We start from the raw sequence: 218,008 nt of genomic DNA on the forward strand, positions 1-218,008 counted from the left end.
GCAACTATCCCAGGAGGAAAAAAACAGAGTCCAGACCCCAACGTGTCCAGGGTGAGCATAATCCTAAGGGAATAATTGCCCAAAATCCTAAGGGAATAGATGCCCAAAGAGGTGCCTACACAGGTGTTCAGGGAGCACTTTAGAACAGTAATCACCTGGCCTTGGTTTGGAACTTTGCAGGAGGTGGAAGGGAGGGCACCTGACCAGCATTTCAAATGTTCAGCAAGGTTCATTGTAGCCAGTGTCAGTATTTGGAGAGCTCCAGTTGTCACTCTGCAGCTCTTGGGGCAGGATTCATCAAATGAATATGCCATAGAGGCTGTCAAGGTTCAGGGGAAATCAACTGGTCTGAAATCGAAAGCCCAGGCTGCACTGATTGTATTGAAGAGGGCGCAGTGAGAGCTTCCAGCTCATCAGAAGAAAATCCTCCATGCCTCCAACCGTGCTGGTGTCTCAGTTGCAGGGCTTACTGCGGATGCCAGACTGTGACGGATTTCGTGTGCCAGGAGCGTTTGATTCCAGATGCGTGTTTGACACTCTTCCTGTGTGTCCCGTTGTATCTCTAATTGGAAGCAAGACAGAAACCAGCACAACAGGCTGGCCAGACACTTTATGGTGCTTATTGCTGGTTGTGATGACAGGTGCCTCCATATTTTCTTTTCTTTTTTTTTTTTTTTTTGAGACAGAGTCTTGCTGTCACCCAGGCTAGAGTGCAGTGGCACAATCTCAGCTCCCCGCAACTTCCACCTCCCAGATTCAAGCAGTTCTCACGCCTCAGCCTCCCCAGTAGCCAGGATTACTGGCACACGCCACCACGCCCAGCTAATTTTTGTATTTTTAGTAGACACGGGCATTCACCATGTTGGCCAGGCTGGTCTTGAACTCCTGAATTCAAGTGATTCACCAGCCTCGGCCTTCTAAAGTGCTGGGATTACAGGCATGAGCCACCACCCCCGGCCAAGCCTCCCATATTTTCCAAATCTGTCCATCTGGGATTTTGACTGCAGAGCTATGTCCACTAAAGCCCATTGTCAGTCCGCTATTATTTACGTGGAGAGACTTGTGTGCGTTTATGGAGTATGATTCGAGTGAGCTGCTTCAAGTGGTCTGCATGCCTTAAGAGAGACATTTCTGAAAGGCAGGACTTTACACCAAATGTTTCTGCTGCAATTGCTGGCAAAGATAGGGGCTTAGCATCTGTGATGATGATGCTGTGTCTCCGTTCCTGGAATGTCCTGGAGAAAGGTCACAGAGGAAAGCACGGCGCACTGCACCTGCCGATGCACCTGCAGAGAAGACTGGTGACCTGGGGAACATCCTGAGAAACCAGGATATCTGTGCATCACCAAACACACAGAGTGAGGAGCAGGCAGTGATGACAATCATCGATACTTAGAGCCAAAAGCTGCGGCGCGGTGGGTCGGTGTGCTTTAGGAATCAGTCCAGACGTGAGTTTTTTCCAAGCAGCCTCACCAAAACCGTACCATGGAGGCCTCTCCCTCAAGGGGCCTGTACACTCGTTCTCCAGAAAGTACAGGGATTGGCACGAAGAAAATAGTGTCATTTTGGTTTAAAGACAACTGTAGAATAAAATTAATCTATGAAAACAAATAAATAAAATAATAAAACCCTGAACATGGTTTTTGGATCCAGCAGTGAAGGATGGCCCAGGTGAGTTTTGTATGCGGATGCTGGAGATGAAACGGTGGGTGGTGATATTTGCTGACGATGGGGGTGTCCAGAGCTGTGCCTCCAGCCCCACTGCAGCAGAGCACCTGGTCTCAGTCCCTGGCCCTCCCCTGCCCTGAGCCACACCATTTGAGGGGCTATGCCTGGCTAGACCACCTGGGCTTCTGTTCCACATCCCAGACTGGACAGGAAAGTGCAGGAGCAACTGCAGCCTTTCCGCAACCTGCCCCTGCCCCCAACTCTGCTCAGAAAATATTGTGGGAGTGAGGGAAGGAGGAGGGACAGACACGGGGGGCTGCTGACTGGGTACCAGAGCTGGAAGGGACCCCCAAGACATCTTGTGGGGAGAACAAGGCTAGAGGTGGTGCTTGCTCTGGAGGGGCTGGGGAAGGGGAGGCCAATGAGGAGCCCCCTTTTCTCTTCCGCTGAGCAGGGCTGGTGGAGCCTGGACCCTCTTGGAGTGCATGGTCGGGGGTGAAAGTCAAGATACCTCTTCCCCTCCCTAGGAAGTGACCAGGCAGCAAGGAGAACCTCTTGGGCTGGGCCGGGGGACGGGGGTACTGTGGAAGGGATGGGGAGGGTCCGTCCTGGTGGATGCCGAATTCTGAAGCCCAATCAGTGGCTTTACAGTTTTAGCTCTTATATTTTGGTCTTTGACAAATTGTAAGGAAATACAAATCAAAACTACAAAGAGTCAACACTTCAGATGTCTTCAAGGTATATTCACATTGTTACATGTGCCAGAATGTCCTTCCTGTTTTTGGCTGAATTAGTATTTTCTTGTATGAATAGACCACATTTTGTTAAACCATTCATCTGTTCATGGATCCTCAGTTTTTTTCCTTCTACCTTTTGGCTATCATAAGTAATGCTGCGGCTGGATGCGGTGGCTCATGCCTGTCATCCCAGCACTTTGAGAGGCTGAGACGGGCGGATCACCTGAGGTCAGGAGTTTGAGACCAGCCTGGCCAACGTGGTGAAACCCCGTCTCTACTAAAAATACAAAAATTAGCCGGGCATGGTGTTGGGTGCCTGAAATCCCAGCTACTCGGGAGGGTGAGGCACAAGAATCGAATGAACCCAGGGGGCAGAGGTTGCAGTGAGCCGAGATTAGGCCATTGCACTCCAGCCTGGGTGACAGAGCAAAACTCCATCTCAAAAAAAATAAAAAAATAAAGAAATAAGTAATGTTGCTCACTGTTCACAATAGCAAAGACGTGGAATCAATAAATGCCCATCAATGGTAGACCAGATAAAGAAAATGTGGTACATATACACCATGGAATACTATGCAGCCATAAAAAAAGAAGGAGATCATGGAGCTGGAGTCCATTATTCTTAGCAAACTAATGTAGGAACAGAAAACCAAATGCCATGGCCGGGCGCGGTGGCTCAAGCCTGTAATCCTAGCACTTTGGGAGGCTGAGACGGGCGGATCACAAGGTCAGGAGATCGAGACTATCCTGGCTAACCTGGTGAAACCCCGTCTCTATTAAAAAATATGAAAAACTAGCCGGGCGAGGTGGCGGGCGCCTGTAGTCCCAGCTACTCGGGAGACTGAGGCAGGAGAATGGCGTAAACCCGGGAGGCGGAGCTTGCAGTGAGCTGAGATCCGGCCACTGCACTCTAGCCTGGGTGACAGTGAGACTCCGTCTCAAAAAAAAAAAACAAAAAAAAAAAAACCAAATGCCACATGTTCTCACAAGTGGGAGCTAAATAATGAGAACACATGGACACAGAGAGGGGAACAACACACACTAGGGCCTACTTGAGAGTAGAGAGTGGGAGGAGAGAGAGGATCAGAAAAAATAACTCTTGGGTACTAGGTGACAAAATAACCTGTACAACAAACCCCATGACACGAGTTTACCTACATAACAAACCTGCACCTGTATCCCCAAACCTAACAGAAGAGTTAAAAAAAAAGAGCCGGGCGCAGTGGCTCAAGCCTGTAATCCCAGCACTTTGGGAGGCCGAGACGGGCGGATCACGAGGTCAGGAGATCGAGACCATCCTGGCTAACATGGTGAAACCCCGTCTCTACTAAAAATACAAAAAGCTAGCCGGGCGAGGCGGCGGGCGCCTGTAGTCCCAGCTACTCAGGAGGCTGAGGCAGGAGAATGGCGTGAACCCAGGAGGCGGAGCTTGCAGTGAGCTGAGATCCAGCCACTGCACTCCAGCCTGGGTGACAGAGCGAGACTCCGTCTCAAAAAAAAAAAAAAAAAAAAAAAAAGAATATAATATATTGTTGGTTTTTCATGGGTTTTTTTGTTTGTTTAAGAGGGAGTCTGACTCTGTCGCCCAGGCTGGAGTGCAGCGATGCGATCTCGGCTCACTGCAGCCTCTGCCTCCTGGGTTCAAGCAATTCTTCTGCCTCAGCCTCCTGAGTAGCTGGGATTACAGGCGCATGCCACCATGCCCAACTAATTTTGTCTCTTTAGTCGAGACAGGGTTTCACCACGTTGGCCAGGCTGGTCTTGAACTCCTGACCTCAGGTGATCCACCCACCTCGGCCTCCCCAAATGCTGGGATTACAGGCATAAGCCACCAGGCTGGTCAATATATTGTTGTTAATGGTAGTCACCATGTTATACATGGAAGTTACTCCTCCTGTCTAACAGAAGTTTTGGAACCTTTGACCAACATTTCCCCAGCCACCTCCTCATCTCTCCAGCTCCTGGTAACCACCATTTTACTTTTCACTTCTGTGGGTTCAACTTTTTTAGACTTTGCATGTGAGTGGGATCATGCAGCATTTGGCCTTTGGGCTAGCTCATTTCACCTAACGTAATGTCCTCCAGACTTATCTATGTTGTTACAAATGACAAGATTTCCTTCTTTTTTCTTGCTGTATAGTATTTCATTGTACATACATAGCACATTTTCTTTATCCATTTATCTGTCTATGGACACAGGTTGATTCTCTATCTTGGCTGTTGTGACTAGTGCTTCAATCAACCAGGAAGTGCAGATATTTCTTTGATATACTGACTTCACTTGTTTGGAGCATCTACCTAGCAATGGGATTGCTGGATTATATAGTAGTACTATTTAAAATTTTGTTTTAGGAACCTCTGTACTGTTTTCCATAATGGCTGCAATAATTTGCACTCCCACCAAGAATGAGCAAGGGTTCCCTTTTATCCACAGCCTTACCAACAGTTGTTATCTTTGGTCTTTTTGCTAATACCCATTCTGATAGGTGCGAGGTGGTATCGCACTGTGGTACTAATTTGCATTTCCCTGATGATCAAGATATTGAGCATTTTTTCATATACCTGTTAGCCACTTGCATATCTTCTTTTGAGATATGTTTATTTAGTCCTTTGCCTATTTTTTAATTAGGCTGATTTCTTGCTATTGAGTTGCTATATATTCTGGATATAAACCCCTTATCAGTTGTACGGTTTGCAAATATTTTCTCCCATTCTGCAGGCTGTCTGTTCACTCGGTTGACTGTTGCATTTGCTATGCAGAAGCTTTTTGGCTTGATGTAATCACATTTGTCTATTTCTGCTTTTGTTGACTTATTTTTAATTTTTCAAGGAACTGGTTTCCACAACAGTGACATCACTTTGCATCCCCAGGAGCAGTACACAAGGGTTCTAATTTCTTCATTAACACTCTCTTTTCTGTTGTTTTGCTTTGTTTTGTTTTTTGATAATAGTCCTCCTACTGGATCTGGAATGGTATATCATTGTGGGTTTGATTTGCATTTTCCTAACGATTAGTAATGTTGAGCATGTTTTCTTTTCTTTTCTTTTTTCTCTCTCTTTTTTAATGGACACGGGGTCTCTCCATGTTGCCCAAGCTGGTCTTGAACTACTGGGCTCAAGTGATCCTCCAGTCTCAGCCTCCTAAAGTGCTGGGATTACAGGCATGATCCATCGCGTTCAGCCAAGCATCTTTTCGTCTGCTTTTTAGCCATTCCTATATCTTCTTTGAAGAAATGTCTGTTCAAGTCCTTTGACCTTTTTTTTTTTTAGGCAGGGTCCCACTCGGTTGCCCAGACTGGGGTACAGTGGCATGATCACAGCTTACTGCAGCCTCAATCTCTAGCTCAAGCAATCCTCCCTCAGCCTCCCAAGTAGCTGGGACCACAGGTGAATGTCACAACACTCAGCTGATTATTTTTTATTTTGTGTAGAAACAGGGTCTCCCTATGTTCCCCAGGCTGGTCTTGAACTCCTGGGTTCAAGTGATCCTCCTGCCTCGGCCTCCCAAAGTGCTGAGATTACATGTATTAGCCACCGCACCTGGCTGGTGTTAGTTCTTCTTTAAATGTTTGGTAGACTTGGCCGGGCGCAGGGGCTCACGTCTGTAATCCCAGCACTTTGGGAGGCCGAGGCGGGTGGATCACTTGATGTCAGGAGTTGGAGACCAGCCTGACCAATGTGGAGAAACCCTGTCTCTACTAAAACTACAAAAATTAGCCAGGTGTGTTGGCAGGCACCTATAATCCCAGCTACTCAGGAGGCTGAGGCAGGAGAATCACTTGAACCCAGGAGGCAGAGGTTGCAGTGAGGCTAGATCATACCATTGCACTCCAGCCTGGGCAACAGAGCAAGACTCCATCTCAAAAACAAAAAAAAAAAAAAAAAAGAAAGAAAGAAAGAAAAGAAAGGAAGTTCCTAGAGCCAGGTCCACTCTTCTAACATTGCAGCAGAAAGCCTCATACCAGGCAGGCTGGTGGAGGGCTGCCAAGGTGAGAACTAGTGAAAACCTTCTAGAATAAAGAACTGGCTTGCCCTTAGGAAATATACCTAAGGGGGCCCGCACTGTCCAAGTGAAATGTTAATGAGATTGCTAAAAGAAAAACCTTAGCCAAATTAAATTTATTTATTTTTATTTTATTTTTCATACAGAGTCTTGCTCTTGTCACCCAGGCTGGAGTGCCGTGGCTCACTGCAACCTCCACCTCCCAGGTTCAAGCGATTCTCCTGCCTCAGCCTCCGGAGTAGCTGGGATTACAGGCACCTGCCACCACGCCTGGCTAATTTTTTGTAATTTTTTAGTCAAGACGGGGTTTCACCATGTTGGCCAGTGTGGTCTCAAACTCCTGACCGCAGGTGACCCGCCTACCTCAGCCTCCCAAAGCGCTGGGATAACAGGCATGAGCCACCACGCCTGGCCTAAATTTAAGAGTTTAATTGAACAAAGAATAATTAGGAATGGGGCAGCCTCCCAAGCCAGAGTAAGTTCAGAGATTCCAGCACAGCCACGTGGCGGAAGCAGATTTATGGACAGAAAAAGAAAGGAAGGTGATGTACGGAAGTGAGCTACAGAGACGACTGGATTGGCTGCAGCTCAGCGTTTGCCTTATTTGAACACGGTTTGAACAGCTGGCCACCTCTGATTGGCCAAAACTCAGTGACTGCCACAAGAGTCGACTACAGTCTGTTTACAACTTCATTTAGGTTTTAGTTCATGATGTACAGAGAAACCTTTAGGCTGAACTTAAAACATGGAAGGAGGCAGCTTTAGGCTAAACTTGATTTAACAGGATGTCAAACGGAGCATGCCTCCTTTTCTGCCAGGTCTCAGGTCCTTCGGTGGAAACCAGCATAATGATTCATACGGACGCAGCAGAGCCTCGGACCCCATGGAGCCCTCACCTGCTCTCATTTGCAACACGGGCAGTTGGGCGGTGAGCTCTGTCCGGGGAGGCAGAAGAGCCGTCCTCCTGCTGACCACTAGCTCACCCTCAGTAGCCTCAGATTCTGAGGTCGGAGGGAGCCTGGGGTTCCTATCATGGCTCACAGCACAGCTGTTGGGAGAAGCAACCCAACACAGATAACCAGAGCCCTGGGAGGCCACCAAAGCAGTCTGTCAATCATTTATAGGAAATTGTGACAACCCAGAGATTATTTTGATCCTAAACTCCAAGACATAAGTATTTATATTTTCTCATTCCAGGTGTGAGCCTCCTGGGCCTGGATGGGCAGACAGCACAGCCCAGGATGCCAGAGTGCCCTGGTGCAGGATCTGACCTCCGCCCAACCTCTTGCCCAGGTGAGTGTGTTGGTGAACCCTGTGGGAACCCCCACGCCCAAGGAAAGTGTATGAAGTGTGACCAGGTGACACTTCCAGCCTTCCCCAATGGCCTGGACTCCTGCCACCATGTTCCACCTGCTGTGAGGGTGGGTGCATGGGAGGCATCCTCTGTGACCTCAAAACCTGCAGCCTCTCGGTCCAGCAGTGGCCAGGCTGGGAATGTGCCCTAAAGAAGTCAGTAAGACCGAACCTAATATTTAGTCATGAGGATGTTTGCTGTTTAGCTATGAAAATTTAGGAGAGGCCAGGCGCGGTGGCTCACGCCTATAATCCCAGCACTTTGGGAGGCTGAGGCGGGCAGATCACCTGAGGTTAGGAGTTCAAGACCAGCTTGGCCAACATGGAGAAACCCCATTTCTACTAAAAATATAAAAATTAGCCAGGCGTGGTGGCACACGCCTGTAATCCCAATTACTTGGGAAGCTGAGGCATGAGAATCACTTGAACCTGGGAGGTGGAGGTTGCAGTGAGCCAAGATGGCAGCAGTGAGCCGAGATGGCAGCATTGCACTCCAGACTGGGGGACAGAGCAAGACTCTGTCACACACAAAAAGAAAAGAAAAAAAAAAAAAAACTTAGGAGAAAGCCAAATACCCATTGATCAAACATTTGGAGAGAGGAACGGTATCCAGCAAATAGCCATTGATCCAGCATTTGGATAGAGGAATCAGCCAGGACAGTTTTGGCGCTCAGCAGTTGCTGGGAAGATGTGGCTGCAGGATTTTTATTGGCATAAAAAATTGTTCCCAGCTGGGCACGGTGGCTCATGCCTGTAATCCCAGCACTTTGGGAGGCTGAGGCGGTTAGATCGCCTAAGGTCAGGAGTTCAAGACCAGCCTGAACAATATGGAAAGACCCCATCTCCACTAAAAATACAAAAAAAATTAGCTGGGCATCGTGGCACATGCCTGTAACCCCAGCTACTCGGGAGGCTGAGGCAGGAGAATTGCTTGAACCCGGGAGGTGGAGGTTGCGGCGAGCCAAGATCGTGCCATTGCACTCCAGCCTGGGCAACAAGACTGAAACTCTGTCACCAAAAAAAGAAAAAAAAAAATTGTTTCCAATGTATTTTCAGAATGGGACAAAGTAACAAGAATTACACTTACATTCTGATCCAAATTTCAAAGCAACGTGTTTTTTTTGGTTTTGAGGCTGAGTTTGGCCCTTGTCGCCCAGGCTGGAGTACAGTGGCGTGATCTCGGCTCACCGCAACCTCTACCTCCCGAGTTCAAGCGATTCTCCTGCCTCAGCCTCCCGAGTAGCTGGGACTACAGGCATGTGCCACCATGCCCAGCTAATTTTGTATTTTTAGTAGAGACGGAGTTTCGCCATGTTGACCAGGCTGGTCTTGAATTCCTGACTTCAGGTGATCCACCTGCCTCAGCCTCCCAAAGGGCTGGGCTTACAGGCGTGAGCTACCACGCCCAGCCTGATGACAGCTTATGCTTTGTAGGGCATGACTCCCCAGACTCCTTAGATAAGAATTTGGGCAAGATTTAAAAAATCAGAGTTTAGGCCTCAGTCCTAACAGTTCATGTGCATAGGCACCTGGTAGACAGTGAGGTGGTCTATAAAGAGCGAGTTTGCCTCCTCTTTGGAAGCTCTGTTTTTATTTATTTTCTGGTTTTGTGCTGCCATGCAACTGATGCCAACAGAATGAGGCCAGTAATAAAATGCTACTGGCCTCATTCTGTTTGCATCAGTTTACAGTTACCCTACAAAAGTAGGTGGATTACTTTCTGTCCTCCTCCCTTCTCTACCAGGAGAGCAGACAAGGAGGATTCAGAAATCTCTAGCTCCTCCTTCTCAGAAATCCTGGACGACCACAGTATCTTCTAGGCTTGAGGAGAGAGCTTTGGTCAAGGAGACCCTGCTTACCCACTCCAGTGCCCCTCTGCCCTGCCCCCGCCAGCTGTGCTTTCAGGCGGGATGATCACCTCCAGAGCCCAGTTTCTTCTGTAAAAGTCCCACCTGGCAGGCACGGCTGGTGTGAGTTAAGATATACAATGATGGACCTGGCACTGTTCCCACTGCCCAAGACCCACACCTGGCACCCCATTGAGGCTGTGCCCTGAGGTCATGGTCTCCTGCTGCCATGGGAGAGGCCTCCGATTCAGTCTGGCTGCTAGAGAAGCAGCTTCCACAAACAGCTTAGGCAGGAAGGTGCTCACCAGAGAGCCGCTGGGCAGTGGGCCGGGCTGACGGGGGTGCAGGCGTAGTGATTCCCAGGGATGGCAAAGCTCAAGTTCACAGCCCAGGTTAGGTGTGGATGGCATGCCTGCAGAGCCCTGCTACCCACACACCAGGCCCTAAAGGCCGCACCCCCCCACAGCCAGATATGGGCTCTGTCACCAATGCCAACATCACCACTGGTGGCACAGGCAGCCAGCTACAGAGAGACCCTCAGTGTCTGCTTCTTCACGTACTGGATGCCAATGGCAAGTCTAAGGCCGGGCACCCACCAGGGACCCACTTGTCTGGCTTCACCCATTACTTTCTCTGTTTTAGCACTGAAAGTGCAGTGTCCTGGGCAAGCCGGGATGGCTGGTACCTTCACTCCCTGAGGCTGCTGGAACAAGACCGTAAACACATGGCTTAAAACCTCAGGAATCTATTCTCTCCTAACTCTGAAGGTTCTAGGGCAGAATCCTTCCTGACTCTGGCTTCAGTGGCCTTCTGTGGCTTGGGCCACATCACTCAGTCTCTACCTCCATCTTCACATGACCTTCTCCCTTCTGTGTCCAATCTTCCTGTGTCACTCTTCTTATAAGGACACCTTGTCACTGCATTTAGGGCCTACCCTAAATCCAGAATGCTCTCATCTCAAGATCTCCCCACTACCTTTGTTTTCTTGAGAGAGACAGGGTCAGGCTCTGTGGCCCAGGCTGGAGTGCAGTGGCACAATCTCAGATCACTGCAACCTCCCCACCTCCCAAGCTCAAGGGATCCTCCCACCTCAGTCTCCTGAGTAATTGGGACTACAGGCATGCACCACCATGGCTGCCTAATTTTTGTAATTTTTTTTTTTTTTTCAGATGGAGTTTCACTCTTGTTGCCCAGGCTGGAGTGCAGTGGCACAATCTCGACTCACTGCAATCTCCACCTCCCAGGTTCAAGCAATTCTCCTGCCTCAGCCTCCCGAGTAGCTGGGATTACAGGCGCCCGCTACCACGCCTGGCTGATTTTTGTATGTTTAGTAGAGACGGGGTTTCACCATGTTGGCCAGGCTGGTCTTGAACTCCTGACTTCAGGTGATCTGTCTGATTCGGCCTCCCAAAGTGCTGGAATTACAGGCATGAGCCACCGTGCCCAGCACTTTTTGTAATTTTTGTAGAGATGGGCTCTCACTCTATTGCCCAGGATGGTCTCAAACTCCAGGGCTCAAGCCGTCCTCCTGCATCGGCCTCCTAAAGTGCTGGAATTATAGGAGTGAGCCACTGCACCCTGTCTTTTTTCAAGGGTCATTATTCTTCAAAATTACATTGTCATAATGAATGGTGGATGTTTCCAAAAGCAGCAAGTAGAGAATATGACTACTACATGACTGACTCCTCGGTAAACTCAAATCAAGAAAGTGTAAAAGAAGGATCGCCGGCCAGGCACGGTGGCTCACACCTGTAATCCCAGCACTATGGGAGGCCGACGCGGGAGTGGATCACCTGAGGTCAGGAGTTTGAGACCAGCCTGACCAACATGGTGAAACCCCACCTCTACTAAAAATACAAAGATTAGCTGGGTGTAGTGGTGGGCATCTGTAATCCCAGTTACTCAGGAGGCTGAGGCAGGAGAATCACTTGAACCCAGGAGGCAGAGGTTGCAGTGAACCAAGATCGTGCCATTGCACTCCAGCCTGGGCGACAACATCAAAATTCCATCTCAAAGAAAAATAAACAAAGAAGGATTGTTCACACCCAGGGACCTGTTGCACAGACTTCTGTCCTTTCAACTTGTAAGTGCTCCCAGAGAGGCTCAGACTTTCCACCCCTCCTGCATCGCTGAGTTTTTTTGAGTCAAACTTTCCACAGGATGGATATTTTTCTCCCTTGATAATAGTGCCTTTCCTGTTTTAGTCCTTTTAAACAATGGGTATTGTATCAACATCTGTTTGTGTGTGTGTGAAATTCCTGGCCTTCATGTGTTTTTACTTCAAGTGCATTCATGCACAACAGCTCCTGAGAAGTATGCTCAGCTCTCCGGGCTGCTTGCTTCTGAATGTGTACTTGCTGGATTACCGCTTTCAAGGTAGAACCGGAGGAACTTATTGAATCACAGTGGAAAACACAACTACTTAGCCTAATTAAGGAGAGAGGGGTACTGTCCACTTCCATGGTAACTGGACATGGGAAAAGGGCCAATATCTGTCATCTCTTTAGGGACCTGTTTTGCATGCCCAACCCTGTCCCCATTTTATTGTTTGTTTGTTTGTTTGTTTGTTTTGAGATGGAGTCTCACTCTGTCACCCAGGCTGGAGTGCAATGGTGCGATCTCACCTCACTGCAACCTCCGCCCATCGGGTTCAAGCGATTCTCGTGCCTCAGCCTCCGAAGTAGCTGGTATTACAGGTGCCTGCCACTGTGCCCGGCTAATTTTTGTACTTTTAGTAGAGACGGGGTTTCACCATCTTGTCCAGACTGGTCTTGAACTCCTGACCTCGTGATCCACCTGCTTGGCCTCCCAAAGTGCTGGGATTACAGGCGTGAGCCACTGCAGCCCAGCCTTATTTATTTATTTATTTATTTGAATGTACAAAAAATAAATAAATAAATAAAACAAAACAAAACAAAAAAAAACTAAGGTTGTAGAATTATAAAATTGCTTCAGCCTCAGAACCTTAAGTAGGATGCCCTCGAATTGACTTATGTTAGTCCTTAGGGAGTCAACATGTGTGCTGCTGCTTACTTAAATACAGTTTAGTTGGAGCCCGAGATGCAATGTCCTCCCCAGGCTTCTTAGACGCCTTCCTCCTCCCGAACCCTAGAAGAGGTGGGCACCTGAGTGGGGAATCTCAGGTGACTTAATTGAGTTTGCCAGGGCCTACTCTATTGAAGAACTGGGTTTTCATTCTTGAGAAGAAACTCATGGAAGGGCGTGTTTCCTATCAAGGTTCACATACTAATTTTGTTGTTGTTGTTTAGTGCTCTGTTGCCCAGACTGGAGTGCAGTGGCAGGATCTTGGCTCACTGCAACCTCTACCTCCCGGTTCAAGCAACTCTCCTGCCTCAGCCTCCCTAGTAGCTGGGATTACAGGCACACACCACCACGCCTGGCTAATTTGTGTGTGTGTGTGTGTGTGTGTTTTTAGTAGAGATGGGGTATCACTATGTTGGCCAGGCTGGTCTCCAACTCCTGACCTCAGGTGATCCACCCGCCTCATCCTCCCATAGTGCTGGGATGACAGACGAGATCCACTGCACCCAGCCAACATACTAATTTTTTTGTTGTTGAATTTCCTTGGTGCTACTTATGCCAAGCAATTATGAAGAATTTTTGCTTTTCTTACGGAATAGTTCATGAAGGCAACAAAGTTAGATCAGGCAAGTCCAGAGTGGGAAAGCTTTATCGACCTCATTTATTTTTTATTTTTTGTAGCCATAGAATTTTCTATTCTAAGACTGCTGAAGTAGTCCCAGGTCCTATCTAAAACCTAAGAGTTGGCCAGGCATGGTGGCTAACACCTGTAATATCAGCCCTTTGGGAGGGTGAGGAAGGCAGATCACCTGAGGTCAGGAGTTCCAGACCAGCCTGGCCAACATAGCAACACCCCATCTCTACTAAAAATATAAAAATTAGGGCTGAGTGCGGTGACTCACACCTGTAATCTCAGCACTTTGGGAGGCTGAGGCAGGCGGATCAACTAAGGTCAAGTGTTCGAGACCAGCCTGACCAACATGGAGAAACCTTGACTCTACTAAAAATACAAAATTGGCCAGGCTTGGTGGCAGGCGCCTGCAGTCCCAGCTACTGGGGAGACTGAGGCAGGAGAATTGCCTGAACCTGGGAGGTGGAGGTTGCAGTGAGCCGAGATCGCACCTTTGCACTCCAGCCTGGGCAACAAGAGCAAAACTCCATCTCAAAATAAATAAAATAAAATAAATAAAAATTAGCCAGGTGTGGTGGCACACTCCTGTAATCCCAGCTACTTGGGAGTCTCAGGCAGAAGAATTGCTTGAACCCAGGAGGCAGAGGTTGCAGTGAACTGAGATCAGGCCACTACACTCCAGCCTGGGCAACAGAGCGAGACTCCATCTTAAAAAAATAAATAAATAAAACCTAAGACTTGATGTATTGGTGGGAAGAGCTGAACATTCAACATGGTTTTGTGAAGGCTTTTTTTGTAATCTCCTTTTGTAGGTGTAATAGTGAACAAGTGAAACATTGCTGTCACGGTTTAACAAGGAGAAAGAGCCCAGGTATGATGGCTCACGCCTGTAATTCCAATACTTTGGGAGGCCGAGGCCTGTGGATTGCTTGAGCCCAGGAGTTTGAGACCAGCCTGGGCAATATGGCAAAACCCCCATCTCTCCCAAAAAGACAAAAATTAGCCCAGTGTGGTGGCATGCACCTGTAATCCCAACTACTCAAGAGGCTGAGGTGGGAGGATCACTGGATCCTGGGAGATCAAGGCTGTAGTGAGCTGTGATCATGCTACTGCACTCAAGCCTAGGTGACAGAGTCAGACCCTGTTAAAAAAAAAAAAAAAAAAGCACAACAATAAAGAAAACAAATTACCAATATCATTTTTCACAGAATGAGTAAAACTATTCTAAAATTCATATGTAATCAAAAAAGAGCCCAAATTGCCAAAGTAATCCTAAGCAAAAAGAACAAAGCCAGAGGCATCACATTACCTGACTTCAAACTATACTCTAAGGCTACAGTAACCAAAACATCATGGTACTGGTACAAAAATAGACACATAGACCAACAAACAGAAATAAAGCCACATACCTATAGCCATCTGATCTTGACAAAGTCAACAAAAATAAGCAATGGGAAAAAGACTCCCTAGTCAATAAATGGTACTGGGATAGCTGGCTAGTCATATGCAGAAGAATGAAACTGGACCCTTGTCTTTCACCATATACAAAAATTAACTCAAGATGGATTAAAGAGTTAAATGGAAGACCTCAAACTATAAGAATCCTAGAAGAAAACCTAGGAAACACCATTTTGGACATTAGCCTTGGGAAGGAATTTATGACTAAGTCCTCAAAAGCAATTGCAACAAAAACAAAAATTGGCAAGTGGGACCTACTTAGACTAAAGAACTTCTGCACAGAAAAAGAAACTAGAAGCAGAGTATATAGAAAATCTACAGAATGGGAAAAAGTATTTGCAAACTATCTGTCTGACAAAGGTCTAATATCCAGACTCCATAAGGAACTTAAACAATTCAACAAGCAACAAACAAATAATCCCACTAAAAAGTGGTCCAAAGGCTGGGTGTGGTGATTCACACCTCTAATCCTAGCACTTTGAGAGGCCAAGGTGGGTGGATCACGAGGTCAAGAGATTGAGACCATCCTGGCCAACATGGTGAAACCCCATCTCTACTGAAAATATAAAATTAGCCAGGCATGGTGGTATGTGTCTGCAGTCCCAGCTACTCAGGAGGCCGAGGCAGGAGAATTGCTTGAACCTCAGAGGTGGAGGTTGCAGTGAGCCGAGATCACGCCACTGCACTCCAGCCTGGTGACACAGCAAGACTCTGGCTCAAAAAAAAAAAAGTGGGCAAAATACGTGAACAAACATTTCTCAAAAGAAGACACACAAGCAGCCAACAAACATGAAAAAATGCTCAACATCTGATATGATCTGGCTGTGTCCCCACCCAAATATCATCTTGAATTGTACTCTCATAATTCCCACATGTTGTGAGAGGGACCCAGTGGGAGATAATTTCAATCATGGGGGTAGTTTCCCCCATACTGTTCTTGTGGTAGGAATAAGTCTCACAAGAGCTGATGGTTTTATCAGGGGTTTCTGCTTTTACATCTCTCATCACTTTCTCTTGCCGCCGCCATGTAAGAAGTGCCTTTTGGGAGGTTGTAGTGAGTGGAGATCGAGCCACTGCACTCCAGCCTGGGCAGCAAGAGTGAAACTCCATCTCAAAAAAAAAAGTGCCTTTTGTTTCCCGCCATGTTTCTGAGACTTCCCCAGCCATGTGGAACTGTAAGTTCAATTAAACCTCCTTTCCTTCCCAGTCTTGGGTATGTCTTTATCAGCACCATGGAAACAGACTGATACAGAAATTGGTACCAGTAGGGTGAGGCATTGCTAAAAAGATACCTGAAAATGTGGAAGTGGCTTTGGAACTGGGTAACAGGCAGAGATTGAAATAGTCTGGAGGGCTCAGAAGGAGACAGGAAAATGTGGGAAAGTTTGGAACCTCCTAGAGACTTGTTGAATGGCTTTGACCAAAAGCCTGATAGCGATATGGGACAATAAGGTCCTCTGAGGTGGTCCCAGAGGGAGATGAGGAACTTGTTGGGAACTGGAGCAAAGGTGATTCTTGTTATATTTTAGCAAAGAGACTGGCAGCATTTTGCCCCTGTCCTAGAGATTTGTGGAAGTTTGAATTTGAGAGAGATGATTGAGGGTATCTGGCAGAAGAAATTTCTAAGCAGCAAAACATTGAAGAGGTGACTTGGGTACTGTTAAAGGCATTCAGTTTTATAAGGGAAGCAGAGCGTAAAAGTTTGGAAAATTTGCAGTCTGACAATGTGATAGAAAAGAAAAACCCATTTTCTGAGGAGAAATTCAAGCCAGCTGCAGAAATTTGCATGAGTAACGAGGAGAGCTGAATATTAATCCCCAAGACAATGAGGTAAATGTCTCCAGGGCATGTCAGAGGTCTTCACAGGCCTGGAGGCCTGGGAGAAAATGGTTTTGTGGGCTGGGCCCAGGGTCCTGCAATGTGTGCAGCCTAGGGACTTGGTGCTTTTCGTCCCAGCTGCTCCAGCCATGGCTGAAAGGGGCACTTCTTACATGGTGGCAGCAAGAGAAAATGAGGAAGATGCAAAAGTGGAAACCCCTGATAAAACCATCAGATCTTGTGAGACTTATTCACTACCACAAGAACCGTATGGGGGAAAACACCCCCATGATTCAAATTATCTCCCACCAGGTCTCCCCCACAACACGTGGGAATTATAAGAGTACAATTCAAGATGAGATCTGGGTGGGGACACGGCCAAACCATATCATTCCACTCCTGACCCCTCCAAATCTCAAGTCCTCGCATTTCAAAATCAATCATGCCTTTCCTACAGTCTCCCAAAGTCTTAGCTAATTTCAGCATTAACCCAAAAGGCCACAGTCCAAAGTCTCATCTGAGACAAGGCAAGTCCCTTCTGCCTGTGAGCCTGTAAAATCAAAAGCAAGCTAGTTACTTCCCAGAAACAACGGGGGTACGGGCATTGGGTAAATACAGCTGTTTCAAATGGGAGAAACTGGTCAAAACAAAGGGGTTACAGGGTCCATGCAGGTCCAAAATCCAGAGGGGGAGTGGAATTTCAAAGCTCCAAAATGATCTCTTTTGACTCCAGGTCACATAGATGAAAAAGGTAGGTTCGCATGGTCTTGGGCGGCTCTGGCCCTGTGGCTTTTCAGGGTACAACCTCCCTCCTGGCTGCTTTCACAGGCTGGTGTTGAGTGTTTCCACTCACTGCAGCCTTGACTGCTGGGCTCAAGCGATCCTCCTGCCTCAGGCTCCCAAGCAGATGTCCACGACAGAGAAAGGGCTGTGAACAGCTGTGAGTTCCACAGCGGCACACTGCATAGCTGTGAGAGAGGACTGGGGATCCCTGCACACCATGAGGGGTCCCACAGAGGTGAGGGCATGCCACAGGACGGTATGCACAGCATGACCCCCTTGATGTCAGCTCACGGGCATGTGCTGTTCGACACGTCTGCTCCAGGGCTGTTCAAGAGGGTGGTGTAATTATAGACAGAAGACGAAGGCTGACGTGGGATGTGAGCTGTGCATGGTCAAGTTCTTGGTATCAAGCCAGGAGAGACTGGTGCTACTTGAGCCAGGGAGGTCCTCGGGGGAGCTGGGGGCTTCCGGGCTGGGCACTGACAAAGCCCATCCACTCCGTGTTCTGCCAGATGTTCAGCAATGGGTTGACAAGTTTTTCAAATATAAGTAGATTTCTTGGTTATGAATTAAAAGCATTTTCATTCCTTCACAGAAGTCATGGTCCCAGTTAATAGAAATTCATTTCACGTCTCCTCTTTTTGCTTTCAGAAGAGGCAAATGAGCCCGGCAGCCCTGGAAGGACCGTGCTGGTGTTTGGGCACATCCTCCTGGAAATGCCTGACGCTGTCTCAGAGCCCCGGCACAGAGCTGGGTGTTTAGGCCTTCACACGGGCAAAGCAAAGTCCCCAAAACTTCCAGGAGTGGGTGTGGGGCAGCCCCAGGCCTTCCCGCCTGCACCCCCAGTTTTAGCCTGTGTCATGGTGTTTGCATTCACCTTACTGTAGCCCCAGGTGTCTGTGCTGGAAGACTGAAATTCTGGTTGTTTAGACCACTGAGTGGAAACTGAGCCACAGAGAGGAAAAGGGCTTCATCCAAGCGTCCCAGAGCTGCAGTAATAAATGACAACAAACTGGGGTGTTCAAACAATCAGGATTTACACACCCACCATGCACCCACAACAATTAAACATTAAAAACAGGAACAATAGGAATTCACACATCAACCATGTAGATCCCCACAACAATTAAATATTAAAACTAAAAACAGAATCGGGATTTATACACCCACCAAGCACCCACAACAATTAAACATTAAATATAAAAACTGGCTGGGCGCAGTGGCTCACGCCTCTAATTCCAGCACTTTGGGAGGCTGAGGCAGGCAATTTACCTGATGTGAGGAGTTCAAAACTAGCCTGGCCAACATGGTGAAACCCCATCTCTACTAAAAATATAAAAATTATTACATGGCTGGGTGTGGTGGTGCACGCCTGTAGTCCCAGCTACTCAGGAGGCTGAGGCAGGAGGATCACTTACACCCGGGAGGCAGAGGTTGCAGTGAGCTGAGATTGCACCACTGCACTCCAGCCTGGGTGAGGGAGCGAGACTCTGTCTCAAAAATAATCATAATAATTTTAAAAAACCAATAGGGGACCGGGTGCGGTGGCTCATGCCTGTAATCCCAGCACTTTGGAAGGCCAAGGCGGGTGGATCACAAGGTCAGGAGATCGAGACCATCCTGGCTAACACAGTGAAACCCTGTCTCTACTAAAAATACAAAAAAATTAGCCGGGCATAATGGCGGGAGCCTGTAGTCCCAGCTACTCGGGAGGCTGAGGCAGGAGAATGGCGGGAACCCGGGAGGCGGAGCTTGCAGTGAGCTGAGGTCCGGCCACTGCACTCCAGCCTGGGTGACAGAGCCAGACTCCGTCTCAAAAAAAAAAAAAAAAAAAAAAAGCAAAAAACCAGTAGGGATTTCCATGCCTGCCTACCACATACCCACAACAATTAAACAGTAAAAACAAAAGCAGAAACAACAGGGATTGATTATTTCACAGCTGTAGAGGCCAGAAGTTCCAAATCAAGGCGTCCGCGGGTGGGTTCCTTCAGGGCCTCTCCAGGAGGTCCTTCCTTGCCTCTCTCCTGGCTTCTGGTGGCCACTGGCCATCCTTGGCTCGTGGCTCCATCACTCCAACTGCTTCCCCCTTCACATCTATCTCTGTATCTCTGAATCTCTCTTCTCATAAAGACACCAGGCATTGGCTTAGGGCTCATTCTAATCCAGATGACCTCATTTTAACTTGATTATATCTGCAAGGACCCCTGTTTCAAATAAAGCCAGCCAGGTACAGGGGCTCATGCCTGCAGTCCTCTCACTTTGGGAGGGCGAGGCAGGAGGATCGCTTGAGCCCTGGAGTTCAAGACCAGCCTGAGCAACATAATGAAACCCCATCTCTACAAAAAATATAAAAAATTAGCCAGGTATGATGGTGCACATCTGCAGTCCCAGCTACTCAGGAGGCTGAGGTGGGAAGATCACCTGAGCCCGGGAGGTTGAGGCAGCAGTGAGCTGTGATTGCACCACTGCACTCCAGCCAGGGTGACAGAGTGAGATCCTGCTTCAATAAATAAATAAATAAATAAATAAATAAATAAATAAAAATAAGTAAAAAGCAAGTCACAGTCACAGGTACCAGGGGCTAGAACATGGGCATAATCATTTTGGGGGGAACACAGCTCAACCCACAACAGGCTTGTCTTGGGACCCCTCAGGAGTTTGTAGCAGAGCTGGGAGCTCACCCATGTGTGTTCATCTCTAACCCTGTGCTGCCCCGGCTTGCAGGCCATGTGGCATTTCTTTCCCTAAAAGTGGTTTGGGTAGGACCTGAGCTGCTGGCTGTGCCAGCAAAGAAATGACTCTGCTTTAGTCACCTCAAAGCGGTGGGCCCAGCGACATCCTCCTGCCCATAGACACTGAGGGGGACCATCCACCCTCTGGCATGGAAAGAGCAGTGTTCTTGGAGAAGAACTTGGCCTTGGCCCTTAGGAGACTCAAGGGAGAGCCCTGCATGGTGGCCACTGGTGGCCGAGAAAAGCCCAGCTGCCCAGGGAAGGTGCTGTTCACTCACCCACTGCCCGTGGCCCAGGGTCAGACCAAGGCATCAGCCCCTCAGCCATTCAGAACAGGCCAATGAAGCTTCAGGATGGGTCTGAACTTGCGGAATATTTAGTAGGCAGGGTTCTGTGTTACGTCCTTACCCTATGTGCTCTTGTGAAATCCTCATTATCAGTTTGCTGGGGCTGCCACGCTTGGGGGCTTCAATAAGGATTTATTATCTCATAGTTCTGGAGGCTGGAAGTCTCAGGTCAGGGCATCAGCAGGGTGGGCTCCTTCTGGGGCTGTGACGGAGAATCTGTCCCAGGTTCTCCCCTGACTTCTGGTGAGTTGCTGACAATGCTTGGTGCCCTTTGGCTTGTAGAAGCATCGCCCTGATTTCTGCCTTTATCTTAACATGGCACCCTCCCTGCTTGTCAGTGTCCAAATTTCCTCCACTTAAAAATTTTAATTAATTGGCCGGGCACAGTGGCTCACGCTTATAATCCCAGCACTTTGGGAGGCCGAGGCGGGCAGATCACCTGAGGTTGGGAGTTCGAGACCAGCCTGACCAACAAGGAGAAACCCGTCTCTACTAAAAACACAAAATTAGCTGGGTGTGGTGGCACATGCCTGTAATCCCAGCTATTCGGGAGGCTGAGGCGGGAGAATCTCTTGAATCCGGGAGGCGGTGAGCCAAGATTGCGCCACTGTACTCTAGCCTGGGCAACAAGAGTGAAACTCCATCTCAAAAAAAATTTTTTAAATTAATTTATATATGTGTATTTATTTATTTATTTATTTATTTTAGAGACAGGGTCTCGCTCTGCACCCAGGCTGGAGTGCAGTGGCACAATCGTAGCTCACTGCAACTTGAAACTCCGGGGCTCAAGCCATCCTCCCTCTTCAGCCTCCCAGAGTGCTGGGATTACAGGCGTGAGCCACCATGCCCAGCTGAAATTTTCTGGTTTTTTTTTTTTTTTTTTTGAGAGAGAGTCTCGGTCTGTCGCCCAGGCTGGAGTGCAGTGGCGTGATCTCGGCTCACTGCAAGTTCCGCCACCTCCTGGGTTCACGCCATTCTCCTGCCTCAGCCTCCTGAGAAGCTGGGACTACAGGCGCCCGCCACCACGCCTGGCTAATTTTTTTGTGTTTTCAGTAGAGACGGGGTTTCATCGTGTTAGCCAGGATGGTCTTGATCTCCTGACCTCGTGATCCGCCCACCTCGGCCTCCCAAAGTGCTGGGATTACAAGCATGAGCCACCGCGCCCGGCCAATTTTCCCTTTTTACAAGGGTATCAGTTATACTGGATTAAGGTCCACCCTAATGACCTCATCTTACGACTTTATCATCTGCAAAGACCCTATTTCCATATAAGGTCACATCCACAGGTCCTGGTGGTTATAGGACTTCCACATCTTTTGAGAGAGACACAATTCAACCCATAAGAACCTGTGACCCAATGTGCTGCCCCAACGAACTACGACACCAGAGGGATGCTGAGGTTCAGAGTGTCCTCGCCCTGGTGGTAGGGCTGGGACGCAGCAGGACCGAGGAGGCGGGACCCACTGCTGCTGGACACTGCAGCACTCTTAGACACAGCTTGGCCACCTGAGCAGGTGATCATTTTCCAGTTCTGCTCTGCAGACCTTTTTTTTTTTTTTTTTTTCCAGTAGAGATGGGGTTTCACTATGTTGACCAGGCTGGTTTCGCACTCCTGACCTCAAATGATCTGGCCGCCTCGGTCTCCCAAAGTGTTGGGATTACAGGCATGAGCCACCGCACCCGTCCCCACTTTGCAGATTTAAAAACAAGACATCTGGAAGCTCAGAGAAGTTAAACTCACCCCAGGTCTCACAGCCAAACTCTGGTTTGCCTGACCTGATGTCAGGAGGCCTTCTCAGTGCGAGAAAGGAAGGGTGGGGCAAACCTTAGCCGACTGTTTACCTCCAAGAGGCTTCTGACTCTCCTGGGCGCCTCTGGTTCCTTCTCCAAGGAAGGCATGTGGCCGAGCTGGGCTTGGGTGATTCATGGTCCTAGAGTGATGAGTGAGCAACAGGCACCATGAGAGTCATGGTAGGACCTGGCCAGACCTTCATCCCCTAAGTCCTGGACCTGGCCCCTTCTTTGGGATCAGTTGGGATCTCACAGAGCCTCCCACATCCTGGGCAACAGTTATGGCACATGCTACAGGGGCTTCGCAGAAATGTAAACAAACTCTTCCCTCTTGTTTTTTTTTTTGTTTGTTTGTTTGTTTTTTGCCACCAATAGAATTTAGAATTAATTTATTATTTATTTATTTTTTATTTTTTTATTTTTTTGAGACAGAGTCTTGCTCTGTTGCCAGGCTGGAGTGCAATGGCGCAGTCTCGGCTCACTGCAACCTCCGCCTCCCGGGTTCAAGCGACTCTCCTGCCTCAGCCTCCTGAGTGGCTGGGACTACAGGCAAGCGCCACCATGCCCAGCTAATTTTTGCATTTTTAGTAGAGACGGGGTTTCACCATGTTGGCCAGGATGGTCTCGATCTCTTGACCTCGTGATCCGCCCACCTTGGCCTCCCAAAGTGCTGGGATTACAGGTGTGAGCCACAGCGCCCGGCCTTAGAATTTATTATGAAATTAGACATGAGGTTCCAAAAAGTAACTAGAAGATTTTTGATTTTTTTATTTTTCGAGAAAGGGTCTCACTCTGTCGCCTAGGCTGGAATGCAGTGGCAATCATAGCTCACTGCAGCTTCAAAATCCTGGACTCAATGATCCTCCTGCTTTGGCCTTCCAAGGTGCTGGGATTACAGGCATGAGCCACTACTCCTGGCTAATAATTTTTCTTGACATACTAAAATTCTGTTTCTCAAATAGCATTTCCTCTCATTTTGGGTGGGTGCACGAACCTTGGGTGGGATATCCTTGGGAGATGACATCATGCACACTGAGGAGCCCTAACGGGGTTGGAGATGGCTCCAGAATGGGGTCTGAGAAGGAGATGGAGAAGCCTGTTCACGGAACACTTCATAATGGCTTGCTTTCCACAGGGTCACTGGCAGGACGGTCCCTAGGCCTGGAGCACGCTTCCCGTCCATCCCCAGGCCCTGCTCCAGGTCGGCCTCCTGGGAACCATCCCATCTCACACCCAGCCCCGAGGCCGCCCCTGACCTCCAGGCTGGGCCTGGTCCTCACGGCTCTTAGTGCAATGGTGACTTAAACACCTATTACAGGACACTCAGTCTTTAGTGCCTGTCTCCCCGCGGCTGGGCTAACTACTCCCAGCACGGACACCGAACGCTTTGCCGCGCGATGCTCCAGAGAGCGGGTCGCCGGGGGTTGAACTACAGCTCCCAGCATGCTCCGGGCCAGCGACATCCTGAGCCCTGGTGGTTGCCTAGCGACCGGGCGTGTCCCGGAAGACGGGCCCGGCGCGGGGCGGGACTTCCGGGGCGGTGATTGCATCAGATTCTGGGAAGTGTCTGTAGCCGCAGCTGTGGGTCCGGGATTCCCAGCCATGGCAGGTTCCTCCGGGCAGCAGGGTGAGCGGCGCGGCCGGGCCGGGCTGAGGGCGGCTGGGGTGCTCGGCTTGAAGGGCGGCGAGTCCTTATGTCTGAGGGGCCTGGGTGCCTGGGGTCTGAGGGGCGTCAGTGCCCGGGGTCTTAGGGGCGGCACGTCCTTGGGTCTGAGGGGCAGCAGTGCCCGGGGTCTGAGGGACAGCAAGTCGTCGGGTCCGAGGGGCGGCGGGTCCTGAGGTTCGAGGGGTGGCACATCCTAGGATCCGAATGACAGCGGGTGCCCGGCTCCGAGGGACGGCCACTGGGACCCCTGCGTGAGGGTCTGCCCGACCCGTGGCTGGAGCACAGACCCGCGGTGACCCGAGCCCGGCCGGAGAGCTGCCCAGACCACCCAGCCTCAGTTTCCTCACTTGGTTCCTGCAGAGGTCCCCTTGCATCCTCACCCCGGGAGGTGGCCCTACATCAAACAGCCTCTCCCCAGCCGGTGCCTGGGCGGGCCCTCGCCCCCTCTTGCCCCAGCTGGACTTTGGGGGGGAGACAAAGGCCCAAGGGTTGTTTTGGTTTTCTGCCCAGACCTGGCAGCTTCCGGGAGGTGGGCGGAGGGCACCTGAGGTTGGTACTTAGGGAAATGGGGCAGAGGACGCCAGGGGTACGCGTACACACAGTAAAAGGGCTTGGGGCTTTACGAAGGCTTTCATCTCCAGTTCCTCAGGCAGTCCACTGCAAGCTGATTGTGAGAGCATTACTGACCCACTTTATTGCCAACCTGGGAGGTTCCCCAGGGACACAGCTGTGTCAGGTCCCCCAGTCACTCATGTCACCAGCGGGTAGACCTCGAGAGACCAGTGGGTCTTCTCTCACTGTCCCTCCAGCAAAATTTTAGGTGCTGGAAAGGCAAGAGACTGAATCAGAAAGCCCAGATTCCTAACAATCTGGAGCAGGTTTTCCAAAGGAAACATTCTCAGTGTCTAGTTTTTAATTCTCTTGGCTGCAAAAATTAGATGCAAGTTCTTCTAAGACACCTCCAGGCCCCATCGTCAGTTTAGATCACACCAGGATTTCCTTGGCATCCGGTGGTGCCCTTTGCCCCTGAGGGTTTATTGGGTTATAGATAGGTAGTTCTGACAACCTGGGTAATCTGGCAGCGTGGGGACACCCAGATGACAGGGCTACACTCTTGTGCCTAGTGGCAGGAGGTAGTCACCTTCCAGGCACGCCACCTACCACCCTACCTGTGTGCCTGGATTCCAGCACCATCTCCACCCGTCCCAGAGCCAGGCAGTCCTCAGAAGTCACCCAGATTCCTGTAAAACAGCATCATGGTTAACAGCACCAATTCTGGAACCACGTTGACAGGGCCAGGGTCTCAGCTCTGCGCCCCCCTCACAGCAAACCATGGGTAATGGCTCCTACCTTGGAGCATGGAGCGTAAATGAGTTAATAGATGGGAAGGACTTAGAACAGTGCCTGGCACTCGGTAAGTGCTGTGTCCATGCTGAAAACTAGAGCTTTTTTGTTTTCAAAGTAAAAATGTGTTTTTGTTCATTTGTGAACATAAACGACGTATTAGTAGTGTTTTATATCTTGTTTTTAAAAATGGCTTCAGAATTTTAGGTTTTCAGAGCCTTGTAAGAATTGCCTTCTTTTTGGAGCTTGCCAGGTAGCTTGGGATTGCCCATTCCCGGCTCTCAGGGCAGCAGGCAGATTGCCCAGTCCTCAGCCTGCTCACAACATCTCCAGGCAGTGTTCTTCTGCCCCAGGGCATGGCCCACCTGCCCTTTACTATCAGCTCCTCCCATCATACACACACTCTCAAAGATGAGAACAGGAAATAAAATCCAATCGTAAATGCTTTCAGTGATCATCTTCCTAGATTTTTCAAAGAGGCCCTCATTTTTGTACCATCTTCCCTAAGTTGACTCAGAACGTCTGTTTCTTCTTCATGATCTCATTCTTTGTAGTCTTGAAGGTGCATAGGCTTGGTGCCTGTCCAAGGGCCCGATTATTTCAGAAGGATGAGTTTCATTTCTGAGATTTCTGGGGTAGACGGAGCCTACCTCAGGGCCTTTCCATACAGACTTGGGATACCACTTGGGTGGCTGCTCATTAGGTCAGACTTATAGTTTAATTTTTATACAGTTTAATTCAAGGGTCTTCATAATAACACAGCCAGCATTTTTTCAGCATGAGTCTGTGCCAGGCACTGCTCTAAATGCTTTACATCTGTTATCTCCTGCCACCCTTGGAGGAACCCCTTTGAGGAAGATCCTGCCGGCATCTTGTACAGATGAGAACCCTGAGGTTCAGAGAAGTCAAGCAATCTGTCCACCATCATGACTAGCCAGAGGCACAGCCAGGCTCCCAACCTGGGCAGCCTGACTCAATAGGGACCTGAACTACTGTGCTGTGCTGCCTTTGATGATTCTCTTCAGACTCAGAGTAACTCAACCGAGTTAAGGCAGATGAGAATGAAGCTGATGCCCTTCGATGTGTTCCCCAGAGCCACGTGAAATGTTTGCTCCTCTATGAACTCAGGTACCATATTTCCAGATATTCGAAGAGTCTTAGGCAGTACCCTTGGGATAGAGATCAAGCCATTTCCAGTGTGGGTGCTCTGGATGGCAACATGGCTGTCTGATCGCCCCACAGGCTCACTGTGAGGGATGTTGGATTTCCCTAATAATGAATAACCTCCCTGCCAGTAAGGAGGAAGATGGAGGTGCCGTTCTTGGGGGTGAGAGAGGGTGCCTGGGGGCCAGCTTTGTGAACGAGTGACAGCTGGACCTCTGGGGCTGGTGATCAGGAGAGATGGAGGCAGGGCGGGTGAGTGAGCCCTCACCTGTGGGAGGAGGCTCTGGTCTCTGGGAGTGGGTGGTGTTGGCTCCTAGTTGGTGAGAGCAGGGGTGCATGCCCCTCTCTCCTCCCCACGATTCATGTCTGGGGCTTTTTCCAGTCCTCTTTCTGAGCACTTCTTGGGTAGGGAGTGGGTCACTGGGAAGGACCCAAGAGGAGCCACTGTAGAGGGTGGGGGGCGGGGTGGGACCAGGGAAACATTTGCAGAAAGGGAGTAACCTGCAGGGTGAGGTGTTGCCTGGACACCCACAAGATGAGGACCCTGGTGGGACCTTAGAAGTAGCAGATTCAGAGGGCAAAGGGTCAGGGTGAGTGTGGGGTGCAGACCCCCACCAAACCGAGGCACTTCTTAGGAGCTCAGACCTGCTGTAAAAGGGTCTGCGTTTTAGCGAGCTGCCCACCCATAGGGAAGGTAGTTTAAACCTTACTTGCTGGGCCCACCCCAGAGATTCTGATTTGGCAGGTCTCTGGTGGGTGCAAGAATGTGACTTCTATGGAGCCCCCAGATTCTGCTACTGATGGCAGACCAGGACCATGCCTGGAGTGGAGCTGGGAGAACCTCAAGGGAAGGCAGGAAGAGAAACAGGGCAGCCGGGAGAGGTTTAAATGCCGATAGGAGGCCAGGCGCGGTGGCTCACACCTGTAATCCCAGCACTTTGGGAGGCCAAGGTGGGTGGATCACCTGAGGTCAGGAGTTCGAGACCAGCCTGGCTAATATGGTGAAACCCCGTCTCTACTAAAGATACAAAAATTAGCTAGGTTTGGTGGCAGGCACCTGTAATCCCAGCTACTGGGTAGGCTGAGGCAGGAGAATCGCTTGAACCCGGGAGACAGAGGTTGTGGTCAGCCGAGATCATGCCACTGCACTCCAGCCTGGGTGGCAAGAGCAAGACTCCGTCTCAAAATAAAATAAAATAAAATAAAATAAATAAATAAATAAATGCTGATAGGAAAGAGCCAGAGAGAGGGAGAGGTCGCACTGGCACGGTTGTTCGACGTGTCTGGGATGTGGTTCATTTGGTGTAGATTTGTTTTGGTATCTGTGCTGAGTGATTGCTTGGTACTTGCACTTTATTTCAATAAATGTTCTGTAGAGACTCCACCTTTGTAGCCAGTGATAACCACCCTCCACCTTTGGGACATTGCCATGTCCTTCAGTGTGTTGATGAACTGAACTGCAAGGTCACCCGGTAGTGGACATTCCTTCCCATGGGGGCAGAGCAGGGGTTTCAGCACGGAGTGTGCAGGCTCTACAGCGAGGGCCAGTGTCGAGGAACAGGTCCCTGGGAGGGTTTCCATCTGCTCAGAAGTGTTCTCATCTGATCTCAGCATCAAACTGATAGACCACAGCCTGGCTCAAACCCATGACCACTTGATAGCTAATCTATTTTTATTTGTTTCCTCGAGACACACTTAAATGCAGCTACCACAATTACCCAAATGACTGACTGCGTCCATCTCGTGGAAGCCTGTTGTTCTCCTCTGCTTCCCTGGGCACCAGCACCTTTCTGCTCTGAGAGGATCCTTCTCAAGCGTGGACTTGGTTCCCTTTTGATGAGTAGTCTAGGCTGCTCTAGACGGTACATTTAAGAATGATGTGATCCAAGATCAAGGCAGATTTGGTAATAAACTTTTAAAATAATAAAATTAATTAAATAAAAATGAGCGCATGATCCCCAGGAAAACTCCAGGAAATTCTCTATGTGTAGCATGCGGCTGTTACCATGACTCTAATAATACCAGAGCGATTATGATAATAATGATGGCAAATGGGGCCCCTGACTCTGTGCCAGGCAGCTTTTAAACATTTTACAAGTGTAATTTGACTTAATGGCCTGCAGCTTTACAAGGCGGACGTTCTGAGCGTGTTTTACCATGAGGAAATGCCGCCGTGGGTGTGAGTGTAGGCACTCAGCCCTGGAGGGCGTCAGGGCCGCCCCTCGGGTCTCCAGAGAGCGGATCTGCAGCAGCTTCAGTTCCCAGACTGCTTCCTCAGCACTCAAAAGCCACTGCAGCCGTTAGGACATTTTATGTTTTTCTCATTTTAAAAATAGCAGATGCTTACCGCAGAAAATGTGAGCAATGAGGAAAAAGGGGGAATTAAAATCACCTGTAACCCCCTCTCATCAACCACCGTCACTGTCAGTGTTCAGGCCGTTGCTGGTGGTCTCTTCATCAGAATCAGTTCTGAGTGTGAGAGGCGCATGCCTGTCAGCTCGCTGTCTGAGCTGGAAGCCGACGCTGTGTCACTGTTTCTCAGGGTGCTGCTGTTGTCTAGCCCAACCCAGGCATGAGCAGTTGCAGAAGACCAAGGCTCAGCGAGGGGACAGGAGAGGAGTGTGGAGGGTCAGCATCGGGGAACAGCTTTCGAACTGTGGCCTGACCTGTGAGGGGACGAGGCTCACCTTCCGGCTCTGTCCATCCCTCTGGCAGGTTCTCTAATCTTTAGTGAACTTCATTTTCTTTATCATGAAATGGGACCACTGCTGGCGGCTGCAGAGCTGTTGGAGGGAAATGTCCAGCTAAACTAGAAGTCTCCCGGTTGGAAGTTGCTCTGCAAAAGAGTTTGTAGGAGTCTGATATTTATTTAGAGTTAGTTTTCCAGGACCTCGCTTTGGGGTGCTTGGAGCTGCCATGGTGGGTCTGCCTCCGCCTCCGTCCTCCCTGATCTCATCTCCAGCTGGGAGGAGAGCCCATTTCCGTGTGAGCAGCCTCCTTCCTTTCTCAGAGGGAAGCCCTGGCGGTGCCAGTGCTGACACCGGGCCTGTAACTGTGGGGATGGGGCAGGTGAGCTCACAGGCCCTCAAGGGCTCCCAGCACCCCCCTGGCATCTTCAGCAGGGCCAGAGTCCGCCCCTGTGTTTCTCTTTCCTTGGACTGTTGGAAGAGCTGAAGTGAAAAGTGACTTGTTCTTGTGTCTCTGGTATCTTTGGGCAGCAGAGCTCCTGCTAAGCAAGCCCTTGGGGGCTCAAAGCAGCAGAGGCTGTGGCCGGTTCCCAGCACTGGTCCTTGTGCAAGTGTCCTTCTGAGAAGGGTGCGTGAGGCCCAGTGCCATAGGGGAACGCCAGCCCACCACCGGTGGCAGGCACTCTGTGGTGCCATTCTGCTTTCCACTCATCTGTTCCCTCAGCAACTTTCACTGGTATCTGGAATGTCACACGCTCAGTTGTAGATGCTGAAGATCGAGCAGTGACTAAGGTAGATGGAGCAGTGGGGCAGATGGTGAAGGAAAGAAATGCGTGCATATGTTAGACGGGGGTGCTGCGGAGAGAAACAGCAACCAGACTCAGGGTCTAGAGGCGGGCACCATATGGACCAGGAGTCCTTGAAGACCTGGTGGGGAAGCCAGCACCCAGCAGAGCTGTGAAGGATTAAGGGACCTACTGGTGTCTGGGGAGCATTCCCCCTAAAAAAGGAGCAGCAGGTGGAAGGGCCCCGTGACCAGGGTATGGAGAGCCAGGTGGGGGCCCATGGCCAGCATGAGGACGGGCTTGTGCTGCTGGCGAGGTGGGTGTTAGGGGACAGCAATGTGAACTTTCTCTTTTCAGCAAAGCTGCAGGAGCCCTGCGGCTGTGAGGGGAGAGCCGTGCTCTCCAGGTGGCGGTGTCTGGCTTGCAAGAATCCAGGTGACAAAGGCTGGCTCTCAAGTCCAAAGCCTCTTGAGTTAGTGGCCCTGGATCCTCCCATGGGTTGGCTATAGGTGCTCATAAGGATAACTCATAAAGGGGTGTGATTCCAGTTTTGGCTAGAGGGCGTGCCCAGAGCTCTGCTTCTGGGTGCCTCTGGCTGCTTGGAGTGGGTGGCCATCTTATTGGGGTCAGATGGGACGGTGGCTCCGTGCAGGGGGAGGGAAGCAGGGCAAGTTAGAGGGACACTGCACTCATCATCCCACCAGCGAGAGTCATCCCAGGAAGTCATTTTAAGCCCTGCATCCATGTTGAGACTTCAGGAAGGCTTCCCACACAGTGCCCACCCCTTTACTGCAGGTAGCTTCAGGATATCCTCTCCGGCGGCCATGGAGGCCGGGCCCTGGGGCATCAGGTGGCTCCGTGGGCTCCCTGGCGGGTGAAGAACTCGACCCAGGGGGGCATTCTTGCTGCTGCAGCTATGCAGTCCGTTCTGACTCATCTTTGCTGACACCACAGCGTTGTGGGAAATGCCAGTTATTGGCCTGACACTAAGGGTTTTCCCCACCCTAGGCAAAGCAGGAAAGGCATTTGTGTGCAGTTACCCCCACAACACACTCTGCTCTCCGTTTTCAGAAGCTGCGTGGGTCTGGTTGGGGTGACTGGCTCTGTGCCAGGGAGTAAACACAGAGATGGGGGACAAAAGGAAATGGGAGAGGGCAGAGAGGGGGACTGTGACGTGCAGGTCATCCACCCCCATGGCGGTGATGTCGGGCAGCTTGTGCCCAGGAAGGGGTGGCCAGACATGTACTTTCCCACCCTGAGTGAACTCGGGTGGGAGGGTGTCTGCGTGGAAGGAGCAAGCATTGGGCCTTTTCCCGCAGTCCTCTCAGCAAGCACAGTCACTGGTTCAAGGTTTGGATGCACTTGTGCTCATGGGCTCAGGGACCAGACTCCACTCCCTCCCCTGGCCGGAAACCTGGTACCATCTGTCTGCTCTGCCCCCACTTTAGGGAGGCGGGCTGTGGACACAGCACCTGGTCCCCAACTCTCGTGTCGGAGGTAATTGCAGGCAGATATTCCTTAGAATGGTTAGACAGATTTTATTCCCTAATTCCTGGCAGTAAGGGAAGGAGCTACGTTCCCTGCCGATTCAGCAGAGGTGACTTTTGAATTTAAAGGGAGAATAATTAGCTGGGCCTGGTGGCATGTGCCTGTAGTCCCAGCTGCTCGGGAGGCTTAGGCTGGAAGGTCACTTGAGCCCAGCATTTTGAGGATGTGATGAGCCTTGATTACACCACTGCACTCCAGCCTGGGCAGTAGAGGCAGACCCAGTCTCTAAAAAATAAAAATAAATAAATAAAAATAAAAAATAGAGGGAGAATGAAGGAGGAGAAGGAGGGTGAGCAGGGGCTCAAGTGCACAATGCCATGGGGCTGGTCAGCGTGCATGTGCCAAGGCAGCTTTGTCTACAGCTGGCAGTGGTGAAAGTTAGGGTTCTGCTGATCCTCCCAATGGTGACATGCGGAACAGTGGCTCTTGGGTCCTTAAGTGACACACCTGAGTGGTGGAGGTGCATGCTTACTACTTTGAAGGCTCTAAGGAAGGAGGCTGGGGCCTGGAGCCAGGGGCCAGGGGCCAGGGGCCAGGTGAGGCTGGCTGGAGCAGCCACGTTATCCTGGCAGCCCTGTGCTTTCTTGGGCTGGTCCTTTGAGGGGGCTCAGTCCTCCTGAGGCTGTGGCCTTGACCTGCAGAAGGCACGCTAGAGTCCAGCTGTCTCTTGGTACAGGGGTGTAAATGGCACACATTGTCAATGTGGGGTTCTCCCTACCCCTCATCCCCCAGCACCCAGAGGGAGAGGGTGCCACTGCGGCAAAGAGACTTGAAGTTGGTTTGGTTTGGGAGATTTTTGTTGTGAGTTTTAAAACATTGAGGTAAAGTTCACATAACATACTTACGTGGCAGGAGGGATACCACGATGGTGTAGGCAGCTCTCCCAAGGCAAGGCTTATCCTTTACACTCCAGATGGGCTGACCCCGGTGATTTCCACAAATGTCAGAAACTGAACTGCACAATTTGTGGAACTGTGTTTGTGCTTTCCCTGATAGAAAAAATAAATTAAAAACTTAAAAACTAAGTAATTTATATGACATAAAATGAAAAGTGCACAATTCCGTGGTATTTGGTGCACCATGTTGTCATGCAGCCTTCAGTTCTGTCTAGTTCCAAAGCATTTCATCACTCAAGAGGAAACCCGTCCATACCTGTTAGGTAGTCACTCCCCCGACCCCAGTCGACGCGCTGCCCCGTCCCTTTGCCTGTTCTGGATGTTTGGCGTCCAGGGAAGGGCTTGAGCACCTTTTTCCTTGGTTCTGCGCCATCCCCTGGTCCCTGTCTTTCTGAGTTCTGCCTGGCGGCCTCTGGGCTGCCTACCTGCTGCCTGACGCCGTGTGCCCTCTGTCTTTGCAGCTCCTGACTACAGGTCCATTCTGAGCATTAGTGACGAGGCAGCCAGGGCACAAGCCCTGAACGAGCACCTCAGCACGCGTAGCTATGTCCAGGGGTACTCACTGTCCCAGGCAGACGTGGACGCGTTCAGGCAGCTCTCGACCCCGCCTGCTGACCCCCAGCTCTTCCACGTGGCTCGGTGGTTCAGGCACATAGAAGCGCTCCTGGGTAGCCCCTGTGGCAAAGGCCAGCCCTGCAGGCTCCAAGCAAGTGAGTAACAGAGTGGGTTCCCTGGCCATTAGAACCTCTCCCCTCAAAGTCAAGGGCTTTCTGCATCACCCTGGTGCTTACCTGGCACCTGTGGATACCTCAGAGGGAGCCTCGCCCAAGTGTGTCTCGAGCAAGTGGCCTGGATGGGCAGATCCAGCGCTCGCTGGGTGGAAGTTGGGATAAAATCATACCCTGTGGAGTTGGGTATTCAGGAGCAAGATGTTCACATCACTGTTGTGGCAGAATTGCCTGAGGTGGTGGGGTGCAGAGCTGCTGTGGCTCTGGGGTTCCATGTAGCATGCCCAGGCCATGGGCCCTAGCCTTGTGATTTTTAGCTAAGGCTATGCCTGGCTCTGGTTGACTCAGTTCTTTCTCTTTATTTTTTCCATAAGATTGCAGCGTGTCTATCCTCCAGTTTTAAAATCGTTGAATCCTAAAGTTTTTTTTGTTTTTTTTTTTTGAGGCGGAGTCTAGCTCTGTCACCCAGGCTGGAGTGCAATGGCGTGGTCTCGGCTCACTGCACCCTCCGCCTCATGGGTCCATACCATTCTCCTGCCTCAGCCTCCCAAGTAGCTGGGACTACAGGCGCCCGCCACCACGCCCAGCTAATTTTTTTGTATTTTTAGTGGAGACGGGGTTTCCCCATGTTAGCCAGGATGATCTGGATCTTCTGACCTCGAGATCCACCCGCCTCGGCCTCCTGAAGTGCTGGGATTACAGCTGTGACCCACCGCGCCCAGTGAATCCTAAAGTATTAATTGGCATTGAACTTTTAAAAAATCAGAAATAAGTCATTTTTTCTCTTTGAGGTGATGTCTGTCCCATAGCTCCAGCCTGTGGCTGCTGGTTGTGTCTGGGAAACGTGGCTGTGGTTATCTGAGGGAGATACTCCTGGGGTGCCTGCGTGGCTTTATCAGTGTCTGTGGCAAATCTGAGGGGGCTCCATGTCATCATCACTGAAGTATGCCTTTGGGTGGCTCAGCTCCTCCTGTGGCTGTGGGCACTCCTCCACCTTCATGTGGGGGTAGGTTTTGTGCCCTGGTAGTCCTGGCTGTACCTGGTGGCCTCCTGGGGGCTTGTCTAAACTCATTTGGGGCCTGGGATTTGGAACATGCCACCCCGCCTCTGCCATGGGTCAGGCCTCTGCTAGACCACTGTTTGAACCAGGGTGGAGGTGGGGATGTCACATCTCCTAGGGGCCATGTTTTCTGGATAACTCTGCAGCAGACACTCCTTCCCCAGCATAGGGTGGAGGCCATTGCTGTGCAGGTCATCTCCTTCCCCATGTAGCCATTCCTGCCTGAGCCTGCAGTGTGGTCACCCAGGTGACACCTGTGCTATGAGGTGCCTTCTCTCCAAGTGCTCGGGTGTCAGGTTGTTCCCCCTGCCATGTGCTGTTCCAAGACACAGCCAGAGGGGGGCAGGATTAGGGGGTGGAGTGGGCCTCGTACCTCTAGCTCAGCAGTGGCCTGTCCAGTTTTCCCTCATAGGGACTTGTTGAAAGAGCGGTACAGACACAAGCCTCCATCCACACTATGAGATGAAGGAAGGGTTTTGCTCCTGCAAACACCTTTTAACCTACAGAGAGGAAGCAGAGCCATGTTGTTGTGTAGCAGAATGGACCGTGGATAGCACTAATGGAGTTGTACCCTCCCCAGGTTCCAAATCCCCTCATCACCCAGGCTGCCCAAGAGGCTGCCAGGGACTGCTTATGCCAGGAATGATGGACATTATGTCAGGCGACCCTCACTCAAGCTTGGTGTACACTGAGCAGGGGCTGAAGAGGGAGGTGGGTACTGGAGCCTGGGACTGCTAGAGCATCCAGTGACCTCGAGTGGGTCCGAGGCGCCATGGAGTCCAGTGGAGTGTCCTCGCTCATGTCCCTGGGATGACGGTAGCTGTGGATCTCCCTCCATGTAGCTGTGAGAATCAGAGCCGCTGCCCCCACTGAGTGGGAACGCCCTGCATTTCCATTGCTCATACTCCCCAAGTATGCACCTTCCCTCCTGGCACGGTAGGCCACGTGCCCCTCCTCCTGCTCGCCCTTCCACCTCTGCTGGCCATCCCAGCAGCATCAAATGTGCCCGTGTCTGGCCCTCAGCATGCCCGCCTGTCACCAGCCCCTCCCATGTGCCTTCTGTGTCCTTTCTCTGAGACCATGGGCCCCAGCAGCCCGAGGGATCTTCTCAGACATGGAAAGGCTGTGCTTGGCCAGGCGCGGTGGCTCACGCCTATAATCCCAGCACTTTGGGAGGCTGAGGCGGGCAGAGCATGAGGTCAGGAGATTGAGACCATGCTCGCTAACTCGGTGAAACCCCATCGCTATTACAAATACAAAAAATTAGCCAGGCGTGGTGGTGGGGGCCTATAGTCCCAGATGCTCGGGAAGCTGAGGCAGGAGAATGGCGTGAACTTGGGAGGCGGAGCTTGCAGTGAGCCGAGATCGTGCTGTTGCACTCCAGCCTGGGCGACAGAGCGAGACTCCGTCTCAGGGCGGGGAAAAAAAGAGGAAAGGCTCTGCTTAACCCCCAGGGCCCTATTCCTGTGAAGCCAGACCCCTTCCAGGGGAATCCGTTCCCTGGATTGCCGGCCTCCAGCACGGAGGTCCACTGGATATCAGGACATTGAACTTGTTGGGCACTTCTCGCCCACAGTGGAGGCTCAGCCCTTGCAGCCTGCCGGCCTCTGCCTGCCCCCGGGAAAGAGTGTCAGGCACACCCTTCACTGAGGAAGGTGTGGGTCTGTCAGACGAGGCCGTGGTTTTACATACGTGAAGGTTTGGTGTTGCTCTCACCCCTCGGATGGAGGACCCTTGACTTCCTGATGAAGGATTTCTCTCCATGAACCCCCTTGCTTGGGTCCTGATTTCTGTCTGTGAGCCCCTTGCTTGGGTCCTGAGTTCTCTCCGTGAGCCCCTTGCTTGGTCCTGATTTCTCTCCGTGAGCCTTGCTTGGTCTTGATTTCTCTCCCTGAACCCCTTGCTTGGGTTCTGATTTCTCTCTGTGAACCCCTTGCTTGGGTCCTCCTGACTTCTCTCTGTGAAACCCTTGCTTGGGTCCTGTCTTCTCTCTGTGAACCCCTCGCTTGGTCCTGTCTTCTCTCCGTGAACCCCTCGCTTGGTCCTGACTTCTCTCCGTGAACCCCTCGCTTGGTCCTGATTTCTCTCCAAGTGAGACCCTGGCGGGTCTGATTTCTCTCCGTGAACCCTAAGCGGTCCTGATTTCTCTCCGTGAACCCCTAAGCGGTCCTGGTTCTCCGTGAACCCCTCAACGGTCCTGATTTCTCTCCGTGAACCCCTCGCTTGGTCACGGGTGCTATATCGTGAACCCTCACTTGGTCCTGATTTCTCCATGAACCCCTCGCTTGGTCCTGATTTCTCTCCGTGAACCCTAAGCAGTCCTGGTTCTCTCCGTGAACCCTCGCTTGGTCCTGGTTCTCTCAAGTGAACCCCTCGGCAGGTCCTGATTTCTCTCCGTGAACCCCTCGCTTGGTCCTGATTTCTCTCCGTGAACCCCTCGCGTGGGTCCTGTCTTCTCTCTGTGAACCCCTCGCTTGGTCCTGATTTCTCTCTGTGAACCCCTCGCTTGGGTCCTGACTTCTCTCTGTGAGACCCATAAACGGTCGTTCTCTCCGTGAACCTAAACTTGGTCTGATTTCTCTCCATGGAGCCTTGCTTGGTCCTGACTTCTCTCTGTGAACCCCTCGGCGTGGGTCCTGTCTTCTCTCCTGTGAACCCTAAGCAGTCCTGATTTCTCTCTGTGAACCCCTCGCTTGGGTCCTGACTTCTCTCTGTGAACCCCTGGCAGTTACAGTTTCTCGTGAACCCCTGGCAGTTCCTGATTTCTCTCTGTGAACCCCTCGCTTGGTCCTGACTTCTCTCTGTGAACCCCTTGCTTGATCCTGATTTCTCTCCATGAACCCCTTGCTTGATCCTGATTTCTCTCCATGAACCCCTTGCTTGATCCTGATTTCTCTCCGTGAACCCCTCGCTTGGTCACAGTTTCTCTCAAGTGAACCCCTCGCGTGGGTCCTGACTTCTCTCCGTGAACCCCTCGCTTGGTCCTGAGTTCTCTCCGTGAACCCCTCGCTTGGTCCTGACTTCTCTCCGTGAACCCCTGCAGCAGTCCTGATTTCTCTCCGTGAGCCCTAAGTGGGTCCTGATTTCTCCGTGAACCCCTCAAGCTTGGTCCTGATTTCTCTCATGAACCCCTGGCTTGGTCCTGACTTCTCTCCATTGAACCCCTGCAGCAGTCCTGATTTCTCTCCGTGAGACCCCTGAGTGGGTCCTGATTTCTCTCTGTGAACCCCTCGCTTGGTCCTGATTTCTCTCCGTGAACCCCTCGCGTGGGTCCTGATTTCTCTCCGTGAACCCCTCGCTTGGTCCTGTCTTCTCTCCGTGAACCCCTGCGCTTGGTCCTGACTTCTCTCCGTGAACCCCTCGCTTGGTCCTGACTTCTCTCCGTGAACCCCTCGCTTGGTCCTGATTTCTCTCCGTGAACCCCTCGCTTGGTCCTGATTTCTCTCCTTGAACCCCTCGAGTGGGTCCTGATTTCTCTCCGTGAACTTCAGTGGGTCCTGATTTCTCTCTGTGAACCCTAAGCTTGTTCTGATTTCTCTCCGTGTGAACCCCTCGTGGGTCCTGATTTCTCTCTGTGAACCCCTAAGCTTGGTCTGATTTCTCTCCCGTGAACCCCTGCGGCGTGGGTCCTGATTTCTCTCCAGTGAACCCACCTGCGGCAGTCCTGTCTTCTCTCCGTGAACCCCTGCAGCTTGGTCCTGACTTCTCTCCGTGAACCCCTAAGCGGGTCCTGACTTCTCTCCGTGAACCCTAAACGGTCTGATTTCTCTCCGTGAACCTAAGCGGTCCTGATTTCTCTCCGTGAACCCCTGGCGTGGGTCTGATTTCTCTGTGAACCCCTAAGCTTGGTCCTGACTTCTCTCCATTGAACCCCTCATGCGTGGGTCCTGATTTCTCTCCTGTGAACCCCTGGCTTGGTCCCTGATTTTCTCTCCGTGAACCCTGGCGTGGGTCCTGATTTCTCTCCAAGTGAACCCTAAGCGGTCCTGTCTTCTCCGTGAACCTAAGCTTGGTCTGACTTCTCTCCGTGAACCCCTCGGCGAGATGTGACTTCTCTCCGTGGAGCCTAAGCTTGGTCCTGATTTCTCTCCGTGAACCCCTTGCTTGGTCTGATTTCTCCGTGAACCCCTGGCGTGGGTCCTGTCTTCTCTCTGTGAACCCCTCGCTTGGTCCTGACTTCTCTCCATTGAACCCTAAGCTTGGTCCTGACTTCTCTCCGTGAACCCCTCGCTTGGTCTGAGGATTTCTCTCCGTGAGGCCCTACCGGCTTGGTCCTGATTTCTCTCCGTGAACCCCTCGCGTGGGTCCTGTCTTCTCTCCGTGAACCCCTCGCTTGGTCCTGACTTCTCTCCGTGAACCCCTCGCTTGGTCCTGACTTCTCTCCGTGAACCCCTCAGCGGTCCTGATTTCTCTCCATTATTGAACCTAAGCTTGGTCCTGACTTCTCTCCATTGAACCCCTCGCTTGGTCCTGATTTCTCTCCATTTGGGAACCCCTACCGGCTTGGTCTGATTTCTCTCCGTGAACCCCTCAGCTTGGTCACAGTTTCTCAAGTGAACCCCTCGCTGGTCCTGATTTCTCTCCGTGAACCCCTCAGCGGTCTGATTTCTCTCCGTGAACCCCTCGCTTGGTCCTGATTTCTCTCCGTGAACCCCTCGCTTGGTCCTGATTTCTCTCCGTGAACCCCTCGCGTGGGTCCTGTCTGCATCTGATGTGGTGTAGGCAGACACTGCTTGCCACTTCCTGGCTTCTCTCTCCATCGTTTTATCTTCAGCCTCCCACATCCCTGTTTCGAAGGCATGTCTCTCATGAGCGGTTCATAGTTGTTCTGTTGTTGGATCTCTCAGGTCAGGGTGGGACTGTGGAATCAATGAATGTGTGTTCATTTTTTCCAAAGAAACAAAAGCACAGGCCGTGTGCGGTGGCTCACGCCTGTAATCCCAGCACTTTAGGAGGCCGAGGCAGGCAGATCACAAAGTCAGGAGTCCGAGAGCAGCCTGGCCAATATGGTGCAACCCCATCTCTACTAAAAATACAAAAACTAGCCGGGCGCGGTGGCTCACGCCTGTAATCCCAGCACTTTGGGAGGCTGAGGCGGGCGGATCACAAGGTCAGGAGATCGAGACCATGGTGAAACCCCGTCTCTATTAAAAAATACAAAAAATGAGCCGGGCGCGGTGGCGGGCGCCTGTAGTCCCAGCTACTCAGGAGGCTGAGGCAGGAGAATGGCGTGAACCCGGGAGGCGGAGCTTGCAGTGAGCTGAGATCAGGCCACTGCACTCCAGCCTGGGCGACAGAGCGAGACTCCATCTCAAAAAAAAAAAAAAAAGAAAATACAAAAACTAGTAGGGCGTGGTGGCGGGCACCTGTAGTCCCAGCTACTCGGGAGGCTGAGGCAGGATAATCACTTGAACTCGGGAGGCGGAGGTTGCAGTGAGCTGTGATTGTGCCACTGCACTCCAACCTGGGTGACAGAGCGAGATTTTGTCTTAAAAAAAAAAAAAAAAAAAGCCGGGGGGACAAGGGTCCTTATGTGGTATCTCTCAGTTCTTCCCTTTTGCAAATCTGAATTTGTATATCTGGGCCTGGTAACCTGTTTCCTGGGGAGCCCATCGCCAGCTGTATGGAGGTAGCAGCCTTAGGGGAGCTGGAATACTGGCTGTGGCCAGGCTTCTTGGACGAACTTTCAGTCCTGTGAACCCTGGGCCCTTTCCTCATAGCAGGGCAAGTGTGATGATCCCGTGGCCTCATGGCTGTGTTTCTGGGCAGTGTCTCCAGCTGTCTGAGATGGCAGCAGTGTCCTATGGAAGGAGCTCCAGGGTCTTAGTGAGGGAGGAGAGTGAGGGATCCTAGAGTGACCGGATCCTAGAGTGACCGGTTGAATGCCCCCAGGCATTGAGTGAGATTCTCCTTCAAGGGCTTGTGAGGCATTTAATGTGAACTGAGGCCAAGCTCCACTTGGCCTCAATAAGCACATGATGTTTGATTAGGATTGGGGATTTCCTATGCTTTAGAATCTGACCACCTGTGACTGCTGGAACTCACCTAGAGTGGGGGCTCCTGCTGAGCACTGGACCTGTCTCCGTCTCCTGCCCCATCTCCTATCTGCCCACACTTCCCTCCCTGCCCAGACACACACACTGCAGCCGCCCTCCTTCCTGCCCTTGGCCTGTTTGTCATCAGCGTCTGCCATCCTGGCTCTTGTGGCCCAAGCAAGAGCCAGGAGGCCAGGAGATGGCTGGTGCCCAGGACCAACTTCCCCGTGATCGCTGTGTGGCGATTTGCTGGCCATGCTGCCAGACTCTGTGGCACAGAAACCAAGGACAGGAGGAGGCAGGATGCGAGCACCCTGGTGAGCTGCCAGGCGGCCTGCTGGGGTGGGCACAGGTCAGTGCCAGGAGTATCCATCTTGTAGGCCTTCCTGGTGCCACTCAGCAGCGATATGTGAAGCCCTTCCCAGGGCCAGGCACCAGCTGGGGTCAGAGGTGTCCAGCAGAGCATAACGCAGAACCTGGACCTGTAGGAGACGACTGTGGAGGAAAGTGGGGATCTGCTGAGGGGGCAGGGCAGGCAGGAGCCGGCCGAGGACAATGGCAAAGTCACCAGGTACCATCCTCCACACCCAGCTTTGCAGGATTGACGTTTCAGAGGATGAATAATCACCCTCTGACTGCCCCTGGCCCCAGGGACAGAGCTCTGCCCCTTCAAGGGTCCCAGATGTAGGTTGTGTAAGGACAGCCTCATGCCAGGTTGGAAGCCAGGCCTGGAAGCAGTGTGGTCAGAGCAGCCCAGGCAGCCCACAGGCGAGTGGAGGGGAACAACTGGGGAAGTCTGGCTAGGAGGAGGTGACTGCACTGAGGGGCTAGCTGGCAAGGGTCTCTGCCTGGGGGCTGAGAGGAGCTCAGGTTATTTCTGAAGGCAGTATAGACCTGTGTGGAGCTTGAAGCCCAGTGTCTGGATCAGAGTCTGCTGGGCTGCGGGCCCAGAGCTGGGAGCCAGCCGCTGGCTTCTGCAGTGTCCCAAGTGGTGAGGAGGAGCTGGGCTGGAGCCAGTCTTGCCTGCTGGCAGTGGCCACGGTGGGGTCCTTTCTGGTCTGACTCCTGGCCTCTGTTGCCAGGGCTTGGAGGCTTGGAGGTGGCTCTGTCCCAAGAAGAGTCCCCCAAATCCTCACTTTGTCCAGGTGAGGGATTCTGGGAGGGGTAGGTTCCCAGGACTGCGGCGACACAGACCATACCTTGTCAGTGTTGAGCCCTGACTGACCCAGGAGTGCCGGGTGGTGGTGTCCTCACTGCCAGCAAGGGGCCAGTATTTGAAGAGCAGTGGAGTGTGCTGAGCACGCTGTGTAGGCGTTCCTCAGCCCTTCTGGGTTCCAAGGGTGTTGTTGGGGTACGCTGCCATACAGAATATGAGAAAGCAAAAGAAACACATGGTTGTCAGGAGGCGGAGCTTGCAGTGAGCCGAGATCACGCCACTGCACTCCGGCCTGGGCCACAGAGCGAGACTCTGTCTAAAAAAAAAAGAAAGACACGGTTGTCTTTGACCTGCGTGATGTTGACCGAGGTTCGCGTGGTTTCACGTTGTGTAAATTTCATGGAAAACTATAGTCCCGTTGTAAAAACCAAGTCTCCAGACGAAGAGGCGACTTGCACTTCCTGGTGCTGCCCCTGGACCCTGACCCCGCTCTCTTCGCCTCCCAGGTAAAGGCCGGCGTGTCCAGCCCCAGTGGTCCCCTCCTGCTGGGACCCAGCCATGCAGACTCCACCTTTACAACAGCCTCACCAGGAACAAGGTAAGGAGGACACAGATGCTGTGGTCCATGCACACGATGGGAGGCAGGACGGCCCCTGTACCTTGTCACACAACAGACTTCTCCGTTCCTTGTGTTGGGCTCTGGAGTTCTATAAATCCAGGTTTAAGATCCTTCAGTCACTTCCATGTTAGAATCTCTGTGGCCCAGGGGCAGAGCTGTCCTCTGAAACTCAGACACATGAAGGGTCACGCCTCATGTGGCAGCCTGCGCATGGCTTCTGGGCATGGATCACCCTGGCTTGTCTCTCGGACTCTGCCCAACCGTGAATACTTGAGGTCATCCACAGCCAGGTCTTTCAGGAGGACATGTGGTTGCAGCAGGTGTCACCGTGTGAGCCAAGCAGGATGGGCAAAACTGTAAACCGGCTGGATGTTGCTGGGAGCACAGCAGGTTTTGAGAAGAAGGCAGGATTGGTTCCTAACAGAATGGGGTTTGCATGGTTTGCTTGGCTCAGGGCATGGCCAGTGACTCCAGAGATTTCAGACCAGACTCTGGCTGGGGGTGCTTGGATTTCTATCAGGGAGCACGTTTGGCAGACAGAGAGTCAGGTGTGAGGGAGTTCATGGCCTTCCTCGGGAAACTGGTTGAGGATACTGCCCCCAGAGAGGTCTGAGGATGCTGGGATGTTGAGGGGTGGTGCCAGAACAGTGGTGAGCAGCACCACGATTCAGGGGTCCTGGCCTCCAAGCCGGGCTCCTCCGACAGGGACTGACCCTGGTCAAGTGCTGTCTGCCTCAGTTTCTTTATCTGTTAAAAGAAAATGGCATAACCTACATCCTAGAGTGTACTACGTATTGAGTATTTAACTCAGGGCCTAGCACATGGTAGGTACTCAGTAAATATTAGCTGTGTTATTGTTAAATAAGCAGCATTTCAGCAATAAATAAGATCATGGATTCCCTTTATAGCGTCCCTCCATAGGTGAGTAGAAGCCCAGGGAGGAAGAGGCTCCACCCACCCAGGGCTCAGTTGGTGGGAGGTGCCATACATCTCACTGGGCTCCCACTGAGACTGTGACTTTTCACAGTAAAACAAAATGGTCTCTGTTGAATTGTTTGCACAAAACACAAGCCACACTGTGATGTTTGTTGCTGTTTTTGGTAATCCTGTGCAGTGTTTCTTGCATTTCTTGTGATCGTCATTCCTTCATTCCTAACAAAGGAAGTGTTCATGCCTCAAGATGGGAAAAAGGTGACGTGGTATTGCTGTGGGCCAACCGTCTATGACGCATCTCACATGGGGCACGCCAGGTAGGTCCACTGCGGAGTGTCCCTGCGGCTTCTGCAGTTGTACGCAGAAGTCAGAGCCACTGGGATCTGCAGCGGGAATCTTAGGTCCACAGAAATCTTAGATCTGCTACAGAGACCTGAGATTTGAGGAATCAAGCCTGAATTTCTTCTCTTCTTTTTATGATGAAAATTTTAATTCCATAAGTAATCCATATTCGCTGCAGAAAGACTACCGATCACCAAAAACAAAATGTCCATAGCCCCACTGCTAACATGCTGGACTCGACCTAGGCACTTTTTCTCACGTACCTTAAAGTTTTCTCTCATCCCTCAGGCTCTGGTGGGGGTCCCCAGATGCTGAGTTCCCGTGACACTCAGACCTGACAGGCCTGAGGCTGAGTTGGCTGTGACCCCCCTGACCACTGGATGGTCATGGCTGTAGCTCCTGATGAGTAGCTGGCTGTAGATGCCACAGAGTCCTTTTATTTGTTCATGTTTTAGTTGCAGTGCCAAGGACATGTATAGTCAACCCTTGAACAACCTGGAGGGTAGAGGGCGTGACCCTCTGCACATTTGAAAACCCACACATAACTTTTGATTCCCCAAAATCTTCACTACCAAAATAGCCTCCTGTTGACCAGAAGCCATACCAATAGCATGCCAGTCAGTGAACACGTATTTTGTATATACATTACATACTGTATTCCTAACGATAAAGAAAGCCAGAGAAAAGAAAATATTATGAAGAAAATCTTCAGGGAGAGGACATATATTTACAATTCGTTAGGTGGAAGTGGATCATCATGAAGGTCATCTTCCTAGCCATCTTCATGTTGAGTAGGCTGAGGAGGAGAAGAGGGGGTTCTTGCTGTTTCAGGGGTGGCAGCGAAAATCATGTATAAGTGGGCCCGTACAGTTGAAACGTGTTGTTGGAGGTTCAGCTGTACATATCGTCTGGTGGAAATGTTTGTTTTTTCGTTGCTTTAGGTCCTACATCTCTTTTGATATCTTGAGAAGAGTGTTGAAAGATTACTTCAAATTTGATGTCTTTTATTGCATGAACATTACGGATATTGACGACAAGGTAAAGGGAATTTGTAAGATTAAATTTTAAATGCAATTGGATTGTGTGAAAGAAGATAGGACTTTTGCATAAGTAAATAAAATAATGTAGGCTTGAGCTAGCTTGTGTTTTGACCTGATAAACATCATTTTAATCCCCTCGATGAGTTAATATTACCACTTACGCTGCTGATATGACTTCTATGATGCTCAGACAGGTTAGAAACCTGCATGTTGCTCAGGGGTCAGTAGCCCCTGGTGTTGTGCAGAGGGAAGGCGTCCCATAGTACGCACTTCAACGTGTGGCTTGCAGGGGAAGCTGGGGCCCCCGGGGCTCATTTCGTTAAGTGTCACAAAGATCACATTAGGCCTTGGGCACTGGGCAGGTGGGAGATGGAGGGTGGTGGTTCTATTTGATGATGGTATGCGTGTCTGGGGCCAACAGTTGTCTGCCACCACCCTCACCCTCACTTAGGGTTGGCCAAGGGAGAGAGTGGCCTGCTGCAGAGGGATGCAGCTGGGTTCCAAGCTTCACTCCCCAGTGTCTGTCTTCCCTCCCTAGATCATCAAGAGGGCCCGGCAGAACCACTTGTTCGAGCAGTATCTGGAGAAGAGGCCTGAAGCGGCACAGCTCTTGGAGGATGTTCAGGCTGCTCTGAAGGTGGGCCTCTTGCTGTCTGCTCTAGAAACCAAACCCTTTGCTTGCTTTTCTCGGTCCTTTGTAGGTTACTGTCCCTAGGGTAGTGTCAGTCTCACAGGCTTTCACAAAGTGTATGTTACTCAAGCCAGTTCCATCAGGGGCACTGAAGTCTCGATAGGTAAGGTCCCCTGGCCTGTGACAAAGTCACCAGGAAAGATGCACTGGGGTGGAGTGGAGAGTAGGTGACCTTCCTACCACTTACAGGAAAACAACTGAATTCATCACGGTGCCACTAATTACACTTATAAAAATGCTTACCAATATTGCTATCTAATTTTCAATGCCAAGGTCACAACTAAATCAGAAACTTCTGGCCGGGCGCGGTGGCTCAAGCCTGTAATCCCAGCACTGTGGGAGGCCGAGACGGGCGGATCACGAGGTCAGGAGATCGAGACCATCCTGGCTAACATGGTGAAACCCCGTCTCTACTAAAAAAAAAAATACAAAAAACTAGCCGGGCGCGGTGGCGGGCGCCTGTAGTCCCAGCTACTCGGGAGGCTGAGGCAGGAGAATGGCGTGAACCCGGGAGGCGGAGCTTGCAGTGAGCAGAGATCCGGCCACTGCACTCCAGCCTGGGCGGCAGAGCGAGACTCCGTCTCAAAAAAAAAAAAAAAAAAGAAACTTCTGCCTGAGATACAAAAGCTGTACTAAGCTTTTTAATTTGGTAATACTGTAAATTTCCAGAATCTTTTGAAGGAGTTAGTTCTCTATAGTATTTTCATTCTGAGTAACCATTATTATATAGTTATTTTTATAACAATAGTAAGAATAGGTCACTTTACTGTCTACTAATTATCCTTAGTAATTACAGTAATCATTATGGATATGTTTATGGCATTTTATCTCTGGAATTAAAAACAGGAATAAAATTAGAGCTTAGCAATCTTTTAGGTCAGTGAGGCCTGAGTGCCTTCTTGATGGAGGTGTCTGCAGCACACCTCAGAACTCACTGGGTGGCCTACTTTTCCTCATCCCCAGAACAGCCCTAGAAATACTGCTCTCACACCCATTTTGCATTGGAGAAACTGAGGCACAGAGAGGTTAGGTGCCCTGTCCAGGGGCACACATGAGAGGGCAGTACCAGGAGCTCCTGAGCGGGGTGCTTCAGTCTCCCTTAGTTACTTACTGCCCTGCCACTTGGGGTGCAAACTTCTCTATCTCTATGGGCTGTGGGAAAAACTGGTCTGTTTCCTACCTGGAATCACCTTTATGAACTCGGGGTTTTGCTGAGCAGTATCTAATAGGTTTGACATCTCTTTATGGTTGTAGCCATTTTCAGTAAAATTAAATGAGACCACGGATCCTGATAAAAAGCAGATGCTCGAACGGATTCAGCACGAAGTGCAGCTTGCCACAGAACCGCTTGAGAAAGCTGTGCAGTCCAAACTCACGGGAGAGGAAGTCAACAGCTGTGTGGAGGTGAGGCTTCACATGTCTCCAGCCAGCCCTTTCGGGTCACATGTCGGGCCGTGCATAGATGGATCTGTGTGCACGGACTGATTCCACAGTTTGTCTTAGTGGAAGACACGCTGTGTCTCCTGTAGCCCCACTGCGGCAGTTGGCACTGTTCTGTGGTGGCAGAGTCAGTGCCCCTCCCCTCCCACACCCTCTTGCCCCATTTCCTGGGTGCAGAGCCTGTGCCGCTGGAAGGAGACTCGGGATCCACACCCTCCCAGCACTCCCATCAGATAGGCAGGAGGTGCACTTGGAATGTGGGGAGGCCGCCTTCTGTGGAAGCGTTCCAGGATTCTCCAGTGGACTCTCCCCACACCCTCTGGAGAAGGAGGAGCAGGGATTACCACTGAATTGAGAATTGAGGCCTGTGGGTGCCTGCTGAGCTTGGGGCCTTCACGTTGACCAGCTCTGCTGCCCCTGCCGAGATCTCCTTCAGACACAGGGGAGAGACCTGGGTGCAGAGGGGACCCTGCCCTCTTCCTCAGGCCTTCCCCCTGTGACTGGCACCCTGTCAGGAAGGCCTTCTCCTTTGTGCCAGCGCCACCTGCTGGTCACCCTTTAAGAACTCGATGGAAAAGAGAAGAGATGGCTGCAGCTGTGTGTGTGGAAAAAAGAGGCCCCACTTAGGCCGCAGCCCTGCCTTCCCTCACCACTGCCCTGGCCCCACCTCAGTGATGGGGCAGGGAGTCCGCGTCTGCCCTTCGCCGGCATGTTTCTTTCTAGTTTGGTCTCTTCTGTGTCCTGACTCAGCAGATCGCTTCGTTGTGCCTGTTTCCAAACTTCATGGAAACGCGCCACGTGTGTGTAGTCATGAGTGTGCTTTCACCCAAGCTGTGCTTCTGGGACGGACCGCATGTGGTCGCTGTCACTCCCTCAGTGCCTACCTGGGGGCCGAGCTGTTTGTCTGTTCTCCTGGGACAGGCAGTTAGGTTTCCTTGTTACCAACAATGCTGCTGTAATTTTTTTCCCAGTTGTTCCACTAATATATATATTTTTAAATTGTGGTAAAGCACACATTATAAGAAATTTACCATCTTAGCCATTTTTAAAAGCTTTTTTTTTTTTTTTTTTTTTTTTTTGTAGAGACAGTGTCCTTTTGTGTCTGGTTTATTTTGCCCAGCGTAGTGTCCCCATGGTTGACCCATGCTGTAGCACGTGTCAGACTCTGCTTCCTTCCTGTGACTGAACGATGCTCTGTTGTATATAGATGGGCCACATTTTGCTCATCCTTTCACCTGCCCTTGGACACGTGGGTGGTTTCCACATTTTGACGATTGCGAGTAATGCTGCCGTAAACCTGGGTGTACAAATATCTGTTTGAGTTCTTGCTTTCACTTCTTTTGGGGACATACCCAGAAGTGGAATTGCTGGGTCATAGGATGATTCTATTTTTGATATTCCGCGTAACCACTGTATTGTTTCTGCAGTGGCTGCGCTATTACACATTCCCACCCATAGTGCACTGGGGTTCTGTTTTCTCCGTATCCTTGCCAAAGCTTGTTATTCTTCATTTTTTCCATTCTAGTAGGTGTGAGGTGGTATATCCTGTGGTTTTGGTTTGCATTTCCCTAATAACTAGTGACGTGGAGCGTCTTTTCCTGAACCATGAGTTGTTTTGTGTTGACTCTAGGTAGACATTTGCAAGTTTCTTTAGGCCGTATACCTGCAAGTGGAATTGCTGGGTTGTATAGGATATATGTGGGTGACTGTGTCGGGGGTTCCCAACACTGCCCACACATTCTGGGGTCCTCTAGAAGGACTCATGAGACTTGGCATTGACTTATCATCTCGTCTAAGGTTTATAACAGTGACACAGCGAGGGTGCAGAATCTCAGGCAGAGTCTTCAGTCATCCACGGACAGGCTGCTGAAGCTTCCTCCCTCCCTCCCATGAGGGGACACAGCACACTTTCCCCCACCAGGAAACAATGCAGCCATATGTGTGAAATGTCCCTCCCTAGGGAAGCCCATCACATAGGCCCCCTCTGCCTGGCACATGCCACAATTCCCGACTCCCCAGAAGGAAAGCTGGGGTTCCACCTGCATAAGCCACAGTGTTTGTTCAACAGCCCACGGGGCTGCTGCCGCAGAGCTGGGTTTCCCGGCCTCTTAGCACAGGGAACATTTCAGCTCCTGGATGACAGCCAATGGCCAGCTCTACAGGCAGGCCTGTCTCAGGTGGCAGACACAGACCTGCTAGGCTCATTCTTATCTTCAGAGTAGCCATATCAGAAATGTCTGTGTGGCCAGGCACAGTGGCTCACACCTATAATCCCAGCACTTTGGGAAGCCAGGGCAAGAGGATCACTTGAGCCCAGGAGCTCCAGACCAGCCTAGGCAATATAGTGAGACTATTTCTACAAAAAATTTAAAAACTAGCCAAGCATGGTGACGCATGCCTGTGGTTCCAGCTACTGGGGAGGCTGAGGTGAGACAATTACCTGAGCCCAGGAGTTTGAGGCTGCAGTGAGCCATGATCGCACCACTGCACTCCAGCCTGGGCAGCAGAGTGAGACCCAGACTCTTAAAAAAAAAAAGAAATAAAGAAATGTCTATGCAAATTTCTTCTTCCTCTGCCACATTTCGGGTATGCTGTGTATTTGCACATACACCCATCCCACATTTGTATTGTCAGATTCTTCCCTTTCAACAATGCCATGAATGCAAAGTGCTGATTTCTTTGGTTTCAATGTCCCTTTTTCCAACCTTTCCTGAGACTGAGCATTTTGTCACATGCTTGCTTCCAGCTGTGATTCTGTGCCCCCATGTCTCCCCCTTTCCGATGCGGTTATTGGTCCTTTTCTTACTGTTTTGTATCATTCTTATGTCTTCCGATACTGATTTCTATGATTTGAATGTTTGTCCCCTCCAAAGCTCATGTTGAAACTTACTCCCTAGTGTAACAGTGTTAAGAGGTAAGGCCTTTTAGAGGTGACTGGGTCATGAGAGCTCTGCCCTCATGAATGAGTTAATGGATTAATGGGTTATCACAGGAGTGGGGTAGTTATCATGAGAGTGGGGCTGTTACAGAAGCCAGTTTGGCCTTCATGAGGCCCCGGCCATGTGATGCTCCACGCCACCCTGGGACTCTGCGGAGAGTCCCCACCAGCAAGAAGGCCCAGAACAGATGTGGCCCCTTGACCTTGAACTTCCCAGCCTACAGAATTGTAAGAAACAAATTTTCTTTTAAAATTACCCATTCCCAGGCCGGGCATGGTGGCTCATGCCTGTAATCCAGCACTTTGGAATGCCGAGGTGGGCAGATCAAGAGGTCAGGAGATCGAGACCATCCTGGCCAACATGATGAAACCCTATCTCTACTAAAAACACAAAAAATTAGCTGGGCGTGGTGGTGCGCATCTGTAATTCTGGCTACTCGGGAGGCTGAGGTGGGAGAATCCCTTGAACCAGGAAGTCAGAGGTTGCAGTGAGCCAAGATCGTGCCATTGCACTCCAGCCTGGCGACAGACCAAGACTCTGTCTCAAAAAGAAAAAAAAAAAAATTTACCCATTCCCAGCCAGGCGCAATGGGTCGCACCTATAATCCTAGCACTTTGGGAGGCTGAGGTGGGTGGATCACCTGAGGTCGGGGGTTTGAGACCAGCCTGACCAACATGGCAAAACACCGTCTCTACTAAAAATACAAAAATTAGCCAGGTGTGGTGGCGGGCGCCTGTAATCCCAGCTACTGTGGAGGCTGAGGCAGGAGAATGGCGTGAACCCAGGAGGCGAAGGTTGTAGTGAGCCGAGATCACGCCACTGCATTCCAGCCTGGGCAACAGAGTGAGACTGTCTCAAAAACAAAACAAAACAAAAACAGACTAAGACACAAATTATCTCCGTTACATGTGGGGTCTCCATGTGTTTGTGTCTCTTACTTCCGTTCTGTTGGTCAAATTGTCCAGCCCAGACCAGGTGCAGTGGCTCGTGCCTGTGATCATAGCACCTTGGGAGGCCAAGGCAAGAGGATCCCTTGAGCCCAGGAGCTTGAGATCAACCAGGACAACATAGTGAGACTCTTATCTCTACAAAACATTTAAGAATTTAAAATTTTAAAAATTTATAAAAATTGTCCCGTCCTGCAGGAGTGTCATGCTGTCTCTCACAGGTATCTGATGGGTAAGAGGCCCCATCTTGGTTTTGTCATTAGGTATGTTTTGAAGCCTCAGCTTGTCAAGTTCCATGTAAGACACTGTTGGGATTTTGTATGTTGTATCTAAGAACCAGTATCTCGGCCGGGCGCGGTGGCTCAAGCCTATAATCCCAGCACTTTGGGAGGCCGAGACGGGCGGATCATGAGGTCAGGAGATCGAGACCATCCTGGCTAACACGGTGAAACCCCGTCTCTACTGAAAAATACAAAACACTAGCCAGGCGAGGTGGCGGGCGCCTGTAGTCCCAGCTACTCGGGAGGCTGAGGCAGGAGAATGGTGTGAACCCGGGAGGCGGAGCTTGCAGTGAGCTGAGATCCCGCCACTGCACTCCAGGCTGGGCGACAGAGCAAGACTCCGTCTCAAAAAAAAAAAAAAAAAAAGAACCAGTATCTCAGATCCAGTTTTGTTGTGTTGGTCTTCTCTAGTCTTTTTGTTTTTATCAGTTTTGGTCCATTCTTTATTACTTCTTTTCTTCTTTTTTTTCTTTGGATTTATTCTGTTTTTCATTGTCTCACTTAGCAGTTTAGCTCATTTTCTGATTTAAGAATTTAAGGCTATACATTTTCCTCTGAGTGTTTTTGCTGCAAAATTTGACATCATGTACTTGTGAACAATTTCTAGTATCCATTTTGGATTTTTTAGCCCAGGAATGATCTAGATGTAATTATCTAAAAGTTAATTATCTAAAATTACCTAGAAGTTTGAAATTTCCGAATGGATGGTATTTTTTCATATTAACTTATTGTTATTCCCTTATAACTTAATTACCCAGTGGTTGGAGAGTATGGTCTGTCCCCAGCTGGATCTGAACAGAGACTTGTGTTGTGGCCCCTGTGTGTGCTGGCTTCTGAATGTTCTCTTGTGCTTGAGAAGATTTTGTCTGATCACCTACTGCACAGTCCCACATGCCATCCGCTTAGCTATACCTGTTGGCCATGTTGTTAATATTTTGTGTGTCTTTGCTAATTCTTCCTGCTGGCTTAGCCTATTCATACAGTTTCTTAAAAAACAAAAACAAGAACCAAAACAAAACAACTCCTCTGACGGTGAATTTGTCTGTTTCTCATTATTTTTTCACTTTTTAGAAAAAAAAAGTTCTTTTTTTAGAGTAGATTCTGGTTCACATCAGAAGTGAGAGGTCATATGTATATCCCCTACCCACCTCACCGTCACCTCCCCTGGTGTCCGCACCCACCAGAGGGTACGTTTGTTACAGTCAGTGAACCTGCACTGAACGTCATGACCCTGAGTCTGGTTTGCATTAGGATTCACTCTCAGGATTGTACATCCTGTGGGTTTGGACAAATACTATCTCGTATCCACCATTACAGTATCACACAGAATAGTTTCACTGCCCTGAACATCCTCTGTGCTCCAGCTATTATCCCTCCCTCCCCACCCCAACTCCTGACAACAGCTAGTCTTTTTACTGTCTCCATAGTTTTGCCTTTTCCAGAATGTCACATACTTGGAATCCTACAGTGTGTAGCCGTTTCATATTGGCTTCTGTTTGAGGTAGGGAGGAAACAGTGTTTAAATTATGTAGGGATTTCTCCCTCACCCAACCCACCTCTGCCCCAACAACCTGTCAGTTCTCTAGCAAGCATCAGCTAGGAGTCCTGTAATTTAATTCATTTCCAACACAATCTGCCAGGAGGCAGTGTCAGATCGGACAGGTTGAAGGCTTAGTCCCGTAAGACTGTCCCCAATTCAGATGTCAATTGAAAGTAGTAGTTTGTTACCTGTACTTCTGACCTACCAGTTATTGGCCGGGTGCGGTGGCTCACGCCTGAAATCCCAGCACTTTGGGAGGCCCAAATGGGCAGATCACGAGGTCAGGAGATTGAGACCATCCTGGCCAACATGGTGAAACCCCATCTCTATTGAAAATGCAAAAATTAGTTGGGCGTGGCGTCACGTGCTTGTAATCCCTTCTACTCAGGAGGCTGAGGCAGGAGAATTGCTTGAACCCGGGAGGCGGAGGTTGCAGTGAGCTGAGATTGCACCACTGCACTCCAGCCTGGTGACAGAGCTAGACTCTGTCTCAAAAAAGAAAGAAAGAAAGAAGGAAAGAGAGAGAGAGAGAAAGAGAAGAAAAGAAAAGAACAGCGTGCACTGGTGTATTTTGGAATGCTTCCTTTCTCTTCTTGCTATTGGAAACACAAGGGGATTTTTTTCCAGTATTCACTGTGAGAGCCTGGTCAGGTTCCTAGAGGTAAAACTCACAAAAGTGTTGGGTCCCCTTTGACTGGGTCCCTGGAGTTTTCAGCTGTCTGACTTGCCTACACCAAGCACACAGCAATCTCTCAGTTACAGTCCTGATTTTCCTCCCCCAGCAGTGGTTCCCCCAGTAAGTTTTCAGCCTATGAGTCTCTGCTCTGGTAAGTTGTGATTCTCTGTCTTCTCCTGTTGGTCTCTCCAGTTTGAGGGGCAGTGGTTTGCCCTATGACCTTACTTCTCTTATGGATCTAAGAAGAGTTGGTTTTTCAGTTTGTTCAGCTTTTTACCTATCGTTAGGTAGAGTGACAACTTCCAAGCTCCTGACTTACGTGAAACTGAAACCAGAAGTCTCTTATCTTTTTGTATTTATACATTTTGATGGTTAATCTGTATGCTTGACCAGCAGCCTTGAGTATTCCAATCCTATCACCAGGCAAGTTTTAGAAACATCATCTTAGAAGTATTGGTGGGAAGCAGCTTTTGTCTGTCTCGAAGTGTGTGTGTCTCCCTGTTTGTTCGAGGTGGTTGCTGTCTTCTGGCTTTCATTGTTGGCTGTTGTTGAAAACATCGGTTGCCCTTCAAATCACTTTTCTTTGATCGGTAAATATGCCTTTCCTATCAGGCACCTTATCAAAATATTCTCTCTTTTCAGTTTTCTGCTATTTGACTAAGACATTATGAGAGATTTGTTTTTACTTATCCTATTGGATATTTTGTGTGCTTCCTGGGTCTGGATTGTTGCCTGGGTTTCGAGAAATTCTCAGATGCGTCTTCAAGTATCACTTTTACTCAATTCCCTCCCTCTTCTCCTCTGGGATGCCAATTAGATGTGGGTCTCATCATTTCATCTCATCCTTCTCCGTGTCTCTTAACCTGTCTTTCATATTTTCCTTCTTGTCTCTATTCCATTTTGGATGACTTCTTCAGTTCTGTCTTCCTGTTCACAAATTCTCCTTCAGACAGGAGGTGAAAGACAGTCACTCAGTGGGGTGCGTAGGACTCTTTCGCCGGTTAATAGAGTTCATCTCTGCAGGTTCCGTTCGCTTCTATTTTCAGATCTACCTGGGCCGTTTTGCTGGCCTCTCCCTGCTTGCTGTTGCGTATCTGTCAGTCTCCTTATTTCTTTAAGCACGTCATACTTAGTGGATTGTATTATGTATCTGATAACTCTTGCATCTGAAGCGTCCATCTGTTTGTCGTTTCTGCTGACTTCCATTCACAGTTGCTCACGTGCTTGGATGTTTGGTGACCTTGATTAGGACATCAGTTCGTGCTGGGTCATGGCCTTGGTGACCCTGAGGGCCAGGATGTACGTGTCCCTGTTCTTGGGACAGGCCCAGAGTTTGCTTTCCAGGCAGCAGACTTGGCAGCCTTTGCTCCCCAGGGCGCACACCCTGCTTTTGGTGCTTGTCTACGCACTGGATGCCCCGCCGTGATGGGAGGGTATGCTCACTCCTGCAGACGTGCCTTGCCACTCGCAGGCCTGCAATACATTAACTCATCTGTTTGATTCAGGAGCTGTAGGCAGGGACTGCGTCAAGAGCCTGGCCCACATGGGCCCTGTTCCCCTTCTCTGTCTGTGTTGTGGCTTCTCTGTCCACCCTGTGTCCTCACTGTCCGCCAGGCCATTTTCCTACACTTTTTCCCTCTATCCTTGGTTCTCTGCCTCTCATCCCCGTAGTAGGCCACAGACCATCCGCTTGGTGCCACACCCTGTCCTAGGTCCAGGTCAGTGCACTGTGAGCGCTGGGTCCCTCCAAGGTAGGTGGAGGGTGGACATTTCTCTCTTCTGACATGAGTGCATTTGGGACACGTCTCATGCCTAGAGTGTGTGTGGTCAGTACCTGGGTCACACAGACACAATGTTGTGCTGGGATTGGTGGTTTTTCCTCCCATTCCATGGTGTGTCAAGTGGGGATGGCATCTTCAATCAATGGCATCAGGGAGATGGGGCTTTTGAGACCTCCGGGACCAGTGCCTTGCCTGTCTCTGCTAACCTCTGGCTGTCTCTGTCATGAATCTTCCTGAACGCACCAAGTGGTTGTGTGTAGATGACACACTGTGTACTCCTGCCCAGCCTCTGCCCATGACCCTGCCCTGCACGGCCCAGGTAGGCTGCACACGCTCACCAGGCCCACCGTGGCGCTCCCACTTCTTTGTGCCTCTGCACCCACGGTCCCCTCGGCTCTGCTCTTCTGAGTTCATGTGAGACCCGCCCATTTGTGGAGTCTTGTGTTTGTCCCAGCCGAGCCAGTTGTGTAAGCATCGCTGTCTCCCTGGGAGACGGTGACTCTTCACAGATCAAGGCCAGCACCTTTGAATTCAGGGCACTGATGGACTCACAGCAACTGCACGAGATGTGCTCACGCGAAGTATGTGCCCACTGCTGGGTTTTTGTTTCTTTCTCTTCAGGTGTTGCTGGAAGAGGCCAAGGATTTGCTCTCTGACTGGCTGGATTCTACACTTGGCAGTGACGTGACTGACAATTCCATCTTCTCCAAGCTGCCCAAGTTCTGGGAAGGGGAGTTCCACAGAGACATGGAGGCTCTGAACGTACGTGTCACGATTGTCTCATGCTGGCTGTCTTGCACTGAGGGCCCTGGTTTCTGAATTCCTGTTTTGGCAAAGCTGGCTCAATTAAGTGGCCAAGTCAACATTAAACTTGAGTTGGGGGCATAATGGGCTTTTTGTTTGATGAACTGGGGACGTTTTTATGGAGCGTGTGGTTTTCAGAAGGAAAATCCCAGGGCTTTCTCATGTCTTGCACAGGTTCTCCCTCCAGATGTCTTAACCCGGGTTAGTGAGTATGTGCCCGAAATCGTGAACTTCGTCCAGAAGATTGTGGACAACGGTTACGGGTAAGCACAAGGGCCCTCCCTAGGGAGGGGGGGCTGCAGAACATCGCTCAGGGAGGAGCTCCCCAGCTCTGAGTCTGAGTTCGGGAAGCAGAGGAGCAGGTGTTCTGGGGCTGCGTAGCTAGAAGTCCCCAGCAGACCCTCCTGAAACTCTGGGCCCCACCCAGGGGCTGAGGAGGATGGGTCTGCACTGCCCTGGGGGCCATGGTGAGAACCTAACCCAAAATCTGCTGGGAAGCTCGGCAGCCAAGACCATTGGTCGTGGGGCCCCAGAGCTGCATAATGGTGAGTGTGAATACTGCTGGGCCTTCACTGACATCAGCGCCATTGCACAGACATTTTGAGAGCGCTAGTCCTGGTGTCATATCCCGAGGGAGAGTGCGTTTCATCAGCATCTATTGCTTGGCTATGATTTTAGTGACTTTTTGTTGGCGAGTCCATTGCACACTTCCCTGGCCCGTATTGTCTCAATCTCCAAAGTAAGCATTTTCAGAAATGGCCAACAAATGGGAATGCAAACAGGAACCCGGTTATCTGTCTGTAGCGCTCAGCGCTGTACCGTGCCCCTGCTCCCGGAGACCCACTGTGTCCAGCCTCAGGTTGCTTCCCTCCCACAGGAGCTACACTGGCTGGATGAAAGAGAAACGAGAGGTTGTGGCAGTGCCAGGAACGGGGAGACTCTTTAGCATTAGCGCTGCTTCTCTCCCCACTTAACACAGACTACTGTGAGGCAGCATAAGAGGCTGTGCCAAGCTGAGAGGCACGGGCAAGCCGAAGCTCAGAGAGGACGGCTCATTCCAGACTGGAGTAATCTGGAGTGCTTCGTGGAGGCCAAGAGCCTCAGCTGGGCCAAGCTGAGGGTGTGTGGACATTCAGGGAAAGGCAAGGCCACACAGGAGTGAGGATGGCAGCAGCCCTGAGCAAGGCAGGGTGGGAGCTGCATGGGTCACAGGACGCCAGGCAGAGGGATGAGCTGCCCAGGGCAAGCAGGCCACCTGCTCAGCGGGATGGGCCCTCGTGTCCCACTCAGTCCAAACAGCTGATACCGTTTTCAGTGGCCACCACAGAGAGTAGATAGGCCACAGATTTCGCAGTTTCATAGCCCTGCTTTATTTTGTTACTGTCATCCTGCTGAAACACTTTTGGGTCTGTTAGATTCCCCCCACCCAGGCCGGGCGCGGTGGCTCAAGCCTGTAATCCCAGCACTTTGGGAGGCCGAGGTGGGTGGATCACAAGGTCAGGAGATCGAGACTATCCTGGCTAACATGGTGAAACCCCGTCTCTACTAAAAATACAAAAAACTAGCCGGGCGCGGTAGCGGGCGCCTTTAGTCCCAGCTACTTGGGAGGCTGAGGCGGGAGAATGGCGTGAACCCGGGGGGCGGAGCTTGCAGTGAGCCGAGATCGCGCCACTGCACTCTAGCCTGGGAGACACAGTGAGACTCCGTCTCAAAAAAAATAAAAAAAAAAATAGATTCCCCCCACCCAATTCCTTTTTTGTTTTCCAGCTATGTCTCCAATGGGTCTGTCTACTTTGATACAGCGAAGTTTGCTTCTAGCGAGAAGCACTCCTATGGGAAGCTGGTGCCTGAGGCCGTTGGTGATCAGAAAGCCCTTCAGGAAGGGGAAGGTGAGGAGGGCATGCCTGAGAGCACTGTGGGCTCTCCCTCCTGGCACAGCTTGGGTTGTGTTTACTCTGCATGGCCATGGAGGCTGCGCTGAGCCCACCCCTCAGTCTCTTGGGAACAGTGGTTTTTCACCTGAAGGAATTTTAGGAGTTTTCTACACTCACCGTTATGCAGCTCTAAGACCATGAAATGTGTTTTTTTAATTGATACATAATAATTGTGCAATTTACGGGGTACATGTGATGTTTTAATACATGCACACAATGTGTAATGATCAGGGTAATTAGGATGCTCATCATCTTAGACATTTATCTTTTCTTTGCATTGGGAATGTTCCAGATCTTCTAGCTATTTTGAAATATACAACAAATTTTTTGGTAACTGTAGTCACACTACTGTGCTGTTGAACACAAGAACTTATTCCTTCTGTCTGTGTGTTTGTGCCTAGAAACCAACCTCTCTTCACTCCCTCGCCCTAACCTAACCCTTCTCAGCCTCTGGTGACCACTGTTCTACTCTATATCTCCTTGAGGTCCACCATTTTTTAGCCCCCACATAAGAGGGAGAACATGTGATACTTGTCTTTCTCTGCCTGGCTTATTTCACTTAACAGAACATCTTCCAGTTCCATCCATGTTGCTGTAAAAGACAGGATTTCATTTTTTCATGGTGCGTTATTTTTTAAGAAACAAAAGACAGTAAACACAGCGCTGTCTTGAGAAACATAGTGGCCCCTGGGGCCTGGATTCTCAGGCTGGTGTTTGCTGGCTGAGCATGTGAGGTTTAGGGGGATTGTGGGGTGCCGGGATGTGTGCTGAGTGATGCATATTTGACAACGGCCTCTGCACCCATCTGGATCCAAATGCTTCAAACACAGATGTCGGGCTTTTTATAGACCAGGCAGAATTATATTGGGAACCCTTTCATTGGCGTTTTCTTCATGTTTATTCCTTAAGTGAATCTGGGGACACATCCACAAGAGGCAAGGTGGGAAGCCTCCCTGCAGAGTGGGAATTCCCTCAGTGTGCCAGGGCACGTTCTGTACCCCCACCCCGCCTGCCCTCGTGTTTCTGGAAGACAAATTTGGCCATAAAAATGTTCTAATTTTAGGTCTCTATCCTAAAGAAATATCAGAACCTAAAATAAAGGTGCAGTGGCTCATGCCTATAATCCCAGCACTTTGGGAGGCTGAGGTGGGCGGATCACCTGAGGGTTGGGAGTTCGAGACCAGCCTGGCCAACATGGTGAAACCCCATATTTACTAAAAATACACAAATTAACTGGGTGTGGTGGTGCATGCCTGTAATCCCAGCTACTGAAGAGGCTGAGGCATGAGAATCACTTGAACCCGGGAGGCAGAGGTTATAGTGAGCCAAGATAGTGCCACTGCGCTCCAGCCTGGGTGACAGAATGAGACTCTGCTTCAAAAAAAAAAATAATAAAATAAAACCACACAACACAGACTGAGAAAAGATAGAGGTAGCCAGGTTAACATGTAAGTATCAGACCCATGGCATTTTAGGCTCCAGGTTTGTGAGTAGAGGGGCGGGTTTGTGATGATAAAATGCCTCAGCTCTGAGAGGACGCAGCTTGGGCCTCTGTGGACCAGAAGCCTCCACAATCCTAGAACCAGAGTGGACACACCCACATTTCACACACTTCCCCAGAGTTGACAGATCAAGTAGGCCAAGAATTAATATGGGTATGGAAGGTTTGAAATACAGTTAACAGGCTTGGTTTGAGAGCTGGGAACTTCGCACTCAGGAATTAAAGAACATCCTTTCCTTCCAAGAACACAGAACCATACGCCAGGCTGCAGAAAGAGATTTCCAGAAATCCCAAAGAACCGTTTTCAAGGAGACCTCATTCTCTGACCATGGAGCAATTGTATTAGATAACAATACTTGGCCGGATATGGCGATCCACACCTGTCATCCCGGCACTTTGGGAGGCTGAGGCAGGAGGATCGCTTGAGTCCAGGAGTTCAAGACCAGCCTGGGCAACATAGGGAGACCCCCTTTCTACAAAAAGTTTAAAAATGAGCTGGAGGCCGGGTGCGGTGGCTCAAGCCTGTAATCCCAGCACTTTGGGAGGCCGAGACGGGCGGATCACGAGGTCAGGAGATCGAGACCATCCTGGCTGACACGGTGAAACCCCGTCTCTACTAAAAAATACAAAAAACTAGCCGGGTGAGGTGGCGGGCGCCTGTAGTCCCAGCTACTGGGGAGGCTGAGGCAGGAGAATGGCGTGAACCCGGGAGGCGGAGCTTGCAGGGAGCTGAGATCCGGCCACTGCACTCCAGCCTGGGCGGCAAAGCGAGACTCCGTCTCAAAAAAAAAAAAAAAAAAAAAAAAAAAAAAAATGAGCTGGATGTGGTGGCATGTGCCTATAGTCCCAGCTACTTAAGAGCCTGAGGCAGGAGGATCACTTGAGCCCCAGAGGTCGAGGCTGCAGTGAGCCCTGATTGTGCCGTTGCACTCCAGCCTGGGCAACAGAGCAAGACTGTCTCAAAAACATTAAAAAAAATTTTTTTAATAAAAAAGATACCAACACTAACAGGACATCTGAAGTGTACAAACTTGTCTGGGCGGTTGAAATCATGCTCCTGGATAACTCCTAGGAAAGAAAACCACGATGGGAAATAAGGGGTGTTTAAGCAGAGTAGGAGCAAAGCTGCCACACACCGAATCTGGAGAATGCCTCTAAAGCACCAATTAGAGGAAACTGATGTTTTTAAATGTAGTTATTAAAAAACAAAGATTAAAAATGAGTGAGCCGCCGGGCACAGTGGCTCACTCCTGTAATCCCAGCACTTTGGGAGGCCAAGACAGGCAGATCACAAGGTCAGGAGTTCGTGACCAGCCTGGCCAATGTGATGAAACCCCATCTCTACTAAAAATACAAAAATTAGCCGGGCATGGTGGTGCTTGCCTGTAGTCCCAGCTACTTGGGAGGGCGAGGCAGAAGAATCGCTTGAACCCCAGAGGCGGAGGTTGCAGTGAGCTGAGATCGTGCCACTGCACTCCAACCTGGGTGACAGACAGACTCCATCTCAAATTTAAAAAAAGGAAATAAGTGAGCTAAGCAGTGAGTCAAAAAGTCGAGAAAGGAACAAGAAGAAGTGGAAAGAAATAGGAGGACATAAAGTAAAATCAGAGATTAAAGAAACAAATAATTGTAAAAGCCAAAACTGATTCTTCTCAAAAAATAATATAGAAAAACCCTTAGCAAGTTTTTTTTTTTTTTTTTTTGGAACAGAGTCGCGCTCTGTCCCCCAGGCTGGAGCGCAGTGGTGCGATCTCGGCTGCACTGCAAGCTCCGCCTCCCGGGTTCACGCCATTTTCCTGCCTCAGCCTCCTGAGTAGCTGGGACTACAGACGCCCCGCCACCGCACCCGGCTAATTTTTGTATTTTTAGTAGAGACGGGGTTTCACCGTGGTCTCGATCTCCTGACCTTGTGATCCGCCCTCCTCGGCCTCCCAAAGTGCTGGGATTACAGGCGTGAGCCACTGTGCCGGGCCAGCAAGTTTAATTAATGAAAGTAGAAGATTGAAAAACATATTAGGGCTGAATTATAGCTCATGCCTATAATTCAGCACTTTGGGAGGCCAAGGCAGGAGGATTGCTTGAGGCCAGGAAATCGAGACCAGCATGGGCAACGTAGTGAGACCCCATCTCTAAAAAAAATTTAAAAATTAACTGAGCGTGGTATCATGCACCTGTAGTCCCAGCTACTCAGGGGGCTGATGTGACAGGGTTGCTTGAGGCAGGGAGGTCGAGGCTGTAGCGAGCTGTGATTACACCCTTGCTCTCCAGCTGGGGTGACAGAGCAAGATCCTGTGTGTGTGTGTGTATGTATGTATGTATGTATGTATGTTTGAATAACAAGACAAAAACGGAATGTAACTATGGATATAGTCGAGCGTTTCTTAAAGTCCTTAGAGGAAGCCGTGAATAACTCACACTGCATTTGACACTTAGATGCCAGGAGGAAACCCTAAGCGCATGGGAAAAATGGGAGTGGTAAGTGGAGCAGTGCCCTCAGGTCACGTGGTGAAGGAATGTTCCGGAGGCAGCTAGAGCACACTGACTCACCACTTTATGAAGAATTTTGCTATGGGCCCCATCTAGGCTCTTTTTCTTAAGTATCATTTATTCTTGGACCCATTTTCTTCCAGAATGACTTCAGCATTGGTTTAAGTTCCAGGAAACAGGAGTAGAATCTAACAGCAAATATGCAGGACGGAAGAGGGACATGGATTTCCACCCCTCCACAGTCAGTGATCAGACCTGAGCACATGACCACCCCCGCAACCTTCCCCCACCGTAGGGAGTCATAAGGAGTGTAGCCTCAGCTCTGTGCAGTCACATGCCTCTAGTCATGGGGTCTCTAATGGTAGAGGAAAAGGGGAGAGGTGATGCTGGGGCCCGAGTGGTCCTAGATGATGACAGCTCCTCCCTCCGTCAAGTAAGATGGCCCACCAGAGGCCGATGGGCCCTGCAGACCACTTGGGAAGGCATGTGGCAGGAAGGCCTAGTGCAGGGAGGAAGCTCCCTCGATGGGAGAGAACAGGACCCTGTTGTGCTGGTATGGACATGCTTGTAGGGTCAAAGCTAGAAACACTCACTCTGCCTCTGGGGAGAGAGACAGGAAGTGAAACCAAGAAGGAAAACTTGAAAGAGATTGTGTTGTAACCGTAATAGGTCTGTTGCCCAATGCACAGTGAGTCAAAATACCGGGATACCAGGGGTTGCCACAGAAAAAGTGTAGTAATTGCGTGGTGGACAAATGGAGATGGGAGGAAACCTCAGATCCGCCTCCCTGAGAGATTTGTGGAGGGGTTTTTAATTGGCCTGGACAGGTGATGGGGATTGCTGGTTGCTGGGGAAGTGAGGGTTGAAGTCATGGGACAGGGAGGTAAACCGCATTTCTGCGACAAGTCAGTTCCTTGGTGCAGGTCTTCAGACCAGTTGGCAGCAGCTGTCCTCCCGGAATTCAGAATCTGAAAAACACCTTAAGTAATTCTTGGTAAAAAGGTCCAGGGTCAGAGAGTCTATTTCTAGGAACAGTGGTGGAGCAGGTGGTCAGCAGGTTGTGTGACTCTCAGTTAGTTAGAGCTGCAGGGAAGCGGGTGGACATGCGCTACACCTGGCCGGTGACCGGCCTCATCATTCTGCCTGTAACCTGGCTCGGAATTCTCATTAACCCTATGAGGGCAGTTGCAGTGTGACATTTGCTGGAGGATAGGGTATTTGTGGGGAGGGTCCCGTGTTCTCTGTTGTAAATTTTTTCAAAGTGTATTTTTAAAAAATCAGATATAAACTTTCATGAGTAACTTCATAATAATGAAAAATTAAAAATGTAAATGTACATTTTCTATCAAAGAGCATCTAAAAGAGAATGTCATGAGCCATATCAAATTGTGCTTTCGCAAAATTGTCGATGGCAGAACGGTGAGGGGGTAGAAGGAAACTAGGACAGAGTCCTTCCGTGTTGGTGGATAAATCTGGTGGATAAATAAGAGGTTTTTTTGTTTTTGTTTTGTTTTTTTTTTAAATCTGGGATTCAGTGCTCTAAAATGTTAACGGTAGTAATTCCTAGGTTAAATGATTATGGCAATTTTTTTCCTAGTTTTCTTTTTTTTATCTTCCAAATATTTTACATTTAGTACATACTTTATAATCATGAAGTTGGTGTTTTAAAAAATATATTTAACAGTACTTTTCCTCTTGACTCTGTTTCTCAGGGCAGCTTAGGTCTGTTGCCTGATTAGGTTCCTGAAAAGTGGATTTGTTACCTGGAAAACTCTCACTGCAGCCTCTTCAAGGTCACCTGAGTTAGAACCCTAGGTGGAGTCTGTTCTTCCTCCACAAGGGGGTGACAGCACCTAAGGCAGCCCTTAGACCAGGGACCAGGGAAGGCTGCAGCAGCCAGGCAAGACCTGGAGTGGGTCCTGGCAACCTTGCGCCTGCAGAGAAGGCCTCTGCTCTGCCCATTGGTCGAACAAAGGGTGATTCTCTGTGTGGCCTTTGGACTGGCTCACAGGTTTCTGTGTTCACAGCAGCTACTCTTTTCCATTGGTCCTGCATGTATCGTTGAGAGAAATCTGCAGCGATGGTGCATTCCTTTTCTGGGGACTCAGACCATCTTGTACCCTGAGTATCAGGTGGCTGAGTGTCACCAAGTCAATGCATGGAATTCACCAAGGGCTTATTTCTCACCCCTCCGGCAAGGCCTAGACTGTCTCATTTTTTGTTGGCCGGGTGATCATTGGCTTTGTCTAGGAAGTAGAATTTGTGCCAAGAGTAGTACTCCCCTTTTCTTATGGCCTTCCTGGACTCTTCTTTAGTTTCCTTCACCTTTTTTCCCCCTACAAATACGCAGGGACAGCAAGTGTCCTCTTCACCACTGCACTGCCGCCAGGTTCCCTGCAGTAGTACACGGCAGCTTAGCTGCGTCCTTGTATCCCCCGGAACCTGTAAGCAAGCAGTCATGCAGGCCCTTGACATATTGGCCCCGCCTGCGTGAGCCAGGCAGGATCCCTGAGCCATGCCCCAGTGGGCTGTACCACTACGTCACCTCCTAGCTTTAGCCCAGAGTGCTATCACCTGTCCTAGACACTGGTGGGCTGATGCTGTGAGAAGGCAGCAAGAAGGAGAATGTCTTATGGAGACCCCAGATGTGGCCTCAGGTCAGCCAGGTCTGCTTGGACACTGGTGTATACGCTGATAACTTTGGGGCTTATGAACCATTTTGTAAATCTAGACACTGGGTCAACACCAGAATCTGGTAATACATAGTAAACTTGAAGCAGTGCTTGAGCTAAGTTAATAAACAGAAGTTAATCAGAAGGACTGACCATTGGCACCCAGGATGGCCTTGAAGTGAGACACCTGGATCTGTGGGTGCTGCTGAGTGACCTTGCCTGGCATCCCTCGTGTTTGCAGGGGACCTGAGCATCTCTGCAGACCGCCTGAGCGAGAAGCGCTCTCCCAACGACTTTGCTCTGTGGAAGGCCTCTAAGCCCGGAGAACCATCCTGGCCGTGCCCTTGGGGAAAGGTGAGCAAGTGGCCTAGAAGGTGTGGGGCTTGGGCAGGGGCACTGGCACCAGCCGCACTCTCAGGCCCCCAGCAGGGGCCGCTCTATGTGTGAAGGATGTTGTCACTGGGCCAGAACCTGGTGTGTGTGCAGCACACTGGCCCCAGGGACCTGGACATCATGGAAACTCCCTGAGTCTCTGGACAAATCACTTCCCTCCGGGGACTTCTGTTTCCTGGCCTGTAAGTGGAGACGTGATCAGTGGAGACCCCCATGGAGGCTTCTTGGTTCTCGTGTTGTGTGACTCTGAGTATTCCAGGCCCCAGGGTGTAGGATGCCTTCTGATATTCCCGGTGACAGCAGTTCTCAACTGCAGGGTAACCTAGGAAGGGGCGTGACCATCTGCAGCTGTCCAGGGCTCAGAGGTCTGGATGTAATTCACTAACTTCACCTAAGCCTCAGCTCACACAGGACTAGTTTATGAACCTCACCAAAGAAGGCTATCCTTAGTCTTTTTTTTTTTTTTTTTGAGATAGAGTCTCGCTCTGTCACCAGGCTGGAGTGCAGTGGCGCAATCTCACCTCACTGCAACCTCTCCCTCCTGGTCCTGGTTCAAGCGATTCTCCTGCCTCAGCCTCCGGAGTAGCTGGGATTACAGGCACATGCCACCATGCTCAGCTAATTTTTGTATTTTTAGTAGAGACGGGGTTTCACCATGTTGGTCAGGCTTCTCTTGAACCCCTGACCTCGTGATCTGCCGCCTCGGCCTCCCAAAGTGCTAGGATTATAGGTGTGAGCCACCTTGCCCGGCCTTCCCTTGGTCTTTTCATGTGTGGGATTTAACGCTTATTCCAATAAAGTTCAGAGGGATATACCATCAACTTGGAGTGATAAATGATAAAGGCCTGGACACGCGGGTAGGCTAGTTGGTCACTGTGTGTTCGACTTTCTCCAGGGTCGTCCGGGCTGGCATATCGAGTGCTCGGCCATGGCAGGCACCCTCCTAGGGGCTTCGATGGACATTCACGGAGGTGGGTTCGACCTCCGATTCCCCCACCATGACAACGAGCTGGCGCAGTCGGAGGTAGGCGGAGACAGGGTCCCCTTGTCAGCTGCAAGAGCACTGCAGTGGAGGAAAAGTCAGCCCGGGCCTCGCCTCAGGAGGGCCTCTCTCACTAGCACTTGACAGCTTCCTCAGGGCTTGTGGAATGTGAACCCTGATCATTTAGTGTGGTTGCCTGCATTGACAGCCTGGCCTTTGGCAACAGACTGGCCTGGATTTGAACCAGTTGTGGTACCTGCTGGCTTATTAACCTGGGCTCTCCTTCCAAGCCCTGCCTGCACCACCTGGGAAGTGCAGCTCCTGCCTGTGGACAGCACCCACAAGGCAGCAGACAGTGCAGGTGGCAGGAGGCGGCCCCAGTGACACATGACTGTTGACGTCCTATGTCTCTTTCCGCACAGGCCTACTTTGAAAACGACTGCTGGGTCAGGTACTTCCTGCATACAGGCCACCTGACCATTGCAGGCTGCAAAATGTCAAAGTCACTGAAAAACTTCATCACCATTAAAGATGCCTTGAAGAAGCATTCAGGTATACACTGGCTTCTCCCACAGACCCTACCCACCTTCTCATAGATGTGTAATGGCTGTAGCACTCGGGAAGATAAGGGCGTCGCTGTCTTGTGTCCCCCTGCAGCACGGCAGTTGCGGCTGGCCTTCCTCATGCACTCGTGGAAGGACACCCTGGACTACTCCAGCAACACCATGGAGTCAGCGCTTCAGTATGAGAAGTTCTTGAATGTGAGTTCCCAGCCCCTTCGTGGAGGTTGGCGGAGCAGCCTCCCCTGCACAGTGGGCTCCTTGTGGAGTGGTGATAGGTGCAGCAGCCTCCCGATGCCTCTAATGGAGACCAGCACATTGGTGAAAGCACCTCCATGCTAGTGGGCAAAGCAGGCTCAGGACCGCTCCTGAAATGGCCGACGGCTCAGCAGAGTGGACGGAGGCCTCATCCTCCTAGTCACTGCAGTGCACGTCCTTCTGACTTGTACTTCCCACCAAATGAGCATCCGTGAACCTAAAGCAAGAACATGTTTCTGTCAAAGAAATATCTTTTCCTTCCTTTCTGACCACTTGCGTAATGTCAGTGTATTCTGATCTTTCAGATTTTTACCAAAAGTAAAATCACAGCAGTAGAACAGTTTTATCAGATATTTCAGGATAGAAAAGTTGTCTAAATGCTGTTAAACTGATTTTTCTAACTTCAGGAGTTTTTCTTAAATGTGAAAGATATCCTTCGAGCTCCTGTTGACATCACTGGTCAGTTTGAAAAGTGGGGAGAAGAAGAAGCGGAACTGAATAAGAAGTAAGGTGGTGCCTTTTCTTTGGGGTTTTCCAGCATGCCCATGTTCTATGCCTAGCCTCGCATCTTGGCCACCATGTGTCCTGGACTGTCGAGGAAGGGCTGGGGACGCTGTCGTACATTGTGCAGAATTCATTCAGGATAGGTGGCTCCGCTAATGGGAGCTGCTCTGATTGTTGAAGTGCATGGAGAATTTATTTTTTGTTTTTTTTCCTTTTGAGATGGAGTTTCACCCTTGTTGCCCAGGCTGGAGTGCAATGGCCTAATCTCGGCTCACCGCAGCCTCCACCTCCCGGGTTCAAGTGATTCTCCTGCCTCAGCCTCCTGAGTAGCTGGGATTACAGGCGCCTGCCACCATGCCCAGCTAATTTCATATTTTTAGTAGAGACGGGGGTTTCTCCATGATTGTCAGGCTGGTCTCGAACTCCCGACCTCAGGTGATCCACCCACCTCAGCCTCCCAGAGTGCTGGGATTACAGGCGCTGTAATCCCTGTAATCTGTGCCTGGCCACATGGAGAATTTCTATGGTGTGTTATCAGGTCTGACTTCACATTCCTTCCTCTTTGTTGCTCAGCTTTTATGACAAGAAGACAGCAATTCATGAAGCCCTCTGTGACAACGTTGACACCCGCACAGTCATGGAAGAGATGCGGGCCTTGGTCAGTCAGTGCAACCTCTATATGGCAGCCCGGAAAGCCGTGAGGAAGAGGCCCAACCGGGCTCTGCTGGAGAACATCGCCCTCTACCTCACCCATATGCTGAAGGTAACCCAGGCCCCAGGTAGGCGTATCCCTCAGCCTGTGCAGACACAGGAGCCAGGCCCCAGGACTGGGAGAACAGAGGCCTCTGGTGCCCCCCAAAGCTGTGCCTGGTGCCCAGCACCTCTGAGTCGTGGAGACGTGCTTCTATCCACGTGTTTGGTTCCCGGTGTACTTTTCACGCGTTAGAGATGACACCCATAAGCACAGCACAGCTATAACCTATAATCTATAACACTTTGGGAGTTATAACCACCTGTAACCCCAACACTTTGGGAGGCAGGTGAGTGTATCACTTGAGCCCAGGAGTTCAAAACCAGCCTGGGCAACATAGTGACCCCCTGTCTATAAAATACATTAAAAATTAGCCAGGTATGGTGGCACACACCTGTTACCCAGCTGCTTGGGAGGCTGAGGTGAGGGGCTCGCTTGAGCCCAGGAGGTTAAGGCCATAGTGAGGCGTGATTGTACTACTGCACTCCACCCTGGGCAGTAGAGGGGAGACCCTGTCTTAAAAGCAGACAAAAAGAAGTAACACCCATACAGTTGTCCCTTATTCAGAGCTGTTTCTTTCCTTTGCCTCAGTTTCCCTCTACTCTCATCTTGGAGTTTGAAAAGCAAAACCAGGCCAGGCGCGGTGGCTCATGCCTGTAATCCCAGCACTTTGGGAGACCCAGACAGGCAGATCACGAGGTCAGGAGATCGAGACCATCCTGGCTAACATGGTGAAACCCCGTCTCTACTAAAAAAAAATACAAAACATTAGCCAGGCGTGGTTGCGGGCTCCTGTAGTCCCAGCTACTTGGGAGGCTGAGGCAGGAGAATGGCGTGAACCCGGGAAGCGGAGCTTGCAGTGAGCCGAGATTACGCCACTGTACTCCAGCCTGGGCGACAGAGTGAGACTGCATCGCAAAAAAAAAAAAAAAGAGAGAGAGAGAAGGAAAACCAGGAACAAGGCCTCCTCTCTGAAGACATTCTTCTCCGCAGTGCACGTTGAAAGGCCAGCAGGGCCTGGCCTCACTCCCCTGCCCTCTCCTCCTCTTTCCTTGTTGTCGGGCTCCAGTGGCTTCTGGCTGAAACAGAGCTGCAGAGGGTAGCTGTGAGTCAGGGCCATCCTGGAACAGTGAGGGCACCCTCAGGCTCGTGTTTCTGGGGCTCCTGGAGCTGCTGCTTCCGTCTCTTTCCTGGTTTTGGGGCACCCCCTCCCGTGAATGAGGAACACAGCTCATGGCTGCTCACCACATGCAGGCTTCATTTCCCCACAGCTTCAGGTCCCATCTGTTTCTTTTCCTAGATCTTTGGGGCCATAGAAGAGGAGAGCTCCCTGGGGTTCCCAGTTGGAGGGTCTGGAACCAGCCTCAATGTGAGTAGCATACAGGGTCCTGCCTTCTGCACCTGCTCCCTCCCCACGCCCTACCGCTCTGTGTCCTTCTGGACTGCCCCTCCTCTTCTACCCACCCACACCAGACCCTTCCGGGTGGCGCCTCGGGCTGAAAGGCAGATCTGGCTCTGAGAGTGCTAAGTGTGGTCAGCTGCCCTGCCAGTGTGGAGGGTCTGTCTCGGTTGTGACTGTTGGTTCGGGGCACTTTGCCATTGTGCTGTCCCATGAGCTTAGTCTTGGACCCCAACTACATAGGCCACTGCTTATTTGCATTTTGCTGTGGCCACTTGGCATCATGAACTCTCACGTGACTTTGTCACATATACTGACCTGTATTCAGTAAACGCTTCATCGAAAGGCTGCAGAGTTCACAAACAGCACAGAGTTTACACTGATGGGGAGATACACCACTGTCTGCCTCAATCCCCATGGGGCTGGGCAGATGCCCTACCAGGCCCAGTCCTGACCCTGAGCCCAGGTCGGTCCACATGGCCTGAGCCAGAACCCCCTGCCCCTAGAACTGTGGCCCACAGGTCAGGGGGAGGTCTTCCTATAGAGCCCCCTGTCTAGCGGGTCTGTGCAGTGAGAAGATCTATCCAGAACACCCTGACTGTCCGTTGCTGGCTTCCATTTGCAGTTGGCTTGTGAGCAGACACTGTCAGTCATATCCCTCTGCTGTAGAACCCCGTCCCCTCTGACATGACCACAGTCTGGCTTCTTCAAATGGACTTCCACCCCCTCCCGGGTCAAGAATGCTCTTTAATATTCGATTAGAATGCAGATCTAAATATTTAAGTATAACAACGGTAATTTTAATTAAAACAGGAGCTTAGTACAAAGTGAAAATGCAAAACCTTTTTAAAATCCTGTTTCCTAATGACAAGTGGTGTGAAGAGCCCCCACGCAGATGGAGCTTACAGATGCTCCCCCAGGAACCAACTTGCAAAGAGAAAACAGTCCGTGTCGTAAGAAGTCCTGCCAGGGCGCCTAGCCTGTGTATCGGGTGCCTTTTGCCAGCCTTAGCACTAGCTAGCTGTTGGTGTGGTATTTTTGAGACTTCCTGATATGAACCTTCTTTGGTGCTTTTAAGAAAACCCACATAGCTTCTTTGTTCTCTTGCGCAAATGATACTAAGATATTTATTTTCTTTAAAAACAAAAAACCAAAACATACCTCCTGGGTTAAAGTCAGCCTGCCTTTGAACTGCAGGGTTTTTCCTCTTAATGGCTGCTGTGGTTGGTGGGGGGTGCCTTCAGTGTGCTGTGTACACGCATCTGCATCCTCCAAGCAGCCTCGTTTGGCCTTTGCAGTCAGCTGATTGGGAAGAAGCAGCTGCGGCGAATGGTGAGCCTGCTGGCAAAACGTCCTCTGCCCACACATCATGGCCATTTGACATTCATGGATTAACTTCCAAATCCAAATGGTTTTAGGAGCAAGTGAGGCAGCTCCTACATCTTGTACCATCTCAGTGTTGCCACACAGCCACCTGCTAGTGTGCTCAGGTGGGGGTTGCAGCCCCAGGCATCCTTGAGACAGACCCCTGCAGCCATTCTGAGAGCTCCCCTCCAGTGCCCCTAAGGCTGGGGCTGAGCCTGGCAGTGGGATCCTTCCCTGAGGCTTGTCTGGGTTGGCTGTGTGATGGGTGGAGATACAGATCTAAAACCCCCAAGAAGTCCAAAGTTCAGATGCAGAATTGGATGTAAGGGAGCTTGGCTTAGACTCAAGGGCTTGTTAACCTGCCTGACTTTTGCACTTGCTAAATTTGTGTGTTTTTGTTTTTGAGATGGAGTCTCACTCTGTCGCCTAGGCTGGAGTGCAGTGGCGCCATCTCCGGTCACTGCAACCTCCGCCTCCCGAGTTCAAGTGATTCTCCTGCCTCAGCCTCCCAAGTAGCTGGGACTATAGGCGTGCACCACCATGCCTGGCTAATTTTTTTTGTATTTTAGTAGAGACTGGGTTTCACTATGTTGGCCAGGCTAGTCTCGAACTCCTGACCTCATGATCCACCCGCCTTGCTCTCCCAAAGTGCTGGGATTACAGTCGTTAGTCAATGTGCCCAACTAGCACTTGCTAATGTTTTTGTTTTGGTTATTGAGCTGCTGAATCAGCTAAGGGGCAGGGAGCAACCTTGCTCAAAAGCCCAAAACCTTTTCTGTCCTGTTAAAAAAAAAGGGAAATGCTAGCCCAGCATGGTGGCTCACACCTGTAATCCCAGCACTTTGGGAGGCTGAGGTGGGTGGATCACCTGAGGTTGGGAGTTTGAGACCAGCCTGACCAACATGGAGAAACCCTGTCTCTACTAAAAATACAAAATTAGCCAGGCGTGGTGGCACATGCCTGTAATCCCAGCTACTTGGGAGGCTGAGGCAGGAGAATTGCTTGAACCTGGAAGGCGGAGGTTGCGGTGAGCCAAGATCGCCATTGCATGCCAGCCTGGGCAACAAGAGCGAAACTCTGTCTCAAAAATAAAAAGGGGGAAATGCTTTGGGAGGCTGAGGTGGGCGGATCACGAGGTCAGGAGATTGAGAACATCCTGGCCGACATGGTGAAACCCTGTCTCTACTAAAAATACAAAAAATTGGTTGGGCGTGGTGGTGCGTGCCTGTAATCCCAGCCACTCGGGAGGCTGAGGCAGGTGAATCTCTTGAACCTGGGAGGCGGAGGTTGTAGTGAGCTGAGATCACACCACTTCACTGCAGCCTGGTGACAGAGCAAGACTCCGTCTCAAAAAAAAAGGGAAATGTAGTAGAAAGGTTTTTCTATCCTGTGGCCGCCTCCCCAGTGTTACTGTGGGTAGTGAATCTTAGTGTAGCTGCTATTGTGCATGTAGATAGTAGGTACTTAATGGAGTTCATTAATCTTAAACAAGTGTATGTGTGACCACAGATCAGACGAAAGCACGGCCCGGGAGCCGCCAGCCTCAGCATAGGTAAGGCCCCAGCCTGGGGAGTGATGTCCTTGGGCCCCTTAGGAAATAGTCCCTCCCAGAGATGGCCCCTCTGCAACCATAAAGACAAGCTGTTTCACAGCAGCGTGTCTGACCTGAGAAAAGCAGGGCCTGTCAGCAGCTGGGCAGAGCGGCTGCAGAGCCCACCTGCTGCAGTAGAAAGGAGGCTCACTTCATGCTGTCTGACCTGAGAGTCTGTGTGACCTGCACACCTAGCAGGGACCGCGCGTCGGGGACGAGAGCATCCAGGCTCTGGGATGCCGGTCACAGCTGTAGTGTGCACAGCAGCACTGCCCATGGCAGTCCCTGCCCTGTGTCATGGCCGCTGAGTTATTATTCAGTTATGAATATAGGAGTGTGAGCAGCTCTCAGCGAACCAAAATTGTTCTTTCCACAGCTCGAGTCCACAGTCATGCCCTACCTTCAGGTGTTATCAGAATTCCGAGAAGGAGTGCGGAAGATTGCCCGAGAGCAAAAAGGTGAGGACCAGTTGCTGGAAAGAGTGTGGGAGCCGTTCCCCTCACTGGGCTCCCTGGACTTGGGCGTCTCCCCCTAGGCACTGTGGCGTTCGGGCCGGATCATCCTCTGTGAAGGCTGCCCTGTGTACCACAGGGTGTTGAACGGCGTCCCGGGCCTGGACCCACCAGGTCCATTAGCACCACACACCTCAGTCACCACAGCCCTGCCTGTCCCTGCAGGGCAGACTCCTTGAGTGAGTGCAGCTGAGTGGGCACTGGGGACCAAGGATGTGATATGATGGGCCAGGGTTGATTTGCCTCTGCTTCTCTGAGCTGAGACAGAATGGAGGGCCTTCTGACCAGCCCAGTCACCACCTGCCCTTTGGCTCACGCTGCGGCTTATTTTTGCTCCTGGTGACCTGGTAGTCTGGGTGCGCTGAGGTGTGGCTCGTTCCTGCTGCAGAGTGGAGCTGAGGTGGAGCTTCCGGAGTTCCCTTTTCTGCTCAGGCATGCCAGATGAATGCTTGAACTTGAGGTTCACACCGTGGCCCCTCACTGTCCATAAGCAGCCATTCCCTCACCTTTTGACATTTCTGAGATGTGTGTGGTTTAAGACTTAGAAAGTGCTGGATCTGAGCATTCATTTTGAGGGCCAGTTTTTAAAAAGTGTTAAACCCAGCAACAAGCAGTGTCAGTCAGGCCTTCGCTTCTCACTGAGTAGTTCTGATTGGTGAGTAACAGCACAGCTGGGAACACACACTGAGGACTTAGGATGTGCTGGGCCCTGCCTACTGCTTTCTGCACATTGCCTCATTTACCCCCATGATCCTCCAAAAGAGGAAAGCAGAGCCCCAGCCAGGTCACACTGACCTTGAATGCTACTCCATCACCTGCTGTGCTATGCTCCCTCCCCAGGGGGCCTCTATGTTGTGGGAAGTCAGACCTAGGATCCACCTGGTCCCCATCTGTGCATAGCCCATCATGGAGGGTCACAGTGGGGCAGCATCCTGGCAGGGCACGCTGAAGATAGAGCAGACAGAGACCCAGCAAGCCTCTAGGAGAAGCTGCACCTTGAGGAAGGTCAGGAAGCCTGGGCAGGTGGAGGGGCTGAGAGGTGGAGGAGCCGAATCCGGGCCTGTTTCAGGCAGGAGACAGCGGAGCAGGAGGCGGGAGGGCAGGAAGGAGTTTCAGGAGCTCAGAGCTCCACAGGCTGCAGGACAGAGTACAGGACACTGGGTGAGAGGAGAGGCTGGCTGGGCTGCCGGGCTGCCACAAGTGGTCTGTGGAGAGGGGCCTGGGCCTGACCGAGCCCCTAAGAGGCCACGGTGGGTGCACTTGACCTGACCAGGTAAGCACCATCGCCTCTCTCCAACACCTGATGCCCTCAGCATTTCAAAGCACTTGAATCAAACGGAACCAAGCCTGGACCAGCCCATTCAGGACCAGCGCAGGGCTCTCCAGCGATCTTGGCAGCATTGACTTAGCGACATCGCTGGGGTCATGGGCTTGGGAAGACCATTCTTGGAGGCAGCCTGGGCATTTCCATCTGCCTTCTGGGGAACATCGAAGGCCGAGCCTGGGCCCCAGCAACCTGGGTCACACAAGACTGTGCGTGTGGCCTTGGCTTCTCTGGCATGCCACAGCCCCAGGAGGACGCTGAAGGGGGACTGGCCAGGCACAAGCTCGTGCTCGGTGGCGCTGTCCAGGACAGGGCTTGCTCAGGCCTGGAGAGTGGCACCAGCCAGCCAGCATTGGAAGTGGTTTGGTTTTGCTTTCGGTTTGCTTTTCACTTTTGTTTTGTTTTGTTGCTTGGAGCAGGTAGATGGATGATGTGGCCCCAGGTTAAGATGGGGGTGACCCCTACCCTGTACATCATCCCATATGTGCCTTGTGAGCCAGAGACCCTGGGGATCCAGGGGCTCAGACCTTCCGATGGGGCAGCGTGTTAGAGGTGGCTCTGGTGCGATCACCCTGTCTCCCCAGCAGCAGCAAATAGAGACTTTTTTGTTATTCACTGTTATCTCATGGCTGGCCGAGGAGAAAGTGAGTGTATAACAGACTCAGGGGTGGCCCTCAGATCAGCTGGGATCTGCTTGGCCCAGGCCAGGTGCTCCACAGACGAAAAAGAAACCGTTTCCCCTGGAAATGCTTCCGTGGTCTAGTCAGCTGGAGAGCACAGGCCTGGCAAGGAGGGCCGTGGGTTCGGGGTTTGACCAGGAGAGAGGCATTGAAGTGAGAAAGCCAGAGGCTAAGCCAGGGTCCTCTGCAGTGGCGAGATGATGCCATTTCCCCATCGCCAGTTTTTTGTTTTCATTGTGTTAAAATACACAGCTCAGTGCCATTAGGGACATTCACAGTGTTGTGCAGCCGCCACCATCCGTCTCCGCAACTCTTCCCTTTTCCCAAACTGGAACTCTGTCCCCGTGGAACAGCAACTCCACATCCCCTCCCTCAGCCCCTGGTGCCCACCCTCTACTTCTGTCTCTGTGAATTTGACTACTCCAGGGACCTCACATGAGTGGAGTCATACAGTGTTTGTCCTGTGTCTGGCTTATTTCGCTGAGCACAGTGTCCTCAGGTCTATCCATGTCGCAGCCTGTGTCAGGACCTCCTGCCTTTTTAGTGGCCGAATCATATTCCGTCAGTGGATGGACCCTAATCTGTCTATTCTGTGGATGAATTCTCATCACCTTTGCGTTATCTTTGTAGCCCACGTTTCTCTTCAGTAAATCCCTGATGATGATGTCACTGTCTGCTCCTCTGCCCCAGCTCTGCTAACAGAAGCCGCAGAGGCTGGCAATGGGTGACCATCGGAGCAGGCGCCAAGAAGCCTCCCCAGGCCACACTCCCTGTGGGAAAGGGACGCACGCCGCACCCCTCAGGCCCACACCGGCCTCTGGGTCTGGATTCTGAGGAGCTGAGGAAGAAGCCTCGTAGCCACTATGGCACCCAGCAAAGGAAAATGTAGTCCCTGGGTCAGGGGCCACTCACGAGGGCACCTGCGCCAGCTGCCCAGCCTCACAGGGTCAGGGGCTGCTCACGAGGGTACCTGCGCCAGCTGCCACACCAGAAGAGGTGTGCCCGTGCCTGGCATCTGCACTTAAGCTCTGTGAACACAGGTTCCTGGAGCGCCAGGGAATGCCCACCACGGGCTGGGCCGGGGGCAGGAGGCAGGACACTTGCTGGGGAGGCAGCAGTTACACTGTAGGTGTTCAGGCGCTGTGGGTTCACCTGGTGCTTCTGAGGAGCTGCTCACTGGCAGGTGGCCCCGATGCACCTTCTCCTTCTCAAATGTCACGGAGACAGCCTCCTACATTCGACAGGACTGTGAGGCTGAGCAGCTGGCACAGGTGCCCTTGTGGGTGGCCCCCAACCCAGGGACTACATTTTCCTTTGCTGGGTGCTGTAGTGGCTACAAGGCTTCTTCCTCAGCTCCTCAGAATCCAGACCCAGAGGCCGGTGTGGGCCCGAGGGGTGCGGCGTGTGTCCCTTTCCCCCAGGGAGTGTGACCCAGGAGGTTTCTTGGTGCCTGCTCTGATGATCACCCATGGTGGGTGGGCTGGGGTGCTGGCCTTGTGGCCTCCCATGACACCCGTGACAGTAACCACGGGTGCTGGCTTGCCTGCCTTCTAATGAGGGTGCTGTCCAGCGATGGCTTTCAAAGACTGAAAGGCAGGCACCTACCTCAGCTCATGCCCCAGTCAGTCCTTCCTCAGATGACTGAGGAGGGCCCGTTCCCAGGAATGATACTGCGGACAAATATGAAGGCCATCGTTCCCCTAGGTCCCTGCCTGGGGAGGTTGAAACTCAGGAAGCTGCCCAAGGTGGCTGTGCTTGTGGGCAGGTCCTTGAAACCCAAGGATATGCATTTTTTTTTTTTTTTGAGACGGAGCCCGTCGCCAGGCTGGAGTACGGTGGTGGTGTCATCTTGGCTCACTGCAACCTCTGACTCCCTGGTTCGAGCGATTCTTCTGCCTCAGCGTCCCCAGTAGCTGGAATTACAGGCACATTCTACCACACCCAGATAGTTTTTGTATTTTTAGTACAGATGGGATGTCACCGTGTTGGCCAGGATGGTCTTGATCTTCTGACCTCGTGATCCACTCGCCTCAGCCTCCCAAAGTGCTGGGATTACAGTCATGAGTCACCATCCCTGGCTGGATATGTAAATGGTCTATCTAGCAGTGAATGAAGGTGTGGGGCGCCCAGCAAGGAGCTGTAGGGGGTCTCGGTCATGAGGACACAGCAGGAAAAGGACAGATAAGAATGGCAGCATGCATGTGGTCAGTGCCGCCCAAAGTCAGGGCAGGCAGGAGGATGGGGTGGGATGGCGGGGGTCCCAGCAGGCTGCGGGCAGGGCACCTGCCCACCTAGCACAGTTGGGTGCAGCAAGCTGAGGGGCCAGAAGAAAACTAAAGGGTGTGGTGATTCCAGCAAACCCAAGGTCAGATTTCAGAGCAGAAAGTTGTCACTTGGAGAGCAGCAAGCATCCATCCTGTCGATGTAGTCTAGCAGATGCTGTTGCATCACCCAATACTCAGGAGTCTTTCTGAGATAGGTTGGCATCCCATTTACCCTGCAACACCCAAAACTCCTTATGTCCTGTTCCCCACCTGGGCGTTGTGCGTGGGCTGGGGACGGGGAAAACTTGGGCAGAGCAGAGGCACAGGGGGGCGTCTGGTAGAGACTGCGTGAGGAGCCCCTCAGGCGAACCATGGGATGCCGGGCAAGTCTGCAGTGCTGTGCTCTGAAGCCAGTCAGCCACAGACGTGTGGGTTTCCAAGTGAAGCTCCCTCCCCATGTGATGGAGGTCATAGCCGCTCTCCCTGTCATGCTTCCCTTCACCCTCCCAGCTGGGCTTGGTCCCCAGTCAGAGGCAGAGGTGAGCACAGTCTTGGGAAGCATCCTGTGGTCCAGCCCCACTGCTCACCCCTGTCTTTCCAGCTGCGTGTGCTTCAACCCTGGGAGGCCTGATTCTCACAGAGCCAGAGCTCTTTAGTGGTCCTGGGACTCAGCTCTCCTGGGTCCCAGTCAGGACCCCCGTCCCAGTCCTGTGTGCTTTTGGGAACCAAGTCCTTAGGGGCTTGAGTCTAAACAGTCCTTCCGTAAGAAAACTGATTCTAGCACCAACAGAGAAACTGCCTCAGATGAAGAGTGTTAGCACCCGTAGGGACCCCCAGGTCTGTCCTGACCCTCCCGCCCCTGCTATTGGCCCAGCTTGTGTCCCTTTCCTGGAAGAACCGCTTCCAGCAGCCATTGTGCTATGCTTCCTCCCGGCTCTGCCCGGCACCCCCAGAACAGCACCTGGGCTTACAGGGGACACTAGTCTCTGGGCTTCTGCAGCCGGTCAAGCTGCTGGCCCCTCCCTCCCAAGCACTGGAGGAGGCACTCGTTCTGTGGGCCCCGGCCCCTCATGTCTGACGGAACTGCTCTGCTTTCCCTGCAGTCCCTGAGGTTCTGCAGCTCAGTGATGCCCTGCGGGACGACATCCTGCCCGAGCTTGGGGTGCGGTTTGAAGACCACGAAGGTGGGTGAGCCCTTGCTGTTTGCTATGAAGTTACCAGGAGCTTGGAGAGGTGTCACAGGGAGAGCTCCCGGGGCTGGGCCGAGGCTCCTGCATCATAATTGTTGATGCAGAATCCCAAAGTGGCAGCCCCATGGGTCCCCTGGCACCATTCCTACGCTGGCCAGCCTGGCAGGGGCAGGGGAGCACCCCGTAGCTCCATCCCACTGCGGCGTGTGGTGGCGTCACCTCCCCTGCGTGTCATCTCCCCTTGGGGCCTGGCTGCCCACTGCCCCTGTTGCTGCTGCCTCTGATGCTCTCAGCTAAGGAAACCAGCCTGTACACTGTCAACAGATTTCATGCTGTCCTCCCACTTGGTAGAGGTTTTTTTGTTCTACAGAAAATTAATTTTTTTGTTTTTTATTTTTAATTTTAATTTTAATTTTTTTATTTTATTTTATTTTATTTTTTTGAGGCGGAGTCTTGCTCTGTCGCCCAGGCTGGAGTGCAGTGGCCGGATCTCAACTCACTGCAAGCTCCGCCTCCCGGATTTACGCCATTCTCCTGCCTCAGCCTCCCGAGTAGCTGGGACTACAGGCGCCTGCCACCTCGCCCGGCTAGTTTTTTGTATTTTTTAGTAGAGACGGGGTTTCACTGTGTTAGCCAGGATGGTCTCGATCTTCTGACCTCGTGATCCGCCCGTCTCCGCCTCCCAAAGTGCTGGGATTACAGGCTTGAGCCACCACGCCCGGCCTTTAATTTTTATTTATTTGTTGAGATGGAGTTTCGCTCTGTTGCCCAGGCTGGAGTACAGTGGCGCGATCTCAGCTCATTGCAACCTCTGCCTCTCGGGTTCAAGTGATTCTCTTGCCTCAGCCTCCCGAGTAGCTGGGATTACAGACGCCCACCACCATACACGGATAATTTTCATATTTTTAGTAGAGATAGGGTTTCACTGTGTTGGCCAGGCTGGTCTTGAACTCCTGACCTCAAGTGATCTGCCCACCTCGGCCTCCTAAAGTGGCATGAGCCACCATGCCCGGCCTTATTTTCAATTTTTGTGGATACATAATAGTTGTACATATTTATCGGCTATATGTGATATTTTGATACATGCATATGATGTATTATGATCAAATATAGGTAACTGAGATTTCCATCATCTCAAGCATTTATCATTTCTTGTGTTATGAACTCTCCAATTCCACTCTTCCACTCTGTCCCTGGTAATTTTAAGTCTCAGATGACATGTCATATTTTCCTACTCCTGGCTGGCAAGACCTTCCTATCTTCCAATTACAAAATGTTCTCGCCAGGTATGGTGGCTCATACCTGTATCCTAGCACTTTGGGAGACTGAGGTCGGCCGATTACCTGAGCTCAGGAGTTCGAGACCAGCCTAGGCAACATGGTGAAACCCTGTCTCCACTAAGATATAAAACATTAGCTGGGTGTGGTAATGCGTGTCTGTAGTCCCAGCTACTCGTGAAGCTGAGGCACGAGAATTGCTTGAACCTGATAGGCAAAGGTTGCAGTGAGCTGACATCATGTCACTGCACTCCAGCCTGGATGACAGAGCAAGACTGTCTCAAAAAAAAAAAAAAAAAATCACACACAAACCAAAATGTTCTCTTGTGCTACACTGCTGCTATGGAGGTTCTTGTTTGTTTTTCTCCAGTGGGCCCTCGCTCTGACTGGGCAGCACGGCATGGTCTGGGCAGGGCAGGGCAGGGCAGGGCAGGGCTGGGCTGGCCCAGCAGTGGGGATGGCCCACAGAGCCCAGCCTCTTCTCACACGCTGTTTATTTTGCAGGACTGCCCACGGTGGTGAAACTGGTAGACAGAAACACCTTATTAAAAGAGAGAGAAGAAAAGAGACAGGTGAGTAAAGTGAAAATGACTTAAGCTTGATATTTTTTGAAAATGTAAAAACCATTGCAGTTATTACATAGTTTACTTTTTAAGCATTGATGTTTACACTTTTTTTAAAATCCCAGTATTTATAAATGTCAGAAAGAAAAATTAACTAGTATCTTCTAATGAAGCACCTCTTTTAAAAAGATTATTCCCTCAGTTTAAGTGAAAACCAGTCACTTTTAGCAAACTGTGAAGCTGACATATTAAGATCCCAGTCACACCTTGCCCTCACCTGGGTGGTGCGTGTCACTGATGCATCTCCACCTCCTATGCCCAGCATACTCCCCACTTGCGCCCCACAACACTCCCAGGATTAGGGATGGTCCAAGTTCCTCGGTGCCTGATAGGAGAGAAGAACAGGAACAAAAACGCAGTGTCAGAACCTCTGGGCACAGTGTGTGGGGCACCCTGGGATGCAGGCAGCAGGATGAGAGGCACGTGGGCCCCCAGTGCACACTATGGGAGGTGGGCCTTGGGTGCTGTTGCCACCAGCAGGTGGGTCCCCAAGAGGCTTAAAGCAGGAGACCGCCGTGGAGGGCGAGTTTGGATGTCACAGTTCTCAGGAAGGAGGCTCTGGGAAGAACTGAGGAAGGAGAATCGACAGGGTGGGTGATTGACAGATGAGATGTGCAAGGTCAGGGAAGGCATCTGTGCCCAGCCCTGGACTGGCCCAAGGCACAAAGGGAGAGCTGATGCCAGATGCAAATGTGGGTGGCTGGAGTTTGCAGTGCTTTGGAGGAATGACAAACTGGAACTCTGGGGAAAGCTCCAGTGGTGAGTGGTCTGCAGGTCCATCCTGGTTGGCAGGTTGGGAGGAGCTGGGCTTGCCCTGTGAGGTTGGCTGGTGTGACTGCCTCATCAGGGCCCCTCCTCATTCCATCACAGTCACTCACCTAGCCTTGGGTCTCGCCTGCCATGCTCTGCTGTGAGGTGGCCTGGTGCTGGCTGTACAAACACCCTGGCTTGCTGCACTCCCTGGCAGAGTGCTCAGAAGCAGGAAGCAGACAAGAGGAGCGCCAGGGCGGCCCGACCAGAGCCTTGCAGGCCCTGTACTCTTTGTGCTGGCCTTTCCACTGGCCACCTTGGCTGTGGCTTGTGACTTCCAGTAGCTCCTGTTTCCCAACCAAGGGACTCTTACCTCACCACACTGCCACGAGGAGGCATCCCCAGGCCCGAGGCACCATGGGGGAGGGATCCTGCCTCCCCTATACCATTCCCACCAGCACATAAACATAGCCTAACTTTTAAAGGGAAAAAGCAGAAATCCTGAGCACTGCCTCTCTGGTTCCTCCAAGCTCAGTGCCCAGCTCCTTCCTCCCCCACCTCAGCCCCTTCCCCTCGGCCAGCCCTGCTCTCCCTCCATCTACCTCGAAAGAGCTCGATCCTGTTGGCCCAGCCCCATCCTGAGTCTCTGAGATCTTTGTGCCTTCCTGGTTTCTTTTCCCCAGCTCTGTGTGTGGAGCCTCTCCAGGAGACCTTACCTGGTCCTGCAGCTTCTCCACCATCTATCATGTATCCGATGGTCCAAAAACACTTGTGCCCAGCTGCCTACCTGATAGCTCCACTGGGCTGGGAAGCACCTGAAACCTAGGCTGTCCAAAGGAAATGTGAAAATGTGATTTTCAACTCCCCAAACTTGTTCCTTTTCCGTCAGTGGAGGGCATGTCTATTCGTGCAGTGGCTCAGGCCAGAACCTCCCAAAGCAACGGAGGGCCTCCCTCACCAGCACACAGCCTGCTGGCTGCACTAATAAGCTCTCCCTGCAGCATCAGGCTGCGCTTGCCCCTGCCCGGGTATTGCCTGCTGGTTGGAGTGGGCTCTGGTCTCCTCACCCAGCCCCCAAGGCTGGCCTCCACCCCCCTCTCCCCATCCTGCCCTGGGGCTCTTGCTCCTTCCCAGGTATCCCAAGACCCGCTCAGGGTAACCCTCGAAGTGCTGTCCTGGTCATCACCTGACGGATCCTCTCTCCTTAGGCCAGGCTGACCATGCTGGTCCATTTCTTCATGTTAGTGGTGCCTGGATCTTTTAGCATTGGTTCTGTTTGTCTGCCTACTGCATACTTTTGCATCTGGGGCAGGGCCAGGCACCCAGGGGTGCCACTGAGGATCCCCAAAGGGAATGGAAGAGGGTGGGTGTGCTGCCCAGCACATGGACTTGCCTCCCCACAGTGGAGTGGGCCTGGTCAGAGTTCAGCCCTCCATGCCAGGCCCTACGAGAGGGGCTTGTTTTGCGGGACCTGTCACTCTGAGAGACCCAGCAGCCTGAGGCAGCCCTGTCTCATCTGGCTGTGTGCTGCCCCTCTAGGTTGAAGAGGAGAAGAGGAAGAAGAAAGAGGAGGCGGCCCGGAGGAAACAGGAACAAGAAGTAATGCACTTTGTTTGTTTGGGGGTGGGGGCTCTCCTGGGCAGGAGTGCACCCTGACTCCATGCCCTGTGACTCTCTGTGCCTCCGTGGACCTTAGCCAGGCCCCTGCAGACCCTCGCAGAAGGAGCTCCACTCTCTGCCTCCACCACCTAAGGCCTGCCAGGCCCTTCTCACATCGGGTGCAGGGAAGGCCTGGCCAAGGGGAAGGCTGTGCCGTTTGGTCACAAGCTCCAAGACAGCATTTACAGACTTACTACTATTAGTGTTTCTAGCAAGCTTTCCACTATTGCTGTAGAAATAACATCTCATTTAATTTTAAATTCCTTGTATGTTCCCTCCACCTTGGCTTTCCCCTTCCCGTCTTTCGTAGCACTCTGAATCTGAGGGCTGGGAAGCAAGTTGAGGGCTGGAGGTATGAGCAGATGTCGTTCACAGTGTGGAGCCCCAGGTGCTGCTCAGTGGCAGTGACTGTGCTGTGTTGTGTGTTCCAGGCAGCAAAGCTGGCCAAGATGAAGATTCCTCCTAGTGAGATGTTCTTGTCAGAAACCGACAAATACTCCAAGTTTGATGAAAATGTAAGCATCCTTCTCTTCTTTTCAGAACTTTATTAGACCACATTAAATTGGGAGGACAGGAATTTTCAATCTTGGACAAGCAGATTTTCGGTCTGTAGAAAATTTGGAATCAAATCTGACACCTGCTTTAGGTCCAGGGCCTCCTGGCCCAACTACTGAGCTCCTTCCACAGCCCAGGCAGCTAGGCAAGCCCGTGCCAGGGCCACCCCTCCACTGGTGTGGCAAGCTCTGGTTCCTAGCCCTGGGAGTTGTGGCCCGGGCTGAGATCCACCCAGGCCCTCACAAGCTGGCTGAAGTGCGGTGGTGCAGATAGGCCTCCTGCCCCCAGGTCCTTCGTCATAGCGATTCACAGCCACTGCCTCCAAACCTCTAGGCCCCTCCCTGCTGGCATTTGGATGTGTTTGCTGTGTACCTTTGGGCCGGCTGTGTCAGAACTCAGCCATGGGTAGGCTCTGAGGGGCACAGTGCCTCTCACCTTAGTCAGGAAGCACCCCCAGACTCTGGCCGCCCCTCTCCCATTCTTAGCTGCTAGAGCTGGCATTGCCAGGTCAGTGTGCCAGCTCCAGATCAGTGTGCTGGCTCCAGAGCAGTGTGGTGACTGTCCAAGCAAGAAGACATGGCTGCGTCAGGGAGATGCACACTTTGAGACAGGAGGGCAAAGAAAGGGGAGTTGGGCTTACCCAGGTGCAGAGGAGACCAATAGCCACTGTGCTCTGGCTTTTCAGGGTCTGCCCACACATGACGCGGAGGGCAAAGAGCTCAGCAAAGGGCAAGCCAAGAAGGTGAAGAAGCTCTTCGAGGCTCAGGAGAAGCTCTACAAGGAATATTTGCAGATGCCTCAGAATGGAAGCTTCCAGTGAGGGGCGCAGGACTGACTTTTTAAACCATTGCGGACTAGCGGCTCCTGTCTGCCTCAGTGACAACGCTCCAATGCTCCAGTCATGCTTACAGTTGCCCTTGGGTCCTAAATTAAGAGTTGTGTTCATGTAGGTTCATGTCGTCATTGGCTCTGAGACATTATAATAAATTTTTCTGAACAGTGAGACCCTCTCTGCCTTGTTCTGCATGTTCAGCACTTGGCAGGGAGCCTGGTGGCTGGCCAGGGCCGCTTGGTCAGCAGGTCACAACCTAGGTGCTTGGGTCAGTTGAGCTGCTTCAGCTGGCCGAGGAATTTCTCCCCCATGCTGATGGCTATCGGCTAATCTCTGGTGTGTGGGCACATTTGGAGGTATTTGAGTAGGAAAAAGACAGGCTCAGACTGGCAGAGCCTGCTGAGCCCTAGACAAAGGCCGCTCAGTCTGCCCTCGGGTTCTGATGAATAAACACACTGCAGGTTTTCCTAGAGCCATTCCATACTGGGCAGCAGCATAGCCAGTGGCTCAGCAGGCGGGCCCCTGGCGAGCTGCCCAGAACTGCCGTTGGAGACAGCAAGTCCAGGATGTGCATGGCTCATGGGTGAGATGTGGGGGTGTTCTCAACACAGCAAGGACCTTCTGTCCCCAGTGTTGTCCTTGCCACCCTGCCCCCACACTTGGTTCACCTGGACTGAGAATCAGCACCCAGACGCGAAGGTGCTTACCCATCCTTGGCTGAGGAGGGCATAAGCAGAAGCCAGAGCCTGCTTCATGCCTGTGGAAGCTGGTGCCAGGCCATATCCATCCGGACAAAAGACAGTCATTGGTGCTGTGGACAGCCGGGGGACACTCTATCCAGTGCACGTGGCTGGTGGCAGCAGCCCCAGCATGGGGAGTGTGGCAGTGTTGGGTTTTGGGCGTGCCGGTTCTTTGTTGTTGCCCTCCACGTGCGCTTGCTGTTTACTGCAGTAGTGTGTGACACAGCAAAAGGCTGGAACCAGCCTGTCTGTGCATCAGCAGGGTGCTTGGCACAGCTTGATAGCACCCACCCAATTATGTAGGGAGCACTAAGGTTATAAATCAATGGGGACAGTCTCTGGGTATTGATAGGTCTGACTTTGAACCTTGTCAGTGTTTTTTATATACATATATATAAATTTAAACCAGCAAGAAAGAAAAGTCCCCCAAACAAAGTAAAACAAACGTGTTCCAGTTATCTGTTGCCACTTAACAAATCACCCCAAAACTTCATGGCTGAAAACAACAACGATCATGTTAATAACTCATGGCTCTGGATTGACTGGACTCAGCGGATTGGTTTTCAGTTGCAGGCAGATGGGGTCATCTCTAGGTTTGTGCCTGGGTCCCATACTGGGGCTGCTTGGGCACCTTTTATCTCTGTGTGGTCTCTCTAGCTTGGCGGCTTCAGGGTGGCTGATTTCTGTCGCAGCAGCCTGTAGCTCCAAAGGTGCAAGTCCTGAGAGAGAGAGAGACGGGAGCTGTCTGGCCTTTTAGGATCTAACCTCGGAGGTCATGTCCTGACTTCCACTGTCCTCCCTAGTGGAGGCCGTCACCAGGCCCACCCACGTCCATGGGGAGGGGGAGGCATAGACACCACCCTGTGATGGGCATTACTGGGTTCCAGAAGGGATGGGAAATACTACTGTGGCTATTTCAGAAAGTACCATCCGGCACAAAACGATAAATCAAATTGGCAACCTCAAGAATTTGAACTTTCTGAGAATTGGCCATTTTTTGCTACACATCTTTAATGGGGTATCTTCTAAGGTCAAAAAAGGTGCAGAAAAGTCAAACAATCCAATAGTTTGGTTTTTTTTTTTTTTTGAGACGGAGTCTCGCTCTGTCGCCCAGGCTGGAGTGCAGTGTCCGGATCTCAGCTCACTGCAAGCTCCGCCTCCCGGGTTCACACCATTCTCCTGCCTCAGCCTCCCGAGTAGCTGGGACTACAGGCGCCCGCCACCTCGCCCAGCTCGTTTTTGTTTTTTTTTTTGTATTTTTTTTTTAGTAGAGACGGGGTTTCACCTGTTAGCCAGGATGGTCTCAATCTTGTGACCTTGTGATCCGCCCATCTCGGCCTCCCAAAGTGCTGGGATTACAGGCTTGAGCCACTGCGCCCAGCGCAATAGTTTTGTTGTTAGTAGTAATATTGACACTGTAATTTTCAAACTCTATATGCCAAGACAAATAAGATCACTGACACCCAGGCTGGAGTGTGGTGAAGCAATCTCAGCTTGCTGCAACCTCCACATCCTGGGTTCAAGCTATTCTTTTGCCTCAGCCTCCCAAGTAGCTGGGACCACGGCCATGTGCCACCAAGTCCAGCTAATTTTTGTATTTCTAGTAGAGATGGGGTTTCACCATATTGGCCAGGCTGGTCTTGAACTCCTGACCTCAAGAGATCCGCCCACCTCAGCCTCCCAAAGTGCTGGGATTACAGGTGTGAGCCACTGTGCCCAGCCTAGCAACCAAGTTTTTAATGTAAGAGAAAAAAATACAAGGATAAAAATCAAAGAAGTCAAGGAAAAGCACTTTACTATTAAATATGAATTAGAAAATATGAAGTAACTTGTGATTTTAAAAAGTAGGTTGTTTCTTGGCTGTGTAGATGGGAAGGGTGGAGAAGCAAGGCAGCCCTGGTGGCAGTGAGCAGCCCCAGCCCCGATCTGGGGCTCTAAATCCCATCCCCCTACCCCCTGGAGAAATGGCCAGTTCCAGGTCTCCAGCAGCAGGAGTAGCCAAGCACTCTTGTGCCCCAAAAGGGGAGCCTTCGAACACCAAGAAGTCAGGTCAGAAGGACACTGGACAAGCTAGTGACACATAGCAGCTGGGTGGTATGTGTCACGGGCATTCTGCTGGGTGGAAAAGCCACCCCTGAAAGGTTGCCTACTGTGTGATTCCATGTAGATAACATTCTCAAAATCCAAGCTGTAGGAATAGAGAACAGATGGTGGTAGCTGGGGTTAAAGATGGTGGGGGGCAGGTTGGGGGAGTGACTGTACAGGGACAGCGGGGGGCGGGGGTTGGTGGGGAGGGCACGTCCATGTTCTCGTTGCCATGGTGATCACACAAATCTGCATGTGTGATAACATAGAGTCCCACACATTGTACCAATGTCAGTCTCCTATGTTGATCATGAACTCTGGCCAGGCAAGGTGTGACCATCAGGAAACAAATTTTGCAGTTTTCTGGGAGCCTGTACTTACTGTAAAATAAGGCTTCAGGAGCTCCTACTGGCTAAGTTTGGGACAATTTGAACATTGAAAAGAATGATTCCAGCCAGGGCAACATAGTGAGACCCCATCTCTACTAAAAATAAAAAAAATTGGCCGGTTTGGTGGTGCACTTGTGATCCCAGCTACTCAGGAGGCTGAGGTTGGAGGACTGCCTGAGCATGGGAGGTGGAGGCTGCAGTGAGCTGTGATCACACCACTGCATTCCAGTCTGGGTGACAGAGCAAGACGCTCTCTCAAAAAAAAAAAAAAAAAAAAAAGATTAATCAAAACCCAGGCATCTATTTATTCTCAAAAATAGAGAAAGCTAAAATATATTGTCATTACTGGAGGTGGCTCCTGTGTCAGCTCCTTTCTGTAGAGTTACTCATTGGTGACAGAACCAAGTATTTCACCTTGCATGGGAAGTGTATTTCAGAAATGGCCCTAGCTGAAAGGAGAAAGTTGTTCTTTCCCCAGAGATGCCAGCTAAGGGAAGAAGCACCAGGATCAGACATCTCCATTCTGCAGCCCCAAATGAAGTCATTGATTCAGGCAGGGGCTGACCATGGAAGCTGAGACCCCTGGGTGAAAGCTGGTAGGTGCTGGATAATTTCGTGGTGCCAAAGTGTCACCTTGTGTGTGGCTTGTAGGTTTCCAGGAGGGGATATGTGTTACTTTCTGATGCCGGGCTCTGGCTCTCAGCTCCCCCCACAAAAAGAAGGATTTCCTCTAAAAGTGTAAGTCAGTATTGAATGAAGCTTTTAGGCTAGGGCTCCTCAACCTTGAATGAGAATATAAACTGCCCAGGATTGCTTGTTAACACAAATTCCAATTCAGACCTAGGAGGAGGCCGAGATTCTGCATTCCTGCAGTCTCCCAGCTGTGGCCTGTGCTGCTGGGCTAGAGGTCCCTCAGGAGCAAGGCTGTCCAGCTCACCTCTTGTCTGCAGGAAATACTGGACCCAGAGGGACAATGCAGGTGAGGCCATGAAGCAGCCACCACACGTGTGCAGAAGGTGGGGCATTCTGCCAGATGCCCAGCTGGCGTCTTCAATATGCCTGCGTCAAAGGGAGCAGAATAAGGCATAAAAAAGGACTGGGAGAGACTCAAGAAACAAAACCACCAGGTTTGAGGGATAATCTTTGAAGGATTTGAACAAACCTGCTGTAAAGACATTTCAAGGGGGTCTGGGTGTGGTGGCTCACACCTGTAATCCCAGCACTTTGGGAGGCCGAAGCGAGCGGATCATTTTTAGTAGAGATTCCATTTCTACTAAAAATACAAAATAATTGGTTGGGCATGGTGGTGCATGCCAGCTACTCAGGAGGCTGAGGAAGGAGAATCACTTGAACCCAGGAGGTAGAGGTTGCGGTGAGCTGAGATCGCGCCATTGCACTCCAGCCTGGGCAACAAGAGTGAAACACTGTCTCAAAAAAAAAAAAAAAAAAATCAAGAAATTTGAATGACCAGGTATTGGATGACAGTCAAGATTTTTGCTAATTTTGTTAGTGTGGTGATGGCGGCTGCCTCCAGAGGTGTCTTTAATGAGATACAAAGTAGCCTGAAGCCGGTAACTCAGTATCCTTCAGCCAAGGAAACTGATGAAGCCCAGCGGTCACCCCAGCAGCAGCAATCCCTTCCACAGTGTATCCTCTCTACCAGCCTGTGCTGGAAACCATGTATCAAATGTCCTGACAACCGGGCCATGAGGAAATACCCTTGTCTGTAGCTGCCACGACTGGGGTGAGCGGAGGTTGGCCCAAGGCCACGGTGCCATCCAAGGAGACAGGAAGGAGTGGCCTGTGCCCCCCCGTTTCCAGTGGTGAGTGCACAAAAACGTATTCAGATCGCCAGGGGCACACCTGGTCCCCACAGCTGATGAAGACCTGGCTCTACCTGGACTGGAGTAGGGTCAGGCTGTGGCCCCTGTTTCACACCCCCTCCCCCATTCAGAGTAATTCTGGGCCGATTTTCTGCCTGGAGTTTACCCCCTCTGAGTGCCCACTACCCGGTGTGCCTTCTCCCTGCCCTCCCCCAACTTCCTCCAGTCTCCCCAGGTTGGGTCGAGGGCCTGCAGTGACAACAGGCTGGCTGGCCAGGCCACTGGCTTGGTCCCCAAGAGGACCCCAGCACCTCCCTACCCTGCAGTATCTTGCTGTCAGGCTGCAGCAGATCCTTCTTGATCAATGTGGGGTGGACACTTTTCTTAACTTGTATAATATTAGTTTGCCTGTGAAAAGTGTTTCTTTTGTGTACATGAAAGCTCTGTTCAGCTGTAAGAGCCAGATTTACATCTTCCTGTTTTTCCACAAAGAGCAATCTTTGGTGTCTTTACTATAAAAAGTCATGTATTCATTATTTAAAAATAAATAATATAGAAAATTTCCAATATAAAGTAGAAACTGAAAGGCCCTGTGCCCTACCTCTCAAATCCCTGCAACATTTGGGGTACAGTCTTCCAGATGCCTTCCTTCTGAGGCTGTGAAGTTTACAAAGTCACTCCCTGACTGTGCACCCCTCTTTTGTGCGCAGTACGCCATGGGTGTTTTCTGTTCTCCATACACCAGAAGAAATCTGCCACCTCTTTTGGATGTCTCCAGGGCCCCACTTTGTTAATGCCCCATAGGCTGAGCCACCACCCTACTGAGGAGGATTTGGGCATTTCTGAGGCCTAGGCTCCAGCTCTTGGCGGCTGCGAGGTCGTTTGAGGAGTAGCGCCCTGCCGCAGGTGAAGGGCATGGTCCCCTCTAGGGCCAAAGCCACTTAGCTGGGGGCGTTACAGGGGTTTCTCTGTTTTCTCCTCTGTTTAATGGGACAGTGATTCCTGCCTCTACTTCCAGGCCAAGGTGTAGCCATTGTCAGTAGCACCCAGGTAAGGGCACAGCTTGCCAAGTGCCAGGCACTTTTCCAGGTGCTGGCCATGTGAAGGAGAAACACGTGGTGTCTGTCCAGGACTGTCTCCCGGAACCCCACTGAGCACAAGGCAGCCAGGAGCAGAACCACAGGCAAGGCAGCCTCTGGAGGGGACTCCTGATCTCCAGGTTGGAGAAGGCTGAGATGGCAGAGGGGTTGTAGACAGGTGGGCTCATGCCTGAGGCCTGGCAGAGGCAGCGCTGGGAAAACGGATGAAACCCACCGAATGCTGGCTACCCTGGGAGTCCTGATCCCAGGGGTCCTCAGCCCTGGTTGCATGTCTGTCACATGGGGACTTCTTTTTTTTGACACAGGGTCTTGGTCTTGCTCTGTCACCCAGGCCACTGCATGATCACAGCTCACTGCAGCCTCCAACTCCCAGGCACAAGTGATCCTCCCACCTCAGCCCTCAAGCAGCTGGGACTATAGATGCACCACCACGCCTGGCTAAGTTTTAGATACTTGGTAGAGATGGGATCTCATCGTGTTGCCCAGGCTGGTCTCAAACTCTTGCGTTCAAGCAATCTGCCCATTCGACCTCATTACCTAATTGCATCTGTGAAGACTCTATTTCCAAATGAGAACCTTCCAAGGAGAGAAACCACCAACCACCAAGAGAAAAACACCACCACCACAATCATTCCAGTTCCAGCAGATCTCGCAGGGAGCAGGTCCAGCTGCCCCCAGCCCCAAAGCCCAGCTCCCTCAGAGGCTCCACCCACCCGGATGCCACCCCCCACCAATCCCAACATCCAGGAGCAGCTGGATCCCATTACTGCAAATGGACTAGAGACTTTATTAGATGGGAGGAAGGACCCTCAAAACTTCAAATGCCCAGGTTCTTGTGTCGTTTCTTTCCTTGTTTATGCTTCCACAAAGCATAAAGCATGACCACTGTAGAAAAGTCTGAAAGTCTAAATAAGTAAAATAGGAATTGAGAGCACACACACCCTCTCCTAAAACACAGATGGCCAGACAGGACTGAGCACGCTGTGTGGGTCAGGGCTCAGCTATGCACCGGTCACCTCTGAGGGGTTTTTACGGTTTTTGTTTTTGTTTTAATTAGTTTCTTTTTCTTTTCTTTTTTTTTTTTTGAGACAGAGTCTCGCTCTGTTGCCCAGGCTGGAGTGCAGTGGCACGATCTCAGCTTACTGCAAGCTCCACCTCCCCAGTTCACGCCATTGTCCTGGCTCAGCCTCTGGAGTAGCTGGGACTACAGGCCACCATGCCCGGTTAATTTTGTTTTTGTATTTTTAGTAGAGACGGGGTTTCACCATGTTAGCCAGGATGGTCTCGATCTCCTGACCTTGTGATCTGCCTGCCTCAGCCTCCCAAAGTGCTGGGATTACAGGCATGAGCCACCGAGCCTGGCCCTTGTTTTGATTAATTTCTTTGGCCAGACAGGACTGAGTAGGCTGTGTGGGTCAGGCCTCAGCCATGCACTGGTCACCTCTGAGGGGTTTTTATGCTTTTTGTTTTAATTCCTTCCTTCCTTTCCTTTTTTTCTTTTTCTTTTTCTTTTTTTTTTTTTTGAGATGGAGTTTCGCTCTTGTTGCCCAGGCTGGAGTGCAATGGCACAATCTCTGTTCACCGCAACCTCTGCCTCCTGGGTTCAAGTGATTCTCCTAGGTTCAAGTGATTCTCCTGCCTCAGCCTTCCTGAGTAGCTGAGATTACAGGTGTGCATCACCATGCCCGGCTAATTTTGTATTTTTTTAGTAGAGACGGGGTTTCTCCATGTTGGTCAGGCTGGTCTCGAACTCCCGACCTCAGGTGATCTGCCCACCTCCGCCTCCCAAAGTGCTGGGATTACAGGCGTGAGCCACCGCGCCTGGCCTCTTTTTCTTTTCTTTTTCTTTCTTTCTTTTTTTTTTTTTGAGACTGAGTCTTGCTCTGTCACTGAGGCTGGAGTGCAATGGCATGATCTTGGCTCACTGCAAGCTCCGCTTCCCGGGTTCACGCCATTCTGCCTCAGCCTCCCCAGTAGCTGGGACTAGAGGCGCCCGCCACCACACCCGGCTAATTTTTTTGTATTTTTAGTAGAGACGGGGTTTCAAACTGTGTTAGCCAGCATGGTCTCGAACTCCTGACCTCGTGATCTGCCTACCTCGGCCTTCCATAGTGCTGGGATTACAGGCATGAGCCACCGTGCACGGCCTCTTTTTTGTTTTTTTGAGACAATATCCCCCTCTGGTTACCCAGGCTGGAGTGCAGTGGCCCAATCTCTGCCCACTGCAGCCTTGACCTCACTGGCTCAGGTAATTCTCCCACCTCAGCCTCCCAAGTAGCTGGTATTACAGGCCTGAGCCACCACGCCTGGGTAATTTTTTTTTTTTTTTTTTGGAGCGGGGGAAAAGGTGCTCTCGCTATGTTGCCCAGGCTGGACTTGTTGTCTCTACCTCCCAGAGTGCTGGGTTTACAGGCCTGAGCCACGGCGCTCGGCATTAAATTCTTTTTAGAGATGAAGTTTCACTATGTTGCCCAGGCTGGACTTGAATTCCTGGGCTCAAGGGATCCTCCTGCCTCAGCTTCCCAGGTTACCTCTGAGGTTTATAACTGACGCTATGTTCTTAATCCCTCAACCAGAAGCCTTTAGATGGTTACAAATTTTCCCCATTACAGGCATGACTTGCTAATAATAATAATTAGCAATTGTTTCAAAAGTAACCTCACCCCCAAAAAGGAACGTTTCTGAAAAAAATGCACAAGACTTGAAGACCCCCAATGGCACGGTTGAACATGGAAATGACTAGCCTCAAAAGCCCCCAGCGCAGGGGTTATTTTCCAATCAAATTGAATGTCTTTCTACAAAATGTGATGTGGAGAGGCTGGGGCTGTTACCTTCACCCCAGCCCAAGGGGCACCCTGAGAGGGAGAACAGGGTGGGCGAAACGGGCCAGCTCCTCCCCAGCACCCTGCCCTGCTCTGCTTCAGGGGCCTGATCTGAGGGCCCAGTGCGCACTGTTTTTCCTCCTTGTCCGACAGGGTCTCCCCCAGGCCAGAACTAGACTGCTGGGACACTGCGGCGCTCAGGGCGTGCGGGAAGAGACGCAGGAAGTGGGTAGTCCCGTCGTGTCCGCGGAGGCGACCCAGCCCCGACCTTTTCGCAGAGGAAGTGTTATCCAACCTGGGACCTGGGGGATGAGCAGGGGTTAAGCTTAGGTCCCAACCACTAACGGGACTGGTTGAAAACGGCTCCCAGGCGGAGGGGCCCCCGCGATGTTCTCAGGAGTAGCGCCAGGGGACGCCGTGGGAGGTGGGGTTCTCACATCAGCGGGCGCACGGACGGCTGGAGGCACCGACCCGCCGCGGACGGGATTGAACTAGGGAACTGGGAGGGCGCAGGAGATAAAGACGGCCGGGACCCACGGAGAAAGGTGGTGCCCAGCGTCCTGCGAGGATGCGGTGGCAACCGGGGAGGGTCCCGGGAGCGGGGACCCAGGCCCGCCCAGAACCACACACGTGGTCTGCACCTCGCCCCGCCCCATCTAAAGAGGCGGAGGAACGCAGGGCGCGGGCAGCGCGGAGGAATATTTGCTTAAGGCGGGGAGATTCTTCGGTGGCTTCTGATTGGCTGCCGGCTGCGGCGCGAAGCGCAGTTGACTTGCGCTGCGCTCGCCCAATCGCAGCCTGTCTTGCTCGCGGAGAGAGGAGCTAGGAGCCTCGGCCAATGGGAGGCGGCGTTGTTGGCGGCCACGGCGGCGCAGCCCCAAAGCGAGCGAAGCCAGGGTCGCCGCCACTGCCGCAGCAGGCGTGAGGTGCGGAGACGCGGGTGCTGGGCCGGTAACGGCGGCTGGGGAGGGCGGCTGGGCCGGGGCGGGCGGGAGGGGCCGCGGGGCCGGCGCGGGCGCGGAGGGCGGCCATCTCTGGAAGCCGCGGGGCGGTGGGGCAGGGGCGGGGCCGCGTCCTCGTCAGAGCAGGTAGCGGCGGCCGCGGCGGGCCTGGAGCCTGGGGCTTGGAGCTTGGGGCCTGGAGCCCGGGCCTGGGGCGCTGGCGGGCGGCCCCTCCCAACTCCCGGCGCGCCTCTCCCGGCTGCCGGCCCCCCTGAAGGTCAGGGCGCTTTGTTCTGCGCCGCGGGCGGCCTCTTGGGCGGCGGCTCCGCGGAGGAGGCGAAGACGGCTAGAGGCGGCGGCCGCTCAAATCTCCCGCTAGCCCGGCCCGCCCCGCGTGCGGGGGCCGCGGCGGTTACACGGCCGGGCGCGCCGGAGCGTTCAGGCTTCCCGTTTTTAAGGTGGAGACGTCCAGGACCTCTTTATTAGATGTTGAGGAATTTGAGTTTTTCCGTAGGGCGATGGTCATCGTGAGCCTCTGTGGGGTCAGGCTGCGCTAACTGGGGTTTTGATGTCAGTTTGTGTGGCCGAGGGCATGTCTGACGGGGAAGAAAGTCCTTGGCGTTGCTTCTTAGCTGTTGGGAGCTGTGCGGTGCGAGCGAGATGGGCGGCGTGCGCTCCCCGAGGACTGGCCTGAGTAGCCTTAGACTAGTTACTCGCGGGACTTGGTTTCCCAGCCAAGGTGGGCAGCAAGTCTGTTTACTGTTTAAAACCGTCTTTCACAAGGGAAAAGCAAAATCTCCAAAAAAAAAAAATTGTACATGTTATGAATGGGAAAGTGCCATGCTTTTCTTTCAGTTCAGAGATGGTGAAAGAGGTCACATTTGTATTTTTTGACCTGACCAGTGTCTTTGTTTTTTTCAATTTTCCCCTTCTAAATGCTTTCCGTTCACCCCAGCGAAGGATGGCCTGGTCATGATAAGACTTTTCACCGTCCACAGTTTACTAAGTCTGATTGCGGGGCAGGAGGCAGACAAGTTTAGGGTCCAGGAAAGGGGACTCCAGCCTTGGGACCTTTAGACCCTAACGTGTGTGTCACATCACCTGCCTGAGTGACTGTGCGCTCCTCTGGCAGGAAGGTCCGCCATTTCATTATGTTCTCGGCAGAATCGTCGGGGCACATTCATCTGTGCTGTTCACATACCCAGTCTGCATTACTTTTTCCCGTAGTAATCCCTGTCTCATCTTCCTGCATTAGGTGTACGGTATAAAATAGACTTTTAAAAGTTATCTTAGCTTAAAAATATACAAGTATGTAGATGAGGTTGTTGGACCTTAAAGGTAAGTCTTTTTAAGTTACTGCCTTGCAATAGGAACTATATCTCTAAGTGACTAATACCTGCACTACGCACCAGGGACTCCTTCAGGCTGTTTGCGTGTATTAACTCATTTCGTAATCTAATAACTTGTGAGATAGATAGTATTGTTTTTCCATTTAACTACTCTGGAAGCTGAGGCCCTAGGAGGTTACGTATAATGACTTGTCCAAGGCGATAAAGCTTAGGTGAAGACCCAGGCAGTTTTAACTTTACCCAGGGTTACTGCTTCTGTAGAGGGAATGAAAGAATTTTTAATCAGAAGTTGTTTTCATCATTGTACTAAGCCTCACTGAACTCTAGCTTACGAGGTTTTGAGCTGGTTGATCATTTCCATCTCAAATTATTCCACAGCATGCCAAATGCCTCCTGTAGTAGAATTTTGAGATTCAGACCGGGATGAGCAATTACTAATAGAATAAATAATATGCAAATGTAAAATGAAGTTAAGAGAAAGGAACGTGGTGATAGAATCGGGATATATTCCAAAGATAAAATGAGTGACTGCAGAGAGAGAGAAAAGTTAGTTATTTAGTAGTAGTTCACAAGTTTACTTAGAGACATTTTTACTAGAATTTTAGGGCCTCATGATGTGATTTTTATGGACCGTTTTAACACGTTACTGCTCTTTTTTTTTTTTTTTTTTTTTTTGAGACGGAGTCCCGCTCTATTGGCAGGCTGGAGTGCAGTGGTGCGATCTCCGCTCACTGCAGCCTCCGCCTCCCGAATTCAAGCAATTCTCCTGCCTCAGCCTCCCGAGTAGCTGGCACTGCAGGCGCCCGCCACCATGCCCGGCTAATTTTTGTGTTTTTATTAGAGACGGGGTTTCACCATGTTGGCCAGGATGGTCTCGATCTCTTGACCTCGTGATCCACCCGCCTCAGCCTCCCAAAGAGCTGAGATTACAGGGGTGAACCACCGCGCCCGGCCTACTGCTGTCTTAAATAGCTGTTATTACATATCCAGTTGCAGCCTTTTTTTTTTTTTTCTGGTTGAGCAGTGTTACTGCTTCAGAATGTCTGCAGTTATTTGTGCCTATATGTCATGGCATCTTAACACTTTTGTGAATTTTGTTTTGTAAGCTTTAAATCCGGTACTATTTTTCAAAATGAATATGGAGTAGTCATTGGAGAAATTGGTTGAATTCTTTGCAGTAGCAAATAAATTGTATTCATTTTTAAGTTTGATAACCTTGGTAAACTGAATTCTGCAAAGTTTACACGTGTTTTAGGATCCCCTCAAAATGTACAGGGCATTGTGTTTTGCAAAATAGCCATTTAGCCATCAGATTCTTCTGTAGAATTTTGATCTTTTTGCCCATGTGAGAGGTAGTTCTTATTTGTATGGAGATTAAGTACCTGCGGATGGGATATGTTCATCACCACTTTACAGTATGAATTTGAACTTGAAACTGAAGTGAAAACTTTTCTGTTAACCTGTCAAAGTTTTTAGTAGCCTCTTGTTATTGACCACATATTAATTCCCTATGTTAGTTATTCGAAGCTAAGTGTGGGGACTGAAATCTTTGTTTTTCTTCTTTTGAGCAGTTGATAGTCTCTAGCATCAGGAGGAGGTGACCTCAAATATGTATGTATATATAGTAGTGCTTTTCTTCCTTCTCTTTCGTTGTCTGCAGTTTAAAAACTGTTGTGATAAGTTTATGTTGTACTTCCAAAAATGTTGCCAAAAAGCCTATATTTTTCCATTTGTTTTGGAAGAAAATTACTTTGTGGGCAAGAAGGTGATTTAAATTCCTGACGGCCTAAGAGGCGTCTGCTGTGTGAAATAGGCCGCTGCTGTTAGTGCTTGAGATCGATGATGGTTTGTATTTGGTTAAGACACAGAGATGGACTTGTTGGGAGTTTGGCCTGAGATCGCTAGCTGAGGAATGCTTGCTTTTTTTCTTGAAGGGAAATGTGTTTTAGGCATCCAGAGTAAAAAGCTGGTGTTACTTAGTTTGATTCTTCAACCACTATGGTGATAGGAAGTAGCCAGTCTGTGCAGGAAACTGCTGTTATCCGGCCTCAACTTAGTTTTTGTGGGACCTCTTGAGGTTAGCAAATTTATGCCTCCCGAAACTATAGTTGTAGGGTTTGTCTTTGAGCATACAGTAATGGAAAAACCCTTATCGATAGGTAGATAGTAAATAATTTTGTATTTGGCTGCTATGAAATTTTTAAGAAACAGTTTGTGGTGATGTGAATTTGTTTTCATCTGGCAGTCACTGGTTTTTCCACCCTGCCCTCTTTAGAGAACAGGGTTGCTTTAATTTGTTTGCCAGAACTTTAAATTTTGCATTTAGTAACAACAGAGGCATTGTGTTTTTGTAGTATGAAAACAACGAAAGATCACTTTGTGAACTTTACTTTTTGATATTGACCACTTGCTGTGTAGCCTTAAATTTCTTACAAGTATCCCCTGTTAACTGTTAAACACAAAATCTATGTTCATTTCATGTTCTTGGGACCTTTAAAAATGCAGCGTGCATTATCCGGAAAAGCCTGTTCAAAAACAAGGTGAGATGGTTTCTGTTTAATAAACTTGTGGTAGAAAGAATGACTGTACACTTTTATGTGCAAAGGTTTTAAGTATAATAATTAAAATAGTACTTGTTTACTCAGTTACTGAAAAGTAGCTTTCAGTGATTTGCATCTATTTCCTTATTCATGAGCGTCTTCTATGTGCTGGGCACAGTTCTAGGTACTGGGGTCTCCCGCTGAATAAAACAGAAGTCTTTGGCCTTGTTTCTGCTGTGGGAGACAGACGAACAAGTTAGATGGTGGCAGGTGCTTTTGAGAAACAGTGGAGAGGAGTAGGGACTTTGGTGGTTGCAATTTGAAATAGGTAGAGAGGGAAATGCCTTACTTTCAAGATGACAAGATCTTACGGCGTCTCACTCTGTCTCTCAGGCTGAAGTGCAGCGGCACAATCTCGGTTTACTGCAAGCTCTGCCTCCTGGGTTCACGCCATTCTCCCGCCTCAGCCTCCCAAGTAGCTGGGATTACAGGCGCCTGCCACCATGCCCAGCTAATTTTTTATATTGTTTAGTAGAGACGGGGTTTCACCGTGTTAGCCAGGATGGTCTCGATCTCCTGACCTCGTGATCCACCCGTCTCGGCCTCCCAAAGTGCTGGGATTACAGGCATGAGCCACTGCACCTGGCCGACAAAATCTTTTAATATGTATTGGATTAAGAAGTTAGCGTCATTGAGTCATATACTAATGAACTGCCCAGAAAAGAAGGGTGGAGGTGGTGGGAGTTTACGCCACAAGTAAACGTAGTGTTTCAGTTAGGGAAAGGAAATCATTTTTTACTTTCTTGAACCCCCAGGGCGTGGCACCCTACAAGTCTCTGAAGAGATAGTCTGCTGCTGTTTGGAGGCAGGTATTTCAGTAGATCTTGTAACCAAACCTTAATGACTAAAGCAGTGTCTCTCTGTGTCTTCAGAAACTGCTTGAGACAGGCACGTGTGTGCATGGAGTCCCGGACACCATGCATGCTGTGTACTGGTAACACAGAGACAAGCTGTCACTTGCTAGCAGTAAGTTAAGCAAAGATTTCTTGGCAACCAGTCTCATCCCAAGTCTTGTGCTGGGCCCTGGAACCGCTGCATTGGGCAAGTAGACAGGCTCCCTGCCCTCGTGGAACTTGTTCTTTAGTGGGCAAACGTGTATTATTCATTGCTTTTTTTTTTTGGAGTTGGAGTCTCGCTCTGAAGCCCAGGCTGGAGTGCAGTGGCATGGTCTCAGCTCACTGCAACATCTGCCTCCCAGGTTCAAGCAATTCTGTCTCAGCCTCCCGAGTAGCTGGGATTACAGGTGCCTACCACCACGCCTGGGTAATATTTGTTCTTTTTAGTAGAGATGGGTTTCACTATATTGGTCAGGCTGGTCTCGAACTCCTGACCTCAGGTGATCTGGCCACCTGGGCCTCCCAAAGTTCTGGGATTACAGGCGTGAGGCGCCGTGCCCAGCCTGTTCATTGCTTTTAAACAGTATCATGGGCCTGGCACGGTGGCTCATGCCTGTAATCCCAGCACTTTGGGAGGCTGAGGTGGGCAGATCACCTGACGGTCAGGAGTGTGAGACCCTCTCCAGCCTGGGCGACAGAGCAAGACTCCACCTCAAAAAACAAAACAAAACAAAAAAACAAAAAACATTATCGTGGAAAGTTTAACAACATGATTAACTTCTGATCCTGGAGAGTGGTAATGGTAGCCTGGATCAGGAGTCTACTGGTCAGGGCAATAAAAATGGAATCTGAAGTGTCTCAGGGCTTCGTATAATTGTCAGGTTTTGTGGGTGGGGGTGTTGGGGTGTCCTGCAGGGGTATCTTGATTCCTTCTGAGAACAGATCATTCCTTTGTCCCTTCTGATGTCCTAATCTAAAACACTACTCCTGGAAGATTTGAACCTGTACCCAATGACCGGTCAGACTCCCTCTTGGATTGAGAATGTTGGATTGCCATTCCTCAGACTGAATGTGGGCAAAGCAATTGTGCTTTAGAAATTTATCTTAGAGGCCGGGCGCGGTGGCTCATGCCTGTAATCCCAGCACTTTGGGAGGCTGAGGCAGGTGGATCACCTGAGGTCGGGAGTTCAAGACCAAGCTTGGCCAACATGGTGAAACCCTGTCTCTACTGAAAATACAAAAAAAAAAAAAACGCCACTCAGGAGGCTGAGGCAGGAGAATCGCTTGAACCCGGGAGGTGGAGGTTGCAGTGAGCTGAGATTGCGCCTCCAGCCTGGGCAACAAGAACAAAACTCTATCTCAAAAAAAAAAAAAAAATTACTACCATCCCTAATTTTGTAGGATTTATAGGTTGTAAGGAAATTATAAGGAGTCTTGTGAAAACAGTAATTACATTTGAATTAATTTTAATCCTTCAGTTATCTCCCATAAAGACACTGAGGACCTTTGAGTTTATTAAGACAGAGTAAATATACAAAAGTTTTGGGGAGTATGACCACACTGTCTTTTGTCTCTCAAGCATGGCCCAATTTTTTTTCCTTTCTTTCTTTTTTTCCTTTTTTTTTTTTTTTTTTTTTTTGAGACTTGTCACCCAGGCTGGAGTCTAGTGGCGCCATCTTGGCTCGCTACAACCTCTGCCCCCCAGGTTCAAGCAGTTCTCCTGTCTCAGCCTCCTGAGTAGCTGGGACCACAGGCATGTGTCACCATGCCCAGCTAATTTTTGTATTTTTAATGGAGATGGAGTTTCACCATGTTGGCCAGGCTGGCCTCGAACTCCCAACTTCATGTGATCCGCTCGCCTTGGTTTCCCAAAGTGCTGCCCAATTTTATAGTTACTCTAGCTATAGAGTAGATGTTTTCAGTTCAAAATTAGGAATGTAAGGTTATATTTTGTTACAAAAATCTTTTAAAATTTCATATGAAAACAGTTGTTTGGGGTAAAAGGAAGTTAATCCATAAAGAGGATTGTTACAGTGTCTAATATAAATAAAAGAATATTTGTGTAATCATGGGAATTCATTTTTTTTTCTCAACCCAATTAAAGATAAAAATTTGCTTGCCACTTCAGATTTAGAATTGTAGACACAGTTAAAGTTTTTGATCTTGGGAGGGAATCTGAACTTTAGAAAACTTACAACATTCTTCTGCCTGGTATCCCTGTTATAATTTAATTTGATTGTCTTTTATTTATTTTTAATTATTAACACAAAAATTATATTTATGATGTATAATGTGATGTTTTGAAGTATACATTGTGGAATGGCTAAGTCAAATTAATTCACATTAAGTGATATACTGATTCTGACAAGAACACTTAAAATCTGCTCTCAGCAATTTTTCAATTATGTGATACATTGTTAACTATAGTCACCAGGTTGTATAGATCCCTGGATTGCCTTTTAAAAGTGAGAGAACGTTCCGGATGAGTCTTTGGGCTCTGGTTTTATAAAACTAATATTAAACTGAACATATCAACATTTAAAACAAACATTTATTTTCCTCACACCTGTATATTTGATAGTTCCTTATAACTTTCTGTTTTAAGGGTGATAGGGATTGTTAAACAAAAATAAATAATTTGTGTTGCTGAAACTTGACTGAACTCTAGCTTGTTTATAATACCACCACTCTATGTTGTCTTTCCTTATACAAGTTGAGCACTCCTGATCCCAAAATCAAAAGTCCAAATGCTCCAAATTCTGAAACTTTGTTAGTGTTGACATTGATGTTACAAGTGGAAAATTACACACCTGACTTCATGTGATGGGTCACTATTAAAACTTTGTTTCATGCACAAAAATTATTTAAAATAATGGTGTATAAAATTACCTTCAGTCTGTGTGAATAAGATGTGTAGGAAACATGAATGAATTTCATGTTTAGATTTGGGTCCCATCCCCAAGATACCTGATAATGTTTGTACAAATATTCCAAAATCTGAAACACTTCTGGTCCCAAGCATTTCAGATACGAGATACTCAACCTGTATAAAGGGTGCAGTGTTTAAAGTAACTCAGTATGTTGGTTTCATATCAAGGAATAGATACAGTCTATATGCATGACGGTTACAAAAGTGAAAAGAGACCTGGCCTGCTGTTATGTACTAGGCAATTTATCTTCATTAACAGCTTTTCAAGTAGCCACTGAAGTTTTTGGATGATGATACTGAGATACAGAGGAAGGTTCTGCAGAAGAGCGTGAGTGGAAATGAGTATGGGGAAGTAGACAGCGTCTGAATTGATAGGAATGTGTATTCTGCAAAAGGTGACGGGGGAACCACTGAAGTGTGTTTTTTGTTAGTGTTTTGTTTTGTTTTTGTTTTTGTTTTTTGTCTTCGAGACGGAGTTTTCGTTCTTGTTGCCCAGGCTGGAGTGCAATGGCGCAATCTCGGCTTACTGTAAACTCCACCTCCCGGCTTCAAGAGATTCTCCTGCCTCAGCCTCCTGAGTAGCTGAGATTACAGGCGTGTGCCACCATGCCCGGCTAATTTTGTATTTTTAGTAGAGATGGGTTTCTGCATATTGGTCAGGCTGGTCTGGAACTCCCAACCTCAGGTGATTCGCCTGCCTTGGCCTCCCAAAGTGCTGGGATTACAGGTGGGAGCCACTGTGCCTGGCCGCCATTAAAGGGTTTTTGAATCTTCACTGACTAGAGCTGGGTTTGGGTTGCTGCTATAGTCGTGGTGGTGAGCATAGCCAGCCATTGTAGGATTTGTTGCGCCTTTTTTTTTTTTTTGAGACAGGGTCTTTCTCTGTTGTCCAGGCTGGAGTTCAGTGGTGCAATCATAGCTCACTGCAGCTGCCAGGCCTCCAGCTCCTGGGCTGAAGTGATGCTCCTGAGTCAGCCTCTCAAGTAGCTGGGACCAGAGGCATCAACTTCTGTGTCCGGCCTCTTTTTTTTTTTCCCTGTTTCTGTTTTGAGACAGTCTCACTCTGTCTCCCAGGCAGGAGTGCAGTGACGTTATTTCAGCTCACTGCAACCTCTGCCTCCTGTGCTCAAGCGATTCTCCTGCCTCAGCCCCCTGAGTAGCTGGGACTGCAGGTTCACACCACCATGCCTGGCTAATTTTGTTTTGTTTTGTTTTCCTTTCTTTTTTTCTTTTTTCTTTTTTTTGTAGAAACAGGGTTTCCCCATGTTGCCCAGGCTGGTCTGAAACTCCTGAGCTTCAGGTAATCTGCCCACCTTGGCCTCCCAAAGTGCTGGGGTTATAGGCATGAACCACTGTGCCTGCTGCACTTTTTTTTTTCTTGGTTTTCATCTTCTTCATTAAAACGTAATTTAGTTTTTTGAAAAAATGTGTAATACTTGTTGTATTTTGAATCTTAAAAATAGCACATTTTATTTCTAAACAAAAATTTTAAAAAGTAGTTGAGTTAATACAGAACAGTCATAGATCATAATTAGAGCTGTTTTTGTTAAATATAGAGGGTTTTTTGTTGTTGTTGTTGGTTTGTTTTACCCTAAACAACCATGGTTCTGTGGTTTGGGCTTCACTCAGGTACTGAAGAATGAATATTGACCAGTTTTCTGCTGGAACAATCCTTTAGCAAGGCCCTCAGGTGTATTTCCCACATCTGAGTTTAAGGAACTTTATAACCACAACTGGGTTATTTTACATTTAAGGACCTTTTTAAGCTATGCATTTAGCTGTTACTTTAAAAGCATTTAGATTAGAATTTGAAATTGTATAGGCCAGGCATGTTGACTCACACTTGTAATCCCAACACTTTGGTAGGCTGAGATGGGAAGATCTGTTGAGGCCAGGAGGTTGAGACCAGCCTGGGCAACTTAGCCAGACCCTAGCTCTACAAAAAATAAAATTAGCTGGGCATGGTGGCATGTGCCTGTTGTCCCTGCTACTCAGGAGACTGAGATGGGAGGATTGCTTGAGCCCAGGACGTTGAGGCTGCAGTGAGCCAGGATTGCATAACTACACTGCAGCCTTGGTGACAGATTGAGATCCTGTCTCAGGCCGGGCGCGGTGGCTCAAGCCTGTAATCCCAGCACTTTGGGAGGCCGAGACGGGCGGATCACGAGGTCAGGAGATCGAGACCATCCTGGCTAACAGGGTGAAACCCCGTCTCTATTAAGAAATACAAAAAACTAGCCGGGCGAGGTGGCGGGCGCCTGTAGTCCCAGCTACTCGGGAGGCTGAGGCCGGAGAATGGCGTGAACCCGGGAGGCGGAGCTTGCAGTGAGCTGAGATCCGGCCACTGCACTCCAGCCTGGGCGACAGAGCGAGACTCCGTCTCAAAAAAAAAAAAAAAAAGAGATCCTGTCTCAAAAAAAATGATAAATTTTTTTTAGTTTTATTTATATCAAGTTTTGTTTAAGAAGTAAATGCCCTAGAACACACCCTTAATACTCAGCTACAATGTCATCTAATTCTACCAATATAGAAATAATCATCTTTTAAAGTGGGATAATACTGAGTATATTACACAAGGTTTTTACACAAGCAGTACATCCTCAGTGTAGAAGTAATGGAAGATATGGAATAAATGCAATTAGAAAATAATCCCATAAGCTTGAAAGTGTAAACACTAGTAAATGCTTTGAATTACTCTAAAATAATTGGGCTATCATTAATATATGTTTGTGTTGCCAAATGTATTATAAAAAATAAGGCAAATTAGAATTGACATTACTCTGAAGTCTGATTATTTTAGTGCCAATAAGAGAGTTTTTTCTTTTTTTTTTTTTTTTTTTAGATGGAGTTTCACTCTTGTCGCCCAGGCTGGAGTGCAATGGCGCGATCTTGGCTCACTGCAACCTCCGCCTCCTGGGTTCAAGTGATTCTCCTGCCTCAGCCTCCCAAGTAGCTGGGATTACAGGCATGCGCCGCCATGCTCGGCTGATTTTGTAGTTTTAGTAGAGACGGGGTTTCACTATGTTGGTCAGGCGGGTCTTGAACTCCTGACCTCAAACGATCCACCCACCACGGCCTCCCAAAGTACTGGGATTACAGGCCAAGAAATTTTTTTTTGTTATTTTTGTGTTTTTTTGTGTTTTTTTTTTGAGGTGGAGTCTCGCTCTGTCGCCCAGGCTGGAGTGCAGTGGCCGGATCTCAGCTCACTGCAAGCTCCGCCTCCCGGGTTCACGCCATTCTCCTGCCTCAGCCTCCCGAGTAGCTGGGACTACAGGCGCCCGTCACTATGCCCGGCTAATTTTTTGTATTTTTTAGTAGAGACGGGGTTTCACTGTGTTAGCCAGGATGGTTTCGATCTCCTGACCTCGTGATCTGCCTGTCTCGGCCTCCCAAAGTGCTAGGATTACAGGCTTGAGCCACCGCGCCCGGCCAAGAAATGTTTTTATGAGTAAAGTATGTGTGTGATGAAATGCACAGATCTGAAGTGTACAGTTTAATGAGCTTTAACAAATGTATACACCGAGGTAACCTCAGTCAAGATCTAGAACATTTTCATCACTCTAGAAAGTTCCCTCCTGTCCCTTCTAGTGGACTCAATCCCATAGACAACCATTGTTTAAAAAGTATATTGAACAAGTATTTTTGTTATATGAATATAATTATTACAACTCTTTTTAATTTATAGGGGATAAAAACATTCAGATGGCAGATCACAGGTAAGCCAAAGTGGACTTTGTTTATTGGAGTTTAAAATTCAGTTGGTGAGCAACAGCCAAGCCATATTTCAATAAATATTAGAATCAAAGTTAAATGCATTTCAGAGTCTAGCTGATGGCTCTTTTCTTGTGTATGTATTTGAGCACATAAAGAAATTACTTCAGACATGAACAGTGCCTCAGATGTTGATACTTACAGATCTTTTTTTTTTTTTTTTGAGACGGAGTCTCGCTCTGTAGCCCAGGCTGGAGTGCAGTGGCCGGATCTCAGCTCACTACAAGCTCCGCCTCCCGGGTTCACGCCATTCTCCGGCCTCAGCCTCCCGAGTAGCTGGGACTACAGGCGCCCGCCACCTCGCCCGGCTATTTTTTGTATTTCTTAGTAGAGACGGGGTTTCACCGTGTTAGCCAGGATGGTCTTGATCTCCTGACCTCGTGATCCGCCCATCTCGGCCTCCCAAAGTGCTGGGATTACAGGCTTGAGCCGCCGCGCCCGGCCGATACTTACAGATCTTTTATGGAAAGCAATCGTTTTGCTCTCCATGCTTTAACAAAACCCCTGGGGTGAAGTCAGGTAATTTTGACACTATCCTAACGGTCTGTAGTTGTCAGTGATCAAGTGGGAGATTTTGTTTTGTGGATTGAGGGTTACTTTTAGTTGTTATATTGTTTGATGTTTATTTTTTATGAGGGAGGTATGTCCAGGCATCTTTGAAAACTGTTTCATGGCTTATTTTACATTTGTTGTAGCTAATTTTACAAAGCCGCTTTGGACACTGTCTTAACTTCGTAAGACTGCCTTACTCTGTCTGATCACATGAGCTGCGACCAAACAGTAACATGTTCGTTGGTTGATGGGTTTGGTTTGAGGGTTGGGAGCAGATTTTTTGAGGAAAGAAGCTGTAGAAATGAAAGCTGTCTAAGAAGCTTTGGCTAAGGTTGGAAATAAGAACTTTGTAGGGCTTTATGTTTGGGAGACGAGGAGGGTGTTAAGTAGTAGAATATTTTTATAGCAGGGAGGACAGCCTCTGAGATGACACATGCACATTAGTAGTTGTCTTCTCAAATCTGACGTCACTGTAGAGATGCCTCTTAATATATTGAATAAGAAACATGTCCATTTGTGCTACTTCTTTGGAGCTTTCTTGACAATGATACTTTTTAAACGTACTGTTGTTTTAGTTTTTCAGATGGGGTTCCTTCAGATTCCGTGGAAGCTGCTAAAAATGCAAGTAATACAGGTCAGTTCACTGCACATGGAGAGTTTGCATCCAGTATGGGGAATCTTCCTCTCTCTTGGAAACATTAATACAAGTAAAGGATTCCTTCCTGTACTTCAGTGGTTTTAGGAAAGCTAGAGTAATTAAAATGAAAAATCAGTATCTTATTAATAAAAGATGTATTTATTATAGGAATTCAGACTCTACAGTAGTAAAGAGAATAATAGTACAGTCTACCTTCTTGTACCTACCATCACTGAGCTTTAGTATTGATTAACAAATGACCAGTCTTTTTTCTTATTTTTGAGATGGAGCCTTGCTGTGTTACCCAGGCTGCTCTTGAACTCCTGGGCTTAAGCAATTTTCCTGCCTCAGCCTCCCAAGTAGTTGGGGCTGCAGGCACAGACCACTGCACCTGTCTTTTTTTTTTTTTTTTTTTAAATCTATACCCTTAACTTTCCTTCCTTTGGAAAGCAAATCCTAGGAATGTTATTTTGTTCATAAATTCGCAGATGTGATATCTTTCCCCCATTAAAAAAAAAAAACCCTATATATTTGTACTCCCCACTCCCTCCAAACTGTTTGAAAGCAAGTGGTGGATATCTGTTTTCCTAAAACAATTCTACAATGCCATTACCAAGAAACTTAGCATTGGAGCAATACCATTCTCTAATAGACAGTCATGCTCCTGTTTTCCCTGGTTTTCTCAGCAATTTTTACCCCACCCCCAAATCTAGCACCTACTCAAAGATCATGCGTTTTGTTTTGTTCTAGAGTCATCTCCCTACCTTTTGTATCTTTTATTAATACATCAACACAGCAACGCTCTGGGCCACTGTAGTCTTATAGAGTGCTCACAGTCTGGATTTGCCCAGTCGTTTCTTCCTGATGAGATTCAGGGTGAACATTTGGCAAGAAGGGCACACAGGTGACATGATGCAGTGGTCATTGCTTCCAGAGGCACAGTATGTTGGCTCGGCACCTATCCGGGGACATTGTGATTGATTAAGACAATGCCTGCCAGACTTCTCTGTTACCAAGGTCCTTTCACCTTGGAAGCAATCTGTCAGGCACGTGTAGATATCCTCTTCTTTTTTCAGCAAACTTTCACACAGTGGTTTTAGCACCCATTGATGTGTGTTTGTATATGCATGTAGTATTTACATACTATACATGTGTATACAATTTTATATATACAAATTATGTACCTTAAATATGCTTCACGTGCTTCATGTTAGTGGTTGTGTTTGCAGTTCTGTTACAAATGTTTAAAATTGAGTGCCTACTTGGTGTGTTTGACTTACATCATGGGAGAATACTCAGGATGGGAGAATACTTGGGTATGTACTGGCTCTAAGCAAGGGAAGGGCGCTAGGTTTGGGTTTCTATATTGTATCATTAAGAGGGAAATTGTTAAGAGTCTGTGTCATGAGCCAGATGTCTGCCACTCCTTAGTCACACAGCTGGGTAGAAGGACAGTCACTACCCTCTCAGGATCTCATTCATTGGTTTATTGGGAAATGGGCTTCTAAATACAAACATCTCGAGATTGTGAGCTCACTACACATGTAGGTTAGCAGTAAGTGGGGTGGAATGGTCAGAAGTACTTCCTGGAACGAGATGGGCTTAGGCAGAAGAACATTCAAGGCAGAGGCGAGAAGCACATGCAAAGAAAACTTAGGGAACAGTGCCGTCAGGGAGCTAGTGAGCCTTGGGCTCTCCTGGACTGTGAAGGGCGTGGCACCACAGTGAGCAAGGGAACTAGTGGATGCTCTTTCACTTTGAAAAACTGATCTCATCTCTGTTCTTGGCTTCTGGACACCACACTGGGACTTGGGGGTAGACCATGTGAACTTCCATTAATGATGTCCTCAGTTGTTTAAGCCTGGGGGTTAAACAGCCGCAGTCCTGGTGAGAACCAGGACTCTCTAGGTATTTATTCAGTAAATTTGTAACTACCCATCAGGTGATTAACCTAGAGTGTTAAATGCTCTTAAAATAAATTTTAATTATTTTCAAACGTGTTTTAGAAGTCACTGGTATGTGTATTTAGAAATTAGTAGATGTAAATCTAGGCAAAGCTAAGTAGATATATTACTCATTTTTGACTCTTGGCTATTGTGTGTGGTGGGCATATTTTAAATATGTTTGGTCTTAACTCTTCATAGAAAAGCTCACAGATCAGGTGATGCAGAATCCTCGAGTTTTGGCAGCTTTACAGGAGCGACTTGACAGTGTCCCTCACACCCCTTCCAGCTACATCGAAACGTAAGTGTGCTGTGAATCGGGTCTCATGCAATTTGGAGAAACAAAAGGAAAACAAAGGAAGAAACCGTTTTTCAGTTCCTCAAAACAGGAATAAATGTTTTTTTTTCATTCCAAGACATCGTCTGTGAGAGACAGGCACTGAGATATGAGAAGAATGACCCTACCCGGTGCTTAGTCTCAGAGTTTGCCTGGTGGACGGAAGAGAGTGACCTGTCAGTTTCTGATAGGAAGTGCACAGTGCCATCCTGTGGAGGGCTAGAGGACTTCACGGATCAGCCGAGTTGGGGAGGACAACTGGTGGCTCCTACATTAAACTAAGAGAACCGCTCCTTCCTGACTTACCCACATGAGCCTGTGACACCAACACCTTAAAAAAAAAAAAAAAAAAAGCTGGGCATAGTACCAAATACCTGTGAGTTTTCACTACCCTCCAGCCTGGGTGACAGTGAGACTGTCTTTAAAAAAAAAAAAAAAAAAAAAAAGTTAGAATCTTGCTATATTGCCTAGGCTGGTTTTGGTTTTGAACTCCTGGGCTTACTTGGTTCTCCTGCCTCAGCCTCCCAAAATGCTGGGATAACGAGTGAGCCATTGCACCTGGTTGACACCTTTCCTTTTTCTTTTTTTTTTTTTTTGAGACGGAGTCTCGCTCTGTCGCCCAGCCTGGAGTGCAGTGGCCAGATCTCAGCTCACTGCAAGCTCCTCCTCCCGGGTTTACGCCATTCTCCTGCCTCAGCCTCCCGAGTAGCTGGGACTACAGGTGCCCGCCACCTCGCCCGGCTAGTTTTTTGTATTTTTTAGTAGAGACGGGGTTTCACCGGGTTAGCCAGGATGGTCTCGATCTCTTGACTTCGTGATCTGCCCGTCTCGGCCTCCCAAAGTGCTGGGATTACAGGCTTGAGACACCGCACCTGGCCTGACACCTTTCCTTCCTTATGAGAGTCTTATGTCCTAGATGTATTGCACTATGAAAATGATAAGGATGATGATCCTAAAATCCTAGGATGGCTCTTGTCAGGACCTCCCTGTCTTACTTCTGGAAGGAATTTTTGGTTTTTGAGTTGGAATCTCACTTTGTTGCCCAGGCTGAAGTGCAGTGGCGTGTAATAGCTCATTGTAACCTTGAACTTCTGAGTTCAAGTAATCCTTCTACCTCAGCCTTCAGAGTAGCTGGAACTATAAGCATGTATCACCATACCATGCCTGGCAATTTTTTTTTTTTTTTTTTTTGAAAGGGATGAGCTGTTACTGGGCTTCCATCTGTAATCGAGTCAAGGCTTGGTCTCCCAGGAGGCCCCACCTTCCAACTGGTTTCCCCGCTATTATGACAAGAAGGGGACCTTTATTTTTTATTTTTATTTTTTGAGACAGAGTCTCGCTCTGTCACCCAGGCTGGAGTGCGGTAACTTGGGATCTCAACAACTTCCGCCTTCCAGTTTCAAGTGATTCTCCTGCCTCAGTCTCCCGAGTAGCTGGAATTACAGGTGCACGCCACCACGCCCAGCTAATTTTTTGTATTTTTATTGTTCTGGGGTAGATATGCTGAACGTGCAGGTTTGTTACATAGGTATACATGTGCCATGGAGATTTGCTGCACGTGTTTTTGTATTTTTAGTAGAGACAGGGTTTCGCCGTGTTGGCCGGGCTGATCTCTTAACTCCTGACCTCAGGTGATCTGCCCACCTTGGCCTCCCAAAGTGCTGGGATTACAGGCATGAGCCACAGCGCCCAGCCTAGAAGGGGACATTTAGAGTTTGCTTTGCCCATTTAGAAGCTTCTTGGGGATTACTTAGTGGGCCAGGTTTTTTGATTTTTTTTTTTTTGCAGACTACATTGATGGGATGGAGTGATACTGTGTAGGAGTGGCAAGAATTGAGAATGAGTAATGGTTTCTAGTTTTCTCGCTTTAGAAACTGGGTTGGTGGGGTGGCATTCTGTGAGAGGAACTGCTTGAGTGGGAACAAGTTTATGTGAGACTAGAAGTGGTTCCATATTGGCCATATTGCAGGAAAAGTGCCCGCAGATGGCTGGGTGTAGTTGGTATGAATGATTGAAGGACTGCTAGGGGCACACTAGGGTCCAGTTTGTTTAACATCCTTTGTCATTTTACTTCAGTTGGAAAGCTTCAAAAATTAAACTAATTTAAAATTGTATAATTAGCCAGGCGTGGTAGCTCACACCTGTAATCCTAGCACTTTGGGAGGCCAAGGCAGGCAGATCGTTTGAGCCCAGAAGTTCAAGACCAGCCTGGGCAACATGGTCAAACCCCATCTCTACAGGATGTAAAAAAACTAGCTGGGCATGGCTATGTGCCCCTGTAGTCCAGCTACTCGGAATGCTGAGGTGGGAGGATCATTTGAGCCCAGAAAGTTGAGGTTGTAGTGAGCCGAGATGGCACCACTGCACTGCAGCCTGGGCAACAGAGTGAGATCCTATCGCAGTAAATGAATGAATGAATGAATGAATGATCAGTGCTGAAAAGAGGTACAAGTGGCAGTGGGAGTCTATGATTTTGTTAAATTCTTTTTGCTTTTCCCTTGTTCTCATCTACTACTAGCGGTAGTTCTAGAATGTTAAGCATTATTTGAGAGTCTAAACTAAGGACCTTTAGCTTGAGGTAACTGTGATTATATTTCACCCAGGAGAGTGGTCCTTTGGGATGCAAGGCAGTTGTTCCAATACCTCCCAGACCAGTGATATGTGTGTGTGAATTGCCTGCTGCTCTGTGCTGTGTGGTGTTGGAGGATAAGTCAAGTGCTTAGACTTGAGAACTCTGATCGTGTGAATGGGTATCTAAGATTCAGGACCCAGGGCCCTGCCCCAGGTAGATTATTTGGGTCTATGATGAGGCCGGGAATCTGCTGTTCAGTCCACATGATTATGACCAGGGGCTTTGCTTTAAGCAAATAGTTTTGATAGGTTAAAAACAGGGATTTTTCTTCTGATTTATAGAAGTTATACATACAAACTAAAATATTTTTTAAAACATAGAACAGGATTGAGCAAACTCATAGTTGACCTGACTCTCAAGGACAAAGTTGTGTTGCCTGTGGTCTGTGTTTCTCAGATTTTTCCTCCAGTGTGTTAACAAGTATGGACTCCCACGTGGCACTAAATATTCCTGTACAATGTGATTATAAATAGGCCATATTTGAATACCATTGAACTTCCATTGTCCAGTTTTTCACTTGTACAGATCTATCGATGGACAATCCAGCATAAATACTTGATTAGGATAAATTTTTTTTTTCCTTTTGGTAAGATAGGGTCTTGCTCTGTTTCCCAAGCTGGAGTGCGGTAGCACAATCATAGCTCCCTGCTGCCTTGACCTCCCACACTCAAGTGATCCTCCCACTTCAGCTTCCTGAGTAGCTGAGACTACAGGGGCACACTTGGATAATTTTTTAAATTTTTTGTAGTGAGGGGTCTTGCTATATTGCTCAGGCTGGTCTTGTAGTCCTGCCCTCAAGCCGTCCTCCCACCTTGGCCTCCCAAAGTGGTGGGATTACAGGCATGAGCCACTGCGCCCAGCCTTAAGGATAAATTCTTAGAAGTGGAATTACTGGGTCCAAAGAACACTTTCAGTATTTCTGCCCTTAAGAAAGATGAGTCAGTTAGAGGGCTTCTTGACCCTTAGCCTCGTAAAACCTAGGTGTTTTGTTTTGGTTTTTAATTGCCAATTTGGTAAGGAAAAGATGAGCATTCTTAAATGTTTGCATTCTTTGGGATATTTTATGAGATTGAATCTTTCTTCATGTTTGACAATTTGTGTTTTTTCTTTTGTGAATTATCTTTTCTGCCTCCTGTATCCTTTTTTTCCTATTGGGTGTTTGTCCTTTTCCTAATTTTTAAGAGGTCTTGTTCATTATGTTAATTCCATGTTAACCTAAATTTATTTTAATAAAATTGAAAAGCATGGTGCCTTATTTTGCAGGCATGAGGATGTTGTATTTCTTACTCCTTTTTTTTTAGTTTACCTAAAGCAGTAAAAAGAAGAATTAATGCATTGAAACAACTTCAGGTGAGATGTGCTCACATAGAAGCCAAGTTCTATGAAGAGGTACATGACTTGGAAAGAAAGTATGCAGCACTATACCAGCCTCTTTTTGACAAGGTAGGGAACTCTCTTAACGAATTTAATATACAGATAATCTTCCACTTACGACGGTGTTAGGTTGTGATAAACCCATTATAAGTTGACAACATCTAGGGTAAGAACGCATCTAAGCTACCAAACATAGCTTAGTCTAGACTACCTTAAATAAGCTCAGAACACTTACATGAGCCTGCAGTCAGGCAAAATCATCTTCCACAAAGCCTATTTTATAATAAAGTGCTGAGTATCTCATGTAATGTATTGAACACTACACAGAGAGTGGAACAGAGTGTGGCTGTATTGGTACTCAAAGTGTGATGGCTTCTGCACCATCATGAAGTTGAAAATCTTTAGTTGAACCATTGGAAATCAGGGACCGCCTTTATTTTAGATCTTTAGGTGAAACATCCAGATTTACCCAGGAAATCATTTAATATTTTTCTTTGAACCCAAAAATTTAGAATCTTAAAATAAGTTATAAAAATACCCAGTTTTCAAAGTCTTTTTGTAGACATTATTTATAAATTTAACTCTTGAGTTTCCAAGTAAGCTAATAACATAATTCTAATAAGGTCTCATTTTTATGTAGAGAAGAGAATTTATCACCGGTGATGTTGAACCAACAGATGCGGAATCAGAATGGCACAGTGAAAATGAAGAGGAAGAGAAATTGGCTGTAAGTCTTTTGAAAAATGTGACTTATGTTCTGTTTTAATACTATTAAAAATAAGCATTTTTTAATGATTTTTAATGACTAGTAAACTTACGTGCTTCTAGCAGTAGGTGCTGCTGCATCATTAGGTTGGGTTTAGATTCCTTTCTGATACTGATCTAGCATGTGGCACAGTACTGTCAGTTCATAGGAGGGGTAAGATGTAGTGCCATGTCAGTTATCTGTGGACAGGAGCATATTGAAATAAAGGATCAGACAATAAAGATTAAAACATCAGAGAAAGCAAAGATCAAGAAGAGATACCCCTGTGTTCTCAGTCACTGGAATATTGGGGGAGTTGTGAGGGGAGTGCCTTCCTGCTCAGTGGCGTGGACTAGCGTGCTCCCTGACAGGTGCTCAGCCAGTGGATTTGTTGCGTATGGTGGTTGTGGTATGGCCGTCAGTTACCTGCTCACAGCCTTTTTCTAGTGACTGGTCCCATTCCGGTGCTGTGAAAACTCCCAGTGTCAGCCTGATTTTATGTTTGGGAGACAAGTAACTTTTATCCTATAACTAACTTTTGGCATGGGTGGTTTTTTTTTTTTTTTTTTTTTTTAAGGTATATGATAATTTTGGTAGCCTTATGTGTTTTTGATCTTTTTAAAATATGTAGAACCTGGCTGAATTGAAGCCATGGCTGTGGATTGATACAGTTGTGAATCAGCTTCTAACAGCTCAAGGAAATCTGCCTTCGCTAATTTAAAAGGCCTACGAGATCATTTCATCATAACAATCCCATTTGGCAAGGCATTCAGAATTTCCCATAGTTCCATTTAGTGTTATGTTTTACCTCCCTTGGTCTACCTTTTCCCTGGGACCTGATGTTATAAGACTCCCCTTCACTTTACCATGTACCCTTTCTGATCACTTTCTGATGCTTGCGTTATGTCAGTGAACCAGCATTTATAGCCACCTGCTTAAAGCTGGGTAAGTTGCTGAGCACTTTCTTGCTGCAGATACTGCTGCAGCAAATGTTTTTTTTTTTTTTTTTTTTACTTCAACTTACTGCCCCTACCCCACAAATTTTAACCAGAGGTCAGATTATTAGTCCAAGTGAACTTACTGATCCTTGGACTGGACTTTTTTTTCCCAGTGATAGATGTTCTGCATATTTGCATTCCATTTCCTTAAGGTTGACGTACAGTCTTTGCATCTGCATTTGTGATGATGATTGTCTCAGGATGGCACCTCACAGAGTTAGCACTGGATGACCTTTCCCAGAGTTGGTGGCACTTTGTCATCTCTTCAGTTTCTTCGCCTTTGATGTGAAATCATAAGGAATTCCATGTGGATATAACGCCTTGACTGCTTTTTTCCCTCGGAAGCATCTGAGAAGTGTTGCATGGCACAGTGAATGGTTTGGAGATGCAGACTCTGAAAGAAAGGTTTTTGATCGGAGATAATACAGGATTTGGAAATGGTACTCTACATTAAGCCACTGCGTTATTTTTAAATTTGTATTTTTTGCGATCTTTTTGCATCTTTATTTTTTTTAGGGAGACATGAAAAATAAAGTAGTCATAACAGAAAAAGAAGCAGCAACAGCTGAAGAGCCAAATCCCAAAGGAATTCCAGAGTTCTGGTTTACCATCTTTAGAAATGTAGATATGCTAAGTGAATTAGTCCAGGTAAGCACATTTCTATCTTTTAGAGAGATTATGTGGTAGTCTTCTAACATTATTTATCTATGGCATTTTTTTAAGCACTAAACTGGGCGTTGAAAGGTTGTTCATAGTGGGCGGAAGGGCACTTTCTGTGACCAGGACCTAAGGTGAGCAGTCCTGATCTCACAGTGAATGGTTTATTCACAGTGGGGCTTCCATGCTGTCTTTTGCAGTTCTTGGTGGAAAGCCAGGCAGCTCAGCCTGATCCAAAACTTTCAAATCAATTCCTTTTACCTCCTGTAAATGTCTGTTGTCGCGCCTGTGAATAGATTCAAGAGCGCATCTGTGTCTTACTGTGGTGTGAGTGCGCAGGAAAGGGTGAGGGCGGGAGACCAGAGTAGGAGAATGAATTTTGAAGGGATAAGTTCTGTGTGTGTGTATACACACACACACATCCCAGTGAATTTTTGAACAAGTTGCTAATATTTTCTGATCATTTCTCTTGAAAAGTGTCTATTTTAAAAAAAGAAGGCCAGGCATGGTAGCTCATGTCTGTAGCCCCAGCACTTTGGGAGGCTGAGGTAGGCAGATTGTTTAAGACCAGCTTGGGCAGCATGGCGAAATCCCATCTCTACAAAAAATACAGAATTTAGGCGGGCATTGTGTTGTGCACCTGTGGTCCCAGGTACTTGGGAGACTGAGGCAGGAGGATCACCTGAGCCCAGGAGGTCGAGGCTGTAGTAAGCCATGATTACACTTCATCCTGGTGGGTGACAGAGTGAGACCCTGTCTAAAAAAAAAAAAAAAAAACCAACCAACATTTCTGATTTTGTCTTGCCTTGACATTTTACATTCTACAGTGAAATGGTGAACAAATTAAAAGGTGACAAATTTGGTTTTCCCTGAAATTAGTTGTAATAGAAGTTTCTACAACACAGAAACAAATCTTGCCTTAAGTCTCACTGACTGGCTTGCTGTCAGTTTTTATTGCTCCAGAGTCCCCAGAAACAGTACATGTACATTCACACTTGCTCAGGACAGCTCCAGGCTCTGCTTGTGTGGGCAGAGTGCTTCTCCCATCACAGAGCATAGCCACTGTCTGTTGTCCTTTACAAACTGCTGTATTGTAATTTGCACGGGATTTTACAGCTACCTTTTTTAATGGTTTTCACAAATGTATCACATTGCTGCCTCTGCTACCTCCCTTGTTTCATGCTTATCCTGTGTCCTAAGCCAAAACTTGAGAATTCAAGATGGAAAGAATGATGTATTTCTTATTCTCCTTCCAGAGCAGAAAGCATCTAAAATAGAACAGCCTTGGTTTTTCCTGATCTGAGCTTCCTTTTTATATGAAAAGGTGGAATTTACGAAGACTAGACCATACTTTTAAAAGAATGCCATGCACCAGAATTTCATTGGAAAAATTAAGTAATGTGTACCAGAGCCATAGTCTCACCCTGACTGTGTATTACAATCACCTGAGCAGCTTTAAAAACTAAATAGCAAAAACTGAATGCCTCATCTGTCACCACGGCACTGAGAGTTTTGAGGTGGTTTTAGGAACTCTGATATGCATGCTGAGAGTTGAAAATCCCCATGGTAGGGAGCAGGTGGAAAGACTAGCTCTTAGGTTAGTTCTTCTCAGACTTCGGGGGGCATGGGGAGTGGCCATGGCAGTGCAGATTCTGGTTCTGTGGGGCTGCCTGTCTCATGGGCCCCAGGGTGATGCTCATGCTGCAGGGTTGGAGCATCTTCACGTGGGATTGGGGGTGCAGTGATAACAGGGTTTGGGAGTAAGAGTTAGGTGACTTGAGTGAGTTTTGGTGTCCCCTTCTGTGCATGTGGCCACCTGGTTATGGCATTGGGGTCACTGGCCATGGATAGCGCTGCCTTGGGTTTTGAGAGCACAGTGAGGCATTTGGCCATATTTTAATGGGGTGTCCCTTCTCATTCTCCCAGCACCTCTGTATTAGTGTCAGTGCTTCAGCATTTCAGCCAAGAGGTGTCTTGTTGCTTTTTGTTTTAAAAGCTTTAAAAAGATATGCAGGGGTTGATAGAGTACTCATTTAATATGCAGAGAATGAGGAAATGTTATTTGTACTGTTTGTAACCTCATAGCAGGTAACGGTAGCATGTTCTATTTTGATTTTTTAACAATTTTTTTTTTTTTTTTTTTTTTTACGGAGTCTTGCTCTGTTGCCCAGGCTGGAGTGCAGTGGCATGTTCTCAGCTCGCTGCAAGCTCCGCCTTCCGGGTTCACGCCATTCTCCTGCCTCAGCCTCCCAAGTATCTGGGACTACAGGTACCCGCCACCATGCCCGGCTAATTTTTTGTATTTTTAGTAGAGACGAGGTTTCACCATGTTAGCCAAGATAGTCTCGATCTCCTGACCTCATGATCCCGTCTGCCTCAGCCTCCCAAAGTGCTGGGATTACAGGTGTGAGCCACCGCGCCCGGCCAACAATTATGTTTTAATGTCTGGTGTTGGAGTCTACCATTTCTGAGAGAATCCCTTTCCTTTTTAAGGGACATAGTCTTGCTATGATACCCAGCCTAGAGGTCAGTGGCTTTTCATAGGCACAGTCAGTGCACTGCTGTCTCAGTCTCTTAGCCTCAAGTGGTCCTCCCAAGTAACTGGAACTGCAGGTGTGCGCCCCTGTGCCCAGCTCATTTTGGTCAAATATTAAATTCCAAAGTTGGATTAACTCTGAATCCCTTTGTTCTAAATTTGGGGATAGTTGAAATATATTCCTTCAAGTAGAGTGGAAAATTTGAGATGGCGGCTTTATGATCTGAGTGTGATGCTTCCAGTGTTGTTTGTGTCTTTGCTTCCTGAGTCTTGAGTGTCTGCCAGTGTGGGGCATTGCCTTATATCTGCCCTGGACATTTAAATTTTGACGCACAGGGTACATGGCTGCTTGAGGAAATTAGAACATAATGGTTATTTTATGAAGTTTGGGAAAACATCAGTGGGCACTGCGTCTTTGAGTGGGATGAGTTTGAAGTTCCCAGTGCCATCTCTGGAAAGCATGCTGGTGAAGATGTTCATCTTGGTGATCGAGAGCCAGTGCATGCCTCCATGGGTGGCACGCGCAGTGTTGGAGACTGAACATCGCATGCAGGTGTGGCCCATTTCGCAACTGCCTTTGGGTTACTTTTTGTCTAAATACTTGCAGGTATCTTTTTGTCGCTGTTTTTGTTTTTTCTATAATGTCAAAAGAGTTGAAAATTAGGACTCACTTAATGGAAAGTCAGGCACAGAAAGGGAAATACCTCATGTTCACACTCATGTGGGAGCTACAAAAACAGCTTACCGAAGCAGAGTTGTTAAAGGCTTAGAGGAAGAGAGAGGGGAGAACAAACAGGGACAGGTCCGTTATTGGATACAGAGTCACTGCTAGATTGGAGGAGTAAGTTCTGGTGTTTTGTAGCACTGTAGGGTGAATGTGGCTAACGATAATTTAGTGTGTATTTTCAGAAAGCTAGAGGACGGGTTTTGAATGTTCAAAAATAAATGAGGTGATGGTCCTGATTTATTACACATTGTATATGTGCATCAAAATGTCACTGTGTCCCATAAATTAGTACAGTTGTTACATAGAACTAAAAAAGGGAAAAAATGATTTAAGAAAAACTTAATGGAACTTCAAGACATTTTGAGGTTCAGTGCCCAGACTTCGGGGGTAAAGAAGCGACTGTAATGTTACAAACGAAGCACCTGCTGCCAGTGCGTGTTTATGAGGATTCAGGTCTTTCCATTCCTCTTCTGACTTTCCTCACTTGAACCTTCTAAGCTGACAGGTATCAGCAAACTCTGAGTTTGAAGAAATACCACTTGTAAAATGATACAGACAGATAAGAATTGTATGCTCTTCCATGGTGCCTGCAAGTTAGATCTCAGACACACTCTGTGTAACTGTCCTTAAAGAAGTTACCGCGTGTGGCTGGGCGTGATGGCTTATGCCGGTAATCCCAGCACTTTGGGAGGCCGAGGCGGGTGGATCACGAGGTCAGGAGATCGAGACCATCCTGGCTAACATGGTGAAACCTCATCTCTACTAAAAATACAAAAAATTAGCCGGGCGTGGTGGCGGGCACCCGTAGTCCCAGCTACTCAGGATGCTGAGGCAGGAGAATGGCGTGAACCTGGGAGGCAGAGCTTGCAGTGAGCCGACATTGCGCCGTTGCACTCCAGCCTGGGTGACAGAGCAAGACTCTGTCTCAAAAAAAAAATAAAGAAGTGACCGTCTGTATAGTGAGTTTTGGATACAGTCATGAGCCACATAACACATTTTGGTCACAACAGACTGCATATAGGATGGCGGTCCTGTAAGATTATGATGCCATATTCTTACTGTACGTTCTCTGTGTTTAGATACACAAATAATTACCATCACTAGCTGCTTCCAGTATTCAGTACAGTCACAAGCTGTACAGGTGTGTAGTGTAGGAGCAATAGTGGATAGTAGGCTGCGCTGTCTAGGTTTGTGTAAGTATGCTCTGATGATTGCATGCCGAATTGCCTAATGGTGTGTTTCTCAGGAGGTGCCCCCATTGTTAAGGCGTGCACAACTTTATTGCCACAGGTGGGGAAGCTGGTTGCCACGGCTGTAGCTGATCTAGCCTTCTCTTCTGACTTCCAGGCTTCTGCTCTGTCTCCTCAACAGTCTTGATTGGTAGCATTTCTGATCTCTGTGTGCAGTGGCAGCTGGTGGCAGGAAAACAGTGAAGGCCCTTGCCCCAGTATTGCAGGCAGGCGGGTGTCAGTGGCACTGCCCTTCGCTGTCAGTGACACCCACCGTTGCTCCACACTAGGGAAAGGGGACACCTTGGTGCTGCTTTTCTATGACAGGGAGTTGGTGAATAAGTTTGGGTTTCTTCCTGGTAGTTATTACTTGACAAGGACAGAATTCCAGTAGGGCTAGTTATGCAGCATCTGGGAGCCCATGCAGCCATGACGCTTGGGGAAAGATGTCCTGTTTTTTAAAAGCCGATTGGAATTTTTTTTCTCTTTTTGATTAGGAATATGATGAACCAATCTTGAAACACCTGCAGGATATTAAAGTGAAGTTTTCTGACCCTGGACAGCCTATGGTGAGTACTGACTTGACCTTCTGGTTGGCATCAGAGTCAGTCCACAAAGATGGAAAAACTTGGAGCCAGGGGCAAGAAACCCGCAAAACCCACACTTAGCTACTCATCTGCTGGGCAGCCCTGGGCAAGACAGCTCTCCAAGAGTTAGACTGAGTACCGCATTGTCTCTTTGCTCCCTGAGAGTTAGACGGGGATCCCATTGCCTTTCTGTCTCATGCTTGGCACTGTAGTCGTGAGTCTGTGCTGGATGATTTGACAGTGATGCCGACCATGTGATGTTCCAGACCCTACAGCCAGGTGGGCACCAATGCAGGAGTCAGACTGCAACTCCTGGGCTGTGGTGGTGCTGTCCACTGTGCCCGCCCTCGGTCTTGTAGTTTGTTTGTTTACTCGGTTGGTTGGAGATGATACCGTTCTTTTCCCAAGTGTCTCTCAAGTTTGCATGCATCTAATGTATATTTTTAACATTTAAAAAGATAGGAGCTATGTACACATATGAACAGCACTTATTCGAAAATCTGAACCTACTAGGTTTTACCCTAAAAAAAAAGGCACAAAGACCGAAAAATGTTTTCCTGCTCTTTGATTTGTCCTGAAACAAATCTTTCCAATATACTTGCTTTGGTGTATCATTGCAGTAGTAATGTTAGTGGCATGGATCAGCCTGCCAGTTGGTAAGACAAGCTTGACTAGGTCAGCCCTTACTTTTATCTGAGGAAACATGCTCATCTTCAGATAGCCTCCCCAGGCTGTCTCATCCTAGCCTGGTTCTCCCAGGGAGCACTGTTCGTTAACCTGTTAGCCTGGCTGTAGCTAATGGGTTCCATTCCGGTGCAATAGCATTTCCAGCGACACATGACTGACTGACTGGTGGCTTTCAGTTTCAGGTCTTGGAGACAAATGCTGCATGACAGGCTGTGGGTTAGGGATCTTGCGGATGGGTGATGATGGTAGGGACCTGGGACCAGTTAGCAGTGTCTTCCTTCCTCCCCATCTCAGCACTGGGGCCCAGGCTAATGGATGAGGGCCACTAGGAGTGGGATTTCTTCAGTATTGGGACCCGGGCTAATGGACGAGGGCCACTAGGAGTAGAATTTCTTCACTGCAAGTGCTGCAAGTAATGCCTGGGGCAGCGGCAGGGGCAGGCAGTGGATCCACCTGTATCTGTCCCTTCTACTTTTTCCTGTTCCTGTCTGTTTTCCACTATGGAAGGTGATATTCGGGTGTCTCTCTCCAGTGGGGCACTGGGAGTCAGGAGTGATGCCTGCTCACCAGCTAGGGGCTGCCTCCAGAGGGGACACCCCATCTTCCCTGTCCCATGTGGGTCATAGCAGGTCCTTCTTTCTGGGCTTGCATCTCTTCTGTTTAGACTTTATCACAGGGCCCCCGGGAGCCGCCTGGGCACGTCTGCCTAGTTTGCCCTCATTGGTGTGCATTCTCTTCCCCATGGTGTGAGTGTGTGGTGCTTTAAGGTTCTGTGTGTGTTTTCCTTGTACTTAATTCATCCAGACTCAATTAACTTTTTTTCTCCTTTGGGTTAGTTCCTTTTTTTCCCCTTTTCTTTTCTTTTCTTTTCTTTTCTCTTTTCTTTTCTTTTCTTTTCTTTTCTTTTCTTTTCTTTTCTTTTCTTTTCTTTTGTTTCTTTTCATTATTACTATTTTTTGAGACGGAGTCTCACTCTGTTGCCAGGCTGGAGTGCAGTGCTATGATCTCGGCTCACTGCAACCTCCGCCTCCCGAGTTCAAGCTATTCTCCTGCCTCAGCCTCCCGAGTAGCTGGGATTACAGGTGTGCGCCACCACGCCCAGCTGATTTTTGTATTTTTAGTAGAGACAGGATTTTACCACATTGGCAAGGATGGTCTCAATCTCTTGACCTCGTGATCTGCTCACCTCAGCCTCCCAAATGCTGGGATTACAGGCGTGAGCCCCCACACCCGGCCTCTTTTTTCTTATTGGACACCTGTTTGATGATTTCCTAGGTCAATTTTCTTTCTTTCTTAGCCTGTCATCTTCTTTTCCTCCATCTCATGGTGACTCATAGACTAGAGCTCTGGTTGTGGTAGACTGTGGACCAGTAATCTTTTTTTCTTTTTACTTCCCTATTATTAAAGTCATATGTAGAAAATACGGGCAAGTGTAAAGAACACCGTACAAATCTGTTTTCTATAAGTAAATATCAGCAGCTTAGTGAGTTTCCCCATACTCTTTTTCCTTTGTAAAATTATTATGAAGCATCTGAGGCATTTTAAGTTATAAAGAGAAATAAAACTTCAAAATGAGTCTTAGCTGGTGTTTTTGCAGCTCCCCACCATGCCTCATTCCCTTCCCTTGAGCACTTGCCGACCTGGACACACAGTGCACACGTGTGCCACATGGCTCCTGCCACACCACATGGTGTGTGCACAGTGTCACCCTGCTGTCACATCACACAGGCTTGGCTGGGGGAATAGTTGTTACTGCCGCCATTGGCTATAAAATGTTTTAACATTCCCCTGCATGCACCACCTCCCCCATTGTAAATTGTTGCATTATGATCAGCATACTTGAACCCAAATTTGTGTTAAGTTAAATGTTTGTTAATTTATGTAGTTTAGATTCCTTTCAGTATACTTACTGAGTGAAAGAAGATGAAGCTTTAGAAGGCCCAAAGGTCGTTCAGTTGGAATTACAGGCATGAGCCACCTAGGCCCTGCTAATTTTACATTTCTTTAGTTGCTTGTAAGATTGAGCGTGGTTAGCATATTTGTGGCTTGCCTGACTGTAGTGCATGTGTGAATTAAGCAGTCGTATCTTCAAGCCACTTTTCATTTGGGCAGTTAAACACTTTCTTGAATCATCTTCAGTTGTCTTTGGGTTACTCTTGACTGAACAAAGTCAGAGGGGAGAGAAAAAAGGAAAATAGGAAGAAATACGAATCTATCTATAGAAAAGTAGGCTGGGTGTGGTAGCTCATGCCTGTAATCCCAGCACTTTAGGAGGCCAAGGTGGAGGATTGCTCGAGCCCGGGAGTTCGAGACCAGCCTGGGCAACATAGAGAGAACTGGTCTTTAAAAGAGAAAGTAAAAAGGAGGGGAAAAATGAGTAGGACATGGTGAAGGACCACAAGTCTGATAATACTATTTGTATTATTGGGGTCATCCCATGCCCTGGGTTGGTTGTCTACACTGTGGTTACAGCCTTAAACAGTTCTGGGATCACAACAGTCTCTCCATTGGTTGGCTGCTTGTCTTCCCTCTTTATGTTGTTTTTTTTTTTTTTAAAGCCCTGGAGGGTTGGGAGAGAAATTGGCATTTTATTTGGTGCTGATTCCCTGTAGCTGCCTCTTCCTTTCCTTGTGACTTACCAGGCAAGTGACTGGCCTTTCCTTTGTGTGGTTCATCTACAGTGCCCTACCCGCTTCCTTTGCTCTTGCCAAGGCCAGTGGAGAGCTCCTAGCCAGGTCCTGCTGTCATCGCTTCTAGAAACCAACTACACTGTCTCCCTGATCCTGACTTCCTAAGCCCTCATGGCCCCCCTCTCCTTCTCCACCTTTCTTTGGAAGTTACTTTTTCAATTCTCCTTTGTGCAAGTGATTTGTTTGAATGTATAAACTTTTTTTTGAGGAAATTATTACTGTATTTTTTTTTTTTTAGTCCTCTTAATTTCCCCTCCATTGATGGTTTTACCATTACAATGAAAATGGAAACAGCTAACGTTTAACCAGCCTTGTCCATAAACCCGGCTCTGTTCTAAGTCGTCTAGATTAACCGTCAAGGCAGCTCCTAGAGAGGGAGAGAGTTATTTCCAGTTTCTAGAAGGGATGACAGCAGGATCTGGCTAGGAGCTCTCCACTGGCCTTGGCAATGGAGGAAAGCAGAGCACGGAGACATTGAGTAGCTTCTGCGAATTGCCCAGCACTGAAGGCAGAGATGGGATTTGAACCCAGGCTGTCTGAGCGCAGAATTGGTCTTGTAAACTGTCTATAAATTACTCGACCAAGCTCATCTTCCAAGTTTTTCTTTTATAAATAGGGATGAGGTAAAATGTCTTTGCACATACCAATGCATCATCCAGGTATTTTTCTCAAATTGAAGAAGTTCCTCAAAATGGAATTATTGAGTCAGGGAATATGCCTTTTTATTTTATTATTTTTTTGATATTGCCAAATTGTCCTTCATAAAATCTGTTGACAGTATATGAGTGTGCCCAGTACCCCAAAATCCTGGCTGGGTCTACATATTTTTATACATTTTGCCCCAAAGAAAGGCATCTCATTTTGGTGTTCTTGTGTTTTGTTACTTGTGAGCATAAATGCCTTGTTGCTGCTGTTGGATGTTACCTATGCCTGCATTCGTGTTTGCATCGTTTTTCCCGGTGTGCTTACCTCTCTTCCAGGTCTGTAGCATGCTTTGTAAGTGAGGGATGAGCTTTCTGTCCTTGTAGAGATCTGTCCTTTTCTCCCACCCACCTACCGGGAGAAAAGCTGTGGGTCACTGCTTTTACTGCACAGTACAGAATACAGACCCTGGCTTCCCCCAGCAGGGTGGGGGCTGGGGCTTAGGCTGAGCGGAAAAGGAGAGGAGGAGGATGGACTGCTGGTGCCCCTACTTTCCCCTAGTCACCTTCCCTCCTTCCAGGAAGCAAGGGTTGGGAGCAGCTAAGAGAAGCTAGGATTCTTTAGGAGAGCTTGACCCCTATTGGTGAGGAGGCATTGGAGCAGGACATGCCCCTACTCATGAACTGAACAGGTATTTCCCTCCAGTCCATCATTTGTTTTTTTTAACTTCATGGTGGCCTTTTTTGCAGTGGAGAAGTTTTTCTCGTTCCATGGCCCTATCTGTTGAGCTTTCCCAAAATAGCTTCTAGTCAGTGTTGTGTACTCCAAGCAATCTGTCCTCGTTATTTTTCGATTTTAACTGGTGCTTACTCTGAGTTTCTGCTTTTAGTCTTTTGTGTTAGAGTTCCACTTTGAACCCAACGACTACTTTACCAACTCAGTCCTGACAAAAACCTACAAGATGAAATCAGAACCAGATAAGGCTGATCCCTTTTCCTTTGAAGGTCCTGAGATTGTGGACTGTGACGGGTAAGAAAATGTCATTCTACCTTGTTTTTCTGAAACAAAATGAAGAGATAATTTTGTAACTTGATGGGTAAGATAGAAGTAAGGAGTAAAGTACAGTCTTGAGTCTGCTTAAAAGCCTGGTAGATGGATATTTCAATAGTCTTTCAGTTTGGGAATGCTTGTAGTGCAGAACTTGGAGATGGTAGCCGAACCTGGGAAATGAGTCACGTGGTTGCACGTGCAAGCCTTTGGGATAGTGCCCGGTTTCTTCATTTTAATGAAAGTATTGGGTTCTCTAGACATCATGAATTGAAGTTCTTAAAATTGAATTCGTGGATTACCCTCAGCAAATAAATACTTATTGAATGAATGAGTCTGAGTCCAAGGCTGTCAGCTCATTGCTTTGGAGATAGGTGGGGGCAGCATAGCTGTTGTTTGACTCACTGATTTCAGGCTTTATAAATCACTAAAGAGAGAATTTGGTTTAGAATTAATTTCTCCAGGTTGGATTGACTGAGAAATGGTTTTAGTCTTGACTTGAAACAATTAAGTTTATTTACCAGAACTAAGTACTAATTGTTAATTCAGGACTTTATTGAAATCCTGCTGGAGTAATTTAGAAAAATGATTTTCCAGGGCCAGGCCATCGTGTGAGAAAAAGGCCTGGCCTTTCCAACCATGTTCTTAAGCAGGCAGTATTGAGATCTGCCAGGTGTTTCCTGGGTCCATGGTGATTGTGTGTTAGAGAGCATGCTGTGCTCAGCCCTTGCCAGCCTCCCTGGGGCTGGAGTGGTCTGCACTGGCCGTCAAGATTCCCAGTGGCCACCTATTTCCTTTTTTCAGCTTGTTCTGCTCACTTGGCTGCCTTGAACAGCAGCAGCAACTCCTGCTTCCTTGGGAAGCCGAGGACAAGTTCTTGTGCATCGTGCAGACCTGACAGAAGGGCTTTGCCACAGAACACACATTTCGGAGTCCTGATGAAATGTCTTGGGAAAATAATACCATTGTTTCAGAAGTCTGAAGTGTGAGGCAGTGGTCACACCCAGGTTGAAAGAGGACCAGGCCATTTCTCTTTTGCCAACCTCCAGATGAACTTCATGGGCCATTGTATTTGGTTTGCAGATTGGTTTTATTTAGTTTTCCAGGTTTGGCATAGAGCTGTGGTTTGCTTCCTGCCTGCATTTGTAATGGATTTTTCTCATGGATTGTGTGTTCATGACAGCTGTCTTGTCCTGGTAGGTGTACCATTGACTGGAAGAAAGGAAAGAATGTTACTGTCAAAACCATCAAGAAAAAGCAGAAGCATAAGGGTCGAGGCACTGTTAGAACAATTACGAAACAAGTACCCAATGAGTCCTTTTTCAACTTCTTCAATCCACTGAAAGGCAAGTCTGTTGGTGGTTAATATTCATTATGTACTTGTATAAAATAATTTTGGTCACCTGATAGATTCCTAACACCCAGAGACTTTAGTCCTGTTCTTTCAGGCAAGTGTGGTCAGTAGGGGCACATTGCTGTGTCCCAGGCTGTTCTGTTGGTGCGCTGGCAAGTTTATTGTGGCGGGCAGAGGTAGCTAGGACAGTAAGAGATTGTCATCTTCTGCAGGAAAGGGAAGAGCTTTGCTCTGCTTGGCTGCAGCCCAGGCAAAAACTTGTAGTTCTGTTTTAATAAAACTGAATGGAGTGTTTGCACCTGGCTGCTTCCTCACCTGAAGCGCCCTTCTCCACCAGTTGGCATTTCTGCCCCTCTGTTATGTCTGCTTTGCACCCCCCAGAGACCACTCCCAGCCTGGGAGAGCTGCTGGGTTTGCTCTCCAGGTACCCATTACTGCTGTACGCTGGTTCTAGTTGTGCCGCTTTTGGATCATCTGCTTAGTCCCCCTTTTCTCGTAATTTTATTTTATGCACAGTTTGATAGAAGTTTTTGGAATTTATATATTGTGAGAAACAAGTAGTTGGGACTTTCAGTTTTGAAAAACATTGGCAGAATCACAGCTTGGAAGCTGCTTCCATTTATTTATTTATTTATTTAAATTTTCCTAAGTGGTAAAATAAAGATGAGACCTTTGAACTAGTAAAGATTGACCAGTTGATTTTGAGAGTAAATTACTTGGGATTTTTCATATAATTTCCTAATCATGAGAGAATGTGAAGTTCAAACTACTTGTCAGTGTTAAAATATCCATATTCTCTTTAGTTTCCATGAACAAAAACATAATTTGAAGTGAAGAGATGCCATCCCCTGCTGCAGATAATCAGTTAGTGTTTGTATGTGGGGCCACAGGGCGGCTCTCTTCTCCAATCCGAGTGTTTAATTTTTTTGATTTTGTCTCTGAGCTTAGCACCCTTATGTATCAAGCTATCCTTCAGAGTTCAGTTCGTTATTTTAATTGTGGTGCCTATTTTCTGCAATTAGACTTTGAATATAGAAGATACAAATATATATGGTTTGGGGAATGAGAGCAGTCATAAAATTAGGTATTACATTTCATGTTCTTTTGCAAGATTCCTTTTAGACATTTGGGTTGGGCATATTGGAGATTGTGAATTCACCGTGAAGCAGGGGACTTTACTTTCTGGAATCACTGACTTTTTGTAGGAAGTTTTTTTAAAACTGATTTAAAAATAATTTTTTGTTGGGCGAGGTAGCTCACGCCTGTAATCCCAGCACTTTGGGAGGCCGTGGTGGGTGGATCACAAGGTCAGGAGATTGAGACCATCCTGGCTAACATGGTGAAACCCCGTCTCTACTAAAAATACAAAAAATCAGCCAGGTGTGGTGGCGGGCACCTGTAGTCCCAGCTACTGGGGAGGCTGAGGCAGGGGAATGGTGTGAACCCAGGGGGCAGAACTTGCTGTGAGCCGAGATTGTGCCACTGCACTCTAGCCTGGGAGACAGAGCAAGACTCCGCCTAAAACAATAATAATAATAATAATTTTTAGGATAAAAATGGAGTTGAAAGTGGACTCAAGGGAATTTTTAAGTGTTTTTTTTTTGTTGTAGGTTCTAAAACTTTTATGGTATGGTTGCACAACTCTAAAGTTAACACACTGAAAGTCATAAAGTTATACATTTAGAGTGTATGCCTTTTGTGGTATGTAAATCCCATCAATAAAGCCACTTTTAAAGTAATCAAACACATAATACCATATGGTAAGTGCTATGAAAAAAATTGAGGATGGGCAGGGAGTAGGTAATGGGGTAGTGAAGGAACAGACAAAATGAACTCCTGTGGTATGAAGTGAAGGAGGCATTAGCTAGTGAGTCCAGCTCTGTCTTTGTCCTTAAAGCTACAAAGCCAGTCCAGAAGTATGAGTGCTGAGAATCCTTGTGCTGATTCATGACCCCGGCCAGAGTGCCCTGGGGAGCATGCTGCTCCAGCGTTTAGACACCCAGCCATGCCCCTAACCCATGTCTTAAACCCCCGGGTGATGCTGGCACACCGAGGCTTGGGAGCTCTGCCTTGCTCATGGGTGGTGTTTACACACCCAACGCTCATGTCTCAGCAGCAAACAGCAAGTGCTGCCAGGGTTGTGGTCGCTTAATGGGAAGAGAGACTCAGAAGAGCCCAGTGAAGATTGAAAAGGCAGGTATGAGACTAAGTAGAGTAAACATTCAACTCCTGATGAAGGTCAGGGTCTTGTAGTAAATGTCTCTAAAATCAGGGGGTTGGATCGTGTACCATTTGAATGTTGCATGGCTTCATTGAGTGTGGTTAGAAGTCCCTGTCTGTCTTGGTGTGCTTAGCTCATTCACTGAGGAGCTGCGCCACTCTACGGGGGCACTGGTGGGCATTTCAGCACTCTCCAAACAGTTAGAAATGCAGTTTCTGCCTTGCCGAGATGCAGTGCCTTAGTAACACTCACAGCTTATAAGGCTTAAGGACTTTCTCTTTCTCTCCTGCACCATCATGTATAGTTCTGCAGGACATGAGTTAAATTTCTCCATAAAGCACAAATGCACTGAATGGCCACATGGCCATAGCCTAGGGGCTGTTTGCCTTTCCTCCTGTTAATATATTAACCCTCTCAAAATGATTTTCTCAAGCTTGAGTGCCAGCCCATGGCACGTGATGGAGGAGAGGGGAGGGGGGCATAGAGGCACTCAGGCCAGCTTCAGAAGTGGTGGATGGAGCTTGCGACGATGTCTGTCAGGAGATGCAAGGCTTTGGGGATTTCTAGTTTAAACCTCAAGGTGAAAAATGTTACATTTTGTCTACCAGCACAACTTACTCCTGTGTGGGCTTTAAAATTCTGGGACTTGTCACTGTAACTGAAATATGTTTTGTCTTTTTTTTTTTTTCCTAGCATCCGGGGATGGAGAATCACTGGTAAGATTTGTTGTTACTAGTCTGATTTTGCTGTTGAAGTCTCTCCTGAGTGAATGTCTACTTGTCTGCTTGTTTAAAAAAGTCCAGTCCCAGCTGTGTATGGACTGCGTATGCCTGTAATCTTAATGCTTTGGGAGGCTGAGGTGGAAGGACTGCGTGAGTCCGGGAGTTTGAGACCAGCCTGGGCAACATAGCACAGCCCCATCTCTACAAAAAATTAAAATCAAATAAATTAACTGGCCGAACACAGTGACTCACGCCTGTAATCCCTGCATTTTGGGAGGCCAAGGTGGGTGGATCACCAGAGGTCAGGAGTTCAAACCAGTATGGCCAACATGGTGAAACCCCGTTTCTGCTTAAAATACACACACACACACACACACACACACACAAAAATTAGCTGGACATGTTGGCAGTGCCTATAATCTCAGCTACTTGGGAGGCTGAAGCAGGAGAATCACTTGAACCCGAGAGGAGGAGGTTGCAGTGAGCTGAGATCGCACCACTGTATTCCATCGGGCGACAGAGGGAGACTCCGTCTCAAAAGATAAAATAATAAATTAGCTGGACGTGGTGGTGCACTGTGTAGTTCCAGGGTCGCTGGGGCCCAGGAGCTTGAGGCTATAGTGAGCTGTGATTGCACCACTGCACTCCAACCTGGGTGATAGAAAAGTAAAAGTACGTGTTTCATATGTTGGTTTCAGTAGCAAACGTGTAGTGCTTTAATATTGCCCGTTCCCCATGTGTGAGACTCTGATACCCCCTACTCTGAGTGAGACCTTTGGACAGGTGATGGAGCTATGAGGCCCTCAATTCCCACTTGCTCTGCCATTTTGCTTTAGTAGCTCTTTAAAGCTACTTGCAGTTGTTTTAAAAGGGCTTTGAGTATCTAGTGGCTGTCCCCCAGCAGTGCAGGAGTTTGGTGTTTTAAGTCAAGTAAATCATAAGTGAGGGGCTGAGGTTTAGCTGAGGGTGGTGAAGCAAATGTTTTATCCCATTAAAATGAGTTAACACGTGGGTTTTTCCTCCTCAGGATGAAGATTCTGAATTCACATTAGCCTCTGATTTTGAAATTGGACACTTTTTCCGTGAGCGGATAGTCCCGCGGGCTGTGCTGTACTTCACTGGGGAGGCCATAGAGGATGATGACAATGTATGAGGCTCGGGGAAGGGGGGCTCCCACCTGGGTGCTTATCTCTGTTGGTGCAGAGTGGCCCTGAATTGTGGCTTGGGAAACCCCCATGCCTAATCTTTTTATGACATCATCAGTCAGATACGTAGTCTAAGCTGCTGTCCTTGTTGTGGGGGGAATATACTTGAGAGATCTGAGGAACAGAGCAGAAAAAGCAGGTGTCTGTGAGGCAGTTTCAGAGGTGATTGCCAGTTTCCTATGTGAGCCCTGCCTAGTGATTCAACAGTATTCTCTAAAAACCTAAGCTTCAGGGTACTTCTGAACATGGGGAAAATCTCTTTCATGGAGGTCTGACCACAGCAAACATTTATTGACAGTGGACTCATGCTAGCCTGTATTTCATCAACCCAAAAGAAATAGAAATTCCTGAACTTCTATCTAATTAGGTAAAAAGGAAAAAGACCCATGCTCCCAAGAAAACAACAAGATTGCATGTCACTTTCCTTTCTGGGCTTGAGGGAAGCCAGCTCTTCCACGGTCAGAACTTGCGGGCACACAGCCCGTGCACTGCTCAGAAACTCCCATCCTCACCAAGGTTCAAGCAGCTTCAAGTCTTCTTGATCTGTGGAAAATAAAGTTTTGTTTTATAGAATGTTACTGGAAGTGTGTTCTAGATGACATTCTCTTGCTTGTGGAGCTCTTAGGTTTTGTGGCTGCGCTAAGTTTCTTTTCTTAGAAGGGCTGGCCTGTTGGGGCTTCAGACAGGGCAGCAAGAGCCTAGGTGGGTTCAAGGGCCTTAGCCCCCTGTGGCAGTAAAGACCAACATCTCCTCACACTTCTCCCATTGTACTGAGTTCCACCAGTGGGGAGAACAGGCCAGCGTGCTCTTTGTCAGCTGTTAGGTCTTAGACTGTTCGTTTAACTTCTAAAACTCAACTTGCTGGCTCATCCCTAGGCTGGGAGGTGATTGTAGGTCAGGGAACATGGACAGTCAGGTAGCTGCCAAGACATAGTTTTACGGATTCTAGACCAGCACTTTCCAATAGAACTTCCTCTGTTGATGGAACTATCCTCTGCCTGCTTGGTGCAGCGCAGTAGAACTGACCACTTGAGGACTTGAAATAAAATATGGCTGCTGTGACTGAGGAACTGAACATTTCATTTACATTAGTTTAAGTTTAAATAGTGAGCTAAGGGCTAGTGGCTACACATTGGAAAGCTTATCTCAAACTTTTTTGATCATACACCCATCAGTTTAAAAGACTTGAATATGCATGTGTGCTATTTGTTTACTTATATGCGATGTCTGTACTACTGGTGAGCACTGTGCCACATTTGCTTATAGTAAATGTGTATTTCATTCATAATATGTTCAGCACAGGTACTACTGATAAGCAGTGTCATTTAGAGGCTAGAAGTGCCAGCTCAGATTAGACTGCTTAGACTCACATCCCCACTCTCCCCCTTAGTAGTTCCACCACCTCCTTAAGCTTCAGTGTCCTCAGCTATAAGTAGAGCTCATGGTGAAGACTCTGATTACTTGTTAAGCCCTTAACGTGGCACCTGAACATAGCCCTTAACATAGCAACTGGCACAGAGCAATGACACAGTAAGTGTTGGCATAAAAAGTCCCACCTGCCCAGGTGGGTGATGCATCTGGAGCAGCCCCTGTGCACAGCCCCTCAAGGGTGAAATGCTGTCCTTAGAGCTTTGGAATAGGCCCTGGAGCCTGCTGGAGGCCCATTGGGATCTGACCTGAAATGGAAGATTATTAAGAAGTCTTTCCCTGTCTGATGCCAGTTAGGATCCTTAGAGCGAAAGGGCGCTGCACTGTGGTCACGTCTCATCCTGGCTGCTGCGTGGCGCCAGGAGGCTGTGCAAACTGTGTGAACTCCACACCAGCACAGTAAGATCCTTCTAAGTTCCACTGAAGTTGGCTCTAAGGAATACATGGTGTGAGCTCAACAAAAAGGGAAATGTTGATAAATGAAACTGCATTTTCAGTGTACTACCCTGGTTATGCAACCAGTAGTGATAAGATGGTTTTGCTTTTAATGTAAGTTTCATGTTTGAAACGTGATTTTCAGTCTGACCAATGATGTCTTTGGATGTAGGAGAAACTGATTCAAGACAATTGACTAATGTTGGAGGTTCACTTTTGAGCGCCTTAGTGTTTAAAGATTAAACACCAAAGTTTTAATATATTTCTACTAAGTTTTTTTTTCCCTTTGTGTGAGATGTAAAATGATACCCAGGTTCCTGTATCCAATAACATTATGCTACTGGTTAGATCAGCCTTGTAAAAAATGTAAGGAAAGCAAATTCATTGGTTTACACAAATCTTTTCCTGTGTGCCTGCTCCTTGTGTGAGAACACTCAGGGCAGAGCTGTGGTGCCAGGTTCCCAACTGTGTCCAGTGTACAGCCTGGCTGACCAGCTTCCTATCCTATTCCTTGTTTTGCGTGACTTTCAATTTCCTGGCATGCTTTTAAAATGCATTGCACACAAGCAAATGACTCCTCAGCCAAGCGAGGCCCAGCAGGCAGCGTGGCTGAACTTTCTGCTCTTCTTAGGCTTGATCAGTGAGTCATTTGATGGGACTGGTGTCTCCGGCAGGCTGCTGTCATGTTTTGTAAACTTAAAAATGTTTTTCTGTGTTTTTCCAGTTTGAAGAAGGTGAAGAAGGAGAAGAGGAGGTAAGAGACAGGTTTATGCAGTGCCACTTACCTCCCTGAAGTTGTTTTTTTGGCTTTCTCTGCTTGAAGGTTATGGACTCACAGGGCTGTGGTGCACCCATTTTTTGTGACGCTGTCTTTGACTCTAACAGTGTTCTTAAAACACTAAGCAGAAATGCATAGCAAATGCTGTGACAGTTTTTCACCCTGCAGTTGGCTTATGAAAATGTATCTTAGAAAATAATCATTTAACAAAATCTACTTTTTCAGAATTGTGTTTCTTTTAGGGCTATCTGTGAGAATAAAAAGATACCTAGAAATAATTCTAAGTGTCCAGAGGAAGTGATGAGTCACTTGTGGGTAGCAGTAATTGATTTCCGTCTAAGGCAGTGTATTGCTCCGTGTGTTTGTGGATTGTGAACGCCACAAGAGTTTAAATCTTGTCATTCCAGCTAATTCTCACTTTTTAAATATAGGAATTAGAAGGTGACGAGGAGGGAGAAGACGAGGATGATGCAGAAATTAACCCCAAGGTTGGTAACTTTGGGGCCACCCAGACCTACTTATTATGCTACACTCTTAGACTTTTAAAAATGTTCCCCACTTTGAGGCAGTAGTGTCAACAGTATTCATTGTTCCCTAATTAGAAAGTTTAAAATGTGTCAGAAAAATACTGGAATGATTATTCAGGCACTGTGTATATAATTTGAGTGTTGAGTGTACATATTCAGTAGAAGCTTTTCCAGCTATATCAGGCTGTGTCTTAGTTACGTAGACTCCTCAGTGGAGCACCTTGACTTTCCCAATGTTTCATTCTTTTAAGGTAAGGTAATGATTTAACTGATAACATAAACTTTTCTTTGCGTGTGTTTGGAAAAGGTGCAAAGAAGGGACTTGGGGGCTTTTTTTGTTAAGGAGCAGAATAATGGGGTTGTGGGCATCATTTGACAGTTGCAGTTGAGCTGGGCATGCCCAGATGGTGTGTCTAGATATCTCATCTGTCTCAGATAATTTAAAATATATTGGGAAGGTTTACTAAAGAAAACTGAGTTGGAAATGAGTGGACAACCCCATTAATTTTACCTGCAAATTTAGATTTTTATTTGTGGTCTCAGAGTAACTTAAGGTACTTTGACCATTTGACACATTTTAAAATCAGAACTGCTTAAATGTCATCCTACAGCTGTCATAAGAGTTTCCTCTCATAAAACATGAAATGTGTAGTTCCCTTGCCTCTTAAAATTAAGTGTATTATGGGCTGTCAGAATACTAATGTTACCTGGTGTTTTTGTAATGTGTCTCTGTCCGACTAGATGTTTTTTGCTTGTTTTTACCCTTGTTTTTGGAGTGTGCACTAAGCTGTCAGTGTGATATCCTGGCTCTGTCATCAGTTGGTTGAAACCAGCTATTCCCATGAATGCGTGTTCACAGTTGTGGTTCCTTCAGGGAAGGGATGGGAGAAGAGCTTTTAAAACTTTTTTGAGAATGTATCTTATAAAGACTACTCTGGGAATAATATGCTCATGGAAATGTTCATCTTCTAAAGGTTGGCCTGTTGATGTGGGAGGTCTCTGTGCTGAAAGTGTACCTGTGCTCAGCACCATGGTGGTGGGCGGTGAGGGCTGTAGGAGATCAAGGCCTGGGTCTGCCTTGCGTGGATCACAGTGTAGGGACAGGGAAGATGAGGGCTGTCAGTCAGCCAGTGAACAACGCTGGGGGAATAAATGCTGCCCATCACTGCTCTGCAGGGTGTCTGATGGACCCAAGGGCCACGTGTGTTTATTGGGCCATGTTTCCACCTTGTGGGCGCTGAATGGACACTTTCAAGGTTGCAGTTGTAAAGCAAGGACTGGGGGCAATTGGCAGGGCCACCTCCTCAGACTCTGCGCACAGCTGCCTGTCCTTGTTGTACTTGTCTCTCCCCCTCCCTATATTCTGTGCCTCGGCGTCTCTTTTCCTCCCCTCTGTTGTTTGTTCTGCTTCCTTCTGTCACCTTGGAGAACCTTGAGTCTCCTTTCACGTCCCAGGTTTCTAAAGAGCATTTTCACCAGCCATTATAGAGAACATGACGTGGTGGATTACAGGCTAACACGCCATGAGACCGCTGATAGGTTTTGTTGGCTGGGGGAGAAAGGACTAAAAACATATACAGGCTAATGGTGTGAATGAAGTTCAGAGACGGCCGGGCATGTGTGGCCGGGATAAGGCCAAGCCTGCTATCCCTGTCACATGCACCTTCCAAAGAGATGGGCAGTGTTAGAGTCTGTGCAAGCAAAAGAAAACAAGGAAGGGAGGGAGGTTTTAGTATTAAATAGGGGGCAGTCTGATAAAAGCGAAAATCATGCTTCTGCCCATTTTGAAAGTATGATCTGGTGTTGAAGTTGTTCACCCCGAGTTCAGTATCTTGCAGCCCTTTTGTATCATGAGAAATTGTGGCCGTTGCCTCCTGTATAATTTTGTGCATTTCATTTTCTTTCATGCTGACAGTTCCTTTCAATTTTTTTCCCCATTTAGGTGTAATTTTTGTCTGTTAATCATTCATACGTTTCTAGGTAAGGTGGAATTCCATTCATACCTAACTTCCAAACTTCTGATCTATACTTTATACAATGCATTGTTTTGACTTTGAATAAAGACGGAGTTGCTGTCCAGGCACACTCACTGTGTCACAGGTTTGACATAGAGCTTTCTGAAGAACACTGTTTTTGTACAGATGTCTGTTACATGTACTTTTAAAATCAACGAACCAAACCTAGATTTGGTCCCTGCTTTCTGAGCCCAGTGTTTCTTGCTAACCAAGTAGCAAAGATGTAACTTGGGTGTTATTTTCATTGCTGATGGTACTGCTTTCCAGCAAGAGGGCCCTGGATGGTTAGCAGTCTGCAGGGGGGCGCACACAGGCCACCATAAGGAAGCAGTCCTTGCAGAGCGCATAGCACACTGGGCCCAGCTGTGCTCAGAACACATACTGTGGCAGTTGAAATCAGCCCACTGTCACTACCAGCACGTGTCTGTTGAAATCTACTCTTTTTGGATTCATGTTCTGTGCAGACCAATAGGTACACAGAGGAGTAACAGCTTTTACTGGGCCAGCATTTTTTATCTGCAATGTTAACTGGCATCTGTTTTGGTGTCAGCAGTAAAAAGTACTGTTGTGAGGTTGGCGGAGAATTCTCCAATTGAATGAAGCAAGAACCAGTTGTAGATTAAAACGAGTGTCAGTAATCCTGGAAGCTCTTTCCCACCCCCCACTTTCTTCAGTCCCTGTAGCTCTGCCCTGTCATGGAATGGCTGACAGGAGGCCATAAGTAGACAGAGGCCCTTGTCCGTGACGAGACCCGTTCACTCGTGGCACTCGTGGGATGTTGTGGGAGAAAGCAGAGAGGTGGGAACAAGAGGTGCCGTGAGAAACCCCACGATCGTAGCAGGGCCTCTGCATGCCGGGGTATGTAGGCACTCCGATTTTAAGGGTCTCATCATGGAACGGCAGCATGATCCTGGCAGCCCATAGACCAGATGTCCTTGAGGTCTTAGCACCACCGTCTCCCTGTCTTCCTCATGTAGGCTGCTTTCATGGGAAACTGATGCGTACATAGGGCAGATGCAGCTCTTGGAACGATTTTGTTTTCCAGGGCCAGGTTTGAGAATTTGCCTGTATGTTTAAAATTATGTCTAGCTGCCGTTAATTCCCGTTGTCCCCTTATGTCTGAAGAACTTAGCCACTCCTGTTCCACCTGTACCCTCACCCACTCCTCCCATGCCACCAGCTCTTTTGAAGAGAATCCTCGGTGCATGCCACCTGTCCGTATTTCAGCATGTGTCCCTGGAAGAGAAGGGCAGGGTGCAACCCCGAGGAGTGTCACCCTGAGGCCACTGCCTCTTCAGCCATAGAGCTCTGGGCACTTGGGGCTTCTTCACCAGCGCAGCTGTGGTCGAGTGTGTTTTAGTGGCATGTCTTTGTTGCCTTTCTCAGGTCGAGTGTTATCTGTTAAAACCCCACCTTTTAAATGGTCCCATGAGACATGAGATTTTTTTCCTATTAGTTGGTACCTTTTAAAATGCCAGCTCCCCCTCCCTTGATAATCTTAGCGTCGATGAATGACCCAACCATCATTAAAATCTATGACATGAGATAAAGGATGCTTCAGTTTAGGAGTTTAGGTGCAGTTTTGTTTTTTGGTTTCTTTGTTTTTGTTTTTGGCATGTATCACAGGCTGAAAACAATTGGTGTCTCATATGTAAAATTCACTTCTAAAACTGTCAGTCACTTGTAGAAGCTCCAGCGTGCTGTGTGAGCACCAAAGCCTGGCAGGGGTAGGCCACGTGCTGCCTTCCTGCCCAGAGGGGGCTGTGCCCTCAGGCACGGGGGAGGCAGCTCTTCCCAGAGCCAGGTGCCTGGCCCACTCCCCTCCAACAAGGCACTGGGTCATGACACCAGTCTTGAGAGTCTGTTCTATGTGGACTCTATTCCCTCTAGAAGTCTTTACCCAGGATATTGGTTTTATTTAGGACAGATGAATACTACGTTCTCATGGTTGAAAATGCCTGTTACTTCATTTCTGCAACTTAGGATAATTTAGATTTATTTCTGGTTGAGCATTCCAAATCTGGAATCCTCCCGTGAGCATTTTCTTTGTCTTGGGTTCCAGATTTTGGAGTGTCTCAGATTTGGGATTTGGGATGCTCAATCTGTGGTAGGATAAATTATAACCATCCTGGCTAACATGGTGAAACCCCGTCTCTACTAAAAAATACAAAAAACTAGCCGGGCGAGGTGGCGGGCGCCTGTAGTCCCAGCTACTCGGGAGGCTGAGGCAGGAGAATGGCGTGAACCCGGGAGGCAGAGCTTGCAGTGAGCTGAGATCCAGCCACTGCATTCCAGCCTAGGCAACAGAGCAAGACTCCGTCTCAAAAAAAAAAAAAAAAAAAAATTATAAAATCCTGTGTATGACATGACATAGTATTTGCATAACTTAAATGCACATAAAGATGGAGTCTGTCACCCTGTTACCAGCCCCAGTCTTCCCCGTCCCTGCACAGCTCCTTTACTGACCTCCCATTTCTAGGCATGTCCCTTGGTGGAGGCACACTGCTTTGTCCCACTCCTCCCCTCACTGCGCCTGCCCGGGGCGCGCTGCATCCCCCGCACTCTTAAGGCCAGTGGCTCAGTGCCCTTGGCTAGTACACTGGGCCACCTTCAGTCTATCCTTGAATGTCAGATTGACAGGTCTCAGTTGATCTTTTTGGTGAGGGTTTTTGGTCAGTGTCATTTTGTCTCAGCCAGGCTCTTTAGGCAGCCTGTGGGGTGGCTGAGATTGGGAGCTTAGACCAGGGTTCAAGGTTATTGATTTTTTTTTTCATCTTTTATACATATCTTTTTGGCTGTCCCTTAAATGTGATTTCCTAAAGAATGAACTGTAGCCTCAGCTTATACCATGGAAGATGTCAGTTATGTTAACCCAGCTTATACCATGGAAGATGTCATCTGTGGTTACCCAGGGGTCTTTCTGCCCCATACAGTCCAAGTTCTTGGGTTCCATAGGCACGCTGGATTAAGAGCAGTTTGTAATCTTGGCCAGAAATCACAGGTTATAGGTCCATGAAGTTGCTAGCTCAGGAGCATTAGCAAGATCATGTCATATTTCTTAGGCTATTGTTGGCCTCCACACAAATTCATGGAGTTGCTGGATGTGGTTTAAAGAGTACAAGATCTCTGTGTTAGATAATATTGGAGTTAATCCATTCCTCTGGGAGGGGAATCGTGTCCCGGATGCCGTTACTGGAAGGATAGCATTCCCCCTTGGTGAGACTGTTAAGAGAGTGAGTGACAGATGGAGCTCTTGGGAGTGGCAGCCCGTCATTTGTTGGTGCAGTACAGACCACCAGAGAGGATGGATCTGCTGGGGCACAACCTGGTAGTACAAAGAGCAGGAACCTGCTAGAGGAGAGATTTGCTGTCCATGAGCGCCAAGGGTCCGGCCTACCCTGAGACAGATGTGCCCTTGAGAAATGAGGACTGTCGGCACCAAGAGGGGTTGCCTCTGCGGTGGCCTTCCTGGGTGGAGCTGCCCATGTTGAGCTCACTGTGCTCTGTGTGGGCAGGAGTGCCGGCTGCTTCCCAGCCCTTTAATGGGCAGCCTCCTGGAGCTTCACCACCCCAAGGAGCCCCAGAACCCTCCTGCCGAACCTGACATGAATTTGAATGCTTCAAGGCATAGCTTTAAAAACAAAAAAAGCAGCCCTGCTTTGACTGTGCAGGGGTAGGGGGAGTTAGCTTTGTTCTTGTCACTATTTTTAAAAGTATATTTGCAGTAACCATTTTTTTCAATGAGAATGAACTCATTCAGTCTTGGCTTTCGTTGTTGATTGGAGCTAATTGGTGAATGGAGCTGGCTTTGTTCTCTACAAGCCTTGTCTTTTTCGTTGACAGAAGGAACCCAGCCAGCCGGCGGAATGCAAGCAGCAGTAGGAAGCGGAGGCGGGTGCCTGGCAGACCGACTGTCGGGACTCCAGGCCTGTGGGCGGGGCCCCGGTCCTTGCCGCAGCACAATCCCGTCGACAGAGCTTACTCCATCTAACTCGTTTTCAAGTGCATGATTTTCACTTTCACTTTTCCTTTTTCCTTATTATTTTGCTTAACTTGTACAGTGGCAACTGAAATGCATTTCAGAAATAGGAGGTTTCGTCCAGCACCCTCTGCAGCCTTGGTGCCTGTAGCTCTGGACTTGCCTGGGCCCTGTGGGAGGGCCCCATAGATCACATCGGGGTGGGGGGGGTCACTTGGCAAAAAGGGCCGAGGTCTGATGTGGTTCCCAGGATCTAGAACCTCTCCCGCCCTCCTGCAGTTGGACTGAATTCTTCCCTTTCATTCGAAGAAACCCACTTGCTGTTTCCAGCTGCTTAATCTGCCGAGTGTGCAGTCTGCGTCACCTGTTATATGCTAATCATCTCAGAAGGGCTGTGTAGAGTAGGGCTGTGTTCTTCTTAGGATGTTGCTTCTTGATTTTCTTTTTTTAAGGGGTGGGTCAGGGTTGTGACACACCAGCCCAGGCAAGAGCTGCTGCAGGTCACCTCATATTTATTTGTCCCTTCTTGCCTGTGAGGACTGCGGCCTTTCGCTGTCACTCGTCCTTACCATTTCTGAACCACCTTGGTGACCTGAGCGGGAAGATGTGCCACTTCCTAGCAGGAGCAAGGCCTGTGCGGAAGAAACGCTGCTCCTTGCCACCAGGGCTGAAGACGCGAGCCCGTCCTCGTGACGCAGGCGCCGCCCTGCTGCCGGAGCCGGGCTTCGGCGGTCTTCTCCAGTGAGGGGCTGGGCTGGGAAGTCCTGCGTTTCAGTTGAGCGTATGAGCGTCAAGTCCTGCTTTCTCAGTAGCCCCGTTGCTGGGCCCCACCATTCATCCTGTCTGAAGGTCCTGGGTTTGGTGTGACCGGTTGGCGGCTGGTGGGTGGGATTTCCAAGTGGGGGACGGCACTCTCCAGCAGCCTGGGGATGGCCGTGTCCGCACCGACCGGGCCTGTGGAGAGTGCTCAGCCTAACCTTAGAACACATTTGTAACTGAATACAGTGTTTTCAATTTGTACAGAATAGTTAGAATATTCTATTAAAGTTGTGAAACATGGAGTTAGCACTGTGCCATGTCGTTCTTTGTAGGGGAATGTGGTGGGGAAGCAGGTGGGTGCCATCTGCTCCCCTCCAGCGGCTCCTATGTGCTGTACAGCCTGTTGGACTCTGTTGAGCCCTGGGTATTGGTGGCTCCAAGACTGGTTGTACAGTTTACTTCTGAGGCCTTGAAAGCTCAGTTTGAGGCAGAGGCTGCTGTAGCCGCCCCCACTACACCTTAGTCACTGCTGTATGTAGGCAGCTTCACTGTGGGCCCAGGGGAAGACCGTTCCCTCCCCCAGGAGGGGATCATTTCTCAGAGTTAGTGGGACTGTGCCTTGTCGATCCAGAAGGCTCCAAGAGGAGAACTTCCTGATAAAGCCCATATTAGGTCTGTCTGCTGTCTGAAGCTCTTCCCGGTGTGTCTTCCATCCACAGTGAGAGGAGGCACTCCACTCAAACACCTGCCGCACTGGCGCTTCTTGACCTGACTGTGGGAATCCCAGCCTTGGCAGCGCTGACTGGTGAATGAAACTCCGTCATGAGAAGGCAGCCATGGAGCTGGCTCATTGCTCCCCACATGGCTGGCCCTGCCCTGCCGCCTCCAGCTCACCCGTGGGCTGCCTTCTCCCTGGGAGCAGCAGGAAGGGGAGGTGCAGGCTGGGAAGTGAATGTCCTTCCAGCATACCCCCAAGGGCTGTGGAGCCTGATGTCTGTGCTTCCTGCACCCGTTCCTCCGTCCCCATCCTGTGAAGTACCTGGGGGAGCTTGGTCTCAGGCTCCCCAGCCTCAGGGTGGCCCCATGGGTGAGCAGCACCCTGGCCTTACTTGGTCTGCCCAGGGTCAGACCCCATAATCCAAAGGGCAGGTGCCATTTTGCAGTGACCCCCCATCAGCTGGGGAGATGAGAGCCCTGCACACTGTCCTGTCCACTGGTTGCCCAACGTGCCTTCTAGGAAGGGCTCTATAGGCTTGTGGAGTGCCCCTCACTACCTAGCTGGGTGGTTTTAGATCAGATTTGCACAAGTGGGGAAAAGGGGATGTTAACATTGTGGTTTCTGGGGATGGGGGTATCTGGATTTTCCCTTTTGAGTAAGAAGTGTGTGAGGACCCTGCACCCACCTGCCGTGCATCCTTCACAGAGCTGGGTTCTTGTGTCCCCCACTGAGTCTGACCCTTGGGAGTGCATGGTTCGTGGATGCCGCCCAGTTCCAAGGACATCATCTGGGTGCAGGACCTCAACATGAAGCCCGGGGAGCTGTGGAGGCCTGAGGGTGCAGGTGCCTGGTTTCCCCCAAGACCTCAGCACCTGGCCTCTGTCACCCCTGCATGGCCGCTGTCCTGCCTGCTCCCCAGGGTCTCAGGAAAGGGAAGGTCATTCTCCAGTGGCCAAGGAGCCCAGGAACCGTCCCAGGCCCAGGCCATTGTCAGCTCTGGGACCTCAGCCATGAGTGGTCACAGAAAGTTGCTGAGTGGTTGAGAGATTTGCCCAGAGCCACCATCTGGAAGGCAGCTGGGAAGTGGGGGCTTGTGGGGGCTTGTGGTGGCCACCCGGCCTGGCCTGGGTGAAGGGTGGCTGCTTCCCTTCTGGTCCTGGGGGCCAGGGGGTGCCGCCATAGAACCTCAGCTCTGCTAGCCGGGCCCCTCCTTTGTCCCTGCTGAGCCCCCTGCTGGGGAGGCAGACATTGACCGTCCAGCCCCACCCCAGCCCCTGCCCTCCCTGTGGCTGTTCACCCTGTGCGGGAACTGAGACTCAAAATGAGTGGCGCTGAGGTCAGGGCAGGAGTTTGGGGAGCAGCCCAGGAGATGGGAGGTGGGGCCTGGGGCACCCCCCTCTCGCAGGTGGCTGAGACACTTCTGTCGACTGCCATCACACGGGTGCTTCTGGGCAAGGAGCGAAAGAACCCACACAGCAAGGAGGCAGGCACGGAAGACGGCCTCTGGAGGGCCCCAGTTCTGTCTGGTTCTAGAGCCTGCAAAGCTACAGTGCCGGTGACTGCCTGGGAGGGATCTGGGGCGGGGGGATTGACCAAGGAACCCTTTGGAGGGATGGAAGTGATTACACAGGTATATACTGCTGTCAGAATTTTTGAGTTACCTCAAAAATGAGTATATTAGGTTGTTATGTAAGTTAGTCCTCAATGAAGCTCAGCTTTTTTTTTTTTGAGACGGAGACTCGCTCTTGCCCAGGCTGGAGTATGAGTACAGTGGCATGATTTCAGCTCACTGCAATCTCCACCTCCCGGGTTCAAGCGATTCTCCTGCCTCAGCCTCCCAAGTAGCTGGGATTACAGGCATGCACCAACCATGCCTGGCTAGTTTTTGTATTTTTAGTAGAGATGAGGTTTCACCATGTTGGCCAGGCTGGTCTTGAACTCCTGACCTTGGGTGAACCACCCACTTGGCCTCCCAAATTGCTGGGATTACAGATGTGAACCACCACGCCCAGCCTGAAGCTCAGTTTTCAGAAGTCCCCAAAACAGGGTGATTCCACTTAAAATTCTGCTTTTTCCCTTGAGTCAGAAGCTGTGACCCCAGAACCTGACGGCTGCTGCTTTCCCCGGCAGGGTCACCTGGGACCCTCTTCCACAGCTGCCTGGCATGTGGGTCTGCGGGTGATGTGTCCCCCAGGTCGCCCTACCTGGCCAGTCTGCTCTCTAGGCTCATGGCCCCCGTTTATGTGGAGCTGGGACCAAGCTGACATCCCACCCTGCTCCTGTCCTGCTGCCCAGCAAACCTCTCCATCCCCAAGGGGCCACCCATGGGGCCAGAGCCCCCTTCCCCAAGTCCCAGGTCCAGGGCTTCCTGCCACCCCACCCATGTTGTCCTCTCTCGAAATGCCCCAGGCTGCCCCCAACCCCATCACTGGACAGGCTGAGTCAGCCTGGGCTGCCAGGATCCAAGCTTGCCCCTAAGGTGGGAGGCAGCCAGGGTGAGTAGGTGGAGCCCCTGGCCTCTGCCTGGCTCATCCAGGCACACCTTGATATTACTGACCTCTGACCTGCCCCTGCTGGGTCCTTGGCTTGCCTGGCTCTGAGTCAGGACTCAGGGCTGGGCAACCAGGGAGCAACAGAGGAACAGCCGGGGGCAGCGGTGGGAGAAGTGACCATCCCAGACTCAGCCAACCACAGCTGCAGTGCCCTGAGGGAGCCCTGGGCCTGCGGAAGGGGTTGCTGTGTGCAGAAGCCTGTGGCTCCCCACCAGCCAGCCCGACCTGGCCACAGCCTGGCATGGACTTCGGCCTCTGCCCCAAAGCCCTCAGAACAGGTGCCTTCCCAGGTTCCTTCTGCTGGAGCAGGCACCTCCTCCCCAACCTGCCCCAGGGAGCATCTTCATGTGGAGTGGGGGGCCCAGGGGACCCCAGGCCCGGCTGTTTCGGCCGCACCCACCAGGAGACACTGGCAAGCAGTTCTCCTCCAACAGCAGGGCCTCCTGGAAGGACGCCTCCTGAGGCTGGCCCTGGTTGAATTTCTGATGCTCTGAATTTGGTGAGGGTTTCCAGGCACCTCATGCGCCTGGGACCTTCCCAATTTAAGAGACAGACCCGAGGCTCAGGACAGAAGCCAGGGTCCAGCTCTTGCAGGGTGAGGCCTGGATGCCTCCTGCTGAGGCCAGGTCACCTTGGTGTGCCTGAGGGAGGCCCCGCCTGCCAGGCTGTCCCCAAGGTGCCAATCACTGGCCCATCCTGGCTATGCTGACTCATGGCTCTCCGAAGGCGGCAGCCGGATGTTACTTACCATGACAACCCAACAGCCTGGCCCAGCCCAGCCCAGGAGAAACGGGGCAGCTACAGCTGTGTCCAGGACCCCACTCAGGGCAGACCCACAGGTCACCCTTGTCGGGCTCCTCAAGAGGTCTGTGGTGTCCACCAAGTTTCCAAATCTCCCTAGGTCTCAATTTCTGTATCTGGGACATGGGGAGAAGTCTCACCTCCTCAGAACCCAGACCCTGGGCATGGCAGGGCTGCCCACACCAACCCTCACCAGTGCCTGCCTGGCTGGTAGCTAGTTGGAGGAGGGAGGACAGTGCCTCACCAAGCAAGGCGGGTACAGGGTCAGGAGGACAAGAGGGAGCGCCTGGAGATGTGACTTCAGGCACAGGCGCTGGTCGGAGTTGCCAGGGTCTGCTGCCCCCTGCCTGGGGGCCGCCAGTGAGGGCCTGAGGCGATCCCTGGGTCTCAACCTGCCCCTTTTCAGCAGGTGCTGCCCTCCCCAAGGACCAGAACACCAAACCTTACATGGGGACCCTTCCTCGTCATCTGGGGGCTCCAGGCGTTCCTTGGCTTGCAGCCACTTCCCTCCGATCTCTGCCCCTGTCTCACGTGGCCTCCTCCCCTTATGCCTGCTTCTCGGCAGTTCTCCCTCGTGAGGTCCACCTGGGTAGTCCAGGGGAGGCTCCTGCTCTCAGGGGCCTTGCCTCTATCACACTCTAGCCACTAAGGTCATATTCACCCTTTTGCCATCAAAGGTCACATTCATGGGTTTTGGGGAGTAGAACATGGATACGTCTTATTGGGGGCCACCATTCAGCCCACGAAAGGGGCCTTTCAAACAGACCAAAGCACATGAAAAGGGAAACAGACAGCTGCGCCAAAGGCCACGGACACCCAGAGAGATGGCTGCCCCCACCCCAGGAATAGAGAAATGTGTGGGAAGACAAGACCTCAGTTTTTGACCACCAGATTGTTTTTGGGGTTTTTGTTTGTCTTTGTTTTGTTTTGGTTTTTTGTTTGTTTTTTTGAGACAGGGTCTCACTCTATGGCCCAGGCTGGAGTGCAGTGGCACTTTCTCAGCTCGCTGCAACCTCCGACTCCCAGGGTGAAGCAATTCTCCTGCCTCAGCCTCCTGAGTAGCTGGGATTACAGGTGCATGCCACTGCACTAGGCTAATTTTTTCTATTCTTAGTAGAGACAGGGTTTCACCATCTGGGCCAGGCTGGTCTCAAATTCCTGAACTCAAGTAATCCACTCGCCTTGGCCTCCCAAAGTGCTGGATTACAGGCGTGACTCATTGCCCCCAGCCCAGATTGACCCTTTTATTTATTTATTTTTTAAGTACAGAGTGCCCACCATTGGCCTGGCCATGGGGAGATTGGCATTGCAGCCTTCAGGGGAGAGGGTGAATAGGAACAGCCCCACTGGTGGGCCATCTTGGCAGTTACCACACATCTGAAGGCCCCACTAGCACAGCAGTGCCATGTCTGGTGTCCAGGAAGGCAGTGCGGTGTATGATGACGGCAACAGGGGACCTAGCCCAAGCCCATCCATCACAAGGGGTGGCTGAGACATGGAGGATTCCAGAGGATGAGGGCTGGGGTGGGGGGTTCCTGGGAAATGGCCCAGACACAGGAAGAGACACAACCTCATACCCCCACATGCATGGATATTCATATGTAAATGCATTTTTAAAGCTAGTAAAAGGCACATCACAAGTTACATTCTTAACCATTTTTAAAGTGCACAGTTCAGTGTGCTTATGCTTAGGCATATTCACACTGAGCAAATTCACACTAAGAGTATTCACACTGAACATATTCACACCGAGCATATTCACACCGACCATATTCACACCAAGCATATTCACATGGAGCACATTCACACTGAGCATATTTGCACTAAGCATATTCACACTGAGCATATTCACACCAAGCATATTCACACCGACTATATTCACACCAAGCATATTCACATGGAGCACATTCACACTGAGCATACTCACACTGAGCATATTCACACCGAGCATATTCACACCAAGCATATTCACACTGTTGTGCAGCTGCCATCAGCATCCGCCTCCACAGTTTCTCATCTCTCCAAATGGAAACTGTGTCCCCATTAAACACTCCCCATTGTCCTCTCCAGCCCCTGGCACCTGCCCTCCTGCCTTCTGTCTCAGAATCTGATGACTCCTGGGACCTCGTACATGTGGAATCATTCAGTACTTGTCCTTTTGTGTCTGGCTTACTTCACTCAGCACAGTGTCCTCAGAGTCCATCCATGTTGTAGCTTGTGTTAGAATTCCCTTCCTTTTTTTTTTTAAATTTAATTTTAATTTTTATTTTTGAGATGGAGTTTCACTCTTGTTGCCCAGGCTGGTGTGCAATGGCACAATCTTGACTCACCGCAACCTCCACCTCCTGGGTTCAAGTGATTCTCCTGCCTCAGCCTCCTGAGTAGCTGGGATTACAGGCATGCACCACCACGCCCAGCTAATTTTTCAGGTGATCCACTTGCCTTGGCCTCCCAAAGTGCTGGGATTACAGGTGTGAGTCACACGCCTGGCCAGAATTCCCTTCCATTTTAAGGCTGTGACTATTGCAGTGTGTGGGTGGACCACATTGTGTGTGCCCATTGTCAGTGGACACTTGGTGGCTTCTACCTTTTGGCATGCTGCTGGGAATATGGGTGTGCATGGACCTCTCAGAGAGACTCTACTTTTAGTTATTGTGAGCATGTGAATGAGAAGAGCGGAATTGTGGGATCACAGAGCAATCCTATATTTAATTGTGAAAGGAGGCTGGGCACTGTGGCTCACTCCTGTAATCCCACCACTTTGGGAGGAAGTTGAGTGGATCACCTGAGGTCAGGAGTTCAAGACCAGCCTGATCAACATGGTTAAACCCCATCTCTACTAAAAATACAAAAAAAAATTAGCCGGGCATGGTGCCACATGCCTGTAGTCCCAGCTACTCAGGGGGCTGAGGCAGGAGAATCACTTGAACCCAGGAGGTGGAGGTTGCAGGGAGCTAAGATCGTGCCACTGCACTCCAGTCTGGATGACAGAGTGGGACTCCATCTCAAAAACAAACAAACAAAAAGCAATTGTTAAAATAATGTAAATGCTTTTTTAAAAAGGATGAGGCCAGGCACAGTGGCTCACACCTGTAATTCCAATACTTTGGGAGGATGAGACAGGCGGATTGCTCGAGCCCAGGAGTTCAAGACCAGCTTGGGCAACATAGTGAGATCGCATCTCTACAAAAAATACACAAATTAGCCAGGCGTGGTGGCATGTGCCTTGTAGTCCCAGCTACTCAGGACGCTGAAGTGGGAGGATCACAACCTTAGGAGGTCGAGGTTGCAGTGGGCCATTATTGTGCCACTGCACTCCAGCCTGGGCCACAGAGTAAGACCCTGTCTCAAAAATTTATTATAATAATAATAATAAATAATAAAACAAAAAGAGGCCAGGCTCAGTGGCTCATGCGTGTAATCTCAGCACTTTGGGAGGCTGAGATGGGTGGATTGCTTGAGCTCAGGAGTTCAGGACCAGCCTGGGAAACACGGTGAAACCCTGTCTGTACAAAAATACAAAAAAGTTAGCCGGGCATGGAGGTACATACCTGTGGTCCCAGCTACTCAGGAGGCTGAGGCGAGAGGATTGCTTGAGCCTGGGAGGTGGAGGTTGCAGTGAGCCAAGATCATGCTACTGCACTCCAGTCTGGGCAACAGAGCAAGACCCCATCTCAAACAAACAAACAAAAAAGGATGAGAGTTGCCCTAGGTGGGGAGACATGAGAGATGAACACTCGATTTTGTTTTTATTTTTATTTTTTTGTTTTTTCTCGCTCTGTTGCCCAGGCTGGAGTGCAATGGCACAATCTCAGGTCACTGCAACCTCCGCCTCCTAGGTTCAAGAAATTCTCCTGCCTCAGCCTGCCGAGTAGCTGGGATTACAGGTGTGCACCACCATGTCCGGCTAATTATTATTAATATTATTATTATTTTGTTGTTGTTGTTTGCATTTTTAGTAGAGATGGGGTTTCACCATGTTGGCCAGGCTGGTCTTGAACTCCTGACTGCAAGTGATCTGCCTGCCTTGGCCTCCCAAAGTGCTGGGATTACAGGCATGAGCTACCATGCCCAGCATCAATTCTGAAATAATTCGAGCCTCTTTTTTACTTTTTGTATCAACAATTTGTTACTATTTTTGGTAGGTTTTTTTTTTTTTTTTTTTTTTTTAAAGAGATGGAGTCTTGCTGTCTTGCCCAGGCTGGTCTTGAACTCCTCCTTCAAGTAATCCTTCCTCCTGGTCCTCCCAAAGCACTGGATTACTGGCACAAGTCACAGCACCTGGCCTATCTTTGGTAATTTTTTAATGTTGGAAATAATGACAATACACCTGCCAGGGCTCCCCCAGACCCGCTGAATGAGAAGCTCAGGCCGGGAGGGTGAGCATCTGTGCCGTGAGAAGACTGCCCCAGCGATTCTGCAATCTGAGCCCTGTGCAGGGCATGGGGCCACCTCAGTCCTCCCTCTCTCCCTTCCTGTATTTTGTTTGTTCCTTTGTTCGTTGGTTCACTCCTTCAGGCTTCTGGAGACATCCCCACATGCCAGGCCCAGGGCAGTCATGTCGGCTGCTCTTCTTTTCCATCTGTGAGTGACTGCTGGGAGGGCCCTTCCCCGAGCTCCCCACATCCTGGACCCATCTCCCAACCTCTGGGGGCTCCACCACCACCCACAAGTAGCCCTGTGGAGGCGACACCAGCCTAATGGAGCCTGACGGAGGCCCCACTCTGCCCCACAGGGCCCCCTCATCTTGGCATGCTCAGTCTCACCCGAGGCAGCCGGGGGCTGTCTGGTCGCATACACAAGCCAACAGTCTGCACGTTCGGTAGTCAGTGCAGAGGGGGTCTTTTGGACAATGACATGGACGCCTTTATTTTTTGAGACAAGGTCTCACTCTGTCACCCAGGCTGCAGTGCAGTGGAGTGATCACGGCTGGCTGCAGCCTCGGCCTCCCAGGCTGAAGTGATCCTCCCACCTCAGCCTCCCAAGTAGTTGGGGCTATAGTACACACGCCACCATGCCTGGCTAATTTTTATTTTTATTTTTTTGTAGAGATGGGGGGTCTTGCTATGTTGTCCAGGCTGGTCTCAAACTCCTCGGCTCAAGCAATCTGCTCACCTCGGCCTCCCAACTTGCTGGGATCATAGGCGTGAGCCACCGAGCCTGGCCTCAGGATGCTTTTTTAGCCACCAGTTTTCAGAGTAATTTCCTGAGTGCCTGGGCTGGTCCCTGAGGGTCCCAGAGAATAAAACATTATCACTGCATTTAAGGAACTGATAATAGCTTCTGAGTAGGGTACTCGGGGATAAACAGGAGCTCATCAGGGACCAAGGAGAAAGGTGTTTCTGGTATCTCATTCAATCCCCAACACCTTGTGAGGTAGAACCTGCCTGTCAGGCTCCAGTGGAAGAGCTCAGGAAGAGCCACAGCAAGAGAACACAGCCCTCAGAGGCCAAGGTCAGGCTGACTGCGAGTGTCTGAAAACCAGGTGGGTCCTGTCACAGTGCTTCTCACTTTCCTCAGGCTGCGGCTGGGAGGAGACAGATCGAGGGCGGGCCTGAGTCACAGGCCCTGGCACATGGGCCACGGGCTCAGGTGAGGTGGCACCAGTGAGGTGGCAAAAGTGCACTGCTCAGGTGCTGCAACTCCAGGCAGCTTGGGTCTTCCCCCAGCCTCCCCAGGCTCAGGTGGGCGGAGGCTTGGAGACCCAGAGCCTAGCAGTATGTGGTTGGCAGGAGGCAGGCCTGGCAATCTGAGAAGGCTTCCTGGAGGAGGTGAGAGGAGCTAGGGGTGGGCCTTCCTGACTGAGGAGCAGAGGGCCTTTTTTCAGGGCTGTCCCTGAGCAACCCCTCCCACAAGAGGGTGGTGTCAAGCCCTAGGCACTGGGCCGGGCCCTATGACACGCAGCTCTATGACATGCAGCTTCCTCACAGGCTGGCAGGATGGCCAGGCTCGTTGGGCAAGTGCCTGGAGGGCCCGGCCTCGTCACCATAAGGAAGTGACCTCACGCAGGGAGTTTCGGAGAGGTGCCCGCATCCTGCCCCAGCTGCTGACAACCTCACACAGCTGGGCTCCGGTGCCAAGGATCCAGGCAGCTGGACTGGGCAGCTAGTGTCCCAGGTCAGATGTTTGGGCACCCAGACTGTACAATGCCTGCCCGGGGGTGGGGACCCTTGGCTCAGGCTCCGCATGAATCCTGGATGTGACCCCTCAGATAAATATTAGTAAACCTGGTTTGGACAGGCTCTGCCTGACACCACCAACTCGAGGCAGAGCCCCCTCCCCATCCTGAGAAGCAGTCACAGAACATCAGGGCTATTTCCTGCCCCTGGCCACAGAATCGGGGAAGCTGTGGATGTGGCCCCACTGGCCGCTGTGTAACCTGGGTTAGTCACCACCTCTCTGAAACCCCCACCCCACGTTCCCTGCAAACCCAAGAAAGCAGTCTCAACAGGGAGAATGACTGCACAGAACTAGCGCAGGGCAGTCCCACACAGACTGTCCTGCCATTGTCTGACCTTGGCATCTCTCGGGCCGGTGGTTCCTCCGCCTCCAACATGTGAGTGGCCCGGAACCCTTGTAAAAGCAGGTCCCATGGGGTGCAGCCGAATCCACACCGGGTTCCAATCTCTGTGCCGTGCTGGAAAAGCTCCCAGGCTCTTGGCTATCAAATGGCTCTAGGAGGGGGCATTCCTCAAAAGACCCTCGTGTGGGGTCCCTATGTCGGCACTCTTTTGCCTCAACATCCCTCCCCCACATCCCAGGAAGTGAGTATCCACAGTCCTCATCCTCCAGAGGAGACCCTCAGGCAGGCCTGCTCTGGGGAATGGGGATAGGTCCTTCCTTGTAAATGTGACCTTGACAAGTCGCTGCACCTCTTGGAGCCACCCTTTCTGCATCTGCAGCATGAGGCCAGTGCTCCTCCTGGGGGCACCGCTCAGCCCCAGGTGGGACCAGGTGAGACTCAGGCCGCAGGAAAAGGGAGGCTGAGGGGTGCTGGCAGAGGGTGGGGGGTCAGAGGGGCAGAGAGCAGTGTGGTGGTGGCGGGAAAGCCCCTTGGGTGGGTGCGGAGAGGATGGGCAGCGCCTGCGTGCAAGTACCTGCCAAGTGGGCATGGTGTCCTTCAAGCCCCTCTCACCTCCTAAGGCCATGCTTTATTTTTGCCCATGTCCATAAAGACACCCTGGGGGCTCCTGAAGTCACCTGCTGGTCCAGGGCTGGTCAGGCTTGGGAGTCAGCTCCCTCCAGCCCCCACATTTGCAACTAGGTTCAGGCTGGTTCTGCCAAGCAGGGGCCCAAGGTGTCTAGCCGCTGCTAGGGAGGCCAGGGCCACTATGACTGAGCCCCTGGGGCCGGGACTGTGGACAGAGAAGCTGCCTGGGGAGGCCTGGCCTCCAGGGCTCAGATCTGATTTCCAGCAGCCCCCAAAGGGCCATCTACCTCCATACCCCCCAGGTCTTCACATTGTCCATGAGAGGAATAGAGAGGGGCTGAATGGGCAGGAAACCCCCTAGGGAGGCTAGGAGGGCAGGGCCTCTGAATCTTGGCTGCATACCCTGCTCCCTGGCCCCCCAGCTCCTGCCCCACCTGTCAGAGCACCACCCCTGGGTTACAAGTCCTGCCCCCAGGGGACTGAGTTTCCCAGCCTCCCTTGAGAGGGCCACTGGGGTACAGGCAAAGAGAGGAGCTGGGCGGGGCTGGGGGAGCACACCTCACCTGGCCTCACCTGGTTTCCAAACCCTGTTCCTCCCCTCATTTCTCCCAGCCTCTTATCTGCTCCTGCCTGTCCTCTGTCTGTTCCCCAAGGCCCTCTCCATCCTGAGCCAGTTTCCTCTCCTGTGGAATGGGGGCTGGAATGCCCACTTTGGGGCGTTCTCCGGGTTAGGTGGAGGCTGGACACAGTGGTGGCATACAGGCACCACAGGCCCTTCAAGGTCTCCTTGGAATCTTCAAGGGCACGCCCTCCCCACAGAGTCCTCCAAGCTGTCCTCCTGGCCCCCAGTACCCGCGTCCCCCATCCCCACCCTCATGTACCTGCTGTGCCCCTGGGGGTTACAGGGATTCCTCTCCCCTCCTCTGGGGTCCCAGCACCAGCCAGGCCTGCAGGCACGCAGTAGATGCTTAAGCAACGCCGAGTGTTGGGGGATTTGCCTGGAGCCGATGTTCCGATCGCTGGCCCCTCAATGGGGTGGGCAGGCTGGTGGGCCTGGGGGTGTTCCAGGCACCTGTGGGCTTGGGCAGTGACAGAGCGCTCTGCCCCCAGCCACTTCTCCTGGTCTCCCATTGCCCAGAGGTGCCTCTTGCCCAGGCCCCACTGCTCGGCAGCCCAGGGCTCTCTAGCAGCAAAAGAAGGGACACCAGAGTCCGCATCCTTCCTGCAGCCTCTCTGGGCCAATGCTGGAATCCCTTCTCCTCGCCAAAGGCTGATCTCCCCTCACCCGCCCACCCTACCTGCTGCTCCCTCACCCCACAGGATCCCAGCCCTGCTGCAAGGACAGGTGTCAGGTACCTCACCCCACAGGATCCCAGCCCTGCTGCAGGGACAGGTGTCAGGTCCCTCACCCCACAGGATCCCAGCCCTGCTGCAGGGACAAGTGTCAGGTCCCTCACCCCACAGGATCCCAGCCCTGCTGCAAGGACAGGTGTCAGGTAGGGGGCAGTGTTGACCTGCTGGCCCAGGCAGGTGTCTCACTCCCAGGCCAGAACCCTGGCACAGCCCAACCCTGCCCTCTGCCGGCACCGCCCCTCCACATCACGGCCCCTGCTCACTGCCATGTCCTCTGGCCACACAGGTAGGACCACCGGGCAGCTGCCACCTGCATGCCATTCACAGAACCTGGTCCGGGGCGCTCCTCTGAGCCAGCCGCCTGTTTATCCCTTACAGTTACCCTGAAGGGCAGGCGGAGGCGGGGCTGGTCTCAGGTCTGGGTTTTACGCTCTGCTGCCACTGTCTTGACATTTTAAATACACTTTGAATCAGGGGACTCTCGTTTTCATTTTGCGTGAGCTCCGCCATTGAGGCCAATTCAGACGCCAGAGGTGGTACTTCCTGCTGTAACCACCCCAGGGCGCAGCTGGGGGGCAGGGGCGCGGGAAGTTAGGAGACCTGGAGCAGCCGGGGTCCCCGGGGTCCTCTCGGCCGGCTTCACCCCCACCCCTGGGAACCCAGGAAGAGCCGGCTTTCGCTTCCTGTCTATTAAACCCTTTAAAGGAAGAGGGTAAATAAAACCGCCCGTCTGCCCAGCTGGAAAGCGATGACTCAGCCGCCCCCGCCGACCCTCGCCCCCAGGCTGATCCCAGAGAGCGGGCGTCGCGGCCCAGCCCGGACCCCTCGGCTCCCGGGACCTCTCTCCGGTCCGGGTCGTGGGGGCGCGGTGGGAGCAGTCCGTCCCCCCGTTCGGGACACTACGAGGGCGCAGGGGGGAGAGCGGGCTTCCTCTTCCCCTCCCATTGACTGAGCTCTATGGGTTGCTGTTCTAGCCCTTTCCACGTGTTCCCTAATCCAGCAAAGGTGACTGTTCCCCCTGGGAAGGGCCCCCGAAGAGGACGGAACGGCCAGCGCTCGGGAGTAAGTAAGGCGGCCTCGACCCTCCTTCTGCCCCGGGAGCCCGAGAGCGGCAGGGCTGGACTTGGGGTGCCTGGAGGGTGAAGGTCTGGACCCCGCTGTCTCCCCACGGTGGGCCGGCCCCGGGCCCAGGGGTGCTTCCCGGGGCTCCCTGGCGTGAGTCACCGCGGGTAGGGCTGGTTGCAGCGCATTCTTCCGCGGGGCCGGCCTGAGAGACGGTGCGGGCGAGCGCCCGGGCAGGGCGGGACCTCGAGTCACCCCACGGGGCTGGACAGCTGGGGCATTGGGGGCAACAGGAGCGCGGGCTTCTGAGATGGGAGGGGACGGCCGGGGACCGACCAGAGCGCGGACGTGCGGGTCCGGACGGCTGGGCTTGGGGAGGGTATGGCCTGGGGCGCGCGGGGCGCGGGCGGGCGGGGTGGCCCGAGGGCCGGGGCGGGGCGGGGCGGGGAGGGGCAGCTATAAAGGCCGCGCCGGGGCCACGAGGAGCAGATCCGGCGCCGCCACCTCCCAAGGTGCCTCTCGCACTGCCGCTCCCAGTCCCACGCCCGGCACGACATGAAGTCCCCCGACGAGGTGCTACGCGAGGGCGAGCTGGAGAAGCGCAGCGACAGCCTCTTCCAGCTATGGAAGAAGAAGCGCGGCGTGCTCACCTCCGACCGCCTGAGCCTGTTCCCCGCCAGCCCCCGCGCGCGCCCCAAGGAGCTGCGCTTCCACTCCATCCTCAAGGTGGACTGCGTGGAGCGCACCGGCAAGTACGTGTACTTCACCATCGTCACCACCGACCACAAGGAGATCGACTTCCGCTGCGCGGGCGAGAGCTGCTGGAACGCGGCCATCGCGCTGGCGCTCATCGATTTCCAGAACCGCCGCGCCCTGCAGGACTTTCGCAGCCGCCAGGAACGCACCGCACCCGCCGCGCTCGCCGCACCCGCCGAGGCCGCCGAGGCCGCCGTGGCCGCCGCAGCCTCCGAGCCCTCCAGGCCATCCCCGCAACCCAAGCCCCGCACGCCATGAGCCCGCCGCTGTGAGTGCCTGCCCGCGCCCCGGCGAGCCCCGCGCCCTAACAGCCCGGACGGGGGCCTTTGGGAAAAACCACTTCAACGTCAGACGGCGGGGCGGGGGGCGGGGGGCGGGGGAGCTGCATCTCCTTGGGGGACCCGGCGCCCCGCAATCGCGCTGGCCCCCTCGCGTCAGGGTCTCGGGGCCCCTCAGGCTGGACCCCGACCGGCCCTGGCACAGCTCCCTGACCCAGTCCTTTCCCCACAGGGCCGTACGCTGGACGAGTCGGACCGAGGCTAGGACGTGGCCGGCGCTCTCCAGCCCCGCAGCAGCAGAACTTCCCGTGCTCGCGGATCCTTGCTCCGTTGCACGGGCGCCTTAAGTTATTGGACTATCTAATATCTATGTATTTATTTCGCTGGTTCTTTGTAGTCACATATTTTATAGTCTTAATATCTTGTTTTTGCATCACTGTGCCCATTGCAAATAAATCACTTGGCCAGTTTGCTTTTCTACCATTCGGCTGTGGCTCAGTGAGGTTCCTGCTGGGAGGGTGGAGGCCCAGGAATGGGTGGGCAGGACACCCTCATCCAGTCCTGCGGGGCTGGCGTGAAAGGCGCTGGGAACTGGCTTTGAATGAATAAATGAATCGTGTCATCTGCTGGGCCTGGTCCACACCCTCTTTTCCAAGTATCCTCCCCAGAGGCCAGGAAGTGCCCTGGGGCTTGACCCTGGCTACCTTCTGCTCCTTGGTGTGTCCTGAGGAATCGAGCCTGGGGAGGACAAGGGCCCTGGGTCCGAGCTGCTGCTGCCTGTGGTGGGGGGACGTTCCCCAGCAGCCCTTCCTGCCCACATACCACCCGCGCAGCCAGACCAGAGGGAAGTGCTCAGCCCTCCGGTTGCCTGCTGCCAGTCGCTCCTGGCCAGTGCCCGCAGTGTGGGGCCGGCAGGGTCGCCTTTGCTTTTGGGGGAATAGGAGAGAGTTCTGGGCTGTCTCCGATGGTGGGGCAGGAGGCAGAGGTCCCTGCACGCCCGGCTGCTGGCCCAGGACATTGGGGTGGAGAGGCCTGAGTGCAGCAAACCCCTGCCCTTCTTTCTGAGATAGCTGACCACGGCTTTCTGCCTTCTGGTCTGGCAGTGCTCCCTGAAAGACAGGGATGGTCTGAGACAGTTAGGGTTTGGGAAGTGTGTCCTCCACCCAGAAGGGCTCCTGGTGATGAACAAGCTGAGGAGGTGATAAGGGGTATAGGCATGACTCCTCGCCCCACAATGGGGCCTTCATTTCTGGAACCTTCGTGGTTGGAGGGATGCCAGTAGGGGAGGCAGAGAAGTACCAGAATTGGGCCCTAATATCTGTTGCTAGGGGGCCAACGAAGCCTCCTAGCTGGTCCGGGGTCAGGGCGGGGAGGGTGCTAGCCCTTCGCTGCATGGCCTGTAGGAGTGTTGGTGCTAGGTCCAGAAGAAACTATTTCCTGCAAGGAAGTTTCTCCTGAACACAATTTGTGAAGCCCCTGTGCAAATGGGAGAGGGGATCCTGCAAAAAGCAGAAAAGAGCAGCAGGGGACGCTGCCTGGCTGGGCTCCTGGGCCTCCTGGCTGCCCCACCAGAGCCTCACCTGGATGGATATCCAAGGTCAAGAGGAGAGCCCTTGCCCCTGGGATCTTCAAGCATAGGCATGATCTGGCCTGAGCTTTAGGCGAAGAAGGTTGATGGCCCTTGGCTCACTGAGGCCACTTCTTGTTTGAGGAATTTTGGAATTCCTCAAATTCTGAGAACAGTGGAATTCTAAGGTTTGGGGAGTCCATGTTTTAACAGCTTCTTTTAAAAGCAGCCCGAGGAGAGAAGGGGCAGCCTTCGTGGTCTTGGGGGCAGCTGCAGACCCTCGATGAGGCTGTGGAAAGCCTGTTCTCTCCAGATGGGTCAACCGGTCACAGCGGCTGGGCTGGCCTTCTCATGCCCAGTTCTCCTTCTCTCCAGAACCCAGGACCAGGGTGTGGGGGTGAGGGGTCGGGAAGTGCTGTGGTCAGGAGGCTGGAAGGCAACAGTGCATGGCCTGGCCAGCAAATCAGCTATAGAAGGGGCCCCCAATTCCTGGGCCACGGATGGGTACTGGTCCGTAGCCGGGCCACACAGCAGGAGGTGAGCAGCAGGGCAAGCGACCACCTGAATTCTACCTCCCGCCAGATCAGCGGCAGCATTAGATTTTCACAGGAGCGAGAACCCTATCGTGAACGGTGCACAAGAGGGATCTAGGTTGAGCGCTCCCCATGAGAACCTAATACCTGATGATCTGGGGTGAAACAGTTTCATCTTGCCCAGCCACATCTGTGGAAAAACTGTCTTCCATGAAACTGGTCCCTGGTGCAGAAAATGTTGGGGGCCATCGAGCTATAGGTCAAAGAGGCTGAGAGAAGGGGACACCAGAGGAGTTCTGGGGTTCGGGTGGCTGGCAGTGTCTGGTGCAGTTCTGGGGTTCGGGTGGCTGGCGGTGTGTGGTGCAGTTCTGGGGTTCGGGTGGCTGGCCGATTGGTCTGTGGTGCAGTTCTGGGGTTGGTGGCTGGCGGTGTGTGGTGCAGTTCTGCGGTTCGGGTGGCTGGCGGTGTGTGGTGCAGTTCTGCTGATTCCGAGGGTGGCTGGCGGTGTGTGGTGCAGTTCTGGGGTTGGTGGCTGGCGGTGTGTGGTGCAGTTCTGGGGTTGGTGGCTGGCGGTGTGTGGTGCAGTTCTGGGGTTCGGGTGGCTGGCGGTGTGTGGTGCAGTTCTGGGGTTCGGGTGGCTGGCGGTGTGTGGTGCAGTTCTGGGGTTCGGGTGGCTGGCGGTGTGTGGTGCAGTTCTGGGGTTCGGGTGGCTGGCGGTGTCTGGTGCAGTTCTGGGGTTCGAGTGGCTGGCGGTGTGTGGTGCAGTTCTGGGGATTCGGGTAGCTGGCGGTGTCTACCAGTGCAGTTCTGGGAGTTGGGGGCTATGGCGATTGTCTGGTGCAGTTCTGGGGTTGGTGGCTGGCGGTGTCTGGTGCAGTTCTGGGGTTCGGGTGGCTGGCGGTGTGTGGTGCAGTTCTGGGGTTCGGGTGGCTGGCAGCCTCCCTGGTGCAGTTCTGGGAACAGGATTTGGGTTTGTGCGCTGGGCTGTTCAGCAGAGTGAGGGCATGTTTCCTGCCATCTAGGAACGCCTCAGTTCCCTGACCTTTTTTTTTTTTTTTGAGACAGAGTCTTGCTCTGCTGCCAGGCTGGAATGCAATGGTGGGATCTCAGCTCACTGCAACCTCTGCCTCCTGGGTTCAAGCGATTCTCCTGCCTCAGCTTCCCGAGTAGCTGGGACTATAGGCGTGCACCACCTCACCAGCTAATTTTTTAAAAAATATTTTTAGTAAAGCAAGAATTTCACCATGTTGGCCAGGATGGTTTCCATCTCTTGACCTCATGATCCGCCTGCCTCGGCCTCCCAAAGTGCTGGGATTACAGGCGTGAGCCACTGCGCCCAGCCAGGTTCCCTGATCTTTTAAAGAAACCTGTTTCTGCTTTTGGGCAGGCACACTGTGGGCGGGGGTTGGGCAGTGAGCGCCCCATTGCTCTGGGTGTAAGCAAGAGCTGTGTGTGTGGCAGCAGGGGAACTCCTTTGTGGGCGGACTGTACTAATAACGGTGAGCCAATTTGGGTGATTCTGTCCTCCCCAGAGCTTTGCCCAGCTGTAGGCCCCCTCCTCTAGGAAGCCCTCCAGCCCCGAGGCCCCATCCCTCACTGAAGGACACAGGCAGACCATGCGACAGCCTGCAGAAACCAGACCGGAAGAGGTTGGAGGGATTTAGTAGGAGTTTATTGCCAGTCTGTGTCTGGGCAGCAGTCACCGGACTTTGTCCTTCCTCTGGGGCATAGGTTTCCTCCAGAGGACCAGAAGGACAAGGACATTGATAGCAACTTGCACGTGGCCGAAGATAGGGACGCCAAAGCTGCGGTACAGGAAGCCGCCGACGGTGGGCCCCAGCGTTCGGAGCAGTGGCTGCACAGAGGCACAGAGGCCCAGCATGGCCCCTGGGGGTTGCATGGGGGTAGTCAGGCCCTGGGCAGCTCCCTGGGCCGGCTGCCCACTTCCTGGACACAGCCATGACCTCTCATCTCTCCTGACCCATCCCAACCTCACGGTGCAGTCTGCACCTTGCATAGTCTGGTGAAATACTCCCCCAAACACCCCTCCTTTCCACCTGCTGGCTTCTAATCTCCAGTCCCCCACTCCCTGCCACCTGTCCGGCCTTTGGAGCAAACGCAGCTCTCTCCACCCACTGGGCCATTCCCCGAGGACCTCTCAGCCATGCAGGGGGCTGCACAGGGTGCTTCCCGGGGCACTGGGCTGAGTCTCTTCCCTGCTCCAGAAAGTTTTCAAGCACAGGAGGAGCCTGGGAATGGGGCCACAGGTCACCGCAGCAGGCCCCGCCCTGCCAGGCCTGCCAAGGGAGATGGCATCTGTGCCTGGGGCCCGGAACCTCCAGCCCAGGGTGTCAGGGAGCTGGCTCTCACGGCTCTTTCCCAGGGTGCCTGCCACCACCGAGGGCTGGTGATGCAGTGGGGAGGCTAAGCCTGGCCTGTGAGACACTGTTGGGGCTTGAGTTCAGAGTGGGCATGACACCCCACCCCCATAGCCCCTCCTGGCCATCAGCCCCTCCTCCAGCCGCCCCCCTGCGGAGCTCCCACTACTCCAGGAACTCCTCCCACAGGGGCTTCGGGAGCCCATGCAGAGCCCCTCCACCTGCCCCTCCTGCAGCCCCAGCAAGACTGAGCCGCTTCCCAGGCTCCCCGGACAGCCCACACCTGCGCAACAGCCTGCTCTGTCCCTGACACCCCATCTCCACACCCCTCTGGCCAGCGACCCCCAGCATGGACAGGCACATGGGCACTATCTGTGGCTGTTGTCAACACTCAGGCAACATGGGGGCAGCATTCACTGAACGGAGCCCAGGCCTCCAGCTGGGAGGACACTCTCTGCCTCTGGTCCGGTGCCCAGAGGGTCTCTGGCTCCAGGGACTTCAGAGCCCAGGTCTCCTGGAGTTGGAAATCCCGGGGCTGGTCAGCTGTGATGAGGAGCTGGCCAGGCCCCACCTGGGCTCAGGACCCAGTGTGGAGGATCATTAAGAGCAGCCTTGCCTGCTGCACCAGAGCAACCTCTTCTGCAGACACAGGGTGCAGTTCCTGCCCCTTCTGTCCTCTGCCCCCTCTGTCGCTGGGTTTCCAGGCTGCTGCTGGGAACCAGGTGCTGGCTCCTTCCAGGCCAGGGGTGGTGTCTGTGCATGATGTGGCCCAGTGGCCTGGGCCGGGTCTCCCTCAGCCTCCAGGGGCCTCTTCCCAGCCAGACCTGGTCCTTATCTCCCCAGGCCTTCCTCTCCTGTGCCCTCCTCCTGGCCACTCCAAAGTGCTGCCCAACCTCCTCCAGGAAGCCCTCCTGGTTCAGCCCGCATCAGCCCATGCACCGTGGAGTCACAGTCCTGGAAGGCCTTAGAGGTTCCCAGGCAGTCCTGAGAAGAGGCCTGTCCTTTGCAGCCCGGCCACATCCGGGCCTCTAGACCTCGGTCTGCTGCCTCCCAGACAGGCAAGTGCATGGAGAGTCAGATGTGTGCCCTGAGCTTCCTGGCTCTGCTGCTGGGGAGTCCTGGAAGAATCTCCAGTACTGCAAATGACTCCCTGACTCCTTTGACCTCAACCAGCCCACAGGAGCCCCCGGCACTGGCTAGTGTGTAGCCACACTGTGCCTGGGGTGGGGCAGGAGCCTGGGTACCATTGGGCCCAGGGCACCCTCAGTCTGCTTGAGGGGCTTTCTTAGGCCTCAAGAAAGAAAGCTGGGTCCGAAGTGGGGGCTGGGGGATCTATGTCTGGGGTACCTGTGTCCCCGCAGTGACCTAGGGGCTTCCTGGGTTTAATTACTGCTGTGCATTCATTCACTCACTCATTCCTTCAGGAGGCTCCTGAGCACTTGTGTGCCCGCCTCCATGCTGGGGGAGGGCCCAGAAGTCCCTGGAGCCTCCAGGTCTGGCAGGCAAGGCCCTTAGGTGCTTCTCAGGGCCAAGCCAACGGCCACCTCCGGGCAACCCCCTCCCAGGCCCCTGGCCTGCCCTCAGCTGGACTAGGTGGTAGAGCAGGAGTCTCATGCAGGACCCAGGTTGTGCGCCTTACCCACCCCACACAGACCCCAGGCCCCCGACTCCACACACTCCACCCACCCCACACAGACCCCAGGCCTCCCACCCTACCCACCCCACACAGACCTTAGGCTGCCCACCCCAGCCCCACTAGGTAGCTCCTAGGGCTTCCTGGAGGAGGCTGCCCCACCAGCGGGCCACAGCTCACCTGTGTCCGAGGCGGAGACGGCCTTGGTCAGCATGCTGTCGGTGACTACGTTGAGTGTGCAGAGGCTGAACACCAGGCCAGGCACCAGGAGGCAGAAATGGAAGACGCTGGACATCCAGGCCTGGGACGGCAGGCGGGGCTGAGCTGAGTGGGGGCCTCACGGGACCAGGCTCCTCTCTGGGGTCTTACCTGTCCCTCTCCACCCTGACTGCTGCCCCTGCTGAAGAGCTGGCCCTGGGTGGGTGTGGAGGGGTGGAGGCGGCCCCAGGGGCTCAAGCACAGATGGCACTGCCCAAGTGGCCTTGCCCAGTGAGAGGGTCAGGTGAGGGGCCCAAAGCGAGGAGCCCTCACCATGGCCAGTCCCACTGCGATGAAGGCCAGCACGCTGGCCCGGAGCAGCGCCTCCTCCGAGAAGTGGCTGCTCAGCTGTCCGATGACCAGGCCCTGGGTCACCTAGACCAGACAGAGAGGGTAGAAGTGGATATGGGAGAGGCGAGGGAGGGGCGTCTGGACTGTGGCCAGCCCCCCAAGCAGGGGACCTCCAGACTGGCCTTTGGTGGCCAGGGCCCCTCTGCAGAGAAGGCCCCTCAGCATCTGCAAGCCCCGGGGTCTCTCCCCACCCTGCCAGCAGTGACTGTGTCAGGATGGGTCTGAGGTCCCTGAGGAGATGGGGCTCCTCTCCACAGGGAGGAAGGAAAGGCCCACACCAGGGACACCAGGGATGGACCCAGTGGGACAGGCTCGGCCGCAGGCTGCTCCCAGGCCAGGGCGAGGCTCCCTGTTAGGTCATCTCAGCTCCTCCACCGAGCAAGGTGTGCTGGGCCAAAGCACCTGGGAGTGCAGGGGTGGCCCCCGCTGGAGGAGTTCCTGGGCTCAGTATCTGCCTGCAGGGCAGGCCCAGCCTGCAGCACCTCTGCAGGGCACCAGTCACTCTCCCCACTTCCTGCCCGGCAGAACAGAAATTGCTTCCAACGGAATCATAAATGGTTTAAAAATCTTACCTTCACACTTGCTTTATCTTAGGGTTTTTGGGGATTTTAACACGTTTTTAAAAGGAAGAGCTGGCAAGTTTCACTTCGTGCAATGTGCTTAGGAGTAGCTCACGGTGAGTGCTGTGAAGGACCTCAAGCCAGGACTCAGACACCAAGGCCAGAAGCCTATTTGTGTTGCGTCTCAATTTACCCAATAAGTTTTAAAAAGCTTAAACTTAGGAGCCCTGCAGGTTATGACATGAACCTGGAGCTAACAAGCCTGTCCCTGGCCGGACGTGGGGCCTGGGGGCTACTCTGCCGGCCTCTCCCTCCCCTCCTCAGCCTCCTCTCCTGCGCTCAGCCTGTGTCAGGGTCCCCAGGCCTCACCCCACTGCTTCCCCGTTCCTGGGCAGTTCACCAGGCCCAGTTCCTGCGAGGGTGTCCCGATGGTGTTGGTCACCACCCCAGCTCTGTCTCAGGCAGGGGCCCTACTGCAGCCATGGCAGGCCCAAGTGCCCCACAACACAGGCTAATGACTGCAGTGTTCAGCCCAGCTGCAGACTTCAGCCAGGGTCTGGCTAAGTATCCTTCCCTGCAGTGAGCTGGGCGCAGCCTGTTCAGAACAGGCCCCATGGCACCAGCCCCGGATTGTTACTATTATTGTTGCTGTTGTTGTTTTTCTGTTTATCTCTTTTTACCCTGCCAGGGTGGCTCCTCCTGGCCCACAAAACCGAGGCCCTCCCTGCCCACGGTGGGGGTCTAGCCCCTCCCAGGAGCAGCTATTTTAGCACTAGTCTAGTCCTGGGTCCAGAGGCTGAAGAGCAGATGACTTGGAGGTGCCAGGAATGCCACAGGCTTCCGGAGAGGCCGAAAGCCCCTGTCCCCACCCCGGTGGGTCCCAGAATAGCCCCCGCCCCATGCTCTGGCTGTCAGGCGGCCATCCCGGGTGGCGGCACGTCATCACCTGTCCCCACCACCCCAGGGTCTGGTCCAGATGCCCAGAGGAGCTGGCGGTGGAGGTGGCTCGCCCTGGCCTGGTAACTGAGCGGTTTTTCGGGGGCAGACGGGACACCTGCCGCATCGGAGCTGCCAGGGTTTCAGGGCATTCTTCCATGACAGCGTGGCCTCTGAGGGCTGGCATCTTGCTCCTGTGGGACCTCCAAAGGGGCCCACACTGCTCTAAGCACTTTGCCATGTTAGGTCATTTCATCTGCCAAGGACCCTGCAAGGCGAGCACTTTGGCCTCATGGGACAGATATGGAGCGGTTGGGAGACTTGCTGTGGTCACACAGCTGGTGGGCAGGTGGGCTGCCACAGACCCAGCTGGCTGCCCATCAGAGGCCAGAGTCCACTGTCCTCACAGCGTGCCCACCACTGCAGCTGGCTCTGCCTCCCTGGCCTGTATGCCTGGTTCCCTGTGGGCCCTGACATGTACCAGATGGGAGGCCAAGGGCTCGCCAGCCTCCACCGGGGAGGAGCCTCTACTCTCAGAGGCCTGCCCCACGGGAGACCCCTGCCGTGCCCCCCAGCAGGCCCTGTGTGTCCACTCACCATCTGGAGGAGTCCGAAGAAGGACATGAGGTAGCCAGCTTGGGCAGCCTCCAGCTGGAAGAAGTCCATGGAGATGATGGAGAACATGACCGTGAAGAGCCCTGAGCCGGGGCAGGGGAACGGGGTGAGCACCCCCACACCCTGGCCTTGGCGCCCACCTCCCTCCCACCTCAGCAGCCTGGCCAATCAGGGTGTCTGGGTCCTGGCCGGTGACTGGTTCAGGGAGGGGCCTGTGATGCCAGCCGGACCAATGAGACCCTTCCCTGGGATTCTGCCGGATCCCTGGTGTGGGAAATGCCTCCCATGCAGTTGCTAAGCTCTGGACTGTGAGCGGGAAGGTGCTGGAAGGGAGGGACCCAGGGCTGACCATGCGGGAGGATTTGGCCCCAAGACCCACTATGGCTGTCTATTATAACAGCCCTCAAAGTCACGTCTGCAATCCCAGCACTTTGGGAGGCCAAGGAGGGAGGACTGATTGAGGCCAGGAGTTTGGGACCAGCCTGGAAAACATAGTGAGACCCTGTCTCTACAAACAGTTAAATTAGCTGAGGGTGGTGGCGCATGCCTGTAGTCACAGCTGTTCGGGAGGCTGAGATAGGAGGATTGCTTGAGGCTGTGAGGTGGAGCCTGCAGTGAGCTGAGATCATGCCACTGCACAGCAGCCTGGGCAGTGGTCTCAAAAAACATGCCCTCAAAGGGCCTGTTACTGAGGTTAGTAACTTGGGTTCCAGTTTTGAGAACCAACAGAGCTGGCCTGGGTGGGCTGGGTGGGACAGAGGCTGGGGCCAGTCAGAGTGCTGAGGGCCTGTTCTCCATCCTGCTTCCTGGCATCCCAGTTAGAGGAGCCCAGGCCGGGCTTCTGAGGGACAGGGCTGCTCCTGGGCTTGTCCATGGCTCGCTATCCTATCTGTGGTCTGTGACAGCCTAGGGTCTGCTGGGCCAGCATGCTTCAGAAGGTGGTGTTGACACTCAGACTTGCTGTCCCTGCATCTCAGGCTGTCTGCAGAGCACGTGGGGCCACAGGGTAGGAGGGTGAAGAGCTGAGGAGCATGCAGGGATGCATGGCTGCGAGCCAGGCCCTCTGCCTGTGGGGACCCTCCCTGGGATGTGCAGCTGCACAGTGTGGAGGGGCTGGAAGGAGGCGGGAAAGACCCTTTTCTGCCTTCCTCCTGCTCCCGCCTGCTCTACCACATCTGCGTGGACCTGTGGGACACGGGCTAGAGGAAGGGCTAGGCCCTGGCCGCAGCTGGAACTCTGCCAGGCTCTGGCCGCCGTCGGGGCAGTAGTTGGGACTCACCTGTGGGGAAGTTGGAGGCCACCTTGACCAGGAAGATCCTCGGGACACCTGGCAGCCGCAGCAGGGAGGCGATGGCCTTCATGTCAAACACACTGGCCCGGGGGCCACCTGGCACGGAGAGGCCATTGTCCCAATGCCCACCCCTCACCCAGCTGCAGGCCTCGCCGCTCCTAGGCTCCTGTTGTGTCCCCCTGGGTAGAGCTTCCTTCCTTGGCTTCAGTGCCACTCACTTGTGGGAATGGGAGCTGGTGATGCTCCCAGCCCCGAGGTGGGCACCGCCCCTCAGCATACTGCCACGCATTTCTAAGGGCCCCCTGAATCCCCAGAGGCACTCAGGAAAAGCATTCTCTGCATGCAGGTAGCCTGGCCTCAACCTGGGCTTGCAGGGGTGCAGGCCTGTGGCAGTCCCTGAACAAGGGACCAATAGCTGCTTCCTGTATGGTCCTGGCCTGGGGCCTGGGGCCGAGCATGACCAGGCCACCAGCCCAGAGGAAGACAATGGCAATGCTGCGCCCCTCTCTGTGGCCACAAGTCACCGCGGTGGCCTGGCCAACTGGACACCTTCGAGTACAGAGCCGCGGGTCCCCAGCCCGGCTCACCGCATTCTTCCTCGCTATTTCCCCAGGGGCTCCTGCCTCTCTGGCTCTGCTGTGTTTGCCACAGGCCGAGCTCCACCTGGCCCTCCCCCTGGACTTTCTAGGTTAATTCCATCACAGCCTCCTGTCCCAGGATGACCCCAGGTGGGTCCCTCCGTCCCAGGCTGAACTCTTAGTCCCTAGGCACCGAGGCATGGGTCCTGCCACGTGCCTGGCACTCAGGGGCTGGGTTCAGCAGGGGGCCAGCCTTCAGGGGAGCCTCTCTGAGGAGCCTTGGCCTCTCCTCGTGGGACCAGCCTGACCATCCTCTGCCCTCCACCAATCAGTGCCCTTCGGGCAGAACCCTCACCTCTCCCTGGACACTCAGAGCCTTGGAAGCCTTACTGATCCACCCACCCTGTTGGGGGTCCCTCCTGGTCCTCCCCAGGCCTCTCTGAGCCTCCCCTCCTAATGCCTTCCCTGTCTGGGCCTCCCCGCTCTCTGGGCCTCCCTGCTTGCCGGAGCCCCACTTCCACTTCTTCATGACCACACCTCACTTGGCTCCTATGATGTCAGCAGCTGGGAGGGGTTCAAGGAAGGCAGGAGGGTGTGAGTAGCCCCCAGATTTCCCCTCAGGCCCCTGTGCCCCTTGGCTGGAGCATGTAGGCCTAGCCAGTGCCACCCATAGACCCAGCATCTGGGCAGGGTTTACCAGGCGGGGCTTACCTGGTGATGGAGTCTGAGTGTCAGTTTTGGTCCCTTTGGTGCTGGCGGGGATGCAGGTGAAGCTGAGGATAGCTCCCAGGAGGGTGGCCAGGGCAGCCAGGATGGCCGGGCACTGAATCCTGCGGGCAACAGTTTTGGCTGCACAGGGCGCGGGTCCCAGGGCCCAGGCGCCCCAGCCACATCCCCCAACCTGCGCCTTCAGTCACACTAAAATAGCTTAAACCTGACTCCCACATCTCCACAGTCTGTGGCCCAAAAAGCGGGGACTGGGACCCTCAGAGCACATTTATTAGGTGATGGATGAAGGAACGGGTAGGGCGCTCACTATCCCTGACCCTCACCACACCATGCAGGCCCCGGCAGCCCCTGTGGGTAGCAGGCAGCAGATCCTCCCAGGGACAGCAGCTCCCTGGCTGGTCAAGGTCAGGAGGGGCTCCAAAGGGCCAGCCTGGTCTGCGTGCCCTTGGGAGGGGCTCTCCGAGACCTCGGCACCTGTGCTGTGTCACGGGGATGGCCATGCTGCCTCCCCAGCGTGGGCACCGGTGGGCCTGGCACTCAGCGGGCCCTCAGAAATCACCTCCCCTCCTGTCAGACCCCTCCCCACTTTCCAGAGTGGGTGGGGCATGCTGGACCTGGTGGGGGCTTTGGGCTGGGATCCCAGAGCCTTGCAAAGCTGCAGATGTGCCCCTCAGGCTGCTTTGCCACCTTCCCACTTGCCTGGGCCACTACTAAGGTCGATGACTCTGGCTCTGCTATCAGCTTCCCTGCCATGAGTCCCCACCTGGAAACTCGGCCTGTGATTCTCCTGGAAGGAACCAGCAGACTTTGTCACCTGGGAACACAGGCACGTGGAGCTGGCTGTTCCGACTGTCACCATTGCCTCCTGTGGGCTGAGCCAGCCCCCTCCCCTCAGGAGAGACAGGAGGAAATCGGGGCTTCCTACTGAGCTCTTGTAAGGCCTCCCGGCCTGTGCCGGACTGCCACAGCCTTCCTCTCAGCAGCTGAGCAAACTCCTATACAGCCTGTAAGGGCCCCTCTTGGTGAGGCCCCAGCCTTCCTTCCCAGACAGCATGCCATCTGAGAAGGACTCACTTTACCAGTTGGCTAGAATCTGGCCCCTGAGGGCAGGTGGGCCGGGGTGGGACCCTGCATGGAGACCGCAGTGATCATCCGATGATCGGAGAGATGTGTGAGCCGGTCACACAGGCAGCACAAGTTCTGCCCCAACCTCAACAGAGCCTCCAAATCTGCCCTGGCCAGGGCCTCAGGGCACAGACACCAGGAGGGGTCAGGATCCTGGAAGATGCCCTTGCACCCGAAAACAAGGCCAGCCATAGGCCACCGTGTCCCCACCAAGGAGTTCAAAGAAAGGACTTTCCTCTGCCCCCCTTCACCACAGCCACACGTGCATGCACATATGCACACACGCACACACACACACACGTGCACATACACACACGTGCACACGCACACACACACGTGCACATGCACACACATGCACATATGCACACATGCACACATACACACATGCACACACGCGCACACACGTGCACACGCACATATGCACACATGCACACATACACACATGCACACATGCACACATACACACGTGCACATGCACACACATGCACATATGCACACATGCACACATATGCACACACGCACACATACACACACGTGCACACGCACACATACAGGCACACACGCACATGCACACATGCAAACTTGTACACATGCATTGACATGCACCTGTTTGCCAGAGCAAGGAAGGGACTTGGTGCCACACTGACTAGGACCGTCAGTGGGGCCACCTCTGGGTCCAGAGAGTCTGGGCATTGGCCACCCCTCATTTCTCAGGCAGGACCCCTGAGCTCACATCAGTTTGGGGTGGGCCGGCACATCCACCCGGCCTGTGCTGCTGCCCCTGCCAATCCATCAGGGCAGCTCTGACCCCTGCAGCACCCACGGCCCAGGACGTCACCTACTCGGGCTTTCTGGCTGCTGGGTTTCTGCAAGAATGGGCCCTTCCTTTGGGAAAATGCCAGGGAAGGGGCAGGGGTGGGCTAGGGCCCCACAGCTTGTCCCTCCAGCTGGGAGGGACACCTGACCCCTGTGGCCAGCCCCAGAGAGAAGGGCCCTTTCTTTGGGATCCTGGCCTCAGAGTCCTGCATGTCACAGCTCAGGGTCTGGCTGGGCAGGGGCAAAACCTGCCTTCTTTGCCAGATGCCCCAGAAGTACACAGGAGCAGAGGCACCACTTCGATGGCTATTTTAGGAGGCTGGTGACAAGCAAGGCGTGGTGGCAGGGATCCAGGCCCTCGAGTGGTGGTGGGCAAACCAAAGGCCAGTGCTGCTGTGGGGAACAGGAGAGCCTGGGACTGGGGGACCCTGGAGGGCCCCAGGAGGGAGGGAGTCAGGGCCGCAACTGTGCTGGGGGCTGCAGGTGGCTGCTGGGGGAGAGGCAGGCTGTCCTTCCCCAGTCAGAGCTCTCTCCTGCTCCCCACAAACAAACTGCCGGGAGGGAAACGGGAGTGGGAAGGAAATCCAGCATGTTGTCCTCAACCCTGGGGCCTCTGCACGCCGGACAGCCTGGGCATCCCACAGCACCCTGAGCACAGTGCAGTCAGTCCCTCCTGCTCAGTCCCCCTCAACCTCACCCCGATCTGCCAGATGCAGGGGCACCGGGGTGCATCCAACACTTTTATCAATGGAGCCACGACCAGCAAGATGGGGACAGGTTAAGTTGTCTGTCGCCCCCTCCTCTTTCGGTTGAATGTATTACAGGAGTGTTTATCCGGACACATAGATGCTGCTGAAAGGACACTGGACAGGACTCAGGGGACCCAGAGCCTCTGTCCCTTCTCTGCCGCTCACCTGCTAGGTGACCTCCTTTCTTTATATGCAAATATGGGCTGGGCTCACAGCTGCCACTGCCCCTCACTCTCCTGTTCTGGGGCCCCTCTGGACCTGCGGGGCCCAGTCCACCTGCATCCCGCCCACCAACCGCAGCCCACACCTGATGCTGCCCAGACAGCAGGGGGTGGAGCTGGCTTTCAGCCGTGTCTCCAGGAACCTCTGGTGAAGTCTGGACTCCTGTGTGGTCTACAGTGACAAGCCCTCATCAAGCCTCACCTTGCTCTGAGGCTCTGAGAGGGGACACACAAGGCAACAACATATGCCCAGGTCATTCTGCTGCCAGGAGCAAACCCACAGGTGGGGCCAAGGCTGGATCAGCTGGGACCTGGCTTCACGGGACACCTAGCTCATAAGAGGACGGGGCAGGGGGGCGTACAGAGCGTCCCTGGATGTCCAGCCCAGGGCCGGGAGAAGTCACCCATGCCCCAGGACGCTGCAGTTAGAACCATGTTTCAAAAAGAACATCTTGCCACACCACTGCTAACTCAGTTGCCCTCTGGCTTCCAGGGTGCCCCAGAAGGTCCTAAAGGCCCCTCTGGCCAGACCCTTCCCAGTCCTTGTGTCTCCCAGTACCTGGTCCTCCCATTCTCCAAACACATAGCACTCCAACCAAACCACAAGCTCCCTCCTGCCCCAAATGGGCTCTGAGACTGGAGTGACTCACAGGCGCAGCAGGAGGCCTGTCCGGCCCACTGCTCACCAGGGCTGTCCTGAGGGATGGCTGGGCCAGAACCATCTCAGCGGGGCCTGTTCCCTCCCTGCTGCGGGAAGAACAGAAAGAACCGGAGTGTCCTGGGCACTGGGAGGCACACGGACTAAGGCAGTGGCTGAGTCACCTGGCTGGGGTGGGAGCGGGCCCGGATCCCCCATATCCTGCTGCCCCCTCAGCTGCCTGCCAGCCCCTGCCCTGTGTCTACCTGCCCCCAAGAGCTTCTTCCCTGTACGGCAGGTGCCCTGTTACAAACACCCTGCACTCCTCAGCCTCTGCTCAGCATTTGGGGTGCCCTGTGTCATATGGGGTGCTGCTCACTTCCCCTCCCACCCCCTCCTGCCCCTCTGAGCTCCGGTGCCCCTGGCTTCTCATTTTTTCTCAGCTGGGCAGTGGTGTCCTGCCCACAGGGCCCTGGCACCCCCATAGGCATTGCCCTGATGGCTGCCTGTCCACCCAGAGAAGGCAAACTCCCTGCTGTCTGGCTCGGGATAGGACTCTACGGCCTCTCCCCATCCCTCCCCAGGCTGAGAGGATGGGCTCAGAATATGAGTCACAGAGCCACCCCCCACCCAGCGTGTGTGCAGTGACTCAGGTCCCGGGTCCCTCCCCAGGCCAGCCTGGCCTCTCAGCCCTGGGCTCTGGAGGCTGGGCCAAACCAGTTATACCAGTGCCCGCCCCCGCAGCCTGTGGGTGCCAAGTCCACTTCCTCCTCCCACCTGCTGCCCAGGTGGGTGTGGATGAGGCAGCACTGGGGCCTTTCAGGGGAATAGGATACATAGGTGGGTGGGCAGGGAGGGAGATCCCATGCACATCCTGCCTCGGTTTCCATTAAGGAAAAACAGGAAGGCTGCAAGGCAGGGGGTGTTCACAGCTGCACCAGACTCCTGTCCTGCACTAGGCCAGGAGCCAGAGCAGGCTGGGGGCGTCAGGGCTGCCGGACCAAGAGGGCCAGGGGGCTGGCCCTTGCCATGGGGCACCAGGCCTTGAAGCCTGGCCAGCACCTGGCCCCACTGCCTTTGGTGAGCCCCCAAGGAGGAGGTGTGGGCCTCCCTCACCCCATATGGGTTGGACGAAGGCAGAGTACCAGCCACAAGCTCACCCCCGCAGCCCTCCCGTGTCACCACCACTCTGGGCAGCCAGCTCGTGCTACAGGGCCCAAGCAGCACCCCATGTCTTGGGCGTGGTATGAGGACCCTGAGGGAGTCCCACACTGCCTGGCCCTTGGACGGGGACTGGGGAGCTCCATGGAGGGAGCCTCACCATCTCCTGGGCCTCAGTTACCCCGCTCATCAAAGGAAATGTCGCAGCTGGTCTGGTTATGAACCATCAAGGTTGTAAAGCGCCTCAGAGCTTGGGATGAATGGAGGCAGTGAAGCGAATGGAATGTTCTGGCAGGTGTGGGCAGAGGTAGAGGCCGTCTTGGCAGCTACTGGGAGGGAGAGGGACATGAGTAGTGTCTTCTGGGTCAGCAGCTGGGATGGGGGAAAGGGCAGGTGAGGACAGGAGGGGACCTGTGGCCTGGTAGCTGGGCCTGCAGAAGGCGTGCATGCTGAGCTCTCCAGCATCATGGCCACACTCACCGCCTGAGCGAGCTCAGACCCTCCCAGCATCCTTGTGGGTAAGGGCAGGGGAGGGCCCACTTAATGGGTGAGGAAGGCTGGCCAGGGAAGGAGGTGGCAGCAGGCGGCTGGGCCCTGAGGCGGCAGAGTCCCCGGGGTGGGCAGCACCCTGGGAGGGCGGCCGCCCAGCTCAGCCACCTGCTGGGGCCCAGCGCTCCTCCCCATGCCCTTCTCACGCCCTTCCTCGCCCCGGCCACCCTGGAGAGGCAGGCCCTGGGTAGTGCCGGCTCCCCATGCCTCACAGCTGCCAGCCCCCTGGCTCCAGGGGGAGTGGTCCCTGCTGTCCCACCACAGCTGCCCACGCAAGTGCCCTAAGCCCCATCCTCCAGGGACACCCTACCAGCAATGTGCTTGACTCCCACATCAGCCCCTCCCTCTCCCCGGGACGCCTCCCCATGGCTCCTCCCGCCCTAAGCATAGCCTCCTGGACCCATCTCTGCCCTCGTTTACAGCACGACTTCCCGAACCCCTTTCCTGTCTCCCCATTTCCCTTGACCCGTCTATTGCATGAGGCTTCTGCAGCTGGCACTGGCGTGGGGGGTGGGTGGTGCTCAGAACTGGGATGGCCTCCCTGCTGCAGATGCTGGGCCACTGTGGCTTCCTTGGCCACCAGTGGTAGAGGCACGGGTCCCTGACCCCCACAAATCCTGTGACCCTTGGCTCCCAGGACATGCTCCCTCCTCGCCTCCCAGCCCCAAAACATGAAGTGCTGGGGGGCGCAGGGCTCCAAGTCATCCATACTTGAAGATGCATCCCGTTTCTCCCCCTTATCTGGGTGCCTACTCAGTAGCTCCCTGGAGTGCCCGACAGGCACCCAGGCTGGGCCCGAACAAGACCCAAATCCCAGTGGTGCCCCAGGCTGCTTGGGCCTCTGCACAAGGCTGCCAGTCTCCCCACGGTCAGGCACAGCCTTGACACTGCCATCTTGAGTTCACACCCACATCCCACCCACTGGCAGAACCAAGCCAGAATCTGCCCTCTGCTTTCTCTCACCACCATCACCTCTAGTCCGGCCACCATCCTCCCCCACCTGGGCCGGCACAATGGCTGCCTTACCTACAGGGGTGCTCACCCCCCATTCTCACCCCTGCTGTGCCACCCAGGGCACCCTGGCCTGGTGCCTGCCCCTCCTCCCTCCCTCCAGCCACACGGCCCCCTGGCTTCCACACTCAGGGCCTCTGTACTGTGGTTTCTTTGCCTCCTTCACCTGCTTCAGGCCTCGACTCAGATGCCACCTCCTCGGACAGTCCCTAGTGACCCCATCCATTGAGCCCCCCGTTCTGCTTTGTGACTTTTTGCTCCATGTAGCTCAGCCTGATGTTACGGGAATTCCTACCACATTCCATTCATCCCAGGGACCCAGCCTGTGTTGTCTGCTACTGTATGCTAGAACCAGAGTCCTGGGGGCAATGTTTAGGTGTTCGGACAAACTGCCCACCCCACCCTACTCCACCTCCTGCTCACAGCCATCAGCAGCCACCAGTCCCCAGCCCAGGCTCTAATGAAAATGCTGGGAGAACGTTCAGGGGCTCACACAAGGCCTGCAGCACAGCCCTAGAGCCCTCCGGAGAAGGAAGTGTGCTAACAAGACCACTGTGCCCTCCCGGCGCTGATCCCTGGGGCTGCGCCAGTGCCCAGTGGCCTCCACCATTGTTAGGGTTTGTCTCGAGGTCCTGGGGGTGCCTGGCCTGGGAACTGCGATCAGTTCATCCAGGACTGGAGAGCCAGCTGTCCACAGAAGTGCCTGCCTCATGCCAAGGGGCATCTCCAATGTGAGGGGGGTTCAGATGCCAGAAAGACTCCACTCCAGAATGGAGCCTCAGGGAAACTCACAGGCCAGCAGAGGGTGGGGGTCGCCAGCTGGCGCAGGGCCTGGGAGACCCCGGGTGTATAATACAAAGCTGGGGGCAGGGCACAGTTGTGACTTCATCTACTGTCCCAGGACCATGCCGCTACTATCAGGATTTACGTTTCAGAGCTGAGGAAACTGAGTCAGGAAGAGCTCCCAGAAGGAGGCAGCAGATCCATGGATCCTCCTTATCCCACCAGAGTCCCTGCTGTGGTCCCCCTCCCGGGGGCACCCTCCCTGGGCCACCCTCGCAGCCTCCAGGGACAGCTAGCAAGGGACCGTCAGGAGGCAAATGGGAAGCCTGGCATCCCCCCATCCTCCCGCTGCCCGCCTGGGCGCCCCCTGGACTCTCCACTCTGGGCACTGTCCAACAGCTCAGCCCCGCTGCCATAGCATCCCGGTCCCCGGGTGCTCCTGTCCCCAGCAGGAGGCTGCTGGGAGGCCTCCCTCCTCTCAGGGCCTCAGTTTCCCCAGCGTCCCAATGGCGCTGTGCGTGGACAGCTTCGCACTCAGTCGAGCCCCGGACAGCACTGAGACATCACCTGTCCCCATCCAGGGCCAGCTCGGGAGGTCAGGCCTAGGCCTAGCGCGGAGCCAGGTGTCCCCTTTAGCGACATCACGTGGCCACTCGTGCCCCCGCGGGTTCCCAGCCCAGCCCGCCCGACGAGCAAAAGGGGAAACCGAGGCCGAGAGGGGGCGGGGCCGACTCAGCCGCTGGCGTCCTGACCCGCAGCCTCTGTCCCGGGCCCCCGCCACTCACCCGTACGCGGAGACCAGGGTCCCGCCCAGCAGGGAGCCGAGGATGACACCGACGCCGAAGCAGAGGCCGAGCCGGCCCAGGGCCGCAGGCCGCTCCTCTGGTGCAGACAGATCCGTGATGACCATCTGGGCAGCTGGGGACGGGGCGGGGGAGCTGAGCAGGGAAAGCCCCTCGGTGGGCCCCTTCCCCACCCACCTTCCCAAGCCCTTTCCACCCCTGACCTGCCCTTCCACAAGCCTCGCCCCACGTCGCCCCCACCCCTGTCCGGCCCTTAGGGCCAGACCCCGCACGCACGCAGACCTCCCTGGCGGTGTCCTGGGTCCTCCGCAGGCTGCCCCTACCTGGCCCCACCTGGCCCCCAGTCCCCAGGCCCTACCTGGCAGCGTGTGCATGAGCGCTCCGGGCAGTCGCGAGGCGAAGAGCAGGTAGACCCCGGGCAGGGCCGGGCTGGAGGCGGCTGCCAGGAGCAGGTAGAGCGCCAAGGCAGCCAGGAAAGAGAGCGTGAGCGCCGCCCGCGCCCCGCGCTGGTCTGCGAACCTGGGGTCCAAGGGGCGGGTCAGACCCTCACGGAGGCAGTCACGTCTCCCCTTCACCCCGTCCAGGGGCTGCCCAAGCGGCGCTGACCAGGGAGGCTGGAGTGCGGATGGGGATGGACGGCCGGGACGCCTGGGCGGCTGCTGGGAGGCCTCCCTCCTCTCAGGGCCTCAGTTTCCCCAGCGTCCCAGTGGGGCTGTGTGCAGACAGCTTCACTGAGCTGGGAGTCTGACCCAGGGCACAAAGACCAACTCCGTGTAAAAATAAATGGTGGAATCCCAGAGGACCGAGGGATGGGCCGGTGTTTTACAGGAAGTGTTTCCCAGGTTGGGTCTGAGAAAGCAGAGCCTTTCTCCTTCCTGTTCTGAGCCACTGGAAACCCTCAGACCTCTGCCGGTCTGCTGCCTGCGGAACCCTTCATTTCCGCCTACCGGTTGCTCTGAAGAGGCAACTCCCATTATGTCTCCCTTGCTCCCCTGTCCTCTGTGGCTTGTGGAAGGATGTCCCCGTCCCGTCCACGCTCAGTGTTCCCACAGCACTGAGACCCAGGGTGTATGGGGCCCCCAAAGTCCCTCCTGCCTGGTCTCAGCAGGCCTATGTATGGGCCCTTACAGCCACAAGGTGTTCGCCAATCACACTGTCTCTGTGGCCACAGCCAGGATTAGTGGAAGGCGTGGGTGGGACACCCAGGGAGCCTACTGGGAGCCAAAGTTCTTCTGCACCCCCACCGGCCTGGCACCCAGAAGTGCCATCATCCCAGGGGGGTCTGGTATGGGGTCGGGGAACCTGGCCAGTCCGAGCCCACGGCGTCTGAGAAGGGGCCTGGGTCATTGTGGGGAGAGCCCCCTGTACACACACACACTGTACCTGCCAAACACCGGACCGCCCAGCAGCTGCAGCACCCCAAAGGTGGTTTGTAGGTAGCCAAAGGCAATGGAATCCAGGCCCAGTTTCCGAGACAGGTACTGAAACACAGGAGGGAGCCAGAGGGAGGGGCTGGGAAAGACTGCAGGGCCTGGAATCTGGGGTTCCCGGATGGGCAGGGGGTGGCAGGGGACCAAGGGCCTGAGCTCTGTTGACTACACAGTACGACTATCGAGGGGCCCTTCCCAGGGGGACCCTGCTCCTCCTCTCCTAGGCGGAAGCCTGTGGTGGCCTTTAGGGTCCTTGCTACTCCTCTCCTAGGCGGGAGCTCATGGTGGCCTCTAGGGTCCTTCCCCTCTGCAGGGCACGCCTCAGAGAGGCACCTGACCCCCACCATTTTGTCTTCATTCATTCAAAACTTTGTGGGGAAGCCAGCAGCACTGTCCTGGCCAGCAACAGATTGTCCCAAGGCCCCCAAGTGACCTCCAAGAGGTGGCCTATTGCCCAGCAGGACAGTCTGCTCTGTGAGGCTCCAGCCCCCCAGCCCCTCGGGAGGAGTAGGTCCGTGACAGCATTCCTCCCAGGGACACCCTTCTATCTTGCCCTAATTCTCTGTGACTTTGGCCCCCCTGCAGCCACTCCTCCCCCTGCCCCTGCCTCTGAGTTCCCAACCCTCCTTCCAGTGATGTCACTTATTATGGGCTTCATTGTGTACCCCCCAAATTTATATGCCTTAACCCCCAGAACCTCAGAATGTGACATTCTTAGGAAACGGGGTCTTTACAGAGTTACTCGGGTCACAGTGAGGACATGAGGGGGGCCCTGATCTAATGTGACCGGTGTCCTCATTAGGAGGAGAATTTGGGACCCAGACACACTCGGAGGGATGATGCTGTGAAAACCCATGGGAAGACAGAGTGATGTGGCCACAAGCCAAGGGATGTCCGGGCTCCCAGGGGCTGGAAGAGTTGGGAAGGCTCCTCCCCCGTGGGTTCCAGAAGGAGCCTTGATCTCACACTTCTGGCCTCCCAAACTGTGAGACAATAGGCTTCTGTTGCTCTAAGCCCCCAGGGTTTTGGATACTTTGTTACGGCAGCCCCAGATGCTAATACACTGCCCCCTCCCCCCACCCTGGACCTTTCCCTAAACTCAGTCTTGGGGTCCCACTCCCCTTCTTTCCACTGTCCCCCTTGGTCCACACGAATTCTCCCCGATGCGCTTCAGTCCCAAGGGCAGTCAGTAACCCCTCCGTCCCCTAACCCCAGAGTCCTTCCTTCAGCTCCATTCCTGCTCCCGCAAGGATGGGAAAGTCCCCGTCTGCCAGGTCTCCCTTATGTTTGTGAGCTTGACCTGACAATCACCCCACATTCCCCTAGTAAACCTTTGCCTCCTCCATCCCTCCCCTCCCCTGCGCTGCTAGTGTGAGGATGCTGAGCCTCTCCCTTTTTTTTTTCTTTTTTCTTTTTTTAATTATATTTTAAGTTCTAGGGTACATATACACAACGTGCAGGTTTGTTACATATGTATACATGTGCCAAGTTGGTGTGCTGCACCCATTAACTCATCATTTACATTAGGTATATCTCCTAATGCTATCCCTCCCCCATCCCTCAACCCCACGACAGGCCCCGGTGTGTGGTGTTCCCCTTCCTGTGTCCAAGTGATCTCATTGTTCAATTCCCACCTATGAGTGAGAACATGTGGTGTTTGACTTTCTGTCCTTGCAATAGTTTGCTCAGAATGATGGTTTCCAGCTTTATCCGTGTACAAAGGAACTCATCCTTTTTATGGCTGCATAGTATTCCATAGTTTAAATGTGCCACATTTTCTTAATCCAGTCTATCATTGATGGACATTTGGGTTGGTTCCAAGTCTTTGCTATTGTAAATAGTGCCATGATAAACATACGTGTGCATGTGTCTTTATAGTAGCATGATTTATAATCCTTTGGGTATATACCCAGTCATGGGATCCCTGGGTCAAATGGTATTTCCAGTTCTAGATCCTTGAGGAATCCCCACACAGTCTTCCACAATGGTTGAACTAGTTTACAGTCCCACCAAGAGTGTAAAAGTGTTCCTATTTCTCCACATCCTCTCCAGCACCTGCTGTTTCCTGACTTTTTAATGATCGCCATTCTAACTGGTGTGAGATGGTATCTCGTTGTGCTTTTGATTTGCATTTCTCTGATGGCCAGTGATGATGAGCATTTTTTCATGTGTCTGTTGGCTGCATGAAGGTCTTCTTTTGAGAAGTGCCTGTTCATAGAGGATGCTGAGCTTCTCATCCCCATGCCTGCCCACCTGTCCTCGCCTACCCAAGTCATCCTCCCTGCCTGCATCACATGTCAACCTTTTGCCTCCTCAAGGGCAGGGCTCCCAATGCTCCTCTCTCCCTGTTTCTCTGCACAGTCCCCTTCTGTGGGGGTGCCCACTGGAGCAAGCTCCCAGTGCTCCACTCTCCCAGTTTCTCTGCACAATCCCCTTCTGGGGGATGTCCATTGGAGCAAGCTCACATCCTGTTACTTCTCTTGCCTTCTCTTGACCCTCCCCTACAGCTACTCCCACATACTTGCGGGCAGAGCTCTGAGCAGCTGCTTCACCTTGCAGCCTCCTCTCTTTCCATCTCTTTCCTTCTCTCCCAGCCCTTGGAGCAGGCCCCTGCCTCCTGCTGCCTCCCCTCTCCCCCAGGCCCCCATTGACCCCACACTGCTGCTTCCAGTGGTCTGCTTTGGCATGCCTCCCACTGGAGTGACAGTTACTTTGGTGGCTTCTTCCCTCCTCCACCATGGTCTGCTGCTCTGGGCTGTGCTGGGTCCTCCGCCCCTCTGCCACCACTGCCAGTTCCCCCAGCTCATCCGACCTCCAGCCTCCCTGCCCTCTGGGGGAGCCCACTCCATGACCGTCTACTTGCTGCAGGGCCCCAGAGCCTCTGTGCTGAACTGCCTTGTGTCCAGCTCCCTTCGGCTCTCCACTGAGGTCTAAAATCATCTCAAACTCAACCCGTTCCCAACTGGGCTCCCATCTTTCCCCAAAGACTGCCTCTCCTCCTGTCCATGCCTCCTTCCTTATGGGCTCAGGCCGAAATCTTCAGCGCTCCCTGAGCCCTGCTTTCTCTCACACCCACAGCAATCCATTGACAACATATGCAAAATCCAGCCACCTCTCACCTGCTCCACGGCCATCACCAGCCCAGAGTTCTTTGAGCAGCAGGTGGGGTGTGGTCCTATTCTGGCCTCAACCTGTCCACTCTGGCCACTCTGGTCTCTCTACTGCCCCGGGGCCTCTCCTGCTTCCTTCCAGCCCTGCTCCAAGGTTGCCTTTTATATGAGGAAGACCTTGCCCCTTTCCCACTGCAGCCCCTGTGTGTGCACACCACCAGCTCTGAGGGGATGGACCATTGAGGACTTTTACACTCTGCAGTATTTCAGGTTCTGACATCAGGGTCAGCTCCTGGGCACTCAGCACAGGGTTACACCCTACGAGAGTCGATGGGCGGCCAAAGCTACTCCACCCGTGTTCCGTACCCAGCTGTGGGAAGGGTTCTGACTTCTCATTCACTCTTCCCCACACCAACCCTACAGGGAGGGACTGTTATTACCATCTTATGATGAGAAAGCCAAGGCTCCTGTCCAGCCTTCCCCACTGGTAGGGAGGAGATTCAGGGCTTGACCCAAGCCATTTAGCAGGAGTGGGCGGGGCTCCTGAGGCACGGCCGGGAGGGATCCTTAGGTTCACCTTTGGGCTGGGAGCCTCTGCCAGGCCCGGAATCATGCCAAAGGCCCATCCCCACTCCCACCCAGATGCCCAGGTCCAGGCTCTGAGGGCTGGAGAGCCCTCTGAGGAGGACAGCAGGTGTCTAAGCCCACGCCAGGCTTCCCAGAAGCAAACGCAGGAAGGCCTGGGCTTGGCCCTGATTCTGCCTGAGCTTCTTGGTGATGTGAGACTTTGTTCCCAAGCCTCTCCAGACTTGGTGAATATAATTTAATCATTACTATTACAGCTTCCAGAGCCACACACTGTGCTGTAGACTACTGAATGATACACTAAACTAACATGAATTTGCCAATGAAATGTTTCCGCATTTGGCAACAGAGATAATAAAATAAGACAGCATTTTATCTCCTGCATGAAAAAGCTTGAGATCAATTTGCCGCCACAGATCATTTAGTGGACAACAGGGACCCAAGAAGATGGAGGGGAGAGGTAGAAGCTGCTGGCAGGTGCAAGGAGAGCCTCTCTGAGGGGTGAACTGCCCAGAACCAGATCAGATTGAACAGCCCATGGGGCAGGGACTCCAGAGGGCAAAGGCTGCCAGCTGAGAGGCAGGAGGAACAGCGCTAGGATGGTTTGAGGAGGTGCTGCCCCCAGGAGGGAAGTGGGGTGCCTCCCCATGGCTTCTCCCAGGGCTGGCACTGCAGCTGGAGCACACGACGTGCTGACAGGGGTCCAGAGGCAGAGTCCTTAACTTACTCAGCTTAAGTGTGGCGTGGGGTCCCAACCAGGAGGGACCCTGGCAGCATGAAGCCCCTATCCCCACTTTCTGCCACAGCCCAGATGGAAGGCAGGAGGAACAGCGGGACAGCCCTGGCTGGGGCTGCAGGGGCTGGGGTGTGTTACTCACTGGCACGACGGAGAACTGCATGAAGAGGCAGGTAAGTTCTATGGCGGCCAGCACGTAGGTGAGCAGGATGACTGAGGACCGGCCTAGAGTGCTCATCCTGCCAGGGGACTGGCCCTGGTCCCTGGGAGCCCAAGCTCCCTGCATCCTGGACGGGCACAGCAGGGAGACCCAGGAGAAATCCAAGCAGGAGGCTGGTGGAGCAGGGGCAAAAGTCCAGCTGATCTGGGCGGGGGTGCTGAGTCACTGGGTCCCAGGCAGCACCCGCCTGGCCTTGCCTGTAAGAGAGGACAGCACTGCAGGACTCCTCCCAGTGGAGCTCTTCCGCTACCTGGACTTTAGAGGACACATCAGGGGCCCCCTCCTCTATTTTTGACAGCTCTGGTCTCCAGCCACACAGTCTCCATGGGAGGGGAGACAGGGACACGCTGCTCCACCCCACCCCTGCAGGTGGGCCAGGCTCAGTGCCCCGTTGCCCCATGGAAGGCACCATGCCCCACTTTTAGAGGGAGGCAGAGGCTCAGAGTGGTGGCTGGGTCCACCTCAAATCATCAGCACCTTCTGTTGGCGGGAGGGCTGATGTGGGTCCCTGTGCCTGGGGGGCCTCTGTAGGCCTCTGTAGCTGCACCTGTCCTCAACACAGTGCAGCTCTCACAGTGCAGGTCCACCTTCCCCCGTGACCAGCAGCCAGAGGTCCAAGGGGCTTCTGGAATGGTCTTGGAGTGCAGACGGGAGACACAGCTCAGCCTTCCAGGCTCCCCAGGCAGGGTAGCTCTGCCTCACCTCCCACAGCGGAGTGCTGTCTTTCCCCCCCTTCCCCGCCTGGCCCCCAACTGGTGGGAACTGGATTTTGCGGCTGCAGAGGCCTTTCTCAAATTTTGCCACATTCACACCTGACTGCACATCTGGGCCCCGAGGTACGGAGCCCAGGCCGGTGGGGCAGGGCGGGGAGACCCACTGAGGTCCCGGGAGCTGCGCCCAGCGCCCTCCCCCATCCCAGGATGCGGGGAGGCTGGGGGGAGCAGGGCAGACGCAGCAGGCACGTCAGGGGCACCTCATTGGGCAGAGGCGCGACACTGCGCCGGAGTTCGGGGTTCGGGGTTCGGGGCTCAGGGGCCGCCCTCGCCGGAGTGTGCTCGGGTACCTGCCTTCGCAGGGGCGGGCTTGGGCACGGGTGCCGGTGGGGTGAGCGCTCCCGGGTGATCTCGGCACCCGTCCTTCCGGGGTGAGCCCGGGCCGGGCCCTTTCGGGGGATGACCTGGGACAGGGACCGCCCCTCTGGCTCTGAGTTCCCGCACTCGTCCTTTGCAATGGTTCCGGGAGCGCCCGTGCTGCGGTCTCTGAGCTCTCATTGGCCGAGCCCGCCCCTCCCCTCGAAGGACCCGCCCATGCCCCGCCCACCAGCAGGCCTGCCCGGTGCCCGGCTTCGCCCGCTCCAGCCCTCTCCAGCTTGGATCCAGGCTGCTGGAGTGGGCACTCTGACCCTCAGGCAGCACAGGTGTCCACTCTGAACTCGAGGAGGGGCAGTGTGGGCAAGGGATGGGACCGGGAGATGGAGAGGAGAGGATGGAGGGGAGGCAGGGGCGGGGAGAGGAGAGTGGAGGAATGAGGGGTTAGGGGAAGAAGTAAGGGGAGGTGGTAGAGGGTGTTGTGTAGCCTGGCCCTGCCAAGGGTCTGCACAGAGCCCCAGAAGAGTGACCAGGAGACAGGCGCAGTTCTGGGAACAGCTCTGGGCCCCTCCTCACTTCTCTCCCCAGACCCGGAGGTTGCTAGGAGCAGCTGAGAGCCCGCTTTTCCCCATTTCACCCTGCCTGCCACTTCCCCACCCTTGCAGGGGCCACCAGAGACGCAGGCACACAGGTAAACAGGCTTCATGCCGCCCTCCGCAGCAGGAGCCGCTTGAGCACACACACCACGTGCTGAGCACATTTGGCCCAGGCCCTGACCTTGGTCTGGGCACCATTCTCTGTGCCCCCTGACTGTCACTAAGGAGGGAGATGCTCACTCAGGACTCCTGCCCCACCTACCTGCAGCTGGGCACAGGCTCAAATATCAAAACCAATGTCATGTGTCAATCATCACTCAACAGAACAGAAAACTGCAGGAGTGAGACAGGGTGAGACAGACACCGCAGAGGCAAGTGAGAGCCGGCCAAAGTCCTGGTGGGCAGGGGGCCAGAGCCAGGTAGCCCAAGGCCGGCTGGTGAAGCTATTCTAAGTCATGTGGGAGTGGGTCAGGCTACCCTTGGTTCAGCAGCTCAGGTGTCGGGGATCAGAAAATAATACCCCAAAATGAAGCAGCTTCAGAAGCAGCTTTGGAAGCAAAAGGTTTTTTCTCTGACCTTCTCTTGCTCTGCTGTCTCTCAGCGCCATTCTTCCCCGAAGCTGGTCATAGAAACTAGAATCCATTTTCCCCAGGGCAGGTCATAGAAATCGGAGCCCCCCTTTCCCCACAGCCAGACATCAAACCTAAAAATATTGCTCCACCTTTGTGTTCAGAAACTGGCCATGAAGAAATTATCTGACCTGCCTTGTTTGACTGTAGGGCATAAGACCCCATTCCAGGAGGGTCCTGCTCCAGGCCCAGAAGGAAGGAATGCGGCTCAGAAAGTTCAAGAAATCTAGACCAACAACCCTCGCTGCGCTTCCCCTTGTGGTCCAGTAGCATTAGCGCAGGTCCTTTGATTAATCTGTGTTCCCTCATGGATGTCCATATTTTGTTGAGCCTAAGCATCAAAAATGGCAATTTTCCCCGTATCTTTGGGTCTTCGTCCTGAAGGCGCCCATTCACACACGTCAATAAATTTGGGGACCAAATACCTTTTGTCCAATGAATCCGCCTTCTGTGAGTTTGTTTCTCAGCAAGCCCACGGGTGCAGTGCACTGCGCAAGGAGATTCCAGCTGAAACCGTGCAAATGTGTTTGCATCTGGAGTGCGTGTCCCCAGATCCTCTGCCAAGCTCGGTTTCAAGAATAGTCACCACTGGTCTCCCTGGGGACCTGGGGAGGGTGCAGTCAAGCTGAGAGCCCAGAGCCCAAAGTCAAGAGCCCAGCTCCAGCCAGGATTTCCTGGAAGGACTGCACAGAAAGGCCTGCAGAGGAAGGTGGGGGTGGGTGACAGGAGTCTCAGAGTGTCTTAGATTTGGGACTCCTGGGGGAGGATGGGCATCCACATGAACCCTTACTCCATGGGGCAGATGTGAGGGACTGTCCTCAACAGCTTCCAGACGCCTCCTGGGTTCCCTGGGGAGGGCTTAGAGGGTGAAGTGGCAGAAGGAGATGGGATGAGTTACCAAACTGCCCAGAGGTGCGTGAGGGAGGCTGAGGGTCCTCTGGCGCTGAGGGGTGGCGGGGGTCCTGGGAACTTACACTGTCTTCCTCCAGGTGAAGCAGGGTCTCAGGTAGCCCGGGAACTGGTTGAGCAGAGGAAACTGGATAGACCTTTTTTTTTTTTTTTTTTTTGTCATGAATGGGCTCGGTGTGGGTAGGGGAACTTCCTGTTTCTGAGGGAATGTGGGAAAATTGCCCTTTGGGCTGGGTGAAGAAAAAAGCTAGTAGAACCCTGGGACCCCTGGACTTCCTCCTCCAGAGGAAGCGGCTTCGGTTATGGGCCAGTGAGCCTGTGCGTCCCCAGCCCTAGGGCGTTCACCGCTTCGGAGAAGCAGGGCAACAGTTCTGCCAGATGAGAGGATCCAGGCTGACTGGAGGAAGGAAGGGCTTTATCTCATCTGGGCTCAGGTTTGGGAGAGAAGGCCTCTCAGAGGAGGTGCTGCCTCAGCCAGTCTTAAAGGTCGGGTATGGGAAGGGCATCCTGGCTGAGAGAATAGCCTGGATAATGGCTTAGAGGTGAGCCCAGGCTTGGAGTGTTCAGGAAGCTGAGCCACTGGAAGGGGCTGGCACCACGGGTGTACAGTGGGGTGACGGGGCAGAAAGTGAGTCTAGAGAGAGGGATCGCCCTATTAGGGCTGGCAGGGACACAGCCAGATGTGCACTGAGAAGTGTTGCTCTGACGGCCTCACCCTGGAGGCTGGGACCTCTGAGGGTCTCCTGAATGAGAGGAGGCCAGCTTCAGAGCTGACCCCTGCCTACACCACTGCCTGGACATTTGAAATGGCTTTGGGCCTATCTTAACCCAACACACACTTATTAAGCACCTACTGTGTGCATGCCCCGTGCCAGCTGTTTGGGATGACAGCTGGCAAAGGTGACCACCCATTCGTAGCTTGCATTATTAGAGTACATGTGCAGGTTTCGGGGAGGCAGATAATCCAGGTCACCACAATGCATAAGGAAGTAACTCACCACCTACGGGCACTTGAGTTCTTCCTGTGTGTGCAGTGGACACTGCTGCACGGTTCTGAGCCCCTTCTGTTCTCCAGGGAGCCTCTGGCTGATGTGCTGATGAGGGATTGAGGGGAGGGGGCAGTGCAGGAGGTCTCTGCCGTGGTCCAGATGAGAGGCGGTGTGGACTTGGATGGGGCATGGGGGGATTCGAGGGGCAGGTTTGGAACCTCCCTGGAAGGAGGGCTGACAGGCTTCCTGCTGACTGGGGCCTGGGCTGAGAGGGCCAAATGAGGGGGCCTCCAGGGAGAGGCTGCTGAGAAGGGGTGGCTGGGGGCGACATGAGGGCAGGGAACCCTGTAGGTCCATCCAGGGGAGGGGCCTGTGGGCCAGAACAGAGGGCAGAGTGTGCAGTTTGCGGCTGTGGTCTGAGCTGGACATGAGGGTGTCATTCATGCTGAGGTCTTACTTAGAGCTCCCACCCTGGATGAGATGACCAGGAGTGGATGGGGCTAGAGAGGAGAGGGGCCAAGGGCTAAGGCTGGACTCCAGCATGAGGAGGAGGTGGCCGGGGCTCTGACCAGGGAAAGGGAGGGAAAAATAAAGGAGCCAGACCTGGAGAGGACAGGCAGGTGAGTGGCGGCCTGGGAGCTTCCTTGGGGCCGAGCGCTGGAGTCACTGGTGGCTTTGGCAAGAGTGTCATGGGCCTAGGGGCTGACCCTTGGGATTCAAGCAGGAGGAATGGGCTGGACACCCTTCTGAAGGGTTTTGCACCAAAAGGGGGCTGAGAAACGGGACTGTGGCTAGAGGGGAAGTGGGATGAAGAGAGAAAACCTTGTTTACAATTTTAAGATTTAAAAGAGTGATGCTGCAGAGGACAGAAGGGGGATCGGGAAGGAGTGGGGAGGGGTCTGGCCTTCGCCATTCCTCCATGGGTGAAGTGAATGTGTTCTCCTTGAGGCTTCCTACTCTTACTCCTATGATTCTCTAAGGACCTGTCTCAACAAAGCCAGCAAGGTTTTGCCTGGGACGGGACTAGAGTTGAGGCCTGGTTGGATGTGACTCCAGCCTGCCCGAACCTCCGTTCCCGCCCACCTCACACCTTCTCAACCAGGTGAGGTGCGGTTGCAGACCTTGGTCAGTGGAGGCTGCCTGGATCCCACAGTGGGATCTGTGTCTGATACCCCGTGGGGCTCCATCCCAGCACCCGAGGCTTGGTATGTTGTCCTGGGAACCACAGTCTTATGAGGGACCTCCAGCCTGCTGTAGGCACTGGGTGCCTGGCCTCGGCTTCATCTGGGAGGTGTCTGGTTAAGAGTCTGGGGGGCTGGGGTCAAAGGTCCTTCACCCCCTGACCTGGTATCCTTGGGCCCCAGGGGTCAGCTCTCAGCCCAAAGGGGCTAAGCTTGTCAGATAGTCCTGGGGAGGCCTGGTGGTGCCCACTCTGCCTCTCACCTGCTAGGCCCCAACTCTGCAGATGACACTTGAGGAAGTGAGCCGTCAGGTGCTGAGGAACCTTCTAGAACTGGACTCTATGAATGCTCTTCTGGGACTGGAGTTTGGACAGAGACTTTTAGGAGGAGGGGCAGGGGCTGGACCTCATCCAGGGTTTGTTCTTACGGGGCTGGGCATTGGACTCAGACACATCCCCTGAGAGGTTTGTGGAATTGTGGCCTTTAGGGCCAGGGCAGCACGTTCCTGGAGGAGGCTCTGCCAACAGGGGCTTCTCCACTGGCCTCTAGTGAACTAGGGACCCCAGACGGGCTTAGGGCCAAGGGCCCAGTCCCTGACACCAGTGTCCAAATGGAGGGAGGGCAGCAACCTGCTATGAGCTTTGGGGAGAGGCCTGGGGTCCTGGATGGGCGAGCACCCTCCCCTCACTGGGCTCCACTATGGGCCTGGACCTGGGGGCTCCAGCGTGGTGGGCTGTGGTTCACGTACTTGGGTTCACGCTGGCCAACAGCCACAGCTGAAGGAGATAAAGGCCCAGATGGCCCATGGGGGAGGCATCCAGTGTGAGTCCTGAAAACTGGAGCCCTTGGGGCCTTTGGGGGACAGCGAGGGTATAGTCTGGAGCAGCCCACGTCCCCTTTCTCATACCACAGGCCAAGGGACCAGAGGAGATGGGTGGAGGAGCTGGGACCCTGCTCTAGGAAGCTCACTCATTGCTTGGGGGAGACCTGGTTTGCTCGGGACTGAGGAGTTTTGGGATGTAGGATTTCCCATGCCAAAATTGGGGCAGCTCTGGACAAACTGGGTCACCCTCCCCTCATGGGACCCTGGAGGCCAGATGGACTCTCCCCGGTCCTTGACCTGGAGGCAGGAAGGGACGATGGTGGAGGCTGGGGAGGTAGCCAGGCAACAGTATAGAAACTGGGAACTGCGGGGCGGTGGGCCCAACCTGCGGACTCCCTTGAGGGATGCCTTGCCCGACCTCAGGACTCAGGAAGAAGGAAGAACAGCTCCTGCAAAGGACGGATGTCCATCCAGGGAGGCAGGGGGAGGAGCCAGTAGCTGGTGGTCCCAACCTGGCAAGGGCCGTGGTGGGGTGTGTGTGCATGTGTACGTGTGCATGTGTACGTGTGCATGTGAGCGTGTATGCGCATGTCAAGGGCATCGTGGAATCAGGAAGAGATGTGCCTTAGAACGGGGTCCTGAGAGAGCAGCCTCACACCTGCTCACCAGCCAGAACTGGGAAACTCAGGTAGGATGGGTGGCATGGCCACCAGTGCCTCTGTCCCCCGACAGGCACCTGCCTGAGGGCCTGGAGCTTAGCTACTGCCCATCTCTTAGGTACCCACGTCTCCCTCGACCTCAGCCTCCTTTGGTCCCAGTCCCTTGTCCCCCAGGAACAAAGGACAGCCCCAAGCTCTCACCATCTAACCCATATCCAGGATCTCTTTATTTTACTTTTTATAAGACAAGGTCTTGCCCTGTCACCCAGGCTGGAGTGCAGTGGTGTGATCACAGCTCACCACCACCTTGAACTCCTGGGTTCAAGTGATCCTCCTGCCTCAGTGTTCCTAGTAGCTGGGACTGTGTATGAATACCACCACACCCAGCTAATTAAAAAAAAATTTTTTTTTAATAGAGACAAGATCTTGCTATGTTGCCTGGGCTGGTCTTGAACTTCTGGCCTCAAGCGATCCTCCCACTGGAATTACAGGCATGAGCCATGGTGCCCAGCCTCCAGGTCTTTTAGAACCTTCAGAATTCAGTAGGGTAATCCAGAAAGAAGCAGGAAAGATTTCCAAGAAGCAAGACGAGAAGTCACAAAACCCATGCGATTACTTCTGACCCTTGGAGGCCCTCAGCTCTCACCTGTCCTCCCTGCCCCTAGACTTGCTGGCAGCTTCAGGGAACCTGGCTATTTGGTTTCCACTGGGGGCAGCCACGCTGGCATCTCAGTGAGATGTAGCAGCCTCCCTTCCCTGCTCCGGGCACCCTGGACCTGGCTGGGTGAGTTTCTAAAACTCTGGTGGTTCTCACCCTGGACCTCTGGTGACTGCTCTGCTTCCGGGGCTGCCAGCCCCGGAGCCCTGGCCCCTCAGCCCCCACTGGATCACACCACATTTTGCAAACCAAAGAAGCATGAGAGATAGAGAGCTCCAGCTTCAAGCATTGCCTGCCCTGCACTCATCTTTGGGTGGCTCTGTGCCTTTGTGCCCTGCCTGGAATGGTCCCATTGCCTGTACGTCCCTTCCCTTCCATTCTTGGGTCTTGGCACAAGTCATTGCCCTGAAAATCCCCCATCCCTCCTTCATCATGTAACCTGGGCACTGGCCTGCCTTGTATACTTATTTCTGCTTCTGCCTGCCCACCCAGAAGCCCCTGAAGGCACAGTCGCCCCTGAGGTCCCAGGGAGATAATGCTGAATGGACAGACAGACAGGTGAGGCCATAAATCAGACACCCCTAGTCCAGGCCTCAATTTGACATTTGAGGAGGTGGCGCTGCTCAGGCCACCAGGCCCCGGTCCAGGTGCCCAGACACCCTCAGCAGCATCTGCCGGGCTGCCATGGCTAATATTCAAATACAGGGCCCTGCGAGGTGGCTCACACTTGTAATCCCAGCACTTTGGGAGGCTGAGGCCGGCAGATCACTTGAGGCCAGGAGTTTGAGACCAGCCTAGCCAACAAGGCAAAACCCCGTCTCTACTAAAAATACAAAAAATTGGCTGGGTGTGGTGGCGCATGCCTGTCATCCCAGCTACTTGAGAGGCTGAGGCATGAGAATCGTGAACCCGGGAGGCGGAGGCTGCAGTGAGCCGAGATTGTATCACTCCACTCTGGCCTGGGCAAGAGTCTGTCTCAATAAAACTCCAACCCTCCCCGCAAAAAAACCCCAAAAACCCCAAAGCAAATACAAATACACATAAGACCCCACATGAGCTCAATTCACTAACTGCTTCAAATTGAAACCTGGAGCACCCAGGGAAGGGGGCAGTTGTAGATCGGGCTCAGCAGGGGGCCCCAATCTTAAAATCCCCAGCAGTCAGCATGCGTGCCAGGGGCCCGTGCTCATGACAGGGCCCAGCACTTATACATGCACTCTGCAGCCAGCCCCAGCAGGCTGGCATCTTCACCATCGACCACGCCTTGCATGGGTCTGGAACTCTTGAGCCTCAGTTTCCCCATCTGTGAAATGGGGACAACGTTAATCCCTGCCTCACAGGATGTTGTGAAGATCAGACAAGATCATTTGCACATAAAGTGCATAGCATGAGGCTGCCTGGCAGAGAGGGTGTGCTGCAGTGGCAGCTGGTACTGACCAGCAGCTAGGGGATGGGGCCACTGCTGGGCGCTGGGCATCATGTGTGCCTCAGTGCTCACTCAGGGCTGGCGTGAAGACTGATGCATCAGAGTCATAGTGACCTGAATCCCATGGACTGTCCTGAACGCTGACAAAGGTGGGGTTCACTGCCCAAACTGCTCGTCATTTAGATAACATTTCATCCTAGGCTGGGCACAGTGGCTCATGCCTGTAATCCCAGCACTTTGGGAGGCTGAGGCAGGTGGATCATGAGGTCAGGAGTTTGAGACCAGCCTGGCCAAAATAGTGAAACCCCGGCTCTACTAAAAATACAAAAATTAGCCAGGTGTGGTGTTGGGCATCTGTAATCCCAGCTACTTGGGAGGCTGAGGCAGAATTGCTTGAACCTGGGAGGCAGAAATTGCAGTGAGCCAAGATCGAGCCACTGCACTCCAGCCTGGGCAACAGGGCGAGACTCCATCTCAAAAATAAACAAACAAACCAGACCTGTTTCACCCTGCCTGCCTGTTTACGTGAAGGGGGTGTAGGTGCCTTTCCTCCCCGGAGCCCACATCCTTGGGTATAGAGTGAATGTCCAGTTTTCATTGCATCACAGCTGGAGGTGTGGCCAGTGGCAGGTCTCTGCCCTGCCTGCCCCTCTAGGTTGGAGGGAGACGCTGGTGATGGTGAGGGCAGTGGTGTCCTCAAGAAGAAGGCCGCTGTGCCAGGCACATATTGACTTGCCCTGTAAGCCTCATCAGAAACTTTACAGATGAGCAAGAAGAGGCACAGAGAGGTTAAGCAACTTGCCCAAGGACACACAGCTAGTACGAGGCAGATGCTCTGCCCGACTCCACAGCCTACATGTTTGCTGCTGGCCAGGCAGTGCCTGTCCCCTGTTCCCCATGCTGTTCCCCTTGCTGGGCCAATGCTGAGGAGCAGGTCTGATAGCCTCCAAGGTGAAGCCAGTTCCTGAGCTGCAGCCCCAAGCCCTGCAACCCTCTCCAGCCCCCTCCCCTAGGCCCATCTCTGCTCACTCTCTGAGCCCAGCCTGTGTGCTGCCACCTCGTTAACCACTTCCCCAGCTGCCCTGATTGCTGGCCCCCAGCTCCCAGCCAGAAGCGGGACTATGATTCCTTGTTGTTCTGAAGCAGCCAGAGCGCAGTTGTGCTCAGGACTGAAGGGTGTGAGTGTCCATACGTGCCCAGGTAGTGACCACGCAGTGGGCAGGTGCAGGCCCGACAGACAGGCTGCCGCCTTGGGGGCTGGCTGTCACCTAGGGGCTCCGGGCAGCAGCGCCAGTGGCGGGAACGAAGGCAGAGGGCGCCGGGCTGCCGGCCGGGCCTGCGGGGGGACAGGGCAGGAAGAGGAAGAGGAGGAGCTGGGGATGAGGAGGGAAGGAAGGAGGAGGGAGGGGAGGAGGGGCAGAGGGAGCAGAGAGGAAACGGGGGAGGGGTGGCAGGGCGGGTACCCACCTCTCCGCAGAGCGGGCTCTTTGTCTCCCCTCCCCCACTCCCTAGAGACGGGCGAGGTCCACGTGCTGTTTCCCACTGAGGTGCCACTGAGACCGCCCCACCCCCAGATCTGATGGGTTAGGGTTTTGTGAAAAATGCGTTCCTGCCCACTGCAGCCTGGGGAGCCACACTGGGTAGAGCCCCCATCTTAGACTTGAGGGGACTCGGGGTCAGAGAGCAAGGCCCTGGCCCAAGTCACCCCCAGGTGTGAGGCATGAATGAGGTGGGTGGGGGTCCTGGTGGCTGTGCCGTTTCAGGACGCCAGGGGGCAGCAGGCGCCCAGCTTCAGCCCTCAGGCGCCCAGCTTCAGCCCTGAGGCTGCCAGGTTCCAGTGGCTGCCCCTGTGGCTGGGGAAAGGGGCACAGGCAACCTCCCGGTCGAGTATCTACTCTGAGCAGCCCTCGCCTGTGGGGCGCAGCCACCTGGGAGGCGGCCAGGGCAGGCCTGCCGTCACCTCCTGGCCTCTGCGCTGGGTCTGGCCGACTGCCCTGGCTTCAAAACTCGGCCAGGAGGAGGTGGAAAATGGGAGGGAGGGAGGAAGGAAGGAAGGAAAGAAGGAAGGAGTGAAGTGATGGGGGCTCCCCTCCTTTTCTGACCCTGGAGGTCAGTGGGGCGGGACACCAGCCCAGGGCAGGAGGTGGCTTCATTGTCTGACTTACTGGGGTACCCTGGGCCAGTCACTCCATCTCTCTGGGCCTCAGTTTCCTGCACAGGAAAGTAACAGGATTCAGAGAGGTCACGCCATGTAGCAGGCGCTTTTGACTGACATCTAAAATCAAGTCTCCCTCAAGGCCTGGGAAGCCCCTTCACCCCCAAGGGCCCAGTATGGGTGGGGCTTCCTCAGTAACTGCAGGCCTGTCCTCCTGCATGAAGGAGGGCGTGGTGGGGTGCATCTGGGGGCCCTCATGCCACCCGTCTGGAGGCATCCCCACTCTGGCATTTCGAATAGGCCCTGAGCTTCTCTGAACACTGTGGCTTGGGTGTGGAAAGCAGGGTGGGAGGGAGTGGCTTGGAGAGGCCTTGGGGCCCTGGTGTAACCTGTGCGCAGGGCATGCTGGTCACAGGGGTCTCCCCCAGCTCCAGCAGAGTCAGGGGGCTTGGTGGGAAGGGAGACCTGCTCACACCACATTTGTTTGTCCTGCTGTTTCCCTGATGAAGTGAGCCACTGGGCCTGGGACCCTGTGTCTGTGTCCTGTGGGTTGGCAGGGAGAGGAGGAAAGGCCTGGTGAGCTCAGAGCTGGCTGCAGGGGTGTCTGACATAGGTCCCCACGTGTCCTTGAGATCCTCCTCGGTACCTGCTTCCTAGCCCGGAAGCTCCCTTCCTAGCCCAGAAAGGAGCCGTGTGGAGCCCAGGATGACCAGTGGCCCTCGCTTTCCTGGGACATTCAGTGCCGAAACCAGCAAAGTCTCAGGCAGGCTGGGATCAGTGGGGTCCCTCTCTTCCAAACCCCAAGGGAAGCAGCCCCTGGACCTGTTCTGGAGCAGGGGTGACTGTTCCCTGTTCCCACTGTGCCTCCCCTCAGGGCCTGCCCAGCTCCGCCCATCGGTTCCTGGGGAGTGAGGACCCCCGGCCGAACCCCCAGCACAAGGCCGTCCCTGTAATCTGAGCTTGTGCCGCATGTGGCCGCGTCACTGGAGGGAGGCCGGCACCTGCGGAGGACGTGCCTGGCAGCCGCTCCAAGAACAGCCTGTCCTGGGGGGCGGGGTGAGCCTTGCGCGGGAAACTGGTGCGGGGGAGCTCTTCTGGCCCAGCATGGCCCCCCGCCAAGTTTGTGCTGAGCTGCCTGTTGCGGGAGGGGGGGCCTTGGGTTAATCTGTCACTCCCCATGCCCCTGGGGCCTCTGGGCTGGATGACTCCCCACCCCATCTAATGGATGGGAAGGTGGAGGTTCAGCGGGGGCAGGGGTCTCTCCGGCCTTTGGGGGCAGAGCCAGTCAAGCTCCTGTCCAGGGCTGGTCTGAGGACCTCCTGCTGGGTGATGTGGTTTGAGGCCAAAGGGGTGGCCTTTCCAGAGTCAGGCATCCCTGGGCAGGGTTATACCCTGCACAGATGCCCAGCCCTGGCTCTAGTGCTTGGGGTGGGGGATGTCAGGGGAGATTCCCAGGGCCCTTGACTTCTTTCCGTTCCTGCTTTCTTGTTCCCGCACAGAAGTCCTATGGAGGGGCTCAGGCTGGGTGAAAGGCAGAGCCAACCTCAAGTCTCAGCGATCTCAGGCAGGTGGCTTAACCTCTGGGAGCCTGAGTCCCGTCCCTTGCAAAATGGGCATGAGCACACCTCCCTCTCAGGGGTCTCGGAAGGATTAAATGAGGCAATGAGCTTAACCCTGGGTTAGGGCAGGGCCCTGAGCAGGAACAAGATGAAGCCAGCGAGTGTTGTCATTGTTTATCATATCCCTCTCCAAAGGGCACCAGCTGGAGAGCAGCTGGGGAGGCAGCCGGGAAGGGCACAGACACCTCTTGCAGGATCCCTGGGGTGCTGCGGGAGGGTGGTGCTGCTGAGGGCAGGCTCCGGGTACCCGGAGACTCTAGTGGGCCCTGGATCAGCACAGATTCAGGTGGTGTCCAGCCCTCACCTTCCACCCACCTTGACCCTGTGCCTGCATTCTCCAGCCCTCTGTGATTGATGGATGATATGGGGCCCATGGCTCAATAGAACATTCTTTGAGGCCTTCGTTTGTTTGAAGACAGATAGCTCAGGGCCTCAGAACCCAGGGAACAGGCCCGAGGCAGGTTTCACCATGGGTCAGAGGGAAGAGAAAAGCTCCCGGCCTGTCCTTGGTCACTTCCTGATAGGGGCTATTGGCCCGCTGGCCGGGTGTCCTGTGTCCCAGAATTTGGGTTCCCTGGGGCTCTGGGTAGGGATTGGGCCTGACCTAGGACAGGCATTCTTAGCCCTGTGAAGCCACCTGCAGCACACATTCCTGATGGGGCCATGAACATGCCGACAAGGCAGCTGTACAGCTGCCACACCCGGGAAGAGGAGGCCTCAGGCAGCCAGGGAGGCACTGGAGTGGAGGTCACCCGCCAGAAAGCACATGTGGCTAAGGACAGGGCTTCCTGGGCCTACCCCGGCTCTGCTACTCATGGGCCAGTGTGTTTGCCTCTGGAAGCCTCTGTCTCCTCGGTTGTAAAGTGGGCCCACAACATTGACTGACCACCCATGAGGTTGTGGTGAGGACTGGCCCATGGGTGGCCCCTGGGAAATAGCTGGTTTAATGACTCCAGCACGAAGATCCACCAGGATAGGGACCTAGGCTTCTCTGGCTTCTGGGCCTTTCCTAGCAGGAACGCAAAGCAGTGAGGGCTGCAGGTTAATCCTGCCTTAGCTGCTTGTGCAGCAAGTTGTTTTCTTCGTCGTCTCCTTCTCCTTCTCCTTCTTCCTCTTTCTGAGAGGGCGTCTCGCTCTGTCATCCAGGCTGGAGGGTAGTGGCACAATCACGGCTCACTATAGCCTTGACCTCCTGGGCTCAAGCAGTCCTCCCACCTCAGCCTCCCAAGTAGCTGGGACCACAGGCATGTGCCACCACACCAAGCTAATTTTTAAAATATCTGTAGAGATGGGGTTTCTCTATGTTGCCCAGGCTAGTCTGAAACTCCTGGGCTCAAGCGAACCACCCGCCCTGGTCTCCCAAAGTATTGAGAGTGTAGGTGTGAGCCCCGGCTGCAGAAAGGTTTGAATCTTCTCAAGCCTTGGTTTCCTTATCTGTAAAAGGCCAACTGAAATCTACCTATGCCTTCCCTACATATTAGGGTATGTAACACCCCACTGTGACGGACAAGCCTACATTTCTAGTGGGTTAAGATGCAATAAAAGTTCATTCTTTGTGCCCAACACAGGCAATGCAGTGTGCAGAGGGCACTCGGTTGTTCTCTCCTGATGGCCCCGCCGGGTCTGGAGCCTCCATCTGGCCAGCAGAGGGCGCAGAAGGACTGACTGCCTGGGCCGCTTGGACGTGACCGCCTGGAAGTGGTGTACAGAGTTCCTGACAACGTTCCCGGCCAAAACGAGTCCCGCGGCCCACTTGTGTGCAAGATAGCAGGAAAATGTCTGTGTGCTCCGAGGAGAATGCAAAGGCTGGTGGATGTACTGCTTTTCCTCTGCTGCTCTCTCCGCTGGGGGCAAGAATGACAGGACGTGAACATGCACACAAGGGCCCGGAACTCACGACCCCCCTCAGAGGCCCCCCCTACTCCTGCGCTTGCAGGATTTGGGGCACTAGCACAGCCCAGCCCACCCCTTGGAACCAGCACCCCCTCCGCAGTTCTGCTCTCTGCAGCAACACAGAGTACAAATATTGTTCCTTTTGTTTCTTTTTTCCCTTTGGATACATTTTTAATTACAAAAATAGAGCCTGATTGTCACCCAGACAGATGTTTGCTTGCTTCTGGGCCCATTGGGTCTCCTCTCAGAGCCTGGAACTCCCAGCCCCCAGCTCCTGGGGTGCCTTTCTCCAGGTGTGTCCCTGGCTCGGGCTGGGGGGATGCAGTCCTGCTCCTGGGATGTGCAGGTTTAATAAGCTACTAGGTACCATCCTTGATCAAATTCAGAGTGACAGACTTAGAGCAGGTCACCTCTCACCTTCTAATGAAGCCAAGACAGAGGAGTCCCCACAGCACTGGGTTTGACTCTGTAATTAAGCTGGTAAAGTGGAAAAATAAAAGTAGGAAACCTAAGTGGAAACCAAACCAGAAAGCCAGGCAGCTTGGGAGTTCCGAGCCTGCTTCCTTCCAGCTGTGCGGCCTCCGCGGCTGACTCGGAGTCTCTGCTGATTTTCTCTAACACAGGATGATGGTAGCTACACCCTCTGAGCGGTGTCACCAGGGCCAGTTAGTCCTGATGGTTGGAGTGTGGGTATCCAGGCGCCACTAGGTCACTACCCACTCTGGCCCTTTGCTCCTAGTCTCTGGGGAGGTGGTGGCACAGGGGCACGAAGCAGACTAGACTCTGCCTCTTTCTGCCCCCAGGCCAGTTGATATGAGCCCTGCTTGATGGGTTCGCAAGGCCTGGGGAGCCTTCTTCAGCTTCTCTTTGTTTTCCTAAGATGAAAATTGTGACATCTGTGCTTGTTGCAGGAAATTTGTAAATTGTGCGCAGAGAAGAATATGACATTAACATAAATTGTCGCGTTTGGTTCTGCCAAGAGCCAAGAGTGGCTCTGGCCCCTCTCCTGGGTTAACACCCTGTCCTGTCCAGTTCGCCCCCCTCACTTCAGATCTCTCTTCCCCAAGACCCAGAAGACGAGCCCTGCTCCCCCAGCTGCATCTGCACGATGTCACAGCATTTCATGGAGGTGGGGGTGTCTTGGGACTCAGAGGAAGGCTGGTTGGGGTTCAGGGGACCTCACCTTCCCTCCCTCCCAGATGTCTCTCTGGCTGGCTCACAGGCTCACCTGAGATAGGGGCTTAGAGCTCATGGGCTGCTGGACCCTCCAACAGGTGTCTGACAGTCCCCCTCCCGACCTGGGAGGCTCCCGGTTTCAGGAGGGGGCTTCCTGCCTCATGGTAAGTGGGTCAAAAGGGAGGCAGCGGGAAATAATGGTCTCTCTTGGTCTGGCCTGGCTGGGGTGAAGCACTGTGTGTGTGTATGTGTGTGTGCGTGTGTGCGTGTGTGTGTGTGTGTGTGTGCGCGTGTGCGCACGACCAAGGTCTGTACCAGGAAGGGCTGCAGGCGGGGGAGGGGCATGCTTCTTCACAGCCCCTTCCCCTGTGACCTCGGGCAGATCTTTCACTTTTACCCAGTACAACTGCCTCCAGCTAGCCTGGACAGGCAGATTCCGGGGCTGGAGTGGTCCGGCCCAAGACTGAGAAGGGCTGGGACCCCCGACAGTGACATGATGGGCTCAGCCTCTGTTCCATTTACTGGGCAGGGTGGGCCTCCGCAGATAGCAGCTTCAGACTCCAGCTCCAGGGGGCTGGTGGGAGTCTCTCAAGGTGTCCCACACATGGTCCCTCGGGGAAAGAGTGGAGCTGACCCCTGTCCTCCCTCCCGACTCGAGGGCTTTAGGGCCAGCAGGTGTGTGAGGGCTCCAGGTGCGCGGAGCCCTCGAAAGGACACCAGCCCAGCAGCAGCAGGCCGCGCGGGGGCAGCCGAAGACCCCATCCGGCGCAGGCCAGGGCCGAGCTGGCAGCGGCGGGTCCAAGCCCTGTCAGCTGGCGCAGGAGGCCCAGGGGCGAGCGCGGGACGGAGCTAGGCGCTGGGGTCCGGACCGGGCCGGGGTCGAGCTGGGCCTGGCCGGACACTGGACCCGCCGGGAGCCGGCCCCTGCCGCGCAGGGCTGAGGCCCCCGCCTGCAGACAAAGGAGCCGGCGGGGGGCGGGAGCGGGGGGGGGGGGGTTTCGGGGGGGGGGGGGGCGGGGGGGCGGGGCGTCGCGGTGTCACGTTACCGCCCGCAGCGCCCTTTAACTCCCGCCCCCGCCCCGCTCACCGCCCCCTTCCCCTGCTACAGCGCGCTCGCCCCGCGGCCGCCAATCAGCCGCGCGCCCCGGCCGCGCGCCCCGCCCCTCCCCCGGTGGGTGTGCGGGCGGCCAATGGGCGGTGCTCTGGGGCCGGGCCGCGGAGGGGCGGGGCAGCGGGGAGGCAGCCAATCGCCGCGGTGTTGTTGAAACTGAAAATACTACATTATGCTAATCGCGGCCGGGCCCGCGCGCACGGGGGTGGGGCCCGCGCGTATAAAGGGGGCCCAGGCGGGCTGGGCGTTCCACAGGCCAAGTGCGCTGTGCTCGAGGGGTGCCAGCCAGGTCTGATCCAGCGAGCGAGCCAGCAGGCATCGAGGGGGCGCGGCTGCCGGCCGAACGAGACAGACGAACCCGACGCAGGAGAGTCCACCACCGGACAGCCAGGTAGCCGCCGCGTCCCTCGCACACGCAGAGTCGGGCGGCGCGGGGTCTCCCTTGCACCCGGCCTCCGCCCTCTCCTCCTCTCCTTTCCCCTTCTTCTCGCTGTCCTCTCCTCTCTCGCTGCCCGCGTTCGCGCAGCCCCGGGCCATGTCCGACGCGTCCCTCCGCAGCACATCCACGATGGAGCGTCTTGTCGCCCGTGGGACCTTCCCAGTACTTGTGCGCACCAGCGCCTGCCGCAGCCTCTTCGGGCCGGTGGACCATGAGGAGTTGAGCCGCGAGCTGCAGGCCCGCCTGGCCGAGCTGAACGCCGAGGACCAGAACCGCTGGGATTACGACTTCCAGCAGGACATGCCGCTGCGGGGCCCAGGACGCCTGCAGTGGACCGAAGTGGACAGCGACTCGGTGCCCGCGTTCTACCGCGAGACGGTGCAGGTGGGGCGCTGCCGCCTGCTGCTGGCGCCGCGGCCCGTCGCGGTCGCGGTGGCTGTCAGCCCGCCCCTCGAGCCGGCCGCTGAGTCCCTCGACGGCCTCGAGGAGGCGCCGGAGCAGCTGCCTAATGTCCCGGTCCCGGCCCCGCCGTCCACCCCGCCCCCAGCCCCGGTCCTGGCTCCAGCCCCGGCCCCGGCTCCGGTTGCGGCTCCGATCGCGGTCGCGGTCCTGGCCCCGGCCCCGGTCCTGGCCCCGGCCCCGGTCCCGGCCCCGGCCCCGGCCCCGGCCCCGGCTCCGGCTCCGGCCCCGGCTCCAGTCGTGGCCCCGGCCCCAGCCCCGGCCCCAGTCGTGGCCCCGGCCCCGGCCCCGGCCCCGGCCCCGGCCCCCGTCCCGGCCCCGGCCCCGGCCCCGGCCCCGGCCCAGGACGCGGCGCCTCAAGAGAGCGCCGAGCAGGGCGCGAACCAGGGGCAGCGCGGCCAGGAGCCTCTCGCTGACCAGCTGCACTCGGGGATTTCGGGACGTCCCGCGGCCGGCACCGCGGCCGCCAGCGCCAACGGCGCGGCGATCAAGAAGCTGTCCGGGCCTCTGATCTCCGGTGAGCCCCGCACGGCCCCGCCCCGGCCCGGCCCGGCCCCGCTTTGTCCGGCCGGCCGGTCCCCCCAGCCCTCGGGGGCCTCGCTGGGTTCCCGCCTCCTCCCGTGGCATTAAAGGGCCCGCAGCGCTCAGGGCGCGGCTGCGCCCGCACCCCCCTCCCCGCCCCGTTGTTATGTCCTCCAGCGGCTTTGCGCGGGCGGGGTGGGAGGCTGAGTCCCGGCCGCGACCCCCCGGGAGCGCGGTCTTCGCCCCTGGCGCGGGAGCCCCTCCCCGGGCGCGGCCGGGCGCCGTGAGCACGGCGCGGAGGGGGTTAAGCGCGGCGGCGGCCCCGGGGGGCTTGGCCGCGGGACAAGGGGAAATGCTTACACAGCACATTGCGCGGCGACGTAAACAAAGCTGACCCGCCGCGGACCTCGGCGCGGGCGGGGACGGCGCCCCCACCCCGGCCGGCCCGCGCCCCGTGCCCTCTCCTGGCCCCCTCTCGGGGCTCCGGGCCGGCCCCGCCCTGACCGGCCGCGCGCGCTGTCGCCCGCAGATTTCTTCGCCAAGCGCAAGAGATCAGCGCCTGAGAAGTCGTCGGGCGATGTCCCCGCGCCGTGTCCCGCTCCCAGCGCCGCCCCTGGAGTGGGCTCGGTGGAGCAGACCCCGCGCAAGAGGCTGCGGTGAGCGAAGTGAGTACAGCGCACCTGGGGGGTGCGGGGGGCTGACCCGCGGGGTCCCCGCCGGCTTTCCTGACCCCCCTTCTCCCCGCAGTTTAGAGCCCAAAGAGCCCCGAGGGAACCTGCCGGGGCAGCGGACGTTGGAAGGGCGCTGGGCCTCGGCTGGGACCGTTCATGTAGCAGCAACCGGCGGCGGCTGCCGCAGAGCAGCGTTCGGTTTTGTGTTTAAATTTTGAAAACTGTGCAATGTATTAATAACGTCTTTTTATATCTAAATGTATTCTGCACGAGAAGGTACACTGGTCCCAAGGTGTAAAGCTTTAAGAGTCATTTATATAAAATGTTTAATCTCTGCTGAAACTCAGTGCAAAAAAAAAAGAAAAAAGAAAAAAAAAAAGGAAAAAATAAAAAAACCATGTATATTTGTACAAAAAGTTTTTAAAGTTATACTAACTTATATTTTCTATTTATGTCCAGGCGTGGACCGCTCTGCCACGCACTAGCTTGGTTATTGGTTATGCCAAAGGCACCATCCATCTCCCACATCCGGTTATTGACAAGTGTAACTTTATTTTCATCGCGGACTCTGGGGAAAGGGGTCACTCACAAGCTGTAGCTGCCATACATGCCCATCTAGCTTGCAGTCTCTTCGCGCTTTCGCTCGCTCTCTTATTATTACTGTGTTTATCTTAAACTTGAAGACAAATCTGTTAAAATGGTTCCTGAGCCGTCTGTACCACTGCCCCGGCCCCTCGTCCGCCGGGTTCTAAATAAAGAGGCCGAAAAATGCTGCAACTCCAGTCTGTTTGTGCTTATGCCTGCCTCCAGCTGCCTTCTCCTGCACCCCCAAAAGCTGGAGAGCTAGAACGCAAGAGAGAGCAGGCCAAAGTGAGCATCCCCAGTCCATCCAAAAGGGGAAGCCTCTCTCCTGGCTGGGCCTGGCCCAAATCCACCTGCTCCAGTTCCCTTATCTCAGGAGGGGCGGCCGGCCTGCAGTGCACCCTGCATTTATCACCTCCCACCTGCGGGGCTGCAGAAAGACAAGCGTGGGCTTCACATAGCCCCAGCAGGCAGGGAGCACAGCCCCTGACTTGCTGCCCAGACTCAGGCTTGTTTAAAGGAAACCATGAGAAACCCCTCTGCCCCCAGCTGATGGGCTCAGGACCCTGCTAGTTTGAGGATGTGCTGGGGTAGAGGGTGGGGAGCAGGACTCCACCAAGACACATCCAGTCCTACAGACTTTTCTTCAGGCCTTGCACCAGGGTCTCCCTAGGTCAAAACACCCAAAATGTTCAAGGTCTAGTCACACCTGCAGTGGAGGGGGGCAGCCTCGAAGCCTCTGAGGGGAGGGAGAAATGAGAACACAAAGGGGTGGTGCCCTGGAACCAGGAGAGCATGGGGAGGGGTGGTTTCTGATGACCAGGCTTTGGTGGAAGAAGTCGAGGCTGTGTGCCTCCCTGTGCACCCACACTGTCGGCCCTACCAGCCGACTAGTTTCAAAGCGCTCCCTCTTGGTAAAAGAGACGTTTATTATTTTTTTAATAGCTGACCTATAAACCTCTGAAAATTATGGCTTACAATGGAAAGGGTGACGTAAAATAGCAAAAACAGAACAGCTAGCAGTATTTTTGCTGGTGCCTTGGGCTAGGAGAAGAAAAGAGCTGGTGGACCCTCATGGGGCCCTACGTGACAGTTGCTGACTTCCCTCCCCCCCACCGGCCCCGCACTGGGTCAGGGACAAAGGGGGGGCTCAACTTGAGATGCTCGAGATGTATTTAGACATATAATTAACTGAGCTTCCCCCAGCTGCCTGGAAGGGCTGCGCGAGGAGGGCGAAGGGGCTGGCCTCGAGGCCCAGCTGGGGCCAGACTCTGGGAAATGCCCCTGGGACCTGAGAGTGGCAGGTCCCGCTGCTTTGCCTCAGCAACAGGGACCCTCAGCCGATGGTAACGAGGGACCAGACCCATGTAGACCTGGCTTCAACCTTCAAACCTCTCCCCAGTGGAGAAACCGCAGCATTCACCTGTGTGAGCAGCACAAAGCCGTTTCCCTTCTGAGATAAAGGAGGGTGGCAGTGCCTTCTGCCCTGGGCTGGGAGGAGGCTGGACCGGGTGCTTGGCAGGCAGTTCGTGGGTGCACAGGGTAACCTGAGTTAACTGTTTCTGGTGACCGATCTGCTAGGGTGGATCCTCATCATCCACAGTGGCATCTGCTGCCAGGCCTCCTGCTGCAGCCGGGGCTGGTGGGGCTCCTACCTTGCTTGACTTCTCACAGTCCTGGCCCCTGGGCACGGGATATGTGGTTGCCCAGCACCCTCTTGTCACTCAAGGGTAGCTTTTTCAAAAGCAGTGTGAGGGCTTCGTGGGGACGTGAAGGTGAGGCCCAGTGCCATTTCTCAGGAGGAGTTTCTCCTCAGGGCAGGAGCTGGCTGCAGGGACCCACAGGCCACCACCCTCCGTGGGTTGCTAGTCACAGGTGGGACTCTGGGCACATGTGACCCAGGCAAGCTGGCCTTTCCTTCTGGGGGCCTCGGTTTCCCCATCTGGGCTGAGAAATGTCCAGGGTTTTTCCAGTGCTGTGTTATGTGATTCTCATGTGGGGACAGCCATGGAAATAATACCCGATGGCACTGTTTGCAAAGCTCTCTTCTCACCCGTGCTGTTGGGGAAGAGCAGATACGAGCATGCGTCCCAGCCCCCAGGCCTCATCCAAGCTGAAAACACAGGCACCGGCTGGCGGCCAGAGCACTCATGGGTTGGCCGTGTGGGAGTCACACCGCAGCTCCACTGGGGATCCACGATCATCATATGAACTATGACACCAGGACCGCCAGGCACATAGCAATGACTTTTCCCTGTGCCAGGCATGTGCTAAGCAGGATCAGCTTCAGCCAGGTCCCACCATGTTCCTTGTTTGAAGAGGACACTGAGGCATGGAGTAATCCACCTGAGGTCATGCTGCTGACCTTGGCAGGGCAGAGGGATGTTGGGCTGGGGTGCTCTGGGACCAGGCCTGGAAACCATTGCACTATCCTGTCCCACGGACTGGGCTGGGAAGACAGGCAGTTGCTCCGTTAATCTACAGACAGTCCAGATGAAGGTGGTGAGGGAGAAGGGTGGATGTGTTGGAGCCAGAGGATGAGGGTGAGGCAGGACAGATGAGGCAGGGGAGGCTGCTGGTGCCAGGGGACCTTGGCGGGCCTGGCCTGCTGGTGCATGTGAGGCCGGCACACGGGCATACATATGGTGTAGTGTAAGGGTGTCTTTTGGGTGTGCCTGCTGGGCCTCCCCCTTCCCTGCCCTGTCCTACTGGTCTCCTGTACCTCCCCGGGCCTGATGGACTAGTGCCAAAGGTTGGATTTCATCAGCCAGCAGTGGGGAGCCCCAGAGGGACTAAAGCAGGGAGTGGTAGAAGCATCTCAGCTGCCAGGTGAGGAAGGAGGAGCGCCAGCAAGAGGGAAGGGGGTGAGGGGACCAGAAGGGCACTGTGGCCATCCAGGCAGAGGGCAGAGGCACTGGGCTGGGTAGACATTCCAAGCTCCAGCATGCCAGCCCCTGTTCCAGGCACCAGAGACTTAGCAATGAAGAGAGAGACAGAAGGTCCCTGCTGCAGACGCTTTCTCCACCTGGGGAGGTGACATCAGAAAACCCCTCCAGTGGGCTGTGGTGCATACAAAGGTGGTTAGTGTTAGGGGAGGACAGAGCTGAGCCAAGCACCAGCCTAGCCTTTAAAACAGAAGGGGCTAGGAAGCCCCTCCTCCAGCTCCCAGCAGGTGACACAGCAGGTGATGGTGTCTGAAGAGCACTGTTTTATTGTTTGCTATTTTTTGATTCAATATTTTTTTTTTTTTTTGAGACGGAGTCTCGCGCTGTGTCACCCAGGCTGGAGTGCAGTGGCGCGATCTCGGCTCACTGCAAGCTCCGCCTCCCAGGTTCAGGCCATTCTCCTGCCTCAGCCTCCGAGTAGCTGGGACTACAGGCGCCCGCCACCACGCCCGGCTAGTTTTTTGTATTTTTAGTAGAGACGGGGTTTCACCATGTTAGCCAGGATGGTCTCGATCTCCTGACCTCGTGATCCGCCCGCCTCGGCCTCCCAAAGTGCTGGGATTACAGGCTTGAGCCACCGCGCCCGGCCTTGATTCAATATTATTAACTGAAGTCCATCGGTTACATGAGGGTCCGTTCTCAGTGCTGTACATTCTATGGGTTTGGACAGACGCTTACTGTCCTGTATCCACCATTACAGTATCGTACAAGGTAGTTTCACGGCCCTCAAAATCCTCTGTGCTCCACCTATTCATCCCTCTGTCCTCCCTAACTCCTGCAACCACTGATCCTTTTACTGTCTTCGTAGTTTTGCCTTTTCTATAATGTCATAGAGTTGGACTCATACAGCATCAGCCTTTTGAGATCAGCTTCTTCGACTTAATAATACTTAAGGTTCTTCCATGTCTTTCCATGACTTGAGCTTATTTCTTTTTAGCACTGAATAATATTCCACTGACTGGATGCACCACAGTTTGTTTAGCCACTCACCTCCTGAAGGCTTCCAGGTTTTGGCAATAATGAATAAAGCTGCTATCAATATCCACGTGCAGGTTTTTGTGTAGATGCAAGTTTTCAACTCATTTGGGCAAATACCAAGGAGTACAATTGCTGGATGGTGTGCGATGGATCATATGTGAAGGGTACATTTAGTTTTGTAAGAAACCACCAAACCATCTTCCAAAGTGGCTGCACCATTTGTGTTCCCACTGCAGCTCCTGTTGAAGGGCAGCATTGAGAGTTCCTGTTTCTCATCTGTGGACCACACCAACCACCAATTTCAGATGAATTAAAAAACAGAAACCCTACTACAATGTGGACGCAACAAGGACAAGGCATAATTCCAAACGAACACTGATGACCGTGGCTTGATCTCAGGGCCTCGGCTGGTTCGGCCTGGCTCGGGATGAAGAGCCTGGGCTCTTGGCCATTCTTCATCCAGCTGGCCCTGTAATGAATTGCATATTGTCCCAATATCTGCCTCCCCAACTGCAGGAAGATTCTGCATTTCCCACACATCAATATCAGACGTGGCCATGTAACTTGCTCTGGGCAGTGAAATGTAACCCACTTGGCATGTACCATTGCTGAATGGAGCCCGTCAAAGCCAGCGTCCTGCCATTTCATCCCTCTGCTGTGAGACAAGTGAGATCTCAGACAGGGGCTGCTCCTTCCAAAAGAGAAAATGGAGCACAACCCCAGCCCTCCAGCAGAGGGGCCATCGTGGTGAGTGAGAGATCCACCATGCTTGGTGTATGCCACCAAGAGCTTTGGGCCTGTTTGTTACACAGCATAAGATAAGCTGACAGAGACAGGTTCTTTGAAGACCCAAGACCCAGCTCACTGTTAGAGGTTTATGGGAATGACAGCAAAGGCTTGGTGCCATTTCAAGTTGTTCTGGTTACTTGGCCACATGTCCAGAAATGATGCAGAGACTCAACCGTGCAAGCTGTGTTCAGTGTCCTGCTGGTGTTGTTCCAGCTTGTCACATTTGCAGGCTGGAGGTCAGGTGTTTCCAGCTGGTAGTGACAGATCCTGAGTTCTCTCTTGGTTACCATCTGTCCTACTATACTGTAGTTTTGTGTGTGGTGTGTGCCTTAACAAGTGTCTAGTAAGTCATCTTTTTTTTTTCTTTGATGAAGGAATAAAATGATTGCGATTTGGGGAAGGGTCAAAGTCTCAGAGATGGAGCTGGCTGCCCACACTCCAGCATCCTTAAGAAATCCTGGCTGGGTGTGGATGCTCACACCTGTAATCCAAGCACTTTGGGAGGCTGAGGGGGGAGGGTCGCTTGAGAGCAGGAGTTTGAGAGCAGCTTGGGGCAATATAGCGAGACTCTATCTCTACAAAAGTTTTAAAAATTAGCCAGGCTTGGTGGTGTGTGTGTACCTGTGGTCCCAGCTACTCGGGGGGCTGAGGTGGGAGGATCACTTGAGCTTGGGAAGTGGAGATTGCAGTGAGCCATGATCAACTGCATCACTGTACTCTCCAGCCTGAGCGACAGTGCGAGCAAAACCCTGTCAAAAAAAAAAAAAAAAAAAAAAGGCCGGGCGCAGTGGCTCACACCTGTAATCCCAGCACTTTGGGAGGCCGAGGTGGTCAGATCACAAGGTCAAGAGATCAAGATCATCCTGGCTAACACAGTGAAACCCCATCTCTACTAAAAATACAAAAAATTAGCCAGACGTGGTGGCACGTGCCTGTAATCCCAGCTACTTGGGAGGCTGAGGCAGGAGAATCGCTTGAACCCGGGAGGCGGAGGTTGCAGTGAGCCAAGATCGCACCACTGCACTCCAGCCTGGGCAACAGAGTGAGACTCCGTCTCAAAAAAAAAAAAAAAAATCTCAGTTGCTTATTCTGAAAACTAAAAATTGTGTTATTTAAGCCCTGGAGTGGTTGTTTTAGGGGCATCTGAGATATTGATTATATCACCAAGATCTGCTCCATGGGTAAGCCCCTTGGAATAAAAAATGAAAATGGGCTCTGATGACCTCGTGGCATCAGGAAGAAGACCAGGATCTTAGCTGTTACTTGAAAGCCCTCAGGGGCAGGACTTTCTCAGCAGGGCTTGCCTGCTTCAGTGTCTGACAGCTGTGTGTACTCACCATTCCCTTCTGCCTCAAATCACAGCCACTACTCTACTGTTCAACACTGAGGCATGAAGTCGGGTGTGGACAGGCAGCCAGTACCTTCTCTTCTGTTAGCATGATAACACCTGTTCTAATGATCTCCTGCCAAGTAAACAACTATCCCAACACTTTGTGGTTTAAAACAGTGGTTTTAGCCAGGTGCGGTGGCTCACGCCTGGAATCCCAGCACTTTTGGGAGGCCGAGGTGGGCGGATCACGAGGTCAGGAGATGGAGACCATCCTGGCTAACGTGGTGAAACCCCGTCTCTACTAAAAAAATACAAAAAACCAGCCGGGCGTGGTGGTGGGCCCCTGTAGTCCCAGCTACTTGGGAGGCTGAGGCTAGAGAATGGCCTGAACCCAGGAGGCGGAGCTTGCAGTGAGCTGAGATCGCGTCACTGCACTCCAGCCTGGGCGACAGTGAGACTCCACCTCAAAAACAAAACCAAAAAAAATGGTTTTATTTATACCTATGATTATATCAGAAATTTGGGAACAGTTGGCAGGATAGCTTGGCTCTGTGTTGTGGGGTGTCAGCTAGAGTAGTTCGATTGGGGTTGAGGATTCAACTTCCAAGATGGCCCATTCCCATGCCTGGCAGAGCCCTGGGAGCTGCTGCCTGTGGCTCCCTCCACAGGCCTGCTTGGGCTTCCTCACAGCATGGCAGCTGGGTTTCAAGAGCAGGTGTTCCAGGAGGCCTAGGAGCAGCTCTAGAGACCCGGCCTCAGAAGCTATGCAGCATCACGTCTGCCTCATTTGATTAATCAAGCAAGCTACTGAGCCCATCCCAGATTCATGGGAGGGGGATCTGCTCTGCTTGAGTGGCAAAGGGTTTGCAGCCATCTTTCCTTACAGAACCCAACCCTGGTTATTGATTGATAGCCAGAACGTTTTGGGGGGTTTACTTCAGGACCCACAAGCAATTGTTACCTGAATTCAAAGCAGCCTATTATCCCAGCACTTTGGGAGGCCAAGCTGTGAGGATCACTTGAGCTCTGAAGTTTGAGACCAGCTTAGGCAATATAGTGAGACCCTGTCTCTACAAAAAATATAAAAATTAGCTGGGTGCGGTGGCGTGTACCTGTAGTTACAGGTACTGAGGCTGTAACCTCAGGGGGCTGAGATGGGAGGATTGCTTGAGCCTGGGAGGTCAAGTCTGCAGTGAGTCGTGATCACACCACTGCATTCCAGCCTGGGCGGTAGAGCAAGACTCTGTCTCAATAAATAAGTAAATTCAAAACAAAAACAATTTTTTTCCTCTAGCATGGATTTCAGTAATTAACAGAATTAAAAAATCATCAAACACTTCTTGTGTTTGAACTGACCAAGTGCCAGGAGTGGCTTCCTATCTGGCGAATTAGAAAGATGCAGGCCTAGGTGAGAGGCACACTGCTGTGAGTTCATGTCAGCAAGGACCCCTGAGTAAGGGCTGCAATGCCACTGCAATGATGCCACAAAAACTCTTGAGCAGGTATCTGCCCACAGCCTTTCTGCCTTCTTTTATTGTATGTGCATGTATATAACATGTACATGTCTATATGTTATAGACATACATATGTACACATAATGTGTACGCATACACACATGTATGTGTGCATATATTGTCTATATGTACATAAAGATAATTTCTCTCTTTTTGTTAACTTTGTATTTGGTTTTACATTTTCTCAGCAATATGTAACAGTATCACCTCTACTTCTTTACAAAGCATTCTTATGGAAATTTGCAAACATACACAAAAGCAATAGAATAGTATATCACCAGCCAGTTTCAACCATCATTAACATTTGTCCAATCTTGTCAATCTGTTTCCCACCTCTACTTTTACTTTTTTTCCTTTCTGCAGTTTCATAAAGCAGATCCCTGGCTGAGCACAGTGGCTGATGCCTGTAATCCCAGCACCTTGGGAGGTTGAGGTAGGATGATTGCTAGAGCCCAGGAGTTGGAGACCAGCCTGAGCAACATAGCAAGACCCTGTCTCTACTGAAAAAAACCAACAACGAAAAAAGCAGATCCCAGACACCGCATCCTCCCACCTGCAACTTCCTCCATGCAACTCAGGCAAGTTTCATTCTTACAAATGCAACGTGGACAGGAAGAGACAGCATGGGCTCTTTCCCATCGTCAGTGTGGTGCACATCAGCTTTGTCCTGGAAAGCGTGCCTTTCTACTCATTCTAGTACAACAACGCCAGCTTCCAGGGAAGGCCCTGGGCTTTACTTGCGAATGACACAAAACCACTGCTGGCCTCATGCCACCATCCAGCCAAGTGTCTTAAGAGACCATGCACCTGGGACAAGTCCAGGTCATCCTGCATCCAGTGTCACACTTGGTGGACAGTCCCTGCATGTAGAGGACATCCCATGTTCACCCTGAAATCCTGATGGCTCAATATGTTGCTGCTTCATGGATCCTCTTGTGAGCCACTGGTCCAATTTTGAGAGCTGAAATAGTAATCCAAGTGGAAATGCCACACACGCACACAATAATGCACAGACAGTGGGAGCCAGGCCAGCTGGGGAGCCCTGCTCGCATTCTTAGCCACACGGACTTGCCTTTGGGAGCGCTCCAGCCTTCACTCCTATGGTCTGCATGAACAAAAACCACTTTTTCCCCTTCCCTTTGACACTGTCATCTGCCTGTGGCTACTTTTGGCATGGTCGGATCCTTTGGGGGTGCCCCCGGCCAATCATTGGGTGGTACTGGGGTCTGTGGGCAGGGGTTCGAGTCAGAGGGTGGTTGCCTGGTGGCCCACATGCAGGAAACACAAGTTTTGTGTTTGCACAGGAAAAAGAAGGGAGTTTGCATGGGCCCAGCTCATCCTTAGGAGACTGGAGCCCAGCTTGGAGCAGGTGGGGCGCTGGTTTATGGTCTGCACTGGTGCTGTCTTTCTGATTGTCTCCAATTTGGGACTTTCTCCATTTTGCTGGGGTCCGACTTTCCCTCACTGATCCCTCTAAAGGGTGGAGGCTGTCTAGGGTGCAGAAGCCTCCCTGGGCCTCAATTTTCCCTGAAAGGGGAACACAGGATCAGAGTCTTTGGGGGCCTGTCTAGCTCGAATGTTCCCTGAGTGTTTGAATGAAGATTGCCCATGGTTTGAGATTTGCCCCAGAACCCCTTTTGGTTCCTTCAGACCCTTCTGCTCTAGCTGGGTGCTGATTCCCTCCCTGTAGCCTGGCCTACATCCAGGCCTGGAAGACCTTAACTGGTCTGTCTGGGTAGCAGGGAGCCCCGGTACCCACTCCCCAGTGCTCTGGGGGCTATTCATTTTAATGGTCATATAGTCACATGGGTTTTTATCATGCAACCCCAGCACTTCCCTCTCAGTCCTGGGAAGAAGCACGTGGTCCGGACAACAGGGCCCTATACCTGAGGGGATGTGGTGAAGCCAGAATTGCAGAGGGAGAAGTAAGGACACCTGAGACCTGGTGCTGGGTTTGACTATGTCCCCTCCGGAATTCATGTCTGAAACTTACCGGCCAATGTGATAGTGTTAACGTAAGTGGGAAACTGGGCGCAGTAGCTCAAGCCTGTGATCTCAGCACTTTGGGAGGCTGAGGTGAGCGAATTGCTTGAGCCCAGGATTTTGAGACCAGCCTGGGCAACACAGGGAGAACTTTTCTCTACAAAAAAAAAGAAAAATTAGCCAGGTGTGGTGGTGCATGCTAGTCAGGAGGTGGGAGGATCACTCAAGCCTGGGAGGTGGAGGTTGCAGTGAGCCGTGACCGTGCCACTGTACTCCAACCTGGCTGACAGAGCCAGAGAGCCAGATCCTGTCACCAAAAAAAAAAAAAAAAAAAAAAAAAAAGAAAAGGGCCAGGCACAGTGGCTCACGCCTGTAATCCTAGCACTTTGGGAGGTTGTGGTGGGCAGATCACCTGAGGTCAGAAGTTCGAGACCAGCCTAGCCAACATGGTGAAACCCCATGTCTACTAAAAATATGAAAATTAACTGGACATGGTGGTGGGCGCCTGTTATCCCAGGTACTTGGAAGGCTGAGGCAGGGAGAACTGCTTGAACCCAGGAGGTGGAGGTTGCAGTGAGCTGAGATGATACCACTGTATTCCAGCGTAGGTGACAGAGCAAGACTCTGTCACACACACACACACACACACACACACACACACACACACACACACACAGAACTAAGGTCTTTAGGAGGTGATTAAGCCTGAGGGTTCCTCCCTCTGAGTGAGATTAAGGCTTTTATAAAAGGGGTTTCTGCTCAAGCCTGTAATCCCAGCACTTTGGGAGGCCGAGACGGGCGGATCACCAGGTCAGGAGAATCAGGACCATCCTGGCTAACCGGTGAAACCCGTCTCTACTAAAAAGTAAAAAAAGCTAGCCGGGCAGTGTGCGAGCACCTGTAGTCCCAGCTACTCAGGAGGCTGAGCAGGAAGAATGAAGCGTGAACCCGGGAGAAGTGAGGAGCTTTGCCCGGTAGTGAGATCAGGCCGCACTCAGCCCGTGGGCCCAGGGCGAGGACTCCGTCTCAGAGGGTTTTCATAGGCGTTCGCTTACTTACAACACAGTGCCATCTTGGAAGCAGAGAGCCCTCACCAGACCCTGATTGCCCTGGCACCTTGATCTTGGGCTTCCCAGCCTCTGGAACTGTGAGAAATACATTTCTATTATTTATAAATCACCCAGTCTCGTTGATCACCTGAGGTCAGGAGTTTGAGATCAGCCTGACCAACATGGAGAAAGCCCATCTCTACTAAAATTAGAAAAGTAGCCAGGCACAGTGGCTCACACCTGCAATTCCAGCACTTTGGAAGGCCAAGGTGGGTGGATTACCTGAGGTCAGGAGTTTGAGACCAGCCTGGCAAACATGGAGAAACCTCATCTCTACTACAAATACAAAATTAGCCGAGTGTGGTGGCACATGCCTGTTATCCCAGCTACTCAGGAGGCTGAGGCAGGAGAATCGCTTGAACCTGGGAGGCGGAGGTTGCAGTGAGCCGAGATTGTGCCATTGCACTCCAATCTGGGCAGCAAGAGCAAAACTCCATCTCAAAAACAAATAAATAAATAAAAAATAGAAAAATAAAAAATAAATCACCGAGTCTCAGGCATTTTGTTACAGTGGCACAAATGGACTGAGATACCTTGCATCCACCCTTGGAGGCTACCAGTAGGCCAACGGCCAGTCAGGTGCCTCTGTGCGGGGCCACACTGCTCCCTGATTCTCTTCCAGAGAGCACTGTACAGGGCTGACCCACCTCTGCAGCCAGGACAGACATGGCGGGCCTGGTCCCTGTGGAGGAGTCTAGCTGTGGTTTTAAGGCAAAACCGGCCGCGCGCGGTGGCTCGTGCCTGTAATCCCAGTCGGTACTTTGGGAGGCTCAGGCAGGCAGATCACCTGAGGTCAGGAGTTCGAGACCAGCCTGGCCAGCATGGCGAAACCCTGTCTCTACTAAAGTTACAAAAGAAATATTAACTGAGCGTGGTGGCGGGCGCCTGTAATCCCAGCTACTCGGGAGGGAGGCTGAGGCAGGAGAATCGCTTGAACCCAGGAGGTGGAGGTTGCAGTGGGCCGAGATCACGCCATTGCACTCCAGCCTGGGCAACAAGAGCAAAATTCTATCTAAAAAAAAAACCAAAATACACAAACAAAACAAAACAAAACAAAACGATAAAACCAAGTTCTGTCTTGTCTGTTTTCTTATGCAAACCTCTCTCACAGCCGCTGACCTCTCTGCATTTCTTCAGTTCCAGCACCCAACTTGGAGACAGCTCTGAGACACGCCCCTTGGTTCCTTTAAGCCCAGAGCTGTGTGCCTCAACTAGATGGGGCCGCAATGGTGGTGGGGTGAGCAGGAAGGAAGATGGAAAAACAAGCAAGTTAAATTATGTCAAACAACTCATTTATTTTCTCTTACTTTGCTTTCCAGTGGTTCACTTGAGGGGTTTTCTTTTTCAGTTTTCCACCTGCTTCTTTGGGGTCCCAAGGAGTCAGGCTTCAGAAGACCCCAGCCCCTGCTGCTCTGTCAGGCTCCTCCTGGCTCCTGTGTGCTCCAGGTGCTGGGGTCTCTCCCCAGCCTCCCGTCACACCTCGCTGGGTTCACCCTCTCTGAGGTGGCAGAGTGAACAGGGCCGACCACTGAAAGGGGAATAATCCCAGAAAAATGAAGGGAAGAATGCAGGTCTTTAGGAAGCCCCACAGAGGGATGGCCCCCCCTGACCCCTGCCACTGTGAGGAGCCCTCCCCGCTGCATAGAGGGATGCCGCTCTCCGCAACCCGCCGTGAGGAGCCCTCCCCATGGAAACAGGGTTGAGGGCCTGACCTCCCCCTTGGAGCCCCAGAAAACAAAGTGGGGAGGGTAGGGGGAAACTGAGTTGGCGGTGGCGGCACATGGAGGACCAAATCCTCTCAAAGCTGGCGTCTGGGCGGGGCACGAGGAGCAGACCAGCCACGCAGCCATGGCGGCCGGAGTCACTCGAGGTCAGAAATGCCCAAGCAGGAAATGAGATGCAACTTGTAACAGACATCAAAGGAAATGGAAAAACATTCTTCTAATATGTTAGGGAGGCTAGAGGAAGGCGGGGGGTGCTGGCCCTTTATTAGGGGACGGGGGAGGGGGCGATAAGAGATGGCACTGGAAGGCTAGAAATAATTAAAATCAAAGCACCAGACACCTGGGGGTGGGAGTGAGTGTCCTCCCCGAAGCCGGGAGACCCAAGGAGCATGCTCAGAGCCCTCCAGGAGTGCCTGGAGCAGCAGCGGGCAAAGGCCTGGCCTCAGGCCCGCCTCTGTCTCAGCCAGCTCCTCCAGGCCCAGGGATGTGGTCCCCACGGGGTGCCTGCTGCAGGCAGCCAGCACAGGGTTGGTGTTGGCAGAGCCCTGTGAACTGAATGCGAGCCTTTTCCTGGAAGAGAATCCCAGGGGGATCGGGGTGCCAGCACGTGCTGGTCCCAAGGGCACAGCGTGGCCAAATGGTCTTGGGACTGAGTCCTGCTCCTTCCACACAGAAAGGCAGTGCCTAACCAAAGGTCACTGATGCAGAGGGAAGAGGGCAGCCTCAGGGTCCTTGTCTGTAGCCAGGGGCCATTGCCTCCTTTTCTCTCCACAGGTCTGGGCCTGATCTCTGGTGCTCACCTGAGGCTGGCTGTTTAAAGTAAGACCCTTCTCCTTGCCTCTTGCCTCTTGGGAAGCCTTTGATGGGCTGCACCCTGACGCGACCCCTTTCCAGGAGTCCAGGTGCACCCCTGGTGGTAGCATGGGGAGTTGGTGCCTCCGCAGTGGGTCCTGACCACTTCCTGCCCATCTCAGCCACGGCTTCTCTGCTCTGAGGAGGGATTGCTTTCTCAGAAGGGCGAGTTGGTGCTGGGCATGCATGCAAGTGCCCAGAAAGTGGAAGTCCAGAGCCCTGAGCAGGTGTCCCTGCCAGCTCAGTCCAGGCTCTGAAAGGGAAGCGGCTGGGAGTGGAGGGGACCCTGGGACCAGGCCGGCTCCGTGTGGCTTCACCAGGATGCCCCGGGTTTCAGCCTCTGTTCTGGGGGGCTGCATAAATCAACTCAGGACGAATCTCAAACTGTGCTGGGCTTCGGTTTATCACAGTGGGGCTACCAGGCACCGGGTTACAGCCCTGGGGGTCGGGGGGCGGAGGTGGGTTGATTTTCCCAGGCCCTGGGGGAGCAAGGGAGAGCCTGCTGCTCCCCAACACAGCGCTTTTTCAGGATTCGACTCTACAAACAGCAGCAATATCCTCGGTTCAAAAGTTCAAGAATCTGGTCCAAAGGCAGCCTGAGTAAGCCCCCCGGGGCCAGGACCAGGAGCTGCCCGGCGGGAGGTTGGATGCTGGGTGCCCTGCAGAAGGGACGGTGGTGCTGGGGCCTTGGCCACCGGCCTGGCAGCAGCCTGGAGCGCCGACTCCAGAGTGGACGCTAGGCCGGGCTTCCGTCGGGGCGCGCCGGCAGCTGCGCCCAGGCGGGAGGGAACGCGCGGAGGTGGCCCAGGCGGCCCTGCCCGACTGACGGACCGAGCCTCCCCCTCCAGGCCGTGGCCGCGCTTCCGGTCCGCGGGGAGGGGCGGGAAGGCAGCTGGACGCGGCGGCGATTTATGGGCCTTTCAGGCGAGCAGGTGCCTCCTCGGGCCGCCCATTGTCTCGCCGGCCTCACAATGGGGCTGCTGCAGCCGCAGAGCCGGCCCCCGCCGCGGCTTGCGGCCTGCACGGGCACGACGGCCCCGGGGCGGCGGGAGAGCCTGCGGTCGGCGCATCCGTCCGCGCGTCCGTCGGTGCGTCCGTCGGTGCATCGGTCCTGCTGCCCTCCGCGCGCCTGTCAGCCGGGAGCGGGCCTCGGGCGCCTGGCGTCCATCCCTGCGCGCCGCCCGGCTCCGCTGGCCCTCGGGGTCCCCGCGCCCCGACGGTGCGCTCGCGCCCGCTGCGCCCGCTCGTCCTGCGCCGTCGGGCACCCGGTTCCTCCCGGCTGGCACGGCCCGCGCCGCCGCGTCCCGGTCGCACACACAGGGGCCCATTCTTCCTGGCTCCGCGCAACCATATGGCAAATCCGCGTCGACACAGCAGCCCCCGCTCATTCAGGCGCAGAATGTCCCGCAACAGGGAACAATCACGACTCTGTTCGCGTCTATTATGGATGCGAACGGGGCGAGAAAAAAAATCATTTAACTCCAAGAGATAGCCAGCTAATTAGCAACCATATGTGAGCCCGGATTCAAAGCGATGCCGAGGAGTTCATTCTGCATCGGGCGACTTTATTAGGTATAGAAGACAGATGTCCCGACAGCCCACGCATCACAGAAAATCGTGTCGGGGAGTTCTTGAAATGTCCGGGAGAGCTCTTTAAATATTAAAGACCCAGCCCCGCTGATGGACTGGGCCGGGGTCCTCTGGGATCCCCAGGCTGCAGGAAGAGGACTTTGCAACAGCCACTCTGGCAGACTCTGGCCTGGCTGGCCCTGGGAGGGGGCCCCTCCGCCTCCCTCCACGGCCCCCTCTCGCCGCCCCTCCGGTCTCAGACTCTTTCACTCAGGTGCTCTGGGGCCCCAAGGAGGAACAAAGGGGGTTCCTGCAGGCACGGATGGCCCAGTTATGCTTCAGGGTGCTTCCGAGGGTCAGGGCATGGCTCTGTGGGGGCGTCCAGTCCAGGAGAGGAAGGCTGCCTGGGGAGTGTCTGGTTCTGCCCCGCCCGCAGCCCAGCTGAACTGGACAGACAGTAGGTCTTCCTTGTGAGTTTGCAGAATGAGTGAGTGAGTGAATGAATGAATGAATGAGTGGATGAGCCAGTGTGGCAGCCAACCCAACTATGAAAATCCCTCGGGGGGTGGGCGGGAGTGGGGACAATAGTGGAAGGAAAACACTCCTGATTTCTTTACCAAGAAAACAGCCTCTGGCCATGAGCCTCCAATTCTTTGAGGAAGGAAAAGGAGAAAGCTTGTCAGAGAGAGAGAAAAAAATCTTTCTCTGTTTTCCATGCAATGCAATTATGTTCCAGCTTTTCCTCCTTGTTATTCTTTTAAGCCAAATGTCTGAATAAAAGGATTATTCCCCGCGCCCCCCCAGGACTGACCGTGCCGCTGTCAGCAGGCGGGGCGCTGCTGGCGAGATTAACTGCAGCCCGTGGCTTCCGCATTGCTTCTATGAAAATAAGTGAGGTCAGCTGCCATTCAATTGTCGCAGCATATATATTTGAAAATTTAAATATTTGAATCAAAGGAAAAAGGGGGATTTGCATTTCTGCCCAACGCGAGGAGCACGTTTCGAACGCTTCACAATGGAAACGTTTCAATCGAAATGAATTGTCTCCTCGCAGGAGGATTCTGTAGAAAGGCAGCCAGTGCTTTCTCTTTTGTTTTCTTTTGCTTTTGTTTTGTGTTGTGTGTTTTTCTTTCCTCTTACCCGCTTCAATCCAGGAGGGTGTTTTCTGAAACTTGGTGACTGACTTTGGTTTCGAGGACATAAAGAAACATGGAAAAGCTCCCCAGAAACATTCACATCAGAGGCCTCTCTGGCACAAAAGCAAAATTGAATTGAACATGTGCGGGTGAAAAAATAGATACAGGGGGTGGGGGAAGTCCCAATGCCACTTAGAATGGGCTAATCAGCTGACTCCAGCTGGTCTGGACGCGGCTGTTAATGAAGGCTCCGGTGAGTGGGAGGGAGGCCCAGCGCCTCCGGCAGCCCCTGGTTCTTCAGGCAGGCCCTGATTGTCCAGGTCACCAAACCCCTCAGCCACCCAGATCCAAATGCCACTGTCCCCAATTAGCATTAGGGGCCTACAGACGTCAACTGTGCACATGGTTTTTTTGGTCTCCGCCTTGGAAAATGGTATTTTTGCGGACTCTGTACTTGCACGATGTGTCTCTAGGTGTTGGGATGATGCATCTGAGGGAAACCAGCCAGAAGGAGCCAGCTTCCTGTGCTCAGTCAGCGAAGATCTCTGAGCCAGCGGTGCGTGGGGGTTTCCCCTGGTCTGGAGGTCTGGGGTGTGGTCTCTCTGTCTGACCTGGCTATGTGGGCCTGGACAGATGTAATCCCTCTGGATGCTGGATGTATTCCTGTCTTGGAGCTGCCATCACAAAGTGTCACAGACAGGGCTGCTGAGAGAGCAGACGTTTATCACTACCAGTCCTGGAGGCTGGAGTCCAGGATCAAGGAGTTGGCAGGGCTGGTTCTTCCTGAGGCCTCTCTCTTTGGCTTGTAGACGTCACCTTCTCCCTGTGTCCCTGCAGGGCCATGCCTCTGAGTGTGCCTGTGTCCTCATCTCCTTATAAAGACCCCAGTCCTGTTGGATTACGGCCCATACCAATGGCCTCGTTTTAACTGTTTTCTATAAAACCCTGTATTCACATATAGTCATGTGCTGAGGTGCTGGGGATGAGGGCTTCTACACATGACTTTTGGGGGACATGATTCCTCCCATAACACTGGGCTTCCAGATTGGGCGTCCTGCCCTGTGGCCCAGGATGCCTGCTGGTGAGTGACACTGTCCAGACCCCTGGGGACCTGGTTCAGCATGAGAGCCAGGTTGAGCTGTGGCACCTGCTCCTGAGCTGGGGGTAGGCATGGTGACTGAGGCTTATGACAAATATAGCCTCCAGGGCCTCCTGCATTTCAGAGAGATCTCAAGTGGCATTTGGGGACCCTGGTATTCTCCTCAAAGGATAAGCGTCTAGACACGGATGCTGTCTCACCTCCTCCTGCCCCCTCACTGAGAAACGAGGCTCCTCTGGAAGCCGGCACTATGCCAGGGTGTGGGGAGAAGGCAGGGGCACCTCCAGGGCCTGGTTCCCTGCCAGGGGCTCTCGATGCGGGGCTGCCAGCCCCACATCCATGGTGTCTACTGCCTATTTTGCTCTCTTGCTTCGGCCATGGGCTTTCCTTTCCTTTCCTTTTTTTCTCTCTTCTCTCATTCCTACTTTTTCTTCTCTTTCCCAAATCTGCCCCTGCCCCCACCCCCCCCAAAAAAATTCCTAAATCCGAATAAAAGCCCAACAGGGCTCAACAGTGAGACTCGCCCCCTAGCTCTGCAGGATGACCTGGGCCCAACCCTGACGTCTGCTCTCGCACCTGCCTCTCCGTTGCTGTGAGACCTAGGCAGGTTGGTTAACCTCTCTGAGCCTTGGCCAGCCTGCCCAGTGGCAGACACAATGCTGAAGTGTCTCTTGGGCAGAGTGAGAAGGAGCTAATGGAAATGGCTGAAAAAACACTCTAGGCATTTAAAAAATGTCACGTAATTGCAAAATAATAACGATAACAACAATATACTTTGGAATTTTGCTGGAACTGAGAGCAGGCCTGAGTGGAATTTGGCACTGAGTGGGTCTGGCCTGGCTTCCATCCAAGGGGGTTTAGTTACTGAGGCACCCCCAGGACTCCATTCTGAGGCAGCCCCTCTCGTAAGATGGTCCTGTCAGTGGACTCTGGCATGGGCTGTGGCTGGGGTCCTTCATTGGCTGGGGCCAGTTCCAGGCGTTATTGCGACAGCCCCCTGTCACAGGGCTGGCAAGCCAATGGGGCTTTTTATTTCTTTTGATTCCCAAATGAAAATAGCCATATATTTCCCTTGCTTGTAGAAATAGCAGCATATGCTCATTGTAAAAAAAAAAAAAAAAAAAAAAAAAGGAAACAATAAGGGAATGTATAAAAAG

At 52.3% G+C, this 218,008-nt stretch overlaps 6 protein-coding genes, 1 long non-coding RNA gene, 1 other non-coding gene and 1 pseudogene across 33 annotated transcripts; 7 read left to right on the top strand and 2 right to left on the bottom strand.

The window, feature by feature from the left end:
- The first annotated feature begins 23,574 nt into the window (after nucleotides 1-23,574).
- CARS1 (cysteinyl-tRNA synthetase 1) lies at nucleotides 23,575-83,546 on the top strand. Of its 7 annotated transcripts, XR_637041.3 has the most exons (24): nucleotides 23,725-23,837; nucleotides 32,762-33,010; nucleotides 41,786-41,877; nucleotides 43,060-43,148; nucleotides 44,115-44,211; nucleotides 44,752-44,850; nucleotides 46,159-46,308; nucleotides 55,130-55,270; nucleotides 55,487-55,575; nucleotides 57,080-57,201; nucleotides 64,148-64,260; nucleotides 65,195-65,323; nucleotides 65,704-65,833; nucleotides 65,939-66,042; nucleotides 66,507-66,604; nucleotides 67,177-67,366; nucleotides 68,655-68,723; nucleotides 71,628-71,670; nucleotides 72,086-72,167; nucleotides 77,593-77,673; nucleotides 79,461-79,528; nucleotides 81,869-81,928; nucleotides 82,420-82,503; nucleotides 83,229-83,546. XR_637041.3 is itself a non-coding variant. In XM_003909400.4 (23 exons), the coding sequence occupies exons 3-23, from the start codon at nucleotides 41,838-41,840 to the stop codon at nucleotides 83,361-83,363; spliced, it is 2,217 nt and encodes a 738-aa protein (XP_003909449.3). In that variant the 5' UTR covers nucleotides 23,720-23,837; nucleotides 32,762-33,010; nucleotides 41,786-41,837; the 3' UTR covers nucleotides 83,364-83,546. The 7 variants fall into 7 exon arrangements, 6 of the variants coding, with proteins under 6 accessions (XP_003909447.4, XP_003909449.3, XP_003909448.3 ...); XM_003909400.4 differs by lacking the exon at nucleotides 71,628-71,670 and having other exon boundaries at nucleotides 23,720-23,837; nucleotides 43,013-43,148; XM_003909399.4 differs by lacking the exon at nucleotides 71,628-71,670.
- On the top strand, nucleotides 32,242-32,396 carry LOC116269944 (annotated as a pseudogene).
- A 9,528-nt stretch (nucleotides 83,547-93,074) lies between the features above and the next one.
- Nucleotides 93,075-140,507, top strand: NAP1L4 (nucleosome assembly protein 1 like 4). Of its 12 annotated transcripts, none has more exons than XM_021925412.2 (17): nucleotides 93,740-94,014; nucleotides 97,130-97,164; nucleotides 97,980-98,029; nucleotides 104,675-104,705; nucleotides 105,888-105,946; nucleotides 108,094-108,193; nucleotides 112,163-112,304; nucleotides 112,876-112,962; nucleotides 114,495-114,626; nucleotides 119,625-119,696; nucleotides 124,623-124,762; nucleotides 125,981-126,126; nucleotides 129,049-129,071; nucleotides 130,105-130,224; nucleotides 132,870-132,899; nucleotides 133,355-133,411; nucleotides 139,309-140,499. In XM_021925412.2, exons 4-17 carry the CDS (start codon nucleotides 104,692-104,694, stop codon nucleotides 139,345-139,347), a joined length of 1,161 nt encoding a protein of 386 aa, XP_021781104.1. In that variant the 5' UTR covers nucleotides 93,740-94,014; nucleotides 97,130-97,164; nucleotides 97,980-98,029; nucleotides 104,675-104,691; the 3' UTR covers nucleotides 139,348-140,499. The 12 variants fall into 12 exon arrangements, with proteins under 12 accessions (XP_003909444.1, XP_021781107.1, XP_009183649.1 ...); XM_031653812.1 differs by lacking the exon at nucleotides 93,740-94,014 and adding an exon at nucleotides 135,393-135,430 and having other exon boundaries at nucleotides 95,518-97,164; XM_021925415.2 differs by lacking the exons at nucleotides 93,740-94,014; nucleotides 97,130-97,164; nucleotides 97,980-98,029 and adding exons at nucleotides 93,130-93,260; nucleotides 135,393-135,430 and having other exon boundaries at nucleotides 139,309-140,502.
- On the top strand, nucleotides 120,475-120,598 carry LOC116269906. The gene has a single exon (XR_004177716.1). It is a non-coding gene; the product is annotated as a small nucleolar RNA SNORA54 (small nucleolar RNA).
- A 12,455-nt stretch (nucleotides 140,508-152,962) lies between the features above and the next one.
- On the top strand, nucleotides 152,963-155,499 carry PHLDA2 (pleckstrin homology like domain family A member 2). Of its 5 annotated transcripts, none has more exons than XM_031653816.1 (4): nucleotides 152,963-153,063; nucleotides 153,752-153,839; nucleotides 154,377-154,863; nucleotides 155,106-155,499. In XM_031653816.1, exon 3 carries the CDS (start codon nucleotides 154,395-154,397, stop codon nucleotides 154,851-154,853), a length of 459 nt encoding a protein of 152 aa, XP_031509676.1. In that variant the 5' UTR covers nucleotides 152,963-153,063; nucleotides 153,752-153,839; nucleotides 154,377-154,394; the 3' UTR covers nucleotides 154,854-154,863; nucleotides 155,106-155,499. The 5 variants fall into 5 exon arrangements, with proteins under 5 accessions (XP_031509676.1, XP_031509675.1, XP_031509674.1 ...); XM_031653815.1 differs by lacking the exon at nucleotides 152,963-153,063 and adding an exon at nucleotides 153,258-153,310; XM_031653814.1 differs by lacking the exon at nucleotides 152,963-153,063 and adding an exon at nucleotides 153,377-153,489 and having other exon boundaries at nucleotides 155,106-155,356.
- A 3,124-nt stretch (nucleotides 155,500-158,623) lies between these two features.
- Nucleotides 158,624-181,469, bottom strand: SLC22A18 (solute carrier family 22 member 18). The gene is made up of 11 exons (XM_021925410.2): nucleotides 181,302-181,469; nucleotides 180,161-180,435; nucleotides 175,541-175,638; nucleotides 174,516-174,676; nucleotides 174,140-174,272; nucleotides 166,285-166,403; nucleotides 164,984-165,091; nucleotides 163,687-163,787; nucleotides 161,516-161,617; nucleotides 161,165-161,285; nucleotides 158,624-158,860 (listed from the first exon to the last, which is right to left on the bottom strand). The coding sequence occupies exons 2-11, from the start codon at nucleotides 180,302-180,304 to the stop codon at nucleotides 158,673-158,675; spliced, it is 1,275 nt and encodes a 424-aa protein (XP_021781102.2). The 5' UTR covers nucleotides 180,305-180,435; nucleotides 181,302-181,469; the 3' UTR covers nucleotides 158,624-158,672.
- A 2,156-nt stretch (nucleotides 181,470-183,625) lies between these two features.
- SLC22A18AS (solute carrier family 22 member 18 antisense) lies at nucleotides 183,626-195,812 on the top strand. The gene is given in 5 exon segments (XM_021925409.2): nucleotides 183,626-183,946; nucleotides 194,539-194,631; nucleotides 194,633-194,747; nucleotides 194,750-194,882; nucleotides 194,884-195,812. Coding segments are annotated over 5 exon segments (1,005 nt in total). The 3' UTR covers nucleotides 195,227-195,812.
- A 1,555-nt stretch (nucleotides 195,813-197,367) lies between these two features.
- Nucleotides 197,368-200,018, top strand: CDKN1C (cyclin dependent kinase inhibitor 1C). Of its 5 annotated transcripts, none has more exons than XM_009185378.4 (4): nucleotides 197,368-197,541; nucleotides 197,709-198,565; nucleotides 199,100-199,235; nucleotides 199,323-200,018. In XM_009185378.4, the coding sequence occupies exons 2-3, from the start codon at nucleotides 197,719-197,721 to the stop codon at nucleotides 199,228-199,230; spliced, it is 978 nt and encodes a 325-aa protein (XP_009183642.1). In that variant the 5' UTR covers nucleotides 197,368-197,541; nucleotides 197,709-197,718; the 3' UTR covers nucleotides 199,231-199,235; nucleotides 199,323-200,018. The 5 variants fall into 5 exon arrangements, with proteins under 5 accessions (XP_009183642.1, XP_009183641.1, XP_031509679.1 ...); XM_009185377.4 differs by having other exon boundaries at nucleotides 197,371-197,541; nucleotides 199,318-200,018; XM_031653819.1 differs by having other exon boundaries at nucleotides 197,374-197,541; nucleotides 197,709-197,973.
- An 11,726-nt stretch (nucleotides 200,019-211,744) lies between these two features.
- LOC116269831 lies at nucleotides 211,745-213,840 on the bottom strand. Its single transcript, XR_004177653.1, has 2 exons — nucleotides 212,996-213,840; nucleotides 211,745-211,999 (listed from the first exon to the last, which is right to left on the bottom strand). It is a non-coding gene; the product is annotated as an uncharacterized LOC116269831 (long non-coding RNA).
- Nucleotides 213,841-218,008: the final 4,168 nt, after the last annotated feature.

Source organism: Papio anubis, chromosome 12 (assembly GCF_008728515.1).
Source record: "Papio anubis isolate 15944 chromosome 12, Panubis1.0, whole genome shotgun sequence".
NCBI lineage: Eukaryota > Metazoa > Chordata > Mammalia > Primates > Cercopithecidae > Papio > Papio anubis.

Excerpts from the sequence above, each read along its gene's own strand:
- CARS1 (XM_003909399.4), top strand. The coding sequence starts at position 23,813 with ATGGCAGGTTCCTCCGGGCAGCAGG. Across the intron at positions 46,309-55,129 it reads AAGTCAACAGCTGTGTGGAG|GTGTTGCTGGAAGAGGCCAA; the intron begins GTGAGGCTTCAC and ends CTTTCTCTTCAG. Across the intron at positions 77,674-79,460 it reads GCGGTTTGAAGACCACGAAG|GACTGCCCACGGTGGTGAAA; the intron begins GTGGGTGAGCCC and ends TTTATTTTGCAG.
- NAP1L4 (XM_003909397.5), top strand. The coding sequence starts at position 93,936 with ATGGGCGGCGTGCGCTCCCCGAGGACTGGCCTGAGTAGCCTTAGACTA. Across the intron at positions 124,763-125,980 it reads GAGATTGTGGACTGTGACGG|GTGTACCATTGACTGGAAGA; the intron begins GTAAGAAAATGT and ends TTGTCCTGGTAG. Across the intron at positions 126,127-129,048 it reads CTTCTTCAATCCACTGAAAG|CATCCGGGGATGGAGAATCA; the intron begins GCAAGTCTGTTG and ends TTTTTTTCCTAG.
- PHLDA2 (XM_017948149.3), top strand. The coding sequence starts at position 153,735 with ATGGGTTGCTGTTCTAGCCCTTTCCACGTGTTCCCTAATCCAGCAAAG. Across the intron at positions 153,840-154,376 it reads GGAACGGCCAGCGCTCGGGA|TCCCACGCCCGGCACGACAT; the intron begins GTAAGTAAGGCG and ends TGCCGCTCCCAG.
- SLC22A18 (XM_021925410.2), bottom strand. The coding sequence starts at position 180,304 with ATGCAGGGAGCTTGGGCTCCCAGGGACCAGGGCCAGTCCCCTGGCAGG. Across the intron at positions 163,788-164,983 it reads GGCCTCCAACTTCCCCACAG|GGCTCTTCACGGTCATGTTC; the intron begins GTGAGTCCCAAC and ends GCCCCGGCTCAG. Across the intron at positions 161,286-161,515 it reads TCGCAGTGGGACTGGCCATG|GCCTGGATGTCCAGCGTCTT; the intron begins GTGAGGGCTCCT and ends CTGCCGTCCCAG.
- CDKN1C (XM_009185378.4), top strand. The coding sequence starts at position 197,719 with ATGGAGCGTCTTGTCGCCCGTGGGACCTTCCCAGTACTTGTGCGCACC. Across the intron at positions 198,566-199,099 it reads GTCCGGGCCTCTGATCTCCG|ATTTCTTCGCCAAGCGCAAG; the intron begins GTGAGCCCCGCA and ends TGTCGCCCGCAG.